General features: G+C 37.8%; 6 protein-coding genes and 1 long non-coding RNA gene across 11 annotated transcripts in view; 2 read left to right on the forward strand and 5 right to left on the reverse strand.

Moving 5' to 3' along the window:
- Nucleotides 1-34099: 34099 nt before the first annotated feature.
- Nucleotides 34100-39474, reverse strand: LOC117420675 (apelin receptor early endogenous ligand-like). The gene is made up of 3 exons (XM_034034203.3): nucleotides 39074-39474; nucleotides 37447-37536; nucleotides 34100-35135 (listed from the first exon to the last, which is right to left on the reverse strand). The coding sequence occupies exons 1-2, from the start codon at nucleotides 39147-39149 to the stop codon at nucleotides 37448-37450; spliced, it is 165 nt and encodes a 54-aa protein (XP_033890094.1). The 5' UTR covers nucleotides 39150-39474; the 3' UTR covers nucleotides 34100-35135; nucleotide 37447.
- A 17028-nt stretch (nucleotides 39475-56502) lies between these two features.
- LOC131738161 (small integral membrane protein 31-like) lies at nucleotides 56503-60900 on the reverse strand. The gene is made up of 3 exons (XM_059032185.1): nucleotides 60796-60900; nucleotides 59219-59351; nucleotides 56503-56988 (listed from the first exon to the last, which is right to left on the reverse strand). Exons 1-3 carry the CDS (start codon nucleotides 60853-60855, stop codon nucleotides 56891-56893), a joined length of 291 nt encoding a protein of 96 aa, XP_058888168.1. The 5' UTR covers nucleotides 60856-60900; the 3' UTR covers nucleotides 56503-56890.
- A 6529-nt stretch (nucleotides 60901-67429) lies between these two features.
- Nucleotides 67430-76447, reverse strand: LOC117421541 (uncharacterized). Its single transcript, XR_004547508.3, has 4 exons — nucleotides 76339-76447; nucleotides 75639-75735; nucleotides 69716-69839; nucleotides 67430-67797 (listed from the first exon to the last, which is right to left on the reverse strand). It is a non-coding gene; the product is annotated as an uncharacterized LOC117421541 (long non-coding RNA).
- An 8125-nt stretch (nucleotides 76448-84572) lies between these two features.
- On the forward strand, nucleotides 84573-185108 carry LOC117421180 (uncharacterized). Of its 4 annotated transcripts, none has more exons than XM_034035241.3 (8): nucleotides 84573-84697; nucleotides 136909-137078; nucleotides 166681-166731; nucleotides 171053-171132; nucleotides 173708-174475; nucleotides 175447-175627; nucleotides 182867-183014; nucleotides 184804-185108. In XM_034035241.3, exons 2-8 carry the CDS (start codon nucleotides 136983-136985, stop codon nucleotides 185103-185105), a joined length of 1626 nt encoding a protein of 541 aa, XP_033891132.3. In that variant the 5' UTR covers nucleotides 84573-84697; nucleotides 136909-136982; the 3' UTR covers nucleotides 185106-185108. The 4 variants fall into 4 exon arrangements, with proteins under 4 accessions (XP_033891132.3, XP_058887199.1, XP_058887210.1 ...); XM_059031216.1 differs by lacking the exon at nucleotides 84573-84697 and adding an exon at nucleotides 136544-136674; XM_059031227.1 differs by lacking the exon at nucleotides 84573-84697 and having other exon boundaries at nucleotides 136698-137078.
- Nucleotides 185109-185128: 20 nt separating this feature from the next.
- On the reverse strand, nucleotides 185129-199939 carry LOC117421181 (translation machinery-associated protein 16-like). Of its 2 annotated transcripts, none has more exons than XM_059031247.1 (7): nucleotides 199874-199939; nucleotides 198850-198968; nucleotides 196701-196738; nucleotides 196507-196591; nucleotides 191729-191877; nucleotides 189421-189463; nucleotides 185129-187912 (listed from the first exon to the last, which is right to left on the reverse strand). In XM_059031247.1, exons 1-7 carry the CDS (start codon nucleotides 199874-199876, stop codon nucleotides 187711-187713), a joined length of 639 nt encoding a protein of 212 aa, XP_058887230.1. In that variant the 5' UTR covers nucleotides 199877-199939; the 3' UTR covers nucleotides 185129-187710. The 2 variants fall into 2 exon arrangements, with proteins under 2 accessions (XP_058887230.1, XP_033891133.3); XM_034035242.3 differs by lacking the exon at nucleotides 199874-199939 and adding an exon at nucleotides 199665-199867.
- A 15833-nt stretch (nucleotides 199940-215772) lies between these two features.
- Nucleotides 215773-220501, reverse strand: LOC117421061 (neuropeptide Y receptor type 5-like). Its single transcript, XM_034034953.3, has 2 exons — nucleotides 220368-220501; nucleotides 215773-217317 (listed from the first exon to the last, which is right to left on the reverse strand). The coding sequence occupies exon 2, from the start codon at nucleotides 217293-217295 to the stop codon at nucleotides 215964-215966; it is 1332 nt and encodes a 443-aa protein (XP_033890844.3). The 5' UTR covers nucleotides 217296-217317; nucleotides 220368-220501; the 3' UTR covers nucleotides 215773-215963.
- Nucleotides 220502-237226: 16725 nt separating this feature from the next.
- The window catches only part of LOC117420678 (neuropeptide Y receptor type 1-like), a 10007-nt gene continuing 9074 nt past the window's right edge, over nucleotides 237227-238159 (forward strand). Inside the window, exon 1 of the mRNA XM_034034207.3 lies at nucleotides 237227-238035. Within this exon, the coding sequence (XP_033890098.2) occupies nucleotides 237334-238035 (702 nt within the window). The 5' untranslated portion in view covers nucleotides 237227-237333. The remainder of the gene's footprint in view (nucleotides 238036-238159) is intronic.

The raw sequence follows: 238159 nt of genomic DNA on the forward strand, positions 1-238159 counted from the left end.
AAAATATTACAGAATAATATGTGGTGATACATTTGTTTGTGATAAATCAGATGCAATATTGAGGGGAACGGTAATTCCTCACACCAAGTTTTATCACCGAAGCGCGAGAACTGCCAGAGACTCTCTATACAACAAGGATAGTTTACGTGTTTTCATTGATGATGAGAGGAACAGTAGTTTCTCGCGCCAAGTTTTATCAGCGAAGTGTGAGAATTGCCAGATTTTCTATGCAGCAAAGATTGTTTACGTGTTTTCAGGGAATTGGCACAGAAAAAGTAAATCAGCCAAAAGCACCCTTTCACTTTTAATTTCTAGCTCCCAACACTCTTAGGTGAAATGTAGAAAAAAAGGTCAATACCTGTGTGACAGGGTGACTGAGCGGTGACGTCACGGCAGAAGCAGGGATGGGAAAACACTGACACCAGGGAAGTACTGCAGGTAAAGGCTGCGTTTGACGTTTTTATTAATAACAAAAATAAAATAAATATTTAAACAAAAACACACTGTGTGCTCGCAGAGCAAAATAAAAAGGTTAAACAAAACAAAATCACGAACTCAAACAACGCGATCAGGCTGGGCTATAGCCTTCACTGATCCTTAGGTTTTCTTTTCAATCCCCGTCTCTCTGCTCGCTCTCTCCTCTCTAACACCCCACCTCGAGTGCCGAGAGCTGCAGGCTTTTTATATCATGGCCGAGGGGTTTAACTAATTAGTAATCATCCTATTACCCCTCGGCCACAATCTGCACGGGTTTACTAATTGTGTTGTGGATGGGGCTACCCATCTATGCTAAACAAAACAATCGGCTACGCCGTCATTTAAACTAAACAATAACAAAACATACGGCGCTTCACCAACATAAAAATAAACAAACACAAAACAATCTGCACAGGGGCGGAGGGGGAGACCCCGATCTAAAAATAAATAAACAAAACAATGTACAGTGTACCTCGCCCTGTTACATACAGACGTGCTCAAATTTGTTGGTACCCTTACAGCTCATTGAAATAATGCTTCATTCCTCCTGAAAAGTGATGAAATTAAAACCTATTTTATCATGTATACTTGCATGCCTTTGGTATGTCATAGAATAAAGCAAAGAAGCTGTGAAAAGAGATGAATTATTGCTTATTCTACAAAGATATTCTAAAATGGACTGGACACATTTGTTGGTACCCCTTAGAAAAGATAATAAATAATTGGATTATAGTGATATTTCAAACTAATTAGTTTCTTTAATTAGTATCACACATGTCTACAATCTTGTAATCAGTCATTCAGCATATTTAAATGGAGAAAAGTAGTCACTGTGCTGTTTGGTATCATTGTGTGCACCACACTGAACATGGACCAGAGAAAGCAAAGGAGAGAGTTGTCTGAGGAGATCAGAAAGAAAATAATAGACAAGCATGGTAAAGGTAAAGGCTACAAGACCATCTCCAAGCAGCTTGATGTTCCTGTGACAACAGTTGCAAATATTATTAAGAAGTTTAAGGTCCATGGAACTGTAGCCAACCTCCATGGGCGCGGCCGCAAGAGGAAAATCGACCCCAGATTGAACAGAAGGATAGTGCGAATGGTAGAAAAAGAACCAAGGATAACTGCCAAAGAGATACAAGCTGAACTCCAAGGTGAAGGTATGTCAGTTTCTGATCGCACCATCCGTCGCTTTTTGAGCGAAAGTGGGCTCCATGGAAGAAGACCCAGGAGGACTCCACTTTTGACAGAAAAACATAAAAAAGCCAGACTGGAATTTGCTAAAATGCATATTGACAAGCCACAATCCTTCTGGGAGAATGTCCTTTGGACAGATGAGTCAAAACTGGAGCTTTTTGGCAAGTCACATCAGCTCTATGTTCACAGATGAAAAAATGAAGCTTTCAAAGAAAAAAACACCATACACACAGTGAAACATGGAGGAGGCTCGGTTATGTTTTGGGGCTGCTTTGCTGCGCCTGGCACAGGGTGCCTTGAATCTGTGCAGGGCACAAAGAAATCTCAAGACTATCAAGGCATTCTGGAGCGAAACGTACTGCCCAGTGTCAGAAAGCTCTGTCTCAGTCGCAGGTCATGGGTCCTCCAACAGGATAATGACCCAAAACACACAGCTAAAAGCACCCAAGAATGGATAAGAACAAAACATTGGACTATTCTGAAGTGGCCTTCTATGAGTCCTGATCTGAATCCTATCGAACATCTATGGAAAGAGCTGAAACTTGCAGTCTGGAGAAGGCACCCATCCAACCTGAGACAGCTGGAGCAGTTTGCTCAGGAAGAGTGGGCCAAACTACCTGTTAACAGGTGCAGAAGTCTCATTGAGAGCTACAGAAAACGTTTGATTGCAGTGATTGCCTCTAAAGGTTGTGCAACAAAATAATAGGTAAGCGGTCCCATCATTTTTGTCCATGCCATTTTCATTTGTTTTCTTATTTACAATATTATGTTGAATAAAAAATCAAAAGCAAAGTCTGATTTCTATTAAATATGGAATAAACAATGGTGGATGCCAATTACTTTTGTCAGTTTCAAGTTATTTCAGAGAAAATTGTGCATTCTTTGTTTTTTGTGGAGGGGTACCAACAAATTTGAACACGTCTGTATCCCCCCCCCCCCCCCCTTGTGCAACGCACACTTGGCCCCAACTGCCACCTCCCCCCTCAGTCTCAAAGTCCCGGAAGAGGGGGAAGCACAGTGTCCATGGGGGTGGCCATGGTGGGAGGTCCGGCACCCCCCAATTCTTCGTGGCCGGCAGCTCCCTCTTCCGTGGCTCCCACCACACACTATCCTGCTGCGAAAGTGCGGCTGGGGGAGCTGGTCTCCTGACATCCCCCCCTTTCTTCATGGCCGGCAGTTCCCCTTCATGGGGCTCCGGCCACAGTGTAGCGACCCCAGGCGAAGCAGGATCCCCGTCGACCCCAGGCAAAGCAGAGCGCCCAGCGACCCCAGGCGAAGCAGGACCCTCGACGACCCCAGGCGACGGCAGCAGCAGCGGACCCTCAGGAGGCAATGGCAGCAGCAGCGGACCCTCGAGAGGCGACAGCAGCAGCAGCAGACCCTCGGGAGGCGACGGCAGCAGCAGCGGACCCTCGGGAGGCGACGGCAGCAGCAGCGGACCCTCGGGAGGCGACGGCAGCAGCAGCGGACCCTCGGGAGGCGAACTCGGGAGGGGAGCCCCTGGCCATGGGGGCGGCAGCGGGAGCTCCACTTCTCCCTTGTACCCTGTGTAAAGCAAAAGGCAGCCCCAGGCGATGCGAAGCAACAGGCAGCCCCAGGTGATGCGGAGCAACAGGCAGCCCCAGGCGATGCAGAGCAACAGGCAGCCCCAGGCGATGCGGGCGTGGCATCCCTGAGTGGAGCGGGCGTGGCATCCCTGGGCGGTGCGAGGCTGGCATCCTTGGGCGGTGCAAGGCTGGCATCCCCGGGCGATGGCGAACTGGCATCCCCGGGCGATGGCGAACTGGCATCCCCGGGCGATGGCGAACTGGCACCCCCGGGAGATGCACGACAGGGCAGCAGTGGTCCCTCAGGAGGCGATGGCGGCAGCGGACCCTCGGGAGGCGACTGCAGGAGGGGAGCCAGGACCAGCGGCGGTGCTGGGGTTGGCCCTCTTCTCGGCCGCTGCGACCCAGCGGTTTTCCCCCTTGCCCTTTTTAGCAGCCTGTGCAAGGGCAGCTGCGGACCGCCAGCCTTCTGTTCCGGTCCGTCCTGTCGTGAAGGGAGAGGCAGCTCCTGCTCCTCTCCCTCGGGTGGTGGTGGTGGAGGCAGAGGCAGCTCCTGCTCCTCTCCCTCAGGTGGTGATGGTGGAGGCAGAGGCAGCTCCTGCTGCTCTGCTCCTGGCGAAGGTGGCAGGGGCTCCTCCCCTTCTGACTGCGAAGGCGGCATGGGCTCCTCCCCTTCTGGCTGCGAAGGCGGCAGGGGCTCCTCCCCTTCTGGCTGCGAAGGTGGCAGGGGCTCCTCCCCTTCTGGCTGCGAAGGCGGCAGGGGCTCCTCCCCTTCTGGCTGCAGCCGTGAAACCAGCAGACATGCTCCCTCTGCTGGTGGCGGTGATGGAGGCGGAACCAGCAGGCAGGCTCCCTCTGCTGGTGGCAGCGATGGAGGCGGAACCAGCAGGCATGCTCCCTCTGCTGGCAGTGGTGGGACCATCAAGCACTCTCCCTCTACTGGTGCGACTGGGCGCAGCAAGCACCCCTCTGGTAGGAGGGGGCAGTTGAGTGGGGTATGCCCCCACTCTCCGCAGATGGGGCACCAGCAGGACGCCTCTACAGAGCGGAGGATGACCTCCCAGCTGATCTCCTCTGGCGATGGTGGTGGGATCAGCAGGCACTCTTCCTCTGTTGGTGCAGGCTTGGGTGGTGGGCATTCGGGCTCCTCACTCCTGGACATTGAGGACACCTGGTTATGGTCGACAGCCCAGAACCATTCGGCAGCATCCCCAACCAGGCCCTGGTTCCAGGCCTCCTCGTACTGGGGATCACCGTAGGGGCAGTCCTCCCTGTCATGCCCAAACTCGTCGCAGGCCTCGCACATGGGGGCCCCTTCAGCCCTCCATCGTTCCTGCTCAGCCACCCAGTCCGGGGGTCCAAACTGACTGGGGACCCGGGACCACCATCTCCTCTCACCTCTCTACTGCTTCTGGCAGCTCTTCCTCTCATCCTTCTGCCTCCTCACTCCTTTCTCCACAAGTACTAATAATAAAAACAAAAAAAAATGAAAAAACTGCAGTACCCCACTTCTGCCTGAGTCCAGGAGGCGCTGGTGATCCCACGTTGAACACCACGTGTGACAGGTTGACTGAGCGGTGACGTCACGGCAGAAGCAGGGACGGGAAAACACTGACACCAGGGAAGTACTGCAGGTAAAGGCTGCGTTTGACGTTTTTATTAATAACAAAAATAAAATAAATATTTAAACAAAAACACACTGTGTGCTCACAGAGCAAAATAAAAAGGTTAAACAAAACAAAATCACGAACTCAAACAACGCGATCAGGCTGGGCTATAGCCTTCACTGATCCTTAGGTTTTCTTTTCAATCTCCGACTCTCTGCTCGCTCTCTCCTCTCTAACACCCCACCTCGAGTGCCGAGAGCTGCAGGCTTTTTATATCATGGCCGAGGGGTTTAACTAATCACTATGTAACACAATTTTTGTTCCTGGGTAGTAAGTGTTATTTCCTAATTGCTTATGCCTCAAAAGTATAGAAAATGGCTATTATTCCCCACAATATTAGTGATATTTTGAAATTTACCTATTTCCAATGAGAAAACAGGCGAATTTGTGTCTTTTCATTCACATAAAGTCAGAAAAAAACAACATATGAATCCAAATTAACATGTATTTATACTAAAGTAATACAAAAATGACTACAAAAGATTTAGAAGTGAGTAGTTTTTCAAGATTTACGATTATACTGTAAATCACTCATGAATCAGCCCCCAAATGTAGTCTCCCATCATGTTCTCGTTATACTGTCCTTCATTGACAGCTCATCCAGGATCCTCAAAGCCGTGCTGCTCCATAATGGTAACAATTACCCGTCTCTTCCCCTGGCTCACTCGGTGCACCTCAAAGAGGATTACAACAGCATCAAGACCTTGCTGGACGCCTTGAAGTATGATGAGTACGGCTGGGACCCCCAGAAGGTGCTGATGCCACCACTGCACATCAAATTGGGCCTTATGAAACAATTTGTCAGAGCTCTAGATAAGGAGTCGGCAGCCTTCAAGTACCTTCAACACTTCTTCCCTAAGCTGTCTGAGGCAAAGGTCAAAGCCGGTGTCTTCGTCGGACCACAGATAAAGAAGATCCTGGAGTGCAATGAATTCCCCAAGAAGCTCACTAGTAAGGAGAAAGCGGCTTGGAACAGCTTTGTCGCAGTGGTTCGGGGCTTCCTGGGCAATCACAAGGCCGAAAACTATGTGGCGCTGGTTGAGACTCTGGTGAAGAACTACGGCACAATGGGCTGTAGGATGTCCCTCAAAGTCCATATCCTTGATGCTCATCTTGATAAATTCAAGGAGAACATGGGAGCGTACTTGGTGGAGCAAGGCGAGCGCTTCCACCAGGATATACTGGACTTTGAACGCCGCTACCAAGGACAGTATAACGAGAACATGATGGGAGACTACATTTGGGAGCTGATTCGTAAAAGTGATTTACAGTATAATCTTAAATCTCGAAAAACTACTCACTTCTAAATCTGTTGTAGTCATTTTTGTATTACTTTAGTATAAATACATGTTAATTTGGATTCATATGTTGTTTTTTTCTGACTTTATGTGAACGAAAAGACACAAATTCGCCCGTTTTCTCATTGGAAATAGGTAAATTTCAAAATATCACTGTCCTGGTCACAAAAGCAAAGTTTGTGGGGAATAATAGCCATTTTCTATACTTTTGAGGCATAAGTAATAGGAAATAACACTTACTACCCAGGAAACCAAAAAAAAAAAAAAATTGTTACACAGTGTTAGTAATCATCCTATTACCCCTCGGCCACAATCTGCACGGGTTTATTAATTGTGTTGTGGATGGGGCTACCCATCCACGCTAAACAAAACAATCGGCTACGCCGTCATTTAAACAAAACAATAACAAAACATACGGCGCTTCACCGACATAAAAATAAACAAACACAAAACAATCTGCACAGGGGCGGAGGGGGAGACCCCGACCTAAAAATAAATAAACAAAACAATGTACAGTGTACCTCGCCCTGTTACAACCTGTCATACAGTAAGAGAAATAAGTCGCCAAAGTAAGGTAAAAATTCTTCTTTATCTCCCGTTTTTTTTACAGATTTTTGCATACCCCAGGCACTTTTATCCACGCATATGTATATCTGAAACAAAAACACATTGGAAATGTGAAATAAACGGCAAGTTATCAAAAGTGCCCAGCCATTTAAAGTGGAAATATCAAAAACACAAGCCAAGTTTCAATAAACCATTGGGGCAACCTTGACCCCCACCGCTTTTACAGTTGTGCTTATTTGCTTGGTGCTGGGCAAAGTTGCCCCAATTGTTTCTACTAACTTGGCTTGTGTTTGATCTGCTTTTATTGTGCCTGTTTTTGATATCTCCACTTTAAATGGCTGGACACTTTTGATAACTTGGCGTTTTTTCACATTTCCAATGTGTTTTTGTTTCAGATGTATATCACAGTGTTTTCTATGTTTTTTTTTTTATTCCTGAACAAAGCTAGACTTTGTCTTTAAGTTTAACTTGTACTGTATAATCTTTACTTTTTTATTCTTACTTTATTTTTGTATTCTTTAATCTTTACTTTATTTATTTTTTACATGTTGTATCAAAAAAGATACTGCGAGGTTCAGTATGTGATAATACTGTTTAATAACCTGTGGCTTTCAACCGGTGTATATTTAAAGGATAATGGCACTGCTATGGCGTGTTACAAGGTTATACCAAGGTTATAACACTATTACAGAGGAAGATGCCACAGCAATGCCATTATCACTATTACACTGCAACTTTTATTTATTTATTAACCTCTGTTTGTCTACAATTGCATTGTAGTCCACTGAAAGAGTTAACCTTTTGAGAGCGGTGTTTGTGCATCTCTTTTTATGAGTACACAGGTTTTAGAACTGGGGCAGGGCCAGGGCCTGAAGGTGGTACATCATCAGAATGTGGTACACATACCCGTTTAATGCCAGAAAATGGTACGCTGTCAATGCTGTGATTGACTACTGCACAAATCACCACAAACAAGACAAACTGTAGTTCACCCACAAAATGGTATATGTTTACAATTTTAGATAACCCAATTTGTTGATCATCAGTTAAAGTCACATACATTTGGATGAATTGTGAAAAAAAATACATTAAAAAGAACTTTAAGGGACAAACTTACATCGTAACCCCTTCAGATGGGCATTTCCTTGTTTTCTTGGTCATGCCCAGGCAAGTGCAGTACACTGCGTACCACGTTTTAATGCGTACCATAAAATAGCACCACAATTCATACAACCTGTGATGTGGTAGATTTAACATTATCAATCGTTTTTTTCCACTGGAGATATATTTTTTTAATGTATCAGATAATGTCACAACATGCTACATTGCAATGACACACCGAAGGGGCTGGGTGGGGGCTGTAACATGTAATACAGGGTTTGTACGGTCATGGAAATCCTGGAAAAGTCATGAAATTTTAAAATGGTGATTTCCAGGCCTGGAAAAAGAATACATTCAAAAAGCCTTTGAAAAGTCATGAAAATGTTTAATATTGTAACACTGGGTCAAACGGGCGCGAGCCCAGGAACTATCGGGATTGGTTTCAGGACTTTCAGGGGGACTGGGATTATTGGGAGACTTGTAAATAGTTGATTATTGCGTTGTTATGTGTTACTGCAGCTTGTAACCTGTTCTGCTGTGAATGTGTGATGGGCTGACAGAAGCCAACAAATGAGATATGATAATCTGCACCTGTGTGCTGATTGGTCCCCTGTGAGCCAGCGGGCAACCCCCCAGATGTGCATATACATTGACATGTCAATCACGCAACCCGCGAAAAATTAAACAAGCCCAATTCCGCTTATTATAAATATTTTAATTACCTTACGATGTCAGGTAACTTTAAAGAAGATGGCACTGATTGTGAAAAAGGACTGCGACTCTATTGTCTTTTTTTATATACACAAATAAGCTAACTTGACTTGAAAAATGCCTTAAACGTCTCAAATTCCTACTTTTGACTGAATTAGCACAAAAAGCTTAATTTCAATAAACTCAAGAACAACGACACATTTTTAATAATAATAAAAACATTAGCCTACTTCACTAAAGTAAAAACGGGCTTTTGTTATTTTGAAATACCACTGCTTCAGATTATTACTAGTGTTTAATAACATTTTATTTAGAGTTGATGTTGAAGTTAAACCCGATCATGGCCCCACAGCAACACACACCTACTGACTTCCTTAATATTAAAAACAAATAAATAAATAAATAAATAAAAACGTCTGGTTCCCTTTCAATTTGTAGATGACCGACAATTTGCATACTTTTTGGGATATGCCTGCTTGTCAGGTATTTGCTGAGCATTTTATATCAAAGCTGCCATTAGGCCCCTTCGCTGAGTGATGCCCTCGGTCCGCCTCACCGAGGTAATAAATAGTCACTGAGCGGAGATCTCAGTCTCTTTTGCCTTTCACAGACAGGTAGGTAAAGTTGTGAGCATTACTCAAAACCCTTTTCCAGTTGTGATTGACTCTTTAGAGCTCCTTCTTTTAGTTTTTGTGAGTTCCCTTGCAATTATTTGCTGGAAGTAGGCTTGCCACTTCCCACTTCCTTTCGGCTACAACCCAAGCGCGACAGACACCGTTGGCTGACAGTGTCTCGTCTGTGCTGGACAGCGCTATGCTGGTGGAGGCAAGCCCCTCACCTGAGCGAAGGCGTAAGGATGGGAGACATTTACAGCCGTCAGGTGGTGATGACAGATGCATCTAACTCCGGTTGAGGGGCGGTATGGGCAGGCAGAGGAGTCCGCAGATCCTGGTTGGGCCGCTGGACGTCCCTGCAAATAAATGCACTAGAGCTGAGAGCAGTCCACCTCACTCTGCAACATTTCCTCCCTGTGCTCCGCTACAAACATATCCTTGTCCGCAAGGACAACATGTCAGTGGTTGCGTACATGAACCACCAGGGAGGGCTTCGGTCCCCGGGGTTACACCGCATAGCCTTTCGGTTGCTGATCTGGGCACAGAGGCACCTCTTGTCCCTCCGGGCTGTACATCTCCCGGGAGTGGTGAACTGGGTGACGTTCCTCCTCTCCAGGGAGGGTCCTCACCTGTCAGAATGGTGACTGCACCCTCAGGTGGTGCAGCGCATTTGGGAATGCTTCGGGGAAGCCCAGGTCGACCTCTTTGCCACGGCAGAGATGACCCATTGCCCCCTGTGGTTCTCCCTCCGCAGGCACCCTCTGGCACCCAGAACCGGGCAGACTCCAGCTGTGGGTCTGGCCCCTGAACGGGACCGTCTGTTCACCTTAGGGCTCTCAGAAGCAGTAGTTAGTACTCTGCAGAATGCTAGGGCTTCTTCCACAAGAGTGTTGTACACCTATAAGTGGAAATATTTTCAAAACTGGTGCATGGCCAGAGGCCATGATCCCATGTATTGCCCAATAGCAGTTATCTTACAGTTTCTGCAAGATTTACTAGAGGCAGGCAAATCCCCCTCCACATTGAAAGTGTACCTAGCAGCCATATCTGCTTGCCATGTTCCCATCGACTCAGTATCCCCAGGCGCTAATATTCTGGTGACCTGTATTCTAAAGGGTGTTCGGCAGCTACGACTTCCTATAAAGGACGTTCTCCCCGAATGGAGTCTAGACGTGGTACTGGAGGCTCTCACAAAGGCCCCGTTTGAGCCCATATATACCATAGAGCTGAAATATCTCTCTATGAAGACAGCCTTTCTGTTAGCTATCACCTCCACTAAGCGGGTCAGTGAGCTACAGGCACTGTCTGTGCACAGTTCCTGTCTGCGTGTTTGGGACGAAGGAAATGGTATGGTTGCGCACAAACCCTGTTTTCCTCCCAAGGTGATTACAGCGTTTCACTTGAATCAATCAGTGGAACTAGAGGCATTCCATCCCCCTCCCTTCACGAAGGAGTCGGATAGGAGATTAAATCCCCTCTGCCTGGTTCGGGCATTGAGATGCTATGTGAATAGAATGAGAGTGCTGCGTCAGTCTGACCAGCTCTTCGTTTGTCATGGTGAACGGACCCGAGGTCAAGCCCTCTCTAAGCAGCGACTGTCCCTTTGGATTGTGGACACGGTTTCAACTGCATATACTAATGCCGGCCTACCCCCACCTGGGAGGGTGGCCGCACACTCAACCAGAGGTGTGCCTATGTCATGGGCCCTCTTCAGAGGTGCGTCGTTGACCGTTGTATGTACTGCAGCTAGCTGGACTACCCCGCATACGTTTACCAGGTTCTACTGACTTAATGTCCTAGATCCCTCTATGCCTTTAATAGGCAATAGGATCCTTGAGGTTGCATGCTCACACCACCAGCACTAGATGGCGGTAGCGAGATGTCCCTCAGATGATGTCCGCTCATTCTACCTCACAGTGGCTCTGATATACTTTCCCAAAAGTATGCAAATTGGCGGTCATCTTCGAAATTCAAAGGGAATGATAGGTTATAGATGTAACCCCGGTTCCCTGAAAGAGAAGATGACCGCCAAAGTATTTTGAACTGCCTTACTTAAGGTATACTTACCTTCAAAAAAACAGTACTTGCTTTTCTTTGTTTGTTTAACACTTTCCTTTAATAAACTACAAGTGGGAATTATAGGGGTAGCACTGTGCAGAGATGCCATTTGGTGCTACTTGCATGCATTTGTAATTAGTGTGTGCTCAGTAAGTACACATTGAACATTTTGTGTTGAAACACCTGCCCAATTTTGTAGGTTTGCAATTATAAAACTGTTTGCTTGGTTTCTTAGAGCTTCTTAATTGTACAAAAAAATGTAATAAATCAATGCATTTACCTCTCTACGGTCAGCAGTTAGTCCTTCCATTTGCAGGCCGCTTTTTTTAACAAAGTTAGGTGCCTATGATTGAGACACAAAATTCTTGGACAATTGCTTCTGACATTGATTAAAGCACTGAGTTTGTACTGCTTTTAGAATGAAACAGGTATAGGTACAAAAACTGACTCAATGTTATTGAATAAGAAAGTTATCAACATTCAAAGTGAGTATAATTTAGATTTTTGTTATTATACAGTTAAATATAATAATGCAAAAGCTTTATTTTTACAGTTGGTTATTGGTTATCAACATTAATAATTATTTCAAACTCCTTAAATTAGGTCTTTGAAAGTTGTCAGAATGGCCCATGAAAAGTCCTTGAAATTTGTATCAGAAAAACTGTATGAACCCTGAATGTATATGTTCATGTTTATCTGTTCAATTTATCTGTTCAACTCCAGCAAATGGGAGTTTACCCGCTGTTTTTTTTTTTTTTTTTTACCACTACATTAATTACGGTACAATCCAAAAATGTGTTATTTGTATATTTTGTTTAATGTAATGTTTTTTGCTAAATTATCTTTCAAACTGTCCCAGTTTTGCCCATGAAAAGCGTAATGCTTCTTTTCAATAGGTGACTTATCTAGTTTAAAAAACACCCCCATTCCTGATCAAACTGCAGTCTAACTGAACGCTTCTATAAATAACCCTTTAAGGTTCTTTGGAGCACTTCATATATGGAACCCCAAAAGGATACAGAACCATTTTAAAGGACTCATTTGAAAGAACCCCAAAGGGTTTAATATGGAACCTCTGTCAATGGCTCAATCACAGTAGCTTTTTTATAGAATCCATTTTATGGTTTTATAGGGAACCTATTTAGGGTTACCATGTGGCTCCAGATTAACTGGACGCTGTGAGACAGAACGGGATTTCAAACTTGCCCCTAAATTGAAATAAATGAAGGTGTAAATGAACCATCCTTAGCTACAATTAAGAATGGTGCTTAAATACCCACACGCGTGTCAAATAATTGTATTATACTAAGAATGAATTGCAGCCAGTCGCTATTTTTTTCTGTTTGTTAAAATTCAATCGCCCATATTATTCTGCAAATACAATCGCATCATCATCTCGTTGCTCTGTCGATAAATTAGCTATTCGTTCATTAAGATCTGATCAGAAGCAGCTGATCCGTGTGACTTGTTTGCTGCGCTCAAGCAATTCCACCACAGCAGGATTAATCTCAGCAAAGGCGGAGCTCATTTATACGTGAATTACTTTCAATTTAGGTGGAATTTTGAAATCCTGGTCTGTCTCAAAGCGTCCGGTTAATCTAGAGCCTTATGGTAGCCCTAAACCTATTGGCCTTACTTTAATGACTACTGCTTGTTCTCAAAGTGACACACAACGTATTTAATCAAATATGTTTTTCAGACACCTATGAGTAACTGTGGGTCTTGAAATCTTATGTGTTATTTTATTATTGGTCAAATACATGGTATAACTTTTTACTAATTTATCCTTGTAATCTGTGGACTAATACAGATATTGCTTTAGTACAAAATGTGAATTTTGACCAGTATTATTGTGAGTGTAAGCCAATTTGTAATAAAGCAGTTTCAATGTCGAAATTCATTTCTATGTCAAAATCTTTGCCTTATAATGTAATTCATACTAAAACCTGTAGAATATTTGACAGTTGAAGATAACTTTAATAACTGACTCTGCAGGCCCTGAAAGAGAGCCATAATAGAAAATAAAGCTGAAGTATAAACAAATAATAGTTATTGTGCAGTTCTCTAATGCAATATGTAATGGCACATTATAAGTAAATACAGCAGTATATATAAAAAGCAGTATTAAACACAAAGTAAAAATACATTTTATTATTAAATCAATATAATACAAATAACATATAATAAAGTAGCATTTTAAACAATATACACAGTTCAATATTGAATACAAAACTATACAAATTTCAATTAAAATCACTCCTTAATTCAAAAAACAAGTTGACCTATTCAGAATTGAGTCAACAATATTTTTGTAGTTTAAATTTTCCCGGGATCAGTCTCCCAAATATCCCTGCGTTGATCAAAATTGTACAGATGGAACAGCAAACTGCATCATGAAGGCCGTTTGGCTGAACAGTTGGGCTTTGGTTTTTTAACTTTTTTTCAGTATCCCTTTACCATACAGTCCCACTCTGCTGAGGCAGCGTGGAACTCCTAACCATTTCTTGATGCATGAACTGATTAACGCTTGCAGCTTCTCTACTCATATACACTGAGTGTCCACAGAAGTCTTGTCAGTAGACCAAAGTGAAAGCACCAGAGTTTAAGTTTGCCTGGTAAAGCGCTGCTGTCTATGCTCTTCAACCCTTGCACTGCTTGTTGTCTCACTTCTCCCACACGAACTGTGTCCTTTAGGTCCCCATCATACCATCTCCCAGTTAAACACAATTTCCATCACCACACACCCACACACATATGCACACATCCCCCCCCCCCCTACTCTAGCACTCTGCATTAGCACTTTACAGTTGTACATTTGTCTATTTTTGCTTCTACTTATTACCATCTTGTGGCCAAATAGTGTAATACAGTCTTTCTTTATCCACAGAATTCCTCCATGGAGATTACCCACAGTTCTGAAGAAGACCCTCTTGTCGATGGTCCTCTCGTTCCCCCTGATATCCTGGACTCTGCAATAAGACTACAGTTTCAGTCTTTAGCTACTTCACTACTCCTAAACTGCACACATGTAAAAGCTGTATTATTTTATTCTCCTTTTTACAGAAAATCTATTTAGCTGTGTTTTTCATATAGGTATTAAACATTTTATATTACTGTAGAGCAACTCTTATCTTTTAAATGCCCAACAAGTGAAATCTCCTGCTATTTGTCAACGCTGTCTTCTAGTGGAGACTCTTGGATTAAATTTTGTTTTAGAAAATGAAAGGCTTGCATGCCAAGGGGAGATCTAACTGAAAAAGTTCATCGGTTACAATTTACTATACTTATGTCTTTCTCGGCCTGAGTTCAGATCTGTCTCTGGTCACAGTTGAAAAGAGTTTGATGCTCAGTCAACCTAACCCCCAGGTGACATTAGTCAACATCACAAAACCACACACACTTTGGTAAAATTGTACATCTTTGCTTGAGAGAAGACTGTGAATGTCAGTTTCCATCACATATTATGAACACTGTAGTCACAAATAATAGGGGCAGACATGGAGGAGAGAAACAGTCCATACTATTTTCCATACTAGCAGAGACTTTTCCAAGAGTAGAACATGTATTTGAAATTAAATGTTCCAATGTATAATAGGTGGAACAGAGAAAGTCTGCAAATATATCTGAAAACATAATAAACACTACAGTTTAGGTTAAGACTAAATAGCAATGCTTATCTCTAAAACTGTGATATCAAGTGGAATGGAAAAGTACCACCAGCCTCTTGGAAATGTAGTCGTGTTGAATTTGGAAAAATTGTTTTAGAACAATTTTACTTCTTTCATTAATTTGCCAATTTTTAGTTAAAGTTAATTTGATTTGAATTGGATGTCAATTTTTTCAGATATATAAATGTCATCCTTGCCTTCGTTTGACATTTTGCCATTCTTGGCTTTTGTTTGACCTGTGACATTTGCAGCCTTGGTTTGACTTGTCTATTGTTAGTTTAACCAATGCTGTACCACTGGATACAAGTCAAGTTTGCAAAATATCCTGTGTGGATCAAATGTGGAATTCTTTATTAAAGAAAAGAAATACAATTAAATAATTGCAAAATGCAGGGTTTTTCAAATGTCTCGTCTGTGGAATCAAATAAGAATCAGAAAAAATGTTGCTCACAAATATCGTATGTCCTGTGCTTGCATGTTTATTTCAGTAAGCATTGTCATTTACAAACTTGTCAAGACAAGAAGAGTGTCACTTCAGTAGTCACTTTATTTTCTCTTCATCTTATTTAAAACAAATGCATACCTGCAGATTCGCACATCCATGTCCCAGTGCAAAATAAATAGCCTTCTACAGTTTCTACAGTACACATCCCTAACAGCTTATTTGGAAAAGCAACGTGATGGTGGCGTGAGCTTGCCTGAATCACGCTACTTTCACACAGTTTCCACAACTGCGTCCTGATTGATCTATTCACTGTAGAGGAAGAGACCTCAGGAATTGATAATAGAAGATAAGTGCTTATAACTTTGAGACGAGTAAGAAGATTCCCCTTGGCTCACGGAGAGCCACCCTCACAGAGGTGAGACCGAACCGTTCGACCTCCAAGGCTGGGAAGCAACCAATTAGAGGAGAGAATAGGAAGATGACAGTGATAGTTAAATTTGGCCGGGGGTGCCCCTTGACTCGCGGAGGACGAATCCAGTGGCGACTGGGCTTCTGAGGTTGGGAATTGCGCTTCACTTACCCCCAAGAGGGAGACCTTTGCAGAGGAGGGAGACCGTTGCAGAGGAGGGCGCAGTTACAGAGGAGGACGCAGTTGCAGAGGAGGGTGCAGTTGCAGAGGAGGGCGCAGTTACAGAGGAGGACGCAGTTGCAGAGGAGGGCGCAGTTACAGAGGAGGACGCAGTTGCAGAGGAGGGTGCAGTTGCAGAGGAGGGCGCAGTTACAGAGGAGGACGCAGTTGCAGAGGAGGGCGCAGTTGCAGAGGAGGGTGCAGTTGCAGAGGAGGACGCAGTTGCAGAGGAGGGCGCAGTTGCAGAGGAGGGCGCAGTTGCAGAGGAGGACGCAGTTGCAGAGGAGGACGCAGTTGCAGAGGAGGAGTAGACAAATAGAAGAAGCGCAGTGGGGGAGGATGGTGGAAAACAAAAAACGCAAGACCTGTTGGTCCTGTTAGTTGCATGTGTTTTCTCTGTCATGCTTTGTTGTTTCTGCTTATGTTATTATTTAACATGCAAACTAACTACTGTATGCCTTTTTCCAACCACCGTGTCTGTTCACTGGGTCTCCTTCTAAAAAGATTTTAGATGGTTGGAAAAATTACCACTTAGGGTGTGCAGCTGTAATTTCTGTGTCTCTAACATATTTCATATTTACCAACTCATTTGCCACAGTTCCAGGGGTGGCTGTAATTACAGTGCACACTTCTAGAAACCACCTCACATCAGAAATTATTTTTTTAGTCAGTAAGCGGGATGTAGGCAATAATGATTTATAAAAAACACAGATGATATAATGCTAAATGTGGATCTGCATTTGAAAATGTTGATTATAAGAAGTTAACAGTGGTGGTACTTTGTTACTTGTGTTAAGATCCGCTACTGTTTTGATCAAATAGATTGACCCTGCTGTATTAGGTAATGTGTTGTTGGAACCATGCACTTAAGTTGCTATCTAGTATTGGCATGTTATTTACTACCTTCTATCACATGGCCTGCTTTGTTATATATATTGTTTGCCAAGTGGAATCACAGCTGTTTCAAATCATAAGAATGGGTAATGCAAAAATAATAAATGTGTGAGGAAAGACATCATGAACTTACTCCTTTATCATTTTTGTGTTACTAATATTGAACTATCATGTATCCTCTGTTTATCCCCAATTTATTATTTGCCTCAATGGCAAAGGGACCAATGTATCCCAAGGAATTGAATGAACAAGCAATCAAGATATTAAATGAAAATGTAGTATATAACAACATATAGTGACTAATAGGAAGATAATTATTATTGACTATAAAAAACAAAACTAGAGAAGAGTAGTTAATACATTGAATCCTGTGACTTTGTTGTGTCGATCAGCGCCTACAGTAGTTTATAAGGGTGTTTTAGGCTAGCAGCTTTGTATGCCAAAAGCCACGAATTTGAAATTATGGCTGAACGAATGTGTTGTTGCATAAAATCGCATTCGTATATTGTAGTTACTGTCTTTTTACCAGTATTGAAGGGAAATGTTTATTTCTGGTGCTAGCCACTAGGAGGCACCCTTTACAGAGTAATGACTAGATATCCCCCCCCCCCCCCCCCCCTTAACAGATGTGACTGCCAGTGGATTAATTACCATGGTCTAAAAAATGTATTTGTTTTAAAGAAGTTAAGCCCATTGTATTGAGCTGTATCCCCCACCACCAATTTAAAAAATGACCCTTAATGTTAAAGAATAGATTAGTCAAACATGAGCAGAATAATTTCAATTACGCCCAACAGTAAAGCCTTTAAATACAGACTTTTATACTACAGCTTTAAAACTGTAGTGCAGTTACTGTATGGGACTCTGAAATTGCATTTGTAACTTCATTTGTTTTTAAAGACTAAAGTTGTTTTACGTGTAAGATGCACTGCTAAACCCTTTTTTTTTTCTTGTGGCGTGTTTTTTTGTTTAGAATTTTTTTCTGTACTGTTTTCTTTCAGGAAATGCAGCCTTTCTGCTCAGACTGTTGTTTAAAAGTACAGAACGATTGTACATGTACCTCATCCTGGGTGTCCTGGTGCTGGAGTTTTGCTTTTCAGTCCCATGCCTTCTCTTTTACACAGGTGAGGACAAGCTCTGCTGGCCCATTGCGGTAGGGACCATTTGGCAGGGCTCTCTGCACATTATAATGCCAATATAGCACAGTTTCTTTATTTTAACCAGAATCATGTTAACCACTTATAAATGGAGTGCATCTGTTTTTAGAATGTATAGTTTTAATCCCCCCCCCCCCCCATTTATTATGGAATAACATATGCATGTTCTCTTTTAATATGTTTTTACTACTGTTCTCAATGTGGTGTGATTATGTAGAATAATATACATGTACTGTAACAAGTAGTTTGTGAGCACATCATTTGGGTTCCTGCTGTAGCAGTAAAAACTAAAAAAAGAACAGTTTTTTATTATTTTTATTTTCAAGTAAATGCAATGCTTTTCATTTGTAATAAATGCTCTGTAATCAGAAAGATTACAGAGCGAAATATGTTTATCTTACTCATTACTGAGTAGGTATAAATGTTGTGCTTAAAACTTGCACTGCATTAAAGATAAGGATGGGTGCCTCAGCGGGTAGCAAGCTTGCCTCCTGGGCTAGAAGGTCATGTGCTCAGTCTTGCCTTGGGCAATTATTGGATATACCCCACCCAGTAATGCCTCAGCATTGTGTTTGTGTTTATGTGTGGCATTCTAAGGTGTTGTCCTTATGAGACCCCCCCCCCCCACCCCCATCAGCTTTGTTAAAAAATATACCACCATTTTTTAAAGGAATGCCAGCTTTAATACCAGATTTTGTTTAAAAGCCATTGTTGTTTTTTCATTCATAGTTGTCTAAATCTTTATGTTAAGGAACTACTATGGTAGTCTTGCAATATCTCTGTCCATAGTTAGATGGTGAATAACAAGCTTGTTCCACAGCTTCAAATAAGCATTCAGAAGAAAATGTGAATTATGCAGTTTCAGCAAACCATTACAGTATTTGGGGAACACAGGGAATAATTTAAAATGTACTGTATGTGGATATGCATTTAGTGTGGGCCATAGCACAGCCCAACCTTCCAAACACCCATATTGTGGGATAAAGGAATGCATGTATTGTTGCTTTAAAATAGAACCACAGTTGGTGTCAATTAGTTTTTTTTCAATTCTAGTTCCATTTCCAATTTCTTTTTTAAAATCAATTCCCAATTCCAATTGCCGTTACCTATTAATCAATTCCAGTTCTGATTCCAAGTCTGAATTGGAATTTAAATTGATTAACCAGTAATGGGAATTGTAATTGTAATTGGGAATTCATTTTAAAATGGAATTGGAATTGAAAAGAAGGAATTGATCCCCTGGTTGGAACATACACTGTAAGAATTAGATTTCCAGAAGACACTGGCAGTAATTCTAATACGGTTGTTGTCTACAGTACTCCATTTCTGTATTTTTCTTATTAGTTATTAACACCTTTGTGTGAGCTGACCAAAAATTAACTACAAACTATCAAATATATATATTATATATTGCTTGACTCTTTTCTTGGTGGGGGGGCGGGGGGGGGAAACTAAGACAGTGTCTGGAAAAGAGCCAGCTAAGCCTTTGAAGTCTTTTTGAAGATACTTTTAATGCTTAGAGTCGGAGCACTGAGGTATTTGTTTTCTCTTCATTTAAACATGAATACCAACCATTGTGTAAGGCAATGTTCAGAGACCTCACATCAAAGAATTTTACTGTTTTCTTTTTTTTTTCCCTTTGGTCTTCAAAGAGTTAATGAAAAAAGAAAAAAGAAGCAGACAGTAAAATAGTCATTTTTGCCTACACAGTAGATATAGTCCCATAATCGTGAATCATTTAACAACAAGAACATTCCAGATTCTGTTTGTAAGATACTATGTGAAGAAGCTTGCATTGGTCTTTCAATGTCCAAGTCAACCACAGCAAACAATATATTATTTATTTATTTATTTATATTTTTGGTGAAAAATCAATCTCATGATTACCACCTTGCAGATTTTAGTTTTTTGTCTTTAAAGTACATTTTGGAGGAAAGCAGATTCAAACATATGATACCTAATGTCATACAAGTCTGTGTCTCTGTAATGTCATGTTTTAATCCATGGATAATGTTACAATGACTGTGGAGGTCCATGGTGCTGACAGATTGAGAGCCAGAAATGTAGTACTAACACAGATACACAAACACATAAACACTTGACCGTAGGAAGGCCAGGCCATTAATCGTGGAACCTCAAGGCAGGATATTTGCTTTTAATCAATGATTGACTTTGTTTGACGCATTAATGTTTATTTTTGAAAGTCTGTCCCATTCTTCTAGCCTGAAAAGAAAAATAATCCGAAATCAATAAGCATGAAATCTATCCACCTGCATGTTATACAGCAACATGTTCCTAACGTGAACAACATGTGCTTTAAGATGTTAGGTAGAATGGCGTAACCCCATTTTTGATGTCGTGTTGGGAATGGGGATCTGTGCAGCAATTCTGTTTAGGCATACCACTGTTTGTCTTGGGATACATTTTTTTTAATCCTGCTTAAGGTTGCACCAGATTGAAAAGGTTCCGATAAAGTACTTGAAAGTAACATTAATTCACCAAGTACTGCTCTTCTCTTTAGCCGTTGTTTTAATGACAGGTCCTAAAAATGAATGAAGAAGTAAAGTACTTTTTTCAAAATTGAAATTTAATGGAATAGGGCAAGGGTTTCATAGACTCAGAAATGCAAAAAATAAAAATCCAAGTAAAAGAAAATAATGATCTTGAATTGATTTGTTTAATGATAATCAAAGTTATCACAGGCAAGGCTGTATTTTAACTAAATTAGCGGCTGTTTGAGTTGTTTTCGGGGTTTGTTAGAGTACGTCCAGATTATCCCGTGTAGCATGAGTCAAAAATTGATACATTTCTTACTTGCAAAATAAAAACCAAGGAAGAAAACACAAAATAGTCTGCAGAAAATGCAATCGAGTCCCCTTGGAGCATTCTACTTTTGGATTCTTTCTCTCCTTATCTTTTTGTCTTTTGAACTTACTAAAACAAAGTATGTAGAAATAATAATTGTTTGGGATCAGTCAAAATTTGTAAAAAAAAGTTTTTGATTCATAGTTAAGCTAACTTGCTTCTGTCCAGCTGTTATAATTGACTTTTATGCAATACAATTATATTGCACAAAAGTAAATTTAATTATGGGGCAAATAACTGAGGGGCGGCATGGTGGCATAGTGGTTAGCACTGCTGCCTCACAGCGCCAGGGTCCTAGGTTCGAATCCGGCCTAGGGTACTGTCTGTGTGGAGTTTGCATGTTCTCCCCGTGTTTGCGTGGGTTTTCTCCGGGTACTCCAGTTTCCTCCCACAGTCCAAAGGCATGCTGTCTAGGTTGATTGGTCACTCTAAATTGCCCTCTGTGTGAGTGTGTGTGTGTGTGGTGCCCTGCGATGGACTGGCGTCCTGTCCAGCGTGTAGTCTCGCCTTGCGCCCTGTGTATGCCTGGCTCACCACGACCCTGTAAAGGAGTAAGCAGTTAATGATAATGGATGGATAGATGGACAAATAACTGAAGTATATTTAAACTTCAATCTACATACTTCAGTTAATACTATCTGGGGTCATTTGTATTTGACTGCAGTTTGTCAGTCCCTACTATTATCTTAATAAAGTTGTATGAACACTGAAAAACACACGTTTTTCAGTACAAACCACATCTGGCACAGCTTTTAAAAATGACCTAGGCCTGGTGTGAACAGGAACTGCAACACACACAGATATTCAGGTGCAAAAGCACACTGCAGTGCTGTGTTTATTAACACAAAAATAAATAAAATATTCAAACAGAAAACACTGCTCACAGAGCGAAAATAAAAGTTATAAACAAAACAAAATCACGAACACTAAAACAATACAACAAAACCCAGGTCAGGCTGGGCAATCGCCTTCACTGCTCCTATGTTTTTTGATTTTTAGTTTCATTTCCCAGACTTGTTCTCCTCTCTGTCTCTAGTTCTCTCTCCTCGCTCCAAAACACTCCACCCCAAACAGGAGAAGCTGCAGGCTTTTATCCTTCTGACCATCGCCAAATCAACACTTAATTAGTAAATTCCGGAGATGGCCACATTCTACACAAGTTTTTGTTTGCATGGCCAACAGTCAATCACCGACTGCCAACCATGCATTCAGCAGAGACGAGCTGTTAACACCGCCTCTGCCAGACCACATTCAAACCAAACAATAACAAAACATTGTATTTTAATTCAAAATACAAAACAATACATTTAAATCATACCCCCACATTGTGTTTTTACTGAAACACAAAATACTTTTTAAATAACACAAAATACAATCACCCGTTCTAAAATTAACAAACAATATATTTAAACAGCAGGCCTTTCCCCTGCCCCCTATTTATGTGCAGGGCTTTTCCTCCGCCCTGCCACACCTGGATTTAATCAAAATGTTGCCGTTATAGCTGTTATAGTGTAGCTATGGCGCTGCCATAATCTTTTGATTAGTTGATGCTGTATATAGATTTATTTAAACGAGAGACATTATTTATTTTGTACCCCATTAAGAGCCACTGTCTTGGGCAAAGAATCATCACTCAAGTGCTCACTCACTCATGTGATAGTCCTGGTTACATTCTCATTCTAAGTTTTTATTTCATTGCAAGGGCTCGGGGCACAACCAGATCAAAGGGTTTCAAAGCACATGGCTTCAGTGTACCGAGACACTACGCCGGGGGGGGGGGGGGGGCGCTCCTGAGTGGCGCATCAGGTAAAGGCATTCCGCGTCGAGTGCAGGATACGCCCTATAACCTGGAGGTTCAAGTCCAGGCTATTCCACTGCCAACCGTGGAGGGCTTAGGTCGGTTCACCGTGCACCAGTGAGTGCCAGTAAGCTGGTCCTCCAACGCTGTAGCTCTGAGGTGGTTGCATGGAAGGCCTGCAGAGTGAAAAGGCCTAAGGTCTGCTAAGAAATAAATAATAATAATAAAAAGAAGCGGATGGCTGACGGCACACATTTTGGAGGGTGCGTGTGTCCATCTTTGTCTCTCTCAAGTCAGCGCGGGGGTGATAGTGGTGAACCAGGTTGAAATAAGAACAGAATTGGCTTTCCAAAATGGGGAGAAAACAAGAAAAATAACTGGCGATTCCTAAGTAAAAAAAATAATAATAATAATAACTGTACTCAATATGCTAAAGACTTGCCCTTGAATGTAGGTAACTTGTTTTATCTGGATTGGGTGACAAAGATGGTTTTCTCTAAGATCTCCCTGGTCTGATTCAAGTTACATTCAACCTTTAACACCACTGTGAGTGATTTGTCTAAAGTTGTGTTGCTTTTGTTTAGATTGAGGCTTTTTTAGCGTATGATCAGACATAAATCAGCAAGTGATTTATACTGTGACACACACACACACACACACACACACACACACACACACATATATATATACACACACACACAGTGCTCACCCGTTATAACACGCCTCGTTATAGCATGGAATCGGTTATAACACGGTAGGGTCGTGGCTCCCATTTGCTCCACAATGCCATTACAGTCGCACTTTTATACTCGTTATAAGGCGGAACACAAATAGCACGGTCTTGTAACTATGGCTCCCACTATAGCGTTATAAAGGGTGAGCACTATATATATATATATTTACACTGTTAATGAATTTTGTACAGCTTTGTAGAACAGTACAGAACTGCTGTGTTGCATCAAACTGAGAGATTTAAAAGTTAAAATGTGAACATCCATAATTGTGTGTTTCAAGTCATAGGCCAATCCTAAGTACATGCACAGTAATGCTGAGCCTATTGACTCGCTAATAATCAATACAGGAGGAAGAAAATTATATGGGAGTTCTAGAACTCTACAAGTTAGATGCCTAAAGGCATTTTGGGATCTATTGGGCAGAGCCTTGTTTAACTCTACAGTGACCCCCACTGTGACAGATAGAGTAGAAGTAGCCACAGGCTACTGGAGCTGGTGCCACTGATGGCCCACTCCTGAAGACCAGCCAGGCACACAGTTAGTAGCCAGAGGGTCTGTGAATATTTCTTAAAGGTTTTCACTGCCCTGGAGTCCAACCATTAACAAACAATGAGTCGAGACAACCCTACACACCCATTCCAAAAAAAAAGAAAGTTAATATAGTGCTTATAACATTGTCCAAAACTAAATTAATAATAACTTCATTTTATATAAAGTGTACATTAATTTACAAGATTATAGTTTTATGGATGGAAAACACCTCCAAAACATGTCTGAATTTGTGCTGGATTCTGTTTTCCTGACCCAGCATTTAAACAACATGACATTTATAGAGGCAACTAGAATACTACTGTGAATGTATCTACATACACACATGCAGGTCTTTTTTTTTTAAAGATGTACACATTTTCATATAATCATACAAATACATTACATAGCATCTGGGGGCGGTCTGTGCAGCAAAAAAAAATTCTCTAGTCGCTTCAATTCAAACCTTTATTTAACCAGGTAAAGACATTGAGAACAAGTACTCATTTAAAATGCCGACCTGGCCAAGAGGCAACATAAATACAACAGACAACAATACATAGACAGTTAGAAACATTACAGAAATACGAAATTTAAAAAAAAAAATGAAATCGGCATCTGCTCTGACAAGCACATGCAACAGGGAAAAGAGCTTCAAGCCTAGAAAAGAAAGCACTCTCTGAAATAAAACCAGGGAGTTTAAGCCTTGATTGTAACTCATTCCAATCGTGAGCAGCTGTATATTTGAATGAATTAATCAAACGATATAATCAATAATTCGCTTAGATAGAGGGGTGATTTCCCGATTAGAGTTTTATAAATGTCTGTACCAATGACATAGCCGACGTGTTTGAAGTGAGGGCCAGCCAACCAAACTGTAGAGATCACAGTGATGAGAGCGATAGGGAGCACCAGTGACAAATCTTATTGCAGAGTGATATAAAGCATCAAGCTTCCTAAGGGCAGCATTAGAAGCAGCTTTATAAATGACATCTCCATAATCTAAAATGGGTAGTACAGACATCTGTACCAGTGAGTACTTAGCTGGCCAAGTGAAGCATGATTTATTTCGGTAAAGAAAGCCGAGTCTCGCTCGAACTTTTGATTGTAGTTTAACAATATGTGGTTTAAAAGTAAGTGCACTGTCTAGCCAAATACCCAGATATTTATAAACTTCTACTTGCTCAAGGTCAACCTTACAAAAGGTACTAATTCTGCAGCCTTGCTCAAGAACTGCAGGATTGGTAACATTTGCACGTCCCCTATTAAATAACATACATTTAGTTTTATCAACATTAAGCAATAGACGTAGAACACAAAAAGATTTTTGAATCTGATTGAAACTTGTTTGCAAGTCTGATAGCACTGAAGATAGAGTAGGGCCAATTGAATATAAAATAGAGTCATCGGCATAGAGATGGATATATGAATGATTGATTCCCTTAGCAATATTATTAATATAAATGGAAAAAAAAGAGAAGGGCCTAATATCGAACCTTGTGGCACACCCTTAGTAACCAAGCAAGGCTGTGATATAAATCCATCCGATTTTACACATTGCGTTCTATTTAAAAGGTAGTTCTGAAACCAGGCAGCAGAAACCCCATCACAGCCTATACTACGTAGCTTGTTCAAAAGAATAGAATGATCCACAGTATCAAAAGCCTTAGAAAAATCAATAAAAATAGCAGCACAACAGTGATTCTTATCAAGGCCCACAGTAATATCATTCAGGACTTTTAAAACAGCTGTAACACACCCATGTCAAGCACGAAAACCTGATTGCGTATCAGATAAGATATTGTTACTCTCTAAAAAGAGACTTAGTTGACAGGGTAAAATAGAAATAGGCCTATAACACCCACCTTTAAAAAGGGGTGTGACGAATGAGGATTTCCAATCTAGTGGAATTCCAGCTGTTTTAAAAGAAAGGTTAAATAAATAACACACAATTTCTTGAAACATATACACTCAATGTTCATTTCCTCCGTAATAACTGATGATAAAAATGGAGAGCATTACCATAATTGTTGTGTCTTTTATAAGTTTTTACTCTTGATGACCTTGTAAAATTAAATCAAGTAAATCTGGCGCAATTATGTAAGCCTTTACAAACACCCACACACACACACACATACACACACACACAAACAGAGCATTTTCAGGAAAGAAACCTCACTGTGCCTTAAGACAGATTTCAGATCACATAACCTAATACAGGTGTCCTACAGATTAGCACACTGTCGTTTGTAAGGGAAGTGCTAGCATTGTTTGTCCTAAATTACTTGCATGCTGTATTTCACACGCTCTATTCTAAGACGTATTGCTTGAACACAGAGGTGGAGCAGACCACCAAGCCTCGATTCAGAGGTGGTCTTCTGATTACTTTACAACCCGCTGTTTGACAGTAGCAATTCAATATCAGAACCTTGTAATTGCTTCCCTTTAATCAGTCATGCGATTGTACATTACAGAGGCAGGTGGTCTGTGATAAAAACAATTTGTAAGAAAGCTGGGCCAGAAAGTGAATAGTCGTTCACTTTGGTGTTCATTGAAGGCTTCACTTCCAACTGCAACACAGCATTTTTATTTGCACCTTATACTGATTAAATAAATGAAAGGGGCAGTGCCTCACAATAATACTTGGATAATTCCTTAATATATGTTTACTCATCCTTCCATGTGCACATCCTTAATATACTGTACATATGTATATATAGAGAGATATGTTAAATACAGTACATGCCAGTAGCAATCCACTGTGTGTGGTTATTCTGCTAGTATCAATAATTCATGTATCAATATTGTTAACTAAAGGACTGAGTACTATGAAATATTTTAAGTATCAATCTAGGTTAAACGTAAAGGTTTTTAGTAACCATTCCGTGTTGACAAGACGCTGATTCTTTGCAGACATCTACTGTCCCACTGGTCCATCCACGTTGGTGTTGTCGGAGTCTCTCTCCGAGTTTGACCCTTCTGATTCGGAGGCATACGGCTTGAATTACGGTAGACAATCCCTGTTTTCTCTCTCTATGTCAGATCCATCACTACATGATTCACATTCATAAGAGGTGTCTGAAACTGATAAAATTAGGTTACTCTCACTTTCACTGTCGCTGTCATCCATACTGGCAGATGCAATCTCCCTCTGTGATGTCACAGTCTCCTGGCCCCAAACCAGGAAATGGAGATTGCCCTCTCTGTATTTCCAGGTATTATTTGATTAATTGTAGTGCGATTAAACATAATTTGGTAAAATGAATGTGATTATATGTTCAAGTGAGACCTGTTAATATTATTTTGTATGTTTTTGGTAAAAGTCAAATTCCATATCATAGGCTCTTTAAATTACATATTATATATGGCTTCTGTAGGTTTATGAAATGGTAAAAAAAAGTCCTTAATATAATTTATTTATTTTTCTTTTTCCTTCAGTGCAGGTAATGCACAGAGAAACCAGCACCAGACATCAACCTGGAAGAGCACTCAAATGCTTATTCAAGCACCAGAAATCTCACCAACACTAAGATCGGCTTCAGGTATAGTATTTGACGCAAACCGCACATTTCTTTGTACTTGTGATATGGTTCCATCCATTTAAATTATTAACTTACAAAAAATGTTATAGCTATATTTATGGTAACATCTAAGCTTTTGTACCAAATGGCATGCCTTCTGAGCACCCTGAAAGTGTTATGGCAGGTATTTTCTTCAGTCCTTGTTACTTAATTCACAGATCAAAACTGTTTAATTGTATCTGATAATCAGCAGCCTCTGCCTGGTTTATTAAACTAAGCATACTATAAGAAAAATAAAAATAACTAAACAAAAAACACCACACCGTGCATTTACTAATTCTTCTTTACACTCAAGGGGATGCATGTTTCAAAAACCTGTAGGTACTTTAATCTTGTAAAACACTGAGAAAATAACCTGAAGGTGTAGGAAATAGACTGGTTTATAGGTAGAGTCATTGGATCTTGGTTTAGCCACACAGAATCTTTGAATGAGTTCCTATTTCCTTGGTCAAAATAATTGTTTTCTTCTGCAGACTTCCTTCCTTTGTATCCGTTCTTCTCTTATTCTTAATGCTCTTTCCTTGTAAAAGTCACACGTTTAATCAGCCCTCTGACACCTCATTAAAAGTTCCCAATTGTATTTATAATCACTATTGTTTCACCTCTGACACTTCCATGGAATTCCTTCTCCCAATATCTGACACCTGTACTCAATGAACTAAACGTGCAGAGTGCAGCCAGGAAGAGTACTGGTTACATACTGTTTTGAAAAAAGTGTAAAATCTTTTGTTTGTTATAAGTAATATACTGTAGCGAGCACGGGGAAGGCAGCAGCAGGGCTGGTAGGTGACGTAATCACACACAAAGACATAATCCTGATATACACCCCTTGCAAAGAAGCCGGCTCTTTTGTTCAGCGGTATCTGCGCTGTGCTTTAGTGCAAGAGGTCCTGGGTTCGCGCCCGCCCTCCGCCTGTGTGTGGATTGCTTCGCCCTGTGAGATCGCTACAATGCATATTTGTATACAATAATGAAATCACTGTAAAATGTGCTACTGTACATTTGAAATAGTGTACTGTAAGACCCTTTCAATATAAAGACAATCCAATGATCTTCCTATGTTGAGATCAGCTCTCTATTAAATCCATAGATGAATACCACTGTTGCAGTAAACACTCAATTATTTAGCTTTCAACTTCCCAACGTATCGGTATGTTTAACATGCCTTTGTCAAGGGAAAGTGTGTTTGAAAACAAACATTGGAGGTATTTATGGGTTTTTGATGCCATGGTAACCACACATTTATTTCTCTTTTGAATTTAATGTCTTTGTGATGTCATTCACTATATAGCTAATGATGTAACGATCCAGTTTCTTTCTATTTAAACATTTAGCTAATTTTATCTGAAATCCGAGAGGTACAACATCGATACTTAAACATCTATCCAAAAAGTTACTGTGAGAGGTACACATAGCTGTCTGTTCAGCTAATCTCTTCATTTTGTGTAGTATTGGCATGGCCATACTGGACTATTTTTGTAATCCGGGCCTCTGCTTTCCTCCATTTATATCCTTCGGGACCAAGACTGTCTGTCGAATTAAGCGAAAGTGTCGAGTTATCTACCAGCCGAGTTAACCAAGGTTGGCTGTATGTGTGTGTGTGTATATATATATATATATACACACACACACACACACACACAAATAATTTTAAAATAAGTACATTTATAAATACTGCATTTTACTGTTTAAAATAGCAGTCCCTATTAAAGCAGTATAAGTAGTTAATAAATAGTCTATGGCTTCATGTTAACCAATGCTATTTGCTAAATAATCTTTTGCCTATGACCATATACACATTTTGTAGGTTTCTGGTTTCCCTCTGTAGCAATGCATTATTTGCTCCTTTCCAACGGAGCCCTATCCATGTTGCAGGAAGTAGATGTGACGCTTGAGGGGAGTCTGGGGTCAATTGCCCTGCTCTTCATTGATAAGCGCCATGGGATGATTAACATCTACAAAGAAGGACCAAGGTTTTCATTTAAAGGATAGCATCTCTAGCAGCAGAATAGCTTCACAAACACACACACCATGGTGGGGTGTTGATAGATTATACTTCTGATACCCTATGGGGGCTTTGAACATTAACACTGTAACTGAAAGTGTAACTGGAATGGAGCCCCATATTAATAACTACCATAGGGTGATACTATAATTAAATGTATTCTATAAACATTTTACTTTTCTGTTTTTTTTTTCTATTACATAAGTCAGATTTGAAGGCTAGTTAAAGTCTTCTGCTTATGCAAACTGTAAATTTGGAAACTAGTAACTAACCACAAGTGTACAGTTAACCCAGGCAGCACCTGATTGGCTGAATATTTGAAGGGCATATCTTGGGAAACATTTCCATGAATTGATTAAATAAAATAAAATATTTCTCTGTATGGTTTTCATTATTTATTATTTTTTTTTCAGTGAAGCTAGATGCTGATTACTTTTTATGGTACTAACTTCTGCAATGTGTTATTTGTAAGCTTGGCAGGGGATGTGTATGTTATTTGCATACCTCTTTTATGTTAAAAATGCACAACTGTTCTTAAAACTTAGTAATAGGCACAATTTTATTACATGTCTGATTTAGTCGAGATCATCTCATTTATCAATTTTATTCATAATTCTTCCAACAAATGTGAGAAAAAAAATGAATTTATTTTTTGTTAAATACAAATCTCCCCAAGGATTGTGATTAAGATTTAAAGTTTTATTTATTAATTACTTATGTATTTATTTTGTTTGCAGGGATAGTATCTGAAGCAACACAATACATTACTTAGTAAACGACTTCTGTCCTTGACATCACAGCAGGTCCGCAACTGAGGAAGCACAAAATAAAAGGGTGAAAATAAAGCTGAATACATATTTGGCAAGTAAGGGAGCCCTGGAAAAATGCATTTGGATTAATGTGAACAAATTTATGTTGCTTTTGTTTTTAATTTATACTACAAAGGAATCTTAATAGTACAACAAATCTATGGTAATTAAAAAAAAAAATACTGTTTTTTGTTGCCATTACTGTGACAGATTCATGATTACTCATACCATATTCCCATTTTGTTTTAATGCATTTAAATTCTAACCTTGAAATATCAAAATTCTACTACCATTTTGTGTATATTCTTATTTTGTTCTTCATTTCTTTCATGTAAGCATTTAATTGACATTAATGTGAAAAAAAAGTTTTCTTACACATGGTTGCACCTAGCTGTTTAATATATATATATATATATATATATATATATATATATATATATATATATATATATATATATATTTCAATGCTATAGAACTAATGCTGTCAGGAAACAAAAGGAATGTGAACTTATTTTCAAACTAGGCACTTTGGAGCCATTTGGAATGAACATTCTATTCTGAGGTCATCATCATCATCATCATCACATTCTGGAATTTTGTTTAAAAGACTACTTGTTTGTTTTTTATCAACTTCTTAAAGCACTGTTTTTTTGTATTCAGCCGATGAGGGACTTGTAGTCCGAAATGTCCTGATAATTGATTTGTAATCAATTATTCTACCTTTTTAAGTACCTGAAATATCCTTTTCTTTTTTCTTTTTTCTTATATATATATATATATTATCAGTTTTATATCCAGTCTGGTTTAGTATTTTGATATTTTGTTATTTAAGCATTGCGGCACTAAAATGACAAATGTGTGACAGTTTTATGTTTTTGTTAGGAATTATGTAGGCTATACTTATTGTAAAAACAGTCAGAATGCTTTTCCCATAGGACTTATTTTGACTTAGTCAACAATGATGTTTGATAAAACTTGAGACATACCAAAAAATAGGCTTAATAGTACATCATTTGGTTAACATAAGGTTAAAACTATTTGTATTTTTTGTACAACATTTTCTGTGAAGAATATTGACATGCCAAATACTGCCTATTTTTTTTTTAAATAAAATTAAGGTATTTGTAAGCAACCAAAGATTATCAACTATACATTTACAAACCTTTTTAATTATTGCATTTTTTAAATTAAATTATTAACCAGTGCATTGTAGGATGTGTAAAAAATAAGGTACTGTGGTAATTGGAGTCCAAATCTGTCATTTGAGATGTATGTACATTATTTAATCAGTAATGTACATTTAAGGAGGCTGTGTGGTCCAGTGGTTAAATAAAAGGGCTTGTAACCAGGAGGTCCCCGGTTCACATTCCACCTCATTCACTTACTCATTGTGTGACCCTGAGCAAGTCACTTAACCTCCTTGTGCTCTGTCTTTCGGGTGAGATGTAATTGTAAGTGACTCTGCAGCTGATGCATAGTTCACACACCCTAGTCTCTGTAAGTCACCTTGGATAAAGGCGTCTGCTAAATAAACAAATAATAATAATAATAACTGTGTTTACAACTACTAATACTATGAAAGACACAGAGGATCTGATAAGGCTCATTATAAACTTAACAGTATTTCCTTTTTGAAAAAAAACAACTCTAAAATCCTTATTAAAATCCTGTCTTTTCTCTGAATTTATTTGTGATAAAGTTTTTGACTCCTACAAGATGATGCCCACAAAGAAAATGCAACTACTTTGTGGCTTTCCCCTTCACCCCACCCTGTCCCTACTAATGCAAATTAAAGCACACATACCCCCCCCCCCCCCCCCCCTCTCTGTTTTGGAAATTCAGTCCTGTGGCTGTTTTCTTCTCTTCAGCCAGTGCATCATGTGGTTGTTTAGGGGTGTGTAACATGGATGGAGAAATTTGGTTTGTTGTAATTAAAGCTCCACCCCCCACCCCCGACAAGTTAACCCTAGTAAAAATTCAACTTTAAAAGTACCACATTTTTTCTTGTTTTTACAACTTATTAACACAAGCTAGTACATATTAGGGCCACACCAGATAAATAACATACAAGTAATGAAAAAGATCTTTTGAAAATCTGCTTCTGTTTCAGAGATTTTATTCTTGTTTGGGGGCAGTATAAAATATGTATTCAGAGATTGTGTTTTTATAGGAATATAGGTTGTAATGTCATCATTAAAACTGGGACTCTTACGAGCACAGTTTCTAATTTGACAAAATGACGGATGGTATATCTCTTTAAGTGTTTTTATTTTTCTTAGAACTAATACTATCTTACATCTATGTTAGTAATAACTTCCTGTCAAGAACGTATTATGTCCTCATTGCATTGTGGCTGTTTGAGGTTAACCTGTAAGATCTGTTGCATTACAGTATAAGACCTTTGAGGGGTTACACAAAATAATACACCAGAGCAGGTAAATGAAACATTCGTTTGGTAAAACAGAGCCTGCAAGGGATTTATATACTGTACTGTTTGCTCATCCCTTTTTTAAAAGTTGGGCACAGTATAATAGTAACATTACTATTAGCTGTGCATCATAAACAAGTATGTCAGTTTTATACATCCCCAGCTGTAAATTCAAAATTAAAGTTGATTATCGTGATGTATACAATAGTATAGAATAAGAAATTGAAATTAATAGATTCATGAAAATGGGTTCAGTGGTGTTTAGGACCTACACCGTATGTCATTAGGTTAAGTATCATGGTAATGCATATAAAAATGATTATGTGAGTATGTGGAATACATTTTTGTGTACTCTTATGATTGAGTATGTGGAATAACTTCTTATGTTCCCAAGATACATAACAAAATGAACATACAGATGGATGGATGTACAGACAGGTAGACACCTCCATATATCCCCACAATCTGATATTCTCAATTCATGCTGAATAATGTTAATACCAAGTTTCATCCCAAGTTAATTTGATGTTTTCCAGACATATGCAAAATGATTAATGTGACATGCAGAAGGGCAAATGTACAGACAGACAAACACCTCCATACATTCCTACAATCTAATTATCTAAATAATGGGGGCTCCCGAGTCGCGCATCTGGTAAAGGCGCTCCGCGTGGAGTGCAGGCTGCGCTCTATAGCCTGGACGTCGCTGGTTCGAGTCCAGGCTATTCCACAGCTGGCCGTGGACGGGAGCTCCCAGGGGAAGGCGCACAATTGGCAAAGCGTTGCCCGGGGGGGGGAGAGTTTAGGTTGGTCAGGGTGTCCCCGGCTAACCGCACACCAGCGACCCCTGTAGTCTGGCCGGGCGCCTGCGGGCTTGCCTGTAAGCTGCCCGAGAGCTGCGTGTGTGTTCAGAGGACAGCGTGTGTTCGTCTTCGCCCTCCCGAGTCAGCACAGGGGTGGTAGCGGTGAGCTGAGCCTAAAAATAATTGACCATTCCAAATTGGGAGAAAATAATAAAAATAACTGACAACAGCTAAATTAAAAAAAAAAAAAAATCTAAATAATGTTAATGGATAAGTGGGTTTCCAGATGTACAGAAACATGTCAAGTGTTGCCTCCCAACATTTAGTTTAATATGATGATGTTAGCAAAAAGGGTTCAGATAAAGTTAATACTGATTTAGTTTTGTCTAGCAGCACTTAAACAGCAAAAGGAAGAAAGTTGGGCTAAAGGGTCAATGACTCCAGCGTAGTGGATAGATATGCTGTTCCTTTTACTTCATAGTAGAACCCTGAGGATTGTAAAGCAGAAATACCAGTAGGTAGCTGTTATATAATTATATTGAAAACAGAAATGTTGGACACATAAGTAATATAGCAGGTTTCAGTTGTTCAGCTGTACAAAGATGAAAAAAATAAAGTCAATATTGAAAACTATACAAATTTTATTAAGATGCCGTTAATAAAATGTTTGAAGTGCATAACTTGCATATAAACTTATTATATACTAATACATTTTTAGTACACATTATAACTACTAACAAAAAAGTAGTGTGGTATTGTAGTTACACCAGATAGCACATTAATTTATACAAAGAGTAGTGAAAATGTCTTGTTTCTAGATATGTTTTACTTCATCAGGCAACCATGTACATTATTATGTTGAGTAGATGTCAACTTACATTGAAGTTCCTTCACACTCGTTAAAGTCAAGTGATCACAAACAATATATGAATTAATAGTTAAATATATACAATATGATTCCCAGTGCCTCAGGCATTTTGCAATGGTTCAGTGTCTCTATCTTTGTATTACCCAGTTGGTCTGCCGAGGGAATCTGATATTTATAAACACTGTGGGATTCGTGTGTTAAACATGCAGTTATTAACCTCAGTCAAATGTCACAGGCCTGACCCAGCAATGGCAATGGCTCTAAATAACCCCCATTATTAAAACATATAATTTCTATTAACATGTCCTACAGGTTATAATGGTTAAAGGATTGCTATGTTAATACATTCTCTTAAATATCTAATAAACTGCAAGCAGTGTACCCTTCCAGAAACTATATGTGGCATCTGCATATCACAATCCCTGGTAGTACTTGGTAAATAAATTATAATCTCTCTTTTGAAAGTCTATTTGCTTTTGAGAGTTTTAATTTGGTTGTCATAGCTTAGTGTCGAGGGCGGTGGGTAGCAGTCTGAAGGTGACTGCTCTAGTAAACAGACTCTGAAGAGGAGCTATTGAGACCCGTGCCAAGTCCCTGTCATTGTAGGAATGAAAGCAGTGTCCAGGCAGCACCACCTGGCTCCATTTCATCCTCATCTTCTCCCACTTTTGGCACCAAAATGTAAGCCTGAAGGACAGAAAAAGTCAATTAAATTAGACTTTAAAAATTAGATGTTTTTATAATTTATATTTTTAATTTGGTTTCCCGCTTATTTTTAGTTCTGATAACCTTTGTATCTTAAAAATACATTTCCTTTAAAACCTGCTGAATAACAAAGTGGACCACCCTACAACTAACAGCTGCATATCCTATTAACACCTGCTACACCACACACCACAACATCTAAAAATGTTTTTGACCTTAGCAGATTTTTGGTCAAGTGTAACATGCAGTTAACATTCTGCGACACAGCTGAAAATGCACCTGCTTATCTGGTGGTTGAAACATGGCTTAGACCTATTTTCTGTGGGCTGCCACTACAGCAACAATGTTGGACGATTTGCTCTTGTGTAAAAGCATATGGTTTGTTGGCACATGCCAAAAGTTGGTCTTGTGTTGCACAGCGTTGCACAGTGCATGATCATTCCATTGTTGCATAGATATGCTGATAGCCGATCCATGATTACTAACAAAGACTTTCAAGTAGTCCCCACTATACCCAATCTTTTAAGGAAGGTTGAAAAACTTGCTCCTGGTACAATTGCAAAGACAGACTAACAAAATCTTAATCTTTTTTAAATCATTTTCTCCAATGCTTAAACTGTAACAGCACTGGGGGAAGCAAAATACAAAAGCAAAAATGCACATGAAGCCTGTTTTCTGGTAAACGGTTTTAAATAGGAATGTCACATTCCATATATCATGCTTCCTTAATTGGAAACAGTGATTAGGGGACAGTCAATGAGTGATCAATCAGGCTTGTTGTCTGCAAGCTGATTTGTTTGTACCAATAAGGTGGAGTGTTTGCCAGTATTGGCCTTCAATTCAACTGTCAGCTTCCTGCAAATAACAGTCATCAGCAAATAACTTCCCCTTTGCCCTTGTTAACTTTTGTTTAACTTCAGTAAACTGGTAAAGCCTCTAAAGAAGGTTTATATGGGGGGGGGGGGGGTTCCAGCTTTCAGTCTTAATGATCAGTGTTTGATAAGACTTCTGAGAACACCTTTACTGCAAACAAAAACTTGTAGTTTCATCCTACTCATTTGAGCTATTGTAAATTTAAATGAACTCCAACTGAGCTACTGTATTTTTGTTGGGTCCTCCTCCTACTCAGTTTCACCATTTGGTGAGAATATGATGCAATTAACTTGTTTTTAGTCATAGAAAAACTGTCAGAGTGGGGTCAGTGTGACCTGAGACACACATAGGCTGAGCTAACATTTTAAAACCAGAAACCCCTGATATACCTAGGTTGAATGGTCAAGAAGGTGCTGTTGTGAATTAAGTCACGTCCACAGTGAAAATCCTTAATACATCACTAGTGTGATTATTTTTTAAGCTAAGTGATTGAATATGTATTTGAAAAGTTATCGGCTGAAAGAATTTAGTGATACCCAGGCTATCTTGAGTCATGACACAGCTATTGACTATTTTGATCATTAGTGTGTTCATGTACTCACAGCAGAAAAAGAGAGAGCTAATTAACTCTTTCAAACCCCTAGTCATAAAACCCATCTGGCTACTGGTACCCTACTTACTTTGTTTATGGCTCACTGAGTTTATGAGTTTTTACCACTGGCAGTTATATAGATCATACAACAAAAAAATGCAAATACTGGAGTGCAGAATAAACAGGTGGGAGATTGTAATTTGCTATCTGTCTGGGTAAATAACTTTTTGAGAGTTTGATACAATAGCTGCAATACCCAAGACATTGATCCTGCAGCCACTGGCAGTTCATTTTGCTCAAAATGGATATAAGTGATTTGGGAGGTAAAATATGAAAGACCAGTAAAGGGTCATGGTAAACCTTAATTTTTTTTTTTCTGGTGGGGTTCATCCCAGTACAACCTGCTACCTTTAAGTTAGGGTTAAAATGTGATTGTGTTCTCAGATAGAACATATGTCATATGATTGTGTCATGTCTTCTTTGAATCAGTTCTCAATAGAAGGGATAGCCTTTGACAATGCTAGGCAGCAATAGCAATCTATAATTAAGACTTGTGCATTGATGTTGGTTGTCAGGTCAAATATATGATTGTTTTTTCAAGATAATAAGGTGAAAAAAATTCAAAACACTATCAATTATGTTTACGATAATCATGGCCCCTAAAACAACTTAATTGATGCTTTGTTGAGAAAGAATGCCACATTATTTAAGTGTTGCCAAATACATCTCCTACAAACCAAAATGCATGGAGGAAATGTTATTTATAATCCTCTGAAGTGGAGGCATTGCCGTAAACGTTTAAGAAAGTGAATTAGAGCCTCTACATACTTTAGGGGAATGGGACCCGTGAATGAAGGGGCAGGCATCTTCTGTGTGGGCAGAGATGCCTATGGAATTTTCTTCTTTGGGTGGAGTTTCCTGAAATTAAAAGACGGGGAAACATGAATATTTAATCAGTGCTAAATATATGCAACCCATTTGACACAAAATATCATCTTATAGAAAATGTAGTTGTGTAGTAATTTGTAATGGTGGAATTCAATGTATTGACCCATAACTGCAGAGTGACCAGCATAAAACTGAAGTCTTCAGCAGATAAATCTGAAGAAACTGTTGCCTAAGGAAATATAAACAAACACTAACCCTTAATTAGTGATAGGGAGATACAGTATCAATAATAAAGATTAAAAATGCTTATTTTTTATTTTTATTTTTTTATTTTATTATTATTTCTGTGTCTAACAGAAGAAAAAAAACTCTTTGAAATGTGGAGTTCCAGCTACAAGCTCAGATGTAGGTTTGGCAAGCCTTCTCACTCAGTTGTTTAAGTTATCCCTCTGTTAAGAGCAACTTCATGGTAGAATGGAAATCAGTGGTCAACATCTTGAGCTTAGCCATTGATTGAGCATCATGACAACAATAAGGCATGGAGTCAGGAATGCAACCAGCACCGGGCACTCTGTAAAACTCCACTTCAAAAATCCTCTTTTATGTATGAGCTGCAAAAGCTAGACTGGCACCACTATGGCCAATTAACCTCTCCGAACTTAAATTACATGATATGAAGTAAACAGAAAACAGTTGGCTGATCATAAAAACATGCCATTCTTTATTCCGTATAAATACTGTAATAAATGCTAGTTAACATTATTGAAATATATAATTCCAAAAATGCAGACAGTAAAACACATTTGCACAAACCTGAATGTTTAGTTTAGGAGAATGAAATGCCAAACAAATATACTTTATAATAATAAAATGACAACAAATAAACTTCATTTGATAATTAAGTAAGAAATTGTATGTAATACATTTTCATTTTAAGTATATCATAGATGTTTTTTTTTTGTCTAAACAAAATAAACTGATAATTCCATGATTAACCACAATCTATGAGCTTGAAATGCTGTTCACAATCCCAAATGTCAAAACAAGTTTAGAATCAAATCATTATAACCAACAGCAATGCATTAATAATGTAATAAATCTATTTGCTTTTGTGCTATATGCTTCCTGCATCCTAGCTCTGTTTTATAATAGTAACATTAGCAGGTGTCCTCAGTGTGCAGCAGGGCTGGAAAGGGTTAGCTTAGATGCTGACCTGGTCTATGAGCCACTTGAGTGTTCTTAAGGGTCACTTTAAATTAACCACATTTTTTTGTTCAATCCCTGAGCTAAAATTTAATGACATAGGAACGGTATATTTACCAATATTTTAATTGGTTTACTAAACTTTTTTATTGATTTAACATAAAACCCTATGTCATTTTCATTTAAAGCAAAAAAAGTAATTCAGTATTATAGTTTACCCATAATCCAATATAAAAGGGATTATATATCTATAAAATGAATACATTAAAATAGAAAAATACTAATACATATATGAAATAAAAAGGTATCAGTCATCTATCAGTGTGTGCAGTTTAGTCATCATTACTAGTGAAATGTCACATACCTGGTCTCTGTCCATTTATAAGTAAAAGACTCATTACTATGAGAAAAAAGATGTAGAAGAGGTTCTGTAGTCTCATTTTAATTTGTGGTCAGGCTGATGTAGAACAGATTCCTTGGTTGCTCTCCAATTGGAGCAAAAAGAAAAATCCTTTCAAGTTAGCTGCAGTCTAGTATCCCAATTCTAATCGCATTAGAAAAGTCTCAGAGTGAATTGCCAGCTTGCTGCATTTGCTAACAAGGTTAATGATCACATCAGGCAAGGCTATTGGTTACCGGCGGCTGTGAGAGTCTCTTTCTCACTCTCTCTCTTATCCCCCTCCCTTTTATAAGCCATAAACTCACACCCCTTTTCTTTCTACAAACAAAAATCCTCGAAGAAAATAGCCATGTAAACAGTGATTGTCCCTCAGTGGAAGACTATCTGAACAAAGCTGTAGCTACCCCCTCCTTATATATAGGAGGGAGGGCGGAATATGTAAAAACTGGAATGCCTCCCCTATTTGCAACTGATACACTTTGTATTGCATATTACCCCCACATGTAGAAGGTAAGGGAACTGACAGGAAGCCCTCCCCCCCCCCCCCCCACCCAACACACTTTTTGCGCATACTTTAGTGCCCCAGAAACATTGGGCTTCTGCTTGCAACTATTTTGCTGAATGGTACGTAAACTAACTGCAAAGTGGCGCCCATTCAAACTGAATCTGTAAGCTGTTAAGCTTAATGAGTTGCTTTTTTGTCATGATATTTTCCTGGGTGCTAAGAACATCCTGGGTTCGGAAACTGTATCTACTGACACATTTGGAGTTTGGGTATAAAAAAGTCAATTTGTTTAGCACATGTACTGCAATAGGTAGGTTAAATATGCATAATATGGCTTTTTAAATATATGGGTCAGTTTAGTGTTTTCAATAAGGAAAAATCTTCTGAAAATACATAACAAAAGCCTTTGTCTTTTAACACATTTGGGTTTAAAAGGGAATTAATTACAACGTATTGCTGTGTTACCAATATATGTTTAGATTATTAATAGATAAGGATTTAATTTTTAGACTTTTTACGAAAAACATAAACATGCAATTGCTTGTGTATTATTTTTCCATTGCCTTGCAATTAAAATAAATAAATAAATAAAACAAAAACAAAAAAACCAGCTTAAATTAGATTTTTAAATTGAACTTCAATACATACAGGATTCATGAGATTCATCAGGTCACATAAATACACGAGGTACAGTTATAGACTGCTTGCTAATTGATATGTTTTGGTAATAGCACCCGCCTTGTTTTATAGAAGTTATGGATAGCATATATATTGATGCCATATTTACATAGTGCAGTACATACGGCCTAGTATCATTTTTAAATAGCTGCTGCAAAACAACATGTTAGAGATAATGTGTAAGCATTTCATCTTTATACTAGTCCTTTATACATAAACAGTCCTGGGCTAAAGCGAATGAATTAACACATTAAGATGAACTGTCTCTGTCAATTAGGATTAAAACTCAGCATGAGTTACTAATGGTTTATTGTTTCTTATTTGAGGGTAGGGTTAAAATTTCTGGCTACTTGGGTCATCTTATTGTCTGCTTTTTACCAGTTCATTTATTACTTTATTATGTTTGCAGAAAGGTCAAGCATTCCTCATGGTAATGCTTAAACTTTTAAAGAAGCAGAATGTGCTAAAGTTGTCGTTTACTTTGCTTTGGTTATCTGTAAAACCTTCACAAACCCTTTTTTTTATTGATCCCCTGAGTTATCTGACATTTGAAAGACCATCTGTTTGACTTGATTGCTTTTTTTTTTATATAATGTGTGTGAACACATTCATTAAAAAGCAATGCTCACAGTTTCATGTTCTGCTTGGTATATTAAGGCTCCAGCTACTGCTTATTATGCAACTCATTATAGGACCTGTAACAACAGTGCTAAACAGTTACAACTTTGCTCTGTACTCCATGTAAGAGATACTGATATCAATTCAGTCTAAATAGTATTTGATCTATATACCTCTGCTGTTCAGGGGATAACCATTTTGATTGTTTTAATGAAATGGCTACAGTATTTAGATCTGCCATCATTTAGATCAGTTGAAAAGACCCCACAGCCTGATCCGGGCAATGTGCAGTGTAAAGAAAAGCTAATTACAACAGATACACTTGTGGGTGTACTTGTAAACAAGTTTAATTTGAAATGAAGCATTTAAAAAATTGCATGGTTAACCAGGAGCCAGGTTATTCACAATATCTTCAGAAGGTGGCCTGTATGTTTTTTTTTGTTTTTTTTTTATGGATTGTAGAGCATTATATGGATTAACCTCTGTACTTATAGGCCAGGTTATCTTTGATCGGATGGGGTGTTGTGCACCGTTTATGCTTGTAATAAATTAGTGAAATGGCATTTGTATAGATTTTACACAAAGATAAAAAAAAAATGTTTTGACTGAACTCCAGATAATCTTCTATTAAGTGTGGATAGCAAATCCAAGGGGATTCAAAGGTCTTGGGTTCATTTATGTTTTACTTGATATGATTACTCCGGTTTGGGGTGTCAAGTAAAATCTAAAACTGTAAAACAATCTGTACAGTCACCAAAGTGATAGCTGTAGAAGTTATCCTAAGATTGACAAATATATTACATAGTATGTATCTTCTACTGGCCAAAATATGCAAATGAGATATCCCATATAATTGATGTTTACTAAACTGTTGCTCCACTACAACTTATAACAAAGTTATAATGTTGGTACCTGCAGAAGTCATTGATTAACATCTGGAATTTTTACTGTAATCATGTTTTGAAACATGCTTTTTTTTTTTTTTTTAAGGGTCATGATATATTTTAAGGGGAACTTCTATATTTTATATTTTGTTCATGGTATGTTAATATATAGTAACAAATGAAAAAGCTAAAACACCAGATCCCTACTGCACCAAGCCGACCGTCGAATGGAAATGGGGTTACAATGGTTGAAAAGCATTTTTTAATTATTAGATTGGTTTAAAAGTAATTTAACATCTATTTTTTACTGTTAACCCTAAATAATACAAAATTGAAACTCATTTGTAAACTACAATATACAGTACCAAAAAAATAAAGTAAAAGTGTTACTATAAAAAGTGGTGTAAACTTTGTACAGGGGCTGAAGATTAGTAAATCTGTCTTCAACTAAATTTACAGAACTTTATATTTAGTACAAGCATACTAAAACATTTAATAGAAGGTGTGATGTAGTCCTCAAAAATCTAATTAAGGCAATCAAAAATAAAAGTCTTCTAATTATAATAGAAAGGACGTTTCTAGGTTTAAACACAAAGTGCTGGTGCCTTGTAACATGTAACATATACACATAGAATCTAATTTTAGACAACAACAGTCGTCTTGGTCTCTCTCTTGTTCTCCAGATACTGCATTCAGTAGCTGTTGAAACTGAATTTCATTATCCCTTGCTGGTGATGTATATGGAGGAACCTTTCCTTCTATCTGTCTCTGTCTATTTTTATGTACATTTGATGGATACAGATCGCGGTGCTATACTTTTTCAGGTTACGTCTGATAGCTCTAATTTTGTATTTACAATCTTGGAGAGGGATGTGTCTAACATAATTGTTGACAACAAAAAAGTGTTTGGAAGAACATGGACTAAGACTAATCATGCTTTAAAACTACATTTCAAAATAAATAATATTGTACAGTACAGTATATTTTTTACTAGCATTAAGTTTAACACTAATACGATCATTTTTCTATGATATAAAATTACATTTAAACTTTTTTTTTTTCAAACTGGATCGATCAGGCCGTCTTATTGGAAAACTACTAGAATGTTTTAGGACGTCAGTTAAATGTTGGCTCCTTTTGCCTTGGCTGTGCAGAATTCTCCAGCTGCAAATATTTCTGTAAAAGGGGAAAGCCTACATGTATTTCACATTATTTCAGAAACCCAAAGTTCAGTTTCACAATTACCACTTACAAGGTAATAAAAATCAATAAAAAAGAAACAGGAATGTAAACTTTATAGTAAGAGTGAAGTTCTATAAATGCACTTAATACCCCAAATGCTGATTATCATCGGGAGTACTTGGCATTATAATTAACCCTGCTGAGCAGGTGTGGTGTATTATAATATGTTAAGTGATTTGTACATCTGGTAGTTTACAACCAGATATCTTTTAGGTTATTGTACATGTAATAAGATGGGATGTGTTCCAGATGTGTCATTTCTTGCGTACCTGACCTTTGAACTAGGTAATTTTTTTTTTTTTTTGTTCAAAAGACTATGGCCATTGTCAACATTGACAGAGATTTTTAGTTTTTCAAATCTTATTTTTGAATTGATCTTTACTGTTGATAATTCCTGTATGGAAAAATAACAAAATGGCTTGGTTTGTCTGAGACCACCTAGAATCAATGGAGGATTTTTCTCTATATGAACAGTTGCAGGTGTAGACAGTCTCATCAGCAGAGCAATGGATTTATATTGCTGGTCAGGGGTGCTTATCTGTCCACAAGAGGGAACTATGCAGATTGCAGCTAATTCTAGTGCCCATGAGGAAAAAACTAAATTAAATCTAAGTGGGATGTGTTTACTCACCTTCCTGTATCTGAGGGATCAGATTTAGATCCATGGTTCCCTTATCAATTTGGTGGGAAAGTAGAACTTTGGGATTCTCTTATAGATGATTTTATTAAATATCGGTTTCTGATTTACTATAGAAATATAATATCACCTTCAAGCACTTTAGGTATTGGCAATGAATCACATTTCAAATAAGGCAGTGGCATCCCAATTTACAGAGGAGGTATACTAGTGTTGTTTTATTTAGCGATAGAAAGGCTGACATGTAGTCGATGCTTAATTTAATATTTTTAACGTGAAAAAATCACTACTGAAATTAAACTAAGATTGTTTAATGCCATGAAGCTCACTAAGTCTTAGATCTCAAGCAGCCTAAGGAAAAAGCAATGTCAGTTGGTAGCTTCAAATAGTAAAGTAGATAAGTAACAAAAGCAAATGTTACTATAAAATTTTGGTATCAGTCAGTCATTAGTTAATTAAGCAAAACTGATGGGTTTATACTTACTTTGGCTAATTGGAAATGTATGACAGGAAACATAGAATTTCATGTTGTATTTAGAAACCAAAACACAAATACACAAGTGTTTTGAGTTGTTTGTGTATGGAAAACACAATATAAATGTACAGTTTAAAAAATATATATATAGCTGGTCACAGCCACCTGGGTGAAGAAAGATTTTTAACAGATTCAATATTAATACAAATAGAGAGTGAATGACCTTGGTTGCCTTTAAGCACAAAAGCACACCACCACCAAGCTACCCGTTACAATTTAAATAACTTAAATACTTTCTGACAGTGTTATAGCAATGGAACCAAACAAAATATCAATGCACAGTTTATTTTCATCATGGGTTAGATACAGAGGTTAGAGTAAGTGCAACAATGTTTTATTTTATTCTTATTGCAGTAATACAATACAGATTTCTTAGCAGAGTTGCGTTGTTTGAATGAGAGATCATTCAATATCAGCAAGAGACTAATAATCACAGTTAAGTTTAAACGTGTAAAAGCCACCCAGTTAAATGTAGTTACCTGGAACTCAGGAAGAACGCAGTGCCAAAACTAATTTATCATAACAATATTAATTAATCATTAATCAACAGCATAAAGTTTGTACTTTTCTTATTTAGAAATGTGAATGACAGTTTGACTCAGAAGAAAATGTTTTTACATCAGATCTCAGACAATTAGATATTTGCCTCAGCATTTCATTAAAATAAATTCAGTCGGTCTAATGATTAAATAAAGTTATTCGACTGACAAACTCTTATTGAGAACTGCAGTAGATACCCAGAGGATGAACACTGTTGTGTTACTTTCCATTAGTCTTTCATTTGTTACAACAGTGTGCACTAAAGTCTTTCTTCACCATCAGCCCGGGTGGCTGTGGGCAGGTTGATGAACTGCCCGGGAAGATGCCGAAATGACATAAAATTCAAAGCTAATTCAGCATCTGCCCGCTGCAGCTGGGTACTTCACCAACTGCCCGGGCATTACGGCAACGCCCCGATTTCAGCAACAGCCCATAACATATATAATTGTAGTTGTTGCAAAATAAACTTAATTTTTATGCATGTAGGTGTATTAACTATCTGATGAGTCTAATTTGCGGGATGATATATTGTATGCAAAATTGAACTTTGTACAAGAAACATAGTCATATCAAACACACACACAATCTTGAACACACACATTTATATATATATATATATATATATATATATATATATATATATATATATATATATATATATATATATATATATATCTGTAAGAAGTACATTGCTATCTTCAAAGGACACAATAACAAAATGTGATGGGGGCTACACCATTGTGCCATGTAGGTGGAATGAAAAAAAGGTATTAAAGGTATTTGCGGAAATAAAAAAGAATGGTGATAATTCAAGTCTAAACATCATATTTGAAGCGTTCTTTGCCATATAAGCACCCATAGTTTTATTATGTATTTTGTTTCCTTACTTGGACATTGTTCTGCTGAGTATAGAGGCACATCTCAATCATCTGTGTAGGAGCTGGGCGTGCATGCTTTATAATCACTTAGCTATTGAATCTAAAACTTTCTTACAGTGTTTTATTACGTAGAGAAGGGTCAAGCTGTGGACCTTTCACTGGTTCACACATATAAACAAGAGTTTTTTTTTTCAAATCTTTTGCCTATAAAGCAATTGATATGTTAAGCGTAGGGCCACAAGCACCTGTCGTTATCAACATCTGCATAAGAATTGAGAAAACAGGAGCTTCAAGTTACAGACATTACAAGTGCTTTCCATTTGCCAGGTAAAAAAATGAACATTGTTTTATTTAAATACCATATTCTGGATTGGCAGCCTCTCTTTATATCCACAGAATTTGGGACAGGCATAAGGCCTTTTCTGGAGGCACAATCCTAATTGGAGGGGATGAAGCACTACAGTCTTCATATCCATCCAATCAGACTCCTCTCTTTTGCCAAATGTGCCAAATTGTGTGCTATTTTGTGAGGTTGTTTTACTACAGCTAATTTGAGACCCCCAACCTCCTTTAACGTATGCTCTAAACCAGATTTTAACAAAGGCAGCGGCCAGGAATAGTGCATAAAACTACTGAGCTATTGTGCACAGTTTTAAACACTTCTGTGCAATTTGCATATACCTGTACACATTTAAGTTACTTTTAAATGTGTTTAACATTATTTAACCTGGAAATACCTAATGATTAAACACATATAGGTGCAAAAACATACATTGTGCTATAAAAATACATTTCCTTTGTCCATAGTCTCAAATGTGCAGGGTGGTTAAAAAATCTCTTAACCATGAATTCCAGGGAAAAAATATTCTCCAGCAGTGAAACCTGGCTGGCAGCAATGGTAGACAATGGGGAAGACGTTAGTATGACTGACACATACTACATAGGAGCTGAAACATGCTTTCTGCCAAATAATTGCTCTCCACCGCATTTACCCAGCATGGTTTCACTCGGCATAATTGTAAGCATTTGATGGTCAAGACAAGTGAATTTAGAACTCTGTAAATGCTGGGTAACTTTTAAAAGACATGAATGTTGGTGAATATTGATAATGTAATCAAATATTGTTTCAGAAAGATAAATTATTTTAATTTTTTTTATTTTAATTTTTTTATCAACTGTTAGTTGGGGAAGCCTGAAAGGCTTTTTATTGTAAAATAAAATAGGGTATCACTGGAGAGAGACCTAGGTTTCTTATGCCTTATTAAAGAAGTGAGTGGTGTGGACAGTGCCTCTTTATTTTCATGCCCGTTTGATTCCATGATGTGTCTGCACTCACACAGAACACATTTGTTTCCATTAAAAAGTTTCAAAGTGTGATGGACTGTTATGGATTGCTTTCCCGTGGCTCCTTCAGAATCTGTTGCCAACCATGTCTCAGGGAACAATGCTATGATACTACAACAAATACTTTGTTGTTCTTGGATGTATTTTTTGGGTAAAAACAAAACATTGTGAATGGCTCTACCATACTATCCAAAAAAAAAAAAAAAGAATTCCCAAGGGATCATCAAATTCCTGCAAGTTTCCTGTTTCCTGCTATAAACTAAGGAGCTTTCACCTCTAGGGTTACATCTTTTGCATCACACTAAATAGTTTGGAAACACATAGTGGCTACCAGAACCACAACAAGACTTCAAATTATGGGACAGTGGAACTATCGGAGTGTAGGGATGTGGAAGCAAGAGTTCATAACATCACGCTAATCAATCACAGCTGGATGTAATTGGGGGGCATCTGGATTTAAACCTGAAATCATTTGTAAAAGGTTAAGGGCTCACAACCTTCTGTGCCCAATGCCTGCACTTTAACCAATGAGGGGCTTGCAGCTCTTATACCTAGGCATGTTACCAAGAGGATTGAAGTGCCTATGAAATATCTCTCATCTTGAGCAATACTATTTCCCATTTTATATCTAGTTCAGTAGTAATATATATATATATATATCATGCTCCTTAAACATTATTTATTTATTTTTAAACATATGGATTTTATTTTTTTAATTTTTTGCTGGGATTTGCTTTCTGTCAGTGTGTTGAAAGAAACACAAAAGGGTGAGTATCTGTGACCAAAACACATCCCCCATTGTCCTTGGTGGAGTGGATGTATATGTCTGCTAAGAAAGAGGTCCCTGAGTTACTTTGTACCTTAGCAACTGGCTGCATGGCAGTTGGCAACCAGCCAGGCCATAGGGGTGCTGGGAATCCAGCTGCTAGTAAGTTCACATCTTACCCAATCGCAAACAATTGTAATCATACTGGCAATAAAATGTAATTGGTTTCGTTTTTATAAACACATTGCTAAGTTGAAAATATATGAAATGTGAGATTGATCAGCTTATTCCTTTGTTAACCATTAATATGCTTTAACTCGAATGAACAGTAAATACTGTCAGACACTAGGTCTGCACTGTACTTGACCTAATTTACAGAATAATTGGGCTAATTTCCTTGTAGATGCAGCCCAAACTGTTAATGAGCTCTTCAGCTGATTCCACTCTAAATATCTACTCTTTCTCCATGCAGTACTCCGTTGCTGAAGACCAGATGTATATTTTATCTAACTGCAATATACATTGCAGCACTTGCAAAATAACTGCAAGGGCCCATTTACAACTTTATTACAATGGATATACCATTGCATACATTGCAGCATCTTTTGGTGTATTGTTGAAAAAAACACTTCAGGACACCAATCGCTATTTTAATAATTATATTCTTTATTACATTTTTTTTCACTACTGAAAAAATTCACCACAAACCAAAACTAAGAAAATCTTTAAATACGCAGCATGAAGTATAAAAAGAGAAAAGTACTCAACAGTAAAGTTTAGATCTGACAAACTGAACTATAAGAACGTACAGAACATATTCATTAAATTCACTAAAAACATATATTTGCAATACATAGTAAGTTTAGTAAGTTTTTTTTGTATTTCTAAATTTACCAATATTGAAGATTTATAGTTAACGATGAATCCTATTTACTGTAGTATACCATTGTAAAAGCATAGCAAAGGGCAGTAAAGCCTAGGAACATGCAAGCATCATAAAGCACCAATAATTAGTGGGAAGCATGGTTAAACCAGAGAACATGCATAGTATTGGTATGGGAAGCTGCAGTATTGGAGTGTAAATTTACCGTGGAAAACCATTTTAAGGGAAAACATGACCTCTGTTCCAATGGGGATATTGATCACTGTGGGACACTTCATAACCTTGGTGCCACTGTTTATAAAACATTTCTACATTTTCTTTGGCCTTGGTAACAAAAGATAGTACAGATAATTCAAAATGTTCTTTAACAACTTGAGTGTATGATCTATGTATGAGGTTTAAATAGTACAGCTTTAAATATACAGGTGTTGGGATGGTTGAGGCAACGGGCCCTGCACATTGTAATAGAATACATTGTAATGTCCATTTAAGCCTTGCCTTCAATCTTACAAAGAGTTACTCCCAAGACATTCTGACCCATTGCTTTGAAGCTCCATCAGCTATATACATACATATAAAACCATTACTTCTGCCCTGGTTGGCCTGTGATGAACCGGAGCCGTGTTGTCAGTATCACTGACTCTGTTTGGGCTTCAGACAGGAACTCTTTGTTGTGGACCCTATTTGCCTTGCCCTGGCCTTGAAAACAAAAGGCAGGAGCAGAAAATTCAACCTTTTCATTCCCTCTGATTAGCTGCTCACGCAGCACTAATCTCTCATTAGCCAACAGGGACTTAAGGGTGGTGGAGTGAGAACAAGACAATTGGTTAAACTCTGAAGCCCAATTGTAACATTTAAAAGGCTTTTAAACTCTTTTTAAAGCCTAAAATCTCTAAACCTCAGTTAGTTTGTGTTTAAATGTTATATACGGCGACTGTTTATTGCATAAAAAAATACCAGGGTCTTGTATAAAAGTTAAAGTGTTGGAGTAAAGACTGACATTTTGTTCTTTCAAGCTGTGCCAAACATTTAGTACAACTATTATCCTATTCGGGTATTTGTTGGACTATTTCTGTTTGTCCAGAATTGAAATACTGCAAATGTATTACATGTGTTACAATTTAAAGGTTAAAACAATTCAGGCACATTTTGTCTGCTCCGAAACACAGTATGGAATACTCTTCAATTAGCTTATTGTACTTAATGATTGTTTTCTCTTTCTGCACTCACAAGGTTTGCTTAGATGTGTTTTGTGATTTAAAATAGGTTTGTGTTTTATTAAAAGTTACTATTACTGTGTCAGGGTGAATTGTGGACAAGCATTTTGCAATCTATATACTACAAATTTTTATGGTTAAACTTGCAAATTTGCAAAATGCAAATTGGTGCAAAGCTAAGTGCTATTTTTATCTTTGCATCCATTTAACTTCCCAATAGAATTATGTTTATTTTGTAGCATCATATAAATACAAACGCACATATCAATTAATAAACATGACCTGGAAATAAACATGACTGGAAAGCGACTTCATAGCTTTGGACTTCCTAATAAAACCTGTTTCATCAGTTAGACAATCAATTTTGGGAGATGAGGTCTGGTACTGGGTTTGTTTTTTATTTGCTCAACTCTTAATATTTTTGCAAATTCAATGGTAATTTTGGGGCAATCTATCCTGTACATTTAAGGTCATCTGCAACCCAGTATGTAACCAGTTTCTGCCTTCTATGGTCTAACATAGACTGTTTGAATTCCAGTGTACCTACACAACATGAAAGTTAGTATCATTAACATAGAGTTTCATGTAATTCCTATGAACTTTAAATGGCTTTGATCAACAAGTACTTTAAAAAAGAGGCCACCATTGGTGAGAAAGGTTTGCTACTTCAATAGTTTGTGTTTCTTTGATGACTAATAGTCCTGTGATGAAGCCAGCCAGATCAACCTTTGATTCTTTGAACAAAACTGTACAATAAGGAAGCTGTTTGGTTGTACTGTATGCTGGCCCTGTTGTTATATTGATAGGCTTTGTATATTGCTGTAAAAATTAGACTGTGTTCTATTACAGTCTTTAGATGTTCCACATATTACAACATTTTGAATATGTAAAAATACCCAGATGTAAAACTACAAGACTAACCTTTCAGATTACGCAATCAGTGTTAATACTTTGATACTAGTAATACTCATTCACTTAACTGGCATATGATAAGCTTGTCTTGATACTTCTTGGTTTATCTTATTTTTAATTAATATGGTTGTATAAAAAAAGGCATTCATGGTGCAGTGCAACAGTTTCACATGACTGCTCTCTCCATAGCCACCAGTTTACATAGCTGTAGTGTTAAAGGATGCAATTGACATGTAATCCTTCAGATGTCATAAGCATATTCTAGCGGTAAGCAAAACACTTTGGGATTTGCTTGAAGGTAAGACTAAACATTGTGGAATTGCTTGGCCCCAGAATTGCTGAACTGGAACTGGTAGATGTAAAAATGTGATAACCTGTGTGCTTTTATTCAAACATTGTACAGAGGGCAATGAAACTAACACATAACAACAAGAATGAATGTAGATAAAAAGGCAACTATAAAACCATTAAAGGTCAATTTATAAACTGCACTGTTAAAAAAAAAACATCAACAATGATTTGGTTCTGAATTGGTATGGTACATAACATTTACTTTTCCATGTTTTTTTTTTTTTCATGTTAACAGAATATCAAACCCAATAGCAAAACCTACCCCTTAAACTTTATGACCACTCTGAGGCCTAGCTGTGAACTAAAGCCAGAGCCAACCTCTTCAGTCTGTTTCAAGCTGGTCCTTTATTCTTCTTTCAATCACCCAGCAACAAAGGGGCCTGTAGCAATGTGTTTTATAGGCCTATATATCTGGCGGCACTCAAACTACAGCTTAAAGACCAAGTGGCTAACTTGGGACCCCATGCCAATATTTTTCTAACCAGGTAAATTTAAAAAATGCTAGCCTAAAGCACTTTTGATAGGCTCAACCCTCAACCTGAAGCACCTTTGCAGACCCTGTCATTTGGTTAGTTTTGTTGTTAAAAACTTACAGCGCTATGAAACTCATTGGCATTGACATATTTATGTTCATTGAATCATGTTGGTTGGAACCTTTTTTAGTCATAGTTTGTAGTGGCATATTTTTCACAGAGGTGGGGTTAGAAGTTTAACATTAACCAATGTCACCTCTTTTTCAATGATTAAAGCTTTTTAGTTTAATACATACTATGTATTACAAAGGCTAAAATGTGCTAGTTTGCTGAACACATTAGCTAACAGAGTACTTTGAATTTGAAGAAACGTTGTAGTTTAAAACAAATCCCTAGAGGCTGTGTAAAAGGCATTGAATCACCAATCTTCTTGATTAATACTTATTCAAATCGGGGCCCAGATAGTTAGTACAGGAATATCTGTTTGTCTTCATTTGATTGTTGTAGGGGGTCTTGTCTCCTGAAGGCCTATTAAAAGTTTGCTAGTTTGTACAGAGTTGTGTTAATGTCTGAATGTAATCAATTTAAAGAATCATTTTCAGATAACTATACAAACACTTGAGTAGCTTTATCACCAAATCCTAATGCAAAGCTTAGGTCAGTACAGGAAAGTGAGCATTGCAGGATTGTTACATGTCTTGTTCCTGATAAAAGTTCACCATGCCCCCTCACTGTTTGACAAAAGAAACATGTGCACAGCGGGGGAAAAAAGATGCTTGTGTAGCACACCATGTTTAGCTGTGAGGTACACGCTGCGTATACTTTTACTTTGTGAGATGTTTGTTCGAAATAAACGCACATTCTCAAAATAATATTTTCATGTATTCCTGAAAACCATTTAAAGTCATATCCAAGTAGAAACCCTGGCCTTGGCCAGAAGCTACAGTTAATTACATTAAATTAAAAAATAATAAAAGAACAAGGATGTGACTACATAGGATTGTGAAATGTTGGAGGAAAGCAATCATAACATAACTGAAAACTCCTTATTAAGACAAACAATATCAGCTAGACGAAACACAGCCTGATGCCTGAGACAAAAGCAGAGCAAAGAGAAAAGGCAATAATCAATACACTAAAGATTGATCTCAATTGGCAGGAAAGACCATATATGTAAATATACTGTTCAGACTCAGTATATATGTACAGTATATGTGCCATCGTTCTAATAATAATAATAATAATAATAATAATAATAATAATAATAATAATAATTACATAGCCTACTCTGTCCTTTCTTGCCTAAACCTGGGAGCCCACTGGATGAAATATTTCACTGTCGATATTTGTGGCTTCTGATATCATCCCACACTTTTAAAAGAAGACACTTGACACTGTAACTCTGCTTAATATCTTACATGCTTAAAAATGATTAATATCTTACACCCTTGTGTAGCTGGAAGTTGGGTTTATTGTTCTTTGTTATTGTTTGTTTTTGTATAAATTTAATCCCCTTTGCATGTTGATTGACAGTACTTAAAAGCAGTTGTCATTTGTGCAGATATTCCTCTCGCCTTCAGGTGTTAATTAGTCAGGACGCATGCACGGTAGGGGTATATTGGCAGCTCACTTTAAAGTGTTGAATCGTTACAGCAATATAATCCAACATTTTTTCATTGATTTTTTTTTGACTTTGTAAACAATAGCATATGCATTTTTATTAATATTATACTTTCAGAAACACAGACATACATAACTGACAGGAAGTATCTTTTTTTTTTTTTTGTTGGTGCTTTCAATATCAAGTCACCCTGTGTGTGTTATGCTGAAATCTTTGGTTTGGGTCCCACTTATTGAGACATGATATAAAGATTTTTGGACAGTCATTGCGGTCATTGTAAACTGACAATCCCTCATCTGAGTTTTCCTCATATGTATAGTCATCAGATGTGAAATATAAAGTTTATGTCAAGACTGACCAAAACAGTTCCAGTTACACTGTATCTTCTGGTTATGACTCTTGTCTAGTACAGTCTAGCTGCCTAGTAGAGAGGTTGCAGCATCTTATTGCAAATAAACTGTGATGATCACTTGTGGTGCAACTACACAGGGCGTAGCCAATCACTAACACTAAAGTTGCCCTGGGGCGCCATCTAACTGCACACTCCATAAACTTTATGCAGCATTGTAACAGGATCAAACCAAAGTGAAGGAGCATTGTGAGTTCATTTAAATTGTTTAGATGGTATCATGGTCTGCCTCTGTATAAAGCTGCAGTGTCCTACAATCATGTTACATTGTACACTATATGATCGTTTACATTCATATATCTTTCTGTGCACAAGGATTTATCAGAGACCAGAATATTTTTAATATAGACTTGGCGGTAAAAACCTTCTTAAATATGTTTTTAAAAAATGACTTTATAATAAATTTAAATAGGCTACATAAGAAATACCCGTGGTATAACAATGCTATTATTATAGCAACAGCCTTATGATCAACCAAGCTTCTGAAATGGAATGTTGGTTGCGTAACGATTCATATAAAAAAATGTGTTTAGATTCACTTTGAATTATTTTCTGTTTGTTGTCACACACTGGTGTCTTGAAAACTCCAAAGTTTAAAGCACCCCAGTCCAACCTCTAAGTATATCTGGTACACCAACGTGTAAACACTGGCACCCTGCTATACCCTTCCTGTAATAAGAAATACACCATTACGAATGCTATGTGAATAAATGTGGTTTTAATACAATCCACTAGGGGGCAGTGTTGCATGGAGATGGAAATAATGCTTACACTGGGGAATCTTTGAGGTTAGACATGATTCTAAGAGCTGTACTGGGGCTACATAGGTGCTTACTTCTAAGTTTTATCAAGTCACCAGTATGTGATGTCTGAAACAGTAATTGATACAAAGTGAATCTAAACAAGAAGAATCTTTTTTTAAAAGATAACTCTGATACTTAAATTTAGGTTGCTGTTTTGGGACTAATATAAAAAAAAAGAAGAAATGAAAAATGGAAGCTATTTTTGTTATGCTGACAAAGCCATAACAATTTAAATTTGAACCCATATGGAGCACTATACCTTTAAATAAGAAAAGCACCACATCCTTTTCCTCAGAAATCTATATGTCTGTTACGGATGCACTGTATCTCCATGTAGTGTAGGATTACTGGATAAGGCTCTACCTTCCTAGCGCAGGATTTTTTTATGTCAAAGACAATACTGTGTAAATGGGCAGTGGGGATGTGATGTTTTGGGATTTTGCATTGCAACACTGATTGGATGTAATAGCACTAATTGTATTGGCTGTAGACGGGCGGTTGGGATGGTCACTGGAAAAATATTGTATTTTAGCGGCCATAGGGAAGTAGCCCCAAAATAATTACAAGGCCAATTTTAGGGGGCACTGGGCACTTGCAGCTTTATTTCTTTGGTTGTCTTAGGATACTACAGGTTGCCAGGATTTATACTTAAGCAAGGCAGGGTTCAAATGAGTTTAACTCTGATAGAGCAGGAAGTGAACATCTTCTAGGCATGGCACAGGTTGTATTAGCTCCAGTCGAGTGCTCCTCCATAAGGTCTGCTTAGTAATTAGGCTGTGTGGTCCAGTGGTTATAGAAAAGGGCTATTAACCAGGAGGTCTGCGGTTCAAATCCTAGCTCACACACTAACTCACCTGTGCAATTCACTTAACCTCCTTGTGCTCTGTCTTTTGGGTGTTGTAAGTGACGCTGCAGCTGATGCATAGTTCACACTATAGGGGTCTACTAAATAAACAAATAATACAAGACAACGTCCAGTCATAAAAGCACCTGGAGCGAGTTGCTCCACAGCTGAATTATAAAAGCCTTTTTTTTTTCTCTTTTGTTGTTGTGAAGTTTGTCAAGGTTTCTGCAGAAGGGTTACAGTATTCTGACTGGTAAGAGGTTAATTGGCTTTGCCATAAGAAGCTCCACTTGTACTGCAGCATGACTCCTGCATGCTGTGAAATATATAATTGGGTAATGCCATGGAAACTTATAACACAAGCTCTTGTTTTTGCAATTGCATAGCACGGGCTGTACATCCCTTTCAAAATGACATCACACCTCTTTTCAGGCAGAGTAAAATATCTTTGAGAAACAAACACCATCTCTTCAGCAATACATTTTCATCAGGATGCCTGTCCTGTAGGAGCGCTCCTCCTTTGGAAGCCATTCCCCAGACGCCAACAATAGATTTCCCAGATGCCAGCAGCAGGCAAGACTTTGAAAACCACAGGGTTTTCCTATTTCACAACCGGTGGGGCAGTGCCTATTGGGGAGATTCCTGTTGAACTGACCACAGACCAACAGTGTTTGGATTTATTAAGTCAATCAAATCTATTTTATTAACTTTACGTTGGGTTTATAACATGACAAATCCTGACCTGTATAGTATGGTTATTTTCATACCAATAATTAAGCAATAGCTTTTACTGGATTTGGTTTGTAAATTAATTTAATAGAAGGAACCAGAGGCATTATTATAGCATTACAGCCCTTTACACTGTGAAATTGGTTATAAGGCGCCATTGTCCTGGCTCCTATTTGCCCCATAATGTCATTACGGAGGCACATTCATACTTGTTATAAGGCGGAACCCAAATAACACAGTCTTGTAACTACGCTATGGCTCCTAACTACAGGGTTATAAAGGGATAACACTGTATTATTAAACAGTGCATTTTAATGCATTATGTTATAAGGCCAATATTCATCGATGTCTGCCTAAGTGCCAAACATCTTGAAAAAAAAGAGCTTACTGTATAAATGCTTTGACAGTTTGAATTGTGTTGATATTAAGTGAATATGCTCTTTATAGCATCTAATTAAAAAGCAAGATCCAGATTACCAACACATAGAAAAAAAAAACAAATCCCCCAATTTAATTATTTGAATTTATTGCTTAAATAATTTAAAATAACCTTCTTGTCTGTATCTTAAATAAAGCACTAAACAGGTTGCATAATACATACAAATTAATATGGTACAATGTATATTATTTTAGCTGTAGTCAAACAGTGTGTTCATAAATATTAAAATGATGTTTCTTTGGGTGCAAGCAAGACTATTTGGTCAATAAGGTCACAGTTCACAGCACAAATTACTTGTTCCCCCTTCTGAAGAGGTGACAAAGGCTGTCCTTCGCCCACACCCCATCAAGCATTATAGTCACATCTGAATTCCAGCAGATCTGTGGCTGTGCCTCTTGCTCCAACAAGGAGGCCATGAAGACTGTCGTTAGTTGTAAGCAAGGCTCTAGAAACTATAAGGGTGCTGCTGTTTCTTATACCACGTTATCCAGGATTGAAACAAACACCTTCTCGCTCTTCTTCTTTGAATTGTGTTTGAGCCTCTTGTATTGCTGGTACAGATCTTCTTTTTCTGCAGAGACAATTAAATACATCTTAGGGTGTTTTTAAAGGGTTATACATGCTACTGCTCTGTTGCCCATGAAAAATATCTGTATAGCTTTATAGTTGACTTCACTAGAAAAGTGTTAATGAGTCTTTCCGGTTTATTGAGTTTCACTATGAATAGCCTTCACAGTTCAGCATCCTGTGAGACCAAAATTGTTTAAAATTGTTAACTCAATGAAGTCTTAATGAAATTAAATGTTTATTTTTTAGGCATCTCCTGCTGGCTCATCTAAGCACAAAAGTGGTTTGCTCTTGGGTCCCACAGGCTTGGGTTGTAACTTGGTGAGCCTTACCCATAAGAAACAGTCATTGGCACAAACTGTTTAATAATAAATAGAAACGCTAATGTGAATAAATCCATGTTAGGCTGTCTAGAAAAATAACCCGTTGCCGTTGAGGCTCCACTGTGCACTGTACGTAAAGGACTAGGAAACTTGAAAGATATGTACAACATATCGAAACGTTGGGCAGCTGGCTCTTTGAGCTAATATATATATATATATATATATATATATATATATATATATATATATGTATATATATATATATATATATATATATATATATATATATATATATATATATATATATATATATATATGTATATATATATATATGTATATATATATATATATATATATATATATATATATATATATATATATATATATATATATATATATATATATACACACACACATACATAGATACACATACATACACACACATACATACACATATATGAAATGTATATACACAAGTACTATAAGTTGTAATGAGGTAGAAAACCAGTATCCCTATTGACTCCTTTGTTTTTTGAGTCCAGGAGTGTTACACATTTAAGTTCCCAAGTTCTCCTGTCTTGTGTGTTTTTGAAATTGCCCTTTAAAACAAGAATCGTTAGATCATGCAGAGAATGGTTTGGCATGTTGAAATGGTTGCCAGTAGGAGTGCTGGTAATTTTGTTGCTGATGTTGTGTCTGTGTAGATTCATCCTTGTCCGAAGATGTTGTTTGGTTTCTCCTATGCAAGTCCCTACAGTTACTACATTTAATCATGTAGATTACGTTTTTGGATCTGCAGGTAATCCTTTTATCTCTAGTTCCCTTGTATTGTGAGGATGGTATTCTGTGTAGAGATATGGGGACAGGTTTTGCATCTGTTGGTATTGCAGGGTTTAGTTCCATTGTGTGCATTGTTTAGGTTAGTTGGTAGTTTGCTCCGGATGATGGGACAGGTTAGGTGGTTGTCTTCAGCTAAAATTGGGCGTAATTTTCGGATGATTTTGCACAGAGGTCGTAGGGATGAATTGTACGTAACATCTAAGGGTACTCTATTAGACAAAGGTTTTACTTTGTATTCCAACAATTTTTCTCTTGGTATCCTGACGGCATGTTCCATTTCTCTGTCAATCTGTTTTGGAGAATATCCTTGTTGGACAAAACCATCACAAAGTGCAAAGATGTTTGTTTCTGTCAGCAGTTTCAGAGCAGTTCCGGTGGTAACGAATAGCTTCACTGTAAATTACAGATTTCTTTGTGTGATGTGAATGGAAACTAGAGATGTGTAGGTCGTTTTGGCTATCAGTGGGGAACCTTTGAAAGGCACATATCCATTTAATAGACCACGATGCAATACCTGTAAATACATTCATTCTGAAACAGAGATTAGAGGCATTAAATCTTCATTCAACATTCATGAACATTTTACATGAACCTCTAAAGGAATAGTCTACTGCATTATCTAGAAGAAATGCAACAAATTGTATATTGGGGAAACTAAAAGGTGTTTAGCAGACCGGTTTGTAGAACACTTAAGAAGCATTCGCATTAACACCACTGCATTTCCAGTAGCCCATCACTTTAACAGTGATGATCACACTGCTGAAGACATCACAGTCTGTGTGATCAATCAGTGCTATGGAACAAATGTTGCTCAGAAACAAAAGGAACGAGAGTTTATCTTCAAACTGGGAACTTTGGAACCTCTGGGAATGAACATTCTATTCTAATAATCATGACACCATCCACAGAATGTGTGTATAATTACAATTATTGAATAACAACAAGTTTACTGCACTGTGTTTACTTTTCTTTTTAAACAGCTGAAGAAGGGCTTTTGCGCAAAATGTCCTGAAAATAAAAGATTCTTTTAATCTGTATCAATGTATTTAAATCAAATGCTTTGATATTTACCTTTTGCTTCATCTTCTGGCTCACTGTAGATAGACGCTAATGTGATCATGGAAAACACAACAAAGGCAATCAGAATGAAAACGATTTCCAGGTTTGAGAAGGGCAACTCCATCGATGTCGGGTTCTGTGTTATCTGGAGAAATACATTGAGAAGTAAAATAATTCAATTTAAAAAATCTGCTCCAGTTGAAAAATCAGGTATAGTTAGACTCCATGCTACTATAACCAGGATCCTATATGCTGTTTCTGGGATATTCTTGGCCTATTTACCTGGTTTTACAAGTTTGGTGACATCTTCCATTTCAATTGCAAAAATCCTGGGGCACAAACTATTATTTACACTACACTATTAGTAGGTCAACAGTGGTTAAGTATGTTCTTAGAATAGACATATTGTTGCACTTTATCTTTATTTCACAGAGGTTTCTTTTCAAAAGTTTTGGTAAATATAGTTCATTATGGACATTATGTGCATTGTTACAATTATTGATAATACATTTTCTGTTTGAATAAGACCAAGACAAACCAAAAAGTTAATCTTTGTGTTCTAATTCTTGACTTCAACACCCTGGCATGACTGCTGTCAAAAGCCCCTCTCTTTAGCTGTCCTTGCTGCAGGCTTTTTAAACATAACCAACTACTGTACTTAGCAGGTTAATTAGTTATTATTATTATTTATTTCTTAGCAGACACCCTTATCCAGGGCAACTTACAATTGTTACAAGATATCACATTATACATTATTTCACATTATACAGATATCACATTATTTTTACATACAATTACTCATTTATACAGTTGGGTTTTTACTGGAGCAATCTAGGTAAAGTACCTTGCTCAAGGGTACAACAGCAGTGTCCCCCACTGGGGATTGAACCCACAACCCTCCGGTCAAGAGTCCAGAGCCCTAACCACTACTCCACACTGCTGCCCAGTTAGGTATTTCTTTAATTAACTAATTGGTTGGCTAAAAAATCCAAGCATCAGCCCCCCCCCATTCCAACCACATTCTAACATGGCTGGAATGGAATGAGCCAGAAAACCATTTTTACACAAGATTACAGATTTTAACCCTATTCTTGCCAATCCACAACAAAGCATAGACCACTACAATAGTAATGCAATAGGGGGCACTTTACTTCAACTCCCCAATATATGGAAACCCATAATACTGTACATTTAAAATAAATACAAGAGTTACGTTGTATGAAAGGCCTTAGAATACATAATGTTGAAATGGGTACTAGACATTTCTAATACAATGAAAAAAATTTAGTTTGACAATCAAACTAATATAAATAAAACAACTTACAGGTACAGCAGACACTCATTGACTATGACTACATATCTTTTTTTGAGGATTTTCAAAATAAAATGATAAAAGTAAAGTCTAGTATATCATTCAGTAAATACTATATTGCTGATTCTTAGAATTAGTTAAATAGACACTTTAAGTGACCCTTTTTAGATAACACAATATAGATTATTACTTATAAAATACATATAAAAATGTATTTACTTTATTTGATATTACGGCAAATGTAATTATAATGATTGTTATTGATTTTAAAACTTACATTCATTCTTGTAAGGTCTGTTGAGACTGTCATGCTGACTGGAGAGGAAAGATACTGCATAGTTTGTGTTGTCTAGCTCTTCTTCTGAAGAAAATTATATTTGTGTATTTAGGGGAGGCCAGTTCCTAAACAAGAAATGACATAGCCGACAAGCTAGAGGGAATGCGTGTCAATAGGAATTATGGAAAAACAGGGATATTCAAATGTTCATTTTGGCTGAGTTCCCCTCCCTGTTCAGTAAATGCCTTATTCACAAAGGGATATTTAGAGGGTTCAATTCTACAATAGCATTTCTGCCTTTTTTAAACGAATAGTGCTTTTTCTACTAAACTTATACTGTCCAGCTGTTTTTTTCTACAATTTAAACAAGCATGTCATCATCCTCCACCACAGCTGGCAATTCCAAATTGGAGCTATTAGTAACATGAAAAAGTAGATCACTATGAAGTCCACTGGACATGTAAAAAGATTAGTTTGACACAGACAAATGAATAGATGCCTTCATACTGCCACAGATTCAGATGCTCTCAATAGCTTTAAACAGCTTGGTGTCCAGAACATGCTTCATCCCAATTGAAGAAGCGTTTCTTTAGATACATGTAAAAAAAAAACATGTGGCATACAGGCAGAGAAACAGAGACAAACAGGGTGACTCCCGATACCCCCAGATTCTGATGCCCGTAATAACTTGAGCCAAAAAATGACATGTTTTCTAGTCTTAATTTAAATGGTTCTATGTAAAGTGAGACAATAAGATCAGATTATGATACCTTGTGGTAATTTTTTTTTATCTAATTGGACATGCAGTGCTCTTTAAATATGCAAAACTCTAATGTGTAACATAGGTATAGACGGACATACGAACGTCCCCACTATATGTTACATGGTTAATGCAATATTTTCATAGGGACTGAACATTTGTGTTTATTTAAGATAGGTGAATTATTCAAGTAATTCTGTCATTTCAGGTTACTAAAATGAAGTTTGAGTAAGGGTCCTTCAAATGTAACTATTACGTTTAGATTCAGTGCTTATTAATATGGGTCTGTCACGCTAATTTACTCACCGATGGTGTAATTGTTATAATAAAAACATAGTGATTCATTTAATAATTGTCAGGGACTGACTAATTATATTGTATCTGTTAGTATGGCTGCTACTTACAATTCAATTTGCCCAGTCCAGTCAAATTAAAAATTATATTGCAGTTGTGAAATATCGACATAATTACAGGTTTTTGAAGATTCACAGTCAGCACACCATCCAAACAAATCTAAACACTGCATTATTATTTTGAAAGTATCTTGAAATACCATCTATTATGGAATGCACCCAATCAACAGGGAGTTATTACATTCAGATATATCTAGTGTAGCAACTTATACAAAGTAAAGTGAATTTTCAGCATCGTGAGGGGGTCATTCGCAAGACAACCCCAAGCCGAACAAGGAAAGATTTCAGGGTTCTAAAAACGTCAATTAACCCCAATGGGGTCGACCTTATCCCGATGGGGTTGACCTGATCCCGATGAGGTCGTAGTTCGGCTTGGGGTCTTAACATTTCGCGCGTTCAGTGACCTACAGGGGAAGTGCTTCTGGAGAACAAAAGCAACATACTCGTGCTATATAATTGTAGAGAAACTAAAGCTAAACTTATTTTTGTGCGAAACTAAAGAGGTACGGATAGGGTGTTTTGCAGCAGTATAACGTTTATATATATTTTTTCCCCCGTAGATTTTTTTTTCTTTTGTTGGTACATCATACCGTATATCTAACTTGGAAAGGGGTCAAAATTGGCAATTATTAAAAATATTATTTATTATTATACATTTTTCAATTGTTTTTGGGCTGTGCAGTTTATATAAAAAAAAACATATAACATATTTCACAATAAAATACATTATATCATTGGAAACAGCTACTAAAAGCCTTTTTATAGATATATTGGGTTTGAATTTCTAATGTAAGGTTGCCAAACTACAAGCGCTAACCACAAAGTGGTCATATTCAAGCCCAAATATGATATGGTCATTCTACCTAGGTGTCAAAGGGTTAAATTCCTCCCTGCCAGAACACATGGGAATGTATAAAAAGGGTGATCATGGGTGTTAATTTTAGAATTAATGTTGTTGATAGAGGTGAAGCTGTGCTATGCTATGCTGTGCTGTATGTTTCTTTATGTGTTTTGTTTAGTGTTTGGAGTTGTTTATTAAGCGTGCGCATTAGCATTTCACTGCAGCTTTCTTGTCTCTGAGTCTCTCTTCCTGATAGAAACAACTTGCCAGTGACACTATCCTTGTCTCAGTATAATCATTTATTTTTATGACATCACTAATGGGGTCTGCAGAAAAATGATATGGCAACAATCCAGTATTAGATTTGAAATACCTAAACTGTAATGTGTTGAAATGCTTAGAAGACTAAACCGTTGCAATAGCTAAAGTATATCAAATTTGCATTACCACAAATAGACATACTGCAGTCCTCAGAAATCACTCAAATAAAATTGCCTGTAAATGCATTGAAGACCTCTAGATTTACTTGCATCCCATTATTTGTAAATACAGCTGGAGTGTTAATAGATGTGAAACATTCTATTAAAATATGCCTTTGTTGCCTTTGTTAATGTCTTTGTTACCATGAACATTCTCTCGTACGCCATTTACACACAAAGGCCCACAAAAGCTTAAGAATGGAGGATGTATTTTTTTTTACAACCCACACTGTATGCAGAATAGGTGTAAAGCAGTGTACTGTCATCATCTACCACACTTCAATCCAGTTGAGCAGGTGAACTATTAAATACCAGGGTGTGACAGGCTAGCTGCAGGGATGACTTCAGGCCAGAAAGAATCACACACAGACAGGCAGTACTCGGTTTGAAACTGAAACGCAATGGCTGTGCTCAGTAGGTTTATTGAAAAATAAAAGGTTTAAACAGAAAACACGACACGGCATTTGAGGCCAAAATAAATAGACAAACAAAACGGATTACCACTAAACAAACAGTGGACGGACAGATGAACAAACTTATATTTACTTTATTTTACTTTTTATTTTCTCCTTCTCCACACCCGTTCTCCACTCACCGAACACACAACCCCGAGTGAGTGTGCATCTATATATACTGTTGTGCCAGGATTCAATTACTAATTAATTATTCACTTGAATCCCAGCACATGAACTAATTCTGTGCAACCCTGTGCTCACATATTAAATACTTTAAATGCACGTGAAGTGAAGTGCAATCCCCGTGCCTAAATACAATTATACAATTTAAACACTCATGCTCATTACCCACATTATATCCCGTGTACCAACTACAATACACCAACATTAACACATGCAACATACAACATATAACACACAAATGCACACAGGGGCAAGGCATATTGCCACACAGGGTCACTTAGCATTTAATTGTCAAACAGATTAGTTATCATGAAATTAGAAACTGTGATGCTTTTTCATGCCTGTTGCTGCTATTGTCTGAAATGAAATAACTAATTCTAAACACAAAAAACAAACTGCAAAAAAAGCCTTTGTCAAGGGAAAGTGTGTTTGAAAACAAACATTGGAGGTATTTATAGGCTTTTGATGCCATGGTAACCACACATTTATTTCTCTTTAAATCTATGTCTTTGTGATGTCATTCACTAATAGCTAATGATGTAATGATCTACTGCACCTTTATGTTTAAACCTTCAGGCATCATGGTATCTAGTCTATTTATCCATTTCTTTTCTTTTATTCTCCTATACTGTACATTATCTAATTACATTTTTTCTGAAACCACAAACTTTGGTTTGTTCTTTGTAAAGTGCTGAACTATTGGTTAATTTACTTTTATATTTGATAGGTGGTTCTGCATTATCTTATATTATGATGGACCTGTCTCTCCTACATATTTTATTTTATTGAATTGTATGCAAAATACACCATATACAAGGTTGCTATTCTTGCATGTCGGATTTTTTAAGACTGAATATTTATTTTCTTTATTTGTGATTTCACTTTTATCTTTACCAATATATTTGCACACTTTACATGTGCTTTTACAGGTTTCAATGTCCCTTAATGTATCTGTGGCCCCTTTATGTTTACTGTGGACTAAAATGTCAGCCAAATTTGCTTCCCTTTTAAAGCTTATTTTCTGAATATATAGACCATTTATTTAATTATATACCGTTTATATCCTGTATACAACAATTCTAGGTACCCAAAACTAAAAAAATGAACAACGTCCAGCTCATCAGTTTTTTCTTTGTGGCATCCTTGGTGATATTTGCCAACATGTTTTTAAAAGGTTTCCATGTCTTTTCAAAATGTATTTCAAAACAACACACAAACAAACCAATGGGGCACTGCAAGTATATATCAGAAAAGCATTGAAGTTCTACTCATGAAACCTTACTAATATATTGATGAATTTCCTATTTATTTGCTGCCTTTCAATATTTATAATAAACACAGGTGGTCATCACATATACCTGTTATTTTTAATTAAAATCTTCCTAGCCCACTCTGTCTGTAAGCAATTTACTTGTTATCTAGCCAGATATATCTCTCTTTCAACCCACCTTGTAATGTTTGAATCCGAACACTGGAACTGTGCATGAGCAGTTGCCCTTTTAAGGATAGCTCGTTTGGTATTGTTCCAGTTTAACCTGGATATTCAAATTATTTTTAATGGATGGAGAAGTTGGTAAAACTTGAAAGTCACACTACTATAAAATTCTGTAAAGTATGCAAAAAACCAACGCATGCAACTTGCCTTAAAAATCTACATTTAACAAAATTACTCTTGAGGCTGAAGCATATAAATAATACACCTGAATACATAAGTAGAACACAAATGTTATAGATCGTATTCCAGAGGTAGTTTTACATACTGTACATACCAAATCCACAAGTGGTTGCAGAAATAAATCTTTAAGTCCCAAGTTAAGTAACTAATTTTCTTCAAACAATAATTTCTAAGAATAAAAAACAAAGAAAAAAACATTCAGCTGTTCTATAAAGTTCATTCCAGCATGTTGTCTTAAGCAATGGGGTTTTTGAAGATTGATTCATTAAAATAATTCCATGGCATTTCAATTTTGAAGGCAATGCGCTGAAGAACATAACCGGTTGGAGAAGGAAATATGTTAAGTAAAGAACTGCAGTATACAGAACATTTTATGACTTTGAACAGCATGTAAAAGATCAATAAAATGTAAGCCAACATTAAGTAAACACTTTCTTTAGGCAGATTATTTAATGTGAAGCAGCTGCTAACATGAGTGCTGATGTGTCTTGTTTGAGGGTAAAGGTAATTTAAAGCAAATCAATGAAGACTGTGAAATAATTCAGTGTTGACTTAAAAGATTACACAGCCCTGCCCATTACCAAATGGCCCAAAGGTAGATTATATTGTGACTGTTTCAGATAGATTAAAATAAGCAAGCATTTAATAAACCATCAAATAAGTATTTGAATACCTTCTAAACATGCGTCAAGGCTCTTTGGCTAGATAGAAGAAAGTGAAAATCCACATACAATATGGTAAGTTATGAATTTCCTGATCCCAACTGACTGTACCATGATGCTGGATAGTAAACTGTAAGTTAGCCCCCATGTCATGCATTTATATCTTCAGCCATGAGTGTGAGTAAACAGTACTTGGACAACGTTGAATGGACTAATATATGAAACCAAAGTAGTCACTTTTTCACAGAAAACAGTGTTAACCCTTGCATAAGGTCATATTTGTATTATATGTTGTAACACATTGATTATTGTTGCTGCCTCTTGTTATCCCACCCAGGACACCCTTGAATAAATAGACATTATCTTAAAAAACAATATATCTAATATCCTCGTTAAATGGTTTTAAAAAATACTGTTGAAAATTTATTACACTGTTACAGAGCTATATAGTTCCAGTTAAATTATGTATTGAGTTATTGATCCTCTGCTTTAATATATGCAGTTTAATTGGATCTGCAGTAGTCTCATTTACATAGTAATGAATAAACATAAATCACATGTGAAACATGGTATCTGTCACAGAATTTATGAGCAATAAGACGATTTTCAGTACTGATAATAGTGACCCTTGCTATTAGACACTTGAAGACAACCCTCTCCTGCAGTTGCTCTGTTGAATTTGAATTAAACAGGTTGAGGGCAGGCAGTGCACATACATTGTGGAAAGGATTGGCTAATGGGTAAGTGCAGTAGAAAATATATTGCAGCAGAGGATGGAGATTTTAAATGTACAGTATCAAAACCCTTGCTTCAACTAAAGTCCCAGACATCTCATGATTTTTCCAGTCTGGTTCTGTTTTGACCTCTTTGTTGAGGTGGTCAGTGTACAGTATCAATAGTCATAACTTACTTAAGCAATACATTAGTCGCTAAATCATGATTAGAGGAAATTACTGTTTGGTGGTCAAACCGGGAAGAGGTCAGCTACCAAGGTAATGTCTGATAATCATGTTTATATTGCAACGAGAAACTAGTGAACAGTGCCTTAATTGTTGTTTTAAACATTTTAAATCTGTAATTTACATGTGTGTTTTTATAAGCGAGTGTGGCAAAGTGGTTAACAGTGTGCAGGTGCAGGTGATCAATAAACAGACAGGCAACGATAATCAAGGTGCAATGGTGTTTTATTTTATATTCCAAAGTCTGATGACAAAACACAAATAATAATGATAACAGGCAATACAACGTTGTGTATTGCTCCGTTGTAACAGATGATACATACAGGTAAAACAAATTCAAACAAATCCATCACGTATCCACAGTTGTGAAAAAACACATTAAGAATGCCAACCTTAATTTCTAATCAAATGGACTTTTAAAGATATGGTTCCCATTAAGTTTTGTAATTTACAAACAACATCAATTGGCATCTTCTGGTAAATACATCTAAAGTGATCTTTATAGAGTTTATTGCACCAGATCTTCAATTTTCACACTATCACCGGTTCTTGTCCAAGATAATCACGTTGCAGTGCTGTTAAAAAAAGGTACTCTACATTATTATAAAAAACCCCAAAAACTGTATTATTCTCTATTGTTCATAGTACAACTAACAAACCTGTACAAATCTACTAGACATACATTTAAAAATGTGTCTGCCATACCAATGGGTAAATACGCTAAAATAAATCATTATCTTAGAATAACATGCCATGAAGTTTTTAAAACAAATATAATATATACCCATAATTCACAAAACATAACATGCACTTTGTGTATAACATTTACCCTGAGCATTACATATGCACATATAGCTTGAGTTACATAAAGCTGTTTCATGTTTGTTTTAGTTGATTTTTGCTGATTAAGCAGCGATATTTGGCAGGTATATTCTAATTTTGATTGTTGGAATTAGTCAGCAATTATTTTCTCAAAATATTAGTAACGGTAAGCACTTTTATATTGCTGTGAAATAAACTAGCTGTGGAATATCATTAAAGTATACCATGATCCTAACACACAGTCTGTATATATATATCCATTACAAATCATCTAAAAATAGGTAAAAGGATGTGTGTTATATTCTGACAATTACAGTACCAGTAGTTTATTTTGTCAAATATTTGTTTTTGTTAATCTACTTTATGCAAGGTGCTGTAAGGATATGTGTTATTTTTTGAGTGGAGATGCAAACATGCAATCTGCTAGCTATTATAATACTTTAATGAGAACCAAACATTGGATTGATTGGTTTTGTCCCCTATGGATATAAACATATAGTGTTGTTTAATATTGGTCTATCAGATATTACAGTTGTTTAGGTTCTTAAGGCAATGGTTCAACATGATCTCTGTGGGCTACAACTGAACAAAATGATGACCGATTTTAAAATGATTAAAACACATCTGTATGAGCCTGCCATTGTATTTGTAAGTTACAGTATGTGGTCCTGGGTCACTTTAGGTGGTACAAAAAACTGTGCAAAATTAAGATGACCCATTGGCAACCCTTAAAACCATGCATCGTCTTTGGGGCTCCCGAGTGGCGCATCCAGTAATTCTTGATTACTGTATAATAATTAGGTAAGGGGTGTAATAAAGTCATTCAAGGGCACTATATACACTTGAGGATGGAAAGAGCTTTATGCCCTGTGATTTCACTGTGTAATCACTAGAGGTCTCGGCCTGACTACAAGGGAGTCAGGAAGAAACTACATTGCCCAGAAGGCCACAGGATTTGGCTTGATGGCCCATTTAATTGATTTATTGTTGGCAGGTGGACTTAAATCAAGTAATTACAAGCCCTTTAAAAAGGGACAGGTGCAACCCATCTCTGAGAGGTGTATGGAAGGAGGGTACGTGGGTACGTGGGTACGTGGGTGGGTGTGTGTGGAGTTGGAGAGAGAAGCTATAGAGAGCAAATGCGTTCTTGAAGAACTTAAGTTTAACATTTGTTTTGTTACAGGTAAACGGCTAGCCACCCCGTGGTTAGACAGGGCCGCCTGACAACAGTTATGTTAGTGCTCCTTGCCAGAGTTAGGCTTTTGTTTTGTTATAACACATTTACAAAAACTAAAGAACACCAAGAGTGTTGTTGAACTGCAATTCAAGTCTCCTAACTGTGTTTTACTACAAGACCTACTATAACTCGGGGTCACGTCATCACAGGGGGTACTGATCAAACCACTGAAATATAAACAGGTGGATCTAAGATGAATAAGCACAAATTAACCTGTTCAATCACATAAACATGACTCTACTGAGAAGACATCTTTCAGAGTATCAAAGATAGAGGAGCTGTTTTTCATTGCAGTACTTCCGTTTTCATGCAAACATATAACCTTGACCTTTTGGGCGTCACGCAGAAGGCTACCTTTAACAGCACAAACATGCTGTCTTATCTCTACTCCCAACAGACATACAGTATACAAGAGCTTACATACAGTACCTTACCTGAGTGACTTTTGATTTTTTCATTATAGATTCCAGCAGCTGTAAAAAGACTGAATACCAACAGGGAAAATAGAACAGTCAAAACTTCTAAATCAGTGAAAGGAGAAGCCATGGGTAATGGAATCTGTAAAACAACAACAAAATAAACAGTTCGACAGGTGTTGATTTTCAGACTGGAATTTTGTGAATCACAGCATAATGGATTAATTTAAGGCAGAAGGTTCATTACAAGAGGCTCTAAGGTGCCCTGCTTAAAATTGTGCTCTTTTTGTTTTAAATACAGATGCACACCACTGAGTATCAACTTAACTCTGTTTAGAGGGCATTGCAGTGGTATGTCCTTGTGAAAACACTTTAAAAGGGAAGTTATTCTGGTTAAAACTCTATTAAGATATCTTCACTGTGTTAAACAAAATATTGTTCTGGTCTGCAGGAAGATGCAACAGATTGGAATAGAGTGAGAGAGACAAGCGCTTAAATAAGCAAAACCCCAAAGACAGCATGACTAGTATGGAGGATACAAAAGACAACCAATAAACAGGCCGAGGCAAATGTTGCACACTGTGATTACCTCAATTATAATTACCTGACCAGTGTCTGAAATTTGTTATTTTTATTTACATTTAAGTTTGTGCTAGATATGGCAGAATCCCTGTATAATGGGTTAGAATCCCTATATAATGAGACAGGTGTGGAAGGTGGCCAGGTATGCATTGATTTACCCAGGCCACCTGCTATAAAAGAGCTGAGAAGCCAGTTCCTTTGTTCTTTTTGTTTCAACAACCAGGAGACGAATGTTTGACGAACCCTCACGGCTGCTGTGTGAACTAGGGTGAGAAACGTGTTAGCACCGTCTGTAGACCAGGATAACCCAAACTATAAAAAGGGATTAGTTTAGGGGATTCTAATCCCACTCAAAGTTTATTTGATTTAAGAAGAAGGTTCCTGGAGTGGAACCTCCCTTTTAGTGGGAGCAGTGCTTGGCCACGGTTTAGGTCATCTTTTGTTTTGTTAGTTATGTTTGTAAAGTATTTTATTTTGAATGTTTGAAATATTGTTAATACTTACAAATAAAACCTGTGCGACTGTGTGACGTGTTGACCATAACCTCCAGTCTCTCTCCTATCTGTCAGCGGATACTCACGCCTCTATTACATGCAGTGTCCAACCTCTGGCATGTCCAGAATACTAATGTACTGAGGCAGGTGTTATCTCCTCAGTTTGTAGCAGCTAAGCAAGTAGGGTGATTTGGTTATATTGGTCAATACGGCCACTTGTTCTCTGATTTTGTTGCTTAGTGATATTGTTCAGATGGGTGGATTCCAGACATGTACGGGATATGATGAAAATCAACATGTGGTGACGGACAGTCGAGCCATACAGTCCATAAAAAAAAAAAATTGGACAGAAATAACAGTACTTTAAAATAAATTTTACAACACCAAACCATTTTCTTGCGGAACACTTATTGTGTGGATACCTAGAAAATCTGTGATTTGTTGAAATACAGGAAGTCTGTAAGATGATAACCATAAATGTTCCTGTATGCTGTGGTTTTAGTTTTGGTAAAGCAGATACTTTTATCTTTTTTTTTTTATTTATTATTTTTTGTTTGCTTGTTTGCTTGCTTACTAATGTATGTCAGAAACAAGTATGATATCTAAATTATGAAAACGAATATTTTCCACGGGTGTGATTCTAACTTTATAAGCCATTATGGCTTCCTGTTCACACAATTTAGCTCGCCAGTTTGTGAAGCCACAAAAGCCATAAGAATTAGTTGCAATTTATTTTATTTAGGCCATTTCTGTTGTATGGTGCAACACTTTGCAGTTGTGTGTTATATACATGACAGGATATGGTTGAGACCTCCAGAACTGCTTATATTTAATCCAACCCCCACTGCACGTGCTTCACAAGTAATTGACCCAAAGCAACCCAATAACAAACCAGACATTCAGTTTATCGTGGTGGGAGAAAAAAAGGTTCATATCACATTGGGCAGATAAAAGGTAAAATGAAGGTGGTGTATGTGTTCTGAGATTTGAGTTACAAAGCAACACATTCCTGTGATTTAGAGCACTACAAAATGGGATGGGAGCTACAACTCTGGGATATATTACTTTTTAGGAGGGCACAGAAGTTATAATTTTCACTGATCACATAAGCTTTTAGCACACTGACATTTTTATAGGTCGGTATTATTTGTGTTGTGTTGGTGTACCCTGGAATGTTTAAGGGGCAATCTTAAAATGTTTTGAATTAAAATTGAAAAAAGGCACATATTTAGCACCCTTACAAAAATGTGTATTTTTCCTACAAAATGTTCAAAATAAAATAAAATCTACCACACTCTCTCCCTCTTCCTCCGCTAAGAACCTTGGAGTCACCCTGGACCCCTGCCTCTCTTATTCCCAGCACATCTCCACTCTGGCACGCACTTGCCGATTCTTCCTGAGCAACATCCGAAGAATCCGACCCTTCCTCACCAACTATGCCACCCAGCTCCTGGTCCAGGCCCTGGTACTCTCCCGCCTAGACTACTGCAACTCCCTCCTGGCTGGCCTCCCTGCGTCCGCCACCCGTCCGCTCCAGTTCATCCAGAACTCTGCTGCCTGCCTGGTGTTCTCTCTGCCTCGCTTCGCCCACGCTACTCCACTGGCTCCCGATCACCGCTCGCATCCAGTTCAAGACTCTTGTACTAGCCTACAGATGCCTTGACCAGACTGCACCCAGCTACCTCCAGACCCTCATCTCTCCCTACACCCCCACTCGACCTCTCCGCTCCGCCTGCACTAGAAGACTGGCTCTACCTCCGCTACGCTCCCCTGCCTCCCGAGCCCGCTCCTTCTCCACCCTTGGTCCGCAGTGGTGGAACGACCTTCCTACAGATGTCAGGACTGCCCAGTCCCTGACCACATTCCGGCGCCTCCTTAAGACTCACCTCTTCAAACAGCACCTGTAGAACTCCTCTGTTGTATCCTGGGACACTGTTTAACCTGTAGTATTTTGTACTTAATCATATCCTGATGTAACTATCACTATTTAATCATATCCTGATATAACTATCACTATTATCTGCTGTATTATTGAATTGTGTTTTGTCACACTTGAACAAAAATTATTGTCTTTCTTGCTCTTATTGTATTACTTGTATTGTAACACTTGAATGTATTTGTATTTGCTTGCGATTGTAAGTCGCCCTGGATAAGGGCGTCTGCTAAGAAATAAATAATAATAATAATAATAATAATAATAATAATAATAATAATAATAATAATAATAATAATAATAATAAAATAAAAATACAAATGTAACTAAAAATATCTATAAACCAATTAATCTCAACCCAAAATATGTTTTCATGAAAAGCCTACATATTGCTAAATATTTTAACGACCCTGGGTCTGCTGTAACCGCTTACAATAGTGCCAACATTAATGACACAGAAAGCAGCTTTTGGGACACTTTTACAGTTACTTGCATGTGGGTGTAGGAAATCTGAGTGCAAAAGTTACTGCACTTGTACTAGGAACAGACATGCCTGCACTGAAGCCTGTGAATGTATGAATGAAGATTGCTGCCAGTCCTTACAAAGCTCAAATTATTGTAAATTACTCTGAATCTGATCAGTAGTTGATGTAAATTCACATCACCTCAATATATTCAATAAAACTGATCTCTTTTTAAAAATTTGATTTACTTTCACACAGCTCATTTTCAAAAGAGAAAATATAATCAATTTTGAACAAAAGAGGACTGGCTTATTTATATTGCCCTTTTGTCCTATTAAATGACTGCAATTTTGGCAAAATGTATGAAGTACATAAAAGCCCTGCCACTACTGACGACCTGCCTAATTTTGACTCCTATGAGTCCCTCTGTCAGAATGACACGGGTACATTTGTATTCCTTGTAGCAGTAAAAAAAAAAAAAAAAAAAGTAATACAAAGTGTGTTACTTGCACTGTGAGAAAAACAATGTATATTGTTAGCAATATATGCCATATGGCCTTTGTCCTTTTTTGACCACTGTATTATTACATGGCTCACTTTCAAGAAGAAAAGAGAACATATAATTAATTACGAACAAAATAATATATGACTAATGAATTTCTGACAAGTAGTATTTACAGACCACTGGCTAATATTGTCCTACTCTATTAAATGAGCGGAATTTTGGAAAAATGTAGGAAGTACCTGCTTCTATAAAAAGGGTCATAGCTCAGCCCTGCCGCTGATCTGCCACCGCCACCTTTCGACCACCAGTAGTCTTTCTATCAGGCTGACATAGGTAAAATTGTATTCCTCTCGGGGTCAAAAAAACTTTAAATAAGCCTGTTTTCTTGTTTGGACCCTGGACTATTTAGGAATGTTGTGGCCCAGGGTCAACAGTTCAGTGCAGCAGGTGTTCAGAGACGTCAGAGACGGGAGAATCACAACCAATCAGGAGCTTGGCTTTCTGCGCGAGTGTCCCCAGTTGCAACATTGTTGGCAGAATCAAAGGACGAGCTGTTGCAACTTCATGGGATCGAGAGCGGGAAGCCGTGTCTGCTTGGGATTGGTGTCTGGTGCACTGGGGGCGTGGCCTGGACACATAAATAAATACCGGCCTGCTGTTGCTGTGCTGAGAGAGAGAGAGAGAGAGAGAGAGAGAGAGAGAGAGAGAGAGAGAGAGAGAGAGAGAGAGAGAGAGAGAGAGAGAGAGACAGGCTGCTGAGTGAGACACAAGCTAGAGTGAGAGAAAGACAGCAGAAGAAACCACGGAAAGAGCGTATCCGCCTGTCACATATCCGTCCTAACCGTTTATCCGCCATGATCAATCTCTTTATTTCTGAACAGAGACGATTAGTTCAGAGATTGTAGTTTCTACCAAAGTTTTTGTACACTGTGTTGTATGTGCTCCGTGCGCTCCCATTGCTGGTAGTGTCACATGAGTTGTTCAGTGTGTTGATATGTTAATAAATCCTTTTCGCCTGCGGGGAGTAACAACTTCAACCTCCATCTCGATCTCCTGCCTGTCACTCAGCAGTGAATGCACGCACCCACACAACAGGCGGCTGCTCTATCACAAGCATTAATACCCTGTATCTTTCTAAGCAAGGGGCTTAGGGGAGCTCCCTAATAAAAGCTGAATCTCACAACAATAATTGTGAATATAATAATTGTTACAGCTGTGTAAATGGTATTTAAAACAGGATTAATTTATCCGACTTTTTACATATCCGCCCCTTACTCTGGTCCCACCGCAGTCAGATACGCGATGGATAACCGTGCTTTGTCAAAGTCTGAGTAGCACTATGCTGCTCAGCTGTAATTGTACCACTGGCTGGTAAAGCAGCACACTGTTACCTGCCCAGTGTAGGGTCCCGGCTTAATAAACCGTGAATTCAATCCTATGTGAGCCTCCTTCATTTCCACGCAACCATACAATATGTTACTCGCGGTCACTCAGGGAAGATTAACCTTTAAAGGGTTAGGTTGTTCATCAACAAAACATTTTTGTTGTAACAAATTAGTTTGAAAAAAAAATGGACACAGCTAGATACTAACATTTTTTTAGAATTAGAATTTTGGTTGTAGTCTTTTTAAATGATTACATTGCAATATTGATTTAGCCTTAAGCCTTGCTCATTTTATACATTGCTTGTATGTTTTTATAGACCTACTTCCATCTTACCTATGTTTTTCTGCTACATTAATCTTGCTTACTTATCATCTTATTATATTTCTAGAAGTGCACTGTGAGAAACTAAAACCTACACTGTAAAATTAAATGTATACAAATTAAACAAATCTTATACAGCAGATTGTTAAACACAGCTTAGTGTTTAATTTCATTTGAGTATATACTTTGGACACACAAAAAAAGTGTTACTAAATTAAGCATCACAGTGTAAATTTAATAAACACTAAATACTAACATGGAGGTAAATAAAGCAATCCAGGCAGGTATTCTGGTCTCAAGCATTCAAAATTCTAAAAGGTGTTGACAATGTCGACTCAGGGAGCTTTTTTGACCTGAAAAAAGAAACAAGGACCAGGGGTTGCAAATGGAGATTAGATAAAGGGGCGTTCAGAACAGAAAATAGGAGGCACTTTTTTACACCGAGAATTGTGGGAGCCTGGAACCAACTCCCCAGTAATGTTATTGAAGGTGACACCTTGGAATCCTTCAAGAAGCTATTGATGAGATTCTTGGATCAATAAGCTACTAACGACCAAACAAGCAAGATGGGCTGAACGGCCTCCTCTCGTTTGTAACCTTTGTTATGTTCTTATGTTCTTAAATGTACGGTTTATTTTACAAGAACGAGCAGTTCAATAAAATAAATGCAGTAAACAGTAACTCAGGATAAATAAAAGGGTTTAACAAACAGACAGGTAACACACACAAAGCTAACAGTCTCTGCATGTCTGACTCGGTAATTCGAAAAATAAGTTCTCTACCACAGCTCCAAAACTCACACTCTCCACAGCCCCTGCCTCTGCCAGGCTTAAACACCTACCCCCCCCCCCCTCCTTGTGCTCGCTTGTGCTCGCTCCCCCAATCATAAGCATCCATTCCTGTCCCACCACCCATTATCTCAATGCACCCACATTTGCTCTCCTGCAAATGCATACCTGTGATTAGTTGCAGTCCCGTTGTCCACGCGAAGGGGACCCTTAACTCTATAACCTGGGCTGGCTGTCGTGTGAGAGAATGTTGGTTGAAGTGGCACCTCCCCTCCCCCCGGTTCGTCTGACTCGTCGTTACAATATGTTGCACATGATGCATGTGTAATTCTTCAACATTTGATTTTATAGTGTGTTTTTAAAAAAAAAAAAAAAAAAAAATATATATATATATATATATATATATATATATATATACACACACTGTTATTAATCTGCATAAAATGAAGCATTATATTTATTCAGTTTCTTCAGTTTTCTTATTTTGACGTGGAAGTCAAAGAATTGGGTGTTTTAAATAATTGAATTTTTTTAAACTGGTGTTTAACGATAATGGTGAATCAATGAAAATGATCCAGTAACTGGATTATTTGAACATACTGATTCACCACTGAGTTGTTTATATTCTAAATAACTTTGACAAATAGCACTGGTGATATATAGTCAAAAATGTGCCATGAATACTATGTTTTTTTTTCAAAGTGACTTTCACAGAAGAAAGCAAGCAGTCGACTGCTGTAGATTCAGTTATCTAACTAATACACACTTTTCTTACACAAGTTTCCTTATGAATCCAAATTCTTTGTTCTCTGTCAAAAATCCACAGTTTATAGTTGAAATAAAAAAATGAACAATGGGATGTTATATAAAATACACTGTTGAATATTTTGAACATGTATCGTTCTAGCAATAAATTAGTACAACATTAACCATATAAGGATTACCTTCATCAGAAGTGTTTCTGTAGTGAACATATGTTCCTTATTTTATGATTCTGTGCTCTAGATTCAGCACATCAGCCTTTGCTGAAAATAAAAAGAGGAAATGCTTGTGAATGAACAGTTGCAACCACAGCCATCATTGTGGCTATATTTTTTTATTATCAAGTAACTGTTTCTTTAGATTCCTGTTGAGTAAACCAATACAGGATATTTCATTATTTGTGATAAAAAAAAAACAAAAAAAAAACAAAAAAAAAAACAGTGACCTTTGGAGATTTCTACAATTCCCCTGAAGAGTCAATATTTATTCAGGAATAAACCCACTGAGATGCATAAACTTGTTTCTTTCCTTTAGCATAAGTCTTGCTAAAGGAAGCAGTGGACATAAATGTTTTCTCTATACACTGCAGAAGATGTTTCTGTTGAAATGTGAGCATACATTAGATTTATATTTAAAGTCCATTGTGTATTATATTTAGATTATACTACTTTAAACTTAACACTTCTGTAAATCTTTTCAAACATCTGCAGTTTTTATACACATTTTTGTTAAATGGGAAGCTTTTGATTGGCCTTTGAATTGGAAGTTATTTTAAGTAAGCCTATTTATGTAATAACACAATAACCAATAGGTGCATCACCATATAAACCTACCTTCAGTTGAACACTGAGATAAAGCTGTCCTGTAGGTGCCATTCCCTTTAGCTCTGACTGTGTGTTAAATAGTTATATGTCCGAAATAGGACACTGTGGTGTAGTATGGTGCATCCTTTGTGCATGTACTGTACTGCGGTTACAGATGCAGTCAAAACTAGAAGTCACACTGCCATTAACGTATACTGTGGTTTGTTTTGGGTGTAGTACCTTTTCTATTGATCATTAAGACAGTCTGACAGGAAGTCACTGAGTATGTGCATTGTGTTCTTTAAGCAACATACAGTTGATGAGAAGTTTCTGCATTAATTATTGCTAATAATAATAATAATAATCTTTATTTTATATAGCGCCTTTCATATATAAATATCGCAAAGCGCTTAACAAAAGTGAAAAACAGAAAAAATAAAATAAAACAAACATACACAATATATTAAAACAGTTAGAATTAAAAATACAATGACAATAAAAGTCATAAGAATTAAATATTGATGTGTTTCACTACAATAAGAGGCATCTATTTTCTAATGAAAAGATTAGCATCTAACATGTGGAGAAATATATATAATAACAACTTCAAAAAACAAAAAGACAGCAGTATTTCTTCTGGTTTCAACAGAATAAGCCACTCCTTGCAAATTAGTATATTCTGTGATAACCACAAACACTACAGAACCCTTATCATGCAGTAAATTGTTGTCTCAATGGCCCACAGCACAACACTGGGTGAACAAAAAAGCACCCAAGCTTTAAACCAATTAAGAAATAATTTACAGTTTAAGTTTCACAAAAAAAGTAATAAATAAATCAAACTGTAAGAATTTTCAAACCATGTAACTATTTGGGTGGGGTAATTCAAATAATAAATTTTGTTGTTTCTATGCTCCTAATGTGTGTGTGTGTGTGTGTGTGTGTGTGTGTGTGTGTGTGTGTGTGTGTGTGTGTGTGTGTGTGTGTGTGTGTGTGTGTGTGCTGTTTCAGCCCCTTTTATTTCAGTAAAAGTCTGATTTGTGGAAAGGGTAACTCTCTCTCTCTCTCTCTCTCCCTCTCCCTCTCTCTCTCTCTCTCTCTCTCTCTCTCTCTCTCTCTCTACATTACACACACAAGGTATTGCATTGGTTTGTATACAATGTCCATGTCGACATCTTTTGAAAACAAGCCCTGACAGCCCCATAAGCATTGTCCTTTTTAACTATAAGACAAGAATATTTACATAATACTTTAAAACTGATGATATAACCATGCTGTATGATTAATTTATTAATAGCATTATAATTAAATACCAAATCATGTTTTTCTTTACAATGAAGGGAAAACATATACTGTGTCGCCCAAATGCCTGGAATATTAGCAAAAACATGTATTATGTTTTCCCTTCATTGTGATCTTCTGCCATTGTGTCAATGTCTTGATGGCCTTCGAGAGCAAGATCAAGGACACAACACTGCAGTGATCCTGGGATTGAATCTGTTTCCTCATATAAGGAGATTGGTTTCAGATGCTGTGATTTCATGCCTCACGTTATATAATGCATGGAGATATGATTGTTGTGCAGATGTTTTTCTCTTTGGCATCAACGAGTAACTGGTGCCAGTTTCCAGTTCTGACTCGATCACAAGTTGAAGGCAGGGGTCCGATTTTGTGGCTTTTTGGATCTCTTCTGGGGATCGCACAGGAAATAGAGTGATTAATGACAAAATTGACCTGTTTTTCTGCTAGCACTGTAGCATGGCTGTTGTCTGTCTGAGGGTGAAAGTGGGTGCCTTGAAATGTAGTCAGCAGGATTGCTGTAGCATGCTTTGCATATGACATCAAATGTGTCAGTTTGAAGTAGCCATCTCTCAATTCTTGGTCATGGCATGGATGAAGGCTTGTTGAAGTTGGGCACTAGTGGCTTATGATCAGTGATGACATTTCTGTCCTAAATGATAGAGGTAAAAATGAAGACATCCCCATATGACTGCTTGAGCTTCTCTTTCAGTCTGGAAGTATATCTGTTCAACAGGAGAAAGTGCTTTACAGGCATATGCTAGTTTGTATAACTGCTCATTTTGGGATCTTTGGGTTAAATACATCTCCCAGCCCAACAGGACTGGTATCCACAAGTAGTTCTGTTGTCTTCAGTGGATCAAAGTAGGCCATCACTGTGTCACCTGTTAGTTTGTTCTCTAATGTGTTGCTGCAGTTGATGTCGTGGCACCTGAGAGAAGTAGATGATGAAATAGGGCAGATTGATTGGGGAGGTATAGAAGAAGCAGCCTGGAGATATGAATGTGAGAAAGAAGGTGATGGTAGAATGCTTAAGGCAGCACCATATAAGATTATAAGGCCTCCTGTTTGGTGTACAGTAAGAGCTCCGGTCGATGGTGCACACTGTTTGGAAATTAACATGTTCCATTATCAGCCTCAGAATTGAGAGAGTTGTGTTCCAGTGTGGGAAACTGGGACGGGGTCGGGGACCCACATGTATTTTTGTCAGAAGTACAGAGGCAAGCGAGAGCACATGGTCTTGATGATCAGGACATCTGTCAGATAATGCAGCTAACCATGCCTGCAGATTTGGTAGCATCACTACTAGCGGGCATTATTAGACCAAATGATGGGGTATGGGCTAATGCTGATGAGAGGGAGGCAGCCTTATGCAGTTAGTCGGTAACCGACAACCTAATTGGGACAGATGCAATAGTCGGAATTCGGGGGTGAATTATCTGCAGAGGAATGATGCCCTGTTTGTAGCACTATTGGTACAGCAGTACAATATTAAATGATGCTACTAAAATGGCTCTGAGTCAGAGACAGAGGCAAGGGCAGATGACAGCACATGAAAAAGAACCTGGGGTATGGCCTCTAGTAACATGGTGAGAACATTAGAATCAGATGATTGTGGACGTCCCTGTGTTTAAGTCTCGGTAGAAGGTCATCGAGACAATTGGTTAGTAGACACTGGAGCCGCTATCACAATCACACCATGATTTTCCCCAATCAGGCAAAACTGTTCAGATACAAGGAGTTGGGAGTGGGTTTGTAAAAGCAAAACAATCCGTTCTTTTGTTAACTAAAATTGGTAACTCTAAGGGGCCTTTCACACCTAATTCGTTTGACTGTTTGATGTGGATTGAAGTGTGGTTCGGTTCGTTTGGAGCTATATGTGAAACCTCTGACAGTGACATAATCGCACCAGGATGCGAAACAAACCAAACGAGAAAAGGCGGCCTCAGTTCATTTGAAAGCGAACTCGGTATGTTTACGACATTGCTCCCCCAAAACCTTTTGCATTGTGCAAGCAAACGCATTCAGGTTCACTTGGAAACTAACTGCTCCACACAGCAAACCAAACTGTGGAAGTGACGTAATTGATCAAACGCCAAGGAAGTGTCTGGCCTTTTCACTCAAACACATTTGACAAACTACTTGGAAAATGTCTTTAAGAGGGGTGACGTGGAGTACTGCTGAAACAGAAACTTTGCTTTAAGTGTGGGCTGATGTATACATCCAGGAACAACTGGAAACAACACACAAAAACACAAATATTTTTTCTGTGTTTTTTTCGAGCGCTTAAAAAGTAAGAGCTTTGAACGAAGCCCTCCACAGTGCTGAATAAAAGTGAAAAAAATGCGGCAGACCCACATTAAAATGAGAGATATGCTCGAACGCACAGGAAAAGCAAGAGCACAGCACTACAGTACCTGTATTCTCCATGATGGAAAAGGTTTTTCTACAGAGAACTTCCGCTCAAGTAAACGGCAAGAAAACTGAGCACGTTTGTAAAGGTGCAATGAGAAACCAATAGAATTCTGGTCCGCTTCTAGCAGCAAGTTGACTAAACAAACAAACTTGAATTCATTTACAAATAAAGTTTGATTTAATTTTCCAGGTCTGAAACTAAATAAACCTAAACTGAAAAAAAATAGTTTGTTTGCAAGTGAACCAAGATGCGAATCACTAGGTGTGAAAGTGCCCTGAATCTCAGATGCAAGTATGGATATGTAAAACACATGAGGAGCAGATACCATGCAAAAACAAGGCTATATAATTGATTTGGCTAACAGAGTAATGTGGCAGGGTGACCAGAATGCAGAATATGTTATAATTACAGACAGACATGCAGTTAGGACAGTGAAGGGTATGCTAAACTTGCAGAAGTACTGTGGCAGAACACAAACATGACTGTGGGAGGGTTTCAAATATGGAAATACAGATTAAGGGGAGGGATCCGCCAGCCCAGAGGCAGTACAGATATCCTATCGAAGCGGAAGCAGCAGTGGGTGTGGTAGTAAAGTCACTGCTTGAACAAGGCATTTTAAGACCTTGTGTTTCTTCAGTCAATTCACCCATATGGCCAGTAAAGAAGCCAGATGGTTCATTATTATTATTATTATTATTTATTTCTTAGCAGATGCCCTTATCCAGGGCGACTTACAATTGTTACAAGATATCACATTATTTTTACATACAATTACCCATTTATACAGTTGGGTTTTTACTGGAGCAATCTAGGTAAAGTACCTTGCTCAAGGGTACAGCAGCAGTGTCCCCCACCTGGGATTGAACCCACGACCCTCCGGTCAAGAGTCCAGAGCCCTAACCACTACTCCACACTGCTGCCACACTGAGATTGACAATTGATTACTGACAAATCAATGCACAAACGCCCTCTGCAGCATCAGTTGTTGCCCAAGCACCAGATATTATGGCAAGTCTGCAAGGGACAGCTAAAGTATACTCTGCTTTGGATGTATCTAATGGGTTTTGGTCAATTTCTGTACATTTCATTGTTTCATCAATGTGTGGCAGATATTTTGAAAAATGTATCTAAGACACAGCAAGTTATATAGTATGTAGATGATATATTGTTGCAAACTGAAACCAAGGAGGAACACATAGTTTTGTTGGATGAAGTATTGGAGCTGTTGGAGACAGCTGGATTAAAACTAAATCCAAAGAAGGCACAGTTGCTATAGCCAGAGGTACTGTTTCTGGGGGTACGGGCTAGTGAGGGTGGTAGGACCCCTGACCCGAACAAAATAAAAGTAATACAGACCTTACCACGACCACATACTGTAACAGCATTGTGCTCCTTCTTGGGCTTAGTTGGGTTTTGTAGGGATGTGACAGGGTGTCTGTCACTTGTGTGAGTATGTCTATGAGTGAGTGGAGATACACGCAGGATTGGTGCATTTGTCATGCCCCACAGGCGTGCAGCATTTATTAACACATAAGAGAACGAAGGTAAACAATCAGGTCATGTGACATTACCAGTGATGCTAACGCACAGAGGACACATACAGCAAGCTGTACAAAGGCAAAATAAAACACAGTACAAAAACTACAAATAAAAGGTGCCGTAAAAAATGGCTAGCGCTACTCCCCTAAACAGGAGGTCCCGCTGGAATACACTTCTCTCTATACTGCAGGCCTTTGTTGTCTGCAGTCGTCAACAGTCTCCAGTTCTCTCCAGTGGGATTCCAGACCTCCGTAGTGCAGCAGCCTCGACCAATCTCGGCCGGATGTTTTTAAGGAAGTGGACACTCAGTTGGGACACGCCCACCTACTGGTCAGGGATTAGCAGAACCAATCGCTTGCTGCCTTTCCCCTCAACCAAACACAGCAGGCAGCAAGTCCCAACCGAGCACCCGCTAGCAAGCAATTATTTCATTCAACATAATTATAAAAACACACAAACAAACACATTTTCACATGCAGGGGTCCCCTGCCACATATCCCCCTCCTCAGAATGGACCCCTCAGGGACCATTTGAAAATACCCTTCATTACACCATTATTTAACAGTAATTTACAATAATCATTTAACAATTGACTACAATTAATACCTAGCTTATCATGAATAATAATCCATCAATCAATTAATCAACCCTAACATAATAATTTACAATAAACAATCACAAAAGTCTCCTCTTTATGTGCATGGCCCCAGCCCTGCTACAAGGGGTTTTATAGAGGGATATGCAGAACATGCTCACCCCCTATATGAACACCTGAAGGACAAGAGAGGTAAGACAGAGGAACTGGACTTGAAACCCAGTGACCAAATTGCATGTATGTATCACATTTTGTATCATTGTTATTTATACCATTATTTCACCAGCCTCCAATATTTTCCTGACAGTATAATTTGCAGCCTATTTTAATATCCAAAATATGCAAAAAATATAATTTGCTGTTTTTAATTCCAGAGCTTTATTTTTTCTCAACATACTTTACCAAGCTTTGAAAGCCATATGTCTTTTCTATACTTTTGCACTACAGTGACATTTACCTGAAAAGTGCTGACACAAGACAAAGAGTGCCTAACCTCATATGGAAGCTAGTACTTATAGGAACATTCTGCTCATTGATTTGTTGATTTAGAAGAAACATAATATTTAGTATTGTCAATCAATTAAAAGTAACTGTGTCCAAAATTCTACATTGTATTGTCATTAACTGTACTGCAGTGCTAAGGTACAGTATATGAATCTTACTGAGAAAAAAAAAAAAGAACTATGCCTGACTCACAGTTTTAATCTTTTATATTTATTTGTTCAGATGTGATTTACACTTAATGGTTCTCTAGCCTTACTCTGACTATAATAAGTCATTACATGGCACTCAAAAACCTGCACAATTTGTTTTTTGTATGAATTCCCTAACTAATAAAGTATTTCCTTGGGGGATGACAGCAGAATAGCATTTTTATCACCGCCTCTGCAGTTGATTATTCCAGTCTTTGGGCATAGCCGACAACATCATGTGAGTAGAAGATGGATTGAACACATTGCTGGAGAGAGGATGCTGTATTTCACAACTGATTTGGAAGAAAGGCGAGTATTTGAGCGGCTCTGATTATTTTGATAGGAAAATCTAAAGTAAAGCATGTGGAAATGACGAGGTTGTGAGATGTAATGCAGCACAGCAACATTTACTTGCTTCTTGGTAAGTACTTTGGCACAAAAGTGAATTATTTTTCTAAATAATAAAGATTATTTTCATGTTTTGTATCCAAGATTATTAATAAAATATAAATATGGATTTTCATTTGTTTTACTTGGGATATGAATGATTTTCTTGCTATAGTATTCAGTTACTGTAAAAAAAAAATAAAAAAAAGAATGAAAATCTTACCAGTACTGGTGATTGACAGCTTTTGTCATTATTTACTACTGCTGTTTATTGTGCATGCGGTTAGGATACATACGTACTTTAATACAGACTATGTCAATCATAGAGTAACCATTTGAAGAATGAACTTCATATTTTTATACTGGATTTCAGTGAAAAACTCTATGCTACTGTAAAACACTGAACAATGTGGCTGTTTCTTAATATAATATGTTAACAATGTATAACAAAAAAACAAACACATTTCAAACCTCAATCAAATGGTACCAAACACATCAGTAAGTAAAAGTTACTCCACAGATAGGCCATTTATTAAATATATAAGTAGGGGACAATCTATACACTGCAATTTGTTGGTTTAAATGCATTTTGCTGGTATATCTTTGTAACTAACAAGTAGACCTAATTGATAATAACACAAATGTAAGACTTAAGGAGGGCCTGACTTCATTCAGTGTTGCTTATGCATTGGTTTGTGCAATATGCCTATTGTAGTGGCTGCATAAATCAAAGACAACATGCATGGGACAAAGCATGTCAGTTAATTAGGGAAGTAGCTGATCAGTTATTGACAGGAAAGAAGCCAGTGAAGGGGACCTAGGAAGTACAAGGCAGTCAAAAAGCATGGCTTCCAGACAGAGTTTTCTTTACCCTAGTATAGTTCCAAAAATCATGTTTTGAAATGGCAATACATGTTTGTTATAACATGTGTTTCTTTCAAAACTGCACATTTGAGACATAAAATGAATAGATATGCATGGCAGAGACATTTTATGGAACTGTCTTGTTAGCTACAATTACTTTAAAGTTGCTGTGTGAACTGTCTCCAGACTGTTTTTATGAAACCAAAAACATCTACAATATTTTTTTTATGATGAAACTATATTTAATTACATTAAAAATATCTAATTCGTACAAATAGTCCATGTATATCTCCTGTATAGAGGTGGTAGGCATCTTTAAAAGAAGATCTTGAAGGTGTCTTGAAAGTGAGGCTTGTTCTCAGTAGGGGAACTGTGAGTCTCTTATTGATTTGTGAAGCACCATATGATGATATTTCATGTGTTGACAGTGCTGTACAGTAAAACAAGTTATATTGTCAGGAGAGATTTAAAATATGTTAATATTATTATGGCTGTTCCCAGGCATTTTGGTATAACTTGGCCTCCTCTATAGAGATCTAAAGACACATTTCAGTTTGGGTGTAGACAATGGGGATAGATTTGATCAAATAAAAGTATTGCTCACAGAACAATTTCCATGACAGCAGAAGCTTTGTATCCTGTCTGCTAGCATTGTTTCCAGTGACTTTCACACTTAGATATGCACCTGAAATCTCCTTATTCTGAGTCCAATTCCAGTGCACACATTTGAAGTTTTTTTAACCTCAGATCTGTACAGTTGATAAAGGAAAGCTTGCAGGGTAATGTTTGATCTTGCTAAGAATATGAATGACATACTCACATATTTACTCAGACAGTCCCTGCCTGTCTGAAATATCAGGACGTGGCCTGATTTTCTTAACCGTTGAATAGTATTTTGTTCTGCACAGTAAATAAAAAATGTTAACTTAAAAAAAGGTCAACTTGCATTTCAGTTATGTGGAAGAAAGGTATGCAAACGAGTTTCCGTGTCATGATTTGGACCTGCGAAATTCACAGGAGAATTAAAACGACAGGACTAACCTGCAATTCAGTCCCAAACCTCCAGATTTCCGTTTAGCCAAGCTAAACTGATCTAAAGAATAATTAAGGAATCAACACATTCAATTCTGGATAATTAGAAAATGCCTCCTAATTACTAGGGACAATTATGGCCATTCTAGAAATTGATGCGTTTATACAGGAATGTGGAATATGTTCACAGGAATGTAAGGGTTAAATAAATGTCAGTAGCCATCTACAGCATTCTGTTTATTAATCTGATAGTATGTACTTTGTACTAATGGGATGAGCAATTCAAATGGTTCATGATTGTTTAATGATTGCTCATTATGTGGCTTACTGTGGAGGCTATATCGACATCTTGTGGCTAGAGGACTAAATTACAGGTTAGACAACAAGTCGTGAAAAACGCAGGGCCCTAGTCATGATGTCTGTGAGATGATAACCAAAAATTGAAACTCAAAACTCAAAGAACATTCTTGGCAATGAAGTACGTGCTTTGTGACTATGACCTCTTAGCTCCCTGACCCAGATACAGTCATGAGCAGAGCACTGAACACCAGCATCTGAAACGAGCTAGTACAAACAGATTCCCAACCATTTCCAAATTTAGAATTTGGTTTAGTCTTATTTACAATGCCACAGAGGTTAAAAATACGAATAATGTGTTTATGTGTTAATTGTTCGGTATAGTACAAATCTCTTATGCCAAAACTCTTCTACTGTTCTAAATTGTTCTAAATGTCTCAAGTCTAGATTGACACTTTAACAGGGATAGGGTAGGCAGACAAAATGTCCCCTAATAATGTGTCAGAAAATGTCATCATATTTGGTTGGATACAATATTATACTTTATGTCTGCAGAATTACTTGGATCTCTCATTATGAAGCAGCAACAACTTTATCTGTTGGCCTAATGTAGGTGTCATTAACCACCCACTACATGTTAATAATAAATCCAACACTGCTGTCTCTGCTGGTGCCAAACCTTTACTACCTCATACCTCATGAATCATTTGAAATACAAACTTCATATTTGTGGGGTTATAAAGACCAAACGTGTTGCTAAAGACTATTGATAAAGTATTAAGTGTTTTTACTATGTCATGTACAAGTTGATTACCATGAAGGGTAGGTGGCAGTGCAAATGCAATGAAGAAAACTAAAGTGTAATGCATAATTACGTATAAATGGCTTTTCATAGTATAGCATGTCATGCTGTAAATGTGCAGCCATTTATTTGTATGTTGTAATTTGGTGGATAAATTAATATTTTCCACTCTTTAAAAGGCCTTTATTTTGTCATTTTCTTCCTTTGATACTATGGCAACAAAAAGAAAATCTTGTGCAGTTACATAACAATCACAGAAGCTGTCTTTGTTGCCTGCTTTGTACAGCTTCCAGGAGTTATAATGGTAGGATGATTTTTAGGTGGTCAGATTTGTCACCATCTGGTTGAGATGCATTACATGTTGTTCAGTTTGTTACAGCTGGCTTACATTTATTTAATTTTCTTGTATTTATTACCGGTAAATGTGTTGGAGAGTTAATAGGATAAGTAGTGTAGTGTTTTATGGTGTTTTGGTGGTGGTTGGCAGGGATGGGGTTAATTCCTGTCCCTGCCAAAATAACTAGACTAGCCTGATTGATTTATGTGCACTGTAAAACATTTATTTTTAAATGAACACAGTAAAGTGATACATTAGGGAATTCACACAAACATTGTATACCTTAATTTTAAACACTATGTCTTGATTTTACAATTTTATAGTGTTAGATATTTTGAAAATCACCACTTCCAAATAATTTTATAAAATTAGTTCAGCGGATAAAAAAAATGTATTTCTGTCAAAGAACGATAGGTTACGTATGTAAACCCGGTTCCCTGAAAGAGAAGACGACCAACAACATTTGGGATATGCCTGCCACAGGTCAGCTATTTACTGAGCATTTTATGATTGGCCCCTCTGGGGAGTGACGTCCTCGGTCCTGCCTACCAAGGGATTAAGTAGTCACTCTGCGGAAATTACGTTCTCTTTTGCATCGAACCCGCGAATATGAGTGATGCTGGCGGTCATCTTCTCTTTCAGGGAACAGGGGTTACATCGGTAACTGTCACAAAGACGGCCGGAGTGGGTGGCGTCAGACCAGATGCAGGAAATAAAACAACAGAGAGGTGTGGTTTGGTGGAGCTGAGCGAATGCTTTCGCTCAGCATTTAATAAACAGAACAGAAAATAAAAAGGCCCTTGTGCCTGTTTATTTTGAGTTTTTTATTTAATAAAAGTATTTTGTTTGAACTGCAGTCTGTCTCTGGGCCTCATCCCTTGCGTCATCCTGTCACATGCACACATGTAGTGTCACATGTATTAAGAAGGAAAATAACAGCCGTTACCTCATTATGTGGCTATTTGCAATATGACAGACATAATGGAGTGGACTATTGATCACAATCAGCAAATGGATTGCGCAACCATCTTCATTTGCTGGTCATCTGAGTCCCACCCATAAAGAACATGGTCTCCATGTGAAGCAACACAGGTCACCAGGCTTGAAGTATACCTTTGGTATTCTAGATACCACAGGACAGAAGCAATCTGGGCACATAATTGGGCATCTGCTGGTTAAGCCTTCCATGTCTTAATACGGCTGTTTGCAGATTCAACAACACCTCATCTGTTTTGTGCTGCTTTTGACCCTTTGGTAGAAAATGAAAGGCTCCAAAAAAATAATTATCCTTGCTAGCAGCTGCTAGAGCAAGGGAAAACCAGAGACAGGTTACAGTTTTAATAAAGAAAGATGAGTATGTCAGTATGTAAAAAAAAAAAAAAAAAATGTGTGACTACAGATGTGTTAGACAGAAGGAAGTGCCTCGGATAAGGCTGCTATATTTTTTTGTAAATGTGTAAAAGTCTTTACTTTGAAAGATACTGTCGAAGGATCAACACTTTTTTTCTAGTTACAACTTTTCAATTTTTATCATTTTTTCATTAAGTATATGGAAAATAGAACTTTTAGATATTTTTTACATTTCTTTTCTTAATTAGCTGTAGAAAAAAAGTGTTTCCGTTGAAAGACACCTTGGCACAGATCTCAATTTAAGCATTATTATGTTTCTTCCAAATCATATTTTATGTTCTGCAGTGCCATTTCTGCTTGTCCGGGCACTGTGCTGATAACAACATAACCTTTCGATATAGAGGCTGTAACGGGGGAGATCTGTGCTGACTCTTCTGGTGCGTACCCTCACTTTGAAATAAATCGAGACCTTTTGTACCGTGTTGAAAAATTACCCCAGACGGGGGAAGTGCGTCACCAGTTGCTCATTCCTCAGACCGTTAACCCTTTGCGGTCCTATGTCGGACCAGGTCCGACATTACAATTTTCCCTTTCCGGTCTGATGTTGGACCCTGTCCGACATCATCAAAAAGACGTAAAACACAGGGCTAGTCGTTTATTCTCCAGAAAAAGCAAAGAAAACCATTCAATGGCCGAGTGAGACCGATAGGAGCTGAGAGAAAAAAAGGGCCGTATCTCAGCAATACTGATAGCCCCGGCACCACAGAGATAACATGGACATAAACAAACTAGATAGCTGCTTCTGCATCCAGCGCTCAAAGAATATCATGGACATTTGCAGAGCTTTTTGAGATGTTATAGTAATAAAATAATGTCTTGGATTGCATTATTGAGGAGTTTGGTGATAAAACGAGTGATCAGGAGATGATTTATCAGAATGCACGACTATGAAGAGGTATGTGAAAAATACAGCGAACAAGGGGCGGGGCGGGGTTGGAGATGCAGTACTGTCCTGTTGATATGCAGTGCCTTTTAAACCATGTTTTACTGTGAAAAGAAATACTTTTAAACAGAATGCTAAAATAAAACTGCGCGTGTGAAAATAAACTGGACCTGACGCGCCTGAGACGTGCTGAATAAATGGACCGCAAAGGGTTAAGGAGGATTTGTTGCAGCTTACTTATGCTATTCCCCTGTCTGGTCATTTGGGAAGGGACTATGCGTTATCCAGAAGCCATTCCCCTCCGATCTACGTCTGCTAAGTCTGTTGCCAATGAGCTCGTAAAGGAAAATTTATGTCCCGACTAGTCCGCCGAACATGTAAGCTTTTGGGAATTAAGACCATTAGGACATCTGTGTTTCATCCTCAAACCGATGGTCTTGTGGAGCGCTTTAATAAGACCCTTAAGAGCATGTTGTGCAGATTTATTAGTAGTGATATGTGTTACTGGGACCAGCTGATTCATCCCCTTCTCTTTGTGATCAGAGAGGTACCCCAGGCTTCTACAGGGTTTTTGCCATTCGAGTTGTTGTATGGGCAGAGACCCCGGGGTGTGCTCAGTTTGGTCAGAGAGATGTGGGAGGAACAGCAGGATAATTCGACCAATACCGTCCGGTACGTGTTGGACCTGCGCAAACGTCTTGAGTCTGTAGGAAAATGGGCGTATGACAATTTGCAGCAGGCTCAGCACAGATAGGAGACACAGTACAACCGAGGAGCCTGGTTACACACATTTCAGCTGGGGGATAAAGTACTTCTATTATTACCTAGTTCCAAGTCGAAACTTCTGGCTAAGAGGCAAGGATCTTTTGAGGTTACACGCCAGGTTGGGGCGGTGGACTATGAGATCTGCCAGCCGGAGCGAGCAGCAGATGACGTCACAGACCTGGGACCTGATCTTTCTGTGTTGGGGAGAAAAGGGTCGGTACAGATTGCAGAGGATTTGACACCAACACAAAAATGTCAGGCAGACTCGAGTAGCCCATCATCACATTGAAATTGAGCCGGGGGCACCAGTTCGCCAGAGGCCAGACTGTATACCTGAACGCAAAAGGCAGGTAATAAAAGTGGAAATTGATGAAATGCTTAGACTGGGGGTAATAGAAGAGTCCCAAAGTGACTGGAACAGTCCGATTATTTTAGTGGATAAGCCGGATGGGTCAACTCGATTTTGCATTGATTTCAGGCAATGATAAATCGAAGTTTGACGCTTATCCTATGCCCCGGGTAGATGAGTTGCTGGAGCGTCTAAGCACGGCTCATTTTATGACAACACTGGATTTAACAAAGGGGTACTGGCAGATACCCCTGACCCTGGAATCCAGAGAGAAGGCGGCGTTTTTGACTCCCTTCGGCTTGTACCAATTTAGGACCATGCCCTTTGGGTTGCACGGAGCGCCAGCCACTTTCCAGCGGATGATGGATCGCATTTTGAGGCCCCATCAGCAGTACACTGCTGCTTACATAGATGACGTGGTTATCCACAGTGAGGACTGGCCGAGTTATCTGTGTAAAGTAGCGGTGCTGCTGCAATCCTTGCGGGAGGCTGGGCTAACTGCTAACCCAAAGAAATATGCCATTGGGAATAGAGAGTCGGAGTATTTGGGGTATCGAGTAGGGAGTGGCCAGATCAGACCGCTGATTGCTAAGGTGAAAGCCTTGGCTGACTGGCTGGTCCCTACGACCAAAACCCAGGTGCGCACTTTCCTGGGACTAGCGGGCTATTATAGGAAGTTCATCCTGAGATTCGCCACGCTCGCTGCTCCCTTGACAGACCTCACCCGGAAGGCTGCCCCAAATACGGTTCAGTGGATGGAGCCGAGCCAGAGGGTCTTTCTCGCGCTGAAGCGAAGGCTGTGTAGCAAGCCAGTGCTGTGCAGTCTGGATTTCAGTAAGAGGTTCACCCTGCAGATGGATGCGTCAGAGACAGGTCTCGGGGCAGTGTTGTCTCAGGAGGTTCGGGGAAGCGAGCACCCGGTCCTGAACATCAGCACGAAGCTCCTTCCCTGCGAGAAAAACTACAGTACCATCGAGAAGGAGTGTCTCGCAGTAAAATGGGCAGTCGAGTCACTCCGGTACTACCTCCTGGGGCGACACTTCACCCTAGTTACAGATCATGCCCCCTTAGCATGGCTTCACCGGATAAAGGATAGCAATGCCAGAATCGCGTGGTGGTACTTGGCCCTGCAGCCCTATGCCTTCAGGGTAATCTATTCCATTGCCTCATTACTCTGTGTGAAGAACTGTTTCCTTACCTCTGTGCTAACGTCAACATAATTCAATCAACATGATTCTTCTTTGTTCCAGGCTAAATAGATTCAGTACTTTCAGTCTATCTTCATAGCTCAATCATTTAAGCCCTGAGATGTGTGTGGTTGCTCTTCTTTGGACTCTCCCCATTTATTATTACATTTGATAAGTCTGTGTTAAGATGATTTCATATGAGTTCAGGAGCTGCCTTTCAGTTCTTGTTGCATAAACATATGTCAAATAGGTTACTTCATTAACAGTGGCTAGAACTGAACAACAGCTCCTGAACTCAGATACAAGTACATTACCACTGAAAACATAAAAAATCAAAAGAATAAAAGATATATTATAACGGTGTGATAGCACTGTTATAAGTAAGTGAGACTGGCAGAGCCTTGCTTAAACTCGATTTTGAGGGGTATGTTTTCTCTTCATTTTATATGTTCAGTGTCCAGAGATTTTTTTTGTCCAAGTTTCATGAAAATCTGTGCAGTAGTTTTGAAGTTACAGAATCGTAGTTTTGACAAATTATGCACTGGGGAAACCGCACTGTGGTTGATCCCCGGAGCCAGCATTGCAGCCGTTGTGTGTGCTGATGTGCTGGGGAGGCAAAATAAGCTGATCCCTGGAGCCAGCATTACACTTCAGCCATCAACACCAGGCATAAGGATATCTACATCATCAGATAGAAAGAAACGCAAATGGATGGAGATGTAGATGGATCACATTAGTATACTGTAAAGCTACGTCTTAGTTGGTGCTTATCTTGGCGAGAGCCGAGTTCAAATCAGCATGAAATTCTAACATCTACTCTCATGTAATGGAAACCATGTTAAGCTAAACCCTGGATGCAGTACCATGACTGACAGCGTTATCTCCAATGGGGACTCCAGAAGTTGATGTAGCAACAAATTAAATTGTACCTCTTAAATATTTACAGCCAAGATATTATTCAGTATATATTTCGTTTATATGCATTATATACACTTTAAAACATTAGCATAAGATCTATATTCATAATACTAATATATTGTGTATGGTAACGTATTACAAATGAAGTTCTTGACTAAAGTTCGGGAGGAGGGTCAGAAACCAATCTCTGTGTCACCAAATTGAATCATTAGCTAATTAAGATTGTTAGCACTATAAATACCCTCTTCACTTCCCTCTCAGTAGCGTTTCAATTTCATCGTAACCCACCACCTCCCCATCTCCACCGTTCTTAAAAACAATTTCTGTGTTTTATCAATGGGGGTCTCTGCCTCGTCCAGTAGGCCAGGCAGCGAGCCCTCAAACCAAGTTAGGTTTGATGCCAAATGAATGTGTATATACAACATACTTCTCTGTAAAATCGCATACTCCGCATTCTCCACAATAAATATTTGTACTAAAACATTTTGTGATTGGTGTTTGTCCCGAACTACTGAAACAATATAATGTGCATGATACTTAATATTAGCAAATGTTTGAGGGTTTGTTTCTAAACACAAAAATTATGGATTTGCAGCATTTGACTGATCATTTATGTTCCGAACCCTCCTTCCGTGTGATCTGTGACGCACAATACATACAATATAGTTGTGAATACACTAGAGTAGCTGCATTTTAACAGAAAAAGAAGTAAAGGCAGTGCTTAAAAATGTTTCTCTATTTATTTATTTTTGTATGTCATTTACCCCAGTGTTTTGTTTACATGTTGAAATCCCTAGTTAACAGAGTTACAAGTATCTGGGAGATCCTGTTGTTCATGGCTATTATCTTGTTTATATTAAGCGATGAAATGGTTGAATCGATTGTATGGAAATGTGTCGATCTCCTAATGACGACATTTGAATCAATGTACATTTTTAAACAAGGTATAAATATAAATATACCTGTAAATACATTTATGAATATAGAATTCAAATGTCATTCATGCACAGCTAATTTTACACAAGTTCTTCAAATTGACGTGCTATCCGTAAGGAAATGAAATGTAGTATCAGGTTTCTCTGCTACGACTACGTTTTTTTAGTATCCTTTTCAAACTCTTACTTGTCAAACAGCCGTAGAGACATGTTTGTCAGCACACTTGTCAGAAACTATATATGGTCATTTTATAGAAGTGATCCACTACATATTTCATTTTGAATAAAAAGTTGTTGTCTTTATTATTAAAACATTGCTGCAAAAAATAAAACAACGTGTTTTGACACCAGCTGTGTCTTCATCAGGTACAAGAGTAGCATTCAATCTCAGCTGAGTTGGATTAGCATTTATATACACCTGAATTACCCATCAAGTAATATATTCATGTTGTTATTAATAATCAATCAGATAACTAACCTAATATAAACGTAACTAAAGTATTCATGTTTTAAAAAATTGTTTAAAATGTAATAGCCTAATAATAATAGCTTGTTTTATGTATGAGTCAATGTATATGTGTATAAGGTATCTAAAATGTGGTCCTACTTGGGAATGTTTGTCATAATAGTAGAGAATTTTTCTTATACAAAAACTATCAGCTGCACCACAAATAAATAAAAAAAATAGCAACCCAAAAACTTCCTTTATGACATACAGAGAGGACTGCAATCTAAAGGAGGGATCTACTTTCCATTGCATATAAATATCATGATTTAAAATCGCCAACAAAGGACATGATTGCCCGAGTACACAACCAGGAATGTAACTGACTGCTCAAGAAAAGACCAACAAAAATGTTACTGCTAGATCTCGATTCATCCATGACATACAGGCAGCCATTTTCAAAGAAGCGGGAGTCATTGACGGGGAGATATCAAGTAATAAAGAGGACTCCTCCAACTCGGGGGATGATGACTAGGAGAGATTAGTTGTTGTTATAGGCATGTTCATTTAGCAATATACAATTTGCTTTACCAATATGCTTAATAGATGCGTTTGCAGCATTTCATTGCAAAAAAATGTAGTATTCCTTTGTATAAATGGGTCTTATATGCGTAATTGAGGTTGTATGTTTATAAATGCATCTTTATTTCGAAGGAATGTGGTATTTATTTATTTAGAAAATGCTGTTTTTTTTGTCAACCAGCAGCCTAGATTCGAGCCTGCAAGGACATAGCTTCCTGCGCTCAAGCCAGGCATTGGCTTTTATCACTAATCCACAGGACCACTTTTGTTCAATTTTAATAGCATATATTCTATTCTAAACTAAACTCAGAAATCTCATTCCTGCGTGTAACATACAAAATGTTCAGTCGGTGTGTTGCATTTATGGATGTCTATCTAAACCCAAAACTTATCTTTATCATAAGATGGACAAATAATGATAATAAACACTGTAATACAATGTACAATAAATAGTATTTCCTACCATATTGGTTTTGTTGTGGTAAAATAAGGAAATTAAAATAAGGGGATAACGGCAATTGAAATATATTCAAGTTAGTTACAGTAAATCTTTTTAAACCTGAAAGAAAACCACTTGTAAGTATCGTAAACATTTCTAAACTACTGACCTGAAAAAATGATCAAGTTTTGCTAATTTTTTTGCAGATTGTGCAAGACTTTCTACTTTTTTCTGGACTATTTTCTGATATGGCATTATTACACACGGTAGAAATCCATGTGCTTTTGGAGCCCAGTATAAATGAGAAATTACAATACAAATCACTAATAATGATTGCAAACATCATAAAATAGTATGCCAAAGAGTATTGTTAAAGACTAAGGAGCTACGTATTCTTTAAAAACACATTCTGTTGTAGGACAAAATTATTAGTTGGGTTGTTGTTTTTATGAGTTGCTGCATTGCCTAATTATTTCCATTTAAATCAATCCAGTTTTAAAGAAACACGTTTTTATTATCTAACATGTCTTCCCTCTTTCCTGCATTGACATTTCTTATGGTAGAGTATGCTGTATGTACTGTGGATGTAGGTTAATGTGATCTACTTTTTAATTGTACCAGGGGAGATATGTATGTCATGTACTGTATTAAACAAATCTGACAGAGATGGAGAAGAAACCCATAATGTATCACAAGGCATGTTGGGGCCATGCTGTGTGTCATTCAGACATTATGAATTGTTGTGTCTCTGAAGAGCTGTTCACAAACATGGCTGCCTGTGCGTTTTCTCTTGTGCAAATTTGAATGGCATTTATTTGTTAGGGAGTCTCATTTTCTTGCCACAGTTGCTAAGGCATCAAAAAATATTCTCCAGCCTGAATTTGTATGTTTCTCAATGCATTTGAAATTTTGATTAGTTAGCTGCAACTCAAAGGAATATAAATTAACCCATTCTATTCAGAGAGCTAGACAATATGGGCCATATTTTCAGTGTTTACTCCAGTCTTTCATTAACGTCTGTTATTTGAAAGAGGAAAAACGGCTGTTACTTTTACCAAATTAGAACTAAACAACTAAGTAAAACCCTTTGGGTCCTTGTGGCAGGGCTGAGGCCTGCCCCTGAAAAATATGTTTTTTGTTTGATTATAAATAACATTGGTGGAGTTTGTAACTAAAATGTGTTTCATTTGTGTAATTTGAAAGTGTTGGATATGACAGGGCTGGGAGGTGAGACTTCCCTCCCTGCCTAATTGAAAAGAATGTGCAGCAGGTGGACCGGTGTCAATTGAAGAATTGATAATCAATTAACCCTGTTCACTTGCCTTTAAAAAGTGGCTGGATGGCCACCTCCTTGGTTCTTCTTTGTTTGTTCTTCTTTTGTCTGGTTCTGGTCTTTGTGTATGTGACATTGTACACCCCGCCCCTGGGTGTATTACATTATATTATTTGTATTATGTATTATTATTATTTAAAATCTATTGTTTATGTGTGTAAAAACACTGTATTTTATTGTTAATTGTTTTGCAGCATGGATTTGGTTAAACTTCCTCATCCATGCTAAACTTGTGCATAATGTGACCGTCTCCAGGTTAATTAATTTATTACTAATCTGGAGACATGTATAAAAACATGCAGCTTTGGCTGATCAAGGTTAGCGTGTTCAGAGGTGGAATGAGAGATGTGAGTCGTGAGATAAAGAAACTAATATCTGAAACAATTACTACCCATGTTGTTTTGTGAAAGTGTTTGTGTTTTGTTCAAACCTTTTGTTTTGTTTATTTTGTATAAAAATGTGCAAGCAGCGCTTCCATGTCTGTCTACCTCCTGGCCTGACATCACCACCAGCCATCATTTTCACAATGTACCAGCGTAGAGACTTATGACTGTGTGGATAACCAGGGAAAGTGAACCAAGACCGAGGACCATCGTGTGGATGGTAGGGATTCATTTAGGGGAAATTTAATCCCACCAAAGTTTACTTAGTTTGTATAGTGAGAAGGGTCCAGGTGCGGAACCTGTCTTTTAGTGGGAGCTTGGCCACCTTTTGTTTTATAGCTGTTTTTTTCTTACTGTTTTGTTTTGCATTTTTGTATTGTCATGTACATTGTGTTTGTGTATAATATTTACTTCTGCTGTAGGGCTACCATTGCTGGTACCTACTGGCGGCCACCAACCACTGCAGCTTCCTGCAACCCCTGTGATTTATAATGTAATTGTATGTAAAAATAATGTGATATCTTGTAACAATTGTAAGTCGCCCTGGATAAGAGCGTCTGCTAAGAATTATTAATAATAATAATAATAATAATAATAATAATAATAATAATAATAATAATAATAAAACCTGGACACATGAGCGGTGTTTCAACTGCAAACCCTCTGTGTCTCTCTCGTCTCAGCGGATACCCACACAGTAACATAACACCGTTTAACAGTCCTACTTTATAACAATTTTGCTCCAGTGTATAATGTACTGTTTTTTTGTTTGTTTGTTAAAGAAAAATACAACTGGAGGGTTTTTAATAGAAATTAATTTTGATCTTGTTCTACTGTGGCAAATACATTGCCTTTTCATCTTTCAAACTGCTGTAGAATTGGTTTAACAAAAACAAAGAATCCATAGGGACATACTGTAAGAGGAATAGCATCTCTGATAGAAGAGTTTGTACAAATGAATTCAAATACTTATGTGAAAACATTTAGTTGTGGTTGAAAACTGGACTAAGTTTATATCAAGTGTATCATGAACGACTTCAGAGTTTTGGCTTGAGATTACAATAGACAGCGCTGCAAAATGGTCAATTTGTATTGGACCTTGAAATTTTACCATGTGAATCATAAAATATAACTGTGTACATCAAAGTGTAAGGAGAATATATGAGATACAAATGAGCAATCATTTTAACTTCAAAAACCTTTGAAAAACACCTAGTTTTTAAGGTGTTTGTAAACATTCCTTAAGGTTCCCAAATGATTTGAAACAAGAATAAAGTCTTGTGGATACTAACCTTCCTTATTTCATAAAAATGGTGGTTAGTTTCTTTATTAACTTATGTGTTAAAGTTTTGTGAATAGAGCCCTATATGGTGGTTCATTGAACAGTTAATGTAATCATCATCCCATCTAATAATGTGTTGATGCATATGAAATAAAAATGTTAAACATATGGAGGCATTTATTGGGACACATTTGTTATAACAACAATTTAAGTGAAATAACAAATGTAAAATTGATACAGTTTAACACCCAAACTGAATTAATATATGCAAGGTTGATAAAATGAAACACCTATTCAATTAATTCATAGGACAGGAGCAAGGGCTGCGTGGAGGAAGAACCTGTGGAGTTGAGAATAGGAGAGAAGTGCTTTGTGACTTAGGAAGAAGTACAGGGTTTCCTATTGGCTCGCGGAGAGATATTCTCGACCGACTCACTCACACAGAGAAAACACCTGCTGTACTACTGCTCCATTTTGATGATACGCATTTTGGATTTTATTATGGTTTGATCTTGGTTAGCGGTTTGTAAATAACTTCTTTCATTTCTTTGAGTACTGCCAGCTCCTCAAGCTCCTGTTGCTGTCTCATTTCCTGCAGCTCCATTTCTAGCATACTTACTAGTTTAATCAAGTCCTGGATTGTGCGGCACTTTACACACACTTTGTTTAGCTCTGCTGGGTTGTCTCGGATTTCCCACATCATGCAGGTATCACAGACTACTGGCTTGAAGGTCATGTTATTATTATTATATATATATATATATATTTGTAAGTTTAAGTTTAGTTTCTGCAGCTGTCAATCGGCTTTCAAACTGCTTCTAACTGCTCTGCACTTTTAAAACGATGCTCTTCTCACACAATGTCGCTCCCACGCTGTCGGTGGAAGAACTGCCTCGCTTTGTTGTGTTTCTTTTGACTTTCTGAAGCAAAATGTGTTAATTCTATAGGGTGATGCAGACCTTTTGGCCATAGCTGTAGGTTAGTACCCATTATCTGTCTAACTTGTTCCAATCAGTTAAACCAATTGGTACGCTGCAATCAGGATTAATTTAGTATAGATATGTAGGATTTTCTAGTCCGCATTTTAGTCCACTTAATGTGGACCAAGTCACTGGTACACTGCAATTGACCTGTTATGTTTAATGGTGAAGGGGGGCTGACTGAACTGATTTAGTAATAATCTGAATGTGCAGTTAGAAAAGACACTTCACTTTTATGTATTCAGTATTTTTCACTTGTATGAAATGAAGTTTATAATTAAAGTTCGGGAGGAGGGTCAGACACCAATCTCCACGTCACCAAATTGAATCATTCAATTTACACATTAGCTAATTAAATTGTAAGCACTATAAATACCCTCTTCACTTATCTCTCAGTTGCGTTTTGATTTCATCGTACATGCACGCATCATGGTCTGCAGTCTGGATTATTCCGTTTCGACGGATGATGATCTGTTTGCTGTTTCCCTGGAGCCGAGATCCACGCAACCAGTTCAACCAGCCCTTCCCGGGCCAACTCCACGACAACTTCGGTTGGCGGTATTACCACTCCAAACTTCTCTGCCCAGATGTCTGCTTCTCCTGTCTGCTGTGGCTCCCACCTGGCCACTCGTTCCTCTGCAACTCCTGACATCAGAGACTGGACGATCTCCCGGCTCCAGCTTTATCTTCGTAGCAACAACATCCCATTCAAATCTACAGCACGTAAGGAGAATCTGTTTACTTTATTTCATCCTTCCCGTCGCAGGCGCTATGACGTCATCACAGATCGTTGCTTTACCCAGTGTTGCCAAGTCTCACGACAAAACAGGTGTTTCTACAAATTCCAACCTGTGACTCTCAAGAAACAATCCCAATTTCCGCTTATTATATGCGGACTTGAAACACCTCGCCCCGCACCGACTGCCTCTCCACAAAGCGCGTCTACATCCGGAAAACTCCGAAGGCGGGACCACAGCACCTGTCAATCAAATGCTCATTCAGCAGTTCCTGAGCATGCTGGCTCCAACTATAACCTTTCAGGTTACCTCCCCTCACTGCAGGCGTCCAGCAGGCCCCTGCAGTGACCTCTTTGGCCACTATGGGCATCCAGCAGGCCCCCATAGTGCTCCCTTCACCTCCAACTATAACCTTTCAGGTTACCTCCCCTCACTGCAGGCGTCCAGCAGGCCCCTGCAGCGACCTCTTTGGCCACTATGGGTGTCCAGCAGGCCCCCATAGTGCTCCCTTCACCTCCAACTATAACCTTTCAGGTTACCTCCCCTCACTGTAGGCGTCCAGCAGGCCCCTGCAGTGACTTCTTTGGCCACTATGGGCATCCAGCAGGCCCTCAAAGTGATTCTCTCTGTGAAATGCTTTTCTTTCTGCTCTTCAGCAGTTTTGAGCATTTGTATCCAGAGATTGTTTTGCCAGATTTGTAATAACTTCATTGAAGGAACCTGTGCTATTCCGCCTGTAACTTCCATCATTTCCGCTCACCGTAACTCCACCACACCCAGCATCAACAGTCCCTCACGAAGATTGCTCCCTGCAATATGCAAATCGACCACGCCATATTCTTAATCAAAATTGCTGGGAAAAACGCATGACTGGCTAAAGCCAATATATCAAACACATTTAAAATCATGCCAATTGAGCCTGTCCTCAGGGGACTGTATTTTTTATATTTCCACTTTTCTGTCCGGTCCCACTCCTACTAAACGCAATCTTCTGTCCCTCCTAGGCCATTTAAACTATATGGGAGCATGGGAGGATTTGCAGACAAGAGGAGGCCATTCAGCCCATCTTGCTCGTTTGGTTGTTAGTAGCTTATTGATCCCAGAATCTCATCAAGCAGCTTCTTTGAAGGATCCCAGGGTGTAAGCTTCAACATTACTAAGTTGGTTCCAGACCCTCAATTCTCTGTGTAAAAAAGCGCCTCCTATTTTCTGTTCTGAATGCCCCTTTATCTAATTTCCATTTGTGACCCCTGGCCCTGGTTCAAAAAGTCTCCTGGGTTGACTTTGTCAATACCTTTTAGGATTTTGAATGCTTGAATCAGATCACCGCGTAGTCTTCTTTGTTCAAGTCTGAATAGCTTCATTTCATTTAGCCTGTCTGCATACGACATGCCTTTTTAAATCCGGGACAATTCTGGTCGCTGTTCTTTGCACTCTTTCCAGAGCAGCAATATCTTTTTTTTAACGAGGTGAACACAAAATTCTAGGTGAGGTCTTACTAATGCATTGTACATTTTTAACATTACTTCCCTTGATTTAAATTCAAAACTTCTCACAATATATCTGAGCATCTTGTTAGCCTTTTTACAGCTTCCCCACATTGTCTAGATGAAGACATATCTGAGTCAACATAAACTCCTAGCTCTTTTTCAAAGATTCCTTCAATTGCAGTATCTTCCATATGCTATTTATAATGCACATTTTTATTGCCTGTGTGCAGTACTTTACACTTCTCTATTAAATGTCATTTGCGATGTGTGTGCCCAGTTCTGAATGCAGTCTAGATCATTTTGAATGACCTTCGCTGCTGCAACAGTGTTTGCCACTCCACCTATTTTAGTGTTGTGTGCAAATTTAACAAGTTTGCTTACTATACCAGAATCTAAATCGTTATGTAGATTAGGAATAGCAGAGGACCTAATACTGATCCCTGTAATACACCACTGGTTACCTCACTCCATTTTGATGTCTCCTCTAATCAGTAATTACAGTTGGGAGCAGCTGCTCCCGCGTTCCCCACCCCTCATCACTGCAGGCGTCCAGCAGGCCCCTGCAGTGACCTCGCTGGCCACTATGGGCGTCCAGCAGGCCCCCATAGTGCTCCCTTCACCTCCAACTATGCGTCTACATCCGGAAAACTCCGAAGGCGGGACCACAGCACCTGTCAATCAAAGGCTCATTCAGCAGTTCCTGAGCATGCTGGCTCCAACTATAACCTTTCAGGTTACCTCCCCTCACTGCAGGCGTCCAGCAGGCCCCTGCAGTGACCTATTTGGCCACTATGGGCGTCCAGCAGGCCCCATAGTGCTCCCTTCACCTCCAACTATAACCTTTCAGGTTACCTCCCCTCACTGCAGGCGTCCAGCAGGCCCCTGCAGTGACCTATTTGGCCACTATGGGCGTCCAGCAGGCCCCATAGTGCTCCCTTCACCTCCAACTATAACCTTTCAGGTTACCTCCCCTCACTGCAGGCATCCAGCAGGCCCCTGCAGTGACCTCGCTGGCCACTATGGGCGTCCAGCAGGCACCCATAGTGCTCCCTTCACCTCCAACTATAACCTTTCAGGTTACCTCCCCTCACTGCAGGCGTCCAGCAGGCCCCTGCAGCGACCTCTTTGGCCACTATGGGTGTCCAGCAGGCCCCCATAGTGCTCCCTTCACCTCCAACTATAACCTTTCAGGTTACCTCCCCTCACTGTAGGCGTCCAGCAGGCCCCTGCAGTGACTTCTTTGGCCACTATGGGCATCCAGCAGGCCCTCAAAGTGATTCTCTCTGTGAAATGCTTTTCTTTCTGCTCTTCAGCAGTTTTGAGCATTTGTATCCAGAGATTGTTTTGCCAGATTTGTAATAACTTCATTGAAGGAACCTGTGCTATTCCGCCTGTAACTTCCATCATTTCCGCTCACCGTAACTCCACCACACCCAGCATCAACAGTCCCTCACGAAGATTGCTCCCTGCAATATGCAAATCGACCACGCCATATTCTTAATCAAAATTGCTGGGAAAAACGCATGACTGGCTAAAGCCAATATATCAAACACATTTAAAATCATGCCAATTGAGCCTGTCCTCAGGGGACTGTATTTTTTATATTTCCACTTTTCTGTCCGGTCCCACTCCTACTAAACGCAATCTTCTGTCCCTCCTAGGCCATTTAAACTATATGGGAGCATGGGAGGATTTGCAGACAAGAGGAGGCCATTCAGCCCATCTTGCTCGTTTGGTTGTTAGTAGCTTATTGATCCCAGAATCTCATCAAGCAGCTTCTTTGAAGGATCCCAGGGTGTAAGCTTCAACATTACTAAGTTGGTTCCAGACCCTCAATTCTCTGTGTAAAAAAGCGCCTCCTATTTTCTGTTCTGAATGCCCCTTTATCTAATTTCCATTTGTGACCCCTGGCCCTGGTTCAAAAAGTCTCCTGGGTTGACTTTGTCAATACCTTTTAGGATTTTGAATGCTTGAATCAGATCACCGCGTAGTCTTCTTTGTTCAAGTCTGAATAGCTTCATTTCATTTAGCCTGTCTGCATACGACATGCCTTTTTAAATCCGGGACAATTCTGGTCGCTGTTCTTTGCACTCTATCCAGAGCAGCAATATCTTTTTTTTAACGAGGTGAACACAAAATTCTAGGTGAGGTCTTACTAATGCATTGTACATTTTTAACATTACTTCCCTTGATTTAAATTCAAAACTTCTCACAATATATCTGAGCATCTTGTTAGCCTTTTTACAGCTTCCCCACATTGTCTAGATGAAGACATATCTGAGTCAACATAAACTCCTAGCTCTTTTTCAAAGATTCCTTCAATTGCAGTATCTTCCATATGCTATTTATAATGCACATTTTTATTGCCTGTGTGCAGTACTTTACACTTCTCTATTAAATGTCATTTGCGATGTGTGTGCCCAGTTCTGAATGCAGTCTAGATCATTTTGAATGACCTTCGCTGCTGCAACAGTGTTTGCCACTCCACCTATTTTAGTGTTGTGTGCAAATTTAACAAGTTTGCTTACTATACCAGAATCTAAATCGTTATGTAGATTAGGAATAGCAGAGGACCTAATACTGATCCCTGTAATACACCACTGGTTACCTCACTCCATTTTGATGTCTCCTCTAATCAGTAATTACAGTTGGGAGCAGCTGCTCCCGCGTTCCCCACCCCTCACCACTGCAGGCGTCCAGCAGGCCCCTGCAGTGACCTCGCTGGCCACTATGGGCGTCCAGCAGGCCCCCATAGTGCTCCCTTCACCTCCAACTATGCGTCTACATCCGGAAAACTCCGAAGGCGGGACCACAGCACCTGTCAATCAAAGGCTCATTCAGCAGTTCCTGAGCATGCTGGCTCCAACTATAACCTTTCAGGTTACCTCCCCTCACTGCAGGCGTCCAGCAGGCCCCTGCAGTGACCTATTTGGCCACTATGGGCGTCCAGCAGGCCCCATAGTGCTCCCTTCACCTCCAACTATAACCTTTCAGGTTACCTCCCCTCACTGCAGGCGTCCAGCAGGCCCCTGCAGTGACCTATTTGGCCACTATGGGCGTCCAGCAGGCCCCATAGTGCTCCCTTCACCTCCAACTATAACCTTTCAGGTTACCTCCCCTCACTGCAGGCATCCAGCAGGCCCCTGCAGTGACCTCGCTGGCCACTATGGGCGTCCAGCAGGCACCCATAGTGCTCCCTTCACCTCCAACTATAACCTTTCAGGTTACCTCCCCTCACTGCAGGCGTCCAGCAGGCCCCTGCAGCGACCTCTTTGGCCACTATGGGTGTCCAGCAGGCCCCCATAGTGCTCCCTTCACCTCCAACTATAACCTTTCAGGTTACCTCCCCTCACTGTAGGCGTCCAGCAGGCCCCTGCAGTGACTTCTTTGGCCACTATGGGCATCCAGCAGGCCCTCAAAGTGATTCTCTCTGTGAAATGCTTTTCTTTCTGCTCTTCAGCAGTTTTGAGCATTTGTATCCAGAGATTGTTTTGCCAGATTTGTAATAACTTCATTGAAGGAACCTGTGCTATTCCGCCTGTAACTTCCATCATTTCCGCTCACCGTAACTCCACCACACCCAGCATCAACAGTCCCTCACGAAGATTGCTCCCTGCAATATGCAAATCGACCACGCCATATTCTTAATCAAAATTGCTGGGAAAAACGCAGGACTGGCTAAAGCCAATATATCAAACACATTTAAAATCATGCCAATTGAGCCTGTCCTCAGGGGACTGTATTTTTTATATTTCCACTTTTCTGTCCGGTCCCACTCCTACTAAACGCAATCTTCTGTCCCTCCTAGGCCATTTAAACTATATGGGAGCATGGGAGGATTTGCAGACAAGAGGAGGCCATTCAGCCCATCTTGCTCGTTTGGTTGTTAGTAGCTTATTGATCCCAGAATCTCATCAAGCAGCTTCTTTGAAGGATCCCAGGGTGTAAGCTTCAACATTACTAAGTTGGTTCCAGACCCTCAATTCTCTGTGTAAAAAAGCGCCTCCTATTTTCTGTTCTGAATGCCCCTTTATCTAATTTCCATTTGTGACCCCTGGCCCTGGTTCAAAAAGTCTCCTGGGTTGACTTTGTCAATACCTTTTAGGATTTTGAATGCTTGAATCAGATCACCGCGTAGTCTTCTTTGTTCAAGTCTGAATAGCTTCATTTCATTTAGCCTGTCTGCATACGACATGCCTTTTTAAATCCGGGACAATTCTGGTCGCTGTTCTTTGCACTCTTTCCAGAGCAGCAATATCTTTTTTTTAACGAGGTGAACACAAAATTCTAGGTGAGGTCTTACTAATGCATTGTACATTTTTAACATTACTTCCCTTGATTTAAATTCAAAACTTCTCACAATATATCTGAGCATCTTGTTAGCCTTTTTACAGCTTCCCCACATTGTCTAGATGAAGACATATCTGAGTCAACATAAACTCCTAGCTCTTTTTCAAAGATTCCTTCAATTGCAGTATCTTCCATATGCTATTTATAATGCACATTTTTATTGCCTGTGTGCAGTACTTTACACTTCTCTATTAAATGTCATTTGCGATGTGTGTGCCCAGTTCTGAATGCAGTCTAGATCATTTTGAATGACCTTCGCTGCTGCAACAGTGTTTGCCACTCCACCTATTTTAGTGTTGTGTGCAAATTTAACAAGTTTGCTTACTATACCAGAATCTAAATCGTTATGTAGATTAGGAATAGCAGAGGACCTAATACTGATCCCTGTAATACACCACTGGTTACCTCACTCCATTTTGATGTCTCCTCTAATCAGTAATTACAGTTGGGAGCAGCTGCTCCCGCGTTCCCCACCCCTCACCACTGCAGGCGTCCAGCAGGCCCCTGCAGTGACCTCGCTGGCCACTATGGGCGTCCAGCAGGCCCCCATAGTGCTCCCTTCACCTCCAACTATGCGTCTACATCCGGAAAACTCCGAAGGCGGGACCACAGCACCTGTCAATCAAAGGCTCATTCAGCAGTTCCTGAGCATGCTGGCTCCAACTATAACCTTTCAGGTTACCTCCCCTCACTGCAGGCGTCCAGCAGGCCCCTGCAGTGACCTATTTGGCCACTATGGGCGTCCAGCAGGCCCCATAGTGCTCCCTTCACCTCCAACTATAACCTTTCAGGTTACCTCCCCTCACTGCAGGCGTCCAGCAGGCCCCTGCAGTGACCTATTTGGCCACTATGGGCGTCCAGCAGGCCCCATAGTGCTCCCTTCACCTCCAACTATAACCTTTCAGGTTACCTCCCCTCACTGCAGGCATCCAGCAGGCCCCTGCAGTGACCTCGCTGGCCACTATGGGCGTCCAGCAGGCACCCATAGTGCTCCCTTCACCTCCAACTATAACCTTTCAGGTTACCTCCCCTCACTGCAGGCGTCCAGCAGGCCCCTGCAGCGACCTCTTTGGCCACTATGGGTGTCCAGCAGGCCCCCATAGTGCTCCCTTCACCTCCAACTATAACCTTTCAGGTTACCTCCCCTCACTGTAGGCGTCCAGCAGGCCCCTGCAGTGACTTCTTTGGCCACTATGGGCATCCAGCAGGCCCTCAAAGTGATTCTCTCTGTGAAATGCTTTTCTTTCTGCTCTTCAGCAGTTTTGAGCATTTGTATCCAGAGATTGTTTTGCCAGATTTGTAATAACTTCATTGAAGGAACCTGTGCTATTCCGCCTGTAACTTCCATCATTTCCGCTCACCGTAACTCCACCACACCCAGCATCAACAGTCCCTCACGAAGATTGCTCCCTGCAATATGCAAATCGACCACGCCATATTCTTAATCAAAATTGCTGGGAAAAACGCAGGACTGGCTAAAGCCAATATATCAAACACATTTAAAATCATGCCAATTGAGCCTGTCCTCAGGGGACTGTATTTTTTATATTTCCACTTTTCTGTCCGGTCCCACTCCTACTAAACGCAATCTTCTGTCCCTCCTAGGCCATTTAAACTATATGGGAGCATGGGAGGATTTGCAGACAAGAGGAGGCCATTCAGCCCATCTTGCTCGTTTGGTTGTTAGTAGCTTATTGATCCCAGAATCTCATCAAGCAGCTTCTTTGAAGGATCCCAGGGTGTAAGCTTCAACATTACTAAGTTGGTTCCAGACCCTCAATTCTCTGTGTAAAAAAGCGCCTCCTATTTTCTGTTCTGAATGCCCCTTTATCTAATTTCCATTTGTGACCCCTGGCCCTGGTTCAAAAAGTCTCCTGGGTTGACTTTGTCAATACCTTTTAGGATTTTGAATGCTTGAATCAGATCACCGCGTAGTCTTCTTTGTTCAAGTCTGAATAGCTTCATTTCATTTAGCCTGTCTGCATACGACATGCCTTTTTAAATCCGGGACAATTCTGGTCGCTGTTCTTTGCACTCTTTCCAGAGCAGCAATATCTTTTTTTTAACAAGGTGAACACAAAATTCTAGGTGAGGTCTTACTAATGCATTGTACATTTTTAACATTACTTCCCTTGATTTAAATTCAAAACTTCTCACAATATATCTGAGCATCTTGTTAGCCTTTTTACAGCTTCCCCACATTGTCTAGATGAAGACATATCTGAGTCAACATAAACTCCTAGCTCTTTTTCAAAGATTCCTTCAATTGCAGTATCTTCCATATGCTATTTATAATGCACATTTTTATTGCCTGTGTGCAGTACTTTACACTTCTCTATTAAATGTCATTTGCGATGTGTGTGCCCAGTTCTGAATGCAGTCTAGATCATTTTGAATGACCTTCGCTGCTGCAACAGTGTTTGCCACTCCACCTATTTTAGTGTTGTGTGCAAATTTAACAAGTTTGCTTACTATACCAGAATCTAAATCGTTATGTAGATTAGGAATAGCAGAGGACCTAATACTGATCCCTGTAATACACCACTGGTTACCTCACTCCATTTTGATGTCTCCTCTAATCAGTAATTACAGTTGGGAGCAGCTGCTCCCGCGTTCCCCACCCCTCACCACTGCAGGCGTCCAGCAGGCCCCTGCAGTGACCTCGCTGGCCACTATGGGCGTCCAGCAGGCCCCCATAGTGCTCCCTTCACCTCCAACTATGCGTCTACATCCGGAAAACTCCGAAGGCGGGACCACAGCACCTGTCAATCAAAGGCTCATTCAGCAGTTCCTGAGCATGCTGGCTCCAACTATAACCTTTCAGGTTACCTCCCCTCACTGCAGGCGTCCAGCAGGCCCCTGCAGTGACCTATTTGGCCACTATGGGCGTCCAGCAGGCCCCATAGTGCTCCCTTCACCTCCAACTATAACCTTTCAGGTTACCTCCCCTCACTGCAGGCGTCCAGCAGGCCCCTGCAGTGACCTATTTGGCCACTATGGGCGTCCAGCAGGCCCCATAGTGCTCCCTTCACCTCCAACTATAACCTTTCAGGTTACCTCCCCTCACTGCAGGCATCCAGCAGGCCCCTGCAGTGACCTCGCTGGCCACTATGGGCGTCCAGCAGGCACCCATAGTGCTCCCTTCACCTCCAACTATAACCTTTCAGGTTACCTCCCCTCACTGCAGGCGTCCAGCAGGCCCCTGCAGTGACCTCGCTGGCCACTATGGGCGTCCAGGAGGCCCCCATAGTGCTCCCTTCTCTGTCAAACGGTTTTCTACCAGCTGCGAGGTTCAACAGGGCCCCACAGCCCCCTTCTATTCCTTACCTCAGCGGTCTTCCAAATGTAACCTTTTAGGTTACCCTCCCCTCACTGCAGGCATTCAGCAGACCACTGCAGTGACCTCCCTGGCCGCTATGGGTGTCCAGCAGGACCCCATAGTGGTCTCTTCTCTGTGAGATGCTTTTCTTCTTTCAGCTTATCGGCAGTTTATTCAAACACTTTCAAAACCGTTCCCATTTCTTTGAATATCAGTCAGGCAATACTGCATACTCTGGAGGCCTTCTGTTTTCTACATGTTAACTACTCCCTAATCCACGTGCATGCATTTCCTCGAATGCCTACTGCGTTCAGTTTGAGAAATTAATCTTTTATGTGGGACTTTGTCAAAAGCTTTCTCGAAATTTAAATAAACCATGTCATATGCTTTGCAATTTGTACGCAATGAGGATAAATCCTCAAGGCAGAGCTTTTATCTCCTACCTTCTCTTGATTTGATCCTTTTTGTCGATTCCCTCAACGATGTCATACTCATGGATCCTTTTTTTTTTCGCAAGGAACTCTGCCTGTGGGAGCTCCTACTAAAAGAAAGGAATGGCAGTACTTTCTTTTACAACAACTGTCTCCTGCTGCACAAAGACATTCAACCGTTCAAAGTGCAGCTCCCTCTCTTGGCTTTGGAGGATACTACAAGGGAAAATGGTTTTCTGCTCCATGGCCCAACTAATTCAGCATCATGCCTATAACCGATCACTCCTCGTCATTGCACAAAATGTGTCCATTTGCTGTAGCCGCATTCCTTTTGGGGGTCTTCCTGGGCTCAAAATCCATTCTTCTCCGCTCACATGATGATTTCCATTACACGAGAGTAGATGTTAAAACTTCATGCTGATTTGAACTCGGCTCTCGCCAAGATAAGCACCAACTAAGACGTAGCTTTACAGTAAACTAATGTGATCCATATGCGTCTCCATCCATTTACGTTTCCTTCCATATGATGATGTAGATATCCTTCTGTCTGGTGTTAATGGCTGAAGTGTAATGCTGGCTCCAGGGATCAGCTTATTTTGCCTCCCTGGCGCATCAGCACACACAACGGCTGCGATGCTGGCTCCGGGGATCAACCAAAGTGCGGCCTCCCCAGCGCATCAGCATGACAACCGTCTGGATTGAGCTAAGTAGGGTACATCTCTGGGGTTTTCAAGTGGGCACCTTCCATCCTCAGTGTTTCGTCGACTAGCCCACGACACCTCAAGAGGGCTCGACGGTGATTCTGGCGTCCCAGCATCACCCCCCTCCGTCCCCCACTCAACTCAGCCCAGCTTACTTACCTGTCCCCAGCCAGAATCTTTCCGTCTCAACCACAGCCAGTTGCTGCTCCTCTCTGCTGCTTCAGATAAGTTCTTCGCTGTGCGACGCAACTCTTGGCCACTGAATCCGACGTCTCTGAGAAACCGGGTTGTAGAGTGTGCCACAAATCCTCGACAACCCACTTCCACTGGGTAAACCCGAACTCTCCATCCTCGCTGTTCCGCTTCAGTGGCTAGTTGAGCATACCGCAGTTTCTTCCTCTCATACGCCTCATCTACAGCGTCCTCCCATGGCACTGTTAACTCTACCAGGTGAACAAGGCGTGCTGATCCAGACCACAAGACAATATCTGGTCGAAGGTTAGTGGTGGCAATCTCAGGTGGAAAAATAAGCCGTTGACCAACATCTGCCAGCATATTCCAGTCTCTAGCAGCTTCCAGTTGTCCTGGGCGAGGATTGGTTTTAACACCTTTTCTTGGTGGTTGCTCTCCTGGGCGGAGGAATGTTGTCTTTTGTGTGTAATGTTTTGATGGAACAGGTGGCAACTTATTGGTCATGTTACGCTTGTCTTCCAATGCTAAGGCCAAACATCGCAGCACCTGGTCATGGCGCCAAGTAAACCGTCCTTGGCTAAGAGCCACCTTACATCCTGTCAAAATGTGCCTTAATGTTGCAGGTGATGAACACAAAGGACATGAGGGATCCTCTCCTACCCAGAGGTTTAGGTTCTGTGGTGATGGGAGAACATCATATGTTGACCTGATGAGGAAACTGATCCTGCTCTGTTCCATTGACCATAGGTCTTGCCAGCCAATCTTGCGTTGTTCCACACTCTCCCATCTCATCCATTCTCCCTGTTTGGCCTGGGAAATGGCCTTTATACACCTCATCCTCTCCTCCTGCTTTTGCACCTCGTTGACTACCAGCTTCCTTCTTTGAGCTGGGGCCGCCTTGTGCCATGTAGGAGGAGTTGAACTGAAACCAAGACCCCCTCTTCCATGCTGAACTTGCCCCATGATATCACCAATTCGAAGGGCAGCCTTTGCATCTTCCACAGCTTTCTTTGCCGCCCACTTTCTTCCAGTTTTCAACACAGGTGCTGCCTCCCTTACGCATTTATCGCGTGACTCTACTAATGTCATTTCCAGTCTGACCTTGGCGCACTTAAACTCCTCGGTTAGAGCAGAGACTGGTAGCTGCAGTATTCCTTTACCATAAAGTCCCACTCTGCTGAGGCAGCGTGGAACTCCCAACCATTTCCTGATGTATGAACTGATTAAAGCTTCCAGCTTCTCTACTGTTGTCAAAGAAACCTCGTACACAGTCAGTGGCCACAGCAACCTCGGCAGTAGACCAAACTGAAAGCACCAGAGTTTTAGTTTACCTGGTAGAGCGCAGCTGTCTATGCTCTTCAACCCTTCCACTGCTTGTTGTCTAACTTCTCCCACACGAACTGTGTCCTTTAGATCCCCGTCGTACCATCTCCCAAGACTCTTCACTGGCTTCTCAGACACTGTTGGTATTGCCTCACCATTAATGAAGAATGTTTTATCTACTACTTTGCCTTTAATTATAGAGATGCTCCTTGATTTAGTGGGCTTGAATTGCATTCGTGCCCATTCAATGTTATTGGTTAATTTGCCCAATAATCGATTAGTGCAGGCTACTGTTGTAGTCATGGTTGTCATGTCATCCATGTATGCTCGAATTGGTGGTAGTCGCATTCCAGAAGCCAAGCGCTCTCCTCCTACTACCCATTTTGATGCCCTAATGATTACTTCCATTGCCATGGTAAAAGCCAGTGGAGAAATGGTGCATCCTGCCATTATTCCAACCTCTAGGCATTGCCATGTAGTGCTGAATTCTGAAGTTGAAAAACTGAATTGCAAATCTCCAAAATAGGCTTTCACTAAATTTGTTATTGTCATCGGTACACTGAAAAAATCAAATGCTGCCCAAAGTAGTTCATGTGGCACTGAACCATATGCATTAGCCAAATCCAGGAATGTCACATGGAGCTCCTTCCTCTCCTTTTTAGCTGATTGAATTTGTTGCCAGATCACATTGATGTGTTCTAAGCAACCTGGGAAACCTGGAATGCCCGCTTTTTGTATTGAAGTGTCAATGAAGCAGTTCTTTAATAGGTAAGCTGACAATCTCTGAGCAATAATGCTGAAGAAAATCTTGCCTTCTACGTTTAATAGGGAAATGGGACGAAACTGACTGATGCTTGTAGAATCTTTTTCTTTAGGTATAAAGACTCCACCTGCTCGGCGCCATGCTCTTGGTACAACCTGTTTTTCCCATGCCACTTTCATCAATTTCCACAGAATTCGTAGAACTCCTGAAGCACTCTTGTACACTCTGTACGGAACTCCATTAGGCCCTGGAGATGATGAAGCCCTTGCTTTTTTCACAGCTTGCTCTATTTCTTTCCACTTAGGTGCACAGTCCTCCATTTGGTATTCTGGTGGATTGATAGGTGGGATGTCTGACGGAATTGACATAGGCTCCTGCCTTTTTGAATCTGTATGTGTTTCCTCCAAATATCTCTCCAGCTCAACCTTAGATGCTTTTAGTGTGCCATTCTTCTCACTGGTGAATAACTTCTTTACAAATTTGAATGGGTCTTTATAAAAGTTAGCTCTCGCACGCTCCTTCTTTTTGTAGCGTTTCCGTAGGCGCTCAGCTCTGCGCAATGTTGCAAGCTTATCTTTTATGACCCTTTGTAAGAGATTGAGTCCCTCCTTCTGACTTTGTTCTGCTCTTCTCCATTGGTTCCTCAGCTGTCTCCTTTCTCTAACTAAGCGTTCAATCTCCTGCTGCCGTCTAGACTTTCCAGGAATAGTTTGTACTTTTTCCTTCCTTTTTTCAACTCCAAACCTCTCACTTCCATATGCGTAGATGATGTCCCCAAATTTATCCAGCTTCTTTTCAACTGTTCCACTTAATCTTTCCAATGCAACGCAGAGATCTGTGTTTACTGTGTCCCATGCAGTTTTCTCACAAGCTCTTGGCCATTTAACTCCAGGCTTGTGCCTGTTGAGGTTCTTTTCTCTCTTATGCTGGTTTGTCTGACCGGGTTCACAAGGATCATTAGGTTCATCACTAACTGTGTCCATGCAAGTCCTCCTCACATCTATGACAGGGGTGCTGATATCCTGCGAACTGTGGTTTGCTTCCTGTCGCTGGATTTCATTCGACTGACTTGACTGACTTCGTAAGAAGTACTGATCAATGCGAGGCCCTTGTCCCTTCTCCCTCAAGCATTTCATTCTCCCTTGATGAATCTTCAAACCCCTGACCGTTGTCGCCTTGCTCCAGCCGCAGACACAAACCTGGAGTTCCATGTCTTTGTTAACTGCAGATCTTGAACTAGTCTTTTGTGAAGTACTCTCCATACTCATATCCGTTTCCGTTCCTAAGTCGTTAACCGTGTTGTCCAACGTTGAGTCATCTTCCGCCCCCGCTCTCGCAGACTCTAGGGGTATTTTTCTCTTTAATTTCTTAGAAGCCTTGGGCGGGTGTCTCCAGCATCCTGTAAACACAGAGCTGGATACTGCCGACAAGGGTAGCTAACCCTTACCAGCCCCAATGGGGTCTCTTTCCTCCTGTCAGCTGTCTCTCCAGGCTGTCACAAGGTCTTTCCCTTGTTGCCAGCTGCACTATTCACAGCAGTCACTGGACGTATCCAGATCTTCATGATTTCCATTACACGAGAGTAGATGTTAAAACTTCATGCTGATTTGAACTCGGCTCTCGCCAAGATAAGCACCAACTAAGACGTAGCTTTACAGTAAACTAATGTGATCCATATGCGTCTCCATCCATTTACGTTTCCTTCCATATGATGATGTAGATATCCTTCTGTCTGGTGTTAATGGCTGAAGTGTAATGCTGGCTCCAGGGATCAGCTTATTTTGCCTCCCTGGCGCATCAGCACACACAACGGCTGCGATGCTGGCTCCGGGGATCAACCAAAGTGCGGCCTCCCCAGCGCATCAGCATGACAACCGTCTGGATTGAGCTAAGTAGGGTACATCTCTGGGGTTTTCAAGTGGGCACCTTCCATCCTCAGTGTTTCGTCGACTAGCCCACGACACCTCAAGAGGGCTCGACGGTGATTCTGGCGTCCCAGCATCACCCCCCTCCGTCCCCCACTCAACTCAGCCCAGCTTACTTACCTGTCCCCAGCCAGAATCTTTCCGTCTCAACCACAGCCAGTTGCTGCTCCTCTCTGCTGCTTCAGATAAGTTCTTCACTGTGCGACGCAACTCTTGGCCACTGAATCCGACGTCTCTGAGAAACCGGGTTGTAGAGTGTGCCACAAATCCTCGACAACCCACTTCCACTGGGTAAACCCGAACTCTCCATCCTCGCTGTTCCGCTTCAGTGGCTAGTTGAGCATACCGCAGTTTCTTCCTCTCATACGCCTCATCTACAGCGTCCTCCCATGGCACTGTTAACTCTACCAGGTGAACAAGGCGTGCTGATCCAGACCACAAGACAATATCTGGTCGAAGGTTAGTGGTGGCAATCTCAGGTGGAAAAATAAGCCGTTGACCAACATCTGCCAGCATATTCCAGTCTCTAGCAGCTTCCAGTTGTCCTGGGCGAGGATTGGTTTTAACACCTTTTCTTGGTGGTTGCTCTCCTGGGCGGAGGAATGTTGTCTTTTGTGTGTAATGTTTTGATGGAACAGGTGGCAACTTATTGGTCATGTTACGCTTGTCTTCCAATGCTAAGGCCAAACATCGCAGCACCTGGTCATGGCGCCAAGTAAACCGTCCTTGGCTAAGAGCCACCTTACATCCTGTCAAAATGTGCCTTAATGTTGCAGGTGATGAACACAAAGGACATGAGGGATCCTCTCCTACCCAGAGGTTTAGGTTCTGTGGTGATGGGAGAACATCATATGTTGACCTGATGAGGAAACTGATCCTGCTCTGTTCCATTGACCATAGGTCTTGCCAGCCAATCTTGCGTTGTTCCACACTCTCCCATCTCATCCATTCTCCCTGTTTGGCCTGGGAAATGGCCTTTATACACCTCATCCTCTCCTCCTGCTTTTGCACCTCGTTGACTACCAGCTTCCTTCTTTGAGCTGGGGCCGCCTTGTGCCATGTAGGAGGAGTTGAACTGAAACCAAGACCCCCTCTTCCATGCTGAACTTGCCCCATGATATCACCAATTCGAAGGGCAGCCTTTGCATCTTCCACAGCTTTCTTTGCCGCCCACTTTCTTCCAGTTTTCAACACAGGTGCTGCCTCCCTTACGCATTTATCGCGTGACTCTACTAATGTCATTTCCAGTCTGACCTTGGCGCACTTAAACTCCTCGGTTAGAGCAGAGACTGGTAGCTGCAGTATTCCTTTACCATAAAGTCCCACTCTGCTGAGGCAGCGTGGAACTCCCAACCATTTCCTGATGTATGAACTGATTAAAGCTTCCAGCTTCTCTACTGTTGTCAAAGAAACCTCGTACACAGTCAGTGGCCACAGCAACCTCGGCAGTAGACCAAACTGAAAGCACCAGAGTTTTAGTTTACCTGGTAGAGCGCAGCTGTCTATGCTCTTCAACCCTTCCACTGCTTGTTGTCTAACTTCTCCCACACGAACTGTGTCCTTTAGATCCCCGTCGTACCATCTCCCAAGACTCTTCACTGGCTTCTCAGACACTGTTGGTATTGCCTCACCATTAATGAAGAATGTTTTATCTACTACTTTGCCTTTAATTATAGAGATGCTCCTTGATTTAGTGGGCTTGAATTGCATTCGTGCCCATTCAATGTTATTGGTTAATTTGCCCAATAATCGATTAGTGCAGGCTACTGTTGTAGTCATGGTTGTCATGTCATCCATGTATGCTCGAATTGGTGGTAGTCGCATTCCAGAAGCCAAGCGCTCTCCTCCTACTACCCATTTTGATGCCCTAATGATTACTTCCATTGCCATGGTAAAAGCCAGTGGAGAAATGGTGCATCCTGCCATTATTCCAACCTCTAGGCATTGCCATGTAGTGCTGAATTCTGAAGTTGAAAAACTGAATTGCAAATCTCCAAAATAGGCTTTCACTAAATTTGTTATTGTCATCGGTACACTGAAAAAATCAAATGCTGCCCAAAGTAGTTCATGTGGCACTGAACCATATGCATTAGCCAAATCCAGGAATGTCACATGGAGCTCCTTCCTCTCCTTTTTAGCTGATTGAATTTGTTGCCAGATCACATTGATGTGTTCTAAGCAACCTGGGAAACCTGGAATGCCCGCTTTTTGTATTGAAGTGTCAATGAAGCAGTTCTTTAATAGGTAAGCTGACAATCTCTGAGCAATAATGCTGAAGAAAATCTTGCCTTCTACGTTTAATAGGGAAATGGGACGAAACTGACTGATGCTTGTAGAATCTTTTTCTTTAGGTATAAAGACTCCACCTGCTCGGCGCCATGCTCTTGGTACAACCTGTTTTTCCCATGCCACTTTCATCAATTTCCACAGAATTCGTAGAACTCCTGAAGCACTCTTGTACACTCTGTACGGAACTCCATTAGGCCCTGGAGATGATGAAGCCCTTGCTTTTTTCACAGCTTGCTCTATTTCTTTCCACTTAGGTGCACAGTCCTCCATTTGGTATTCTGGTGGATTGATAGGTGGGATGTCTGACGGAATTGACATAGGCTCCTGCCTTTTTGAATCTGTATGTGTTTCCTCCAAATATCTCTCCAGCTCAACCTTAGATGCTTTTAGTGTGCCATTCTTCTCACTGGTGAATAACTTCTTTACAAATTTGAATGGGTCTTTATAAAAGTTAGCTCTCGCACGCTCCTTCTTTTTGTAGCGTTTCCGTAGGCGCTCAGCTCTGCGCAATGTTGCAAGCTTATCTTTTATGACCCTTTGTAAGAGATTGAGTCCCTCCTTCTGACTTTGTTCTGCTCTTCTCCATTGGTTCCTCAGCTGTCTCCTTTCTCTAACTAAGCGTTCAATCTCCTGCTGCCGTCTAGACTTTCCAGGAATAGTTTGTACTTTTTCCTTCCTTTTTTCAACTCCAAACCTCTCACTTCCATATGCGTAGATGATGTCCCCAAATTTATCCAGCTTCTTTTCAACTGTTCCACTTAATCTTTCCAATGCAACGCAGAGATCTGTGTTTACTGTGTCCCATGCAGTTTTCTCACAAGCTCTTGGCCATTTAACTCCAGGCTTGTGCCTGTTGAGGTTCTTTTCTCTCTTATGCTGGTTTGTCTGACCGGGTTCACAAGGATCATTAGGTTCATCACTAACTGTGTCCATGCAAGTCCTCCTCACATCTATGACAGGGGTGCTGATATCCTGCGAACTGTGGTTTGCTTCCTGTCGCTGGATTTCATTCGACTGACTTGACTGACTTCGTAAGAAGTACTGATCAATGCGAGGCCCTTGTCCCTTCTCCCTCAAGCATTTCATTCTCCCTTGATGAATCTTCAAACCCCTGACCGTTGTCGCCTTGCTCCAGCCGCAGACACAAACCTGGAGTTCCATGTCTTTGTTAACTGCAGATCTTGAACTAGTCTTTTGTGAAGTACTCTCCATACTCATATCCGTTTCCGTTCCTAAGTCGTTAACCGTGTTGTCCAACGTTGAGTCATCTTCCGCCCCCGCTCTCGCAGACTCTAGGGGTATTTTTCTCTTTAATTTCTTAGAAGCCTTGGGCGGGTGTCTCCAGCATCCTGTAAACACAGAGCTGGATACTGCCGACAAGGGTAGCTAACCCTTACCAGCCCCAATGGGGTCTCTTTCCTCCTGTCACCTACAGTCTAAATCTTTAACAAGGTCATTCATTCTCCCACCATATAATGAGAACATTCAGAAGGATTACCTGTTTATCTGTTACTCATCAGTTCATTTTCAGACACATTCTCGGCCACCTGAATATAATCGATTCTCTTTCTCGTTTCCAAACGCAGAGATTCAGAGCATTAGCTCCCGAAGACGACCTCCTGCCAACTCGGATTCCTCCCTTTTCTGACCTGACATTCATGTGAGCCACCTGCTGCATTCCCTGATTCTGCAGGCTCTAGAAACAACTCTTCTCAGCATCACTTCCCTCTCACTGCAAATGTACTGGTCATCCTGGAATTGCTTTAAAATTTCACTTTGCATTCAACATTCCTTTCCATCATTTTCAGTACCCGTAGCATCATCTTATATTATGTCTCTTAAGAATACAGCTATAAGATTTGAATTTCCGGCATACAGTTTTTCTACAAACTCAACTCAATTTCGGTGTCCCAGCTCTACACTCTGCAACTTACAAATTTCACTAATCCTGAAAGGGCTTCAACTATCAGAATCTCTTTCTCCACCTGCTTGCCTACCTATCGCCATCAACGTACTCTCTTGGTGCCTCTCATCTGCTCCAGCTACTCCTGCCTGTTTTAGATAAAACCTTAAAGCTCTTTCTCTTAGCCTTCTTGGGTTTCCATAGGTGCTCAGACTCTACATCGCTCTCAAATTCAACCCCCAGATTCACCCCTAATCTGTCCTAGCAATCGCCTCATCTGATACCCTTTCCTTCCTGCTCAAAAGAAGTAAAACTGACCAGGAAGATTAGGGAAAGCTTTTCAATTTGTTTATAAATTAAACTTCCATGTTGGCCCATATGACCCCTTTCTCTCTTATCCATCTCCATCTTTCTCAGGGCGCATCACCCTCAGGCCTGCTGTTTATTAACGAAAACTGAACAATTGTCACCCAATATTTGTTCTTCTTTCACCTGATTTATTTCCAGGTCCGGATTCGCAGCTGAGCAGTTTTCCGGTCATTCCTTCAGAATCGTAGCAGCTTCTTCCCACGGAGTTCCAGACTCTCTTATCAAAGGGTTAGGTTGTTGATCCTCCAGTGCTTACCAAGTTTACATTATAACAAATATTACGGAGCCTAAAAATGCTTTTACAGAAATGTGCTCTTAAGTGTTAGTAGCCTGCCTGGAGGAAGGGCAATCGAATCAGCCATAGATTCCCAGAGGTTTATTTCCCAAAAATGGGTTTTGTTTTCCTCTCCTGCGTGCTGATGATCATGTGTTAAAGGTTGGCTAAACCTTCAAGTGGGCTATATTCAATTCTAATTGTGGCATTGAGACTGGCTTGTTCTTTTTGGGGGTCTCAGCCTCGTCCAGTCGACCAGGCAGTGAACCCTCAAACCAAGTTAGGTTTGATGCCAAATAAATGTGTATATACAGCATACTTTTCTGTTAAATCGCATACTCCGTATTCTCTACAATAAATATTTGTACTAAAACATTTTGTGATTGGTGTTTGTCCCGAACTGCTGAAATGAAATTTATAATTAAAGTTCGGGAGGAGGGTCAGACACCAATCTCCGCATCACCAAATTGAATCATTCAATTTACACATTACCTAATTAAATTGTTAGCACTATAAATACCCTCTTCACTTATCTCTCAGTTGCATTTTGATTTCATCGTAACCCACCACCTCCCCAACTCCACCATTCTTAATAACAATTTTTATGTTTTATCAATGGGGGTCTCAGCCTCGTCCAGTCGGCCAGGCAGCGAACCCTCAAACCAAGTTAGGTTTGATGCCAAATGAATGTGTATATACAGCATACTTTTCTGTAAAATCGAATACTCCGCATTCTCTACAATAAATATTTGTACTAAAACATTTCGTGATTGGTGTTTGTCCCGAACTACTGAACTCTTGCTTGGTTAAAATAAACACAAACAACAATATGTAATGTAGTGGCCTTTACTTGAACAACATAATTTGAAGGTTAAAAGAACAAAAAAAGACTCTTGTAAAATGGAAACCAGTCATTTTTAAATCAGAAAGTCATTGGTTCTACTCTCTATTTCAGCCCTTGCTCATGTTACCTAAACTGTACAAATAAACACAATTTTGACTTCAATAATTTTTAGTGAATAGCAACTTTAGGGCTAAATTGACTTGGGAAATATTAGGTTAATATATTGTCATTCATAGATGGTTTCTTTATGTTAAACTAATGCGTGTTTAGTTGGAAAAGTCAGGGAATGGATTTAATAATTATGAGATTACTGCCTATCTTTGACATAAGCTGCAAACCAATTAATTATGCCATGGTTTGCAGTCTGTTAAACTAAAAGAAAGCATAAAGACTGGTGATATGTTTAGTTTGTTTTATTATTATTGTAATGTGAGAAGAAACACTAATGGGGGATGTGTTGAGTGACCTTGACTTCCTGTACACTTTCTATCCAATATGCCTGTACGAACCAAAACGGCTGAATTAATTTATTTTCAATTTTATTGAGCAATGACCCTGGATTGAACTCTCCAGGCAGCATCTGAGCAGTGGCTCTATGTTTTAAAAAGACATAAACAAATTCCACTGTGCTCTGAAACCTCACTCCAGCCCTGTTTCAATTACCTGGAACCCTGTTATTTCTGGATCAGCTATAAATGCTTTACACTTTTAACGTTTATTTTCTTAACATTTTGTTTCACATTTTATTGACTTTAAGATTGGACTCAGTATCTTCACCTACTGGTCAATAATTTTTCTCCTGCAGTATATTTTTTTGTGAGAATGCACAACAGGAAATTTGATGATTTAACCACAGTGAGGTCAATCAGATCCCTCTACGGAATATAGAACAAAAAGTATCTGGAACAAGTACATTGATTAATATAATTTGATTACATTTGGGGATAAATGAGAATTAAATGGAAAGAAACGAACCCCTTTTCCAGAATATACAACAAAAGAAGACAGAGCTACAGGTAGAAGATGGAAAAAATAAGATTGAGATAGAAAAACGCAACTATGCAACCTTTTGTCCTGAAAATCATTATTGTTGTCTGTAGCTTATTTACTCCCTTTGTAATGACCAAAAAGCTAATAGTTCTCATTTTGAGAACACATGTGGGTGAACCCAGTTATTATAGGATTAACATCCGATTCAGAAGTTGGAGTACCTTCCTAACAAAGAGGATTCAGTATTGCCCAATATTAGAGAGCAGTCTAGGATTCTACTCATTGTTTCACACTATGGAGCTATTGATTGCTTTGGCAATTATTTTTTGTTGCATTAACAATACAAATAAATGCATGGCATTGGCAGCTCTGAAGTGGTTTGATAAGTGGCAAGATTCAAATGCATCTTCAGTGAGTCGCAACATCATATTATCACGTTTGTGCCTTATAAGGGTAGGCATAGGCGGTGCATATCTCCTGGTGGGTTGGTGGATTATATATATAATCATGCTCTAGGCTCGAGTGAAATGAGCTTAAACAACCCGATAAAACTTTTCAGAAGAATGTGGAAGGGTGGTGGGCAATTCACTGACACACGGGAGACAGAAGCTTTAGTTGAAAACACTGCACTGGTGCCCAGTTTTATTATTTTATATATTTTCTTTTAGCCCGCAGAGGGCGCTGTTGTCCGTGGCCTGAATACCGGCAACGGTAAAGAGGACCACAGAAATACCAATACTGGTAAACAATTCAATGCTGGCGTACTCACAGGTGCTCTGAAATAAGAAATAAGAAAAGGGAAAATAAAACTACAAAATAAAGGTGCTGCTTATGCAGTGCCCCCACTGCCTCTAAGCTGGTCAGCTCGGGTCTCTGTCCTACGTTGTTGTGCCCTATACACTGAGGTTGTCAAGGGTCCCCTTCTATTTATACACGTTCCCTCGGATACGTAACAATTTATTTTGTATATTATTTTCTTTCACTAGGCTGGCTGTCTTCCTCAGCCATGCTTGCCTATTTTGGTCGCTCGCTCCAACCACTGTCCTTCTCAGCCAGCATCTCTGTGTGGTTTCCAAATTACGGCCCCCTGAATCCACAACCAAGCACAGTTCTTATGGGCCGAGTAATCTCCCAAGGGCCTCTCAGCCAACACACCCTCTTCCCCACCTCTCAGTGTCATCGCCATGACTGATAGGTGGATCCTACGAGACTGCTGCCCTCTTCCTGCAGTACCACGCATGTGCCAGATAGTCAGCACAGATCTCCCCCCAATACAAGGAACAAAAAAAAAGTCATGACAATAATTATAAATGGATAACAACCTCCTTGGAGAGACTGTATTTAAGAATACACACTCTCAATTCAAAAACATTGTAGTTTAAAACATAATCCTATCTTTCAGGAGCGCAATCCTATTAAAAGCTTATAGTTGTAAGAGGACAGCAACCACCTTTGGAGAGACTATGTTTATTAAGAGTCCAAGCTCTCAATTCAAAAACACTTAGGGTCTCATTTACAAAGGAAAACAAGGATTTAGCAGATGCAAAATGAAAGGCGCAGTGTATAAAAAGGTGGATTCATTATTAAAATGGACATTGACATATACAGTATTATAGACTGTCCAGGAGCTCTCAAGCAATTACAGCAGCAATCACTATTCATGACACTGACTGGACCTTTAGTGTACTTTTTTTCTCAATATCGGTACTGTTGACATCACCCAATTGATAATCATACTTTAGACATCTCTTATCTCTGCATGCGTTACTTCTACTCATGCAGACATTCCTATAACCCCCATTAACCGGTAACGAGAGACATACTGTCGTAAATTTCCAAAGTCGACTCAGAGGTTTAGACAGGTGTAACATGGATTTAAACGTTTAGCCTGGCTTCTAGTGTAAGTATTATTTTCCAAAGCATCAAATAGTTTTCTCTAAGCACTTAGGTGTCTGTAGACATCTAACCATTTCAAAGTATGCACGAGCACCTTAGACATCATTATCATAACCAAGTGTAATTTTTAATCAATTTTCATGCCAAAATGTTGTAGTTTTAGATGTTTTTAAGTTAAACCTGCTAGTACTTTGCGTAACTGAGCTCTAAATTATTTAAAACACACAATTTAAAAGAATAAATGGAATAACAATTTTTTCTCTCTCTCTTACACTTCAGTTTGTGTTTAATCCTAGATTGAATCAAACTGTTAGTTTTGGTCAATGCAATCAAATTGCAGCACAAATTAAAGTTTGGATTATGGTAAGATATATATGTTTCTTCAGATACTGCATTTTTACTTTTGATACTGTCTCCCACCTATCCTTTGTTCTAAAGTAGGTAACAGGTCTGCACCTCTAAACGTCAGACAGACAGAATACATATTTTCTTGTTAATCTGCATATAATTATAATTTATATGCAGCTTACTCAGGGGAAGGACTACAGCTCTAAAGCAAAGAAAATTACATTCATTTTCAGACGTCTAAATCCAATTGTAATCTTATAAGGCGATTTTTATACATGTATGATTACACTGTGTAACAAATTATTATTATTTTTTTGTTCCTGGGTAGTAAGTGTTATTTCCTAATTGCTTATGCCTCAAAAGTATAGAAAATGGCTATTATTCCCCACAAACTTTGCTTTTGTGACCAGGACAGCGATATTTTGAAATTTACCTATTTTCCAGAACATTCCAGATAGATTCAGTGCTGAGTAAACTTGGAGTAACTTCTAGAACTTTCTAGAACTTTCCAGTAATATAAATAGTAGTACAAATACAGGGGCCTTAAGCCCACCAGTTCAGTTTAGTTCCAGCTGCCTAAGTAGATACATATCTGCATTTTTCTGAGATGGCATCAAGGTCATAGGAGACTTCAAAATGGTGGCATTCCTGATGGGTCTCCAAGGCGGTTTTACCAAGTTTCCCTGCTATCTTTGCCTTTGGGACAGCAGGGACACCAAGGCGCACTACCACAGGCAGGACTGGCCACAGCGGACTGAGTTCTCTGTGGGGAGGAACAACGTCAAGTGGGAGCCACTGGTGGACCCCCGGAAGGTGCTGATGCCACCACTGCACATCAAATTGGGCCTTATGAAACAATTTGTCAGAGCTCTAGATAAGGAGTCGGCAGCCTTCAAGTACCTTCAAGACTTCTTCCCTAAGCTGTCTGAGGCAAAGGTCAAAGCCGGTGTCTTCGTTGAACCACAGATAAAGAAGATCCTGGAGTGCAATGGATTCCCCAAGAAGCTCACTAGTAAGGAGAAAGTGGCTTGGAACAGCTTTGTCGCAGTGGTTCGGGGCTTCCTGGGCAATCACAAGGCCGAAAACTATGTGGAGCTGGTTGAGACACTGGTGAAGAACTACGGCACAATGGGCTGTAGGATGTCCCTCAAAGTCCATATCCTTGATGCTCATCTTGATAAATTCAAGGAGAACATGGGAGCGTACTCGGAGGAGCAAGGCGAGCGCTTCCACCAGGATATACTGGACTTTGAACGCCACTACCAAGGACAGTCTAATGATGGGAGACTACATTTGGGGGCTGATTCGTGAAAGTGATTTACAGTATAATCGTAAATCTCGAAAAACTACTCACTTCTAAATCTTCTGTAGTCATTTTTGTATTACTTTAGTATAAATACATGTTAATTTGGATTCATATGTTGTTTTTTCTGACGAAAAGACACAAATTCGCCCGTTTTCTCATTGGAAATAGGTAAATTTCAAAATATCACTGTCCTGGTCACAAAAGCAAAGTTTGTGGGGAATAATACCCATTTTCTATACTTTTGAGGCATAAGCAATTAGGAAATAACACTTACTACCCAGGAACAAAAATTGTGTTACATAGTGTTACAAACAGCTCATTTAGACGTCTTCAACCTCTACAACCCAATCCGGTCTGATTAAAAAAAGCGTTACTTTAGATGTGTAGCCAAAATGTATTCACCTTTACCTCACTGTGTATGTGACATTGCTAATATTCTGTTTTTTATTCTGATTGAAGGTAATTATTTCTGGACATAAGCTGTCATTTTACAAGCAGCTTTGAGAGATGCAGAATTTAATTTGCAATGACAGTTAAGGGTTTGGAACAAAGCCTAGAAACCAGGGAAGTCCCTCAGACTCCGGGTCAGTTAGGTGACATGGTTGGTACTGTCCTTGTTTGGCACCAGTCTTGTTACACAACACAAAAACACATGACAGAATAAGGAAGATTAAGCAGAGATTACCCCAGTTGGATAAATATTTCTGGTGCAAGCCAGTTTGGAATGATAGAAACTAATTACATACATAAAATGCTATCCAAAACAAAACACCATACAATAAAGTACATTTAAATGAGGACTTTTCCAAGGCTCAGCTGCTGCAATTCAAAAAGCAATCAATCATTAGCAGTCTTGTACAGTTCCTCATTTTCCTAAGAAGATCAGGACCTCCACACAAAACTCAGAGGGCCTGATGTGGTCCTGGAGGCTTCCGTTTGGAGATGCCTGCAGGAAATTAAAGTTATAAGCACTGCTGTTCTTATGTTCTCCCTTGGGTTGTTGGATGAAAGTATTTGAAAGAAAAAAAAAAAGTATTGGCTAAGTCTTAATAATGCAATTATTCAAAGCTTAATGTATCCAGTAGAGCATAAATGTGTTGTTAATGTAAGAACGACAACCTGTATTGCTTTTTGGTATTTCACCTTAAAGTCCATGTCTGACATAGAAAATCATTTTTTGGCTCTGGGGTCGTACTTGGTTTACTTTCACAATGAGCAAGAAATTAAATCTCCATGATCAATTTTAGAGCAGTAAGAGACCTAAAACTATCAATAATTCCAGAAAATACCAAAAACGCACCGGAGATGTACGAAGTTGGCGTGACGTCACTAGGGGGAACACATACCAGGAACAGCTGAGAGATATACATGGCTTCAGACTGTGAAAGCGTCATTGAGAATTTCTCCGACGTCATGAGTAGTCTGTATTACAATAAGGACAGCGGGAGTGTGGTGTGTAATGAAAGAAATTGTGGGGAATAAGAATAAGTGGTTTGATGCCCGATTCTGAACTGTTTTGAACCTCCAGCAGGAGAAAATAACTACGCTGGCATGAGGAATGCGAGCGACACGCCTGCAGGTCGGCAATTCTGAATGTTGATCTTGTATACAGTTAAACCCGGCTAGCAGTTCATTTATGGCAATAAAAAAAGTGTATTTCTATATTTGGTTTGTTTTACCATTTATATCTTGCAAATAGTGTTTACCGTTTCCCATCCACTTCAAAAATAACGCATTGTTTTGTATTACAGGGCCGAGATAACTTGCATTATTATTATTATTATTTGTTTATTTAGCAGACGTCTTTATCCAAGGCGACTTACTGAGACTAGGGTGTGTGAACTGTGCATCAGCTGCAGAGTCACTTACAATTACGTCTCACCTGAAAGACGGAGCACAAGGAGGTAAGTGACTTGCTCAGGGTCACACAATGAGTTAGTGGCTGAGGTGGGATTTGAACCAGGACCTCCTGGTTACAAGCCCTTTTCTTTAACCACTGGACCACACATGGTCACGTATTATGTGAGGTGAAAGTAACAAAAATTAAATAATCAATGGCAATTCATTAAACGTTAAATTTAAGCAAGTATTGAATATTGAATTTTAGCATCAAATAATAAATACTAGCATTAAATATTAAATTCATGTATCAAATGTTAAATTTTAACATCAGATAAATTCAAGATTGAATATTAAATGCAAGTATTGAATGTTAAATACTACCATCGAATGTTAAATGCAACAGTCAAATGTTAAAAACTAGCATCAAACATTAAATATGAGCTTTATACCTTCAATGTGCCTTTTATCCATTCGGTGTGCACTTTGTCATTCAGTGTGCTTTTTATCCATTCGATGCATGCACCTGCAAACTGTCAATCCCATCCGCTCCGCCCATTGTCAGCTGTCTAATTTGGTATCCCCTGTGTTTGTCACTGTTAATAGCAATCTTGTGTGTGTACTGTATATAAAATAAATATATACACAAATATCTGTAAACAATAATGTTATATGTAATACATTATGCATTTTTAATATAATTTACATGACTCGTGTTTATTCCAGACATAACAGCACAAGCCACAGAGCAACAACATTCGTGAAAACTTTTGTGATCATTTACTTTCAACTTTCAAGTTTTGAAATCCAAAACATATATAAAAAATAGGTTACTTTGAAATCGGCACAATCGTTTATAAACAGGTAGGTTGCATAGTTAATACATTAAGCATTAATTATTTAAAGATTGTTTTAGCTGTGCATGTCAAAGACATTTTTAATGAAAACAAACTATAACTGATTATACACATCACAAAGAAAACATGCCGTCCTGTCGAAAAAGTTAGTAAATGATTGCAAAAGGCAGCAGTCAACTGCTGCGCATGCACATCACTCATATTTTACCTCGGACATGAGCAAAAGAAAAATTAGACGGCCTGTTAGACGATCTAATTTTACTCATGCGCAATGTGCCAGGGAATACAGGTTTCTGAGGGGGTACTGAATTGGTTACAACACCGGCAAACTCACAATGTAACTCAGAAATGACTTCAGATAAAACTTCCACCAACAGGCCATTTGAATAAATTCCGCTTGCCTCTGAATTAATTAAAATACTTTGAAGCCACTCTAAAATGTACAAAACGGTATCATCACTGCTATTAATTTCAAGCATATTTCTCGGTAGAATAATTTTTTGTCGAGCGTAGTTCTGTAGCTGGGTCGCTACGTCAGGCCTAGCAGCTTCAGCCATGTGAACCTAATAAAATAAAATAAAAAACGTTGTAAAATTAACCGCAAGGCTTAATAACGTTACTTAATATGCAACTTTTTACATACAAAATAGGTAAAACAACAAGACCCTTTTTAATTTCCACAGACGGCACAAGACAGCTACCATATTTCAGTTTGAAAGTCGAAGCCTCTCATTGGCTGAACAGGTTAACAGGTAACAAGGAGGAACACTGATCTCCCCGATGTAGAAGGGGTGGGAATGGGCGGGCGGATGGGATTGATTGGATAAAAAAAAATGCATCGAATGGATAAAAAGCACATTGAATGACAAAGCGCACTGAATGGATAAAAGGCACATTGAATGGATAAAGCTCATATTTAATGTTTGATGATATTGCGGTTTCTAAATGGTTCCGCTGTTGTCAGGGGAAAATGAATCAATGGTCACATTATGATTGTCTTCGTGAACAGCTTTCTTTGCGTACCAGTGTCTTACAAAAGGGAAAAAATAAAATTTGTACCTGCCAGAAACCAAGAAATAAAAGCTTAGTCTCTGTGTTCCATGTTGTAGAAGTGATCATTGCATTGTGCACTGACAAACTCGATGAATTTACTTTCACGGAATACAGTACTTTTTTTTTTTCATGCAATGTATTCCCTTGCGCCTATTTGAGGTGAAATGTATTTTTGACACCATTTAACCATTGCAATTCTGTCTCTTTGTACTCACTTGCACCCTGCAGACAAAAAAAGTCTGGAAGAAGTAAACAATTCCCAGATCGTACATCTCTGTGTGTTCGTGATGCTTTCAGTGATTATATCTGCATTTTAATTGGTACCCTATTCCCAGAGCAGAAAACAAGAAAAACTAACAGGCTGTTACTAAAATACATGACTGAAAAATAGATCCAATGCCTTTATAGCAACTCAGTGGAGATATTCATACAGTCAAGTATTTATACTATTAGTAATCAGTGACACCGAAGCTGTGTACAGTATTTTTCTTTGCAGTAGAGATTACTCAAGGAAATCATGACAGTTTGGGGTCCTGGCCTAAGGGTGCTGGAACAGGGACACATGTTGAGCCCTAGAAAATGCTAGGAATAAAAATATGGATGTTGAGCATTAGTTGATGTATTTAAAATCTTCATGCAGAAATGAAAAGCACATACAATACCTGTTTTTTTTTTTTTTTTTTTTTACAGTAGCCAGACTCAAATTAGTTTGTAATGGAGCACTGTACCTTTAAGACGTAGACGGTTTTGAACGTAGGGAGGTTGAAGGTCACAGCGTGAAAAATGAACGAAAAGAAAAAGGAAGTGTGCACATGTGATAACAGTGAACGGCTACATATGAAAAAAAAATAAGAAAATACAACTAAAAACGCTAGATCTGTGAGCAGAAAAAACCTGAGTTGTATGTACGAAAGAAGTAATACGACTTGCTTTGTTAAAAACTGATTCGGACCGTGGCTTAATAAAGTTGCAAAAAGAAGAAGAAAGCGGACTGCTGCGTGTTTCTTTTTAAGGGTGCAACACACACTGACCCACAAATTCAGAACAGCCCTGTAAAGTCAAGATGGTTGGTCAGTCTAGATTTACCTCGAAACAGTACACTGATGAAAACATTAGCTTTTGACCCAAAACAGTAAAATAAAATGACTGAAACTAAAGAGTAACATCCATTGTACACAATAAAACTATGCTATAGAGCTTCTTGTTTTAATAGTTAACATAAGCTGGGGAGAAGCCAATGCCAAGCTGCCTTCTTATAAAAAACAGCTTCCAATGTAAATAAGGATTATAGAAGGGAATCCTTTTCCCCCCCAAGTGATTCCTGTCAGCTGACTGCTCAACAACATCAAACCTACAGTATACACCACCATACACTTTTACTAAGAATATTGCACACAATATAAAAACAAATGTGGGTAGGTTATTTAAGTTAAGATGAGGGCAGCCTCTTCTGCGTGTATCTAAATACTATAATTCGCAGCTGAAAAAAACCCTCTACTTCTAGATGGAATCCAGCCCTCCTGCAGCTCCTTCAAAATTCTCGGCTGCTCCAACATTACAAGACTCCCCTGCTGCCAGAGATTCAAATCCTTGCATATCAATGGGCTGGTTTTCTATAGCCATGGCTTTTTCACTGCAATGCCCTTTTGAAGTTCACCTTTCCAGACAGATATAGGTGCTCCATCAGTGCCACTGGATCTGAACTCAGATGTGTCATTGAATCTCTCACAGCTCAACCTGAGGAAGGCCTTAAAGGTGCCTAACACAGCAGAACTCATTGTTTCTTCTGCCATTGTAGTTTTCTAACATAAGCCTGAAGCTTTAAGAAATCTGGTCCTGAGCTGGACTTTTTAAGGAGCTTGTTCAGGTACTTTATTATTATCATAAAGAACTGATGATCTTCATACTTTTTTAGGGTCTGTCTCTCATCCTCAGAGTCAAAGGGAGCCAAGCTGGAAGGAGAGAATATGGGTTTTCTTCTTGCAGTCTTAGGCCGGACACAGGGCCATGGTGGATTGTACTTTCCTTGCTCCACAGCTCCAGAGTGAAGTAAGAGAGAGGGGGCAGAAGATGTTCTTTTGAAGCTCAGTGGCTGAATAGTGTTAACTTTGAGAATAGCATTCAAGCAAGTTCAGGACAGGTGCTGAATATGTCACTTTACTGGAGTGTGTCTAAAATATGAATCTGTCATTCTTGAATAATAAGGATTGCCAGTTACTAGATGATATGCATATCAAAGGAAAACAAGCCGTGATGTAATCAGGATGACGTAATATATATGTTTTGTTTTAACATTTTAGTTTTTACTGTCCATTTTTACAAAGTTTGTACTTTATTTAAAGTTGATTGCATAGTGTTATTATTTTATAAATTAAATATGTTTTTTTTTGTTTTGTTTTTTTTCTGGTTATTGCACAATAGCAGAAAGAATTTATTGCTGGTATCTAATTGTTGAACATTATAAGTAACATGTAACAAAAGTTGATCAGTTGAAAAGAAAACATTGCCTTCCATCTCTGTATCAACAAGAAAGCTAACATTTCCTTTAACAACTGAATATACTTTCAGGGAACTATTGGAAGGATGGATTTTTTTAATGGAAATTATACTAAAATGTCATACCACCCCCCCAGGTTGATACTGGAATTAGTTCTACAGATGGTTTTTATGGTTACAATGTAAATGTGGCATCCAAGTTCCATGTTGCACATTCTGTGTTCATGTCATGACTTGCTAGGCAGTGTAAAGTTGAGAAAGGTAGATCGGATAACAATCAGAATGCGAAGGGAGACACTTTGCCAACCTTAGAATTTGTCCTGTTACAGTTGTTCCTCACTAAACCGGACATGTCGGGAAACAGACAGATTGTCCATAATAACTAGGTGTCTGGTTTTAAAAAATAAAGCGCTCAATTTATTTTAAATGTATAAATAATTGCGCTGAAATAACATTAATGTGTTCTCTGTACACATTACATTATGGAAAAATATAAATATGTAGAATAGGCCTATAGAGTGTGCAGTACAACAGTAAAATTAAATGAATACCAAGCACACTACCCTTTTACTTTAGCCTATAGCCTACCAGTACCTTACATATACTGCACACACTTTACAGAAATAAATCATTTTTAAATGTACATTTTACAGTGCATACGTGGCTACAAGTAAAACACATAGCCTACCTGCTACTTTTGTTTTCTGTTGATATGAGTTAGACTTTCTTTACAACAGCACTTAAAGACTTTGTGAGAGGCTCCGGAGGAGTGGTGTGGAAAGGATACATTTGAAAATAAAACATGTAGTTTATTTGCAGGACGTTCTCCCCAGCACGTATTTACTTTACACTTTGTGTACAGTGAACCACACAGTAATAGACAAAAGAAACCGTGTTTATAACAGAAAAGAAAGAAAAAGGTGAGTGTCCCTTTAAAGCCGGGGTTGTCTTCCAACAAGGCTAACAAGGAGTCCAGTTGAACACAGCATCTAAGGGTTCGTTGAGACAGGATTCTATCCTTGTACTGGTAACATGATTGTGTACTCCAGTTGGCTCCTCTCTCCTCCCTCCCCCAGGCTCAACTAACCCTGTTACCTGCGCATTCCCCTTGTATGCGCTGAGCTCCACCCCTAGAATCAGTGACACACATATCACTAGTTGACAGGTGTATCAGATAATAGCTGACTATGAGGGGAAACTCAAATCACACGTGCAGTTCGACTCCACCAAGATGGCCGCCACAAGCCGACCATAGACTTAAGGCCGGACTATCTTACCCTGTCACAGACTTCTAATTCATCATTTTAATTATTGTAGTCCACATCTTGCATTTCAAACCATCAGTATTTATGAAAGCTTCTTGCCCTTTTCAAACTGATCAATCGCAGTTAGCTTAAACTCTGTAGGGTATGAGTTTATAGGACCTCTTTTAATTTTGTAGGCTACTTGTATCTGTTCTTCATTTTATTTTAGTCCTTTTTTTTGGTGTTAGTATAAAAGCTGTTTTTTTTTTTTTTAATGTGTCTCTTTGGGTCATGCAATTCTCGGCGACCTAGCATCACACTTAATTGGATATCGGCATATCCGAATGTATGGCATAGCAGGGTCTGTATTAGCGAGGGACTACTGTACATACAAAACTTTTTTTTTTTTTTAAATCAGAACTAATGAAAATAATCTTAACAGTTAGTTTTTTGTACTGAAATTATTGGTCCCTACCATTACTGATTTGTTTAGTGCCTTTGGAGCATTGGACACAAGACAGTGCCAAAGGCTTGAATATTGAATGACCATAGGTAAGAGGAAGCATTTTTGTCAGGTATGCATTGCATATTTCACCTTGTGTATGACATAGTGAATGACCAGAGTTTGTTCAGAGCTAACCAGCAAGATATTTAGCAAAAAGACAATAGACCTGTTGCCTGCCAAACTGCCATAAAGCTGTATCATTTAACGTTTATAAAATGTTATCGACCGGGATAAAATTATAACAGCTGCACAAGGTCCAAATGAGTCAGGAAATGTGAGATTAATTGGAACTGACTGCAGTAAAACCTCAGTTCTTGTACCAGCTAGTAGCAGAAACATAAAGAAGTCAGACTGTCCTGAGTGTGTTTGTCTATTCTCATGCTGTAAGAGGTGGCCCGTAAGAGAGGGACTAGGGCTATTAAGGCAGGGCCCACACTGCTACTAAAATGATTGAAATTATTTTATTGACATTGAATTTAATTGTAACAGTTACAGTTTAACACAGGTAATAATTGTAGCTCTGACTCTGCCACCCTTTTAGTTTCTGTATAGAGGTGAGAGATCCATTAGAACAGTGGTTTTCAACCTTTTTTAAAAATGTACTCCTTCTGTCTGGAGGTTTCAGCTCAAGTATCCCATTATAATTGTCACTCTACTGAATGGTACCATAGTTGCAATAAAAGGCAGAATAGCCAGGTCTGGGGTGAAGGGGGTTGTATATAGGGGGTGGTGGGTGTTCTGTTATATTGAGGGGGGAGGAGGTTGTATATAGGGGTGGTGGGTGTTCTGTTAGATTGAGGGTGGAGGGGTTGTATATAGGGGTGGTGGGTGTTCTGTTAGATTGAGGGTGGAGGGGTTGTATATAGGGGTGGTGGGTGTTCTGTTAGATTGAGGGGTTGTATATAGGGGTGGTGGGTGTTCTGTTAGATCGAGGGTGGAGGGGTTGTATATAGGGGTGGTGGGTGTTCTGTTAGATTGAGGGGTTGTATATAGGGGTGGTGGGTGTTCTGTTAGATTGAGGGTGGAGCGGTTGTATATAGGGTGGTGGGTGTTCTGTTAGATTGAGGGTGGAGGGGTTGTATATAGGGTGGTGGGTGTTCTGTTAGATTGAGGGGTTGTATATAAGGGGGTGGTAGGTGTTCTGTTAGATTGAGGGGGGAGAGGTTGTATATAGGGGTGGTGGGTGTTCTGTTAGATTGAGGGGGGAGGGGTTGTATATTGGGCGGTGGGTGTTCTGTTAGATTGAGGGGGGAGGGGGTTGTTGTGTTGTTTCAGGAGAGTGAGGCTTTAAGGACGGTGTGCAAGGTGAGTGGCTGAGTTGTGGGGTGTGTGAGTGAGCTCATAGGTGTTGGGAAGCCTGAGTGGGTGGATGTTTGGGTGTGAAAGTGGGACTGCAGTCCCATGCTTAGGTAGGATGGGCCCAAGGCTAGAAAGGTTTAAGCAGGGTCACAGTCCTATCCTGGTAGTCTGTGAGGGTGAAACTGCGATTAAGTTATGTTATTTCACTCCCAGTTCTCCTTCCCTTGCTTTTGTTTATTTCTGAATTGTAAAATAAATTCAACTTGAGCCTTTGAAAATTATGCCAGCTTCAGCATCCATCCTTTCGAACCCTGAAAACTATGCAATATTAAATATAAAGTAAAATAATTCAGCTGCATTTAAACAGATAATAATTCATGAAACATTGCAATTGTTTTCTTTAACCAAGATCATTATAGCTCATAACTTGCATTCTAACGGTCACAGATAATATATCTTTGCTCACGTAACAAGGTCCAGTAGTATAATGAAGCATGCATTTATCTAAAGTAGGTGAACAAAAATAAAACAGGAATTAAAAAGACTTCTTTCTCTCTTTAAATACACCGTCAATGGAAATTAGTTAAATTAAAATTTATGGTGCCATCTTGCTCCTGCCCTCCGAGGACATCTGTCAGACATTACAAATCTACTACACACTCTGGAATGCAGCAAGATAATTCACCCAAGATACTGATGCAGGGGTAGGAACACAATAAAACATGTGAATAAAATATTAAACTCATACAGTTTGTTTTGTGATCAAACAATAATTCAGTAGTAAATAAACAAAATAAAAACTATAACAATAATACTAGTACTAGTACGACTACTACTACTACTAATAATCTATTGTAAGTGACATAAATGATATGATAAATAATCTTGTTAAGTGAAAATTGAAAAACATTAAAACTAACACTGTGTTACAATACTGCTCTATATCATTTCATAAGGCTGAGCATCAGTGGACTCACGTTTCTCCTGGTGCCCATGTATAGTTATCAACTGTTATGAGCAGCCTGCTGTCAAATCCATTGCTGGCAGAGACAGACACAGAGACACTAGTTATTATTGTGCTGTCATTGTACTGTACCTAAAACAGTATTTAAATGATTAGGCCTTATTAAATTAGATTTTTATTTTTCCTCAATGAAAATAGTGTCACGGTTTGTTCAGTGCAGCAAGTGCTTTGTGGTGAGGCTGGAATTTGTATCACTTGCCTGAATAATAACTCAAGTGTGGGTTGTCTCAGTACATACTGAGGACATGCTTGTGTTCTTGCTTTCATAATCAGCATCGTGTCTCTGATTTCCTTTTTAAGCATGTTACCCGTTGGTAGTCATAAGAAAAAAAAATTGCAATGTACATAATGTAACTAAAATGCATGCTTCTTTTAAAAGTATATTTTATCACAACATTCATATAGTTGTGTACAGGGCAGCAGTGTAGAGTAGTTGTTAGGGCTTTGGACTCTTGACTGGAGGGTCGTGGGTTCAGTCCCAGGTGGGGACACTACTGCTGTACCCTTGAGCAAGGTACTTTACCTAGATTGCTCCAGTAAAAACCCAATTGTATAAATGGGTAATTGTATGTAAAAATAATGTGATATCTTGTAACAATTGTAAGTCGTCCTGGATAAGGGCGTCTGCTAAGAAATAAATAATAATAATAATCCTGACAATTCTCAGTTAACACTGTAAAATACTGTACATGATATTGTTAAAGTAACACCAACATCCATGTGTCATTCCTTTTTACACCCTATTCTCTTGGTGTTACTGCTCAGTTCAAGCAGATCCTTTGATCTAAGTAGATTATATGCATGAACGACACAGCAGGCTATCTGTGCTTCTCAAGCAGGATGGGATTTGGGTCTAAAATAGGACACTAAGCCTTTTTAGCCTTGTGCGTATTTACCCAGTCAGTACGACGTCTCTCGGCACAGGTATTTGCCACTCCAAATGTGGTAGTCTGTCATCAACAGAAGCAGCTGGTAATAAAAGCCTGTAAAACCAAGGCTTGGTTTCCATGACAGTTATTAGGTACTAAAGAAATTGAATTGGCTCCCACACTGCACAGGGGGGCTTTAGTGTCAGAGCATGCTTGTAGTGACTTGCATTAAGTCATCCCCGTCACAAGGCTTGATTTTGTCTGTGACAGCTTGTGTACTTTGCACATTTATGCAAACACAATGACAGGAAATATTGGCTGCTATTTTTATTTATTTATTAAAACTTCTGGATTATAATTTTTTGTCTTTCTTTTTTTTTTGTTAGAATGGAGCTGGCCAGAGCAAAGAAATGAACAATTATGCAGATAGGGTACCTAATCAGGTATCATACACAGTAAGATGCCTCTTCAACAGATCTCTGTAGTCCCAGCCAGAGAAACGGCCAGCAATGGGAGAAGTTCAAGCAAAAACAAAGAGAAAAACAAGGATGTAGAGGTAAGGTTTTTTTTTCTTCTTCAAAACATTCAACAGAAATGGTGGTAGCAAATTATGTTATCATCATTGTTGTTCATGTATGATGCAGAAGTAAGATTTTGTTGTTGTTTAAACTGAGTGGCATTTTAAGATTTGTTTGTCATTTAAATTAAAAGTTAAACAGACTTGAATTTGTAGGTTTCTTTTTTTACATTGTTTATTGGCATTTTCATTTGATTACAGTTTCTTCAAAATTGTACAATGGATTAAGTGTCAATTAGCTAAACAAAAAATACAAATAATACATTTGGCGGCAAAATGAAATTCTGACACATTGGAGTGCCTTGAGGTCTTATTTAAGTCCCACTAAAATATTTTCTGGAATGTTCACTTCATACTGTGTGTTAATTTATCAGTCATACAGTATTATTATTTATTTCTTAGCAAACGCCCTTACAATTGTTACAAAATATCACATTACAGAATATCTCATTACAGAGTATCATATTACAGATGAGAGCACTTGTAAAGTATAATAAAATCAGTAGCAAAGAGATCAAATTCAAATAATAGAGGATACAGTAAATAATGACATGTAAGAATGTGTTCGACCAAGAGCAGTTAACTTATATTAAAAATATTTGCTTGTACAAGTAAAGTCCAGTATGAGCACGTAATAAGTACGATAAATGGATGAGAATGATTTCAAATAAGAGCAATTAAAAAAACGTGAATATGGATACCTATAAGTCAAATACAAGATACAGGACGTAGTTATAATTATAATTAAGAGCAGTAGTAGAATACGGCAAGGTATGGAGCAGTTCAGTGAAGTACAAGCTGATGCAAGTACTGGTACAGTTGGGTGACGTATAGTGGAGAAGGAGTGGGCTCTGGAAGCGGGGGAGCGGAGGGGGGGGTGTACAGCTAATCTGCTGGTAGTGGAGGAGCAGAAAGGTCAAGACATTGATAAGCGAGTACAGGTGTTTTGAATTGGATGCAAGCAGCGGTAATAATCTGTTGTTTTTCCCTGCGCTTATAATATAGTTTTTAATTCAGAATTTTTACTTCATACTGTATGCTAATTAATCAATCTAAATATTAGCTATTAGGGTTGTCACCTGGCTCCATAATGTCAGTATACTTTAAGACAGGTTTTTTAACTTGCCTCTAAACCACAAATGAACCCATTTTAATCAACAAGTAAAGTGAGAGTGAATTGTGTGAGCGGCTTCAATAAATGTATTTAATTGCTAACTGTGATGGCAATTCTATCCGGAGAGCAACAACATGGATTAAAATCGTATTGCGTGAAATTTTATATGGTGAACAAAGTAGTGCAATTCCATAATTATAGTGTTAAGGGATTGGATTAATTCCATCCCTTCCAAAATCCACGAGTATAATGTGGCTGGGTCTTTATTGACTAACTGATGGTCAATCAAGCCCCAGCCACATGGTATACAATGGGAACCAAATCCTTTTGGCAAGTTCAGTGAAAGAAGAGTTCACAAGGCAAATGCCCAGCCTGAACAGTAGGAGAAAGATAAGTAAAATACACCGTGATAGCCAAAGCTGGGGTGTTTGATTTGTGTTTTGATTTGTATTTTTTTTTTTTAGAAGCCTTTAATTTGTTCTTGTGTTTTTGTTTAGTATTGTTAATAAAGGTGGGCATCAGCTTTTTAAACTGCAGCTTCTTGCCTCTGAGTCTCCTTCTTGGAGGTCACAAGCTAGTTAAGCTTTACAGTACATTTCCTGTGCCAAGTGTTTTTCTACATGTTACTTTACTTTCATGATGCAGAATGCATTCAGGTTTTGGTTTGATATGAGTGATTCAAATTAAGGGACATCATTACAGTGTATCAAGATTTTAAAATGTCAATGTCTTGATATTCAACCCTCAGCACTCTCTCTCTGTTACACACTGCTAATTGCATTTAGTGATTACAGTTTTTAATATCCTGATTTGAGCACTTTTTTCAACAAGGAAAACGATAAATCTCATAAAAGCAAGCTTAAAACAGTTCTACAGAATTTATCTAAAATATCTGATTTTTGATTGCACTAATCCTGCAGATGTTTCACATCAGGTTGCATTCCAGAAATTTGCAAGACAATCCCTTATAAAAGTTTTCTGCAATATAACCTGGTAATAGCTAAGTACATTAACACTCCAATGACCACGATCCTCTGTGCACGAAACTCTGTGTGAATGTGTTGAGAGTGCCCATCAGTCGCTGTGCTGTGCAATGAAGCAGTGAATCAGGTGAGTGAGCTCCGTGTCTGCAGCTCCTGATCTCCGCGACTCTGAAGTCGATGGAAGGATTATAAACTAGTTACAGAAATAGCAAGTCCAGTTTTATTTCTAAACTGAACACAAATTGAATATAGTACTAAATACACAAACTGTCTTTGGAAAATTATGGGAGTTATTTTAAAAAACATACCAGTTGTTGCTTGACTGAAGTTTGTTGTCAGGTTGCCATGGAGTTTTTAACATAGTAAGCACTGTATTAAAGGTGGGGTGGAATGACATAAAAAAAGTCATTGAGTGCAGCTAAATTTTCTATACATCTCCTGAAAGTTTCATTCACATTCGTTACTTATAAAGTGGAAAAAAAGGCAGATTGGTGGTTAAACCGTTTTCAAAAACCTTCGAGACCTCTACCTGGAAGAGCGCGCGTGCGTGACGTCACACCAGGACATTCACTGTTGTAAACAAACGCAGTAGATGGAGGACAATGTAAAAAAAAAAAAAGCTTGTTTACATTTGCACTTATTTCTCTCTCTTCTGTGGTTTGATGTAGTCTGTTGATGGTAGAGTAGCACATGAGTTTTCTTTTTGTGTCAGAGTTTCAGGTTTTTTAATCTGAATTTGTTTCTTGGCAGTATTTTCACACCTGCTTTTAGTGAAAAGCTTGTGCCAAGCATCCTTATTCAGACGGTGAATTTATTTTAAAGGATATCGCTTGATTGTTGCATCAATCAAAAATTATCAATTGTATGTTTCAGCTACGCCACCCTCAATAAAGGTGAGGGACCTCTAATAATTATCTCTCACACAGGAATTTAACTGGCCAGAACATCAGTGACTGATAGGAAGTATACAAAACAACAAGGAGGCAGATTGCAAAAAAACCGAACATTTATTGTTCAGGTTCACAGTAAAAACAAGACATTGACCCTGAAATATTCTGAAAGCTTTAGTTATTGTTACATTTTTTTTATAATAAGATGTTCAATAGTGATAGGATTTACTTGAGGTAACACCAGACTTAATAGTACAGTCAATTACACAGCATCACACACTCACAACCTGATAACCTTCATGTCTATGTAGGCTATGCCTCGCTGCAAAGGATCTTAGTCACTCAGTCGGCTGACACCCTTTAAACAAACAAACAAAAAATAATACAGACTCCACCGTCTTTGTTTCGAGGCACAAAGAACAAAAAAAAGGTGCATTCTCCCAAGTCAGGAGCGCCGTACAAAATAGCCAGTCTCTCGTTTCTTCACTGTAGGCTTTTTAAAAGCCGAGCAACAACAGACACAGAGTGCGTCGGATCTCCGTGGCAACAGATCAGCTGCAATTTAACATGCTAAACAAGTACAGTAATACCTGTCAACTTATGAAAACATGAGAACCAGAGGTCTCCTTTTTCGGACTTACTGCACAACTTTCTCCGAACAAATATAATAATTCTTACATATACAGTAAATACTTTATTCTTAACTTGTATCCTATTGGAATCTGATATAGCCTACATCAACATCATAAAGTAGCCTAAGACATTTTTGCAGGTCGGATGGGGAAAATAATAATAAATAAATAAAGTTTAAGTTTATGTTAAGACTGGAGATCTAAATAATCCGGAGGCAGAAGATCTTACGCGGGAGTGTGCCGACAAAATCGAGAGACTTCACAGGAATGCAGCCTCCTCACGAACTTCACCCATTGCTGGCATCGTACTGGCTTGATTCCCTTGATTTAAATTCAACACTTCTCACAATTAAGGCATCATGACTGAGTGCACCTGAAATGCACCTTTAAAAGGTAAACCAAAGAGGATACCAAATTATTTTGTAGTAAGGAAGGTGCCTAAAGGTGTCATGAAATGTCTCAGATTTTGCTAAATATTCAAATTTTTCACAGGTTCAGATATACTGCTACTGATTCTCCTGCAACTTGAACATATAACCATGTTAAATAGAAACCTCTTGATCGATCCCTCTAGGCCACTAATCACATCAAAAAGCAGGCTACAGTATCTTGGCCTGTCTGTGTTTTACTGCATCATCCTGGCTGTGATTTCTATCACCACAGCCCTTGATGGCTTACCACTCAGAAGCAATCTAAAACCCCTGACTCTCCTTATGTCGCTTGGCAGCGGTCCAAGACTTGACATTTTATTGGATATAGGAAAAAATATTATTCATGTTTTGTCATTCTTTCATTTATTATTTATTTTTAGTTTTTTAGTTTAAGAATCCATCATTAGAATTGACTAATGAGGACAGTTATTGCAGAAGGCAAGAAATGATTTAATAACCCTTAAATAATGCATTTTGAATATAATCTTTTTAAAATCTGAAAATGCTATTGTAAATCAAATTACCCTTCTATTGCAGCCAGTCCCTCAAAGGTCTCTGGTTAATGATTCTGGCATTATATTAATCCAGTGTATAAAGAGTAATACACAATGCATGTTTTATTTATTCTGTTCTATTATACCACATACTATAAATGCTATTTACAGGGTGATTATAAAGTCACATTCTACAGTTTTTAACCTCAACAAGGGAACCCTTCCTTGTGACAAATGCACAAGATTTTGGAAACAGTTCAAAATACAGATCCATTAAATACGCGCTTTTGTTGCAATACGTCCTTACAACAAAATGATGTGATCAGGAAAATAACTTTGTTTATTATGTATTAGTAGTAATATATCTGCCTTCACAGTCACATAATTGTGTGTAAACTATATGTAGTAAATATCAGTACAGTGAATTGTAACTACATGTACAGTAGTTAAATGTACCTTTATACCCGAGTCTACTGTACTGCAATACTAAAATATATTTAAAAAAATCACTTGTCTAGGATGAATAAATCCTAAAAAGGCTTATAAAATACAATTATTTTAATCCCATATATGAACCATCCTACCCATTGCACCCAGGCTTTTGGATGATTTTATTTTGTAAAGTACAGAAAAACACTAGATAAAAGAGAGGAATAAAGTCAATGTAAAGGAAAGCAAACATAAACACACTACAAAAGACAAATATAATAGTTAAAAGGCACATGGGTGCATTTTAAGACTATGATCTATCCCTGAAAAATTATTATTCCGAAGTAAGATTTATGGACCTTAAGTAATGAGAACATATTTTAACACAACGTTCAATAAACACAACCTGTTTTCACACTAGTTTATCATTCTTAAAGGATGCATGCCAGTGACTCTCATAATGGCATGATAACTGCAATAACTGTCCTCATTAGTCAATTCTAATGATGGATTCTTAAACTAAAAAAATAAAAATAAATAATAAATGAAAGAATGACAAAACATGAATAATATTTTTTCCTATATCCAATAAAATGTCAAGTCTTGGACCGCTGCCAAGCGACATAAGGAGAGTCAGGGGTTTTAGATTGCTTCTGAGTGGTAAGCCATCAAGGGCTGTGGTGATAGAAATCACAGCCAGGATGATGCAGTAAAACACAGACAGGCCAAGATACTGTAGCCTGCTTTTTGATGTGATTAGTGGCCTATAGGGATCGATCAAGAGGTTTCTATTTAACATGGTTATATGTTCAAGTTGCAGGAGAATCAGTAGCAGTATATCTGAACCTGTGAAAAATTGGAATATTTAGCAAAATCGGAGACATTTTATGACACCTTTAGGCACCTTCCTTACTACAAAATAATTTGGTATCCTCTTTGGTTTACCTTTTAAAGGTGCATTTCAGAAAAATACTATCATAACCTAATTACGTTATATTCATTTAGTTTAGAATATTAGGAATTAATAATAATACTTCAATTATATTACTATAATTCAGTATCATAAACCATGAATAAGAAATCAATCAAAATTTATCAAAAAATTGTCAAAATTCAAGTGTAAGCCCTGCTGGCACCATGCAAGGCAACTAAACAACCTTCACTGGAAGATTCACACAAAACATGACAATAATGAACTCCATGTCCACTAACGTTTCCACATTAAAGACAAGCATATGTGGTTCCTGACTGGTCAATTTCAAAGCCAATGGGGCAAGTGAGCGCAAAAAAATTAAACCAATCCATTTCCAAATTTGCTTGCTTGCTTGATAAAAAGTGAACACATTATTAAAAGAGACATCATTGTGCACTATTTGAACAGCCAGGAGCACTCAGCTGCACAAGCGAACAGCTCTTCTGCAAATAGAGACACCCTACACTGCTTTTAATCTGATTACAGGCACTCTGTTTTCATGTTGATTGCCAGCTTTAGAAAGGCAGATAATTTAATTTCAGGACTGCAATCTAGAATTGCAGCTTGACATCTCTAAGCCATGTTTTTAATTGTTGGTTTCTTCAGCTGTGTTTCAACGTTTTTCAGCTCCTATAATAGATTACAATAGCTTGTCCTGCTGCATTATTTATCCCTTTCAATGTTGGCTCCCCTACTTTCCAAGTGACCTCAGTTATTGTGCAGATATATTCATCCTTGTAAGCACTGACCATCATGTAGGAGTCTAGCTTTGTTGAATGGTGTTAAGAATTACTGGAATTGCAATACTGATGCCCACCATTCCACATTTAGTCAACTTTGGATCAAACCCAAGCTCCCTATCAAAAGGGATTTGCCCTGGTTATTTTGGTTCAGCCAGTTATCAGGATTCTTTGCGGCATGTTTTCGTAGAATCGATGAGCCTTTGATATTTACCCATCCTGTCTCTGTCAGCCCGTCACTTTGATTTCAGGTATAGGATGATCACAGTGAGGGCTCCAATAGTAGTACTTGAACTATCTGGGATTAAAGAGAACAAATGCTAAGAGTAGGGGATGTTCTGCTGCAGAAGGGCCAATGTAACAACAGCCAGCAAAGGCAAACATCAAGAGTACTTAAAGCAGTGTGTATAATATATATCCAATTCTTACTGAGTAAGCAGAAAACCTGTTAATGTTAGGGAACCAACGCAAGTGAACCTAACAATAACATTACTTTTGTTTTGGGAGTCGTACCCTATGGTTATCCCTAATTTTACGACAAGGGGAATCTCTGTACTAAATGCTGTTATCCAGCGATAATACAACATAGTAGAGTTTGGAGCAACACATGTCGCAAAGGGTGATTCCGGCTTGGCTTTTTGCATTTTATTTTACCTATAGCTGGCTTTCATTTATTTTTCATGACTTGACTGCTACGTGCTTGTTTTTTATTTTCCAATTCCAAAAAGGTCATGTGATGATGTTACTTTTCATCTTTGTTCCTTCCAACTGGTACTGAACCATATACCGTATAATGGGAAATTTTGTCAGGGAATTTATTTTGGCTTTATTGGCGATTTTGATTGGATCGCCAATAATTCTTCCACCAATGAGTGTGGCATACAGTGAGTGATTCCGGCCTCTGACAGACCGGTATGCAGCACAGGTTAAAGAAGCGCTGGGCAAGGGACAGAATGTGGCGGATGTCAAAGTGAATATGAGAATGACAGTGTGATGAAGCCAATTTGCTTGAAAAAATTAAAAGCAGACCGGACATTTACATCAATGGATTTAGAAAATCTGGAATTTATGATGCGATCAGGAACTCAGAGGCAGTGTAAACAGCGCCTGCTACTGTACAACTGTTCTTTTTTATGTTAAGCAGTTTTGTGTTTACAAACCTTTTTTTTTACAAGGAGTTAATTAAGTACTGTAACAGCCAAAATAGGTTATTCCAGACTTGTTAGAAAGTCTGTAACAAAAGCAAATTTGCTTTGGATTGTTATTGTCAATATCTTGTAGGCACTACTATTAAGACACCCACCGTGCAGGTATTGCAACGTCCCTAAACAATATGTTAAAATAAATTCGTTCTGCAGCATATAAAATGAGTTGATTTTGTCAGTGCTTGCTAGTCTATTAACTAGTTTGAAATTTAAAGGATTTTTGTTTTGGCTTTATTGTTAAAGTTTTCACACGTGGCAATACTGTCCTACAATTACTAAATGATATTGTGATCATTCCACTGTGTTATGTTAGTGAACCAGAGATACGTTTTAAAACTGAGAGTTAGCAAATGCCTATCATTAAAGTGTACTGTAGCTACTAATCCTTTCCAATTACTGGTATCTTAAAATTAAGGACTACCTAACAATCATACTGTAACTCATTTTTAGAAGGCCTTCTTCGTTCTTATCCAAGTTGCTCCAGTGACATTGTAGATGCTGTAACTAGTTACTGTAAATGAGATACTGTTTTAGAAGACAGGTTTCATTAAGTAAACATGTATTTGAATGTTTTTTAAATTAAAAGTAGAAATAGAAAATGGTGGCATTTTTCTTTGTGAACTTGCTAACAGTGAAAAACACCAATTCAAAAACCGTCAAAATCTACCAAGGCAGCAAATCTGTCGAATTTAATACCAGCCAAAATTTCCTGTTATACGGTATATCAATTATTCAGAAATGTATTTTGCTCCTTCTGTGGATCAATTTTAAAAACTCTCTTGAAGTATTCATTCTCCCTGATATCCAGGCTAATTAGTAGTCCTTTAGGGCCATTCAATTTAGCAATTGCTGTACAGTATGTGCATGGGAGAAAACTGATACAATATGATACTATGGTATGGTAGTTGTTTCAACAGATTTTTATTTGATAAATTGTGGAGCATAGAATTGTAAAGATGTGCATGTCTGATTATGTACCACTACTGAAATTAGAAACACAACCAGAATTAGATATAAATACAATCAAGATGAAATCGATCAGTATTTCTGTTTTTGTTATCACTAGGAATTAAACATTAAAATGGCTTGGCCTACTTCGCCACAGGGTCTGTTTTAGCTCCATCAGCTTAGAGCTATTTTCAGTTGCTTCCTATGGCTTTTATATCTGTGTAATATATCCCACTCATCTTTGGCATTTTCATTCTGTCAGTATTTTTTAATAGGGATTGTAATAAATGCCACAAGATTAAAACCAGTCCCCCCCGTTTAGTGCTTAGATACAAATGTCCATTGAAAGAGGGTTCAAATACATCAAGTCACTGCCTCTCTTGGACATATAAGTGTTATGACAGGAGTTTGTATTACTTTTATTAGACAACAGTTTATTAGGCAAAGTAGACCACATCTAAAACAAAATGGCCAAAATGGTTTAACAGATCGACTAAAAAAAAAAAAATATTCAGAGACAAAAAGCACTTTACAGAGCGTTTAAAAAGGGACCAAGAACAAAGTACACAGAAAGATTACTTGGAACTGCAAACGTAAGTCAAAAAGGATGTTAGAAAGGCCAAGAGAGAGATAGAACTGAGAATTGCCAAGGGGGCTAAAACCAATTCCAAAAAGTTTTTCCACTATTATAACAGCAAAAGAAAATTCAAGGAGGAAGTAAAATGTCTAATCAATATAAATGGCAAAATCATAGATGAAGAGAAAAAAATAGCAAAAATATTAAATGATTACTTTTCACAAATTTTTACAAAGGAGGATATGGGCAACATGCCCCACATGTCAACCTGTTCCTATCCAGTTTTAAATAAACAAAATCCCTGGGCCAGATGAGACAGGGGTGGTACCAACAGACTGGAAAATTGCAAACGTAGTACCAATCCACAAAAAGGGAGACAAAACTGAACCAGGTAACTACAGACCAATAAGCCTGACTTCTATTATATGTAAACTTATGGAGACTATAATAAGATGCAACATGGAAAATGACCTATATGGTAACAGTATCCTGGGAGACAGTCAGCATGGTTTTAGGAAAGGGAGATCGTGTCTAACTAACCTGCTTGATTTTTTTGAGGATGCAACATCGACAATGGATAATTGCAAAGCATATGACATGGTTTACTTAGATTTCCAGAAAGCTTTTGACAAAGTCCCGCATAAAAGATTAATTCTCAAACTGAACGCAGTAGGGATTCAAGGAAATGCATGTACATGGATTAGGGAGTGGTTAACATGTAGAAAACAGAAAATACTGATTAGAGGAGAAACCTCAAAATGGAGCGAGGTAACCAGTGGAGTACCACAGGGATCAGTATTAGGTCCTCTGCTCTTCCTAATCTACATTAATTTTGTTAAATTTGCAGACGACACAAAAATAGGAGGAGTGGCAAACACCATTGCAACAACAAAGGTCATTCAAAATGATCTAGACAGCATTCAGAACTGGGCAGACACATGGCAAATGACGTTTAACAGAGAAAAGTGTAAGGTACTGCACGTAGGCAATAGATATTTGCATTATAAATACCATATGGGAGATACTGAAATTGAAGAAGGAATCTATGAAAAAAATCTAGGCGTTTATTTTGACTCAGAAATGTCTTCATCTAGGCAATGTGGGGAAGTTATAAAAAAAAACAAAATGCTCGGATATATAGTGAAAAGTGTTGAATTTAAATCAAGGGAAGTAATGTTAATTTTACAATGCATTAGTAAGACCTCATCTAGAATACTGTGTTCAGTTCTGGTCACCTCGCTACAAAAAGGATATTGCTGCTCTAGAAAGAGTAGAAAGAAGAGTGCAGAATTATCCTGGGTTTAAAAGGCATGTCATATGCAGACAGGCTAAAAAATTTTTATCTATTCAGTCTTGAACAAAGAAGACTACGCGGCGATCTGATTCAAACATTCAAAATTCTAAAAGGTATTGACAATGTCGACCCAAGGGACTTTTTCGACCTGAAAAAAGAAACAAGGACCAGGGGTCACAAATGGAGATTAGATAAAGGGGCATTCAGAACAGAAAATAGGAGGCACTTTTTTACACAGAGAATTGTGAGGGTCTGGAACCAACTCCCCAGTAATGTTGTTGAAGCTGACACTCTGGGATCCTTCAAGAAGCTGCTTGAGATTCTGGGATCAGTAAGCTACTAATAACAAAACGAGCAAGATGGGCCAAATGGCCTCCTCTCGTTTGTAAACTTTTTTATGTTCTTATGAATAGTTTGAGACAGGTGAGGACAACATTTGCAATTATATTTTTACATCATTTAAGGAAGCAACTTTTGCAGAACGTTTTCTGAGCAACAATCCTAGATAAAAGTTCTATAAATGGGATAGATGATGTCAGGCTTTTAGGCATGACTTATTTTATATCCATAACCAATCTGCTCTCACAGGGCCAGTGGCAGGTTTTTGTGGGCCACGGGCAAAGTACCTCTAGTGGACGCCCACCACCTTCACATCCAAGTCAAAAATATTTTTCTATCAAAAAGGTTCTCATAATCAGAAGTCCCTCGCTAAACCGGACATGTCTATTGACATGAGTTGTCCAATTTAAAAAAAATATATATATATAAATCATTTTGTAATATATACAATAGTAAAATCAAATGAATACCTGTAGCGCACTTTCTTTATTATTTGTTTATTTAGCAGACATCTTTATCCAAGGCGACTTACAGAGACTAGGGTGTGTGAACTATGCATCAACTGCAGAGTCACTTACAACTACGTCTCACCCGGTAGACGGAGCACAAGGAGATTAAATGACTTGCTCATTTAATCCCCCCCCCGATTCAGGTGGAAATATCTGTACAAATAGGTGTCAGTCAGGCTTGGGGGTGAAATATTATTTCGTGTCCAAAACCCATTAAGAAGACATAATTAACTCTCAAAGTCAATCTATTTCTGATCACAAAGGAGTGCCTCGTTTCATTCTGCATTGAAGTGTCTCCGGATTCTTACAAGGTGGTGTTTGTTTTTTATCTCTGGTACAGCTTGACTTGACTTTGGCACTATAGCTTCTGTTGTCTCTAATTTGACACTAACTTGTGGTCTGCATTTAATCACAGCATTAATGACACCATTGAGCTTTATAGCTTTATAGCTGTACTCTCCTTAATATCCAAAATGACCTTGCCCCTAGCATCCTCTGCTTTTAAGATTCCCCGTGGTATGTCTCTCATTTCTCAAAGCTCTAGTCAAAGGGGATGCTGACAACAGTGGACATGATATACTGATATCATGTTACCATCTATCTCCATACCTGATTTAATAATATTAAAATGTAATAGGGAAATACCTAATCTTCTGACAGTTGTTTGCGGACATCTTTTTGCCAGTAGCCAAAAACATTCATACCCTTTCTAATTGCATTGCTTCAAATAGCAGGAGTGGGTTTCTTTGTTTATAAAACAGTACTATACAGTATGGAAATTATACCTTCTCCGCAATTTAGAAATTAAAGCAAAGTCTGTTGTGATTATTTACATGAACTCTAGACAATGCTTTTTCTTACCTCCGTGAACCACATTAATTACCCGTTAGGTGCCCATGTAGGAATTCTTCAGTGTTGTGATGATCAGGGGGTATGTTGTGTTGTGTAATGACAGATGGCAATGCAGTGCAGCCTTCTATTCGCCTGCTTCAGGGCCAGATTCAAACTGAGGAGGAAGAATTATGGAGCATATTGTTGGTTTTGGGGGGAGCAGACAATAATGGGTGTGTGTTATTGCACCAGGAACATGCTAAATGTTTCTTTAGCAGTGAATAAAGTATTCTATATAGTATACTGCACCTCCTTTTGCTTCACGGTTATCAATCTGTAATTCTTTAATAGCCAGTTGTTATTCTTATGGTTAAAATGTGTTTTTTTATATATATACAGCAGTTTCTAAGACTTAGGGGTAAATGCACTAAGATGGTCCAGTCGCAGCGCACATATACCGCAATTTGCATTTTCATTGCGACAGTTAGCAAAGTATACATTTTGTTGTATGTACTAAGACTAAATATGTTAATATAGAGAGATGCAATATACTAATTTAAATATGTGTTGTTATTATTATTATTATTATTATTTATTTCTTAGCAGACGCCCTTATCCAGGGCGACTTACAATTGTTACAAGATATCACATTATACATTATTTCACATTATACAGATATCACATTATTTTACATACAATTCCCCATTTATACAGTTGGGTTTTTACTGGAGCAATCTAGGTAAAGTACCTTGCTCAAGGGTATAACAGCAGTGTCCCCCACTGGGGATTGAACCCACAACCCTCTGGTCAAGAGTCCAGAGCCCTAACCACTACTCCACACTGCTGCCCCAACATGCCAAACCAATACCACTAATTCATATTATTATGAGTCGCCTATAAACCAAATGTATACTATCAGTTTTTATTTAAGTTAGTCAGTGGTGCAGTGCTAAATTGTGCACAATTACAAACCACCTGCCCATTAATAGAATAGGTGTGTTTCCTATTCCTATACAGATGCTCAAAATGAGCTGGAGGGGTTAGTGGCACATGTGTGCAGTCTATTGCTCCCAACATGTTGGGGAAACCAGAAATGTCATAGAAATTTGTTTTCAATGCTTCTAAGTGCACCCTTCTTTTAGGGAAAAAGAGGTATTTGGGTGTTCGTCTCAAAATGCATTGAGCACAACTGGCAAGGCCCAAGAGAAATCAGACTGGGAAATGCCAGCAACAATTGCGACTGTTTAAAACACACTTTCAGAAGTTCTTAACAAATTGATGCAATTGTAAGTGTCGCAATTGCCAGCAGCTTTAGTACATCTCATTATAATATCTGAGAACTCTCCACCCCATTTTCGTGACTTCATCTAAGGTTGAACCGCAAAGAAAAACTGCTGCTGAAAATCATTCCCTAAAAAGTTGGTAACAGCATTGCGCTTGTTTAGTACATTTCACCATAGACTTCCGACTCATTTGCAACTGGTTTGCAACTATTGCAACAGCTACAACACTTTAGTCATCTACTCCTAAAATTGCTGTGAAACCAGAGTTTCATGTGCACCATTTTCTACAAAAAAAGTATCAAAACTACAAAACATACCCTTCAGGAATTTAATCCAATGGCTTTTACAGTAGGTATTCTTAACATATTCTCTCTCATCATAAAATAAAATGCTAATAACACTGTTGAGGTAAAAAGGCTCTGTTATATTCTCACAATGTGATTTAAAAAACAAAAATAGGTGCCAAATGTGTCCCCTTGCTCAAAAAGGGTAGAAAAATCTGCCGCAATACTATTGAGTTTTACATGTACATAAAATAACAATTAAATATTAAACAATATTTTTACTGCCAACATTTTTCATTCATAGAACAGTATTATAACAAATATACATATTGTCCAATGTTGAGGGTCTTATTGCCTTTATACATCAATATTACAGCACATTTCATTGTAATTTTTATTTGTTTTAACTCTATTTCAATTTCATGTATTTTTTATCTATCCTTCCACACCAGCACTCCAAACTGACCATTTTTCAAAATGTAGTACCCCATTATAAAGATGGGTTTACACTAGACAACGTAAGTGATGTAATGTAAGTTTAGCATAGAATAATGTATGTCTGGCTGAAGGCTACATCAGGCTTATGTTAGAACCGATAGTTGAGACCTTGTGAAAATGCCTCATGTTGTGTTTTGTCCATACAAACCTCTTTAAACTGATGTAAAGGGCTACTACGTTACATTATGTTTCTTATGTTGTCTAGTGTGAACCCACCTTAAAACATTGCAGCAGTTACAAACATTCCAGGAGCACCACACACTGCATACTTGAATTAAGCAGAAGCACAACACAAGTCTTAGGAGATCCCGGAGCACTTAAACAAACAAATTGCCAGGCTTAGACAGCATCTACCCATGGCTACTTGAAGAATTGAAAGAAATTATTTATAGGCCACTGGTCAGCTTCATGACAAATTGCTGAAGACATTTTTTTGAAAATGGAGGCATCATTATTTTGATACAATACAAAACAGTTTCTTTTTGAGGAATGGCAAAGGGCCAACTTACCAGCCACACATTTGCTGCTCCCCCAGTACGTTTTCACCTTTGTGGGGCAACTGGCATGTTCTCCTGACTGGCCCATGCACTGGGATATGGTCAAAACCATTATACCTTGTCTCAGTGGAAAGCTAGCATACCTAGGGGCTCGCTGCCTCCCTGCATTTACAGGTACAGATGACAGTGATGGACGTCCAACTGTCTTTATAGACTCAGTAATGCTAAGGCGGAAATCTTTCAAAGGAACAGCCTTTTCAGAAAGAAGTCCACAATCATGTTTGTACATCAGCCAGCTATTACAAACCACTAGATCTAGCACATATCCAAACATACAGATTAGTCTGATCAACTATGTGATCTATCATTTCAGCAGTAAAGGAGACATAAAATAGTCAGCAGGAGCTTTGACACTACTTGGAGTTTCAATTATAGATTCTGTGGGTGTGAAAAGTGGAATGTCTTCTTTCACCCATCACTGAGTTGGAGGCTATCTTTCCATTTTGAGTGTTCACTGGCACTGGAAAGTCTTCATTTTCAACGGGGAGTAAATAATGTTAGCCTTTCTTCGGGTCGGGGGCCCTTTTGTTGCTGGAGAAGGATCAGCAGAGGGGGCAGGTTGATCACAGCTGCCTAAATAGATAGATCATAATAGATTTGATCATAATAGATTGTTTATTACACTATTTCTTGGTGCATATTATTGAAATATTTAGTGGTTTTCTATTTTAAACTATTATACTGCAAAAACCTTTCTGTGCTTTACTAGGTGGCTGCAACTGCTCTATCTCATCCTCACTGTAATCTGCAATGTAAAATACTATTTTTATACAGAATCTAACTTTCTGTTTTGCTTACCATTTGTTTTTTCAGATCTTTCACACAACTTCAACTTTAATAGCTCATTAACAATATTTGGGTTGTAATCATAAGAAACCTCAGAACAAAATAGAAGAAAAGTAAATATTTCAAAAGATATATACAGGTTTAATTAAAAGCAATAAAGACACTGTTTACCAGTCTTATTATAGAGAGGGCATTACCTTGCTAGTTTACCTTGTCTGTAAGCTAAGCTATTACCTACATGTTGCGATCAACTACCAGGCAGTAAACCATTTATTGCACAACTAAGGGTCTTTTATGTTTTTTCTTTCATTTTTATTCAGGCCAATATTTGCAATACGGGGAACTTTGAGAACTTTAGTGGCTTATTACTGTTATGGCTTTGTTTTTCTTGGTGAAAGCCAAAACAGGCGCAGGAGTTTTGTGCATAGTCAAAGGGCTTGACCAATATGCTTAGCTCCACTGTTTTTTTTTTTATTTATATATTTTAAAACTTGCTTCAGTAAGGTATAATAAAGGAAAATGTCTATTAAACTCTCTGATTTGGTTACATCTCATGGGTTACAATGCTTTCTTTTGCCAAACAATGAATAAAGAGTGTAATCTTCTTCACACACAAAATCTGCTTTTGTTGTTCAGCAAATTTGTGAATGCACTTGTTTCAGTTTTGTAGCAAATGGACATGCTGCTGTCTCCCCAGGTTGCTATTTATAAACTATTAAAAGCATCAACAAAAGAGAGCACACTGTTTGGTGAATAAATGCCTGTTTTGTATTTAATTACATCATTTAATTTCTAGCTTTCGTGTTTTTAACACAAGATCATTGATATACCTGAATATACCTGCCCTGAATAAATTACATATTCATTGAGGAATCATGATGCATTCCTCCTGAACAATTAAAACCTTTTTGTACAGTTAAAGCAAGTACAGTTGGCATACTCAACCTAGACAATGTATGTGTTAATGTGTGGGAGGTCGTTTTATATTAGAAGGAGGCTAGACAGACATAAGTTTATATAGTTACTAAGTCTCTATTTCCAGAAGAAACAGAAGACATATTGACAGATAAAAGCGTCTTACAGAGACTAGGGGGTAAACTATACATTAACAACTGCTGCTGCAGACTCACTTACAAAGAACTGGTTGTTCCATCACCCACCCTTTGTTAACCTTGAGGGTGGCTCCCAGAGGCCCGTAAGGTAGGACCCTGGGCCAAAACTAAATCACTGTTATTCATTCCCATATTGAGTCCACAATACCTATCTTGAGTGTTGTCTCGCCTTTTGAATGCAGCTTATGTTCTGTGCTGTATTTAGAACGCCAGCTGGCTTTTCATCTGCCTTCATTAATTATGCAGAGCGCTACAGTTTATGTGATACCCTGCAAATAAACTGGTAACACAGCCTGTCAAGCCATGAACTAGACTAGTCATATCATTTTAGCTGGTGAGCTGCTTTCCAAATGAAACCAATTGACAGAAGACGTGAGAAGGTTTAATGGATTGGGAATACGTCCTGGAGAGTGTATAATGGTATACATCTGTAACACAGAAGGGGCTGGATGCAGGCAGAAACCAAGTGATGAAGTGCAAACTGAAGGAATTGGGGACCTGGATCTAAGCCTGCAGGTGAAACATTAATATATGTCATTCTTCTTGTAAACCTCTTTCAACAGGTGCTGCTGCTAACAGCTGCTGCCCCCAGTTAATATTACCTGTACAACCTTTTAGAAAGCATTATTTAAACAGTCTATATTGTTATAGGTAACACTGTACTAATATAACCTCTTACTGTGTTTTTTGGATTGTTTCAAGTTGAGTTTTTGTGGGGTGGGGGTGGGGGAGTGCAAACAAATTGGCAGCAACTGAAACTGAACTGCTTTTTAGTGATCGCTACATTTTTCAATGGTCTTTTTCCAATTTCAAATGCCTTTTGTACAAAACACCTCTGCACCCACTGCCTTCAAGTAATATAATGATTAGTCAACAGTGATAGGCCTACTAGCATTAATTACAACAAAAATAGCACTATTTTATTAGATAGATACATATAAACTGCTGTATTTTGAAACAATCATTATACCATTTTGGGAGTAAAACTGATGGGGGGGTGGGGGGGTGGGGGGTGGGGGGGGGTCCCGCTTGAGAACATACAGAACACTTAATAAATGAATTGCTAATAAAAATCATGCGTCTCTGTGGTTACACAAACTATTTACTGTTGTTTGAAAACTGGTGCAGATCTAATACGACTGCTTTAACGTTTGAGTCAAGTTCAGCCACACAACATACTGTGTCAATCAAATGCAAAAAACAGTAAAGTTACAGTACCTATAAAAATATATATACTGTTGTTCACAATCAATTGGAGAATAAAACCGTTCATTCAGCTGCAACCCTCATCATTTTTTCATGTCTTCAAGTCTTTGGCATTGCACAGTATTATTCAACAGTGGGACACATTGGATTTCTTGTCAGCCTTCTTACCTAGTAGCATTATCTTGAATGATGTCCATACTGAGAACATCAGCTCCTCACCGATTTGTATGGGTCTACATTGCTTTTACAATACGAGAGAGGCTACATATAACTTTTTTTTTAATCGAGAAAATTAACGCACATAAAACAGTACCTCCAGAAGATAACATGACATCAGCGCAAACATGCCAGGTTTATTCACCTTAAAATCATAAAAAATTAAATAAAATTGACAGAACTGAGTGGTGCAAGCCATCGGAAGACGCGTCAAAAATCACACTGGACATTTCCATCAATGTGTTTGTTTACCAAATAAAGCATCACCATTTTCTGTCAAATATTTACGATTACAATTGTCGGCATTATAGGCAGCTGATGGACAGAAACTAAGTACTGTCGCACAGTGACAAAGTCACCGATACAGGCTCTGCAATAAACAGTGGCTGTCCAGCAAAGCACAGCGCTCTGACAAACTCATTAACACAGTCATTCTGTAAAGCGTGTGTAAAAGCCGCATAAATGGATTGCTTGTCTCTCAGTTCACTTTCTTGTTTTAGTTTAATGTGTTGCTTATTTTTCAGTATGTTGTTTATTTCTCAGCGATAACTTTTACCTCAGTGCAGCAGTATTTGCAGCGCTACGTCTTCTGCCTCATCTGACCCACTTCTGATATTGTGGCGTTTTGTATACTTCGAAACATTTGTTTTCTTTTGAATATTCATAAACTGATTTACGTTTTCTCCCCAAATATTATATTTTCGTATAAATATTTAAATATAGTTTTTGATCAAGCTAGTAGTTACTACGCCCAGCAATTGCCACAATAATCGGACTTTGATTGGCCAACATAATCAGGTGATAATGTGTTTGTGAAGTGACAGAGAACCACAGTTGAACATCATTAGATCCTCTGATGTATCCTAGGATACAGTTTAGGGCTGCTTATTACAATGTCGGAGTAAAAAAAAAAAACAGCATTTTAATCAAATTATTGTGTATTTCCTAAAATAATAGACAGAAATAAAAAAAAAACCGACGTCCAGTTAAAAAAAATATCCTGTAATTTTTCGGTAAAATTCAGAATAAACCGGAAACGCGGAACACTACATATACAGTATATGTCACACCTAATAATTTGTTCTGTTTAAGTTAAAATAAAACCACATACACTACTGCCCATTATCTTTTTAGTTTTGGATATCACTCTGCCATATGTCACTATGCATCATTTGCTTATAAACGCTTGTTATGTTACTTCCTCCATCCGAGAGACTAGGCTATCAGTCGCAGTTTAAATGGCATTGATAAAGAGCTGATATCCATGGAAAGAACTGGATTGATTTAATTTCACTTTCAATCCTAGTGGCAGATGGAAACAAGCTCTTAAGAGTGATCCACCCACTTAAAACACTCAATGAAAACATCAAAACACATTTGGATATCTGAAGGTTTCAAAAGGTCACAGTTCAAAGAGCTGAAAAATGGCAGTGACTTTTTTTTTTTTGCTTTACTACAAAGAGATACTCACTGCACAAAATGAGCAATTCATATTTAAAGCTGTTTTCATGTGATAAAAGTTTTAATTAAGGGAGTTGTAAAAAAATAATTTGAAATGATTTTGTGCCAATTAGAAATGAGCATACACCAGCCTTACATTATATGACAAATGCGATAAAGGTTTGATGAAAACCCTGGGTCATTGCTTTTTATTATCTCTGCAGTTCAATTAATCAGGCTGCTCTATTATTACCCACACATTTCTAATTACAGACGATTAGGTTACTGTATATATTGTAGTTTCCATTCTGTCTCGATTAAGCAAAGCAGAACTGTGTGACTTATTTCTTTATTATTCAAATCTAAAGGATTTGGGACAGCGTCTTGAAAGATAAAACTACATTTATGTTTGCACGATTGTAATTACCATTTCATATTGGTTTGCTCTTTCGATTTAGTCTTTTGTTATATCAAGCACTGTTTAAATTCATGCTATTTTGATATTGGTCAGAGTTAAATTTGTTTGATCTAATTCTGTCATGTAGGTCATGGTTACTCTCATCTTATTTGAGTAGCTTATGTGAATTGCTGTGGGGTTGTAACATTTTTGATTTTTGATCCTTAGTCTCCCTCAGAAAGAGTGGTCTATTCTGTAACTATGTATTCCCAAAGAAACAAACTCGCTCCTTGTAGTTTTTTTTTCTCTCCAAAACTTGTATTCCTTAAACAAAAATCCTCCAAATTCTTTATGAATTCTACTAAAGACATTCTGAAATTAAACTATTGTAAATGTTTTTGATGAAGCTAGAAGCTGAAAGGTTTGTCTATTATACATTACTTAATTTCTTGTAGTTTTTCTAATATAGAGCAATTTTGTATTTTGTAGAACAAGTTGGATCAGAATAAGGGGGAATAGAAGGATAGAATAGTGAACTTGCTCCCTACAGGATGTGAAATATCAAGTACGAAATGTAACCATTACCCAATGGGTATTTATCCCTGTAACCTGAATAGATATAACAAAGACTGCTCGTCAGAGCCTGTGATGCAGTCGTGCCCGCCCCCAAGGGCATATATAGACTGTACACACAGCTCTCGTCATTATTTTTCCTTTCATCCGACCGGACGAGAGAGACTACGAACAGATACGTATCAAATTACTTATATCTGCTTATTTGCTTGTGTAATTACACACTTTATGCTAATTAGTGTTACGTGCTTAAGTCGGCTACTTGGCGAGGGCTCAGAACCAGAAGGGCGTAAGTGACATTTTTGGCCAAAATGGGTGTCATATATCATTTGAAAGCTCTTGATGAGATCTATTACTTGCCAAAAGGACTTACCTGAAATCACAAACTGCATTGAATAAAGTGTAAAAACTATAAAGACACAACTGCAGAATTTTATTAAATTTAGTGCCAGAAAGACCGAAGTGCACATATGCCCTATTGGCACAGAGCACTGCATTGTGGGTTAAATCACCTGACAGCATATAAGACAATATGGCTGAAAAGATAAACAAGAAAATGCACCGTACAAAAAAATATGCAACAGCAGAGGATATCTAACTTAGTTTAATGGAGGATTCAGAAGTTTTATCGAGTGAAGAATCAGAACCAGACATTGGAAATGAAGGAAAAGGTAATGCACTGGTATTTATCATAGTGTTATGCTAAGTATAATGCATTACCATATTACTGCATGGGGCCTGTCTTCCCACTGGGACCTATTTTTCTGTGCACTTTAATGATGAATTTAAAGTTAAGTGTCATAAAATAATAATACAAAATATTAATTAAATTTAGTATTAATATATTTGATTCTGAATAGAAATTAAAAGTACATTATTTATTTATGTATAAGAAATTGATTTGCTAAATTAAGCTATTTTTATAATGTGTAGGTTGCTGTGATACAGTATTACAGTAAATATCTAGTTGTAGTCAAAATAACTCCCATGAATCAATGCTATTCAGTGATTAATTTCGTTTAAAACATTTTTTTAATGAAACTACGCTTATTTATCAATGATGTCTTTTCAGAGTTTGTTGAACACTGATTCAGCTTAGAGAAAATTATTTGTATGGAGTGGTAGCCAAAGGTTTACACACACCCTGTCTTAACTCAGTTCAAACAACTGGAAACTTTACAGTTTTCTCTAGACTGAATAAGTGTTCAACAAACTCTGAAAAGTCATGAAGAGATTAATTAACAATATTTATTAAACTAAATGGATCGCCAAATCACATTGTTTCAAATAAAGGGTGTGAATACTTTTATCTACAAATGTAAGTATGTTCAGATACAGATTTATAGCATAAGTTAAATGTTTAATTATTTAGGAACAGTCTTTATTTGAAGCGAGATCAGGAGCAGAGTACACATCATCTGAGATAGATTCACCAAACGTATCAAATCAGACAGGCCAGTCTACAAAGGAACAGATCAGTCAATAGTACAGGGACTCCAAGAAACTGAAAGTGTGCAATTAGGCAGTTGTGAGTTGATTGCTTTGCAAGAACCTTTAGACCAGGATCCCTTGGAGGAGGCACATGAAAGTAGTATAGATAATAGGGATGACATCTCACACGGAAATGGCACCATTCCATTAGATCAGCTTAGAAGAAGAAAGAGACAGAGAAACCGAGAAAACTGGAAAAAGAATCCGCACAAAAAGTTACGAAGTGCAGGCCAGAGCTACGTAAATACAGGGGATATCAGGGTACCAGCCAGAAAAGTAAAAAAGAAAGACTGTGCAACCTGCAGATATCAGTGCAGACAGGCAAATTATTTTTGAAAGTTTTTGGAGGCAAAAAGATTTCATGCTAAACCACATCTTCAAAGGTGAAAAAAAAAAAAAAACGGTGCACAACAGAAGCAAACTCCAAAAGGCAAAAAACACTAGCGTACCCTCTCACTCTGCAGGGTAAGAAGGTTAGAGTTTGCAAAGACTTTTTTCTTAAGATCCTTGACATCTCTGAAAGGTTTGCGAGGTGTGCTTTTACCAGTACAAGTGGTACAGGAATTAGTAATCACAATGCAAAAGGTAAACGTTCTCCATGGAAAAAATTTCAGAAAAGACAGAAAGAACAAATGGATTGTGAATGGATTTGCCTGTGTTTATTTCCCACTGTGAAAGCTTGGTAGCAGTGTGGAGTACGGGTTAGGGCTCTGGACTATTGACCAGAGGGTTGTGGGTTCAATCCCAGGTGGGGGACACTGCTGCTGTACCCTTGAGCAAGGTACTTTACGTAGATTGCTCCAGTAAAAACCCAACTGTATAAATGGGTAATTGCATGTAAAAATAATGTGATATCGTGTAACAATTGTAAGTCACCCTGGATAAGGCTGTCTGCAAATAAATAAATAAATAATAAAATGACGCTTGAAAATGAAATCAAAATCAAATTAAAATTACATGAATTATAACAAAACTAGTTAGTTGGAATAAGTTTGTGGTTATTTTCTGCAATTGAATGCTTGTACTGAAAGCTATATAGGTCGGTAACCCTTTATATATATATATATATATATATATATATATATATTGCTTCTTTGGTAACTGTAGTTCACAGACCTACTCCGTTCCCAGTGAGCAAGGTTACCGTACCATGTGCACCGTGCCGTGGATACCGTGCAGGGTGCACCGTACTGTGTGTACCATACTGTGCATGGTACTGAGCCATGGATACCGTACTGTGGGTACCGTGCCGTGTGTACTGTACCGTGTGTACCGTACTGATCGGTTTGTCTGCTCGGTTCAACTTCAATTCATCACTGTTTAGACTGTTCAGAATGTTAAAAAGACACCTGGACACCTGGTCTTTTTTACAGTACTTCTGCCTGTACAGTGGCGGTACTGCTTGCGCTGTCTGAGACAGCGGGTTTGTTTTTGTTGAGGCAGCAGTTTTTACAGTACTGTACACTGCACATGCATCCAGTCTCGGCTGGGGCATTGCCTAGAATGGCAGGGGGGTCGCAGGAGAAGTATAACCCCCATTGTGCACTAATGTACTTACCCGGTACTACAGGCACTGAACCGTTACCAAACCGACCCCATTCAATTGCGGTGTCTAGTACCAAGCAGGCCCTGGTGACAGTCCAATTACTGTTTTTAGCAAGCTGAGGCAGCAATTGTACATTTTTGTAACATTGTTTGTTATTTGCATAATGTCTGGGTTATCCCTGTGACACATGCAAGGCCAGCTTGCCTGTCTGGTACCAAGCAGACCTTGCTGACAGCCCAGCTGCTGTCTTCATCAAACCTCTTTTCTGCAAGTTTTGTGCACATTTCTCCAACCGTATGCTGGAGAAACGTCGTCCTGCAGCTATACAGATCAAACAAAGGTGTGCATTAGTCTCTCAGCATCAGATACGACATAATTGGTGTGAGTTTGGCTATATTTCTGAAATGGTAAAAAGATACTTTAGTGACTTCCCTAATATGATAGATCAAGATCAAAGATGACCCCCAAACTCTTACTTAAATTTCTAGTTTAAGTTTTGATGACAGACTGCAAGGGTCGAGCTCATGTAATCCCACATTTCCTTTTAGTTGGTTCTGTGATCCCACTAGCATAACCTCTGTTTTATCTGAATTCAACAATTAGAAAATTGTGTGACACCCAATGCTTGACGTCTGTAGTAAGGCAAGTAGCTAATAACACCTAGGCAGAAGAAATTCCTGGCTTTAGGGACAAATATAGTTGGGTATCATCAGCATAGTAATGGAAGTACAAAGCAATGTGTACACTGTATCACTGTTGAACATCAATCTCTACCCCTAAATAACATTTTAGTTCCGTAGTAACTAAATATATATATATATATTATATATATATATATATATTAATATATATATTAAGAACTATTAATAACTAGCCTAATTAAAAAAAAAAAAATGGATTTCATAATCGTGATTATTTGTTATCAGGATAAATGTAATCCAGCAGTGACATCGGATCTAAATGATCCAGATAAAAGTAATCTCAATCACAAAATGTAGGATTACAAAATCCGGATCACTGTTATCCAGAAAAGACGGCCCCAGAGCATCTACATGGACCTTATGTTGAAATTAGCACTGGTTGTCAGCATCTTTTAAATGAAAGTTAATCTTTACTTTAAACATAATTAATAGGAAGAGAAGTGTAGCGGTATGTAGAAGTATTGAAATTCAGTACAACCTGTTCAATCCAGCGTCTCTTGGGACCAGAAGATTGTGTCAGATTAGACAGTGTGCTGGATTACAGAGTTACTGTGAACCAAACAAATACTGTACATAAAAAAGGTGAAAAGACAAAACTATTTGAGTTAAAAAAAAAAAAAAACATGATTACTGTGCATACAGAACAAAAAACATAATAATACCTCAACAAACTTTAAACACAACAATCCCTCAACAACATCTTTAGGTATTATTAGCATGAGCCTGGTCAAACCATTCCCATAGAAAGTTTGTACTGAACCCGCATGCGGGATTCAGGCACGTTCTGCTGGCATTCAGGTTTTTTCGGCAGTCGGCAGCTTTTCTTTTCAGAATGTGTGAAATGGTTTAGATTACGATTTTTCACTAAGCTTTTTTGTGGTGGTGTTGGAAACGTTTAGCTTTTTTGAGATGTACAAATTTTATAATTCAACTGCACAATTCAGAATGGTGCCGGAAGGACATAGACGCAACGTCTTGCTTTTGTTTTGTTGTTTATAAAACATGCACTATACTTGCAGGCAATACTGGAGGTATTGAAAGCAGTGGATAATGCACCACCATACAAAAAAAAGAAAGATATTGATTCAAATTTCAACATTCCCGCGAACACTTTGTCATGCATTGTACTGTAGCAATAGGCATGGACAGTTATTAGAGAACAGGTGTGAGAGAAAGGGACAGATTCCTTATACAAGATATGTGTTAATAAGATAGATGGTGAAAGAACAGTTTTGGTGGCCCAGTGATTTAATGAGGTGGGAATGGGGAATAAGATCTATAGCTCATTAGCAGGACCTGCAGAATTGCATTGTGTCTAGAAATCAAATAGCCTTTAAAAAAGTCTAATTGGCCTAGAAAAAAATACCTTATATTTAACAACACCAATATTACTGCTTTCACAGTTTCTTCTAGCATGTGGTATCTTTTTGTCTTTGAGTCAACACATCAAGGCATCATTTCTGTTGGGCTGGTTAACTTATATGTCTCTGTGTCATTTTTACTCAATTTTGCTGATTTTGGTGAACCTTTGTGAGCTATGTCTGAATACTGTACAACCTGATCAAATCTGTATGAGGTACTGTTATCTCAGGATAACAGGATTTGAAATCTAAAACTAATAACTAAACGTTACAGTCACAGCTTGTGACACTAGTAAAAGACATTTACTCGTCTGAAACCATGCCAGGCCAAATTAAGGAATCGTGAAAAATAAATGCTGCACAGCACCGTCAACACCGTTGAAATGAACTTTGTACATCCAACTTAAATATAAAATCTCCCTTTTCACCAACACAGTTTTAATATGAATAAAGTCTGCTTTGATTGTAGTAAATGCAGACATATTTTTCCAAGCTGGCAGCAGACAATGAGGATCGTTCTGGACGTTGTAGAAAATGTAAGTATGCGCACATTATTTCTCAGCAGGGGATGCTGTGAAATGGAGTTCAAAATGCCCAACCAAAAAAAAAAAAAACTGCCCAATTAAATTGCAGAATAATCTGCAATCAACTATTTAGTTATTTATTTATTTCTTAGCAGACGCCCTTATCCAGGGCGACTTACAATTATTACAAGATATCACATTATACATTATTTCACATTATACAGATATCACATTATTTTAATTACTCATTTATATAGTTGTTGTTGTTGTTTTTTTTACTGGAGCAATCTAGGTAAAGTACCTTGCTCAAGGGTACAACAGCAGTGTCCCCCACTGGGGATTGAACCCACAACCCTCCGGTCAAGAGTCCAGAGCCCTAACCACTACTCCACACTGCTGCGGATATGTGCGTGCGTGCGTGCGTGCGTGCGTGCGTGCGTGCGTGCGTGCGTGCGTGCGTGCGTGCGTGCGTGCGTGCGTGCGTGCGTGCGTGCGTGCGTGCGTGCGTGCGTGCGTGCGTGCGTGCGTGCGTGCGTGCGTGCGTGCGTGCGTGCGTGCGTGCGTGCGTATATATATATATATATATAGTGGTCTCTGTAATTATCCCAGGGAGTGTACACACATTCAGAGACCTGTCTGTTTTCAAAATGGTAATGTTCATGGATATTTTTCCCCACATGGTTTGAAAATACATTACAGCAAAGAATTAAAATGATAGAAGAGTTATTGGCACAGTTTGCACATTACCCTCCAGCTGTACTCATCCATTTTTTAAATCCTTGTGGATTTGTAGATTTTAATTGTTGATCTCATACGCTTATGATGTCAGCAATTTTAAGTTTGCAGTCCCACTTTTGAATCTGACAAAATGTATGTTATACACAGGTTTTTGGTTTCTCATGTCTCATAGCTCATGGGAAAAAAACTGTCCCATAATTAGAAATATTGTGTCAAATTGTTATTCCCTGCATGTGTGTGCTACTTTTTTTATTTGACCCACAAACAGGGTCTGTGATGTGACCCTTTTCCATATTCTAAAATACCAGCTTCCATTTCATTCACAGCTGCTTGTCTGTTTCTGCTTATTCCTATCACTATGACACATTTATTTTAAACTTTAAACAAAGCCTAGTGGGAACTTTTAACACTTCCTCTTTCAAGATCCCTATTCTGTCACAGTGGGTTACTGTGAGGAATAATGAACACACTGCACTGGGAGTCATTTAGAAAGACTAAAGGCAAATTTGATTTAGATTAAATCGCTTTTGGTTTCATTAAATAAGCTTCATATGATTCATATACACCCATGCTAATCCCAGCTCTGAAAGGTGTACGAGGAGGATGTAGATTACCATATTTAGCGTGGAATAAAGAAGAGTTAAAAGATACATAAGGACCTTTTTATTTTATTGTGTTACATGTTCCCATGTGTTGCTACAACTGTTTATGTAAGGTGTGTGTATTTTTAATTATTATTATTTTTGTTTTACATTTTGAGGAGGATGATGGGAAATGTAATTCTGAGCTGTCCATGCAGGTACATGGGAAGCCATCTTGAGGCAGGGAATGCAATTTAAAAGTTTAAAAAAGTGGTCACAATGTATTTTAATTTTTTTTTTTTTTCTCAAAATGTAAAACAAAAATAATAATTAAAACAATACACACACCTTACATAAACAGTTGTAGCAACACATGGGAACATGTAACACAATAAAATAAAAAGATCCTAAAATCCTGAAAGGAGCTGACAATGTTAATCCTAGACACTATTTCAAGTGCACCAAGGGACCGTGACCAGAGGACACAGTTGGAAATTTAGTGGAGACAAAGGATAGGAGATCAACTTCTATAGTATACTATGGTGTTTTTGATAGGATTGTATATTTGAGGTGCATTTTATACAATATGTGTGTATGCATTATGCTACATAAGGCAAGTAACCCATGTGTGTTATACACAGCGGGTGTGTTATATTCAGAAAATTACTGCAGATGTGAACATGTGGACGGAGGGACTGGTTCCTCTGTATATCCTTAGATTATAAAACAGAACTTTTGATAAAGGATGCCCTAAGCAAGTTTCATCATAATGGATAAGCGGTTCTCTTGATACATCTATAGAGTGACATCTGTACGTACAGAAAGTCGCCTGCACAAAGGCTACAGTGGTATACTGAACAAAAAGGCACAACACTTACTATTGTCTAGTACAGTGAAGTCATGTCTTGTTGGTTACTCTGTGAACATCTGTGGTTATCCTTTATTCATCTCCACAGTTGAGCCTAATTACACATTACATGAAAACATATACTGACTGATTTCAGGACAGCTGTCCTTTTATAAATGTGTCCTTATATTTGGAGGTGCAGTAATAGGATTAGCTTGAATTAGAAAAAGGTCATACCGTGAAAGAAGCTTCATAAAATTCGTCTTGTTACAAAACATGACGAGAAGTGACAGCTGGAAATCTATTATTTGAATACATTAACTTTATTTTTTATTATTATTAGTAACATTAACTCCATAATACCTGAATACTGTGGTCTATTATTTTTTGTTGACAAAAAGTGGGAATTCAATTTTAGTGGACTGTGACTGTGTTTCAGAGAATTACAATGTTGTATGTTGGAGAGTTAGCAATAAATATAATGTTGATGGTGTTTAAAAGTCAATTGGCAGTGTTTAAAAGTCCACTCCATTTGCAGGCCAATTCTGTAACAGTTTTATGAGTATTATACAGTACCTTAGATCAAACTGCCATTATGACTAGCAATCCAGATTAGCACTGCACCTAATGCCACATCACTCAATACTTCATCTCTAGACGAAGTAGAGGTATTAGATTCATCCTCAGGGGCTGGTTTTTCAAAACTTGTAATTTTATAATCCTATATTTTGTGATTGAGATTACATTTATCTAGATTGTTTTGATCCATTTTTAAGAAATTGTCACAGCTGGATTACATTTATCCAGATTACAAATAATTACGATTACGAAATCCTTTTTTTATTTATTGAATGAATACACAGAAAAAGGATATTGAACAATGAATAGCCTTTTCTGCCGACTATAGACATCTTTGGTGACTACAAATTAACACTCTAAACCCTATGGAATAGGTAGATTCCAATTAGCAAATATAAAAGCTTTTTTAGGTCTGTCCTATTGTAATTGCTTACAAGCAATAGATCATGAAGATTCCTTTTTTATTTTTCAGAATGACAAATCGCCAGGGCGCTCAGCAAGCCGATCCAGTAACATCTCCAAGGTAAGTAAAGATATAGAGGATACTTCATTCCCTCATGAGTGTAAACACAGCACTCTATTAACTTTCATGGAGTGTTCTGTAAACCTAGGCGCAATGTATGGATAATGAAACCTGTTTAAACCTATAAACTACTGGTACTGTAGAATTACTTTCCTCTGATCAAGCTTGGCATCTGTTTAGTAACACTGCATACATTGCTTTGTTAAACTGTCACTGGATTCCAACATGAGATTCTGTAAAATAAATATTCACTCTGTATTCACAGCTTGAAGCTTTTTGTTTGTCTTTTACACTTGCTAGTATAATGTCATTAATCTAACTAATTATCCACTAATTTATCAAAAAAAGGAAAAATAAAACGAAAAAACATTAAAGATAACTCTGTTGCAATCATGCTTTATATTAAATCTCATTCAAACCACAAACCCTTTTGGTGCCTTAAAGGTGTATTCGCTTTATAAACATGTCCTAACCTCATTAACAACATTCTCTAATTCTTATTGTTTGGCGGTTGACATTTTTGTTTTCTAGACTATTTTCACTTTAACGCTGTAAGTTTGAGGGAAATTTTCTTTTACCCATTAACTTCTGTGTTGCCTATCATCAGCAAAGAACACAAATATAAGAGTCCTATTACTTGTAACTCAGGGCATAAACTAGTGTTGTGGCTTATTAAATTGAATCAAAAGTGAAAATACTGGACTGCAAAAATGCCAACATTAAAACAGTGGATAATTGCGTACATGACGTTTATTTCAATTGACCTAAAATTGGCAGATTTAAACACTACTTTTGTTTAAATCATTAAAACAGGACCTTGTTTCTCAAAGCAGTGGCCTAATTTAGATTTGCCATTGTTTACATTAATTGAAAGACACCCTTACGATTTAGACTTTTCTGAAAAGAACTCTTTTTAAAATCATGTTTTGCTTTATGCCTTGGTATACAAATCTGAATGTACAGAAAATACTTTATCACATTAAGTTATAGCTAAAGCAATGCATTCCAAAATAGGTACACTTAAACAAGGCACTGAGCAACATATTTATATAATATACTGTAAGTCTAGAGGTTTTTTTTTTCTTTTTTTAAATAACCCTGAAAATACAGTATTTGTATCTACTATGATAAACCCCCTAGGTACAAAATACTAGTTTGTCATTATATTATGTATCAGCCAAATTTGTTAAAATGTGATGCTTGGGAAATACTCATTAATACAGTATGATAGTGTTGAAAGTAAGCTCTTAAATACTTGAGTAGATCTATACTTCCAGTAACTTCTCATTTATGTTTTATGCCTTCCGAATAGATTACTAATTTAAAAGAGTAAAGTAATATGAGAAACAGTCTACAGGACAGTAACTAGGAGACTTTTGTTAGTCAGTTTTTTAGCAGGCAGTGGATGTTGGTAAAATAGATCTGTCTTATATTTTGTGTACTATATTGTATCACCATGGGCAAAAATGAGTGAACGACTCAAAAGTTCATTCAATCTTATTGCGGAAAAGAAAACGTTCTTAGAAATGTATCAGTTCAAAGGGAATGGTAAAATTGACAAATATGTTTTAATTCCTTTGTGTCACACATGCTCTTCTAGCAATTAAAGAGAGTAGACATTACAATGAATTACCTGCTTTCACAACAAATAACTACTTTGACAAGTACAGAGTAAAGCTTTTATTTGTTATCATTAACACGCATGCTTCTCTGAAATGCAAAAACCTGTCAAAAATAGACTACAGTACTACAGAATCAATTATCCCATGACCTACAGTAAATAATTACTTTTTAATTAGTTACACTGGGTGTAACAGTGAGGGTTTGATTGTCAGTGAAGATGACTTGCAAACTCCAAATCTATCACAGTATTCAATTTGTAATGCTCCTGCAATACCATCACAGTGACTCATAATAAGGAGTTGATATATTAACCTTCCTGAAATCAAAAAAGACTAAGGGGTAGATGTACTAAAGTGTTGTGTCTGTCGCAATCATTGCAAACCAGAAGGAAGTGCACTTTCTTATGTTCTTATGTTCTAAACGCAACGCGGTTAGCATAAATTTAATGAATGCTTTGTAGCCACAGTTCTTATTTGCGCTTTAGCCTTAAATGAAAATGTAATTCTGCAGAAATTCACAAAAACAGGGTGGAGATGAGAGTGCAAATGAGGGATCAGAAATATTGTAATGAGATGTACTAAAGCTGCGGGCAATTGCGACATTTACAATTGCATCAATTTGTTAAGAACTTTTGAAAGCATGTTTTAAACAGTCACAATTGTTGCTGGCATTTTCCAGCCTGCTTTTTCTCGTTTGTTGCTAGTTGTGCTCAATGTATTTGAGACGAACACCCAAGTACCTAATTTTCACTAAAGTCAGGGTGTACTTACAAGCCTTGAAAACAAATTTCTATGACATTTCTGGTTTTCCCAGCATGTTGGGAGCAATAGACTGCCACTAACCCCTCCACTCATTCTGAGCCTCTGTATAGGACCATGATCTATTGTGTGTTAATTGTCAAGGCTACTAAGTAGACCAAGTTAAAAATAATAATGATAATTAAAGTAAAATTTTAAAAAAACCCTAAAATCATTTAGTTTCAATTGAAAATAATCTTTTATTTGCATTGTACAGCAATGTGTACAATGCAGCAGCATGATTTATTTTGTGTTACCAGTAGGCTAAAGTAGAAAAATGTGCGCTGGGTATTCATTTGATTTTACTACTGTACTGTATACTGTATATAATGTAAGCTGTAGCCTACCCAAAACACATTAGTGTTATTTCTGTGCAATGATTTATATTTAAAATACATTGAAAACTGTAAATGTATGTGTGTGCGATTTTATTATATTGTTTTTAAACCTGACACCTCCTTATATCGGACAGACATGTCCGGTTTAGCGAGGGGCTATTGTATGATTATGACAAACTTTTTGGGGGTGAAGGTTGGGGCCCCACTATAGAATCTGATGGGATTAAACTGCATTCATTTTTTACATATAAACTGTATTAAAATAGGTAAAATGAAGACGGAACAGAATGCATTGTACAGATGACATTTACATTTAACAAAACAATATTATTTTGATTCTTGCACCCTTGCATGTATAGACGTTATCCTTCTGACACTCTCTGCTGCAGCAAAGCACAACTCAACTCCCGCTATTTTATTTGAAAAATGTCGCACAACTCTCGCTAGAGATCTCACTAAGATGACGCAAATAATATTTAAATTTGTATATTGAGGCTCTCTTCATTAACATATTTTTTCTTAGTACATACCACAAAATGTGCACTTTGTGAATTGTCGTAATGAAAATGCAAATTGTGGTATGTTTGCGCTGCAAATGGCCCATCTTAATACATCTACCCCTAATTCATTAGGATTTTGATTGCTCTAAACCAATTCAAAGTTACTCAGACATTACTTTTTTTATTTAAAAACTGTATTACTGTAATATTGAATTACAGAATCAATATCCATCTTAATGATAATCACATGTACCATAACTAATAGAGTGACAATGCATACAATTACCTCTTTTAAGCCAAGTCAGTAGAACTAATGATAAAGCATGCAAAGAAGGCTGAAAATAATATTCCAAGTTCAGCACCAAATAATCTTACCCCAGAACTGTATTAGCTACCCTACTGTAGTTAATACAGTTCTGTCACCATGCTTAACTACTTTTTTCAGTTCCTCCTAGACTGAAGTATAAATCATATCCTAAACTCCTTCCCCTCACAGGGTCAGCCCCTTGCCCAGCGCATATGCCCTCTGCATATGATGGATAGCCAATGCAACCCCATAATAAAACACCCCCAGAAGAGTACATATTGTTGATAGATGAAAAATGTTGCCCAAAAGACAGTGAACAGTATAGCCAATTGCCACATTGATTAGCTACATGTTTCTGTAGGGATCAGGATTGTTACAATGCATTCATGATAGTTCTCCCTAATTTACAACTTCAAAAGAATCACAATTTGCATATGCTTTAATGTAAAATACCAATTAATAGCATTTATATCAAACAGAGCAAAAATCTTCATATTCAGCATTAACAATATCATCAGCAGAGCTGTCTTAGGGGTTAAGTACACAGCTCTTTAGCTCGAGACTTCCTGAAACTAGTTTCACTATTAGTAAGCTTTTTGAAAGTTCGGTATTATCTTTCATTTACTGAAACAAGTGTGTGCTGTTGGGTCACGGCTATGGAAGATTTAAACAGTGGCAATGCAATAGCAAGATAACGATATACCCAATATGCCCTTCTTTAAGAAAAAGGTAAAATTATATGACTGGTCTTTACAGGCAAGCAGTCCTACAACAGGAACAGCTCCTAGAAGTCAATCACGTACATCTGTTTCCCCTTCTACTCAGGATATCTGCAGGTATGTGAAGGAAAATAAATCAGTTCTGTTCTAGTTCATGTCTTCGCTTGCCTGTTGGCTCTGTCTTCTGTATCATCCTTCTGCATTACTTTATGACTGTGCCAAATATTTGTGCTGTGCTTACATCTTTCCTTTATTCCTTTTACACAGAGTGTGCTTCAAATTACACATCCTCATAAAGGCCCAGATTTCATAACAGCTGGTGGCCATTTTAAAACCTCATTTTATTTATAAGAGGATTTTTAGGGTTCTCCACTGTCCTAGTATTACCTATAAGGTGGTGGGGGTTGATTTTTGAAGTTTTGTCAGCAATGCTGAATGGAGGTCATCAGCAGAGGAGAGATAATATGTTTTTTTTAAGGGGGATCTGAATGGTTCCCAACTGGTAAACACCAGAGAACCACTTCATTTCTGAGGACTGGATATGATTCCAGTACAGTCATTTATACAATAGATGTAAACTGACCCTGCCCCCCTTTTTCAATAGTAAAGTAATGTAGTTATGACATTTTGTGCTTTAGTACACACACACACACACACACACACACACACATATATATATATATATATATATATATATATATATATATATATATATATATATATATATATATATATATATATAGCATTAGTGGCTAAAGAATATTCTATATTGTATAACAAGAACTCGTCCTCACAACATTGATTTGTTTGCCCATACATAGTCTTGAGTTTGAGTTCAGTGACCACGAATGTCTAGGGGGTAGGTGGGGGGGTGTACCCTTCCAGATATAAGTGTTTTAAACTTATGCAACATGTGGCTCTGCACAAGGCCACCCAGAAGCACAGGCAGTTGCTTCTACATACTCATACTGTACATGTAGATAACTACGGAAACAACACAATCCAGTAAGTTAAGTAGGTTTCCGTGCATGATTTAGAAAAAACAAAATGTATTATTAATTCAACAGACACACAATATCATGGTATCAGTTGGTTGGCAATAGAAATGTAAAACAGTTTGAATACCTGTTTTAAAGAAAGTATTCACCTTTTACCAAAAAATAACCATTTGATACCTACAATATAATGCATACACAAGTAATATCAGCATTCTTTTTTTTTTTAGTTTGATTGATTTCACTATGTAACACAATTTTTGTTCCTGGGTAGTAAGTGTTATTTCCTAATTGCTTATGCCTCAAAAGTATAGAAAATTGCTATTATTCCCCACAAACTTTGCTTTTGTGACCAGGACAGTGATATTTTGAAATTTAGCTATTTGCAATGAGAAAACGGGCAAATTTGTGTCTTTTCGTTCACATAAAGTCAGAAAAAAACAACATATGAATCCAAATTAACATGTATTTATACTAAAGTAATACAAAAATGACTACAAAAGATTTAGAAGTGAGTAGTTTTTCGAGATTTACGATTATACTGTAAATCACTTTCACGAATCAGCCCCCAAATGTAGTCTCCCATCATGTTCTCGTTATACTGTCCTTGGTAGCGGCGTTCAAAGTCCAGTATATCCTGGTGGAAGCGCTCGCCTTGCTCCTCCGAGTACGCTCCCATGTTCTCCTTGAATTTATCAAGATGAGCATCAAGGATATGGACTTTGAGGGACATCCTACAGCCCATTGTGCCGTAGTTCTTCACCAGAGTCTCAACCAGTTCCACATAGTTTTTGGCCTTGTGATTGCCCCAGGAAGCCCTGAACCACTGCGACAAAGCTGTTCCAAGCCGCTTTCTACTTACTAGTGAGCTTCTTGGGGAATTCATTGCACTCCAGGATCTTCTTTATCTGTGGTCCGACGAAGACACTGGCTTTGACCTTTGCCTCAGACAGCTTAGGGAAGAAGTCTTGAAGGTACTTGAAGGCTGCCGACTCCTTATCTAGAGCTTTGACTAATTGTTTCATAAGGCCCAATTTGATGTGCAGTGGTGGCATCAGCACCTTCCGGGGGTCCACCAGTGGCTCCCACTTGACGTTGTTCCTCCCCACAGAGAACTCGGTCCGCTGTGGCCAGTCCCGCCTGTGGTAGTGCGCCTTGGTGTCCCTGCTGTCCCAAAGGCAAAGATAGCAGGGAAACTTGGTAAAACCGCCTTGGAGACCCATCAGGAATGCCACCATTTTGAAGTCTCCTATGACCTTGATGCCATCTCAGAAAAATGCAGATATGTATCCACTTAGGCAGCTGGAACTAAACTGAACTGGTGGGCTTAAGGCCCCTGTATTTATACTACTATTTATATTACTGGAAAGTTCTAGAAAGTTCTAGAAGTTACTCCAAGTTTACTCAGCACTGAATCTATCTGGAATGTTCTGGAAAATAGGTAAATTTCAAAATATCACTGTCCTGGTCACAAAAGCAAAGTTTGTGGGGAATAATAGCCATTTTCTGTACTTTTGAGGCATAAGCAATTAGGAAATAACACTTACTACCCAGGAACCAAAAAAAAAAAAAAATTTGTTACACGGTGTTTTTATCTGTTTAGCCATGTCTGTCACGCTTTCACGTCACTTTCTGTTCTCCACTCTCCATTTTCCATTTTTGCATGCTGCTGCTGCTGCTGCTGCTGCTCTGCTAAGACCTGACACTCTTCCTGAGGTTCAAGACGATGAGTGTGAGCAGTACACCCCTGTTATGGTGCTGACAAATACAAGTAGGGATACTGGTAAGAAACGGGTCAAGCAAAGGCTTAGGAGGAACAAGGAGACCTGTCAGAACTGTGAGTTCATCAAGGCCCAAAAGGAATGCAGCGAGAAGGTCTCCAAGTCACGTAGAGAATACCACCGACAAAGAGGGAAAGGGTTCCACCCTGATTCTGACACATCTTCAGATGAGGACCAGTGGAGGCAAGCGAGAAGCTGGAGTAGGGAGAGAGCCAAAGCCCCAAAGAAAATCAGAAGACGCAACCAGTTTAACAAACAGCAGGAAAGATTTCAAGACCGCAATGCTATAGAGATGGACTTGCTGGTTTCTGAAGAAGGTGAGAAGAAAGAGAACAATTTAGCTCCGAATTTGGAAAAGCAGACTATGAAGATCCATAGGAGGAAAACTTCCAAGAAGAAGGAAACAAGCCACTCAACTTCTCCGTCTTCTCAGGAGGCCCAAGAGCCTGTAGAGCAGAAAGAAGGGAATGTCAAGGGCAAAACTAAAAAAGTTAAGCATCCAGACACATCATCTGTGCCCGAAGAAGATGAAGTCATCAAGAAAACCTATGAGAAGACAGGTGGTGAAACCCTTGCCGTGCTTGAGAACAAGAAGCCTGTTTGCTCTAGCACCTTCCAGAATGGTGAAGCCCATCGTCCACTAGTAGATGAGGATTGGAATGATGATTTAGAAGAAGCTTGCAGGTTGGTTTACTTTCCATACCGCAGAGCAGAAGGTGTGCATTACATGCTCATCATTTTAACTATGAGGATCATATCATTTTATTCTTAATATTTTGTTTACTGGTGTATGTGTTTCTATTTGCTTTTAAATTTAGTTTCATACGTTTAGATTTTTAGACTTAAGTAATATTATATATATATATATATATATATATATATATATATATATATATATATATATATATATATATATATATATATATAACACAAATGTACTGAAGTACATTTACTTTACCAGGCAGATTACTGAAAATGTACTGAACTCTTTAAGATCAAAACATTATAAAACTATAATTATACCATCATCATTAACTGTTAAAACTATAAGCATACCATTATCATTAACTATTAAAAGCTGTTAACATGATACTGTATGTGTATACATTTTAGGAGCAACACAAACCTTTTCAGTCAAAGTGACTATGCATTAATTCCACAATGTCTATGCATCATTCAAAAAACAAAACAAAGGTAACTTGATGAATCTTGAAGGAGTGCAGGTGTACAAAAGGAGGCGAGGGTTACACTAAAACTAAAGGTATGCGATTCATACTTCCATTCAGGGAACTGAAGATTGCCAGTCAGAAAATAACTTAACTCACTTGTTTGGTATTCAGGTCTGATTTAATGATGATGTTGCTTTGAATTAGTGATACGCTGTAATATCACCCATGGCTTGTCACTCAGATGTCAATACATGTCCCTGACTACAACATAATATATTCAGTCTGCTCCAGCCCAGCTTCTTTAGCAGGGTCCACTGTAGGCTGTGTAGTTTGAATAATACTCTTATTGTGAAGAGACCATATGTAGGCTAAACGGGCTATATTAAAATGTGAAAAACATTTCACTTTTGCAGGATAAGTCATGCTTGGTGTTAAGAAAAGGTATTTTGCTTGTTCAGCGGTTTATGGTGCTGTGTGTTCTGTCAGGATCTGTCACTGCGAGGGAGACGATGAGAGCCCCCTTATCACACCGTGCCGCTGTACAGGGACCCTGCACTTTGTCCACCAGGCCTGTCTGCACCAGTGGATCAAGAGCTCAGACACCCGCTGCTGTGAGCTTTGTAAATACGACTTCATAATGGAGACAAAGCTCAAACCATTATGCAAGGTAAATATAAAATTCATTTAAAAAATACATTCATGCAACTGTGTTTAATACTGCATAACTAATTGATAGGGGTATCCTGATTAAAGGCATTACTCTATTGCATCATTGTCATTTGATAAAGAAGCCCCCACAGATCCCTGATCTCAGTCTAGTCTATCCCATCATGAGTAGAAATGGTTTGAATCTCATTAAGACGACAGAAGTGTGTGCACAGCTATGTGTGCATATAGAACAAGTGTCTCTAAAGGTATTTGATAATACTCTAAAAACCAAGGGAAGCACCTATTTAATGCATCTATTTATTGTGGAAAACTATTGTAAAAATGCTAACTGCATCATAAATACGTGCTATAACAAACACTGTCTGAAGTCCCTTGCTTTTTCTACAATTGCTTTATTTTTCTGCATTGTAGAAAGAGTGTGATCAAAGTATGTACACATGAGAAACCTACACATACCTTCACTGTTTATTTTTAAACACACAATCCCTTAAGAAAGGCATTTGAACCATACTAAAATGCATTACAGCTGGCTTATTTGAGTACAGCTGGCTTGGTTGACAATATTTTTCATTTGTTATGTCTCACTTTGTTTGAGCTAATGTCAGCAGTGTCCTTATCCAGTACCAGCAAAGAAAGACACTGTAGTGATATCAGCGCCAGGCTGAAGTAATTCATTACGTCCCCTGAATAGTTTAAAAAACAGGTCTCTCCTTAATGTGAAGTCGCAAGTTTGTTTAAATTAAACAGATACTAGTATGCATGCAACTATCATCAATAAGGCTGGGATTAAGTCACGGGTGTGACGGATTCCGCGATTTTTGTTGGTGTCCGTGATTTTGAACTTTACCAACTGTTCTTGAAATTCCACCTTAACAACACAAAACAAAAAAAAGAATAATATTTCTTTCACAGTTGTGCGAAGGAAGTTGAACTAGCTCGGCTTTGCAATTTAGCCACTGATACCTCAACTTCACACTTTGCCACATTTGAAGCATATCAAAAATAAATTGCAAAAATAAGTGCTGAAGCACGATCAGCACAATACCCCCAAATTGTATGTCATGAAAGCTGAGCTTTATTGTTTTGTTCATTGTGCAATGTATCAGTAGATTACAGTCGTTTTGTGATAAACAAATAAAAAAGTAAAATAGCTGCAAACTGGGCCACAGCAGAAGTGCAAAAAGAGATTTGTTTAACTTTACAAGTTATTTTCTCAAGTGTTATGTAAAACCTACATTTGTTTGCTGCCTTATAATGCTGGGACGAAAACCCACCAAATAGGAGGCTGTGTGGTCCAGTGGTTAAAGAAAAGGGCTTGTAACCAGGAGGTCCCTGGTTCAAATCCCCCCTCAGCCACTGGCTCATTGTGTGACCCTGAGCAAGTCACTTAACCTCCTTGTGCTCCATCTTTCGGGTGAGACGTAGTTGTAAGTGACTCTGCAGCTGATGCATAGTTCACACACCCTAGTCTCTGTAAGTCGCCTTGGATAAAGGCGTCTGCTAAATAAACAAATAATAATAAAACAAACATTTTTGTTTGTAGGTGTATACGCTGAGAAGCTTACCTATTTACAGGAGTAAAGACTTGAAGTTTGTCACTTCGGTTCACATTTGATGTTGTGAAAACCACAATAAATTAAAAAAATATATTTTTTCAGAGTCATTTTCATTTTTTTCTACTTTTGTAGACAAACTAATATTATTTCTTATGTAGGTATGTTGTATTTAAAAAGACACAGTTGAATTTTCATCCCTGTCATTTCCCCCTTCCTCAGAGGTTTTGAACACATTTACCCAGACTACTCCATGCATTTTGGTACAAATTTCCATGACAAAATCCCAACCTTAATTATCAACCTCATAGTGTAGACAATTGTTTTCAACAAGAAAAATGCTATTATAATGTTTTTCTTTTCTTTTACGATTCACATATTTTAATGGGAGAATGGCATTGCTGTGGCATGTTACAAGATGATAATTCATATTATTGCCAAATTGCTATTGTTATATTCATGCTACAGTATGTTTAAGATAGTGTTTTGCATTTGTATTTTAGGAGTACAATATGAGTAATATACAACTGCCACAAGAAGTGTATAAAGCAAAAACAATACCCTTTGGTCAGCAGAATGTTCTCAGATCCCTTTAGAAGAATACAATAGGAGAAGACCGATTCAACGTGCAAGCACGTGTTCTCTTGAATCTTTAACTTTACATGGTGTGTATTAACTGTAATGTATCCCTCATAGAGGTTTACCACGGTATATTTACACTGTAATGTTGCATTTCTTTCCCATGCAGTTCCAGTGGTTATACTTTGCATTTACCATAGTTTACCATGCTTTGCCATGCTTTACCATACCTCTGTGGGCTTTACAATGCTATTACCAGGGATATATATATATAAGGGATACCACAACATATATCTTTCAACAGTAATTTTGTTGGCCAAATATTTTGCTTCATCGTTAATGTTCTCTCTCCTTGTTTTCTTTCAAAATTAGACAAACATTATAATTTGGAATTATAATGGTGCTTTAGAATCTTACATCACCTAAATTTACTGTATAATAATACAACAAGAAAAGTACCTTTTAGGTCAATTCCACCCAAAAAGCTTAGCAAACCAAACAACACACAAAATCATTTTTTTTCACCCACATGATCTGGAAAATGTACTTTGTGATTGCATACAGTATCGTTTCAGTGCTAACTTGTCGCCAAAACATTAACAACAATGTAAATGCTAATTAACATGTTAATACAAGTGCTTCAGTGTGCGCCCATATGTGATTTATAATGCCAACAGTATCAAGTCTGATGATGAATCCATGTGCTGCTGCAGTACCTGTGATATCTGAATAACCTCAACTACTCATCTATTATTCACCAAAGGATATATGATCAGAAGTGATAGCTAATGCTGGAGTGGTCAGGTGGCCATACTGAGGGATTGATTTCCCTTTTAAGCTAATTTAGAATATAGCTTTCTGTCCCTAGCATTGCATCATGGTGTTCTTTGATTTCTGATGCGGTTGTACACAGTTTCCATGGAAACACAGTTCGGCCTGTTCTTCTATTTCATTAGTTCACTCCATGGATATTAGATGCGCTTTCTCAAAATAACAAGGACAATACATGTTAATATTGTTTTATTCCTTTCAGAAAAACAAATCACCTTTTGCCTTTGCACTTCCTTCAAAATAGTAGCCTAGATGTATTAAAATACATTGCTTTAAAAAAAATCAAAAAAACACTGTTGCCCCATGTTTGCTAAGTTCCATACCTAGTCATGATAATAAATTCAGACAATTTGACAAATACAAGTCCAGTTGTTGAGAGAATGTTTACCTTGACTGCATACATTAATACTACTGCATGTAAGGTGTTGTGTGGAGGCTAACTTCCATAGACAAGACCTACAGCTATTCCAGTTGATCGTTACAGATACCTTATTGGTAAAAACATATTTCACACAAAGGGAAAAAAAATAATCATTAAAAATAATAATAATTAAAAAAGACACCTGCAGGTTGAGTAGGTTTGGCATGTTGGGGCAGCAGTGTGGAGTAGTGGTTAGGGTGCTGGACTCTTGACCAGAGGGTTGTGGGTTCAATCCCAGATGGGGGACACTGCTGCTGTACCCTTGAGCAAGGTACTTTACCTTGATTGCTCCAGTAAAACCCCAACTGTATAAATAGGTAATTGTATGTAAAAATAATGTGATATCTTGTATTAATTGTAAGTTGCCCTAGATAAGGGTGTCTGCTAAGAAATAAATATTAATAATGTTATGATTTAGAAGTGTATAATGTATTATTCCTGGCTAATGTGTTTCTGCATTTCTGCTTTAATGTTATGCTTAGAAACATCAGATATTTAGCATTATTTAACTCTTTATGTAACAGATTAAAACAAACTGAAAAAAAAAATTAAAAATTGTACAGTATTGTTTTGTAGTTAAGTGATTCAATAGCGCTCTCTTGTGGTTATTTTCAGAAAAAAAAGTATTGTTTTGCAGTTTATTTTTTCCAAGCAAATATATAAGATACATACCTGTGTTAGTTGTTACATAAATTATTCTTTCCTTTCTTTACTTACATTCTGGAGATGCCGTCTTATATACAGTCTCATGATTTGTACCTGGAAAAGGTTTCAACAATTACTGGTTGTTTTTGATGATTTAGCAGGTAGAGCTGCATTAATTTATTGATTTATTGCTTCATTTATTATGAAAATTATCCTTCAACAGCAAGTTTTCTATGAATATGTATTTACCCTATACATTAAGCATACTATTTCCTATTTCCAAAGTACCTTTGTGACTGGGTGGCTGGGTGGTGACGTCACGGCAGAAGCAGGAACTACAAACACTGCAGTTTAAAACAAAAAGGCGGGTTTGCCGTTTTATTTAAAGGTAATAAAAATAAATAAAATATTCAAACAAAAACACTGTGCTCGCAGAGCAAAATAAAGGGTTTAAATAAAACAAATCTCGAACACAAAAATAATACGATCTTTTAATTTCGTTTTGCTTTCGTTTCCTCTCGCCGCTCTCACTCCTAAACACCCACCTGAGTTGAGGTAGCTCCTGCTCCTCTTCCTCGGGTGGTGGAGAAAGAGGCAGCTCCTGCTCCTCTTCCTCAGGTGGTGATGGTGGAGGCAGAGGCAGCTCCTGCTGCTCTGCTCCTGGCGAAGGCGGCAGGGGCTCCTCCCCTTCTGGCTGTGAAGGCGGCAGGGGCTCCTCCCCTTCTGGCTGTGAAGGCGGCAGGGGCTCCTCCCCTTCTGGCTGCGAAGGCGGCAGGGGCTCCTCCCCTTCTGGCTGCGAAGGCGGCAGGGGCTCCTCCCCTTCTGGCTGCGAAGGCGGCAGGGCCTCCTCCCCTTCTGGCTGCAGCTGTGAAACCAGCAGGCATGCTCCCTCTGCTGGTGGCGGCGATGGAGGCAGAACCAGCAGGAATGCTCCCTCTGCTGGCGGTGGTGGTGGGAGCGACACGTTGTCCTCCCATGGAGGTGGAGGCGGAACCAGCAGGAACTCACCCTCTGCTGGCGGAGGTGGGAGCGACACACAGTCCTCCCAGGGCGGTGGAGGTGGAACCAGCAGGAACTCTTCCTCTGCTGGTGGAGGCGGGAGTGACACACAGTCCTCCCAAGGTGATGGAGATGGAACCAGCAGGTATTCTCCCTCTGCTGGTGGAGGTGGGAGCGACAAGTATTCCTCCCACGGTGATGGAGGTGGAACCAGCAGGTACTCTCCCTCTGCTGGTGGAGGTGGGGGAGGAGGCAGAGGCAGCTCCTGCTCCTCTTCTCCTGTGAAGGGGCAGTTCACTGGGAAATGCCCCCACTCCCCACAGATACAGCAACAGTATGGTATGCCCCTGCTGTGGAGGAGGGCTTCCCAGCTAACCTCCTCCTGTGGCTGTGGACATCCGGCCTTCCCCCTCTTGGGCTGTGGACGCACCGACTCCTCCCTCTTGGGCTGTGGACACACCGACTCCCCCTTCTTGTTACGCGAAGAACAATGATGCACAAAAGAGATGCTAACCTATATTTTCAATGTTATGCAGCTTTTTGGTTTATGGATGATAAAGACCATCTGGGTGGATTCATTCTTGGTACACACTTGTATTTTATGATACTCTAGGTCAAATTAAAGTCTGTAGCATCCAAGAATTTTCTTTATACGCCTTCTATATTTGCTTAATTATACATTTGTACTTGTTTTCAGCTCAAACAGTTGCAGTTCAAGTTACTTATCAAATGTTACAGCTAACTTGAAATATGCAACTGTTCAAGAGCTGAAAACAAGTAAAAAGTCTAATTAAGCAAATTATTAGTTTAATTTAGGGTCTAGTTAAGAAATTGAGAGCTCGGTTGGAATGATAACCAGCAGCCACGGGGGGTCCCCAGAACCGAGTTTGAGAAGCCCTGGGTTATATCAAAGCTGTATGCTAAATGTGTTGGTAACTATGATATTGACCTCCTTATGTTTCTTGTGCAAAGAGACAGAACACTCTTAATATTTGTTAAGCAACTATATTCTGTTATTGTCTCTATCAAGTTCCATTACTAGTACACATTTCACTGCCACATCATTTCACTGATAAGGGATAATCAAGGGTCTGAGAAATCAACAGCAAGTGTTTCAGTTATTATATTATGCAACATGTATGCTCCAGGGTCCTCTGCCTGTATGTAACTGGTCACTTAAGAGTAAATATATAGTAGATTTAAAATGATATAAGTGGGTAATTGGGGAAGAAAAGGCCCTAAAAGAATATTAGCCTAACATACTAAACATATAATAATAAATAACAGTTTTATTAAAATGAAATGTAGATTTAGTAACTATAATATCTTCTACATCAGGAATGAGTAAAATATAGCCTTTTTAAAGAAGAAATAAACATCAAAGTATAGATGAAGTGATAAGCATAACTGCAGGCAGATGGCAGCAAAGTACATAGTGGATAAAGCAAGAGAAGTTGCCAGTTGCCAGGAATAAAATGACCAGCATAAAATGGCCCACAATATCCTTAAAAAATTCTACTTTTCATTTAATTTCATTCAATCTGCCATATGCTTTTTAATAGAATTGCAATATATGTTTTATGCAGTTATACCAAATTTGGTATTCTGTTTTTTAAATGTTTAATTTAATCTTGTTATGCCTACACTAATGGATGTGAGTATGTTGTAGCATTTACTGTTTTATCCTTGCAGAAATAATCTAAATATACTACGAATTGGATACTATTGGAACATAAGTATTTTCCCTAAAAAAAAAAAAAAATCCTACCATACCATTACTAAACCAGCAATGGCAACACAATGATACAGAACTAATATTGTGCTAGGCAGCTCACTTGTACAAATATGGCAACATGCCATTGTGGCACAAGAACATGGTTTATTCTTTTTTTTTAACAAAATAATAACTTTTCTGTTTTCTTCACCCCACTTCAATAAAACAGACTTTTCCTACATAAGCAAAATGAGTGGTTAAATAATATTAGATAATAGGTCATAATAGACGTTTATTCATAATATGATACAGCAACTACTAATCTGTCTCACCTGGTGTGTCAATGTTTGGTACCAGTGGCAGATTGGCTAACAAGGACTACAGTACACGACTAAATCAGATTGTCAATTAATCCAATAGCACCTGTACTAAGAACATACGGGTGTGGGTGTATTTCAAGGAAGTTGCTTTACAATGTTGCGTTTGTCATTGCAGTGGGAGAAACTTCAGATGACAACAAGTGAGAAAAGAAAGATTCTGTGTTCAGTCACATTCCACATCATTGCCATTTCTTGCGTCGTCTGGTCCCTTTATGTGCTGATTGATCGAACAGCTGAGGAGATCAAGCAAGGGAAGGACAATGGTAAGAGATCTACAGTGAAAGGTTTCTGATATAGGTAGAGTACTTCACTGTATTCAGTGCTGCCAGGAGTTTCTTCCACATGGGGAAATTAAAACTTTTTAAGGTACTCATGAAATGTGATGGATTGCCAGTAAAGTAAGTACTTGCAAGGACAGATGTAGAATTTGTCTACAAGAGTTTGTCAAAATTCATTCCACATATTGATAGTATAGTATACTTTAATAATGTGTTAAACCAACCATTTAAAGAGAAAATTGTGACATTGTTTACAGTGTGAAGTTTGCTAGATTTTCAAATCGTACATCACAGAATAAAACTTTTATAAGATCTCGCTGTATTTTTTCTGTGGTATCATGAAATGGGTCACTGTAATGTAAGCCATCATTTTATTCATTATCTGACATGTATGCATTTCCCTGTTGAAAATGTTTTTGAAAAAGCCATCAGGGATAATTATGGGAAAAATAGATGCCATTCCGTAACTAAAATGGTCATACTATCTATAGATCAGGGATAGCAGGAGATGTGGTAATAGGACGTAAATACTGTACATTGACATGTGGGCATACTTTTTGCCTTTCTTTAAGCACTTCAATCTACATTGCCAGCCAATTTTTTGACCTCTCGTTTTAACAATATTTTGAGAAGATATAATTACTTTATATAAATGACTAACATGGACTGATCTCACTAAACCATGGTATGTATGGAAAAAGTAACAAAGGAAAGAAAGCATAATGGGGACTGACAGATTACAGTTAATAATGAGCTGAACTTGATATTACTTTTCCCTTCACTTTGGGTAGGGAGGGAAATAGGTGAATGGTGAATTTCATAATGCGGGGCTAAATTTTGAGTTTAATCCCCCCCCCCATACAGAAAAGCACAACAGGCCTTAAAATGTTCCTAAGGATGTCCGCTTCATTTTAAGCCCTGTTGTGGTTATGAAAAGGTGTTGCATATCATAGTAATACATGCTGTTTTATGACCACTCTCAGAAAATGTTGTTTAGCCATAGAACATGGGTAATTGTACACAATGAAAAGTTTTCATTAAAAAAGACACATTTAACACTTTAATTAACTTTTATTTGTTCTTTTGTAATTGAACAAGGTAAAACTGAAACGTTTGTTTTTAACAAATTGTAATAATGACAAACAAACACTTTATGAGCCTTATGATGAAGTTTTAAGAAACCTTTTTTTTAGAGGTTGTGTGGTCCAGTGGTTAAAGAAAAGGGTTTGTAACCAGGAAGTCCCCGGTTCAAATCCCACCTCAGCCACTGACTCATTGTGTGACCCTGAGCAAGTCACTTAACCTCCTTGTGCTCCGTCTTTCGGGTGAGATGTAATTGTAAGTGTCTCTGCAGCTGGTACATAGTTCACACACCCTAGTCTCTGTAAGTCGCCTTGGATAAAGGCGTCTGCTAAATAAACAAATAATAATATAAAAATAAATTAAAAGGGCATTTCTGTGCCTCTACCATATCTTGAATAATGTGCCTCAATCTTCATTATCACTTGTGATGGTATCTACATTGGGATTAAGGCATGTTCCCACTCTCACAGGCACATATTTCAATGCAAGGTAAGTTGTTTTGCACACGGGTACACATGTCTTTGCAGGGGATTCGCCCATGACAATCGCATCATGTTTTCCAGAAATTTGGAACTATTAATATTGTGTAAAAACACTGTGTAAGCCACTGAAACTTCCACAGTATTGTAATATAACTTATTAATTTAATGTACAGTTATCAAGTTTTAGTTACATTTTATTCATTTTACAGGTATCCTTGAGTGGCCATTCTGGACCAAGCTGGTTGTTGTAGCCATTGGATTTACAGGAGGCCTTGTCTTTATGTACGTTCAGTGCAAAGTCTATGTTCAACTATGGCGGAGGCTTAAAGCATACAATCGGGTCATCTTTGTTCAGAACTGCCCGAACACTTCTAAAAACACTGAGGAAAAGATCTTGTCCATTAATCAGAGCAACGGGAATAAAGACTCTGTGGCAGTACCAGTGTCACAAACAGAAACAAACGCTCAGCGACCAGGTGGGGGTGCTGTACCTGAAGTTGCACCTGTCTGACAATGTTGTTTTTTATTTTGTGAGTAAGAACTACCTGTGGCTTTGTGGGACGACATCAGCCACAGACACTACAAAGTACAAAGCAGTGATGGTGATGTTATAACTGTTTAAAAGCTGGACCATCTGAACGAGGATACACTTGGTGAAAAATTATACAAAAATGTTTATAGTCTGAGGAATATGAAGTCTGTTAGTTCTACAATGGTTGGAAAGTGCAGTGGTAAATGTACTAGGTCTTGGATCAGAGCACTTTTAAGAGGACATTAAGGACAGTATTAACCATTCTCATGTTTTACTTGCGGTTCTGAGTTTGTGGTGAGTTATAGTGGCAGAGGTTTCAATTAGTTGTTGAGACATTCAAAAAACATAGCCCTGTATTGACAATGAACTATCAAGAAAACTCATCAATGACTTTAAAATGGACTACCTGCTAATTGAAAGACTACACAAGAGGTACATTGCACTACAATATTACATTTTATAAAATAAAGGAGACTAGTAAACATTACAAGACTTTTCTGTAATTATTTCAGACATGCCAATGGTGATTTGGGCTACCTCAAATCCAACAGAGACACTAAAACATTACTATTCTTAATGTTAGGTCATTTAAGAGATACAGAAACCAGCCTATATTACAGTATATGTTTGTGGTTGTTATGTTTTTTTTGTTTTTTTTTTAACAATAAACAGATACATGAAGTGTTATGGACCATGGCTGTGACATCTTAATAGAACAATCACTGAATATGTATGACACATTATTGTGGAGCAAACAAACTAAACACAGTTTAGTGTTCAGCTAAGCTCTAAGGTACAATTTAGCACTGCAGCAACAAATGAAGGTGTGAAGTTACTTGTAAAAACTAACCAATGGTGCAATAAATATGTGCATCTATACATTATGCATTGTCTAAAATAACCATCATTTCTAATCAGTAAACTGTTGCATTTCTTTTAGACGTCAAGTGGAGTGGAATCTTATACCATCTTACATCATTTAAGGATTTTAAATTGTTTATTTCTAGTATTTTTCAAAGGAATACAACTGGTCACTATAACAAGACTGATACTAATAATTTGTGCAGAGCAAATATATTCAAAGTAATTGTTATCATCAAATCTTTTGGTAGCCTGTTCAACAAGGAACACATTATATGAATCAACATCCTAGCGCTGAAGTGTGAAGACATTCTTAGTATTACTCCTTGAATTTCTTATGTAATTTCAAAATACATGACTTATTTGTTTTATTATTGTTAGAAGATGATGTTTAACATAAGAGTATTCATTTTAAATTAAAATAAATCAATCAATCAAAAATAGCACTGATAACAAATGGGTATTGTGGGCCATATTCACACAGCATTAATCATCAAAGTAGAGTTAACCACCTCTTTTCTAAAAAGAAAGCAAAACATTGATGTTTAAAAAGACTATAATAAATAACCTGGAAGGTTACATTAAGCGCTTCTACATGTGCCATGCTTGTTTCTAGCTTGTTCTGTAAAATCAGCAGTTTTACCCCCAACCAGTCATTGATTAAAAATGTTATCAATAGTCACTGAATAGGAATATCTTCTAATTAGTGTAGGGGTAACTATATTTATTTTCAAAATATTATTTCATAGATTAGCCAAGTCCCCACCAAACATAATTTGGAACTTGCTTGCATCCAACTGGTATAGGTATGAGAGATCAGCTAAAGCAACTAGTATATATCCCGCTTCAGGCCGTCTACGCTTTCAACTACACAGCATGCACAACTGGGTGGATGATTTGTGCACGTTGTGGCTGCCATGCAATTGCAGAACCAGTAGCTGACCAGATTAACAATGGTTCTGGAATCCCTCCAAGCAACATATTTCCAGTAGGTATTTTCATACACTCCAGTTTGGTTCTTTGTTCTTTTAATGTTATATCACAATCCCGAGCTGGAGGCACTCTCCGTTTGACCATCCAGCACGGAACTGATTCTTGGAAAGGTCTGAGGTCTTGGAAAACAAAAGCAACACATACAGTTTTAAAATGACTTAAGAATTCAAAACACATCAAAGCATGAGTGAATGGAGGCTACTGAACTTGGAGGAAAACAGGACTACATACTGGCATGCTGCTCTTGGACCGAACAATAACATATAAACAATGGAAAACTGAAACTTCACTTCAAATGTTTTGTTGGCTTGTGCAGTGCAATATAGAGACAGTGGGAATGGAACTATATAAACCAAACCAAGAGGTGCTGTGTTTGAACTGAACCAAGACAACAGAAAGTACATCTGATTTAACTGCGATGCAAGTTTTTTTTTTTAAATTTTTTTTTTAATTAAGTTTCATCTGAGGCTGTGTTTTTAAGTTTCATCTGAGGCTGTGTTTTTTGTTTTTTTACACCAAGGTTATGTATGATTAACTGTGCAGAACAGTAATTACAAAGCCTCATGACCACTAAAGTTATTTAAAATAGATTATTTTCTTTCAAACAAAAACACACTTACAGTAGGCTACACAGCAAACACACTCAGTTTCTAGAAAGAAAGTTTCTCCAACATATTTTCATTTGATGTTGCAAAAATAAAATCTTCATTTGAACTGATGTCCCAGCAAATTACTTATCATCATCATCATCATCATCATCATCCTCCTCCTCCTCCTCATCCTCATCTGCCTGTGCTGTTAAACTGTCCTTGTCCTCATTTGGCCCATCTTCAATTCCATTGTTACAGTCTTTCTTTGTGGAATCCAAACTCTTTGATGAAAGTGTCTTTATTTTAATATTTGGCAGCTTTTTCAGATCCCCATTCCATTCCCTGTCCAAAACCAATTGAGATATATAGACATAGATATAAGAATTTGAATAATTAAAGCAGGCTTTCAAACATTACGTAATGTATAGCAGGCAGTTTTGATTTGGGTATTAAAGTTGAGTAGGTTGTTGGTCAGTAAAAACATGAAACCTTCAAGTGTGTGCTTTCTAAATAAATTTAAAAAATAAAAATAAATAAAAAACAGTCATGTACCCAGATTACTGGCCAGTGCTGGAAGATACAGAAGTGGTAAACAGGTAGTGTATATACATATGTATTGATTGAATGGAAGCAGCAAAATAATAACTACTGTACTGTGTCTGATAATAGTGGCCATCAAGCAGACATTCAACCTGAACCTGAGGTCAGTGACTGGCATGTTGGCAGCATTCCCAAACAGGCAAACATGTGAGAACAAGACAACAGTAGATGCTGATAGTGTCACAATAAAGATAAGGAAGATGTAAAATGCTGCTAAAACGTCACAAAATAATGATTCATGAAATAATTAAACCTCTACGAACCATCAATATAAAAATCAACAGCAGCACATCTGGACAACATTATCCACAATAAAGAACTTCAAAAGGAATCGCTAGATTTACAAAGCTTTTGTCCACTTTATTTTGTAAATTGAACAAAAGCTGTTTATTTCTAGTTTAGATGCATGAATAATTTATTGTATAACTAAAAACCCAGCCCAACACCTTTACAGCTTGGAGGATTCATCAACCACCTCTAAAAATGTTCCAATAAATCCCAGCTGTGAATTATCCCAGTGGGGTGTATAGCTGAATTGAATCTGTATGCAAAATTATGGGGGTAAAGAGGGGCAGGAAATCTGGATTATAAACCCATAGTGCAGGTTCCTTTTCCATTGACTGATTAAACATGCTGCTATGCATCATGGAATATGTATTTTACTAAGAAAGGAGGTTAAAGCTGAATATTCATGAAAGCGTTCCACCGTATTTTAAATATGAGAACATTACAGTGCACTGGGAAAATATATTTTCAGAATATAGCCCATGGAAGAACTAATCTGTCTAAAAGCAGTGACATGATTATTTATGATATTATGACACTTATAAAACCATGTAGCCAGCTCCTGCATAACTACATGTAGGCTTTTTTTTTTTTAATGGATAGACAGCACGATCCTTCCTCAGAAAGCTCAACAACAGTTTCAAGGAGACTGGAAACCTCAAGTTACCTTGCTGTGTATAACCAGAGTGGTCCCATATTAGGTCACTACAACAATAAACAGTTTGAACACTTTCACAGAGCAAGAGGCTCAGTGCAGCCAGTGGGTAAAAGCTAAATAAAATAGCTTTTTAAAGTTTTTAAAAATAGTGGTAAAACTGGGTAGCAGATCTGCGTTGGCCATGGTATGTTGTATAGAACATGACAGAGGAGCAGCTGTCTTGAATAGGAAACAGCTTTCTTAGAAGAAAAGGAAATCAATACAACATTTTTCTGGCAACCATAACATTTGATCAGATAATACGCACCTGAACATTTTAAGATGTTTACCATTCATAATATCTGGAATTTCTGTAAAAAAAAAAAAAAAGAAGAGAGAGAAGTTTAATATTACCAGTAGTCAGGTTCTCCGCAGACATCTGGTCAGGGAAGTAGAATATACCTCTTGCCATTTTTTAACTGCCCTACACCAGTGGTGCCTGATGGCAGTAACTGAACGTGGGCTCATTCTCAGGTGAGTTTGATTAGCTTATTTTTCATACTTGGTAGAGTGAACTATAGGTATATAAATAATATTTTTGTGTCGCTACAAGAAAAAAAAAAAAAAAAAAAAAAAAAAAGGTTCTAACTCCAACAGATGCCACATAAAACAATACTGGCTTAGAGTGATCTGTAAATAATTGTTAGCCTGTTTCTTTTATTTTTAAATGGCTGACACATTTTGAAGAAAATATTAATACACCTGTGGTCATGACCTCCTGGAGGGGGTTATAACCAAAAACTGCAGCAGTCCAGCTACAAAGGATGCATGTATAGCATAGCATGTATTTATGCAAACAAAGTATGTTATATTTAAAAACAGTTGCCTGTATATTTAAAAAATAAAATTAATTAAAAATAAATTAAATTATTCCAGTTGTGTTACCAAATGTAAAACTGCTATTACATATGTTTAGTTTGAAATTAACAGTAGTTATTTTGACATAGTTCACAATCCCACAGTTTAAACCTTTAGACTGAAAAAACAAACTGGACATGACAAGAGTTTTTTTTTTTTTTTTCCCCATACCAAGACATGCAGTATTTTGTATTTGATTGATATATATATATATATATATATATATATATATATATATATATATATATATATATATATATATATATATATATATATTATATATATATATATATTATATATATATATATATATATATATATATATTATGCACATTTCTGTCCTGAAAAGAGCATTTAGATATTCCTAAATACCAGTCAAATTGGAAAAAAAAGTTACAGTTCCTGTGTGGATCATCCAGTAAATGCATTTTTATTCAGGAGACTTTACAGTATTAAAAAGCTGTGCATTATTAATTAAAACAAAAGTGTTTTAGGTCCTCCATTACCACATCTCTGGACATAAAATTGCTAAGTGTTTAAAACGGTTGTTCTTTATCCACAATTCCAGAATCACATCCCTATGGATTTAAGCGAGACGAGATGACCTGATTGTTGAAATACCAGTGAGAATGTCACTTCATTAAACAAGCAACAGAGTCGCTATTTGACCAGAATCACCCAATATTTATACTTTTATGTGCATTTAGTCATATCCACAGAGCCAAGAAAACACATTAACAGTGAATCAAATAAATCCCAGGTAGAAAATCTTCCCACATTGTATGACAAACGAGTCCTCAGCTCTGTGGAATTCACCTCAACTACCATTTATAACATTTCTTCAACTAGTAAGAATTCCAGAAAATCAACTTCAGGATATATTTCAGTTTTCTAATCCCATGATTATTACAATGGAGCTCATAAAATGTGCCTTTTACAGCATGAACTTATGTTAAGGAATTTAACAATGCTACAAGACCCCAAATCACAATATATGTGTTGACTCTTAAATGGTAAATAGCTTCAAATGCTATTTTAATTTGTATGATGTTTGCAATCATTTTTATCTAGGTCTTTACCTGGCTATGAGCTTGCTTGAAGAATCCCAACTGTCAGGCATTGAACAGACTCCCTCATTTCAATAAAACCACGTACCTTTTAACTCCTCTGGGCCCACCAATATTGCAAAGCTAATTTATCAACCCTACAATTTTCATTAACAACCATTAGATACATAACAAAGCACTACAACAATTCTCCTATAAAACAGTGTTTCCACTTTTTTGTTCCCTATTTCTGCCACACACATGAACCAGCACACACATCAACAGAAGCTTTGCTAGTGCTGTTAGGGTAACACAGTCTGGTACAGCGATGGGTACAAAATGGAATTCTTGCAATTGGAATGTTTTGTTTGGCTCTAGAAGCAGAGATGACAGTATATATATATTTATATAACACAGGTGTAGTACCTACAAGATCCTTAGTTTTTATTGTGCATTCTCATTGTTGTCCAATGCAGTATGTTTTAATATTTGATGCCATTCAGACTTATTTTTTGACTCTCTGAACAACCCTGAAATCAAGATAGTATAAATAAAGAAAAAAGGATAAGCTTCCCTAGCTTCTATAAGCTTTTTATGCTCCTGCTTTCAATTAGGCAGAGTATTATGAAAATGTCTAACATAATTATTAATGATGATGGAAAGAAAGTCAAACCTATTCCATATCCCTCGTACTGCATTCTCTCCCGTTCAATGGTCTGTTTGATGACATTCTCTCGGGAGCTGTGCTGTCTTCCTTGCCTGCCTTTAATGCCATTCACTAGTTCTATCTGTTCCAGCTCACTGTCAAATCGATGCAAATACCTGTGGGAATGGAAGGAGGAAAACCACAGAAAATAGCACATGGGAAGCAGAAATGTACTTGGTTTATGCTTTGCTCTCAAAGGGCACATGCTTATGAGTCACACAAATGTCAAGTCTTATTAAAATGTTTTATATATTAGTATACTTTTAACTGGATTGAATGTAAAATAAATGCGTACATTCCATTTAAATCGCATTTATTCTTCTGAAAAGCGAGTCGATAATTCTATGTCAGCATGTTACAACAAGCTGCACGCTTCCATACTGACTATTAATGCTTCTGTCAGCCAGATCCCACTGTTCCTGAGATTTAACGGAACGGTGAAACAGCACAATAAATCAAATGAGATAATTTGAAAAATCTTTGATACATTGTTTGTTGCCCATCCATGCATTAGTACACTTCTGGGATATTTGAGAGATTTTTAAATATATATTTCATTATATTGTAGAGAGCAACAATCTGCTGCAACTCTGTTCACTTTAAGATGAGAAAACTATACTGTAAAAAGACCCAGACTCCTTAATGAGGAGAGGGAATATGATACTCATTATTTTTTTAATAAACAAGAGAGGGAATATGATACTCATTATTTTTTTTTTTCTATTCACATTGTTTACCAGATCGGTTATCCAACATAATAACCGAAAGGATGTCTTTGGACCTTTTGACCAATAGTTTCTCCATATTTTTCAAACTTTTCGAAAACCAATACACAATATATTGCTGTTGCTCACATATTATAATTGCAAAGGGGGTATTGTCCATTGAGTTTGGTTACTTGAGGTACCCTAAATACTTTTTTTTTTTTTTTTTAATAGCTATTTTGAAAACCTATTTTAAAAGACCAGGGGCCCAATTTTGATAAACGCAAAAGGCAAGGCAATTTGCAAACTCAAGAGTGATTGCATTATGTCCTGCCATATCTCCCATGTTTTGATTCTGAACAGAGCAAACATATGCTGGTGCAATTTGACTAATCCATGGAAAGTGGGAGGCAGAATAGGGCTAGAAATTTAAGAGAAACTGACTTCCCCTTTAATGTGGAGTACTTTGCATGCATTTACAGTGATTTTTAGATAATAAAATAAGCATTTTTTTTCCATTATAGCAAACATCCCACCACAGGAGCTTATATTGGGTACAGTGCCCAAGGTGTATTATTATTATTTATTTCTTAGCCGACGCCCTTATCCAGGACGACTTACAATTGTTACAAGATATCACCTTATTTTTACATACAATTATACAGTGGGGTTTTTACTGGAGCAATCTAGGTAAAGTACCTTGCTCAAGGGTACAGCAGCAGTGTCCCCCACTGGGGATTGAACCCACAACCCTCTGATCAAGAGTCCAGAGCCCTAACCACTACTCCACACTGCTGTGTATCAGTATAATATGGAATTAAATTAACGTTATTGTTGCTCTGAAAAACATAGATTTGTATGAAACAAAACCTTTTTAGAAATAAATACACTTTGTACTTCATAATTCATGGAAGTCGTTTATTGTTAAGCATTTTATTTTGTTAATGCAGTTTTTATTTTAATGTCCTTTTTTTCTGAATATCCAGGTAGTGTATATTAAAGCCAATACGAACTGGATATGTGCTTATAATAAAATCTATGAAGTATGAGCTTCATATAGTTAAAAAAACAGTGAAACTGTTTGATTGAAAACTATAATTTACAGAGCAGCACACTATAACTTTGCCTAGCATTAGTGCTTTGTCTTGTGATCAAAACTGGGTCCCGTATGCACTGAAGATTGGTTGATTAAGACCATTTTATATTTTTTGTTAAGCAGGTTTTAGTCCAGGTCAGAGGTGAAATTCAACAAAAAGTGCAGGTACTCCTATGCGCAGCCGGGTGTAAACATTTATATATACAAAAAAAAAAAAAAAAGTACCAATGAATACATACTTCTAAAATGTATAGACATCAGTAGACAATAATTGAATACATAATAAGCCTTAAACAACCAATTCACCACAAACAAAGAAGCTGAAAATACTGAAATATCCTAAAAGAGGATGGATATATATATATATATATATATATATATATATATATATATATATATATATATATAATATCAGTGCTTAAAAAAATCATATGAAAAGGTCTTAATCAAATGATGTACAATAGAGGCTGACATTTTTTAATTTAGCAGGCACTATTATTAAAAATTATGTACTTGGCTTGGCCATTTTAATCCCTAGTATTCTGTAAAATCATCCCCATACTTTACAGACCCTGGCTATGCACTTACAACAGGACTTGGCCATGCTACAATCATGGGGTTTCCATGCATGTTTTTTTTTAGCTTGAGAAAAATGTCTCGTGTAAAATGCTTTTTTGGGTTTCCAGACACACAGTTTGTTTTACTCGAGTAAACCAGGCTTTTCACCCGACGTCATGCAAATGAATGGGAAAAGTGGGGGTTGATATGTAAATTAGCTATGAGTAAAGAACTTGTGCTGTTTTTGAAGATTACTAGTGAAATTTTGTGGACATTTTGTGAAAATGTGGTTTCCATGCACAGAGAACTAGTACACGAGTGAATCTAAGCTGCTGTAATAAAGCAAAATACCTCGTACCTGGCTGGTTAATTATGTATTTTACTGCTCTTGCTGAAATTGATTTTCAAATGTTATGTAATTAATAATGTAATGTTAGTGGGGTGTCGTGTCGTTTGTAGTGAATACTGTTTCAACTAATTTATCTTACGACTCATTCTTTAAAAATAAACTCGGAGGTATAAAACTGACCAACAGGTATTGCAGATCACTGTGGCTGAAAACCGGCGGAGATGTGATTATATATCCCTAGACTGACCTGCATGGAAACCCCATGATTGATAGCCTTGGCTTAGAATATTTATTTTAATTATTATTATTATTATTTTACGTATTCCACAATGACATACGTGTGCTTCTCTGTTGTGTTTCTGTCTATTAAATTACCATGAACTACTCCAGAAGAAAAAAATAGCTTTTGAAAAGGCTTTTCAAAGCTGAACAAGAGGAAACGTGGTGGAATGATGTCAATGTTATACATACTGTACACTTTCTTCAATTGATTTTTCATTATGGAGCGATCATCGTCGCCGCACACTTTCAGGAGACTTTTTTTTTTTTTTTTTTTTTAAACAGATTTGCTTGTCAGCAGGACAAATACTTAAATTAACTCTACCCTCTACATTATGAATCAGCATAAAACTGTTTAAAAATGCAACATGTTTATTAAGAAAAGAAAGGGAGAACAGTGGGTGTGTTTAGCTGCTACAGCCTTCATCAACATTGGAGAAGTGAAATAAAGACATATTGTATTCGAATGCTTTTAGATACAAATGAAACTATTTTTTAAAATGTTACATGAACATCAACAATAGTAATTACTGTTGTTTAACAGCTGGTGGTAATATAAAAAAAAAATTCACTCAAACAAAAAGTTCCAGCTAGACTTATATAATTAATTACTATAAGTATCATTTTCCCCCTCGCAAAATGGTCAAGCAACTTCCAAATCATTAACCAACTGGACTTATAAAGTTTAATTTAACACAAAACTTTATGGAGCTACGTGGACACAAGCATGACTTTAATGTTTATCTTCATGAGATTAACATTCAAAAACTCAGTTACTCACTAGTTTCATCATGTACATTAAGAAAATAATTATATATTATTTCTCTGTAGAGTGGTTCCCACAATTCATTGATATACATTTTACTTTTAAATCAATTTTAGTTCACATGCCTCATTGAAAAACTAAACTATTAAATCAGGAGACTAAATTAAACATTTCATAACTGTAAATTTACATTCGTTCAATGAACAACCGTCTTACTTTCCGTATCTTAAAGAATTAGTAGTCGATCAGGGGAGGGTACCGACAACATTACTGACCAATCGTATAAATCCATAGCTGGATGAGACTGACCGATTGGTTTAATAATGATTGGCACCAAAGCTGCCAAATAATTTCTCATGACCTTGTTGCCAAGAACTAAGGTAAATAGATCATCCATTGCCATTGGTTCATTTCGATAATATTTTAATGATTGTTTAGTTTGTGTGTGTGACAAGTCTGTTTTCTAACAGAACGCCAGTGGACTGTGTAAAATAAACAGCTGTAAGAGTGGATGGCATGCATGCGCAGTGGATGTAAAGCAGATACAATAAGCCTCAGTACTGAGTACCAGCAGAATTTCACCCCTGGTCCAGGTGTAAACTGCCTTTTTCCATAACTCGTGTTTATTTTCTGCAATAAGCTTCCACTTCTCTATTTTTACTTTTTATATCACAATATGCAGTCAAAACGGTTAAATATATCTCAGGGTAATGTCACCCTCCTCTTGCTATAATTACATTGAAATGTCTCAGAAATAATATAATCAAAGTCAGTTGGGACAAGATCCGGATTAGTTATCTCATTTCATGTACAATATAGTAAACTGTAGTGATTGAAATTACATTTTATGAGCGAACTCTATTGTAATTAATTCAGTACCCAACATAAAGCAGGAATATTTGTTATATGAATTTGTGATAAAGTCAGCTTATTATCACCATTTTAACTTAGTCTTTTTCAAGTGGTATTAAATGGAATTGATTAAATGCTTACCTTTCTATAATTGCACATGCTTCTTTCTTACTATACTCCGTTTTGCTAGGATCAAGTTGGCTCTGAAACCAAAGCAGTTTTTCACCTAATAAAAAAAAAATATTATATATAATAGTGTATCAAATATTTAATGTTCAAAATGTAAATTAAAAAAGTCAGTAACTATATATTTGGGTCAGGTCTCCTAAACTTACCTGTAGAACTGAGACGTATAGCTTTCTCATTCTTTTTTCTGCAAAAAATGATGATGCATTTATCACATAAATCAACAAGTAACGTGAAAAATAATTTGTGATTAGGAAAATTGCATAAAACATTGTTACATTTATTATCTTTATGTGTAGTGCGAATTTTTTTTCTTTCTATCATACGTCAAATAAATGATCAGTTTCAAAGCAGATAGGGAGTGTGAGAAAACAAAATGTAATCAAGGTCAAGGTGCTCACTTAGCACTGTATATGCTGTGACTGCTTCCACAGACATTAATATATTCAATATATTATTGATGCTCACATCATTCTGTGAATGGGCTAACTATAGTAAGTTAATATTTTGTTGCCGAAAGCAATCCAGGGGTACCCTAGCTTTTTGTGGACACAAATCTGTCAAGCTGAAAAAACAGGACTGGTCCATACTAGTTGAGAAGAAGAAGATGATGATATTATGTAAACCTGTCAGAATGTCTAACTGTGTCTGCTGAGCATAGGTAGGGGTCTCTCCACAATATGACTATGCTACTTAGTTGCATACAAAAAGTACTGGCACCCTACACTTAAGATAATTGAAGAAAACATGTTAAATACAAGCATTTAGTAGCCACTAATTAATATGACAAAGACCCAAACACACAATTTCTGGAAGTTAAACAAACAATCTTATATCAAAAAAAAGAAAAAAGCACTTAAGCAATTTCAAATATTTGTTCTTGACATAAGTCTGTAAAAATGTAATATATATATATATATATATATATATATATATATATATATATATATATATATATATATATATATATATATATATATATTGAAAACCATTACACAGTAACTAAGCTGCATTATAAACTCAATACCCCCAAAAATAGGTCAATTTTTCCAATTTCCAACATCTGTTGAAGAACGTTTTGGCAACACAGCAGATGATGGTCAAGACAAAGGACTGGATTCCCGTTTGAGAAAAGCACTCGTAACAAATTACAACAAAGGAAATGGCTACAGGACAAAGAAAGGAATATTGAATATCAAATTTCACAATCAGAGCAATAACCAAGAAGTACTACAGAACAAATTCAACAAACTCTTGAAAGAAGTGGACGTCCAAAGATAATTACAGGTTCAGCAGGCAGGAGAATCACTCAAGCAGCTAAAAGAAATCCAGCTCATGAAAGAACTGTATAAAGGCACCTGAACACAAGGAGCTGTATGCACCTATACCGTCTCAAAATCTGCCTAGAAATATGAACAGGAATGTGAAGCATTCTTCAACAAAATTATCAGGTCCAATGAGACCAAAATATAACTGTTCCCCAAAAATGGACCACAGTATGTTTGGAGAAAAAAGGGAAAACCTTCAATGACGAAAACCATGTAACTACAGTTAAACATGGAGGTGGCTTAGCAGTTCGGGGACTGGAGACATTCATGTACTTGAAGATCGAATGAATGCAGCCATGTATCAATACATTCTACAAAGTACAACGATAGTATCTGCTCGAAGGCTGACTGGCATACAGTTTATCTTCCAACACGACAACGACCCAAAGCATACGGCTAAGTCAACTATGGAATTCTTGAAGACAGCAATGATAAAAGTTCTGTAATGGCCTTTGCAATCACCAGATCTCAATCCAATAGAAATTATTTTGGATCTGAAAAAAGCTGTAGCCAAGTGTGTACCCAATCTGTCTGAGCTGAAAGACAGAATGGGCCCAGATTTCACCATCAAGATGTAACACACTGGTTACAAATTATCATAAACGTTTGAAAGCCATAATAAAAGCAAAAGGAGGACACATGAAATACTAAAGCAGAGGTGCCAATACTTGTGTCATTAACAAATACTTTAAATTAAAATAAGTTTGCTTGTGTTTTATAAAAGATTATTTGTTAAATTACTAGAAATTGTGTATTTTGCTTTTTGTTTTACTAGAAAAGTTTTTAACATTTACTATGCTTATTATAACTTGAATTATGGTATAATAAGCATCAGGTGTCAATACTTTTATGTGTATTTAGAATTACAATGAATCAAGATATCTGGATCAATATACAATTAGAAAACACTGAAAAAAATACATGTACTTTACACAAGTGTTCAAATAGGGAGTCTAGAGAGGTTTCTTACCTTTCTTTTTTTTCCTGTTTGTTTACCCCTCTTGCCATCTGAGCAGCTTTTCTACTGTATGGGTGCACAACTTTCTTCTCCACTGCCCCTTTACCTTTGAGTGCTTTAGGTGCTTTCGGCTTCGAAGAAAACAGTTACATGGAAAATAAATAATCCAGAGGAGTGTAACAAACATTGCATGCATTGCTGTGCATTGATACCCCACCACCCCAACATAACCATGCCTAAAATGCACTGGGGTGAAACGTGTTGTAACTAAATAACTGCACTGCATACAACACCAAAGTAACCACCACCACTTTGGCTGCTGCATAACACATGTAATATATACTATACAAACACTAATATATATATATATATATATATATATATATATATATATATAATTTGGGATGCCGACGTAAAACGTAGTATTGCGTGCGTATTACATTGGAAAGTTATACTTAACAGATTTTACTTAATAAACAATAAAACAACCAGCAATCTAACTTAGTTACTGTATACAAGTTCTGTTGTCGCAATTTCTTTGGTAAGACTAGTCATAGTTGGTAAGAATCATAGAATACAACCAGAAGAGCTAATACTGTTTTTTTTTTTTTTCTTTTTGTTTTGTTTTTTACTAAACATACTGTGAAAATATGAATCAACAATATGTATCTTGCAAGAAAAACGGCTTCATGCACGTTGAGTACAGGTGGTTTCCCAAACGTATAAAGCTTGATTAAACCGAACTCTCCCCCCCAATATATGATTTTTTTGTTTCAACATGATCAGCTTTAATTAAGAATATCTACTACAACTTATAGAACACTTACCATTCTTTGAAAATATCTCAAACACGTGTTCGTATCAACGTAGCAAAGTGGAAAGGCTGCACTGTTATTTGTGTTCCGTGCAACAAACTGGGATAGTACAACATACAGTTCCGGATAACTTTTATCTATGAAGAGCAAGCAGTGCCGAAAAAAAACGTACATTCATAATAACATACTTGAAGAGGAATATAACTACTTTCGCTACATACCATTGTTTTATTTTAAATGGAAAGATTAAAATGTGGGAAGTCATAAGGGAAGCCACATGATTATCTCTCTCGATCTAAGGCTGCGTTCACTATACATTTTTTGACGGCTAGATTGCAGACGGGAGATTACGTATGACGTCACGTCTGACATCACGGTCTGTGTAGCCGGAGCTTGGACATGATTTGGAGGTTAGCTGCAAATCATAGAGAACAAACATGGAAGCCGATTTAGTTGTGATTTGTATTAAGAACATAAGAAAGTTTACAAACGAGAGGAGGCCATTCAGCCCATCTTGCACGTTTGGTTGTTAGTAGCTTATTGATCCCAGAATCTCATCAAGCAGCTTCTTGAAGGATCCCAGGGTGTCAGCTTCAACAACATAACTGGGGAGTTGCTTCCATACCCTCACAATTCTCTGTGTAAAAAAGTGCCTCCTATTTTCTGTTCTGAATGCCCCTTTAAATAATCTCCGTGTGTGACCCCTGGTTCTTGTTTCTTTTTTCAGGTCAAAAAAGTCCCCTGGGTCGACATTGCCTATACCATTTTAGGTGAACGCTTGATTCAGATCACCGCGTAGTCTTCTTTGTTCAAGACTGAATAGATTCAGTTCTTTTAGCCTGTCTGCATACGACATGCCTTTTAAACCCGGGATAATTCTGGATGCTCTTCTTTGCACTCTTTCTAAAGCAAGAATATCCTTTTTGTAACGAGGTGACCAGAACTGAACACAATATTCTAAGTGAGGTTTTACTAATGCATTGTAAAGTTTTAACATTACTTCCCTTGATTTAAATTCAACACTTCTCACAACATATTCGAGCATCTTGTTGGCCTTTTTTATAGCTTCCCCACATTGTCTAGATGAAGACATTTCTGAGTCAACATAAACTCCTAGGTCTTTTTCATAGATTCCTTCTTCAATTTCAGTATCTCCCATATGATATTTATAATGCACATTTTTATTGTCTGCGTGCAATACTTTACACTTTTCTCTATTAAATGTCATTTGCCATTTGTCTGCCCAGTTTTGAATGCTGTCTAAATCATTTTGAATGACCTTTGCTGCTGCAACTGTGTTTGCCACTCCTCCTATTTTTGTGTCGCCTGCAAATTTAACAAGTTTGCTTACTATACCAGAATCTAAATCATTAATGTAGATTAGGAATAGCAGAGGACCTAATACTGATCCCTGTGGTACACCACTGGTTACCTCGCTCCATTTAGAGGTTTCTCCTCTAATCAGTACTTTCTGTTTTCTACATGTTAACCACTCCCTGATCCATGTGCATGCATTTCCTTGAATCCCTACTGCGTTCAGTTTGAGAATTAATCTTTTATGCGGGACTTTGTCAAAAGCTTTCTGGAAATCTAAATAAACCATGTCGTATGCTTTGCAATTATCCATTGTCGATGTTGCATCCTCAAAAAAAATCAAGCAGGTTAGTTAGACACGATCTCCCTTTCCTAAAACCATGCTGACTGTCTCCCAGGATATTGTTCCCATATAGGTAATTTTCCATTTTAGATCTTATTATAGTTTACATAAATTTACATATAATAGAAGTCAGGCTTATTGGTCTGTAGTTACCTGGTTCGGTTTTGTCTCCCTTTTTGTGGATCGGTATTACGTTTGCAATTTTCCAGTCTGTCGGTACAACCCCTGTGTCAAGAGACTGTTGCATGATCTTGGTTAGCGGTTTGTAAATAACTTCTTTTATTTCTTTGGGAGTACTATTGGGAGGATCTCATCCGGCCCAGGGGATTTGTTTATTTTAAACAAATTTTAAACTCTTGCAGAAGAGGTGGATGTGATAGAAGTTCTGTACCCTTAAGTTAACTAATAATCTGCTTAATTTGACTTTTTGAATAGTTCAGCTTATAAAATGTTGGATGATTCAAATTCCTTATACAATTTTATACTTAACTTGAAACCCCAACTGTTTAAAATGATTTTAAGGCTCTGCTTAGGCAAATTATGAGTTAAGGGTTGAATTAAGTAATTGACAGCAGCTCGGTTGGAACAAAAACCAGCAGAGGCACAGAGTACATTGGGTACTCCAAGACCAGGGTTCAAAACCACGAGTTATATAATAGTGGTAACTTATACAAGCTCCTTTTCTGTGTTATTCCAGACCTCAAACTAATGGGTGATCTGTTTCCATTATGAGGGTATGTGAACATCAAAGTAGGATCTGGAGGCAAGATGATTAGAACAGAGACTCCAACACCAACACTGCAGACAGATTTCCAAACCCACTGAGAGCTGTTCTAGGGCCACAATACATGCCCCTTTTTATAGAAGCCTGAGAAATTAATCCATCAGTAGGCCTACAGGTAACTGATAACTCCCACTTTTAAGATTTTACAAGTAGTGATTGTTATGAGAGTAAATATGTTTTGTTTTGACTAAGCACCAAAAATACCGATTGGAAGGAATTGATCCAGAAACAGGGGTTTCCAGAACAAAACAAATACATTACCAGATGACTTATTTTATTTTATTTTATTTTTTTAATACCTGCTCAGTCAATTGCAGTGAATCGTTTGTGCAATAGTATGAATGTCTATCAAACCAATAACTTAAAATATTTTTGCATGTGTTTATACATACTGTAAAAATCTACATCTGGATGTATTACAGGAATATATTAGTAATTACTTTTCTGCACAGGGCAGACCCAAGTCCCTACAAAGGGGATTTGGCTAGAAAAAGTTTGAGAACAACTGCCTTAATGCACTATACACTGAAAGCCTTTTGTCTGAAGCATCCTGAAATACATGATTTTTTAGTCATTTTAACCTTTTGTTTACATACAAAAAAACAACCTTTCATTTGTATTTATATATATATATATGCTCCCTAACATATATTTTGAGAAGGAAACAGGTGCCTGGCGTAAATGTTATCTGGACAACTGACAAGTTGTGGAAACACAGTCGTTGTTTTCTGGCTGGCAGAGTAAATTGATATTGATTTGAACAGCTGGCTAACCTCATTCTAGAAACACCACAACATCACATTCAGAGCTTTAGAGCTGAATGCTTGAATAATTCTGTGTGTATAGTTGATTGTTCATTTATTAAAGGTGTTAATGATGCACATATTTTCTGTGTGTGGCCCCAATAGAATTTGTATAATGCATACTGCTTTTCCTGAGCAAATGCAGCAGGGTGATAACGGCAGGAACAAAGGCTTGAAGTACCAGCTGGCTGTAGCATGTAATTGACCAATTATATCAGTAGGCATGTTTTCAAATAAAATAGTTTCAAGGGTATGTAACTAGATTCAAATGATACTGTTTTACCCTTTTAGATTTGTATTATGTCTATAATTTATGATATTTACATAATGGATGCAGTGGACACAGTATTTTGTATTATTTTAATAACTGGCTTATTTCCCATTAATAACAAATCAGCTGCTTCCTCTGTGACTGACATGGTTTCAGCAAGTAAGCTGCTTTGACCCAGAAGACACTGCTGGGGTGAAGGCATTAATAAACATGTGGTTAAACTGTAGTTCTCCAGATTCGGAGTCTCCTTCTTGACGTTAACATCTTGGGCCCAAGCTATTACCTGCAGGAAGCTCAGAATAAACAAACAAATACAGCACAAGGGCCAAAATAAAGAGTTAAACATAAAACATAAAACATACACAGGTTAGACTGCACTGCACTGCACTGCACTGCACTGCACTGCACTGCACTGCACTGCATCTTCACTGACTTTCCATCTCCAGACACCACCCCACAAAGGGTTTTTTTCTTCCTTCCTTTTTATACCCAAATTAGCACCAATTACCTTATTTGGGAATGACCACACCTGTGATTGTTGTCAGGGGTAGATTTAACCCCATCCCTGACACAGTAAGATTTATGGAATTATTTGGTTAGCTACAGTTAGTTTAATACAAATTTGGCAGCTGGTACAAACAGTATGTTAAAACTGTTTTTTTTTAAATGTGAACATGAAAAAATAAACAAAAGCATCTTTTCTTGGACTTTGAAAAAAAAGTCAGTTGATTGATGTGAAATGGTCTCAAGACAATTCACAATCGTCAAAACAATTGTTGCAGAATAAAAGCACAAACCGTTTAAACCAGGAATAAAATGGGTTCCTTCCATTTTATTTTATTTTGATGTCCATTGACTCCTGGAAAGTACAAAAGATATACCCATCATCTTTTATAAACATTTTTAGGCACATTGTTAAACATGTGGGGGGGGGGGGGACAAGCACAAATAAAATGTTTTGTTTGCTTCTCCTTGAAATTCCTGTCTGTGCTACAATACAACTGGATTTTAAGTGTGAATATATCCATGAAGAACATGTCTACCCTTTGGGACCTGATGTCATGGTTTTTTTTCTTATTTTTTCCTAGCCGCAGGGAGAATTACGATCTCAAGTACCTCAGATGTTGTTAAGCCATGTGATTTGTAAAAACTCATATCTTTTTTTTCTAAGTTGTTAGCAGAATACAATATTCAAAACACCTTTGTTTACCACATTGATAATTAGGAAATTAAGTTTGGTGTTGCTATACATGGTCTCTAGAATACATGAATAACAATGTCTACAAGCTCAGACAGCATTTATTTATTTTCTGATGCCTCATTAAACATAATGATATACTGCAGAGATGCAGAAAATTCATTAATTTCAAACAAATTAAAATATGTTTGAACTTTCAATCTTCATTTATGTTTGCATGGGTTACCCAAACAATACATTGACTTGGACATTATGAGCATTTGTCGGGGACTGTAACAGAGACAGCTTTGTGGGTAACATCAGACCAGGAAGAGACTGAACACACAGTACTGGGGTGAATGTGCTGCTGCACGTTTTAATAATAAATAAAATATATATAAAAAAAAACACTTTTGAAAGTAAACGGTACATTGGCCAAAACAAACAGACAAAACAAAAAAAAACAAAGCGATCACTAAATAAAACATGTATTGTGCTGGTGTAAAGCCAGCACACATAGCAATTGTTAATTAATTCTTTAGTTTCAGTTCTTAATGACTCGCTCTCTTGTTCCACCTCTGAACACACTAACCCCTTTCAGACAACAGTGCAGGTTTTTATACATTATAAATTAATCAATCTGGAGACGGTCACATTCGGCACAAGTTTAGCATGGATGGGGATTTAACCTCATCCATGCTGTAAAATAATTAACAATAAAACATTGTGTTTTTACACAATAAACAATACATTTAAATCATAATACAACAACTACAATACAAAATAAAACAAAATAAACAAAATACACACAGGGGCGAAGTGAACCCTGTCCCAGGGACACATTTACTATATTTAGATCCATGTATTCTATTGATACCAACCTTTTATCACATACCTAAAACAGTGAAATGCTGTGCCAATTTTATTAACCAGCTGCTCAAATAATTATAGAGAAATTATAGCGATTCGTCTAGTACTAAATTCCATGGGAACATCCACACATTGAATAGCAACACTCATGGGACAGCTTGCAAAATAAATATTGCATGAAATATATATAAAACATACAGTACTGTGCAAAAGTTTTAGGCAGGTGTGAAAAAATGCTGTAAAGTAAGAATGCTTTCAAAAATAGACATGTTAATAGTTTATATTTATCAATTAACAAAATGCAAAGTGAGTGAACAGAAGAAAAATCTACAACAAATCAATATTTGGTGTGACCACCCTTTGCCTTCAAAACAGCATCAATTCTTCTAGGTACACTTGCACACAGTTTTTGAAGGAACTCAGCAGGTAGGTTAGCCCAAACATCTTGGAGAACTAACCACAGTTCTTCTGTGGATTTAGGCAGCCTCAGTTGCTTCTCTCTCTTCATGTAATCCCAGACAGACTCGATGATGTTGAGATCAGGGCTCTGTGGGGGCCATACCATCACTTGCAGGACTCCTTGTTCTTCTTTACGCTGAAGATAGTTCTTAATGACTTTCGCTGTATGTTTGGGGTCGTTGTCATGCTGCAGAATAAATTTGGGGCCAATAAAATGCCTCCCTGATGGTATTGCATGATGGATAAGTATCTGCCTGTACTTCTCAGCATTGAGGAGACCATTAATTCTGACCAAATCTCCAACTCCATTTGCAGAAATGCAGCCCCAAACTTGCAAGGAACCTCCACCATGCTTCACTGTTGCCTGCAGACACTCATTCGTGTACCGCTCTCCAACCTTCGGGGAACAAACTGCCTTCTGCTACAGCCAAATATTTCAAATTTTGACTCATCAGTCCAGAGCACCTGCTGCCATTTTTCTGCACCCCAGTTCCTGTGTTTTCGTGCATAGTTGAGTCGCTTGGCCTTGTTTCCACGTCGGAGGTATGGCTTTTTGGCCGCAAGTCTTCCATGAAGGCCACTTCTGACCAGACTTCTCCGGACAGTAGATGGGTGTACCAGGGTCCCACTGTTTTCTGCCAATTCTGAGCTGCGTGCACTGCTGGACATCTTCCGATTGCGAAGGGAAGTAAGCATGATGTGTCTTTCATCTGCTGCAGTAAGTTTCCTTGGCCGACCACTGCGTCTACGGTCCTCAACGTTGCCCGTTTCTTTGTGCTTCTTCAAAAGAGCTTGGACAGCACATCTGGAAACTCATCTGTCTGCCTTTGAAATTTCTGCCTGGGAGAGACCTTGCTGATGCAGTATAACTACCTTGTGTCTTGTTGCTGTGCTCAGTCTTGCCATGGTGAATGACTTTTGACAGTAAACTGTCTTCAGCAACCTCACCTTGTTAGCTGAGTTTGGCTGTTCCTCACCCAGTTTTATTTCTCCTACACAGCTGTTTCTGTTTCAGTTAATGATTGTGTTTCAACCTACATATTGAATTGATGATCATTAGCACCTGTTTGGTATAATTGTTTAATCATACACCTGACTATATGCCTACAAAATCCCTGACTTTGTGCAAGTGTACCTAGAAGAATTGATGCTGTTTTGAAGGCAAAGGGTGGTCACACCAAATATGGATTTGATTTAGATTTTTCTTCTGTTCACTCACTTTGCATTTAGTTAAATGATAAATATAATCTATTAACATGTCTATTTTTTAAAGCATTCTTACTTTACAGCATTTTTTCACACCTGCCTAAAACTTTTGCACAGTACTGTATATAGCCAGCTGGTGACTCTAAGGTAAGCATTAGGTTAAATATTTAGGTATTGTGATTTAACATTGGAATTAGGTTTGTGAGCAGATGCTCCTAGAAGCGTTGATATTCCTGTAGAATGTTTTTTTTTTTTTTTTTTTTTATGGACAAACAGCAATGAACATATATTGCCAGTATTTGCCTTGGATAATTGACTGAAGTGGTTTAACCAAACAACATCAATGTTTACTTTTTCTATACAGCAACAGCACACAGAGGAAGAGGCTATTTCTATCCTGGATCCCCTTTGTGGTTGTTGTGTGTTGTACACTGACTGGTGAAACATTTTGAGAATGGCTTTAAAAATAGGTTGGACCACCTAACTGCCATCTCAAAATTTACAATGCCTGTTGCTTGTCATAATTCACCATTCCAGAAACACCCAGGAGATTGTCTTAAAGAACATGTTGGTCAATGCGGCCACATTTTTCGGCATGTCAGTACCTAGGACGAGTCACTTTGTATCTTTGACTGCATCTTTGAGTAAACTGGAACTACTGAATACTAACAAAAAAGATGTGAACTTATAACTAAGTTATTTATAGAATAGCAATACACATCAGCCATCACACAAGTTGACACAACTGGCACTGAGCAGGCAAGGATCGACTGAGCTAGGACACAGACCTGCTTTCTCACTCCAAAATCTCACATTGCTGCTTGAGCTATCCCTGCTCTGTGAAATAGAGATTCACATAGCATGTGCCTCAAACAAAAGCAAGGAGATGTCCCTGTGAACGAGGTGTTTGCATCTCAGTGTAGTAGTCCTGAATAATAAATAAATAAATAAATAATGTAGACCTACATAAATATATTTTTGAGAGACCGTATACTTTTGTTGGTAAATGTACTAGCAGTAGGAATAGGATGACTGATGAGCTGTGACAGCTCTCTTGTGGCTTTAAATGAAATCTCAGTCAATTAGCTAACTGTACCAACTCTGTTGAAAGATTTACCAGCTATTTTTATAATCACACCAAATGTCCTGGACAGTTTATGTTTCTTTAGACTCTACATGATCTTACATTCATTTTGTCAAAAAGACCTATTTGCTAAAAGCTAGTTATTACCTTTGACCTCATGTTCTGTTATCTGACCTTTTGGACTGGAATATCCAAATATAATGATATTAATGAGTAAAAAGCCACTACATGACATTTTTATTTTAAAACCAAAAGCCTAAAAAGCAACCTACCAGAAACTTTTTTTTTTTAGTTAATAGTTTTGTAATGATTATCTTTTCCCATTAAAGCATTACACATAACACATTTTAATTAATTGCTGACTGTTAATTATAATTTTTTTAATTGTGACTGTATGTCTATCATGACTTGTATTACTTGCAAGGAAAGTATTTATTAATTATATAATGAACATACAACTGCCCACAATAAGGCAGTGATTTCATAAAGGGGTTCAGGGGACATGATAAACCATGAAAGCAAAGATTGTCACCAGGACCCAGAAATGGAATCTTTGCAGTAGTTACGTGTTTTAACATAGGGTTATAGGATACTTGTAGAAGTACTGAGACTGACTACAAAAGTTATTTTCAAAAGTAGTGCTTTATTCAGAATTGCATATTGTACTGGTTAACTTCTTTGAAATTAGACATATTAAAACAAAAGGATAATTGGATGGCTTGTGTGCTAGATTGGTGGCTAGTTGAGGAATAACATCAACTGTAGGATCAACTGAGAAAGCTTTTCTTCTTTATTTGCAGTGTACAGTACACAGTAGGTTCCAGTTTACATAAATAGATTCTATTATATAAGTGGTAAACTCCTTTACACATGTACACACATACAAAGTGAGGACAATGCTTTTTCAATATCCCTCAGTGTTGTGGTATGTTTAAAGTCTTCACATTTTGTGGAATTGAATCAGCAAAGCATGCTATGGAGTCTTTTTGATTGAAGCACAACAGGATTTTATTGGAGACATTTACTGCACTAACTACCTGTCCATGGTTTTCCCAGGATTATCCCCAAAAACAGGTGGTTGATGCAATCCAGGATGATTCCCCATTGCTGAAAAATGTTCCAAGGGAATCCATCTTTGGCTTTTCCTGGTGAGTATAGCTTGGTCAAATCAACCCCTAAGCCTGGATCTAAATTGCAAAGCACAAGTTATTTTTCAGTGCAGCACAAATCCCAAGCTGCAAGTAAGTAACCATACTCAACATATATATGGTGGTGGGTGTGTGTGTGTGTGTGTGTGTGTGTGTGTGTGTGTGTGTGTGTGTGTGTGTGTGTGTGTGTGTGTGTGTGTGTGTATGTATACACACACACCACCCACTCGATATATCGCGGGTGTCGGGGGCCAGTACAAATTCGCTATATATCGAGGACCGCGATATAGCGAGAGACCCATAGAAAAACAAATAGACTAACAAATATTGACATGTACAACCACTCCCTCGTTTTATCGGGTGCGTCAGGGTCCAGGATAAATCCTCTACACAACCTGCTTTTTCTCATTTTTCATATAAAAAGCCACACCATTTTAATTCGTACAGTGGAGGGTAATTGCTTCTCCTCAACTTCAGTCTCCAATTAATTTTCATGACCCTTCCTCTCCTTTCTCAAATGCACAAACCCACTGCATTTGAAATAATCCATTCCCAACAACAACATAGGAGGCTTGTTGCTAGGGAGCTGACGTCACTGCCCTGTGACTTTTGCTAGTGCATTGCTGCCACACGTGAACACCTCGTTGGCTAAAATAAAAACCGCTTCAACAAGTAGATATTTAATTTGTTTGCCTTGTGTTATTGTGCAATAGGTGTATATATGATAAATATGATATAAATGCTTTGTTTTTAATTGTTTTGTATATTGTTGTTTGTGATGTGCAGTACGAAATAAAACAAACATTAATTGTAAGTGCCTATGTATATTGCAGCTAAGGCATACACAGTTAAAAATAGGCAGTAAAAATTGGGAGCCAACTCCAGGACCGCGATATATCCGAATCCGCAATATAGTGAGGGACAATATAACGACACGTGTGTGTGTGTGTGTGTGTGTGTGTGTGTGTGTGTGTGTGTGTGTGTGTATAGATATATGATATAGATATATGATTGTGGGTTGAACATGTTGTGTCATTAGCTGGAGCATTTTCATAATGTTGGAAAATCACACATTGCTAAAACCCAGGCTTTTATTTTGCAGCTTTGGAGATTTTTCAGTTAATTTACTCATATTATAGGTAATGGAGTATGTCTCTTCCGACTTTCATCTTGTGCATCACAGTAATAAGCTAACCTCAGATTTGGTGTAAGTTACTGTTCTTTCCAAATCAAAATATATAACAAAAAATCTCTGTTACCTATTTTTAAAAGCAGACTTTTGATTGGCTGTGATGCCACAAAAGTCTTCTCAGGTCTCCCCTGCTGATCTGGTTGTTATCAGCCCATTGAACAGAACATTATCAAGGATTATCATTATCATATTTGTATGGGTCAGTAGGTATAACTAGCATGTGTAGTCGTTATCAACATTTTATATAGACAATCAGTACTGTATGCAAGTCCTTACTATTAGTAACAGAAAAATGTCTAGTCCCCCAAAAACCTATAGATTTAGAAGCAAAAAATGACATTTTTATAAAAGAAAAACATGATTGTGCAATTATTACACAGACCACTGACACAATTATATACTTCATGGTGTTGTTTAAGTGTTTTTGCATGACTAAATCTGGCAGACATGCAAATTATGTCCACTGTACTGTACATAGAAGTCATTGTAAAAGTAATGCAGAGTAAAACATTGTAAAAGAATAACTGGATACTTCTTTTTGAAAATAATGTAATATAAATGTATTATTTCAAAGAGGCAAAGATATGAAGCAAATACATTCAAACTTTTTTATAGACACCCTGTTACAAGATTTTTGTAGCAGGTGACTTTATTTAGGTTTTATTTACACAGCTTGACACATTGAAAGAAATTACATTAAAGTCCACCTATTATTCATGCACTACAGGGTTATTTTGTAATGTGTGGTATAGAAATAAGAAAGACAGTTACCCTTAAAAGTTTGACAAACAATATACATATGCAAATTAAATAGTATTTCATTTTTTGTTGTTTACTGTGGCTGCTCCATATCTGTCAAAATACACAAATATATACATAATAATAGTTCTGATATTGCACAATATATCACTACATAACTGAGATTAGTAAGTACATTTTATATGGGTTTATGTGGTTTCAAAATGTATTTATAAACAATAGACCCTCTTGGAAACTATATATATATATATATATATATATATATATATATATATATATATATATATATATATATATATATATATATATATATATATATACAGTGCCTTGCGAAAGTATTCGGCCCCCTTGAACTTTGCGACCTTTTGCCACATTTCAGGCTTCAAACATAAAGATATGAAACTGTAATTTTTTGTGAAGAATCAACAACAAGTGGGACACAATCATGAAGTGGAACGAAATTTATTGGATATTTCAAACTTTTTTAACAAATAAAAAACTGAAAAAGTGGGCGTGCAAAATTATTCAGCCCCTTTACTTTCAGTGCAGCAAACTCTCTCCAGAAGTTCAGTGAGGATCTCTGAATGATCCAATGTTGACCTAAATGACTAATGATGATAAATAGAATCCACCTGTGTGTAATCAAGTCTCCATATAAATGCACCTGCACTGTGATAGTCTCAGAGGTTCGTTTAAAGCGCAGAGAGCATCATGAAGAACAAGGAACACACCAGGCAGGTCCGAGATACTGTTGTGGAGAAGTTTAAAGCCGGATTTGGATACAAAAAGATTTCCCAAGCTTTAAACATCCCAAGGAGCACTGTGCAAGCGATAATATTGAAATGGAAGGAGTATCAGACCACTGCAAATCTACCAAGACCTGGCCGTCCCTTTAAACTTTCAGCTCATACAAGGAGAAGACTGATCAGAGATGCAGCCAAGAGGCCCATGATCACTCTGGATGAACTGCAGAGATCTACAGCTGAGGTGGGAGACTCTGTCCATAGGACAACAATCAGTCGTATACTGCACAAATCTGGCCTTTATGAAAGAGTGGCAAGAAGAAAGCCATTTCTTAAAGATATCCATAAAAGGTGTTGTTTACAGTTTGCCACAAGCCACCTGGGAGACACACCAAACATGTGGAAGAAGGTGCTCTGGTCAGATGAAACCAAAATCGAACTTTTTGGCAACAATGCAAAACGTTATGTTTGGCGTAAAAGCAACACAGCTCATCACCCTGAACACACCATCCCCACTGTCAAACATGGTGGTGGCAGCATCATGGTTTGGGCCTGCTTTTCTTCAGCAGGGACAGGGAAGATGGTTAAAATTGATGGGAAGATGGATGGAGCCAAATACAAGACCATTCTGGAAGAAAACCTGATGGAGTCTGCAAAAGACCTGAGACTGGGACGGAGATTTGTCTTCCAACAAGACAATGATCCAAAACATAAAGCAAAATCTACAATGGAATGGTTCACAAATAAACATATCCAGGTGTTAGAATGGCCAAGTCAAAGTCCAGACCTGAATCCAATCGAGAATCTGTGGAAAGAACTGAAAACTGCTGTTCACAAATGCTCTCCATCCAACCTCACTGAGCTCGAGCTGTTTTGCAAGGAGGAATGGGCAAAAATTTCAGTCTCTCGATGTGAAAAACTGATAGAGACATACCCCAAGCGACTTACAGCTGTAATCGCAGCAAAAGGTGGCGCTACAAAGTATTAACTTAAGGGGGCTGAATAATTTTGCACGCCCAATTTTTCAGTTTTTTATTTGTTAAAAAAGTTTGAAATATCCAATAAATTTCGTTCCACTTCATGATTGTGTCCCACTTGTTGTTGATTCTTCACAAAAAATTACAGTTTCATATCTTTATGTTTGAAGCCTGAAATGTGGCAAAAGGTCGCAAAGTTCAAGGGGGCCGAATACTTTCGCAAGGCACTGTATATATATAATTTGAGAAAAAGGAAAACTGCTATGTACCAAAATGGTCAATAAGAAAAAAAAAGAAAAGGATATTTCAGGTACTTAAAAAGGTAGAATAATTGATTACAAATCAATTATCAGGATGTTTCAGACTACAAGTCCTTCATCGGCTGAATACAAAAAAACAGTGCTTTAAGAAGTTAATAAAAAACAAACAAGTAGTCTTTTAAACAAAATTCCAGAATGTTGATGATGATGATGATGATGATGATGATGATGATGACCTCAGAATAGAATGTTCATTCCAAATGGCTCCAAAGTGCCTAGTTTGAAAATAAGTTCACAATCCTTTTGTTTCCTGACAGCATTAGTTCCATAGCATTGAACCATCCCACAAATTGTGATGTCTTCTATAGTGTGGTCATATCTGTTAAAATGTCTGGCGACAAGAAAGGTAGAGGTGTTAATTCATATACTTCTCAGATGTTCCACGAAGCGATCAGCCAAGCGTCGTTTTGTTTCACCAATATATAGCTTGTTACATTTGATGCAGCCAATGCAATATACTATTCCTTTACTAATGCAAGTAAAAGTATCATGGATAGTAAATGAGGATTTTGCTTCCTTAACTACTGTGTTGCTGTGAATGTATTCACAAGTTGCACAGCGTGACCTATTGCATGGAAACGTACCCTTAAGACTATCCATATTGGGTCGAATGTTACTGTGGACCAGATGCTCTCTTAGATTTTTGTCTCTTCTGTATGACATTAGAGGAGGGTTATTGAAAATAGGAGCTGTAGAAGGATCATCTTGAAGAATGCTAACATTTCTTTGTATGATGTGTTGTACTTTTTTGGTCATAGGATGATATGTAAGAACAAGGGGAATACGATTGTTGGTATTCTGTGTTTTGGTTTTGTACAAGGCATACTTTTTGTTTATTGTCAATACTCTTAACTGAGCTTCTCTAAGTATAGTGTCTTGAAAACCACAGTTTCTGAAAAATGCACATATGTAATTTGTTTTATTCAAAAAATCACTATCATCACTGAAAATGCGTCTCAGTCTTAGTAATTGGGAGTATGGAATGGAGTTGTGACAAGCTTTGGGATATGAGGAGTCGTATCTTAGATATGAATGAGAGTCTGTTTCTTTGTAGAAAATTGTAGTATTGATGGTACAATTAGAAACCGTGATGGTAATGTCTAAGAAAGAAATTTGTTTAGAAATGTTCCATGTATACGTTAGAGCTGGATGAAACTGGTCAATAAAATGTATGAAATCCATTAAATCTTCATTAGTGTTATCTGAGATGCCAAATATGTCGTCAATGTATCTAAGATATAACATTGGTGTATGTCCCTTGTACTGTTGAAAAACTTTATTTTCAACCCATCCCATAAAAAGACCCATTTTTGTTCCCATGCTGACACCTCTAATTTGTTTATAAAAGTCTCCATTAAAGGAGAAACAATTCAAAGAAAGGACGAGTTGGGCTAGTTGCAAAAGAATATCGGTTGCAGGTTCTTTTACTGTCTGCTTATCAAGGAAGTATTTTAGTGCTTGTAAACCGTCTCTGTTGGGGATAACTGTGTAGAGGCTTTTGACATCCATTGAGAAGAAAGTTATATTTTCACTGTTACCATTTAAAGAAAAATGATCTATTATTTGCAAAAAATGGTTAGAGTCTTTAACATATGAAGGTAGAGATTCCACAATGGGTCTGAGGACATCATCAAGGAACTTGGACATTATTTCAGTGGGGCAGGAACACACTGATACAATAGGACGGCCTGGGTTGGTAGGCTTAAGAATTTTAGGAAGTAAATAAAAATGGCTACAGCGAGGGTTTTCAACAATAAGATTAGACGCAGATTTTGGTAATAAGTTGTTCTGGATGGCAGAATGGATAGTAGATGTGACTAGTTTGTAATAGTTGGGTAAGATAATTTGGAACTTTTGTGTAGAAGTTAGTGTCAGAAAGTTGTTTAGATGCTTCTTCTATATATAGATCCTTTTTCCAAACTACTACAGCTCCTCCTTTGTCAGCAGGTTTTATTATGATGTCATTACGTTTCTGTATATTCTGTAAGGTGTGACATTCATCTGTTGTCAAGGTTAAACGATTATTGTGTTGTTGAAAATTAATTTGACTTATTTCTCGTTCACATTTATCAATAAAAAAATCTAAGGCTTGAAAAGCTCCGGAGGCTGGTGTCCAAGTAGAGTGCTTTTGTTTGTATTTATGGAAAATATCTAAGGAATCAGATGCTGTGTTGGAGGATTGTGAAGCACCTAATTCATTTGTATCTGTGTCTGCATGAAAATGGGCATGTAAACGCATGCGGCGAAAGAAATGCTGTGTGTCACTGATGACTGCAAATGTGTCAGTGGATTTCTTTATAGGTACAAATGTGAGACCTTTGGATAAAACAGAGTGTTCAGCAGTAGTAAGTGCCAAATTTTCTGGGATTGTAACAACAGTTTTATGTGGTTTTTTGCTTTATTTATTTTCATGAAATCATAGATATCTGCATTTAAATTGTGAATAAGGCGACAAGCTTGGTAGTATAAATCATTATTATTTAACATATCTTTTAAGCATGTCTTGGAAGTTATCATATCATGGTCAAGTTTTTGTATTTTATATTGATAATTTCTGATAGTATGCCTCATGATACTTTTACTATATATATATATATATATATATATATATATATATATATATATATATATATATATATATATATAATGAGCTTAATAATGTATCCCAGTAGCAAAGGTATTTAAATAAAATCAAAATGGACAAAACCGTACTTGCATGGTCAGCTAAAAGGTCCATTGAAGCCTAGAGCACACAATGTACCTACTTCCTAGTCTTGTCCCTGATTACATAAATCTTTATATGACTGCCTGCAGGTTAATGTTGAGTCATAACCTTTGCATGTGATGTTGCTTAATGACATTTAGGATATGTAAAAACATTTAATCAAAGATATCAAATCAGCTTTGATCCCATTATTTAAGAACCCATACAGAATTGGATTTAAACAGCAAGACAGCATTCCCAGCAAATGGCAAATGCAATACACCAGCTTAAAATGTTTGCTGGAGATGAGGTCGGCACCAAAGTCGGTGACAAGGTGGAAAATGTGAAGGGGCATCCAGCTGATGGCAAAAGCCAGGATCACAATAGTCAGCTTGTAAAAAACACTTTTGGATCTCTTCTTCATTCTCGAAATAGATTTAGAAATCGGGAGCATTTTCTGCAATTCCGTGTTCTCCTCTGCTTTCAGCTCAAAGCACACAGGGACACTGGACAGGAGTATGTTGCGGGATGGTGTATGTTGGTCTTTGCTTTTTGGATGCAGAAGCTCTCCAGAGTCATTATTATGGTTATACATGACTGGCATCACACTGGAGCACTTTTTGTTGTATCTTTTCCTTTGCTTTCTTACAATAGATAGTCTCCATCTTTCAGAGTTAGAGAGCTGGGGTGCAGAGCAGCTGTGCCGGTCTGACTGATGGAGAGTCAAATCAATGGTCTCGTTTTCTTCTGGCTGGACTTCTTGGTTTGGAACGCTGGAACTGACTCTTCTACAAACGCTTGCATGGCTAACTATGAGGCAAACTATTGGCAAAATATACTGGACAAATAGCAAGCTGATTGTGAATGCAATTCTGTATGAATCCGACGGCCATGATTCAATGCACAGGAACTTGTTTTTCAAAGAATCCAGGTGAAAGGTTTCCTTCAGCTCTATGGTTTTGTGAAAAACAGATAAAGGAGAGCAAATGGAGAGGCTCAGCGTCCAAATAATTCCAAGCAGCAGGTATCCAGTATTCACTGTTAAATGTCTTGACAAAGGGTGGCTTATCATGTGATGCCTAACCATGGCAATTGACATCAACATAAGTGTAGAAACCATAACAGATACACACTGAAGAAATGGAACAATATGGCACATGATATCTCCAAAAATCCAGTGGTCCAGTAACACACAAGTCAGTGTAAATGGTGAACAAAACAACACCACCAGAATGTCTGAGAAGGCCAGGTTACCAACCAGAAAGTTCATGACCGTCTTCTCTTTCCATTTTCTGATCAAGGCCATTAATATGAGGACATTTCCAAGAAGCCCAAGAAGACTTACAAATGTATAGACCCCTATCACAAAATAACGTATGTCATCTACACTGCTGTTGAAGTCTTCCCAAGAAGGAAAATGTGATCTGTACAAAGCTGAACTTTCATTCACTGACATCACATCACTTCTGTTGCTGTACACCAAATCCATTTTGGATTGCCTGTAGAGATTCCTGTCAATGAGATAGCAGATTTTCAATAGTATCTTAAAGGAATACTTTTTAAAACTAATATTACATGTAGTAATACTGATATCCATTAATGTATAGTTAGGTTTTTTTTAAATCATCTAAATCGTGGCAAATCTTTATATTCCCACTCTTTAACTCTGTGTTAATACTGATGGTATTTTCCCCCCAGGGGTGATTTTATGAGCCTGTGGCAGAGACAGAATGATTCTTGGTGATAGATCTCCCTCCCAACCTGTGAGGGTGCTGTGTAAAGGGAACAGAGTGCCTTGGACTAGATGGCCAGACAATTTATTCCCAGGGTTAGACGAAAGTCGGCCATCTAGAAAGGGGGTGGAGCTACAGTACACTAAATCATCGACCCGGAAGGGAAACAATGTGGCAGCCACGGATTGGAGGAGCAGTTGCAATCATGATTGGTGGTATATAAGGGGACGTAGTGAGGTGATCTGTTCATTTGTTATGGTTTAAATGGAACCCATAGTGTCAATTGTGTAGTTTGTGTTAAAAACACATTGTTGGTAGTATTTAGTTACTAAGTTATAGATGAAATTAATGGTATGTTGCAAGACAACATAGCAGATGGCACAGAGCATATACTTGTATTTAGAAATGTACTCTCCTTCTATCTGTATATATTTATCCAATCAGCATACCAGATGCCTGCATAATGAAAGTGATTGTAGGCATGTTGTAGCCAGAATACAGTCTTCTCATACTTTAGTCCTTTACTGTCACAATAACATGTTTTTTAAATCTTTATTTATTAATTATTTATTTTAAATGATGTGTTTCTCTTTCGCTATCTTCCATGTCACTGATACACCACTGTTGAAAAAAAATATATATATACTTGCCTGTTCTAGTTTTCACAGTTTTCTCTATGCTCAGTTTTATTTTTGGTCCTCGTCTAACAGTTCAACTAATTCCCTGTGGCTCACTAAGCTTAATGTGTTATACACTGGGTGATGAAGCATCACATGCTTCTCTCTCTTTAAATCATGTCATGTGAAGCGTATATTAATTTCTCTTCTGACCTTCATCTGTCTCATAATATTAATTTCCTCTTCAAATGAAGGGTCTCTTGCTAGCCTTACAAACTACCCTAGTTATTTTGGCTCCCTTTTTGTCATTGTAAATTATTTGCAACATAACTCTAATCTCTTGTCAAGCCAGTGTCTCATCTTGCACTGCAATTATCTAGTTCCTTCATCCAAGTGTTACATGTATGACCTCATGGGGATTAACAGTTATGTTTTTAATAATTTGTGTGGGTTTTCTCATATATTTAATGGCACTATATTTCCATCCCATCTAATGCTAATATCAAACTGGTGTTAATGCTTCTTCTGCAGTATCTATTTTAAATGTTTAGATGTATCACGTTTCCCATTTATGTTGATTTGATTTCCACTTCCATTCGCTGCAGGACAGGTAGTAGTAGTAGCACTTGAGTTTGAAATCTGTCCTCATTTTTTTTTTGTTCGCTCCTCCTACACTCATTTAGAGGACAGATCTGAAACTGGAGTGCTCTAGAGCAGACATGTTGAAAAGAGCTTTAAAACAGTCTTTAAAGTTATAAGTGTAGAAAGTTTTCAGGATGTTAACAATGACAAAATTACAGGTACGTTATTTAAACAGTTTTATGTAATCTAATCTTCTGTCATGACCTGTTTTAATATTTTCACACAGTAAAGGTTATCTGCCTGTTTTCTCTTGCCAGTCTATTTCATGCTTTTTTTTCCACTCAGGTCTCCCTGTCACAAACATAATGCCGAATTTCCCCTATACCTTCTATCTTCTTCACTTGTCTAATTAGGTTTCATTCACCTTGTTCTTTCCATTTTCTACTTCACATAACTATTTACTTCAATGTAATGTAGTGGTGTTTGAACACTTGGATCTAATAAATGTATAGTCTAGCAAATTGTGGCCAGTGGGGCACAGTGACATTTCCTAATAATAGAAAACCCTGCATAGTTTCCATAAACCTGAATCGAGAGTAATAATAACATAAATAACAATGTTTCAAAACAGTCACATTGTATATGAACAATACACTAAGGGCATCTAATAACAACAAAGAATCCATAAGAAAAAAATGAAGAGGTGCTTCCATATCACCATGTGGCATGTCATAAAATGTCATTATAATGACAGTATGTTTGTCAATAAAATAGTATTTTATTTTATACAGTCTATATAGAAAGTTAGTGCACTAAAGTAAATATAAAGAATAAGAACAAACAGATTTTGTATATTCATTTTTACAGTCAGTGTAAACATGGCTGTGGAGGTGACAAAGAGCAATAGAGTACATCCAGTTTCTCTCCCTGTTGGCATTAATAAACGATATGGCTTTAAATGTTTTTAGGTCTGCTTTACATTTAAGCATTGATTGTACTATTTTAATAGTAGTAGTTGTTTGTAACCCGAATGTAATGCAATAGTATGCAATATTTAATTATCTGAAATTAATATTGATATTTTTTGGGGAATATTTCAGTATAAAATAATAAGTGAGACAGCAAAACATTTTGATTAGGAAACGAGCAGTTTGTGTTAATTGACTACACAGCTCATGTGAAGAAAAAACCAACTCAGTTTATGTTATACATAAAGATATTTTACCCACAACCCAGCAACATTTTGTTTAATGTGTTTGATGTGTGTGTTTGTTGCTTCACAGGTATAACAATGTAAACCCATACATCATCCTGGAACAAGACTGACACATTTACAGTATATGTACAGTATGTCTCCAGTTTTTGCGCGGCTGTCTGACTCTGGGGTTGAAATACCAATATGTTACTTATATCAGCTAACTCGTCTAAGCTATAGAATTTGTTGTCTGTAGAAGAAAGTAAACAATTATTATTTTAATAAACGATACTACAGCATAAACTGCCGCAATACATTAACAAAGCTCCTAATGTATACCAGTACTATTAACAACTAGCTCATATCACAATAATACGTTGCTTATAATCAAGTAAAACACAATAATATAAACATTATCATAAAAATGACTGTACCTTTACGTACGCCTCTTTGACTTCTTTTTCAGCGCTGAATTGTTTCTCTTTCTCTCAGCAGAATGTTCCTCCTACAATCGACTGGATCTTTACAGTGCTTCAGTTTCAACTGTTCCTCTAACACGTGATGTATTCCATTGCTTGAAAACAAGAATGTTTACTCTTAGGGTACGAACTTATATGAGATTTGCAGTAGATTTATGAATCTTCTTCCCAACTTTCAGCTATGTATGACAGGTTAGTTATGTATTTTCCCCCTAATTGCATTCCTATACTTTGTATAAATGTGTTCTTTAAAGTGATTTCCCCCCTTTATCTTACGAAAACGGTCCATTAATCAAATGATTGCATGTTGTCTTCGATGAAATACAATTACACAGTTGCAAATTGCACACTATAGTATTTATAACACAAAATCATATTGCTGATCTTTTTTTATTTATTAATCGCGAATCCTACTATAAGAGATGCGTTTAATGCAGATTTCATTATTAGCTGTGTGTTATAAATACTCTCCACACTCGCTATGTATGTCAACCCTAAAATAGTCTGTTTACTACATCATAGCTAATTCGTTTTCATATGAGTACTTTTACAGTTCCACTGAAAAATAGGGTATAACCATTAACCCAAGGCCTTATACGATGATGCATATCAAGCTTACTTTAACTTGGTGCAATTGCAGATTTACGGTAAAGGAGAATTACTCCGAAATATTACCAGACATGCTTCTATCTGGTGTATTTTGGAGCACATTGAATTGAAAACACTTCTCCGCAGCGAAGGAAAGTCTGATTTTTACGATTATAATTCAGCACCTAGGACAGCGGCCAATTCAAGTTTAACCTCGACAGACGGCTGGTAGTCGAGCATCCAACAAATAAAATGACAGTGACACTTTACATCAGTGGATGCTCGTGCAAATTCATGCAAATTATATTCGGTTCGTTTGTTATGCGAAAACCTTAAAGCTAAAAGTTATAAAGAAAGTCACATTTTATTGCTCGCACTGTTGTGTTTACCTTGTGCTGGTTATCACCGCGCCAAATGATCGAAAGTGTACCTTATTGAAATATTGTAGCATTAACAAATGATACACATGCAATGAAAAAAACATTTGAGGACAACAGAAAACTAACGATACAGACATGACATCTAAACATTTACATCTTCAATCAGGGTAGCTACTGTATAACCAGCAGAAAATGTGCTGGGTGCAGTCTTATCTGGGCTTCTTCTCAGTACCACTACAGAATCTATTTCCAGTAAGAGACTTCAAAAAGACTGCTGCTGATCTGGGTTGATCTTAGAAATATCAAAGGCACTTAAAAGGTTAAATGACAAACGTGTTGACGGAAAGTGTTTCTCAGTATATTCAATGGGGCATCATGGTTTGGAAAATAAAAATATGTATATTGTATTGGCCTTCAGTTTAGATAAATGAAATGGGTAGTCTTATTTTTAAAATGAATTGTGTCGTTGCCGAGACACAGTAGTCGTTTGAAGAGAAGATGCTGAATAAGGCCAAACGTTTAGTTCCACTTCGACATTAAGGATTCAATTGCTGTTACAGTACAAACGTGTTGTTGGTAATGTATCAGTACTGTCTACATGTATAGTAGCCAGGACCTCCGTTGAACACCAACGGCCCTGTTAAAGCATAGCAATTTTCTGAGAGGAATACATCGGATTAAAAGTAGCAAGAAACTGCTGCTGGTCGGAGTAGCTATATCACGGTTCTAGTATTTCTTTCTAGTTTCATGGTATAACACAATTATGTTCTCTATAAAAGTGCCTGATCGTGTGATCAGGTTCTGATCAGTCACCGGATCAATATCGTTTTTCTGTATAGTCCGCGTTGTGTGGGGCTAGTGTGTGTTCCATTTTCTTGTTTGTGATGCCTTCATAATCATTTCAATTATTTGGGCTACTTTGTTTTGCTTTGTACAGTGTTCTTTCACACCTCACATACAACGTCTCAAAATCCATAACATTATCAAAATCCATGAATTACCATGAATCCATGATTTTTTTTTTTTTTTGTATTTATTTATTTCATAACATACTACAGCATTACAGTTTTATTATACAACCCAACTCACCCTAGCCCCTGAGTGAAATTGATAGGCATGTACTATGTAGTTAATGATCAGTAATACAAACCGTGGTTCAATATGACCTAGCCTGAAAAATCCCAGGTTCATTCCCCTTAGGCCCATAGTGGCAGTCTACCAGCTATAACTCATTGGTTTTGTGTCAAATATGAAAGATGAGTTTGCCTAAAAAAGCACCACACATAACCAATATAGTTATTTAGACCATTAACGCTTTCTTTTTTAATTTGTTTATGCTTTTTAAGGAAAAATAAACAAATTCCAAATTTACAGGACTGGCAAAAATGGTATTTATAAAGTGCATGTGCGTGTGTGTGTGTGTGTGTGTGTGTGTGTGTGTGTGTGTGTGTAGAGAGAGAGAGAGAGAGAGAGAGAGAGAGAGAGAGAGAGAGAGAGAGAGAGAGTGAGAGTATACTGGCAGAGTATACACTTTTAATCAGACAATTATATCATCTAGGTTTGCAACATGATCTGAATTTTAAGGTTCAATAGTTCCTTATTCCAAGGAAAAATCCATCAGCTTGTCTGTTGCTTAATTTCAGTCTTGCACAAGGCACCACTGCCACCACACAGAAGTCACCCTTGTCCCAGGACTTGAGCTGGCAGGAGCTCAGGTTATCTTGCAGGGTAGCCACTATCAAGGCTATATAAATACCCAGATGCATTACAGTATGACCTCTAGTAATTACCATCATCATTTAATGTAAATAATATACATTATATTACAATTCAAAGACAAGTATGTAGATAATGTAAAAGAAAGTAGGGTTTACATAGAAGCAACTGCCTCTGTTGGGCTTCCTATGGTACCTTTATGATGTTGTTTCTTAATAAGGCGTTTTTATATATAATTACTTTAATTTAAACAAATGTTCTAAATAAGAAAATACCCAGTAAATATGCAACATCAAATTATGGAACCCATAGTATGCTTCTGTTCATCACTTTTCAAATCCTATTTAATCGAACTTGCAGTACAACTTAAACAAAACGAGGTTTCAAGAGGAAAATGATTTTACCCCAGGAACCCTTTAAAATACATGTTTTTAGTGTAAAAGCCTTGTTACTCTTTTGGTGAGTTTTGGAGGTCAGGTTTAGTAGAAAAAGCTTAGTTGCTATTGTTGTAATCAGCCAGACCTGATTATCAACAACATTCTTACTGGTTTTGAAAGACCTCAATGGCAAATACTGTTCTTGTAACTGAAGTTTTCCACTAGATGGCGCTAACTTGCAAGCAAACTGCCATTTCCTTCAAAACAATTATTCTCTATAATGGCTTTTTTTCCCCCCATGAAGTGCCTCTCAGATCTTTACAGGATAACTACACATAATTGCATATATGCCGAAATTACCCGGCAACACTCCCAAAAAGTCTATTTATGAAAACTATATGTTTGTAACGTGCATAGGTTTTAGTGACTCGGTACATATAACCATGTGATGATCTACAAGGTTGGACTTTAAGGGTACCGCCTCCTGCATTTTTTTAGCTGTGCTGTGGAAATATTACCAACTCTGTCATAAATGTATTTCTGAAATCATTGGACAAAGCTGTTCCCAGCGTGTGCAAAGCTGTCGAGGTGTACAGGTAGGTTTCATTGTTTTTTTTTCGATTTTTCCTGCACACTTTGGCATTAGCCCCAAGTCAGTTTGTTTTTGGTTAATAGAGGAACTTTTTTCTTTTCTTTGCCGATGTTCTATTTACGTCAGTTTCTAAGATCAGGGACATGTGTTTGCAGGTGGTAAAATTATTGTAGTGATACGAGAGCGAGCTACTGAAAATACCTAGAACACGTCAGTACGTAAAGTAAGGCAAAACGTTTATGGTTTCATCACATTATTATTATTATTATTATTATTATTATTATTATTATTATTATTATTATTAGTAGTAGTAGTAGTAGTAGTAGTAGTAGTAGTATTTAAAAGCCAAACCCTCTTTATTTAATATAAACTAACTCAGTGGGTCCAGTTTTCCCTATTTTTTTTTTTTTTTTTTTTTTAACCACGTCTTTATGTTTCCAAATTCAAACAAAAAGCACTGTTGCTTCTAAGCTTCGCATGGTGGATTACTGGTACATTACAACATCACCACAATTACTGAAGTTCACACTCAATGAAAAATAAAAAACAAGAAGCATACAGTATTTGATTTACATTTTGTGTAAACTTCTAAAAAGCAATCAGTGGTCATTACAGGTTCTGGTTCTTTTTTTTTTAAAACGGTACAGTCTCTGCAATTAAAACCGAACCTGTAAGAAGGCTTTACTGTAAACATTAACCACATCTCTTCAGATATATTAAACTAAATCTTTTGAAACAAGGCCATAAAACCGCAGGCTGAAATTGCTTAGCTTTTAAAGATTAAAAGGGTCAAGGTACATAGTTTGTCGGTTTACAAGCACGGCTTTATTACATTATAGTGTGCATTAATCAAGTAAAAGTGTTTTTTGTTATCGATGTACTTAAAATCGTACATACCCAGTATGAATTTGGAGATATGCACTTCATTAATGCTCTTAGTACGGTGGTAGTTTTAGTTCTTTTGTACTTAACCTCATAAGGAAGGTGCTAATGAATGTTAGGGTTTTTTTTTCTTGTACATTCAAATAGTGTAATAAAGCACGGTGTGGAATTCACTTTATTATTGTGTTTACTCTCAGGCGTCCATCGGCAGATTCAAGTCATCATTATAAAGCACAAAGCGGTATGGTAAAGCAAATAAAGACATTCGTAAATCATGGTAAACTATGGTAAATGCATAAGACTGTATAACTATGGGAAAAGAATGTTACAACTGAAAAATTACTGTGCAAAGTTACTGTTGTAAACTTGTGTAGGGATAACTCCCTGTGTATCCATAATATTAGGAATATTCAATATTTTCCATTTACTAGCGTGAATATGAAATGCAGACATTGAGTTTGAATCCATGTAACCCATTACATTTCTAATTGGAATAGATATACAATCACAGTAAGTTTGTATAACAATTTAACACATTCAGTCCTGTATTTTCTATATTAGACAGAGAAGAAAAACAGGACTGAACTTTATATTAAATCCACAGTGTTACCACAACTATTTCAATTGTCAGAATACTATTTTTTATTTATTTCTATTTCATAATGTATTTTACATATTAGCAATAATAGGCATTTTTTGTTTATTGTCTTTGTTGATGAAGAGCCAAAACACACAGGAAATGAAGCAGGATATTTATTCAGAGGATAGATCTGAACGAGAAAAGCATTTCCTGAAGCTATATCACAATTTACATTTAATATAGTCTTTGCGTTTTTTTGTTTTTTTTTCTGATTACCTGTGGCCACGAGGGGACGAGATGATGTAGAGTGATTTCATTAACATAATCATTTCACTAAATGTGAATTATGCAAAATAAGAAATTAGGCTCAGTGTGAGCCAGGATAGCTGAGTGATCCAACTTTCAGCTTGCAGTTGCTCTGGAGGCATTGGTTTGAATCCCACTTCTGACAAGCATCGCTTTTTGTATAGTAATTATTCTTTTCTTTCAACTAATTTTGAACTTACATAACAACAGTACTTAGGGTTGTCCAAATTATGAAATGTTTATGTTGATCTTTTTTACCTACTCAGTAAAAAATAAAGTTGGAAAATTTGGGCCAGAAGAGCAGTATTCAGTAATGTGATTGACATGTTTGATTTCAGATTACCAGAACAGAAGGCATTTGAGCTGTTTCAGCATGAAGCTGGATAGCAGAGTGCCCTATGGCAAAGTTGCAAATTACCTAGTTTGGAAAGTCTGTCTTCTGTCAAGGCATAACAGAAAAAAAATGTCCTACAAGCATGCCTGTAATATAAGTTAGAGAACATAAGTCATTGTGTTGAATGAAGGCATCTGTAGACCCTTCTTACTTAGAAGATAAATACCTTTCTTTATATGTCTCTGCTACCAACTAATATAAAACAAAATTGGAACATAGCTAAAATCTGTGATATAAGATAGCTAATGCCGGGCTGTTAGATATAATTTTCTATAAAGTCATTTGTTCTGCCATACATAGACACATAAACTACTCCATGCTTCGCATCTACCCTCACTTCACATTGCATGCTGTTAATTTACTATTATTATTTATTTCTTAGCAGACGCCCTTATCCAGGGCGACTTACAATTGTTACAAGATATCACATTATTTTTTACATAGAATTACCCATTTATACAGTTGGGTTTTTAATGGAGCAATCTAGGTAAAGTACCTTGCTCAAGGGTACAGCAGCAGTGTCCACCACTGGGGATTGAACCCACAACCCTCCAGTCAAGAGTCCAGAGCCCTAACCACTACTCCACACTGCTGCCCTGCTAGAGCACAATTAGATAATAGAATGTTTTCTGTGTGTTTGTAATTGACCTCTATGTGCAATTCATTGGATACCAGTCATGTTTAAAGAAGAGAGAGTTTTTTTGAGTTGCAGGAGGTCCTATGACACCACTGCTACAGCGTAAGGAACAAACTGTCTGATAAGAAGTTGTTCCTTAAGCTTTAAATGTGGGGAAAAATGGGTTAAGCATTAGTGCTTAACTAGTTGCACCAGTGAATGTGAATACAACCCTGTTTATTCCTTGCCTTTCTAAGAATACATAAACTACGTGAGAAAGGATGACACAACAATGAGGTACATACAATCATTTGTTGACACTTTGCAGTCCGGCTGTGACAGAGTAGCCGGGGTGGTGACGCCAGGTCAGGAAGTGAATAAGTGAATGCAGCACAACACACACGGAGGTGCAAAAGCGCACTGCAGCACCGTTTTTATTTCAAATAAAAATAAAAGATTTAACAGAACAAAACACTTCACCAAAATGGCACGTGGGCCAAAACAAGTTGACATACAAAATGACAACTATAACAAGTATCGTGCTGGGTTTTGGAGCCAGCACGTCTAGCAATTGTTATTATTTTCCTCCTTTCTCTCTCATTTACATACCTCCTTCCAAATACTCTCCACCCTGAACGTGGAAAGCTGCAGGCTTTTATACCGATGACCATCTCCAGACCAGCAATAAATTAATCAATGAATTAATCTGGAGATGGTCACCTTCTGCACAGGGTTTCTAATACTTACGTGGTCGACAGCAACTCTGTTTATAATTAAGCCACTGCCGGCCACGCATTTTCACGAGATGTCTGGCAGGGACAAACTGCTAACAATCATCACTGTCAGACCACAGCCAAACCAAACATAACATTTTTTAAATAACACAAAATACCAACACCCAATTTTAAAAAAAAAACCAATACATTTTCCCATCACCAATAAACACCAAGCAATACATTTATTTACACACAGGCCCCCTTTAATTATGTGCTGGGCTTTTCCTCTGCCCTGCCACACCGGCTATTAGACTTTTGGAAGATATCCTTTAGCACATGTTATTGAAAGTCAGAAGTGTGAATAGTGAACTCAGATGTAATCTTTTGTGGATTCTCTATTCCCAGGTGGGGATTTGTTTTTGAGATTATTTCTGAAAGAGGAAATATGCTGTTTTGCATTAGAATTGCATTGTTATGTCACTGATATAAGTGGGTTCTACAACAATTTATTAAGGGTATCTTGAAGAGACTTCCAAAAGAGTCCAGATTTATCTGTGCAATACTGTTTATTTTCATTTGGTGGATTTTTTTTTTAATTGTTAAAAGTATTTTTCAACCAAATGAAAAGAAAAACAATCTTGTTCACCTAATGGCAATTTGGGGATCAATAATTTAAAAGAACAAATCAATAATTTTCTCCAAACAATGTGTACATATAGGTATTAAACAAGTTACTGTGTACAGTACATCATATTTCAGCTGGATGCCAACAACGAATGAACAAACATTTATCAACTTGATTAAATCTGCCTGACTAAACACTGGCATTTGTTTGAACACAGCTGATAGAGAAATATGTGTTACCTGTGCTTGATGAAAAGGGGCTTTATGTAAATGAAAGGCAGTTTACTTTGTAAACTAGAAACATTTAAAGCAATTCTGGTAAATGGCAATGTTTGTTCTGGGCTGTGGCCTCACCAACTATGGTTGTGAAATGTTTCATGTTTAGTGGAGCTCTTTCTGAACAGCAGTGGGGTAGTACGTGACAAACTTGTTTCCAGTTCCACTCATGTTTCCGTATTTCAGGAATGGTAGCTGGAGCAGTCCAGAGATAATAGACAAAGAGAAGGAGATGTGATACCTTTTATTGGACTAACTAAACAATAATTAATCACAAGCTTTCAAGACCTCAAAGGTCTCTTCTTCAGGTGAAAGTAGAAAGTATCAATTTCTCTTTCCTACTTTCACCCGAAGAAGAGATCTTTGAGGTCTTGAAAGCTTGTGATTAATTATCTCCTCTTTATCTATCAATATATTAAAATTAATTCAAGATAGATTTCAAAATGAGATCAGGTAAAAAGGAATATTCATGCAGGAGCATCAAATGTGAAAAAGTTTTTCACTATTGATTTTATAGCTTACAGCTGTCCTTACCTTACAACATGAGTGAACCAACGACAGCACCATTAACGGTCATGGAGTATTATTTTTAAATCATTTGTAAGTTGTGGAAAATAAATGTAAGCCTAAATGTAACTCGAGTGAATTCAGATCATTTCTCTCCTTAGATCAAGTACCCTATCATTTATCCAAGGCACTGTTTTTATAACAGTTTTTTGTATTACTGTTTGTAATTTCACTTTATTAGAATTTTTGTGCTCTTAATTTTAATTATAATTTAAAAGCAACAATAGGCTTGCATTTCTTGACACACACACGCAAAGAATATAAACCAATGTTTTTGTGCAGAAGGAGACTAAAAAAAACACTGGTAATGGAATGTATTCAGTTTCATTTTATATCACTTAAAAAGACCCTCCCAGATGTTTTCAACATTTATACAAACAGAAATTCAGTAAAGAGACATGCATGCACATTCATTGTTAAATGTGTGGTAGAGTAAGTGTTCTCAACCCTAATTTAGAGGCTTTAGGACCCAGGGGATTAGGAAACATCTACACCATCTTGGTGAAGGTGGCTGCAACAGGCAGCCATCTTAGGAAATACAGTAATCTGTCATTACCATTTATCTGCCATGATGAAGCACTTCAGCAATGTCACCCACGTGTACAGCGTGAATTCAAAATGGCTACAGGAAAGAGAAAGCGAGTTGTGCTTACAATTGAAAGTTATTTTTTTTTTCGTAAACCTGTGCATTTTGTTACTGTGTAAATTACCCAACACTAATGTAAGTGTATACTGCACTGTGACAGGAGCCCTGCACATGAAGAGGTTTTTTGTGTAAATGTATAGTGTAAATAGTGTATATTTATTGTAATTAATTAATGAAGTGGGAGAGCCTGCCTGCTGTGTGTGATTCCCAGGTGTGGAATCTAATCAGCAGGTAGGTGTGTTTGCCTGCGGGGCGTATCAACTTCAACCTCCGTCTCAATCTCCTGCCTGTCACTCAGCAGCGAATGCACACACCCACACGGCAGACTGCTACTCTGTCACAAGCACTGATACATTGTATCTTTCTAAACAAGGGATTTAGGGGCGCTTCCTAACAAAAGCTGAACCTCAAAACAATAATTGTGTAAATATAGTAATTGTTACAGCTGTGTATAATGGTATTTAAAACAGGATTAATTTATCCGACTTTTTACATATCCGCCCGCACTCTGGTCCTACTGCAGTCAGATACGTGACAGACTACTGTAATTATTAGTTGATTGAGACACCTGTGCACACTTAGCCCCTGCATAAAGGGAAGGGAAACCCTGTGGACAAAGGAGAGTGAGGCTAAGGCCTACGAGTCAGTGCTGGCACTAGGATTTACTGTGCTTTGGTGCAAGACTGTGAAGTAGACCCACTCCAAAAAAAAAAAAAGAAAACGTGCAGCACAACCTAAAGAAAACCTTTTGAAAATAAATACATCAGCAGCAACATCTGAAATCCATCAAAAGCATATTATTTTTTATTTTCCAACAAAACATATTCTAATTTTATTTTATGACTGTGAACAAGACAGTAATCAATCAAGTAACAGTATATCCAAGCACGTTTCACCGTGTGGAACTGCTCCTCGAGCAGACCGAACAAGCAGAACACGTTCCACGGCAGGAAGGTGGGATGGTTTCGCCAAATCAGATTCCATTCTGTTCAGTCTGTTCGGTCTCAGGAAATTACGCCTTTAGTATCACATCTCCCAGCAGAGCAATCACATGACCTTAACACTGACCTATTGCCAGAGTGCTTGCTCTGCATCCCACCTCCAGATAGACAATCTGTTAGCTGTAATTTGCAAATTTGTGTTTTGATTAACAGTCTGTCAATACTACCTTGCTACGGTTTATTTTTCTAATCCCAGCAGAGTAGACGGCACCTATAGTTTTTTTTTTACGTCCAGTCATTAAAGTGGGCTCAGAAAAAAAAGAAATGGCTGGTCCTGGGTGGAGTTATCTGATTTTATAGCAGTGGAAAAAAGGTGCATTGATATTTAAGGGCTGTCAAAATGTATACACAATTTATATGTTATGTAATTTTGTGTGTGACCTGTAAGGTTAGAATACTGCTTATTGAAAGCGTTTTATTGAACATCATACTCTTTGCTATGGCCTCTATTAGATCACTGTTTTGTGCTTTTGACAAACAATTTAGGGTTGTTGGCCTCCGATAGTTTGTGTTTTACAGTGTCGCTTGTTTTCTTCTGGTCCTGTTATGAGCCCCTGATATACTGCCTTCCTTCCAATTCAGTCAGTTGAGGTCAGCTCAAATTAGTAGCACATATTAAAAAGAAACACACACAGGCCACCTTACAGAAAGCTATTTAAAATAGAAATTAATTAAAGTTTAGATTTAATTGAAAAGGAGTGTCACTAAAGCCCAGTTATTTTTTTTCTCATGTGACTAGCAATGCCATCTTCTGGAGCTCGAAATAAGCGAAGCCCTGTCAGGGCATATTGCTATAAAACGGGAAACCAAAACATTAAATGTAGGCTGTGCTCTGACGAGCTTAGTTACAGGGGCAGTATGGGAAAAATGTTAAAGCACATGAAAATAAAGTGTCCTGTACATATGGTGTCAGCTTCTAAGTTCTACTACAGGTGCTGGATCTAGCGCGGAGGAGGTGGGGCCCAGACAAACAACACAGTTGATTAATGAGATGATCGCTACTGACATGCCAGTTGCAACCAGTTTCAATTGTGCAAGATACTGGATTCAACAAGTGAATGTATTTTGCTGATCCGGATTACAGAATTCCGTGTTGATGGTTTTTTTTTTTTTTTTTTTTTTTAATTGCACCCTATACCGAGGGAGATGTCGGTTTAGTTGGTAACTGTTTTTCTTGGACTGAGACTCGAGCGATGTTTAATACGTGTTTTTTTTTTAAAGAGAAGATTGCTTACATTTTATGTTTATTTTTTTGTCTTCTTTTTTCCTACTGCTGTCAGTCAGACAAGTAACAAACAATTGCTCTTAGTAAATGACTTTCTTTTTTTAAAATGATCCTGCAAATGTCACAAGTCTTTCTTTGAATTAACGTGATACTGTACTAGAATAAAGTCAGTTTGAACATAACTATTGTCTCTTTTGTATACAGTGAGTAGGATAGATTAGCGATTTGGATTTTAACACTGTTTGAATAATTAGACTGCATAACATTTCTGTAATAATGCAATTTATGCTCATCCTCTAATCAAAACAGACCCCGATGCTATTATTATTTTATATTGTTTCATTGTTTTTATACATTTATTTATATATAGGGCTTAATTTAGTAATTTATTTGATTGAAAAAACAAAATAATCTGTCAAACAATTTAATGGGCATTTTTCATTTACAAGCAGAACGTACAAATGAGATTGCAACATGTTGATAAGCGACTCATCTTTATTAAAGCTATAATGAAAAATAAAGTATTTTGCTGGACACACAATTACAATCGTTACGATTAGCTGTATTGACATTAATAAAAATGAGTCGCTTCTGCATTTAAATGAAAAAGTAAGACTTACGATTTAAAAGTTTAAAATTTTATTGTTTCACAGAAAGAAAAGAAAAACGTAAATTAAATCAATTTTACTTTTAACATGTTTCTCAGCTGTGATTGAGATACGCAAATGGCTTAACAGGGATCGCATTTTTTTTTTTTTTTTATAAATTTAGTCGTCGCCAATTATTTTTACCCCGGTTTTCACCCCAATTTAGTATGCCCAATTATTATCTGTATCCCCGGCTCACCGCTCGCAACCCCCCCGCCGACTCAGGAAACGGAGGCTGAAACACGCGTCCTCCGAAACGTGCTCCTTCCAAGCCGTCATTTTTCGCACTGCAGATCCACAGCAATGCTACCAGACCTATAGTGCCGGAGGACAACACAGATCTGGCGGCTCCGCTGCAGAGCCACAGGCGCCCTATCGGCCACAGGGGTCGCTGATGCGCGGTGAGCCGTGGATTCCCCTGCCGACCTAAGCCCTCCCTACCCGGGCAGCGCTCAGCCAATTGTGCGCCGCCCCCTAGGAACTCTCGGTCACGGTCAGCTGTGACATAGCCTGGATTCGAACCAGCGATCTCCAGGCTATAGGGCACATCCTGCGAGGAGCGCCTTTACTGGATGCGCCACTCGGGAGCCCCCAGGGATCGCATTTTTAAGGAGAGGTAAAGCACAGAAAATCATACGAAATATTTATAGACATAGTAATTTATAGAAAGCTATTTATTTAAAGATAAGTAATAGCACTATCTCAATTTTTTATTTTAACGTTTAAATGTTTACTATACATTTTTAAAAGTTTAAACATTTAGCAAATTAAATGGAATCTAGCACCCCTACGTTAAACAGCAACTTGAATTTGAAGCAATTTAAGCAGCAATAAATATAACCTATAATTATTGCGCTCTTTAAAAATTCAAGTCAGATGGACAGTTCTCAAACATGTTTACATTTTTTTTTAAATGTTCTTACATATTTAAAAAAAAAATGCTCTTAATGTACGTGCACACTAATAAATGAAGTCTTTGCTGAAATGTGTACATTTATACATAGATCAACAATGTACAGTATAAAGTGTTCAGTGCAAAACAAATGTATGGCAGATGTTTCAGTTGCTCATGTGCATTTCCTAAAAACCAACAACAACCAAAAATTGTTAGGTTTATTATCTTGCTCTGCAGCTGTGATAGAGCCTTTGGCTTGGGACTTATAACTGTTGCTGCAGTCAGTTATCTAGCTGGTATTGACCGTCACACCAGACATCAATGCTTCAGAACTTTCATCCACCAATCAGAAAGTGATGCCTTCTAATCAGGATTCTATTGCTTAAGCATAACATGTTAAAGTAAGGTCTGGAAAACTAAACAATGTACAGCAAATTGATAAAGGCAGTCTGGATTCCATAAACAACAGGTGTTGGCCTGCAACTAAGGCTGTGAAAATTGTTTTTCACATGAATTATTTGGGTTGAGTGCACCTTTGGATTCCAAACTGATGTAAAGCAAATTACTGAATTAATAAGAACATTAATGGATCATGGGTTTGTTTTTTGTAACAGCTTAGCCATGGTTGGGAAAAGGGATATAAATCTGTAGATTTAAAGTGCATTTTTGAATAGTGAATACACTGGCTGATCTCAAATCCCTGGGGAACATGCCAGATGTAAATGGTATGGTTAAGGCTTCACACAATGAAAGTAGGAGATACAATAATGAAAGCTGGAGGGCATTATAAATCGATGTGATTTGTAAGGAATCATTTTTAATAGTATACTGTGCACGATCTGTATTTTCTGAATGTTTAATTTCTTACCTGTTTAATAGCCCTACTAGGTGTGCTTTTCTGCCCCCTCTGCAACTGTGACAGCTGTGAGTTGTAAATTTCTCTACAACATCACAGTTTATGAAGGGACAAAAATGACATCTGCACACTCATTAGATATTTCGCTTTCAGAAGTAGAGCCGTTGATTGAAAAACATTTTTGCTGGAATAGTTAGTAAGCATGGTAAATAACTATCGAAGCAGAAACATCATTAGAAAATAATAAAGAGGACACAATAAACAACTAAAAAATGTAATGTTATGAAAATGCACCGTAGATGGTATACAATATCTCTTTAAGTGGGTAATATAAACAGAATACAGTCATGGTTTAATTTTCAAACCTATTATAACCACACTAGTAATGTTTAACAAAGACTAAAGGTTAATATATATTTGGAATGGTTAGATGCTGTTTCACAGTAGATTGTGCATGTCTATTAAAATAACTTTATTGTATAGTGTGCTCATCTGTTCTTTGTTCAGATAAAAGTTTTAGATTGTAAAAATCTGCCGTTGCTTTTCATTCAGCCAGGTCTAATTGGTAATACACACAGTTTTGATCTTTTTTAAAATGATATGCCATTTGCAGGTTGATTTTACTACAAGCAGTTTCTCAGAACAAATAATTCTCCAAGACTGAAATAGATTATTTTTTTTACCAGTTTATTGTTTACTTTATAGGTCTCATAGTAAAGGTTGTGTTTGAAAATAATATTTGGTTCCAAAAAGACAAAAGGAAATATTGTTTCCAATTACAAACCTACATTACAATTTGCACACAAAGAAAAACACAAAATATGAGAGATTATACAGTGTGCATTTTATAAGTGTCAGTCACTTGTAGTATTTTAAAATCTAGTGTTAGTAAAGGTGGGGGTTATTAAACACAGTTGCACATATTATATTTACTCAATGGTGTAACACACATGACCGATAATAGTCACGAGTGATTTGAGAGTGATTTATATTTCATTTAATTTTGGGAGCTACAATACTTTGGTTAGGTTTTTTTATGATCTATAGGTTAATACTTTGATTCATTTCTGAAGCCAGTCCAGGATTGCTGGATCTAGTTGAGGAGGTGGTAAAAAGAAGACCATTTTCAAGTGTTATTTAAAACCAATCTGCTGAAAAGAGTAGAAAGACATCTCCAAGACGTGTGCAAAAAGATTGCTAAGGCCACGTTGTCTGGAAGCACTGACAAATCCGAAGGTCACACCAAATGTTATTAAAGATAAACTAACTGTGTGTCAGAACTGTATGATCAATACTTTTCTTTACAAATTGTGTTATTGTTCATTTTTTATTGGACCTTAAACAATATTTGTACTGTGTGTCAGTACTTCTGTTTTTACTCAGAAGAATGGATCTTCCCAAATGACTTGCATTGGCTGTAAATCTACTGTACATGTGAAAGCTTTGTGTAGCACAGAAAAGCATCATTTGTGAGCCCATGCATACAATGTAGGTTGTTGTTATTTATACCTTCCTTGGGGATAATTAACTGGAAATTCATTAGCAGCCTGCTCCAAGAAAATCACCTTTAACTCATGCTTGAACTGCACTACACTTGTCTTACCAGATCCCCTGTTCTTTTTTTTTAACTACACAGCAACAACGAGGTGCAACCAGTTCTGAGTCTCACACTTGTAATTAAGCATTTCATGAAGACATTTCTTGTCGCCACTGTCATGCTGAAAATAGCCATCATCTTTCTTCTTTTCTTTCTCTCTTTAAGAATCTTCCAAATAATGATTTGCCGTCTGGTATCACTTGAATCCATATCTAACTAGCTAGTTAGAACACAGATGCTATGTGATAGAGTGGGTAAATGTTTTTATCGGTACAATTGCACCATATTGATAACAAACGTAAACAAACACATACATTCACACTCACTCACTTCCTGGTTTTGTCATTACTTACTACAATGCATTGTGGGAGATAGCTTTGGAATAAGTGTGGCACACTTCAGTTTGCCATTATGAAATCAATTGGTTCATGGAATATAATGAAGTGCGGCATACGTGTACTTCATTTCAATTCAGTTTGGCATGCCACTGAAGGATCCATTTGAAATGGGGATTAGTTAGTTAGTTAGTTAGTTAGTTAGTTTAGGAGAAGGGCTGAGAGCAGCAGGTTGTGCTTTCTTACCTGCACAGAGTTAGCCGTAGATTGAGTGCTGTTTTTTTTTTTTTGTATGCTGGTTTGTATTGTATGCTGGTTTTTTTGTATGCTGGTTTTTATGGGTTTTAGGTTTGTATTTTTGTTTAAACCTTTTGTTTGTTGTAAATAAAAGTGTGCTGAATTGCAGTCTTTCCTGTCTTGGTTTGCTATTTCTGCCATTGGCAAGCCTTGACCACACACCACTACACCACAGCAAGCTCGACAGAGCTGGTGAAGTTCTTGATTGCAACCTACACTTACTTTCAAAGCACAGGCTAGCAGTAGGGTGTTACCAGTATTTTTTTTTTTGAATGGGAACAGGCTTAGTCAAAAAACATTGCCTCACTCGCATAGCAACCTAATTCTAAAACTCATCTCAGTTCCAAAACTATTGTATGAGAACAAGAACATCTTTTGTGTTTTAAGTATCTATCTATGAATAGCATGGAATACAGCACAGTTGTGATGATTTTACAATGAGATGAGGACAATCTATGATCCCTGATTTATGGTAATATATTATTGACTGCCTGATAGTATATTTTCTATGGATTTTTGTTAAATGCATACTACATGTAATTTCTGCTGAACATTTGATTTATGATTGCCCTAGCTAATTATGTCTTATAGTATCTTTGTAATGAAAAAAAATGCTGCATTGGCTTTGTCTCTTTGTCTTGAACAAGGACACATTTTAAAATGATCTTTTTCTTTCCGATTGCTATGCTTTCACAGGACATATATAATACTGGATACCTGCCGTACACAACAATTTCAATCACACAATATCAAGATGTGGATGACCAGAAGTAGCTTTATATAAGAAGAATAAAAGTGGCATTTGAAAATGGATGAAGTGCCTTTCTTTAATGAAGGAAACTGCTCAGGTTCCATGAACTGCTCTGAAAATAACTCTTCATTACTGGTCTTTGGTGAGGTATGCCAGGCTCATCCTGTCATGTTCTTCATCATGGCTATCGCATATGGTGTAGTTGCTCTCCTTGCAGTCATTGGAAACGTTGCCCTAATTCTCATTATTATGAAGCAGAAAGAGATGCACAATGTCACAAACACACTCATTGCCAACCTCTCGGTCTCTGACTTGCTTATGTCTGTCATGTGCCTCCCCTTTACGCTTGTGTATACCTTCATGGACCACTGGGTTTTTGGAGAAGTCATGTGCAAGTTGAACAACATGGTGCAGTGTGTTTCCGTCTCAGTTTCCATCCTTTCACTGGTCCTAATAGCGGTCGAACGGCACCAACTCATCATCAACCCTCGAGGCTGGAGACCAAACAATATGCATGCCTATGTTGGGATTGCCATCATCTGGATCATGGCTATCTGTATATCACTGCCTTTAATGCTTTTCACCAATGTGACAGATGACCCTCTGAAGTTGTTACCACACTTTCAGGAACAGTATAATGGAAAGGTTGTATGCATCAGCAGTTGGCCTTCAGAAACATTCAAGCTGACCTACACAACCTGTTTGCTAATGATACAGTATATAGGACCTCTTTGCTTCATATTCATGTGCTACCTAAAGGTAAGGTTGTTATGTTATGTTACATTTAATTCTAGAATTGTAATAATAATAAAAAAGCTTTCTATTCCTGTAACTTGTCATTATATATACAGTGTCCTTTGAAAGATTTATACAGTTTTGAGGT

Source organism: Acipenser ruthenus, chromosome 1 (genome assembly GCF_902713425.1).
Source record: "Acipenser ruthenus chromosome 1, fAciRut3.2 maternal haplotype, whole genome shotgun sequence".
NCBI classification, from domain to species: Eukaryota; Metazoa; Chordata; class Actinopteri; order Acipenseriformes; family Acipenseridae; genus Acipenser; species Acipenser ruthenus.

Excerpts from the sequence above, each read along its gene's own strand:
- LOC117421180 (XM_059031205.1), top strand. The coding sequence starts at position 154,426 with ATGGTATACATCTGTAACACAGAAGGGGCTGGATGCAGGCAGAAACCA. Across the intron at positions 174,476-175,446 it reads GATTTAGAAGAAGCTTGCAG|GATCTGTCACTGCGAGGGAG; the intron begins GTTGGTTTACTT and ends GTGTTCTGTCAG. Across the intron at positions 175,628-182,866 it reads AGCTCAAACCATTATGCAAG|TGGGAGAAACTTCAGATGAC; the intron begins GTAAATATAAAA and ends TTGTCATTGCAG.
- LOC131738161 (XM_059032185.1), bottom strand. The coding sequence starts at position 60,855 with ATGCAGTATCTTTCCTCTCCAGTCAGCATGACAGTCTCAACAGACCTT. Across the intron at positions 59,352-60,795 it reads CAGACCTTACAAGAATGAAT|ATAACACAGAACCCGACATC; the intron begins GTAAGTTTTAAA and ends GTATTTCTCCAG. Across the intron at positions 56,989-59,218 it reads GCCAGAAGATGAAGCAAAAG|AAAAAGAAGATCTGTACCAG; the intron begins GTAAATATCAAA and ends TTGTCTCTGCAG.
- LOC117421181 (XM_034035242.3), bottom strand. The coding sequence starts at position 199,826 with ATGTACGTTTTTTTTCGGCACTGCTTGCTCTTCATAGATAAAAGTTAT. Across the intron at positions 196,592-196,700 it reads TATACGTCTCAGTTCTACAG|GTGAAAAACTGCTTTGGTTT; the intron begins GTAAGTTTAGGA and ends TTTTTTTATTAG. Across the intron at positions 187,913-189,420 it reads AAACATCTTAAAATGTTCAG|GGAATGGAATGGGGATCTGA; the intron begins GTGCGTATTATC and ends GGTTTTGGACAG.
- LOC117420675 (XM_034034203.3), bottom strand. The coding sequence starts at position 39,149 with ATGAGACTACAGAACCTCTTCTACATCTTTTTTCTCATAGTAATGAGT. Across the intron at positions 37,537-39,073 it reads TATAAATGGACAGAGACCAG|GAAACTCCACCCAAAGAAGA; the intron begins GTATGTGACATT and ends TTTTAATTTCAG.
- LOC117421061 (XM_034034953.3), bottom strand. The coding sequence starts at position 217,295 with ATGGATTTGGTGTACAGCAACAGAAGTGATGTGATGTCAGTGAATGAA.